Consider the following 288,358-nt stretch of genomic DNA (forward strand, 5'->3'; position numbering starts at 1 on the left):
TGGGGCTTTTTGATATAAACAGGTTATGGCCGATTTTTGTCATGAATTGTTGCTAAATTGAGTAGTGTAACATGTCTAGGTAGTTAAATGATCCAAACTTTGAGCCTAAACATGATTTTGAGAATTAAAGTGGACTTTTTCAAGTCTAAAATTCATGAATTTGATTTTTGAAAGATAATGCCATTTGAGACTTGTTTGATTGTTAGTAATGATTATTTTGACATGTTATTTGAGTTGAATGCTTATGAACTTGGCGAAAATTTTCGTATATGCTTATTTGAAAAAGTGTAGATTTGATAAAAATGTGAAAATAAGCTTAAGTTTGATATAAATTGATAATGTCATTGTAATTATTTTGATTGATGATTTTGCTGACACTAATGCATATTTGGATGCACAAAAATTGTGTTTGATGTGTTTTGCAGAATGAAAGGGGTGAATCTTCATCCCAAGCCCGCAATGCTCCTGCCGAGAATTTGGAACAACAGGAGGTGGATAACTACTACAAGCAGGATGTACCTCATCCAGTCATGACCTTTTCAGATATGCACTTGGAAGAGTTGCACCCGAACCTGAGATTTGACAGACTTTGGATAGATTATCCAAAATATCAACGGGGTTTGCATACTCTTCATTCCAAGGTTGTTGAGGTACCGAGGGTCATAGAATGGGGACCCTTGGAAGCTGTAGAATTGGCCGGGCCAATTAGGGAATTACTTGTACAGAGGTATGGTAATTCTTCTTTTAATGACTGGATATGTTTATTCACCATACGCAGACCTGTATATAAAGTATGGTGTGAAGAGTTGTTATGTAGTATAGAGTTGAATGATCGGGTAGCTAGTTTAACCGATCGTTCTTTTATTAGATTTTTGTTAGGCGGTTCGATGCGCCACATGTCTTTACTGGACATGGCTCAGGCTTTACGTATATATACGCCTGAGGAGTTAGCGTCTGCCGATTGTAGAGGATTGATACTAAACGGTAGAAAGATAGATGAGAATTTTGATACACATGGTGTGTGGAGTCAAATGACAAGCCATCACCGTTTCAAAGGGGGAAACTACTCTTATTTGGATATAGATAGAGCCGAATTAAGAGTGATACATAGGTTTTTAGCTAATTCGATTACACAAAGGGGTAAGAACAAAGAAAAGGTAAATGAACAAGATTTGTTTTACCATATGTGTATTCGAGACCCACAGAGCGCTGTAAGTATACCATATTGTGTGGGTTATTATTTATCAGCTATGGTTCGGGGGATGCGACCACATAGCATAATAGGAGGTGGTATTTTTATTACTTTGATTGGTGAATATCTCGGTGTGGATATAAGTCGGGGGGGATTATTACTAGAAGAGCCGGAACCCCGCGACACTATAGGTTTAAATGTATACCATGGTGCGAAAGTTTTGAAGAGGCGAAATAACGCCGCAGTACGATACCATGGTAGACATCCACAGGTGGAGAGAAACCAGCAGCAAGGTAATGTAGGAGGGGGGAATGAGATGCAAGAAATGCATAGGTTTATAGCTTCTCAGGAATACGAAAATGTTAGACAGAGAGCATTTGAAGATTGGCAAGTTCATCAGAACCAGATCATAGCGCATTGCCAACATATAGGTAGAAACTATATTCCTACACCGAAACCAGTCTTCCCTCCTTGGTCGATAGAGATGCAGCCACCATATCCTACGTATGACCCTGCCGAAGCATTCTATAGCACTTATGGTTATGCCTGGAACCCCTATTGGTACCAATATCATCCTTAGTTTACTTATTATTTTTTTTTATTTTGTAATTTGTAATTATTGATACGTTTAATATTTTTGTTAATATTGTAATCATTTTTATAAATTATCTAACTTTTATTCTTAGATTTTAATAATTTTTGAATGTGGGGTAATATACCAAACTTCAAAAATATGTATATATGTTTGCAATTTATCTTATGTACACAACAGGGTAAAACAACGCATTTTCAAAGACTGGCATTAAGTTCAGCAAAAGCAACTAATTTTGACGACAAGATGCAAAATATATGTGAAATAACAACAAGACGGAATGAACAAATGATGTGCACCATTTATCATTCAGCAAACAAACGCCAATATATTTGGAAACTTTGGTAAAAATTTAATCATTTTCACACAAATCACCCTCAATAATTTAAATTGTTACTGATTTCTTGCAAATGAGGGCATTGCAAGATCTTAAGTGTGGGAAGGGGTTAAATTCTTTCGGATTTTAAAATTTTTATATTAAACACTTGGTTACCATTAAAAATACTAGTAAAGCAGTAGTTGTATTAGAATCTAGTGCTCTCTGATAAAAAAGAACAGCCCTAGTCTTATATACTGACTACCCAATTCTAGTAAAATTTTTCAAAATTTTCAATTAAATGAATTCAAAATCATGTTTATACATATTTATGAACGATAAAACTAGGTTTTAACACCGAAATTATTGTTACCTCGGAAAGGACATAAATTGAGAAACAAACTAAAATGTTAAAATTCATTTAAAATGGAATAGAGGACGATAAAAAGGAAAATAAAAGCCAAGTGTGGGAAAATTTACCAAGTTATCTTAACATATGTCACATATATCTGTAACAAATAACTGAAAATACTTTTGCTTTGGACTAAACTAAACTGTTTTACCCGATGAAAGAAAAGAAGAGATGGATCTACACGATGAATCAATTCCATCATTAAAAGGAAGTAAAGTCTTTCGGAAAAAGACACGCGCTTCTTGATTTAGGTCATGAAGTTGTCGTCCAGACCAGCTGTAGGTTGACGAAAAATCTAGAAAAGTCATCACTAAAATCAGCAGGAAATCCACGGACCTCAACATTAAACAGGGTCGCCAAGTGGTCAGATTTATCCTAACCATGAGAAGGATTTATCTCGTACAATGGGGGGGCACCATGCAAATTAGCTGGATAAGACTAATGAATCAGATCCCCAGAAAGGATAATCTCCTTAAAGATTAAAAATCAGCTTTTAAGACTGATATTACTCAATCCTAGAGATTGACCTTAAAGATTGAGAATTACAAACTCATGGAATTCGATGATATCTAAACTCGAGCTTAAACGAGAAAATATTTTGATCAAAATTATAAACCGATTTGTTTTCTGAAAACCCTATTTTCAATGCGTTCATTACCATTGAACGTAAAATCCTAGGAATTCACCTGGAATTCATTAGGTCACCTGAACTAAATCGGGTGTCAACCGTAAGAACGGTGGTTGCATAGTGGTCAAAGACAGGACCTTGTGCTAGGCCGAAAAATTATAAGGGTGAGCTTTACTATTGCTCCTACCAAGGATAGTAATTGCGTCCGACACGTTATAGACCATAATCAAAAGCATGTCACGGGACATTGCCTTAACAGTTGCTTGTTCAACGCTTTCCTTTACAACCGGACGGTAGTTTGCCGAAAGGTAATATACGGAACAAGTAAACTGGACATGTTGCTTTCCAAATACAAGGTTAGCAAGTGGGTGACACAAAACCGCAAGTTTGAGCTAAAATTTTCAAATCTGAAACCCACCAAACCCACAAAAATATTTTGCAAACACCGGTAAAGGGTTATTCCCGAAAACTTATCTAGGGTAAAAACTAGATTTCAAAAGATCAAATGTTTTCATAAAGATCCAATTTCCTTAATGGATCTAAATTTTTATAGTCATGTGGGACTGTAAACCATATCGTTACTACCATTGTTTATACCGCCGTATAGAAATCACTGATGTACAAAGTGTGAAGAATAAAGAAGTGATTCTAGTATTTCAAGACGATATTGCTTGAGGACAAGCAACGCTCAAGTGTGGGAATATTTGATAATGCTAAAAACGAACATATATTTCATAGCATTATTCCTCAAGAAAGACAAGCTTTTAGTTGCAATTGTTCTATTTACAAGTGATATTCGTTTAAATAATAAAAGGTGAAGACAAAAGACAGATTCGACGAATTGAAGACGCAAACGACCAAAAAGCTCAAAAGTACAAAAGACAATCAAAAAGGTTCCAATTATTGATAAGAAACGTCTCGAAATCACAAGAGTACAAGATTCAAAACGCAAAGTACAAAATATAAAATTGTACGCAAGGACGTTCGAAAATCCGGAACCGGGACCAGAGTCAACTCTTAACGCTCGACGCAACGGACTAAAAATTACAAGTTAACTATGTATATAAATATAATATAATATATAATTAATTATATTAATTATATATATATTATATATATATATTAAAAACCGTCGGCAGAGAAAACTCCAAGGACTGAGCTGTAATTTCTATCTCCGCGACTCGCGGAGTTTGAAGAGCATTTTGCCGCGAGTCGCGGAGCCCCAAAAATCAACTCTGGCTATAAAGCCAACCGAATTCTGATCAAAATTATCATCTTTCTTTCTTCTTATCATACGTAAAATTTATATATATATATATAATTTATATTTTAATTTTAATTTTAATTCTAATAATAAGGGTATGTTAGCGAATGTTGTAAGGGTGTAAGTCGAAATTCTGTCCGTGTAACGCTACGCTATTTTTAATCATTGTAAGTTATGTTCAACCTTTTTACATTAATGTCTCGTAGCTAAGTTATTATTATGCTTATTTAAAACGAAGTAATCATGATGTTGGGCTAATTACTAAAATTGGGTAATTGGGCTTTGTACCATAATTGGGGTTTGGACAAAAGAACGACACTTGTGGAAATTAGACTATGGGCTATTAATGGGCTTTATATTTGTTTAACTAAATGAAAGTTTGTTAATGTTAATATAAAGATTTACAATTGGGCGTCCCTATAAATTACCATATACACTCGATCGGACACGATGGGCGGGGTATTTATATGTACGAATAATCGTTCATTTAACCGGACACGGGAATGGATTAATAGCCACTAGAATAATTAAAACAGGGGTGAAATTACATTCAAGGGAATTTGGTGTAATTGTTAACAAAGTAGTAAAACCTTGGTTTACACGCAGTCGATAACCTGGTGTATTCATTAAACAAAGTATTAAAACCTTGTTACAATTCGAATCCCCAATTAGTTGGAATATTTAACTTCGGGTATAATAATAATTTGATGAGGACACTCGCACTTTATATTTATGACTGATGGACTGTTATGGACAAAAACCAGACGGACATATTAAATAATCCAGGACAAAGGACAATTAACCCATGGGCATAAAACTAAAATTAACACGTCAAACATCATGATTACGGAAGTTTAAATAAGCATAATTCTTTTATTTCATATTTAATTTCCTTTATTTTATATTTAATTGCACTTCTAATTATCGCACTTTTATTTATTGTTATTTAATCGCACTTTTAATTATCGTACTTTTTAATTATCGCAATTTTATTTTATCGCACTTTTATTATTCGCAATTTCATTATCGTTATTTACTTTACGCTTTAATTTAAGTCTTGTATTTATTTTATATTTTACATTAGGTTTTAACTGCGACTAAAATCATAAAATCGACAAACCGGTCATTAAACGGTAAAAACCCCCCTTTATAATAATAATATTACTTATATATATGTTTGTATTTTTATAAAAGTAAACTAATATAGCGTTGAGCTTTGTTTAAAGATTTCCCTGTGGAACGAACCGGACTTACTAAAAACTACACTACTGTACGATTAGGTACACTGCCTATAAGTGTTGTAGCAAGGTTTAAGTATATCCATTCTATAAATAAATAAATATCTTGTGTAAAATTGTATCGTATTTAATAGTTTTTCCTAGTAAAATATAAACTATTTTATATACACCTCGTACGACATCAATATATATAACTGCCGAAATAGAAATGCTGCGAGATTTCAAAATACCAATTGTTGATTCCGCCAAAGCGGTAACGAGTTGCTGGTACATCTGCTGATAATATCGTGGAATATAAAAGGTTCCCTGGTAACAAAAGGGTAATCGTATGTATTACAGGTTATAATAAGGCTACTTCGAATGGAAAGTCGAGGTTGACTTGCTGAAACTGTGACAAAATTTGCTATTTTGAAAAGGAATCGCAAAGTTATTTTTGCTAATAAATGCTAAAAGATTTAACGTGGATACGTGTTAAATTATGTCCTTGGTTTCGAGAGCTTTTCAGGTGCAAGACTGCGGGTAATGTGTAGTTGGATCATCATCTCGATTGTCCATTATTTGAAGTGTCTTCAGGAATTTCGAAGGGTTTGATCATAGATTGTAATTGTTAATATACATATGATGTTTTAGGACTTTGAATGATACAAATATTTTTCTGGGTTCCAAGAATCGAATGATGTTCTAGCATAGTTTTGAAGTCAAAGTATAGTTTTGAAAGATGTAAGAGTCCTAAGAGTGATGTCTTCTGTTAGGTCTTGACTTGGATTTCGTTTTGTCGTAATCAAATTTGGATGAGAATGGTTGTTTTGATTTCTATGAAAGAATGTATATTATTGTGAAGGTAGTGAGTATAGTTGATGATTGTTAAATCAGAGTCGAAGAATATAATCATATTAATTGTGAATTTATATATCTCTCGGGTATTACCTACCCGTTAAAAAAATTTCACAAGTAATGTTTTGTACCAGAGAATTTTATTACAATCTTTATGAAAATATATGTACATATATATCTTCTTCAGATGTAATCATGAATTTAATAAGTCAATATAATATTAGACTCATTTGATTTTCGGTTTGAGCTAGAATAAGTAATCTCTAAAACGATTAGGAACCACATATTCTTCACAGAATATTAATGAAGTTATGGATCAATACTTCATTATTTATTCTTATATATATTTCCTTAGTGAATCATGCTGATACTCATTGAACTCTTGCTAACTTCGCAAGATATGAATGTTGTTTCCTAGTAAGCTTCGAGTACATTGAAGATGAAAGTGTAAAATCAAACATATTATTGAATAATACACTTGGTTTATTATAAAACGAAATTCATTGAATTGAAACAGGGATTGTAGTTAACGATGATTAAGTTGCTGACGAAGGACGTACATCATTGCATATTTGTAGTATGAATTTAAACGAGTAGTATCTACCCTTTTTCAATTCATACTTAATAGCTTAGTACGAAAAGATTTATTTTGGTTTCCGAATTCATATATATAAAATATTTATATAAATTCTTCAGAAGAATGAGTTAATACTTCATAACTCGTTGATGCAATATACGCATTATTGATGATGTCCACGGTGATTCTTGAACTGGTGGAGCTTGTGATGTTAAAGTTGCTGACGATTATAACGATGTTGACAGCACTGACTGTGTTGGTGAGGCTAAGGGTACTGCTGATGCTGTTGGTAAAACAAGTCTAGCTTGTACCTTACGCATCATTCTTGTCGGGGTTTCTAATCTTCCTTTTATCATTTCTGTCCACTCATCTGATTTATGGTTAAGGCAGAAATAGGTAATCTCTATGTCTTTAGAGATTACATAATTACCATAGAATATTTCTCCGATGAAGTTATGAATCAATACTTCATCGTTTGTTGTTGTTGGTACTTCTTGGTATCTATGGTGTGTGTGACGTTGATATCCAAGGTACGGATGGTGATATTGAGGCGTGTGATGCGGATGTGATTGTTAGTGGTGGTAATGATCCTGTTGATGTTGATGATGGTGATAACGTTGATGCTGGTGATGCTGCTGGTGCTTAGGGTATTGAGGCTTGCGATGTTGATGTTATTGACGGTACTGGTTATGCTGCTGATGCTGCTGATGGTGTTTGTAACCTTCGTACCGTATTCTCCAAAGCCACTACCCGAGTGCGAAGCTTGTTGACTTCTTCTATTACACCGGGGTGATTGTCGGTTCGGACGAACGGATAAATAAAATCTAGAATTTGATGTAGTATATAATCGTGACGAGATACTCTGGAAATGAGAGAGAAAATGGTTTCTCGAACAGGTTCGCCGGTAAGTGCTTCAGGTTCATCGTCAAGAGGGCAATTTGGTGGATGGAAGGGATCACCTTATTCTTGTCTTCAATGATTGAGGAGGCTACGAACCCATCCCCAATCCATCCAAAATAGTTGATGACTGATTGGTTGATCCATTCCGGTCACACTGCTTTCGGAGCTTGAGTGGTATTCCATATCGGAATCCAAGGGACTTCAACTAGTGACAAGTTCCATTTCGTATGATTGAATAAAGGATTTTTCGATATGAAATGATTTTCCGGCTATCGGGTGGTATTCTAATTATATAGAATATCCACATATATAGAACAAAAGATCTCATAGATTACGGAGGGATTTACGGAATATGTCAGACAAAGTTTACAATAACAGATACGCGTAGATATGAATTAGCAAATACGCTAAGATATGAATTTGTCTATACACCATTCATGCAATGAATGCAGTAAGATGCGTTTAGACTTAAGATGATAAGCATGTAATTTCCTACAGATGATAAGTAGATGATTTTCGACACAAAATGATATGCAAAACTTTGACATGCAGACACGGTCGAAGTCCAGACTCACTAATGCAACCTAATGACTTATCAGTTAGACACACTAATGCAGACCTGGTTCGCTAAGACCACCGCTCTGATACCACATGAAACGACCCGACCCAATCCATAGGGACGAATACAATAACATATGATTACATCGCGAGGCATTTGACCTCTATATGATACGTTTTATAAACATTGCATTCTTTTGAAAAGATATACCATAAATGAATATTTAAAATTCAATGTTTTCGACATCTGATGATTTCTACATATAGACAATCACCGTAAATAACAGTTTACAAGAATACTTCCGTTGACAATGCAGTCAAAATAAATACACGGTGATGATTTTGTGAATGCAATGCTTCCTCGAATAAAACATGTATGACTCCATGCACATGGTTTCTCTAACATATATTCAAATAGCGGAAGACTTCTAGGAACCTGAGAATAAACATGCTTTAAACGTCAACATAAAGTTGGTGAGATATAGGTTTAATGCTAGCAGCGTTATAAATATTGACCACAAGATTTCATATACATAAACGTTTTAATAAAAATATTCTAAGTGGTTGAGCACTTGATAACCATACTTAACATTTAATCAACGTCGCATATTCCCTTTATTATGAAATCTCACTACACTGTACCAAGTGTAGTCACCGAAACGAAGTACTGTGCAACCGTTGAATACTGGTCGTCCAGTCCGGTTGGGGTTGTCAGGCCCGATAGATCTATCAACAGGATTCGCGTTTACAATACCACATGTAAATAGTAGTTACCAAGCTACAGGGAAGTATGCCAGTGGTACAACTCAACGTAGAATATATTTTTTTTATCACTTGTGTCCATAACGTAAATCATAAAATGCATGTATTCTCATCCCGAAATATTTAGAGTTTAAAAGTGGGACTATATACTCACTTTTGCCTTGAAGGTATTTAACTCGACTTGGTCTCCGATAGATATCACGAACCTAACCATATATATATATATATATATATATATCAACATATTTTCTTTTCAAGTAATCGTTACATATATATATATATATATATATATATATATATATATATATATATATATATATATATATATATATATATATATATATACTTATAATACTTATAATATTTTCTTAGTCCGTAGTTAGCAGTCCGATGTTAGTAGTCCACAATTAGTTGCTCAATAAAATAAATAAAGACCCCATCGTATTCGTATTGATCAGAATTAATCTCGACCCATGGTACCATCTTTTCAAATGACGTGTTGCGTACATAAAGTACCGTGTTGTCAAATGACGTGTTGTGTACAATCATGAGGTCTTATGATTAATCTTCTCGTGTTGTTTACGGGTGGTCCTGAAATATATAAAATCAAATCATAAGTAATTATATATAAAATATCATATTAATTACAAAAGATATGATTAATTTACTTTATCTCCAAATATTTTCGTAGCTAAACTAGCTTCGGATACCCAATCTTGTTTTAGTCGTAGTTTCTTCATTACAACTCCGTTTTTGTTGGTTCAACTTGCAACTTCCTTGGATCGAGTCAAATTTTAAGAATATGAACTGAAAATACCTTAGTTTATATTCGAAATCACAAGTTATAGGTCAAACTTTGGGTAAAACTTATGAAAGTGATCATTTTCCATCATAAAAACAACATTTAATGATCATTTCTCTAAAAATACTTACACTTTGAGTTAAACCATGAAATTTTTATGTGTTAACATATTCATAAGAAATATCATTTTTCCAGAACATGAACTTCCAATTCAAAGTTCAAGATGGTTTTTAATTATCCAATCCAAAACAGCCCCCGGTTGCACTCCGACGACGTAGATTCAGTTTTTAAGGTGTTCTTTGTAAAACCTAGTTATATCTTATTAAGTTAGCATATCATTATGATATATTACAGGTCTTGAAGTGTTTTAAAAGTTAAGTTAGAAGGATCTATTTAGTTTTCAAACAAGTTTGAAATCATTCAAACTATGTTCTTGTTGTTAAAATTTTACAACATAAAATAAGATAGCTATATAATTATGAATCGAACAAGATTATGAACAAGGTCACTACCTCAAGTTACTTATACAAAGTTACTGTAAGAGATAAGAAAAAATCTTGGAATCAAAGAGTGGTGGAGTTAGATCAAAAGGTTGGAAGTATACTTCTTCAAATGGGTGGTTATTTTGATATGTTCTTGAAAGAGTTTTCTTATGGTGTTTAAGGCTTGTAATTGAAGCTAAATGATGGGGAAAATGCTTGGAGATGATCAAGTATGAAGTTAGGAGTATTTTGAGAGATAAATGAGGGTGTAGGTATGAGAAAATGGAGTGAAGAAATGGTGTTCATTCATAAAAACGTTTTTAGTTTATAAAGAAAGAAAAGAATTCCTAATTTTGTTTTCTTACTAATAATTCATGCTACTTGACAAATCCTAGTTACCTCATATCTAGGGTAGTAATAATGTTGATTAGGATGTTGATCTGATGTGTATATACCAATAGTAAATACATATAGAAGCTGGGTATGATACGGGTACATATACCCTAGATATACGTATAGAAATCTTGAGGAAACGGAATGAGAATTCAAATATAGCTATCTTTTGTGAACATACTTATATTGTTTTATGTATTTTATTCCTTAAAAAGTGATTAAATACATTATATATACGATACATGTATAAGCATTATAGGTTATAAGTATATATATCAAAGAATGTTATGTATAGTTATCGTTTTGAAACTTAAGTTAGTAGTTTCAAAATATACTTATAACTCATTGTCATTAGTACACAATGAGATGTTAAACCATCCTTAGATCATGTTAAATATATATAAATACATATATATACACAAACGTATAATTATCGTATGTTATATAGTTCGTGATATCATCGGTCAAATTGGACTGTCAAACGTTGTGTAAAACTCTTTTCAAAAACACAAGTCTCAACAATTTGGATTGCTTATCATGTTGGTAAGGTTTAATTTATGTAAATATTAATCTCATAAGTATAAAACGATTGGAAAAATCTGGGTCGTTACAATATGAACGGGACATTTCAGTTGGTATCAGAGCGTTGGTCTTAGAGAACCAGAAAATTTGCATTAGTGTGTCTTATCGAGTTTGTTAGGATGCATTAGTGAGTCTGGACTTCGATCGTGTTTTCTTTAAAAATGATTGCTTAACATTTTTGTTGGAAACTATATATTATTAACATGTAAATATTATGTGATATATATTAATCTCTTAATATATTTGATATTGTGTGATAGATGTCTACCTCTAGCACAAATCCCATTGACTCACCTAATAATAACGAAGAGTCTAATATATATTGGCAAGATTCACAAGTTCCCGAAGAACCGAAAGAAGAGGAAACGGAACCGGAAGAAGAGGAACCAGAAGAAGAGGAACCAGAAGAAGAGGAACCGGAAGAAGAAGAGGTTCCGGAGGGGGGAATAGTAGGAACCACAGAAAACCGGTCAAATAAAAGAAAATCCTCAACCAATGGACCAAAGTTAATAATGGTCAATGGTGTTTCCGCTAAGGAAGCAAAATATTGGGAAAATTACCAATTTTCCGATGGATCGGATCCTGATGAGGATTCCGATGATGTTATAGAAATTACCCCGACCCAATTTAATGAGGCAAAAGAAAATAATAAGGAAAAAGGCATCAAAATAGAGAAATCTGATTCCGATCCCAATGAACTTTATATGTACCGTCAACACCCGTATTTTCAATATCGTGACAATAACCCGGGAACCTCTAAACCACCAGGTTTTTCTAAACCAATGTGGAAAATGACGACTCGTATTAGAGGAACACCATATATTCCTAGAAAATTAGGAAAACGAACCAAGTCCGAAGAAGAAGAAACCAGTGATTCAGATTAGAGGGTTGTAATCATGTTGTGTATTATATGTATTGTAGTGTGCTTGTACTTTTATGTTCTATGTAAAAATTTCTTGTATTGTTTGTTAATTATCTTTTACGAATCTAATCCTTGTCTATTTTACAGTATAAAAACAAAATGGACGTTAAGGGTAGACAACCGAATATTTTAGAAGAATTACCAGAGGATATGATTGAGGAAATCTTGTCTAGAGTCGGTCAGAATTCATCAGCATATTTAGTTATGGCGAAATTAACTTGTCAAACATTTGACAGACTTTCCAGAAATGCCTTAATTTATAAAAGGCTTTCCTTTGATAGGTGGGGTATATCACATTGGGGAGACCGTAAGTTACACCGTGTTTTCTTTAAAGCGTTAAATGCGGGGAACTCAAATGCAATTTTACGCTACGGGTTAAGAACCTATTTTGACTCAACATATCCCAACATAGAATTTCATGAATTAGAAAGAGCTTCTAACATGCAACATAAAGAAGCATGTTATGCTTACGGGTTAGTGATGTTCGCTTCTTACCAAAGTGAGAAAAAGAACATCGAATTGCAACTTTTAAATAAAACCTTCCCACAAGTGACGGATTCAGTAGTTGGGGTGAGAAACAAGGTTTTTAGATTATTACGAGGCTGTTGGACATTACGAAACCCTCGTCCTTTTGACGACATTACAACATGCTTCCTAGCTAATGGTCATAACGGTTATTTTCCACAAGACCAAGGATGGGAAGTCATCTTAGTAAAACCAGAATGCATGACTTGTTTCTGGACTTATGAATTACGTGTCTTTATTTCCTTTGCTGAACAACTTGCGTATTAACTAGATTTATCTTCATAACTGTCCTGTATCATAGTGTACTATATTTCATGTTATATGTAATATAGCGAAGTTGTAAGTTTGAATAATATTTGTATATGATATATTATTATAATCAGTTTTTCATATGGAATTGTAGTAGTTGAATTGTATATTAGCTACTAAGTATGAACTTAACGGGTAGGTAGTACCCGAATTTAAACTTATAAAACGCTAATATGAAGAAAAAGTTTTATAAATGAGTTCATATTATGCTACGAAATACTATTGACTACTCTTAATATTCTGTATGATTAACTCGATTCAATTAGCTATTTTGAAGGAAATGGCACCGACTACTCGACAGACCATGAATATGAGCGAAGAGCAATTTCGTACCTTTCTTGCTGCAAACATAGCTGTAGTACAGGCTGCGCTTCATACCAACAATAACTCTGAATCTAGCAATGCAGCTAACGGCACAAGAAATCGTGTAGGATGCTCCTACAAAGAATTCACTGCCTGCAAACCTTTGGAATTTGATGGAACCGAAGGACCAATTGGATTGAAACTGTGGACCGAGAAAGTCGAATCGGTGTTTGCCATAAGTAAGTGTACTGAAGAGGACAAAGTTAAGTACGCTACGCATACCTTCACAGGTACTGCATTAACATGGTGGAACACCTATCTTGAACAGGTAGGACACAATGCTGCTTACGCACTACCGTGGTCGGCATTCAAGCACTTGATGAACGAGAAGTACCATCCCAGAACCGAGGTCAATAAGCTCAAGTCAGAACTTAGAGGGTTATGAACACAGGGATTCGATATTACTTCGTACGAAAGACGATTCACAGAATTGTGCCTATTGTGTCCGAGAGCGTTCGAAGATGAGGAAGAGAAGATCGACGCGTTTGTGAAAGGGTTACCGGAGAGAATCCAAGAAGATATAAGTTCACACGAGCCTGCCTCCATACAAAAGGCATGTAGAATGGCTCACAAATTAGTGAACCAGATTGAGGGAAGAATTAAAGAACAGGTAGCCGAAGAGGCCATCGTGAAGCTAGTCAAAAGAAAGTGGGAGGAAAACGGTGATAAGAGTCACCAATACAACAACAACAATCCCAACAATCGCAACATCAATCGCAACTACAACAAACGTCATAACAACAACAACAACAACAACAACAACAACTACAATAATCATCCTAACAACAATAACAACCACAACAACAACAACAACAATCAGAAGCAGCTGTGCCAAAGGTGTGAAAAGTATCACTCGGGGTTCTGCACCAAATTTTTCAACAAGTGTAAAAGAAATGGTCATAGCGCGGCGAAGTGTGAGGTCTACAGACCAGGGGTTAACAGAGCAAAAGGAACAAATGGTGTTGGAACGAGTAATGGCGGAGCAAGTAGCGTCGGAGCAAGTTATGCCAATGTAGTTTGTTATAAATGTGGAAAAACGGGCCACATTATTAGAAATTGCCCGAACCAGGAGAACATGAATGGACAAGGCCGCGGAAGAGTTTTCAATATTAATGTGGCAAAGGCACAGGAAGACCCGGAGCCTGTTACGGGTACGTTTCTTATTGACAATAAATCTGCTTAAGTTTTATTTGATTCGGGTGCGGATAGAAGCTATATGAGTAGAGATTTTTGTGCTAAATTAAGTTGTCCATTGACGCCGTTGGATAGTAAATTTTTACTCGAATTAGCAAAAGGTAAATTAATTTCAGCAGATAATATATGCCGGAATCGAGAAATTAAACTGGGTAGCGAAATATTTAAGATTGATTTGATACCAGTAGAGTTAGGGAGTTTTGATGTAATAGTTGGCATGGACTGGCTGAAGAAGATGAAAGCAGAGATCTTATGTTACAAAAATGCAATTCGCATTGTACGAGAACAAGGAGAACCCTTAATGGTGTATGGAGAAAAGGGCAACACGAAGCTACATCTTATTAGTAATTTGAAGGCACGGAAACTAATAAGAAAAGGTTGCTATGCTGTTCTAGCACACGTCGAGAAAGTACAAACTGAAGAAAAGAGCATCAATGATGTTCCCATCGCAAAAGAATTTTCCGATGTATTTCCGAAAGAATTACCGGGACTACCTCCACATCGATCTGTTGAATTTCAAATAGATCTTGTACCAGGAGCTGCACCAATAGCTCGTGCTCCTTACAGACTCGCACCCAGTGAGATGAAAGAACTGCAAAGTCAACTGCAAGAACTATTAGAACGTGGTTTCATTCGACCAAGCACATCACCATGGGGAGCTCCTGTTTTGTTTGTCAAGAAGAAGGATGGTACATTTAGGTTGTGTATTGACTACAGAGAGTTGAATAAACTTACCATCACAAACCGTTATCCACTGTCGAGAATTGACGACTTATTTGATCAACTATAAGGCTCGTCGGTTTATTCGAAAATCGATTTACGTTCTGGATATCATCAAATGCGAGTAAAGGAGGATGATATTACAAAAACTTCTTTTAGGACGCGTTATGGTCATTACGAGTTTATGGTTATGCCGTTTGGATTGACTAACACACCAGCCGAGTTCATGGAATTTATGAACTGAGTGTATGGGCCATATCTTGACAAGTTTGTCATTGTTTTCATCGATGACATACTTATTTACTCAAAGAATGATCAAGAGCACGGAGAACATTTGAGAAAAGTGCTAGAAGTATTGAGGAAAGAAAAACTGTACGCTAAGTTTTCTAAGTGTGCATTTTGGTTGGAAGAAGTTCAATTCCTCGGTCACATAGTGAACAAAGAAGGTATCCAGGTGGACCCGGCAAAGTTTGAAACCGTTGAAAAGTGAAACTCTGAAGCATATACGTCAATTTTTAGGATTGGCTGGTTACTACAGAAGATTCATCCAAGAATTCTCAAAAATAGCAAAACCCTTGACTGCATTAACGCATAAAGGGAAGAAATTTGAATGGAAGGATGAACAAGAGAAGGCGTTTCAGTTATTGAAGAAAAAGCTAACTACGGCACCTATATTGTCATTGCCTGAAGGGAATGATGATTTTGTGATTTATTGTGACGCATCAAAGCAAGGCCTCGGTTGTGTATTAATGCAATGAACGAAGGTGATTGCTTATGCGTCTAGACAATTGAAGATTCACGAGCAAAATTAAACGACGCATGATTTGGAATTAGGCGCGGTTGTTTTTGCATTAAAGACTTGGAGGCACTACTTATATGGGGTCAAAAGTATTATATATACTGACCACAAAAGTCTTCAACACATATTTAATCAGAAACAACTGAATATGAGGCAGCGTAGGTGGATTGAATTATTGAATGATTACAACTTTGAGATTCGTTACCACCCGGGGAAGGCAAATGTGGTAGCCGACGCCTTGAGCAGAAAGGACAGAGAACCCATTCGAGTAAAATCTATGAATATAATGATTCACACTAACCTTACTACTCAAATAAAGGAGGCGCAACAAGGAGTTTTAAAAGAGGGAAATTTAAAGGATGAAATACCCAAAGGATCGGAGAAGCATCTTAATATTCGGGAAGACGGAACCCGGTATAGGGCTGAAAGAATTTGGGTACCAAAATTTGGAGATATGAGAAAAATGATACTTAGAGAAGCTCATAAAACCAGATACTCAATACATCCTGGAACGGGGAAGATGTACAAGGATCTTAAGAAAAATTTTTGGTGGCCAGGTATGAAAGCCGATATTGCTAAATATGTCGGAGAATGTTTGACGTGTTCTAAGGTCAAAGCTGAACATCAGAAACCATCAGGTCTACTACAACAACCTGAAATCCCGGAATGGAAATGGGAAAACATTACCATGGATTTCATTACTAAATTCCCAAGGACTGCAAGTGGTTATGATACTATTTGGGTAATAGTTGATCGTCTCACCAAGTCAGCACACTTCCTGCCAATGAGAGAAGATGATAAAATGGAGAAGTTGGCGTGATTGTATTTGAAGGAGGTTGTCTCCAGACATGGAATACCCGTCTCTATTATCTCTGATAGGGATGGTAGATTTGTTTCAAGGTTCTGGCAGACGTTGCAATAAGCATTTGGGACTCGTCTAGACATGAGTACTGCCTATCATCCACAAACTGATGGGCAGAGTGAAAGGACGATACAAACGCTTGAAGACATGCTACGAGCATGTGTTATTGATTTGGGAAACAGTTGAGATCGACACCTACCGTTAGCAGAATTTTCCTACAACAACAGTTATCATTCTAGTATTGAGATGGCACCGTTTGAGGCACTTTATGGTAGAAAGTGCAGGTCTCCGATTTGTTGGAATGAAGTGGGGGATAGACAGATTACGGGTCCGGAGATAATACAAGAAACTACCGAGAATATCATCCAAATTCAACAACGATTGAAAACCCCCCAGAGTCGACAAAAGAGCTACGCGGACAGTAAAAGAAAAGATATAGAGTTTGAAATTGGAGAAATGGACATGCTTAAGGTTTCACCTTGGAAAGGCGTTGTTCAATTTGGTAAACGGGGGAAACTAAATCCAAGGTACATTGGACCATTCAAGATTATAGATCGTGTCGGACCAGTAGCTTACCAACTGGAACTACCTCAACAACTCGCAGCTGTACATAACACTTTCCACATCTCGAATTTGAATAAATGTTTTGCTAAAGAAGATCTCACTATTCCGTTGAACAAAATCCAAATCAATGAAAAACTTCAATTCATTGAAGAACCCGTCGAAATAATGGATCGTGAGGTTAAGAGACTTAAACAAAACAAGATACCGATTGTTAAGGTTTGATGGAATGCTCGTAGAGGACCCGAGTTCACCTGGGAGCATGAAGATCAGATGAAGAAGAAATACCCGCATCTATTTCTAGAAGATTCGTCAACACTTTCAACAGCTTAAAATTTCGGGACGAAATTTATTTAACGGGTAGGTACTGTAGTGACCCAAACTTTTCATGTTTATATATATTAAATGAAATTGATATTTATATGATTAAGTGTTTCCAACATGTTAAGCAATCAAACTTGTTAAGACTTTATTAATTGGAATAGGTTTCATATAGACAAATGACACCCAAGTTGACCGGTGATTCACGAACGTTAAAACTTGTAAAAACTATACGATGACATATATATGGTTATATATATAGTTAACATGATTTTATTATAAGTATGTATCTCATTAGGTATTTTAACAATGAGTTATATACATAAAAATGAGACTATTAAATTAAGAAACTCGAAAACGATATATATAACGATTATCGTTATAACAACGTCTTACTAGGTACATATGAATCATATTAAGATATTGATACACTTGGTTAATTATGTTAAATTATAAGTAAATATATCATTAAGTGTATTAACAATGAACTACATATGTAAAAATAAGACTACTAACTTAATGATTTCGAAACGAGACATATATGTAACGATTATCGTTGTAACGACATTTAACTGTATATATATCATACTAAGATATATTATATATCATAATATCATGATAATGTAACAATTTAACATCTCATTTGATATAATAAACAATGAGTTAACAACATTTAACAAGATCGTTAACCTAAAGGTTTCAAAACAACATTTACATGTAACGACTAACGATGACTTAACGACTCAGTTAAAATGTATATACATGTAGTGTTTTAATATGTATTCATACACTTTTTAAAGACTTCAAGACACTTATAAAAATACTTCTACTTAACAAAAATACTTACAATTACATCCTCGTTCAGTTTCATCAACAATTCTACTCGTATGTACCCGTATTCATACTCGTACAATACACAGCTTTTAGATGTATGTACTATTGGTATATACACTCCAATGATTAGCCCTTAGCAGCCCTTATGAGTCACCTAACACATGTGGGAACCATCATTTGGCAACTAGCATGAAATATCTCATAAAATTACAAAAATATGAGTAATCATTCATGACTTATTTACATGAAAACAAAATTACATATCCTTTATATCTAATCCATATACCAACGATCAAAAACACCTACAAACACTTTAAATCTTCAATTTTATTCATCTAATTGATCTCTCTCAAGTTCCATCTTCAAGTTCTAAGTGTTCTTCATAAATTCCATAAGTATAGTTTCATAAAAATCAAGAATACTTCCAAGTTTGCAAGTCTACTTCCAAGCTTTCTAATCCATTCCAAGTAATCATCTAAGATCAAGGAACCTTTGTTATTTACAGTAGGTTATCTTTCTAATTCAAGGTAATATTTATATTCAAACTTTGATTCAATTTCTACAACTATAACAATTTTATTTCGAGTGAAAATCTTACTTGAACTATTTTCGTGTCATGATTCTGCTTCAAGAACTTTCAAGCCATCCAAGGATCCTTTGAAGCTAGATCTATTTTTCTCATGTCCAGTAGCTTTATCCAGAAAACTTGAGGTAGTAACGATGTTCATAACATCAATCGATTCATACATATAAAGCTATCTTATTCGAAGGTTTAAACTTGTAATCACTAGAACATAGTTTAGTTAATTCTAAACTTGTTCACAAACAAAAGTTAATCCTTCTAACTTGACTATTAAAATCAACTAAATACATGTTCTATATCTATATGATATGCTAACTTAATGATTTAAAACCTGGAAACACGATGAACACCATAAAATCGGATATACGCCGTCGTAGTGAAACCGGGGGCTGTTTTGGTTTGGATTATTAAAAACTATGATAAACTTTGATTTAAAAGTCGTTCTTCTGGGAAAATGATTTTTCATATGAACATGAAACTATATCCAAAAATCAAGGTTAAACACAAAGTGGAAGTATGTTTTCTAAAATGGTCATCTAGACGTCGTTCTTTCGACTGAAATGACTACCTTTACAAAAACGACTTGTAACTTATATTTCTGACTATAAACCTATAATTTTATGTTTAGATTCATAAAATAGAGTTCAATATGAAACCATAACAATTTGATTCACTCAAAACGGATTTAAAATGAAGAAGTTATGGGTAAAACAAGATTGGATATTTTTGATCTTTTTAGCTACGGGAAATGTTTAACAAATCTATACAAATCATATCCTAGCTAACTTATATTGTATTATACATGTATTCTAATATATTATATAATCTTGGGATACCATAGACACGTATGCAAATATTTTGACATATCATATCGAACCATGTATATATATTATTTGAAACAACCATAGACACTTTATATGCAGTAATGTTGGAGTTAGCTATACAAGGTTGAGGTTGATTCCAAAAATATATATACTTTGAGTTGTGATCTAGCCTGAGACGTGTATACACTGGGTCGTGAATTGATTCAAGATAATATATATCGATTTATTTCTGTACATCTAACTGTGGACAACTAGTTGTAGGTTACTAACGAGGACAGCTGACTTAATACACTCAAATCTTTAAAACATAATAAAAATGGTTGTAATTATATTTTGATCATACTTTGATATATATGTACATATTTGTATAGGTTCGCGAATCGATCCGTGGCCAAGTCTTATTTCCGAGGAAGGAAATATCTGTGAAAGTGAGTTATAGTCCCACTTTTAAAATCTAATATTTTTGGGATGAGAATACATGCAGGTTTTATAAATGATTTACAAAATAGACACAAGTACATGAAACTACATTCTATGGTTAAATTATCGAAATCGAATATGCCCCTTTTTATTAAGTCTGGTAATCTAAGAATTAGGGAACAGACACCCTAATTGACGCGAATCCTAAAGATAGATCTATTGGGCCTAACAAACCCCATCCAAAGTACCGGATGCTTTAGTACTTTGAAAATTATATCATATCCGAAGGGTGTCCCGGAATGATGGGGATATTCTTATATATGCATCTTGTTAATGTCGGTTACCAGGTGTTCACCGTATGAATGATTTTTATCTCTATGTATGGGATGTGTATTGAAATATGAAATCTTGTGGTCTATTGTTACGATTTGATATATATAGGTTAAACCTATAACTCACCAATATTTTTGTTGACGTTTAAAGCATGTTTATTCTCAGGTGAATACTAAGAGCTTCCGCTGTTGCATACTAAAATAAGGACAAGATTTGGAGTCCATGTTTGTATGATATTGTGTAAAAACTGCATTCAAGAAACATATGTCAATGTAATATATTTCTATTGTAAACCATTATGTAATGGTCGTGTGTAAACAGTATATTTTAGATTATCATTATTTGATAATCTACGAAACGTTTTTAAAACATTTATTGATAAAATAAATGTTATGGTTGTTTTAAAAATGAATGCTGTCTTTGAAAAACGTCTCATATAGAGGTCAAAACCTCTCAACAAAATTAATTAATATGGAACGTTTATAATCAATATGAACGAGACATTTCATGCACAATGACTTATGATATGGTTTTGATGATACTGCTATCTTGAAATGCTCGTTGTCTAGCCATTTCATACTCATGTTGAGCCATAAAAATTTGCATTTCTGTCATCTGATTCCCCCCTCCCGCATTACCTTGCTGCTGATCTCTTTCGACCTGTGGATGATGGCTATCATATGGTGCTGCAGCATTATGTCATTTCTTTAAAACCTTAGCACCATGATATACTTTTAAACCAATTGTATCATGGGGTTCTGGTGCTGCCTTTATTAATCCCCCCTGACTTCTATCGACACCGAGATTGATAATGCTAAAAACGAACATATATTTCATAGCATTATCCCTCAGGAAAGACAAGCTTTTAGTTGCAATTGTTCTATTTACAAGTGATATTCGTTTAAATAATAAAAGGTGAAGACAAAAGACAGATTTGACGAATTGAAGACGCAAATGACTAGAAAGCTCAAAAGTACAAAGTACAATCCAAGAGGTTCAAATTATTGATGAGAAACATCTAAAAGTTACAAGAGTACAAGCCGCAAAACGCAAAATACAAGATATTAAATTGTACGAAAGGACGTTTGAAAATATGGAACCGGGACCAGAGTCAACTCTCAACGCTCGACGCAACGGACTAAAAATTACAAGTCAACTATGCACATGAATATAATATAATATATAATTAATTCTTAAAATTATATATATATATATATATATATATATATATATATATATATATATATATATATATATATATATATATATATATATATATATATATATATATATATATTATTTAATAAAACCGTCGGCAAATAAAAAATAAAAGCATGTGAGCTGTAAAAGAAGGCCATGCGATCGCATGGCCAGGAAGACCAAAAACCATGCGATCACATGGTGAACAGTATCAGCTCAGGTCCTATAAAGTTCGCGTGTTTTGGCCAAAAAATTCACACATTTTTCTCTCTATCTCTCACGTAATATATATATATTATAATTTTAATTTTAATTTTATTTTAATAATAATAATAAGGGTATGTTAGCGAATGTTGTAAGTGTGTAACTCGAAATTCTATCCGTGTAACGCTACGCTATTATTAATCATTGTAAGTTATGTTCAACCTTTTTAAATTAATGTCTCGTAGCTAAGTTATTATTATGCTTATTTAAGCCGATGTAATCGTGATGTTGGGCTAAATATTAAAGACGGGGTAATTGGGCTTTGTACCATAATTGGGGTTTGGACAAAAGAACGACACTTGTGGAAATTAGACTATGGGCTATTAATGGGCTTTATATTTGTTTAATTGAATGATAGTTTAATTAGACTATGGGTTATACACCTCTACGCATATAAAGTATTTTTGGCGCCGTTGCCGGGTACTGCTTAAACGCCGAAAGCGCAACGCTATATAAAAAAAAAAATTATTAAGTTTTAATTTCTTTTTGTAAAAATACGTTTTAAATTTTAAAAATAACAAAAATATAAAAAGAAAAACAAAATATATATATTTTTAAGAGTTTGTTTAATATATATATAAAATTATAAAGTTTCTTTATTTTTATTTTAGTTTTTAAAATATAAGTTTTTATTTGTTTATATAAATATTTTATAAAAACAGAAAAATTAAAAAATTAAAAATTTTCGAGCCTGGTACTGTAGCAGCCCATAATCTGGCCTGAAACCCTAACCCATGCGACCGCATGAAAATATAACGCGATATCCATATGATCGCATGACCTGATATGACACGCCAGGTTTGACCTAGTTCTGTATTAATTACGGAGTATTAATTATTATTATTATTTAACCCTAATTAGGGTTACTTATTATAATAATTTAGTTTTTAATTAATTTGTATTTTAAGTTAAAATTAGTTTTATTAAATATATAAACTTATTACTTTTATAAAATAAATAATATAAAAATAATATTTTTATAAAAATTGTATTTTTATAACTTTAGTTTTATTTTTATTTTTGTATCTTTTTAATTAGTTTAATTCGTAATTGTATATTTTTCGTTCATAATTAGTTTTAAGTGTTTTATTTTGCCGTAGTTATTTTTAATTCTAGATTTTTAAGCTTTGGCGTAAAATCCCTTAAGTGCTTTTTCTTTAGACTAAGATTTAGATGCTTTAGAATTTTGCAACGCCGTTTTAAGATTTTAGTACTTATTAAGTTATTGTCGTTTTGGATATAGAATTTCTTTAAGCTTTAATACCTTTAGACGCAACTTTTAATTCTTAATTTTTAGACTTTTAAGTTTCGACGCGCTACGTTCTTTTTATTAATTTTTTCGACCTTTTATTTTTCGACGTTTTCCGACGCGCTCTTTTTCTTTCTTATTTCCCGACGCTCTAGTTTTTAGGATATAGAATTTTCTATTTCTTCTCTAAAATTTCTTTAAATTTCAGCGAAAAATTATTTTAAGCGGTTAAATTGATAGACATTCAAAATTTTCTGGTTCATAGTAATATTTGGATTTGTTAGTGGCGAGTTGTGGGATTCCGATTTAAAGGGTCCTGGCTACCTGCTGCATCTATTGGCTATTCGAAACGTGGGCAAAATCAGAAAAGTCTATTAATTTGATAACTTATATAATTTTTATATTTTATAACTAATAGGATATTCAGTGAATGCACCGAGCAAAACGTTCACCACCTTTTATACGTTCACCACCTGTAACTCGATCAAGACATCTAGCCAATATTGTCGCTGTTGATTTTTCTTTAGAATTGTCATCTAGTCGACCAAGTACTCCAATTCAAATTTTCGATAATCCATTTTTTGAACCCGACCTCACAATTGAGAATCCGAAGGATATTCAGGGACAATTCAGAGATCCTGATCCATTAATATTTCCTCCGGAACCACCAATCATTCAAACAGACATTGTCGAGGAACAAACCATTAAATCAGAATCTTCTAGTGATTCAGATTCAACAAATTCAATCATGGAAAATCTGAAACCTCTAAGTATGGAAGACCGAATGAGAGCTAAACGCACTGGCCAAGGTCACGCAATTACTCAACCAGACATTAATGCGCCAGATTATGAAATTAAAGGACAAATCCTACACTTGGTGACTAATCAATGCCAATTTAGTGGTTCGCCGAAGGAAGATCCAAATGAACATCTTCGTACCTTTAATAGGATCTGTACACTATTTAAAATCCGAGAAGTGGAGGATGAACAGATATATCTCATGTTATTTTCCTGGACTTTAAAGGGAGAAGCCAAATATTGGTTAGAATCGTTACCTGAAGGGGCGATTGATATGTGGGATGTTTTAGTTGAAAAATTTCTTAAACAATTCTTTCCGGCATCTAAAGCCGTGAGTCTTCAAGGAGAAATTGTTACGTTCACACAAAAGCCAAATGAAACTCTATATGAGGCGTGGACAAGATTTGGAAAATTGTTAAGAGGATGTCCGCAACATGGTTTAGACACTTATCAAATAGTACAAATATTTTACCAAGGATGCGACATCACTACAAGAAAAGACATAGATATAGCAGCTGGTGGTTCCATTATGTAGAAAACCGCAACTGAAGCTTACAAAATTATTGATAACACTGCTTCCCACTCACATGAGTGGCATCAAGAAAAAGATATCGTTAGATCATCTAAAGCGGCTAGAGCCGATTCTAGCCATGACTTTGATTCCATTTCTGCAAAGATAGATGCTGTCGAGAGATGAATAGAAAAGATGACTAAAGATATTCACTCAATACGAATTAGTTGTGAGCAGTGTGGAGGGCCACATTTGACAAAAGATTGTCTCAGTATTGAACAAACAATGGAACAAAGAGAGAATGTTTTTTACATTAACCAAAGGCCTGGAAATAATTATCAGAATAATTATCAACCGCCAAGACCAATCTACAATCAAAATCAGAATTATAACCGAAATGTTTCATACAACAACCAACAAGGTCCTAGCAATCAACAAGTATCTAATAACACCTACAATCAGCAAAGACCTATTTTTCGAAATAAACCACCACAAACCGATGATAAAAATCCAAATTTAGAAGATATGATATCGAAGCTAGTTGAATCTTAAACGCAGTTTTTCACATCTCAGAAACAAACCAATGAACAAAATGCTCAAGCATTTAGAAATCAACAAGCTTCTATTCAAAATTTGGAACAAGAAGTAAGTAACCTAGCAAGGTTGATAGGTGAAAGAAAACCGGGAAGTCTACCTAGTGATACAAATGCTAACCCCTGGAATGAAACAGCTAAAGCCATTACCACAAGAAGTGGTATTACACTTAAACCACCTGAAATGCCTGTAATTTCTGATGACTCTATTCCTACTCCACAGGCACCACATCCTGAGCAAGATAAGGAAACAGAACCGGTAGTTGAAAAGGTTAATGAAGATAACACAGTTAAGGCTAAACCTTATGTTAACCATACCAACCACCACTTCCTTACCCGAGTAAAATGAGAAAAGAGAGACTTGAAGCCGAGCAATCCAAATTCTTGGATATGTTTAAACAAATAAATGTAAATCTTCTTTTCATTGATGTGATTTCAGGAATGCCTAGATATGCTAAATTCTTGAAAGATCCAATCACAAATAGAAAGAAAATGAAAGAACTCTCGGCTGTTATAATGAATGCTAATTGTTCTGCAGTACTGTTGAATAAGATACCAGAAAAATTATCAGATCCAGGAAGTTTCACAATTCCATGTTTTCTGGGTAGTCTTAGTTCAATAGAAGCATTGGCAGATTTAGGTGCTAGTATAAATTTAATGCCGTATTCATTATACGCTAAACTAGACCTTGGAGAATTGAAACTAACACGAATAAGCATACAACTAGCCGATCGATCAGTAAAATATCCTAGAGGGATAATGGAGAACATGCTAGTTAAAGTTGGTACTTTAGTATTTCTAGTAGATTTTGTTATTCTGTACATGGAAGAAGATTCTCGAGTTCCTCTCATATTAGGAAGACCATTCTTAAACACGGCTAAAGCAATAATAGACGTGTTCGGTAAGAAACTGATCCCAATTGCCATTTAGCTAGTAAACCAGTGGATATTGAGGTACCGTAAACGGTCCTTCCTGATACTGTATAAGTATAGAGGACGAGAGTGTTACCTTTTCTGTTGATAGAGCCATGCAACAACCACAATCTGCAGATGATACATGTTATTATATTCAAACTATAGATTCACATGCAGAATTATTAGAAGAATTTCCAGAATTACAAGAAACAGGAGAATGTTCTTTAGGAGAAGGAACTGAACCAATTGATGAAGCTGAAATGTTAGCCGCACTCATGGCTAATGATTTCGAACCAACAACAGAAGAAATTCAAATGTTAAAAGAGGAAGACAGATATCGATACAAATCATCGATAGAAGAACCACCGACATTAGAGTTAAAGCCACTTCCAAACCATTTGGAATACGCTTATTTACATGGTGAATCTGAATTACCTGTAATAATATCGTCTTCTTTTACGAAAAATGAAAAATCTCGACTCATTTCTGTGCTAAAAGCCCATAAACCAGCTATTGCATGGAAGATTCATGACATTAAAGGAATAAGTCCTTCGTATTGCACACATAAAATCCTTATGGAAGAAGGTCATAAAACGTATGTGCAACGCCAACGAAGACTAAATCCAAATATGCAAGATGTTGTTAAGAAAGAAATTATTAAACTGCTAGATGCAGGTTTAATTTATCCAATCTCTGATAGTCCATGGGTAAGCCCAGTTCAATGCGTACCTAAGAAGGGTGGCATGACTGTCATCACAAATGAAAAAATGAGCTTATTCCTACTAGGACTGTAACAGGATGGCGTGTTTGTATTGATTATAGAAAATTAAATGACGCCACCAGAAAAGATCACTTTCCCTTACCTTTAATTGATCAAATGTTGGAAAGATTAGCCGGGAATAGTTACTATTGTTTTCTTGATGGTTTCTCCGGATATTTTCAAATTCCAATAGCACCCGAGGACCAAGAGAAAACCACGTTCACGTGCCCTTATGGTACTTTTGCTTACAAACGCATGCCATTTGGACTTTGCAACGCCCCTGCAACCTTTCAAAGGTGCATGATGGCCATTTTTCACGACATGATAGAAGAATGCATGGAAGTTTTCATGGATGACTTTTCAGTCTTCGGTGATACTTTTGAAACATGTCTAGTTAATCTTGAACGAATGCTTATTAGATGCGAACAATCAAATCTAGTACTTAATTGGGAGAAATGCCATTTCATGGTTAAAGAAGACATCGTTTTTGGTCATAAAATTTCAAAGGAATTGAAGTAGATGTAATTGCTAAACTTCCACATTCCACTAATGTTATAGGAGTTAGGAGTTTTCTAGGGCATGCCGGTTTTTACCGACGTTTCATAAAAGATTTTTCTAAAATTGCCACTCCTATGAATAAACTCCTAGAAAAGGATGCTCCATTCATCTTTTCTGATGAATGCATCAAATCTTTTAATATTCTTAAAGAAAAACTCACTAATGTGCCGATCATGATAACTCCAAATTGGAATCTACCATTTGAACTCATGTGCGATGCAAGTGATTTTGCAATGGGAGCCGTTTTAGGACAAAGGATTGAAAAACGATTTCAACCTATTTATTATGCTAGTAAGACATTACAAAGAGTATAAACAAATTACACAACTACTGAAAAAGAACTCCTTGCCATTGTCTTTGCTTTTGACAAATTTCGTTCATATCTCGTTCTAGCTAAAACGGTGGTCTATACCGACCATTCTGCTCTAAGATACCTATTTTCGAAACAAGATGCTAAACCACGATTAATCCATTGGATCTTACTCTTACAAGAGTTTGATATTGAGATCCGAGATAAAAAGGGAGCAGAAAATCTCGCCGCTGATCATCTTTCTCGTTTTGAAAATCCTGAATTAGAAGTTCTAAATGAATCGGCTATACAAGATAACTTTCCTGATGAATATCTTTTGAAGATCAATTATAATGAAATTCCATGGTTTACAGACTATGCAAACTACTTAGTATGTGGATTCCTTGAAAAAGGGTTGTCGTACCAAAAATGAAAGAAATTCTTTAGTGATATAAAGCACTATTTCTGGGAAGATCCACATTTGTTTAAAAGTTGTCCCGATGAAATAATACGCCGATGTGTATTCGGAGATGAAGCTAGTCAAATTTTAAACCATTGTCACACAGGACCAACATGAGGGCATTATGGGCCTCAGCTCACAGCAAGAAAAGTCTATGAAGCTGGATTCTATTGGCCTACAATTTTCAAAGACGCACACCTTCTTTGAAAATCCTGTGATGCATGTCAAAGGGCCGTAAAAATAAGTCAACGTGATGAAATGCCACAAAATGTCATTCAAGTATGTGAAGTATTTGACGTTTGGAGTATTGACTTTATGGGTCCATTTTCAAAATCTCATAATAATCTCTACATTCTCATTACCATTGATTATGTATCTAAATGGGCGGAAGCACAAGCTCTCCCAACTAATGATGCACGAGTTGTAGTCAACTTTTTAAAACGTCTTTTTGCTAGGTTTGGAACACCAAAAACTTTAATAAGTGATCGGGGTACTCATTTTTGTAATAATCAACTTGAGAAAGTTCTCAAAAGATATGGAGTAACTCATAAAATCTCAACCGCTTATCATCCACAAACAAGTGGACAAGTTGAAAATACCAACCGAGCATTAAAACGTATTTTAGAGAAAACTGTAGGATCAAATCCGAAGGAATGGTCCATGAAATTGGAGGATGCACTTTAGGCTTTTAGTACAGCCTACAAAACTCCAATTGGAACCACACTTTTTAGACTCGTTTACAGAAAGCATGTCACCTTCCAGTCGAAATTGAGCACAAAGCATTTTGGGCTTTGAAGACATGTAATCTTGATTTGCATGAAGCCGGATGTCTACGGTTAAGTCAATTAAACGAATTAGAAGAATTAAGACATGAAGCATATGAAAATTCGTTAATCTATAAAGAAAGAATGAAGAAATGGCATGATAAAAGAATCAGAAGTTCAAAAGAATTTAAAGAAGGAGACAGAGTTCTTCTTTTCAATTCATGATTCAAGTTATTTTCTGGAAAATTGAAATCAAGATGGTCTGGACCATTCATAGTCAAAAGAGTTTTCCCTTACGGAACTGTAGAATTAATAAATTCAAATGGGATTGAATTTAAATTTAATGGTCACAGAGAGTTAAACATTACATAGATAATCCAATGGAAGTTGAAAATGAAGTTAATCACAATTTCGACACCACGGCAAACTAAGAGTGGGAAAATTTGAATCTTTTTAGGGTAATATGTATTTCTGTTAGAGTTAGATATTCTGTTTTCGTGTAGTTTCCGAAAATGGAATCCGAATGGTCTTTTCCTAGCAGACCCTAAAGAACTAGTCTTCTCCCTCCATTCTGAATTTTTATTTTTTTAGGTTTTACGAGATGAAGAATTCCTTTGATCTGAACCATGGTCTAATGCTACATGCTATGATTACTAAACGTAATAATGACACCCTTCCGAGTGAATTGGTATCATTCATAAGAGGCAAAATGGACAGAGTAAGGAAAGAACTCAGGAAAGATCATCATAAGACACATTTTGGTAAAGGAAAATCAAAATCCGCAACAAAAAGAAGAGCACGACACCTTGAAAGATGTTATAAATGCGGAAAATGGTCACACGAAGGTAAATGTTCAAATAATCAAACATATTCAAATACCAAATTTGTTACTCTATGTAGAGAAGGACCGTTCATATGTTTAGAAGAAAAGATATTGAAGAATTGAGGTTACGCTTACGTAGCTATGGAGAACCAAATCACACGACTCTCCTATGAGTCGGCTAAAGCAGGTCTCTGAGAAATCTTTCTCACAGGTAAGTATGTACAGTTTTTATTTTTTTATTTATTGCATTTAACCTTTTGATAATAAACGCTGAATCGTTCGCTATAAAGTATTAAATTGGTATTCAATAAAATTAGGTATGCGTAACTGAAATTATTGGTATCATACAAAAATTTATTACATCACTGCGAAATTTACCGTTTATTCTTAAGGTATAAATATCTTTAATCAATCAACCCAAAATATTTCAAAAATTCGTCAGGAGTAAAACTAGGTTATGGAACCGAAATTACTTTACCGAAAAGAGGGGCGTATATTTTTGATAATATTTGATTGATTAAAGTGGGATAAAAGACCAAAAAGATTTTTTATTTTAATTTTTACCTTGTTTTTAAAATTAATATATAAATATTAAATTAATATTGTAAACTTTTTAAAATCCATATATTTAAGTTTGTAAATATCTAAAAAATTATTTTTTTTAATATAAGTTTGTATGTATAAAAATATCAATGATATGTATATGAATTTTTAGTGTTATGCATTTTAAATTAAAGTTTGGTGTGAATTTAAAAACAAAAATTTACTTTATTTCATTAAGTTAAAAATGTGATTTCTAAAAATTCGTCGTAAGTTGAAAACTAGGTCGTTGAACAGAAATTGCTTTACCCAAGGGAGGGACGAGAAATTTTATTATCATTATTTTTAATCTTATTGAATTAAAGTATGCAAGAAACATAAAAAAACCCAAAAATCTTTGCTTTTAAAACGACGCTTAAAAAGTGACAAATTTTAAAATTTTGTCGAGAGAAGAACTAGTAATAAAGAACATCCCTAGTCTTATATACTGACTACCCAATTCTAGTAAAAATTTTCAAAATTTTCAATTAAATGAACTCAAAATCATGTTTATACAAATTTATGAACGATAAAACTAGGTGTTAACACCGAAATTATTGTTACCTCGGAAAGGACATAAATTGAGAAACAACCCTAAATGTTAGAATTCATTTAAAATGGAATAGAGGACAATAAAAAAGGCAAAGAAAGGAAAATAAAAGCCAAGTGTGGGAAAAATTTACCAAGTTATTTAGAACATATGTCACATATTTTTGTACAAATAATTGAAGATACTTTTATTTTGGACAATTTTAATCAGTTTTACCCAGTTTATTGTAATATAAATGAAATTTAAAAGGAAGTAAAGTCTTCTGAAAGAAAAAAGAAACACGCTTCTTGATTTAGGTCAGGAAGTTGTCGTCCAGACCAGTTGTAGAGTCTACGAAAAACCTTGAAAAGTTTTCTCGAAAATCAGCTAGAAATCCACGGACCTCAGCATCAAACAGGGTCGCCAAGTGGTCAGACTTATCCTAACCATGAGAGGATCTGTCTCGTACAATGGGGGGGGGGCACTGTGCAAATTAGCTTATAAGACTAATGAATCAGATCCCCAGAAAGGATAATCTCCTTAAAGATCAAAAATCAGCTTTTAAGACTGATATTACTCAATCCTTGAGATTGACCTTAAAGATTGAGAATTCAAACTCATGGAATTCAATGATATCTAAACTCGAGCTTGAACGAGAAAATATTTTCATCAAATTACAAACCGATTTGTTTTCTGAAAACCCATTTTCAATGCGTTCATTTCCATTGAACGTAAAATCCTAGGAATTCACCTGGAATTCATTAGGTCACCTGAACCAAATCGGGTGTCAACCGTAAGAACGGTGGTTACATAGCATGGTCAAAGATAGGACCTTGTGCCAGACCGAAAAACTATAGGGTGATCTTTACTATTGCTCCTACAAAGGATAGTAATTGCATCCGACACTTTATAGACCATAATCAAAATCATGTCACGGGACATTGCCTTAACAGTTGCTTGTTCAACGCTTTCCTTTACAACCGGACGGTAGTTTACCGAAAGGTAATATACGGAGCAAGTATACTGGACATGTTGCTTTCCTAATACAAGGTTAGCAAGTGGGTGACACAAAACCGCAAGTTTTTAGCTAAAATTTTAAATATGAAACCCACACAACCCTCAAAAATAATTTGCAAACACCGGTGAAGTGTTATTCCGGAAAACTTATCTAGGGTAAAAGCTAGATTAAATTTTCAAAAGATCAAATGTTTTCATAAAGATCCAATTTCCTAAAAGGATCTAAATTTTCATAGTCATGTGGGACTGTAAACCACAACGTTACTATCATTGTTCATACCACCGTATAGAAATCACTGATGTACAAAGTGTGAAGAATAAAGAAGTGATTATAGTATTTTTATTTCAAGACTATATTGCTTGAGAACAAGCAATGCTCAAGTGTGGGAATATTTGATAATGATAAAAACGAACATATATTTCAGAGCATTATCCCTCAAGAAAGACAAGCTTTTAGTTGCAATTGTTCTATTTACAAGTGATATTCGTTTAAATAATAAAAGGTGAAGACAAAAGACAGTTTCGACGAATTGAAGACGCAAACGACCAAAAAGCTCAAAAGTACAAAGTACAATCCAAGAGGTTCAAATTATTGATGAGAAACGTCTAAAAGTTACAAGAGTACAAGCCGCAAAACGCAAAATACAAGATATTAAATTGTACGAAAAGACGTTTGAAAATCTGGAACCGGGACCAGAGTCAACTCTCAACGCTCGACGCAACGGACTAAAAATTACAAGTCAACTATGCACATGAATATAATATAATATATAATAAATTCTTAAAATTATATATATTATATTATTTAATAAAACCGTCGGAAAATAAAAAACAAAAGCATGTGAGCTGTAAAAGAAGGCCATGCGATCGCATGGCCAGGAAGACCAAAAACCATGCGATCGCATGGTGAACAATATCAGCTCAGGTCCTATAAAGTTCGCGTGTTTTGGCCGAAAAATTCACACCTTTTTCTCTCTATCTCTCACGTAATATATATATATATATATATATATATATATATATATATATATATATATATATATATATATATATTATAATTTTAATTTTAATTTAATAATAATAAGGGTATGTTAGTAAGTCGAAATTCTGTCCGTGTAACGCTACGCTATTATTAATCATTGTAAGTTATGTTCAACCTTTTTAAATTAATGTCTCGTAGCTAAGTTATTATTATGCTTATTTAAGCCGATGTAATCGTGATGTTGGGCTAAATATTAAAGACGGGGTAATTGGGCTTTGTACCATAATTGGGGTTTGGACAAAAGAACGACACTTGTGGAAATTAGACTATGGGCTATTAATGGGCTTTATATTTGTTTAATTGAATGATAGTTTATTAATTTAATATAAAGATTTACAATTGGACGTACCTATAAATAACCACATACACTCAATCGGACACGATGGACGGGATATTTATAAGTACTAATAATCGTTCATTTAACCGGACACGAGAATGGATTAATAGCCAATGGACTTATAAAAACAGGGGTGAATTATATACAAGGAAAATTGGTGTAATTATAGTTTAAGTCCCCAATTAGTTGGAATATTTGACTTCGGGTATAAGGATAATTTGACGAGGACACTCGCACTTTATATTTATGACTGATGGACTGTTATGGACAAAAACCAGATGGACATATTGAATAATCCAGGACATAGAACAATTAACCCCATGGTAATAAACTAAAATCAACACGTCAAACATCATGATTACGGAAGTTTAAATAAGCATAATTCCTTTATTTTATATTTTATCGCACTTTTATTTACTGTCATTTTATTTAATTGCACTTTTAATTATCGTACTTTTTAATTATCGCAATTTTATTTATTGTCATTTTATTTATGGCATTTTAATTTATCGCACTTTAATTATTGTCATTTACTTTATGCTTTAAATTAAGTTATATTTATTTTTAATATTTTACATTAGGTTTTAACTGCGACTAAAGTTTTAAAATTGACAAACCAGTCATTAAACGGTAAAATCCCCCTTTTATAATAATAATACTACTTATATTTATATATATATATATATATATATATATTTATATACAAATTTAGTTTTAAAAATATAGCATTAAACTTGGCTAGATCCCTGTGGAACGAACCGGACTTACTAAAAACTACACTACAGTACGATTAGGTACACTGCCTATAAGTGTTGTAGCAAGGTTTAGGTATATCCAATCTTTAAATAAATAAATATCTTGTGTAAAATTGTATCGTATTTAATAGTATTTCGTAATATAAATATAACTATTTCGTATACACCTCTACGCACATCAGAGATACTCATCAATTAAAGTAACAAAGATACCACCTCCTATTATACTATTAGGCCGTATACTCCTAACCATAGCCGATAAATAATAACCCACACAATAAGGTATACTCACAGCGCTCTGTGTGTCTCGAATACACATGAGATAAAATAAATCATTCTCATTTACTTTCTCTTTGTTCCTACCTCGCTGTGTAATCGAGTTTGCTAAGAACCTATGGATTACTCTTAGCTCAGCTCTATCAATATCAGTATAAGAGTTATTCCCCCATGAAATCGGTTATGCCTAGTCATTCTACTCCATATTCCATTCATATCAAAATTTTCATCAACCCTCCTACCATTAACTATCAACCTTTGACAATCAGTAGATGCTAGTTCCTCAGGCGTATATATACACAAAGCCTGAGCCATGTCTAGTAGAGACATATGGCGCATCACATCTCCTAATAAAAATCTATTAAAACTCCGATCGGTTAAAGTAGCTACCCGATCATTTATTTCAACACTACATAATAATTCCACACACCATTCTCTATATACACTCCTACGTATATTAAACAAACGTTCCCAATCATTAAAAGTAGAATTACCATACCTTTGTGTAAGTAATTCTCTGATTGGATCGGCCAATCCCACTGTTTCTAACGGTTCCCAATCTATTATCCTGGGTACTTCAACAACATTAGACTGAAGGGTGTGCAAGTTCCTATGATATTTTGGATAATCTATCCAATGTCTGTCAAACCTTAAATTAGGGTGTAAATCTGCCAATTCTATATTTGAATATGAAATGAATTGACGCGGTATATTATGTCTATATTGGTTGTTAATCTCCTGTTCTTCTGCATTCTCAGGAGGAGCATTGTGAGCCTGGGATGCGGATGAAGATTCACCCCTTTCAGTCTGCAAAACACATTAAACACACTTTTTTTGCATCCAAATATGCATTAGTGTTAGTAAAATCATAAATCAAAACAATCATAATGACATGTTTAATCCATATTAAACTTTATACGCATTTTCATAATATTAACAATTTTACACTTTTACAAATAAACATATATGAAAATGTATACAATGTTCTTTAGCTTTTGTCTCAAATGTCAAAATAATCATTACTAGCAATTAAACAAGTTCCAAATGGCATTCATATTAATTAAATCGAGTTCATACATTTTTGACTCAAAAAGTCTACTTTAATACTTAAAAATCATGTTTAGGATCAAAGTTTTGATCATTTAGCAACCTAAACATGTTACACTACTCAATTAAGCATGAACTAACAACAAAATTCGGCCATAACCCGTTTATATCAAAAAGCCCCAATTTTGCTCAAGAACACAAACCCTAGATTACTCAAAATTTGAAGTTTAAGGCTTCTAATCATGTTAAATAGCATCAATCTAGGTTATACAAGCATAATACACAAAAAATTTAAGCATAATTAAACTAGATATCATCAAAATCAAATTAGGTATAAATTTAATCAAGAACACTAAAAATCTGAATTAAAGAGTGTTTAGATGTAGAAATTACCGATCTCCTTGAGTAACTTCTTGGTAGGATCCTTCTCAACATGATTTTAGCAAAAAATTTGATGTTTAACGGTGAAAAATTTCGAATTTGAGAGCGTTTTGTGTGTGTTTTTCGCTGAAAATTGGGTGTGGTGTGTTGGGGACTGGTCTGTTCGACCAGTTAACCCTTTCTGGGTTTTTTAAACTCCGCGAGTGCGGATGTGGGTCCCTTTCAAGTTCCGCGAGTGCGGATTTCTTTTTTTTAATCTTTAATAATAAAATAATTAATTAAATTTAAAATTTTGTTTTCCTTTTTATTTAAGACGAGGTTGTTTCGGTACATTTACCTAATCCGTCCCGCGACAAAATTTTAAAATTTGTCATTTTAAAGCGTTTGTTTTAAAAGCAAAGAGTTTTGGGGTTTTTTAAATGTTTTTGGCATACTTTAAATCAATAAGATTAAAAATAATGATAACAAAATTTCTCGTCCCACCCTCGGGTAAAGCAATTTCGGTTAAACGACCTAGTCTTCAACTCACGACGAATTTTAAATATCAAAATTTTAACTTAATGAAATAAAGTAAATTTTTGTTTTTAAATTCACACCAAACTTAAATTTAAAATGCATAAAATTAAAAATTCATATTAATATTATTAATATTTTTATACATTAATTTTACAAACTTTATATTGAAAATATTAATTTTTTTTTAAAATATATAAAAAAACTCAAATATATTGATTTAAAAAGATTTACAATAATAATTTAATATTTATATATTAATTTTAAAAACAAGGTAAAAATAAAATTAAAAATCTTTTTGGTCTTTTATCCCACTTTAATCAATCAAATATTATCAAAAATATACGCCCCTCTTTTGAGTAAAGTAATTTCAACTATTTTACCTAGTTTTACTCCTGACGAATTTCTGAAATATTTTGGATTGATTGATTAAAGATATTTATACCTTAAGAATAAACGGTAAATTTCGCAGTGATGTAATAAATTTTTGTATGATATCAATAATTTTGGTTTCGCATACCTAATTTTATTCAATATCAATTTAATACTTTATAGCGAACGATTCAGCGTTTATTATCAAAAGGTTAAAAGCAATGAATAAAAGCAAATAAAAACTGTACATGCTTACCAGTGAGAGAGAATTCTCAGAGACCTGCTTTAGCCGACTCATAGGAGAGTCGTGTGATTTGGTTTTCCATAGCTACATAAGTGTAACCTCGATTCTTCAATAACGTTTCTTCTAAACATATGAACGGTCCTTCTCTGCATAGAGTAACAAATTCGGTATTTGAATATGTTTGATTGTTCGAATATTTACCTTCGTGTGACCATTTTCCGCATTTATGACATCTTTCAAGGTGTCGTGCTCTTCTTTTTGCTGTGGATTTTGATTTTCCTTTACCAAAATGTATCTTATGATGATCTTTCCTGAGTTCTTTCCTTACTTCGTCCATTTTGCCTCTTATGAATGATACCAGTTCACGAGGAAAGATGTTATTATTACGTTTAGTAATCATAGCGTGTAGTAGTAGACCATGGTTCAGATCAAAGGAATTCTTCATCTCGTAAAACCTATAAAAAATAAAAATTCAGAATGGAGGGAGGGAGAAGACTAGTTCTTTAGGGTCTGCTAGGGAAAGACCATTCGGATTCCATTCTCGAGAACTACATGAAAACAGAAAATATAACTCTAACAAAAATAAATATTATCCATAAAAAGACTTGATTCTCCCCACACTTAGTTAGCTGTGGTGTTGAAATTGTGATTAACTTCATTGTCAACTTCCATTAGACCATGTATGTAATGTTTAACTCTGTGACCATTAACTTTAAATTCAATCCCATTTGAATTTATTAACTCTATTATTCCATATGGAAAAACTCTTTTGACTATGAATGGTCCAGACCATCTTGATTTCAATTTTCCAGGAAATAACTTGAATCGTGAATTGAAAAGAAGAACTCTGTCTCCTTCTTTAAATTCTTTTGAACTTCTGATTTTTTTATCATTCCATTTCTTCGCTCTTTCTTTATAGATTAACGAATTTTCATATGCTTCATGTCTTAATTCTTCTAATTCGTTTAGTTGACTTAACCGTAGACGTCCAGCTTCATGTAAATCAAGATTACACGTCTTCAAAGCCCAAAATGCTTTGTGTTCGATTTCTACTGGAAGGTGACATGCTTTTCCGTAAACGAGTCTAAAAGGTGTGGTTCCAATTGGAGTTTTGTAGGCTGTTCTAAAAGCCCAGAGTGCATCCTCCAATTTCATGGACCATTCCTTCAGATTTGATCCTACGGTTTTCTCTAAAATACGTTTTAAATCTCGGTTGGTATTTTCAACTTGTCTACTTGTTTGTGGATGATAAGCGATTGAGATTTTATGAGTTACTCCATATCTTTTGAGAACTTTCTCAAGTTGATTATTACAAAAATGAGTACCCTGATCACTTATTAAAGCTTTCGGTGTTCCGAACCTTGCAAAAAGACGTTTTAAGAAGTTGACTACAACTCGTGCATCGTTAGTTGGGAGAGCTTGTGCTTTCGCCCATTTAGATACATAATCAATGGCAACGAGAATGTAGAGATTATTATGAGATTTTGGAAATGGACCCATAAAGTCAATACCCCAAACGTCAAATACTTCATATACTTGAATGACATTTTGTGGCATTTCATCACGTTGACTTATTTTTCCGGCCCTTTGACAAGCATCACAGGATTTACAAAGAAGGTGTGCGTCTTTGAAAATTGTAGGCCAATAGAATCCAACGTCGTAGACTTTTCTTGCTGTAAGTTGAGGCCCATAATGCCCTCCTGTTGTTCCTGTGTGACAATGGTTTAAGATTTGAATGGCTTCATCCCCGAATACGCATCGGCGTATTATTCCATCAGGACAACTTTTAAACAAATGTGGATCTTCCCAAAAATAGTGTTTTATATCACTAAAGAATTTCTTTCGTTTTTGGTACGACAACCCTTTTTCAAGGAATCCACACACTAAGTAGTTTGCATAGTCTTCAAACCATAGAATTTCACTATAATCTATCTTCAATAGATATTCATCAGGAAAGTTATCTTGTATGGCCGATTCATTTAGAACTTCTAATTCGGGATTTTAAGACGAGAAAGATGATCAGCGGTGAGATTTTCTGCTCCCTTTTTGTCTCGGATCTCAATATTGAACTCTTGTAATAGTAAGATCCAACGGATTAATCGTGGTTTAGCATCTTATTTTGAAAATAGGTATCTAAGAGCAGAATGGTCGGTATAGACCACCGTTTTAGCTAAAACTAGATATGAACGAAATTTGTCAAAAGCAAAGACAATAGCAAGGAGTTCTTTTTCAGTAGTTGTGTAATTCGTTTGTGCTCCTTGTAACATCTTACTAGCATAATAAATAGGTTGAAATCGTTTTTAAATCCTTTGTCCTAAAACGGATCCCATTGCTAAATCACTTGCATCGCACATGAGTTCAAATGGTAGATTCCAATTTGGAGTTATCATGATCGGCGCATTAGTGAGTTTTTCTTTAAGAATATTAAAAGATTTGATGCATTCATCCGAAAAGATGAATGGAGCATCCTTTTCTAGGAGTTTATTCATAGAAGTGTCAATTTTAGAAAAATCTTTTATGAAACGTCGGTAAAAACCGGCATGCCCTAGAAAACTCCTAACTCCTCTAACATTGGGGGGATGTGGAAGTTTAGCAATTACATCTACTTTAGCTCTATCCACTTCAGTTCCTTCCTTTGAAATTTTATGACCAAGAACGATGCCTTCTTTAACCATGAAATGGCATTTCTCCCAATTAAGTACTAGAATTGATTGTTCGCATCTAATAAGCATTCGTTCAAGATTTACTAGACATGTTTCAAAAGTATCACCGAAGACTGAAAAGTCATCCATGAAAACTTCCATGCATTCTTCTATCATGTCGTGAAAAATCGCCACCATGCACCTTTGAAAGGTTGCAGGGGCGTTGCAAAGTCCAAATGGCATGCGTTTATAAGCAAAAGTACCATAAGGGCACGTGAACGTGGTTTTTTCTTGGTCCTCGGGTGCTATTGGAATTTGAAAGTATCCGGAGAACCCGTCAAGAAAACAATAGTAACTATTCCCGGCTAATCTTTCCAATATTTGATCAATGAGAGGTAAGGGAAATTGATCTTTTCTGGTAGCGTCACTTAATTTTCTATAATCAATACAAACACGGCATCCTGTTACTGTCCTAGTAGGAATAAGCTCATTTTTTCATTTGTGATGACAGTCATGCCACACTTCTTAGGTACGCATTGAACTGGGTGTAACAACCCAACCCGTTAACCAACCAATAACGCGAAATAAAAAAAAAAATCTTTGTGCAGCAAATGGCACGGCGCGCCATGACCCCGAGCGGTGCGCAAAAGGGCCTGGACAGGCTGCTGTCCCAAAATGTCAAAAACATTAAAATGTTTGACCACTTCTCGACGTAATTAGACAAAATGCTTTTCACAACATATTCATATGTGAAAAACTAACACGTTCCATTCATAAAATAAGTTTTACGAGGCGGGGCCCACATCGACCCAAATTACCCTTTAAGTACAAAATGCATGTTTCGACCCCACAATTTTAAACACAAAATAAGAGCCGAGCATGGCGATTGGGGATACGCTACCCAATCCTAATTAATCCAAAAGCAAGCCTTCTAAAGCAACTACGCGAGTCCACTAGTCCCATGCTTACCCGAGCCACCGCATCCATGCAAATCTATAAAAAGATAAACAACGAGAGGGTAACCTAACGCTTAGTAAGTGCAATAGTTACACACATACATATATAATTTACCTACTTGCACTCCCTTACCCAAACCACACATTAATCATGCATGTTAAAGCATAAGAAACGAGCATCAACAATCTTACCACAATAAACTCGTATAACAAGCGTAAAAGCTAGTAACATCAAACGCACCACAATTACCTCGTGTATCAATTCGCTCAAGCTAGTAACATCAAACGTACAACTAGCATAAACCTTAGCATAATCTCGCATATCATCTCGTAACAAAGCTAGTATCATCAAAATCGTACAACTAGCAACATCATTAGCATAATAATCATAATAATAATTAAATGCTACACAAAAACTATAAACCATGGTTAACCAATTCTTCGCAAGGGAATGACTTCTCGAAACAAGTCATCGATGTTCATAACAACCGTTAGCGCCCAAACATGGCTATGGTATGCTAACCCCCGAGGTGTTCCAAAAACGGCTATGGCATCACCCCCAAGTGTTCCAAAAACGGCTATGGCATCACTTGATCAATGTGTGAGTAAAACACGGCTATTACTCACAATCATGTGCACAAACACGGCTATGTGCAACAATTTATACGGGCAACGACATGGGAGTAAAACACGGCTATTACTCACCACCATATGCACAAACACGGCTATGTGCATAATTATCAATTGGACAAAACAGCTATGTCCCACAACTATGGTCACAAAAACGGCTATGTGACACCATTAATTAACGTGTGCAAAAACGGCTATGCAACACCTCAATGGTCACAAAAACGGCTATGTGACTCATTGTCAAATAATAGCATTACGATAAATATATCAGGACCAAAATCTTAAGTCGTATGCAGTGCACAAAATCCGGCTATTGTGACACTATTCCCAAAGGTGTCTAAACGGCTATCGTCGCATCGATGTGCACCAAAACTCGGCTATTGTGCACATCGCGCACAAGCAAATAAATTATATCCACACATGTATAACTATTCCACTCATCTTGTCGCCTTGAAGAATGCCACCGAATAATCCGCAATCGCCGATGGAATGTACCTATTCCATTTATCACATAACAAGTAACACAATTAGGGTGGATATACAAATCAACCCAAATTGACAACAAGTGCAATTTCGACCCAAATGCACTTCCAAGCACAAACCGCGCCCAAACTAACCAATAATCACTAACACAAGTGAGAATGGTCCTAATATGCCAATCAAACCCAATCATAGGTGTTAAACACCTATCTTGCCCAAAATGACACTTAAACCCTAATTTGACCCATAAGAAGTCAACATCAAGCCATTAGCAAGTTTTTAATCCAAAACATATTTAACTCGGTTTTATACTTCAACTTAATCCATTTTAAGTTTATAAACCTTATTAAATCGACAATTGGGTCATAATGATCACCAAACCCTAATTTTGACTTTAGTCAACCACAAGAACCCTAATGGTCTCCAAAACATCAATAATCACTAATACTAGTGATTACACACTACTTTCAATCCTTAAACATGGTTAAATCATTAACCAACTCAAAACCCGCCAAATATCAAAATAGCAAGTTTCCACAAACCCTCTTCATCAACCAAATGGGTTTTACAACTAACAACCTCAAACCCTAACTTGAATATCAAATCTAGCAAATGAAATTCGGAGTTAGAACTTACCAATACTACCAAAACGTAGCTAGGAGCGAGATGAACAACTTTAAAACCCGAGCTTTGGCTAGAATTCGACTCTTTCTTCTCCAAATCAAGCTCTCTCACTCTAGAACTCTTCCTCTCTCTCTAAATATGGATGAGAGTGTTTGTGTGGGTGAGAAATGAGCTCCAATGGAGTTCTAGATCAGTTTTGATGACCCCAAACCGATCCCAAATGAAAAGACCAAAGTACCCCTTATTTAAACCTTTTAAAAATGCTGAAAATTGCATCAGACGCGATCGGAATGCCGCTCCATAAAGTAGAGCGCCGCTCTAACCTTCAGGTCAGTTTTCAGAAACTTGTTTTGGCCATAACTTTTTGACCGTAGCTCCGTTTTCGATGAATCAAATATCGTTGGAAACGTAATAAGATTTTATTTCCAATGGTAAGGCTTTGAAACATCAACTCAAACTTTATTTGGGGTTGAAAAGATACGTACACACCTTGTCACTTCAGACAACGTCCAGTTTCCTTCGACGTTCGAGCAAGCAACACGTACATGCTTCGTACACTTCATACACGTATCGTACACCATAAATACATTATGTACAATAAATATTTGGGTCTTACAACTCTCCCCCACTTAAACTCGATCACGTCCTCGTGATCTTCTCCACTTAACCAATCCGAACCTACTCAACGGTCCTCAATCTTAAGTCCCAATCCGAACTTTCCTAGACAATTCTTCCCAATGAATCACCTTTAACAACTAAATCGTCACCCGCGATTTATCAAATCCACCAACCGAGCACTAAAACCTTGCTCAATCCCTCACATCGGGAAAAACTCGACCAATCTTGAACCAAGATATCAATTCCTTAGCGTACCTTTACCAAGGACCACGCTAAAAACGATCAAGTCTCAACCTAAAGTCAACAATCCGACCGTTGAAGATCGAACCACATGAATCCTTATGGATTACACTTACCACTAAACATCCTTTGTAGTGCGTAATACAACCAATACGCCACTATCCTAACATCATAAGCAACGGCTAAAACCAAAAGCGCCCAAAACGACTATGGCAACGCTAATCCTAAGGTGTCCAAAATCGACTATTGTCACACCCGTAACAACATGTGAGCGAAACACGGATATCGCAATCACTAATCACACAACATGGTCCTCACGATCCCACCATCGGTGTATAAAACAACCGATAGATCACTCAACACCGGATGAAGTCAGCGGACCCCATCAACGGTCATACTTCACCGACATAACACTACACCCATGATGAAGTCAGCGGACCCCGAAGGTCATGCTTCACCAATCAACAATACCATGATGAAGTCAGCGGACCCCGAAGGTCATGCTTCACCAATCAACAATACCATGATGAAGTCAGCGGACCCCAAAGGTCATGCTTCACCAATCAACAATACCATGATGAAGTCAGCGGACCCCGAAGGTCAAGCTTCACCAATCAACGCCCTTTTGGCCTCGAACAACGAGTAGCGTAACATCGCGCTCTGCTACGCCATAGTGAATCCTAACGGATACCACTAACCATTCACACAATCGAGCAAGAACCACCTATATCAAACATAGGCACAAAACAAAAATTCTCTAAAAGAGAATCCGCCACACACACATCCCTTAACCGAGGGATTTCACCTTGCTCGCCAAACACGTCCTTTATCTCTCAACGAGATTTACCACATTACCACCCCGGTGATAATTCAAATCCAAAATCATAAGTATAATTTAACCGAAATTGTTCTCTACCACAAATTAACCAAACTAGGTCCCAACACAAGTTTCGGATCTACCATAAGCATTATCCGAATTCTCACCCTAAGGTCCCCTCGTGCGGGAGTATAACTCCCCCACTTGGAACTACGTTCCATATCCATATCTCGTACAATGCTACCAAAAGTAGACTTTACCAACAATTGGGTTCACATGACCCGTCACCATATCTTGCTCTAATCTTGAGCACCCGAAGGATTTCAATCAATCCTTAAACACTTCGAACGAAAAGTGTAACACAATTACACAAACCATACCCCCGCAATCATTCAATTGCTTTAGTTTGTCAAATTCCACCTAGTCACTCATGTACCTAAGGGTTTCTCCTTGATACCCTAGGTACAATGTAACTGCAACACAATCGGAGTCGAACACCACACTAGTAGGTATAAAAGAGGCACCTAATGTCGCGTCACGTAGACTCCTTTACCAACATACATCGAGATCAACACTCGATTTCTCGGGTTTCATCCCACCCGTCGAACCTCATGGTTCATCAACTTCAACACAAAAGCGAACACGCGCTTAACAAATGAACACCAAAACCCATTCCCATGGGTTGGTAGAAACATTTCCCAAATACTAAGGAATGCTTGGTTGCACCAAGTCTTACGCCCTTCGCTCAACAATCAAACGCCACCATAGGGTACTTCCATTAGGAACGTCACCCTTAACACTAACATGCACAACACAATGCATTTAACAACCAAACTCAAACGACACTTAATAAATAATCAAAGGACATATTTATTAAAACGAAACGTACCTTAACGTCTCCTTGTCGCACCCGCCCCCACTAACTTGGGACATTCCGACTTACGATGTCCTTCTTTTTGGTAAATGAAGCACACCATGCCATCACCCTTTGGTACCGAACATTCCCAAGACTTGTGACCCCTCACGCAACAATTGTAACACCTAGACGCACTAGAATCCGATATACCCGTCCGTGTACCACCCGTGCTCACTCTCGGACCCTTAGTCCTCTTACTTGGAGCACCATAAGAAACAACCCTTCTCTCACTTGAAGGTTCACCAACCTTCGATCGCGAGTACGACTCGAAACCTCTAGCCGCGGCGAATAACTCCTCAAACGATTTCACCTGAACTCTGCTAATCTTACTCTTCAAGTCATCATTCAAGGTTCAATAGAAATCCTGCATCAACAAATGATCATTCCCCAAATACTCCGGGCAAAAACGAGCCTTTGCCATAAAGGTCGTCATGAGAGTATTTAAATCCATAGAACCTTGTTGCAAATCTCGCAACTCATTATGCATTTCTGACAAATCGGCTGAAGTTCGGAACTCCTCGAAGAATTCCTTCTTAAACTCGTCCCACGATAAAGCCATAAACGTTTCACCACCGACAAGATCAATCTTACCATCCAACCAATCCCTCGCCCTACCCCGCAACAAACTAGTAGCGAGTCTTATCCTCTTCTCGGGAGGGCAATCAATAGTACGAAAACACCCTTCGACATCTGAAATCCAAGTTATGCTTATCAAAGGATCTGGTTTCCCGTCATACATCGGGGGTTTAGTCCTCGTGAAGCTCTTAAGACAACGCTCCATTTCACCACTACTTTGAAGTTTGGAATACTTCCTATCCATTTCTTCTCGAAACGCACACATTTGCTCCGCAACGGCGGCCGCAACTCTAGCGTTAAACTCAGCGTCGTTTGTCTCGATCCCATTTCCCGTCGCCATTCTAAGGAATGCAAAGCGATTAGATCACGAACGTATAAAATCACACGCACAACACCGCCCCATCTTGCTAAACATTCATCGTACATCACTTGTTAGACACGATTTGCACCCGTAATAAGGTTTGCAAGTTCTTATTACGCATACATGCCGTATCGACTCGTTAGTACAACGACCGCCTCGCTTGATGATATATGCAACCGCAAACACAAACAAAACATAACACAAGAATCATTATCACAGCACAATAGCATATTAATAATATCCGCATTACTAATATAAACGTTAGTCAACCTATAAACAAGGCACTAACTAAACCCATTCTGACCCGTAATCCTACAAGTCCCGCAACAAATTTAGCACACACAAAAGTCTAAGTCTAGGCACCTATCTCAAGTCACCTAAATACCTTAGACCATGCTCTGATACTACTTGTAACAACTCAACCCGTTAACCAACCAATAACGCGAAATAAAAAAAAATTCTTTGTGTAGCAAATGGCGCGGCGCGCCATGACCTCGCGCGGCGCGCAAAAGGGCTTGGACAGGCTGCTGTCCCAAAAAGTCAAAAACATAAAAATGTTTGACCACTTCCCGACGTAATTAGACAAAACGCTTTTCACAACATATTAATATGTGAAAAACTAACACGTTCCATTCATAAAATAAGTTTTACGAGGCGGGGCACACATCGACCCAAATTACCCTTTAAGTACAAAATGCATGTTTCGACCCCACAATTTTAAACACAAAATAAGAGCCGAGCATGGCGATTGGGGATACGCTACCCAATCCTAATTAATCCAAAAGCAAGCCTTCTAAAGCAACTACGCGAGTCCACTAGTCCCATGCTTACCCGAGCCACCGCATCCATGCAAATCTATAAAAAGGTAAACAACGAGAGGGTAAGCTAACGCTTAGTGAGTGCAATAGTTACACACATACATATATAATTTACCTACTTGCACTCCCTTACCCAAACCACACATTAATCCCGCATGTTAAAGCATAAGAAATGAGCATCAACAATCTTACCACAATAAACTCGTATAACAAGCGTAAAAGCTAGTAACATCAAACGCACCACAATTACCTCGTGTATCAATTCTCACAAGCTAGTAACATCAAACGTACAACTAGCATAAACCTTAGCATAATCTCGCATATCATCTCTTAAGAAAGCTAGTATCATCAAAATCGTACAACTAGCAACATCATTAGCATAATAATCATAATAATAATAATTAAATGCTACACAACAACTATAAACCATGGTTAACCAATTCTTCGCAAGGGAATGACTTCGCGAAACAAGTCATCGATGTTCATAACAACCGTTAGCGCCCAAACACGGCTATGGTATGCTAACCCCCGAGGTGTTCCAAAAATGGCTATGGCATCACCCCCAAGTGTTCCAAAAATGGCTATGGCATCACTTGATCAATATGTGAGTAAAACACGGCTATTACTCACAATAATGTGCACAAACACGACTATGTGCAACAATTTATACGGGCAACGACGTGGGAGTAAAACACGGCTATTACTCACCACCATATGCACAAACACGGTTATGTGCATAATTATCAATTGGACAAAATGGCTATGTCCCACAACTATGGTCACAAAAATGGCTATGTGACACCATTAATTAATGTGTACAAAAACGGCTATGCAACACCTCAATGGTCACAAAAACGGCTATGTGACTCATTGTCAAATAATAGCATTACAATAAATATATCGGGACCAAAATCTTAAGTCGTATGTAGTGCACAAAATCCGGCTATTGTGACACTATTCCCAAAGGTGTCTAAATGGCTATCGTCGCATCGATGCGCACCAAAACCCCGCTATTGTGCACATCGCGCACAAGCAAATAAATTATATACATACATGTATAACTATTTCACTCACCTTGTCGCCTTGAAGAATGCCATCGAATAATCCGCAATTGCCGATGGAATGTACCTATTCCATTTATCACATAACAAGTAACACAATTAGGGTGGATATACAAATTAACCCAAATTGACAACTAGTGCAATTTCGACCCAAATGCACTTCCAAGCACAAACCGCGCCCAAACTAACCAATAATAACTAACACAAGTGAGAATGGTCCTAATATGCCAATCAAACCCAATCATAGGTGTTAAACACCTATCTTGCCCAAAATGACACTTAAACCCTATTTTGACCCATAAGAAGTCAACATCAAGCCATTAGCAAGTTTTGACACCAAAACATATTTAACTCGGTTTTATACTTCAACTTAATCCATTTTAAGTTTATAAACCTTATTAAATCGGCAATTGGGTCATAATCATCACCAAACCCTAATTTTGACTTTAGTCAAAATTAGTCAACCACAAGAACCCTAATGGTCTCCAAAACATCAATAATCACTAATACTAGTGATTACACACTACTTTCAATCCTTAAACATGGTTAAATCATTAACCAACTCAAAATCCGCCAAATATCAAAATAGCAAGTTTCCACAAACCCTCTTCATCAACCAAATGGGTTTTACAACTAACAACCTCAAACCCTAACTTGAATATCAAATCTAGCAAATGAAATTCGGAGTTAGAACTTACCAATACTACCAAAACGTAGCTTGGAGCGAGATGAACAACTTTAAAACCCGAGCTTTGGCTAGAATTCGACTCCTTCTCCAAATCAAGCTCTCTCACTCTAGAACTCTTCCTCTCTCTCTAAATATGGATGAGAGTGTTTGTGTGGGTGAGAAATGAGCTCCAATGGAGTTCTAGATTAGTTTTGATGACCCCAAACTGATCCCAAATGAAAAAGACCAAAGTACCACTCATTTAAACCTTTTAAAAATGCTGAAAATTGCATCAGACGCGATTGGAGCGCCGCTCCATAAGGTGGAGCGCCGCTCCAACCTTCAGGTCAGTTTTCAGAAACTTGTTTTGGCCATAACTTTTTAACCGTAGCTCCGTTTTCGATGAATCAAATATCGTTGGAAATATAATAAGATTTTATTTCCAATGGTAAGGCTTTGAAACATCAAATCAAACTTTATTTGTGGTTGAAAAGATACGTACACACCTTGTCACTTCAGACAACATCCAGTTTCCTTCGACGTTCGAGCAAGCAACACGTACATGCTTCATACACTTCATACACGTATCGTACACCATAAATACATTATGTACAATAAATATTTGGGTCTTACACTGGGCTTACCCATAGACTATCAGAAATTGGATAAATTAAACCTGCATCTAGCAGTTTAATAATTTCTTTCTTAACAACATCTTGCATATTAGGATTTAGTCTTCGTTGGCGTTGCATATACGTTTTATGACCTTCTTCCATAAGGATTTTATGTGTGCAATACGAAGGACTTATTCCTTTAATGTCATGAATCTTCCATGCAATAGCTGGTTTATGAGCTTTTAGCACAGAAATTAGTTGAGATTTTTCATTTTTCGTAAGAGAAGACGATATTATTACAGGTAATTCAGATTCACCATGTAAATAAGCATATTCAAATGGTTTGGAAGTGGCTTTAACTCTAATGTCGGTGGTTCTTCTATCGATGATTTGTATCGATATCTGTCTTCCTCTTTTAACATTTGAAGTTCTTCTGTTGTTGGTTCGTATCCATTAGCCATAAGTGTGGCTAACATTTCAGCTTCATTAATTGGTTCAGTTCCTTCTCCTAAAGAACATTCTCCAGTTCCTTGTAATTCTGGAAATTCTTCTAACAATTCTGCATGTGAATCTATAGTTTGAATATAATAACATGTATCATCTGCAGATTGTGGTTGTTGCATGGCTCTATCAACAGAAAAGGTAACACTCACGTCCTCTATACTTAGGGTCAGTTTCTTACCAAACACGTCTATTATTGCTTTAGCCGTGTTTAAGAATGGTCTTCCTAATATGAGAGGAACTCTAGAATCTTCTTCCATGTCCAGAATAACAAAATCTACAGGAAATACTAAAGTACCAACTTTAACTAGCATGTTCTCCATTATCCCTCTAGGACATTTTACTGATCGATCGGCTAGTTGTATGCTTATTCGTGTTGGTTTCAATTCTCCGAGGTCTAGTTTAGTGTATAGTGAATACGACATTAGATTTATACTAGCACCTAAGTCTGCCAATGCTTCTATTGAATTAAGACTACCCAGAAAACATGGAATTGTGAAACTTCCTGGATCTGAAAGTTTTTCAGGTAGCTTATTCAACAGCACTGCAGAATAATTAGCATTCATAGTAACAGCCGAAAGTTCTTCCATTTTCTTTCTATTTGTGATTAGATCTTTCAAGAATTTGGCATACCTAGGCATTCCTGAAATCACATCAATGAAAGGAAGATTGACATTTATTTGTTTAAACATATCCAAGAATTTGGATTGCTCGGCTTCAAGTCTTTCTTTTCTCATTTTACTCGGGTAAGGAAGTGGTGGTTGGTATGGTTTAACATAAGGTTTATCTTTAAATGTGTTATCTTTATTAACCTTTTTAATTACCGGTTCTGTTTCCTTATCTTCCTTAGGCTATGGTTCTTGTGAAGTAGGAATAGAGTCATCAGAAATTACAGGCATTTCAGGTGGTTTAAGTGTAACACCACTTCTTGTGGTAATGGCTTTAGCTGTTTCATTCCGGGGGTTAGCATTTGTATTGCTAGGTAGACTTCCCAGTTTTCTTTCACCTATCAACCTTACTAGGTTGCTTACTTCTTGTTCCGGATTTTGGATAGAAGCTTGTTGATTTCTAAATGCTTGAGCATTTTGTTCATTCATTTGTTTCTGAGATGTGAAAAATTGAGTTTGAGATTCAACTAGCGTCGACATCATGTCTTCTAAATTTGGCTTTTTATCATCGATTTGTGGTGATTTATTTGAAAAAATAGGTCTTTGCTGATTGTAAGTATTATTGGATACTTGTTGATTGCTAGGACCTTGTTGGTTGTTGTATGGAACATTTCGGTTATAATTCTGATTTTGATTGTAGTTTGGTCTTGGCGGTTGATAATTATTTTGATAATTATTTCCAGGCCTTTGGATCATGTATGAAACATTCTCTCTCTATTCCATTGTTTGTTCAATACTAAGACAATCTTTTGTCAAATGTGGTCCTCCACACTGCTCACAACTAATTCATATTGAGTGAATATCTTTAGTCATCTTTTCCATTCGTCTCTCGACAGCATCTATCTTTGCGGAAATGGAATCAAAGTCATGGCTAGAATCGACTCTAGTCGCTTTAGATGATCTAACGATATCTTTTTCTTAATGCCACTCATGTGAGTGGGAAGCAGTGTTATCAATAATTTTGTAAGCTTCAGTTGCGGTTTTCTTCATAATGGAACCACCAGCTGCTATATCGATGTCTTTGCGTGTAGTGATGTCGCATCCTTGGTAGAATATTTGTACTATTTGATAAGTGTCTAAACCATGTTGCGGACATCCTCTCAACAACTTTCCAAATCTTGTCCACGCCTCATATAGAGTTTCATTTGGCTTTGGTGTGAACGTAACAATTTCTCCTTGAAGTCTCACGGCTTTAGATGCCGGAAAGAATTGTTTAAGAAAATTTTCAACTAAGACATCCCATGTATCAATCGCCCCTTCAGGTAACGATTCTAACCAATCTTTGGCTTCTCCCTTTAAAGTCCATGGAAATAACATGAGATATATCTGTTCATCCTCCACTTCTCGGATTTTAAATAGAGTACAAATCCTATTAAAGGTACGAAGATGTTCGTTTGGATCTTCCTTCGGCGCACCACTAAATTGGCATTGATTAGTTACCATGTGTAGGATTTGTCCTTTATTTCATAATCTGGCGCATTAATGTCTGGTTGAGTAATTGCATGACCTTGGCCAGTGCGTTTAGCTCTCATTCGGTCTTCCATACTTAGAGGTTCCAGATTTTTCATGATTGAATTTGTTGAATATGAATCACTAGAGGATTCTGACTTAATGGTTTCTTCCTCGACAATTTCTGGATGAGTGATTTGTGGTTCAAGAGGAATGATTAGTGATTCAGGATCTCTGAATTGTCCCTGAATATCCTCCGAATTCTCAATTGTGAGGTCGGGTTCAAAAAATGGATTATCGGAAATTTGAATTGGAGTAATTGGTTGACTTAGATGATGATTCTAAAGAAAAATCAGTGGCGACAATGTTGGCTAAATGTCTTGATCGAGTTACAGGTGGTGAACGTATGAAATGTGGTGAACGTTTTGCTCGGTGCATTCACTGAATATCCTATTAGTTATAAAAGATAAAAATTATATTAGTTATCAAATTAATAGACTTTTCTAATTTTGCCCACGTTTCGAATAGCCAATAGATGCAGCAGGTAGCCAGCACCCTTTAAATCGGAAGCCCACAAATCGCCACTAACAAATCCAATTATTACTACGAACCAGAAAATTTTGGATGTCTATCAATTTAACCGCTTAAAATAATTTTTCGCTTTGAAATTTTAGAGAAGAAATAGAAAATTCAATGTCCTAAAAACTAGAGCGTCGAGAAATAAGAAAGAAAAATAGCGCGTCGAAAAATGTCGAAAAATTAAAAGGTCGAAAAATTAAGCGTCGAAAAATAATAAAATGCAGCGTCGAAACTTAAAAGTCTAAAAACTAACAATTAAGAGCTGCGTCTAAAGGTATTAAAGCTTAAAAGGAATTCTATATCCAAAAAGGCAATAACTTAAAAATACCAAAATTTTAAATACTAAAGCAATAAGCGACGTCGTAAAATTCTAAAGCGCCTAAGTTTTAATCTAAAGAAAAAGCACTTAAAGAATTTTACGGCAAAGCCTAAAAATCTAGAAATAAAAATAACTATGGCAAAAACTATCTTAAACTAATTACGAACGATAAATATACAAATTATGATTAAACGATTAAAAGATACAAAATTTAAAAATAAAACTAAAGTTATAAAAAAATACAATTTTTATAAAAATATTATTTTTATATTATTATTTTATAAAAGTATTAAGTTATATAATAATAAAAACACTTAATATTACAAATAAAATTAAAACTAAACTAAATATATTAATTACTAAAACCCTAATTAAGTTAAATATTAATAATAATAAAATTATTAACCCTAATGTGTAATTAATGCGTACTAGGTTTGCTGCCAGAGCAGGCTCCGCGAGTGCGGATGTCTGCTGCCCAAAATCTCCGCGAGTACGGATGATGCAGATTCAAAGGAGCTGCGGTCAGGTTCAACGTTTTATATTTTTTTTTTTACTTTTTTAAATTTTAATTTTCAGTTTTTAGTTTTTACAAAATATAACTTAAATAAAACTTATACTTTAACAAATACTTATTAGATTTTGAAAGGACCCGTTCATATACATTATAAACGATTCACAATAGTTGATTACATCGCGAGGTATTTGACCTCTATATGATACGTTTTACAAACATTGCATTCGTTTTAAAAGACAAACTTTCTTTACATCAAAAATTGACGGCATGCATACCATTTCATATTACATCCTACTATAATTGACTTAATATTAATCTTGATGAACTCAACGACTCGAATGCAACGTCTTTCAAAGTATGTCATGAATGACTCCAGGTAATATCCTTAAAATGAGCTAATGCACAGCGGAAGAATTCTTTAATACCTGAGAATAAACATGCTTTAAAGTGTCAACTAAAAGGTTGGTGAGTTCATAGGTTTATCATATCAATCATTTCAATATATTAATAGACCACAAGATTTCCGTTTATAAATATATATACACTCGCAAGTGTATAAAAGTATTCTATAAGTTGTAGGCACCCGGTAACAAGCCTTAACGTTCATGTTTTACCCTCTGAAGTACACCAGATCAGGTGTGTTTAATATAACCTCGAAGTACTAAAGCATCCCATAGTCAGGATGGGGTTTGTCAGACCCAATAGATCTATCTTTAGGATTCGCGCCTACCGTACATAGACAAGTAGTTTAATGTTACCAAGCTAAGGGTATATTTCTGGTTTAAACCCACATAGAATTAGTTTTAGTACTTGTGCCTATTTCGTAAAACATTTATAAATCAGCGCATGTATTCTCAGCCCAAAAATATATATAAAAAGGGAGCAAATGAAACTCACAATACTGTATTTCGTAGCAATTATGTATATGACGGCACTGAACAAGTGCAGGGTTTGTCTCGGATTCATGAACCTATATTAAGTATATATATATTTATATGTTGGTCAATATCTGTCTAACAATTTAGGTCAGGTCGTAGTGTATCACAATCCTAATGCTCGAGACCGATATGCAAAAGTCAACAAAAGTCAACTTGACCCAAAATGACTTCCAAAATCTATACATGTTTATTATATAACTTATATATAGTCGTTTTATATATTTAAATATATTTATCAGATCTTATTATACTAAATAATACAAGTCATAAAAATTTATATTTAAATTCATATATGATAAAAATATACTTTTATATATCTCAAGTAATAAAATTTATAAAATTCACTTAATATCATAAAAATATAGTGGTATGTATTATTAATGTAATTATATTACGTGTGGTAAAAATATCTTTGTACGCATATTTATTTGATTAAATAATATTGATAATAATAATAATGATAAAAATAATAAAATGATAGTTTCAATAAAAATATTAATTTTTAGTAATAAAAATAATTTTAGTAATAACATCAACTGATAACAATTATAATAATCATTTTAATAATAATATTAAAATTAATAATAATTCAGTTGACCATATCTTTTAATCCGTTCACTGAACCCACACGATTTCTAAATGAAAAGTTATTAATTTTTCTTTAGCTTTTCAACGACATGCATATCATATACCTTATCTCAGTAGCATATGTATCAAATTCGTGATTTATCATAAACTATTTAACGACGAAACTAAGCATACAAACATGCATAATCATATATACTCGAGCACTAGTCAGGGATACACTATTAATATATAAAAGATAATATATGAATGCTCACGTATCAATATTGTGATTCAATATTGCAGGAAAGTACGTAGACGCAACGAAAATGATAAACGTTAGGTTGACCTCACGAGCAATACCGTCGAACAATATCCATAACCTCCATAGCTATAACCCATAATTTCCTTAGCTCTATCCCGTTTGAAAACTTATTTTGAAATTGTCTAAATATAACTCCGTCGTAGTATTTTATGTATACTAATAATATCTTGAAATAATACTAAGTAAATATATATATGTAATTCGATTGAGAGAGTTTAGAGAGATATATTTTCAAGTTTCTATGAAATAATAAAACCTATTGAATTCTATTTATAATAGATTTTTGAATTATTAAAGTGAATTATTAAAGTATGAATTATTAAAGTGAATTATTAAAGTATGAATTATTAAAGTGAATTATTAAAGTATGAATTATTAAAGTGAATTATTAAAGTATGAATTATTAAAGTGAATTATTAAAGTTAAAGTAAAATAAAAGTAAAGTAAAAGTAAAGTAAAGGTAAAGTTAAAGTATAGTAAAAGTATAAAACTATGTACGTATAATACGCGTATAAATATATTTAATATTAATTTAAATCGTTATATCATAAAACATTTTAGAAAAGTAAAATTATATATATTCATAATAGGTTTCAAGTTTTTAAATTACAGTCTGTTGGTGAAGCATGGGATAAAGTCCAAAGGTTTAATAAACGTGTGAAATCATCTTAATGAAAAATGTCGAGTTACTTAACTTGTCGATATCCAACATCTAAGTTATTTACACTCCACGTTCTTACTTATAGATCACTTTACCATTTTTCGAATATTGTTAAAAAGAATAGATTTCTTAAATCACAGTGGACCTCATAACATTGGCCCGTAATCATATCATAATGTATCTGATAATTCAATCATTTGATATTATCTCTTAATTCTGTCGATAAATATATCAAAACAAATACGTTCATGTAAAGTATCATATATATCAAATACTTTGTTAATGTTTTCAGTTATTATATATTATATATACATATCTATATACACATAATTGTTCGTGAATCGTCGAACACGGTCAAAGGGTAATTGATTACATGAATGTAGTTCCAAACTTTTTGAGATTCAACATTACAAATTCTGCTTATCGTGTCGGAAACATATAAAGGTTAGGTTTAAATTTGGTCGGAAATTTCCGGGTCGTCACAGTACCTACCCGTTAAAGAAATTTCGTCCCGAAATTTGATCGAGGTCGTCATGGCTAACTTTAAAAATGTTTTCATGACGAATATGAGTTGATAAATAGAGTTTTATCACCATTGAGTAATATAGATAAAAACAATTTGATTACGCGAAGAGTATAAGTGAAGCTATTGCAAGAGAGTGAAATGAGTAAACGTATATTCGTTTTAACCGATGACGTAGTTATGATTGATTTCCGGAATTCATGGGATTTAAAGAAAATCTTTGCAATAAGATTTGGTTCTTCGGCGATTAAGGAAATCAGGATCTTCTTTGATTAAATGCGATAATCTGTCTCGATTTCTCCGTCTGATATTTTACTATAATTCCACCCCCTTCGTTTCTTTATTTCCACAGCTCACACCTTCTAGTCTTTCTCCCCAATTCATACTTTAAAGCAGTCGTTAATATGCTTCATCCAGTATTGATTCTTGATATACTCTTAACTTTCATATCTGTCATTCTTCTTTTTCATCTACCACCGGAGGAAGTTATTTTCTTCTACCATTACCTTGGGGTTATTGTGTTTTTCATTCTCCCGTGTCTTTATATTGCTATACGCATTGATATACAAGGTTTGTAATTTTGGGGTTGTTATCGGGCTTTATATTCTCCATTATATTTCGGAGCTTCATGCTTTCGTTTTCTCTTCCCCACCTTAAGTCAAGCGGATAATGGTCCAGAATTTGTAGATATGAAATTTTGGATGAACATAGTTAATGTTCCAAGAAGAAAATCGTAATGGCACGATCTTGATTTGGCAAATTACCAGAATATCCTAAAATATAGAGCTATCAAGATGATATGTTCTTAATATGTTTGAAAATTGGGTAGAATGTAAGTCGTGTAAATAGTACATGATGACGGTATGTTCTGTGAATCATCACGTTCTATTAGAAACTCAGTATGACTTACTGTAATATAATCACATTGATCAAGTGTCATTATATTATACTAACTCATGCTTCAGTTCCCAATACTACTTCAAAAACATTCCTATTTTAAATTCGAATTTTTTTTTCTTCAGAATTTAGAAACTAACACAGTTTCTTTTTATGTTGTAACGTAGATATTGCGAATAGATAGAAGATTTTGGATAAGAATAGTTTTGAAAATATCTTCAGGAATATCGAAGATATTTATAATAAAAGATACGATAATATCTTATAATTCTTAACATAGATGGATGATGAAGAAGATTTGTCTGTGAAGGTTTAGAATAAGAAGTAAGGTGTTTGCTAACTATTTCAGTAGACACTGAATCATTTAGATCCTTTGAAGGCAGGTTTAGTCTTTGTGATTTGTCCACAGCCTCCTTCATGGTCTGCTCAATCCGTTTTTCAGTTTCAAACCTTCTCTTTTTCTCAGCTTTACCACCATACTATTCTTTATCATCAAACTTTTGACTGTTAAAGTCGTTTACAGTTTTTGCTGCTTCATCAGCATTTTTCCAATTTCGGAGAACTTGTTCATAGTTTGGGATGTTTTTCAGAAAATTCACATTCGAAGTATGTAAGTCTAGGAGATAGACGTTATATGTATAACTTTTGACGTAAAATTGTGGCGAAATTCAAAATACTGATTGCTAATTCCCAGTAGTTGGTGTGACAATTATTGTTATAGGATGTAGGTGAGTACATGATGGGGTTTTAATGAATAAGTATAGTGGCTTTTCGGAGAGGCTTAAGTCGAAGGTTAATGAAGTTGTTGATAAGTTTACTGCTAATGTGGCGAGATATGAAAGGTTCCCCGGTAACAATGATGAAGGGGTAATTGTTATAATAAGGTTTATTCGTATAAACAAATGAAGGTGATTTGTTGAAGCTATGACAAAACTGTCTATTTTGGAAAGAGATTGAAAAATTATATTTGGTAATAAATATCAAAGGATCTGACACGGATACGTGTTAAACTATAACTTTGGTTTCGAGAGCTTTTCAGGTGCATGGCAGTGGGTAATGTGTGGTTGGATCATCATCTCGCATGTCTTTAATAATTTCGAAGTGTTTGAACACATATTGTAATTGTTAATATACATATGATGTTCTAAGATTTTGAATGATACAAATATTTTTGTGAGTTCCATGAATAGAAATGAGGTTCTAGGACAGTTTTGAAGTCAAAGTATAGTTTTGAAAGATGTAGAAATATAAGAGTGATGATTTCGGTTAAATCTTGAATCGAATTCTGAGATTTCAAAATCAGAATATGTAATTAGATTTTGAATGAGTACGGTTGTTTTGATTTCTATAAAAGAATGTATATTGTTGTGAAAGTAGGGAGTATAATGGATGATTTGCTGAATCAGATTCGAAGAATGTAACATATTAATTGTGAATTTATATATCTATCGGGTATTACCTACCCGTTAAAAAAAAATTTCACAATTAATATTTTGTACAAAAGAATTTTATTACAGTCTTTATGGAAATATATATGTGTATATTTCTTCAGATGTAATATAAATTTAATGAGTTAATATTAAATTAAACTCATTTGATTTATGGTTAAGGCTAGGATAGATAATTTCTAAACTTTAGAAATTACATAATCGTCGTAGAATGTTTTCCCAATGAAGTTATGAATCAGTACTTCATCGTTGTGGTATTCCTTGGTATCTACATGGCGTATGACGTCGATGCTCGTGGGACAGATTGTGAAGTTGAGGTTTGTGATGCGGTTGTTGTTGGTGGTGGTAATGGTACTGTTGATGTTGTTGATGGTGGTACTGGTTATGCTGCTGGTGCTGCTGCTGGTGTTTGTAACCTTTGCACCATATTCTCCAAAGGCACTACCCGAGCGCGAAGCTCGTTGACTTCTTCTATTACACTGGGGTGATTGTCGGTTCGGATGAGCGGATAAATAAGATCTAGAATTTGGTGTAGTATATAATCATGACGAGATACTCTGGAAATGAGAGAGAAAATGGTGTTTCGGACAGGTTCAACGGTAAGTGCTTCAGGTTCATTGCCAAGAGGGCAATGTGGTGGATGGAAAGGATCGCCTTCTTCTTGTCTCCAATGATTAAGGAGGCTACGGACCCATCCCCAATTCATCCAGAATAGATGATGGCTGATTGGTTGATCCATTCCAGTCACACTGCTTTCGGAGCTTGAGTGGGATTCCATTTCGGAATCCGAGGAACTTGAACTGATGACGAATTCCATTTCGTACGATTTGATAAAGGATTTTTTTGATACGAAATGATTTTCCGGCTATCGAGTGGTATTCTAACTACATAGAATATATATATATATATATATATATATATATATATATATATATATATATATATATATATATATATATATATATATATATATATATATATATATATATATATATATATATATATATATATATATATATATATATATAGATCAAAAGATTTCATAGATACGGAGGAATTTACGGAATATGTCAGGCAAAGTTTACGGTAATAGATACGATAAGATATGATTTAGCAGATACGCTAAGATATGAATTTTGTCTATACACTATTCATGCAATCAATGCAGCAAGACGTGTCTAGACTAAGAATGATAAGCAGGTAATTTCCTAAGGATGGTAAGTAGATGATTTCCGACTAAAAATGATAAACAAAACTTTTGACATGCAGACACGGTCGAAGTCCAGACTCACTAATGCATCTTAACAACTATCAGTTAGACACACTAATGCAAGACCTGGTTCGCTAAGACCACTGCTCTGATACCAACTGAAAGTTGGGGACGCATCCCACTCAGTGCCTTCCCAGCTAACCGCCTGGTGACCACTGAGCGTACCTCAGACACTGATTTTACGGCCCGCCTCTTGGCAACGTACAGCCAACCCTAATAGGGACTGCGAGGAGTAAGTGTAGTGACCCGAACTTTTCCATGTTTATATATATTAATTGAGATTGATATTTACATGATTAAATGTTTCCAACATGTTAAGCAATCAAACTTGTTAAGACTTGATTAATTGAAATATGTTTCATATAGACAATTGACCACCCAAGTTGATCGGTGATTCACGAACGTTAAAACTTGTAAAAACTATATGATGACATATATATGGATATATATATATATAGTTAACATGATACTATGATAAGAAAACATATCATAAAGTATATTAACAATGAACTACATATGTAAAAACAAGACTACTAACTTAATGATTTTTAAACGAGACATATATGTAACGATTATCGTTGTAAAGACATTTAATGTATATATATCATATTAAGAGATATTCATACATGATAATATCATGATAATATAATAATTTAAAATCTCATTTGATATTATAAACATTGGGTTAACAACATTTAACAAGATCGTTAACCTAAAGGTTTCAAAACAACACTTACATGTAACGACTAACGATGACTTAACGACTCAGTTAAAATGTATATACATGTAGTGTTTTAATATGTATTTATACACTTTTGAAAGACTTCAATACACTTATCAAAATACTTCTACTTAACAAAAATGCTTACAATTACATCCTCGTTCAGTTTCATCAACAATTCTACTCGTATGCACCCGTATTCGTACTCGTACAATACACAGCTTTTAGATGTATGTACTATTGGTATATACACTCCAATGATCAGCTCTTAGTAGCCCATGTGAGTCACCTAACACATGTTGGAACCATCATTTGGCAACTAGCATGAAATATCTCATAAAATTACAAAAATATGAGTAATCATTCATGACTTATTTACATGAAAACAAAATTACATATCCTTTATATCTAATCCATACACCAACGACCAAAAACACCTACAAACACTTTCATTCTTCAATTTTCTTCATCTAATTGATCTCTCTCAAGTTCTATCTTCAAGTTCTAAGTGTTCTTCATAAATTCCAAAAGTTCTAGTTTCATAAAATCAAGAATACTTTCAAGTTTGCTAGCTCACTTCCAATCTTGTAAGGTGATCATCCAACCTCAAGAAATCTTTATTTATAACAGTAGGTTATCATTCTAATACAAGGTAATAATCATATTCAAACTTTGGTTCAATTTCTATAACTATAACAATCTTATTTCAAGTGATGATCTTACTTGAACTTGTTTTCGTGTCATGATTCTGCTTCAAGAACTTCGAGCCATCCAAGGATCCATTGAAGCTAGATCCATTTTTCTCTTTTCCAGTAGGTTTATTCAAGGAAATTAAGGTAGTAATGATGTTCATAACATCATTCGATTCATACATATAAAGCTATCTTATTCGAAGTTTTAAACTTGTAATCACTAGAACATAGTTTAGTTAATTCTAAACTTGTTCGCAAATAAAAGTTAATCCTTCTAACTTGACTTTTAAAATCAACTAAACACATGTTCTATATCTATATGGTATGCTAACTTAATGATTTAAAACCTGGAAACACGAAAAACACCGTAAAACCGGATTTACGCCGTCGTAGTAACACCGCGGGCTGTTTTGGGTTAGTTAATTAAAAACTATGATAAACTTTGATTTAAAAGTTGTTATTCTGAGAAAATGATTTTTATTATGAACATGAAACTATATCCAAAAATTATGATTAAACTCAAAGTGGAAGTATGTTTTCTAAAATGGTCATCTAGACGTCGTTCTTTCGACTGAAATGACTACCTTTACAAAAACGACTTGTAACTTATTTTTCTGACTATAAACCTATACTTTTCTGTTTAGATTCATAAAATAGAGTTCAATATGAAACCATAGCAATTTGATTCACTCAAAACGGATTTAAAATGAAGAAGTTATGGGTAAAACAAGATTGGATAATTTTTCTCATTTTAGCTACGTGAAAATTGGTAACAAATCTATTCCAACCATAACTTAATCAACTTGTATTATATATTATGTAATCTTGAGATACCATAGACACGTATACAATGTTTCGACCTATCATGTCGACACATCTATATATATTTCGGAACAACCATAGACACTCTATATGTGAATGTTGGAATTAGCTATACAGGGTTGAGGTTGATTCCAAAATATATATAGTTTGAGTTGTGATCAATACTGAGATACGTATACACTGGGTCGTGGATTGATTCAAGATAATATTTATCGATTTATTTCTGTACATCTAACTGTGGACAACTAGTTGTAGGTTACTAACGAGGACAGCTGACTTAATAAACTTAAAACATCAAAATATATTAAAAGTGTTGTAAATATATTTTGAACATACTTTGATATATATGTATATATTATTATAGGTTCGTGAATCAATCAGTGGCCAAGTCTTACTTCCCGACGAAGTAAAAATCTGTGAAAGTGAGTTATAGTCCCACTTTTAAAATCTAATATTTTTAGGATGAGAATACATGCAGGTTTTATAAATGATTTACAAAATAGACACAAGTACGTGAAACTACATTCTATGGTTGAATTATCGAAATCGAATATGCCCCTTTTTATTAAGTCTGGTAATCTAAGAATTAGGGAACAGACACCCTAATTGACGCGAATCCTAAAGATAGATCTATTGGGCCTAACAAACCCCATCCAAAGTACCGGATGCTTTAGTACTTCGAAATTTATATCATATCCGAAGGGTGTCCCGGAATGATGGGGATATTCTTATATATGCATCTTGTTAATGTCGGTTACCAGGTGTTCACCATATGAATGATTTTTATCTCTATGTATGGGATGTGTATTGAAATATGAAATCTTGTGGTCTATTGTTACGATTTGATATATATAGGTTAAACCTATAACTCACCAACATTTTTGTTGACGTTTAAAGCATGTTTATTCTCAGGTGAATATTAAGAGCTTCCGCTGTTGCATACTAAAATAAGGACAAGATTTGGAGTCCATATTTGTATGATATTGTGTAAAAACTGCATTCAAGAAACTGATTTCGATGTAACATATTTGTATTGTAAACCATTATGTAATGGTCGTGTGTAAACAGGATATCTTAGATTATCATTATTTGATAATCTACGTAAAGCTTTTTAAACCTTTATTTATGAAATAAAGGTTATGGTTTGTTTTAAAAATGAATGCAGTCTTTGAAAAACGTCTCATATAGAGGTCAAAACCTCGCAACGAAATCAATTAATATGGAACGTTTTTAATCAATAAGAATGGGACATTTCAGTTGGTATCAGAGCGTTGGTCTTAGAGAACCAGAAAATTTGCATTAGTGTGTCTTATCGAGTTTGTTAGGATGCATTAGTGAGTCTGGACTTCGACCGTGTTTTCTTTAAAAATGATTGCTTAACATTTTTGTTGGAAACTATATATTTTTAACATATGAATATTATGTGATATATTAATCTCTTAACGTGTTTGATATTATGTGATAGATGTCTACCTCTAGAACAAGTCCCATTGACTCACCTAATAATAATGAAGAGTCAAATGTAAATTGGAATGATTTGTGGACTGATTCACAAGTTCCCGAAGAGGAACCGGAAGAAGAGTCGGAACCGGAAGAAGAGTCGGAACCGGAAGAAGAATCGGAACCGGAAGAAGAATCGGAACCGGTGGGGGAAATAATAAAACGGTTAAGTAAAATAAAATCCTCAACCAACCGACCAAAGTTAATTATGGTCAATGGTGTTTCCGCCAAGGAAGCAAAATATTGGGAGGATTACCAATTCTCCGATGAATCGGATTCCGACGAGAATTCCGATGATGTTATAGAAATTACCCCAACTGAATTTAAAAAGGCAAAAGAAAATAATAAGGGAAAGGGCATAAAAATAGAGAAATCTAATTCCAACCCCGATGAACTTTATATGTATCGTCAACCCCCGAAGTCCTTAAGTTGTAACAATGACCCGGGAACCTCTAAACCACCAGGTTTTTCTAAACCAATGTGGACAACGACGGCTCGTATTAGGGGAACATCATATATCCCTAGAAACTTGGCAAAACGAACCAAAACCGAAGAAGAAGAAACGAGCGAGTCGGAATAAGATAGTTGTATTCGTGTGGTGTAATATATGTAATATAGTGTTCTTATGCTTTATGATATATGTAAAAATTACTTGTATTAATAAGTATTTTTTTTATGAATCTAACTCTTGTCTATTTTACAGTTTAAAAACACAAAATGGATAGACAACCCAATATTTTAAGAGACCTACCCGGAGACATGATTGATGAAATCTTGTCTAGAGTCGGCCAGAATTCTTCGGCACAACTATTTAAGGCGAGATCAGTTTGTAAGACATTCGAAAAACGTTCCAAGAATGTCTTGGTTTATAAGAGACTTTCGTTTGAAAGATGGGGGATATCACATTGGGAAACCCATAAGTTACGATGTGTTTACTTTGACGCATATATTGCGGGGAGCCCAAATGCTATTTTACGCAACGGGTTAAGAAATTATTTTGACTCAATATATCCGAATATTGGACTTCGTGATTTAGAAAAAGCGGCTAACATGCAACATAAAGAAGCATGTTATGCTTACGGATTAGTAATGTTCGCTTCTCACCAAAGTGAGAACAAGAACATCGGGCTACAACTATTAAACAAAACGTTTCCACAAGTGACGGAGTCGGTAATTGGGGTAAGAAATGAGGTTTTTAGATTATTACGGGACTGTTGGACATTACGTAACCCTCGTCCCTTTGATGACGTTACAACACGCTGTCTTATCAACGGCCATAACGGTTATGTTGCACAAGACCAAGGATGGGAAGTAGTCCTAGTAAAACCAGAATGCATGACTTGTTTCTGGACGTATGAATTACGTGTCTTTATTGCCTTTGCTGAACGACTTGTGTACTAGCTAGAATTGTCTTCACAACTATCTTGTATCAAAGTTATTGTGTGCTATATTTCATGCTTTATGTAAAATAAGCGGTATTGTAAGTTTGTAAAATATTGTATAAAAGTTTGAACGCGAAATATTATTATAATCAGTTTTTCATATAGAATTGTAGTAGTTGAATTGTATATTAGCTACTAAGTATGAACTTAACGGGTAGGTACTACCCGAATTTAAACTTATAAAACGCTAATATGAAGAAAAAGCTTTTATAAATGAGTTCATATTATGCTACGAAATACTATTAACTACTCTTAATATTCTGTATGATTAACTTGTTCCATTTAACTATTTTGAAGGAAATGGCACCGACTACTCGACACACCGTGAATATGAATGAAGAGGAATTCCGTACTTTTCTAGCTTCAAACATAGCCGCAGTACAGGCTGCGCTACATATCAACAATAACCTTGGATCTAGCAGTACAGGAAATCGTGTAGGATGCACCTACAAAGAATTCACTGCCTGCAAACCTTTGGAATTTGATGGAACCGAAGGACCGATCGGATTGAAACGGTGGACCGAGAAGGTTGAATCGGTGTTTGCCATAAGTAAGTGTACTGAAGAGGACAAAGTGAAGTACGCTACGCATACCTTCACAGGTTCTGCGTTAACATGGTGGAATACCTATCTAGAGCAAGTGGGACAAGACGATGCGTACGTACTACCGTGGTCAGTATTCAAGCACTTGATGAACGAGAAGTACCGTCCCAGAACCGAGGTCAATAAGCTCAAGACAGAACTTAAGGGTTACGAACCCAAGGATTTGATATTACCACGTACGAAAGACGATTCACAGAATTGTGCCTATTGTGTCCGGGAGCATTCGAAGATGAGGAAGAGAAGATCGACGCGTTTGTGAAAGGATTACCGGAAAGAATCCAAGAAGATATAAGTTCACACGAGCCCGCCTCCATACAACAGGCATGTAGAATGGCTCACAAACTAGTGAACCAGATTGAAGAAAGAATTAAAGAACAGACTGCTGAAGAGGCCAATGTGAAGCAAGTCAAAAGAAAGTGGGAGGAAAACGGTGATAAGAATCACCAATACAACAACAACAACAATTACAACAATAATCGCAACAATTATCCCAACAATCGCAACATCAACCGCAACTACAACAAACGGCCCAACAACAACAACAACAACAACAACAACAACAACAACAACAGCAACTACAACAATCATCCCAACAACAATAATAACCGCAACAACAACAACAATCAGAAGCAGCTATGCCAAAGGTGTGAAAAGAATCACTCGGGGTTCTGCACCAAATTTTGCAACAAGTGTAAAAGAAATGGTCATAGCGCGGCGAAGTGTGAGGTCTACGGACCAGGGGTTAATAGAACGAAAGGAACAAATGGTGTCGGAACGAGTAATGGCGGAGCAAGTAGTGTCGGAGCAAGTTATGCCAATGTAGTTTGTTATAAATGTGGAAAACCAGGCCACATTATTAGAAATTGCCCGAACCAGGAGAACACGAATGGACAAGGCTGTGGAAGAGTTTTCAATATTAATGCGGTAGAGGCACAGGAAGACCCGGAGCTTGTTACGGGTACGTTTCTTATTGACAATAAATCTGCTTACGTTTTATTTGATTCGGGTGCGGATAGAAGCTATATGAGTAGAGATTTTTGTGCTAAATTAAGTTGTCCATTGACGCCTTTGGATAGTAAATTTTTACTCGAATTAGCAAATGGTAAATTAATTTCAGCAGATAATATATGTCGGAATCGAGAAATTAAACTGGTTAGCGAAACATTTAAGATTGATTTGATACCAGTAGAGTTAGGGAGTTTTGATGTGATAATCGGTATGGACTGGTTGAAAGAAGTGAAAGCGGAGATCGTTTGTTACAAAAATGCAATTCGCATTATACGAGAAAAAGGAAAACCCTTAATGGTGTACGGAGAAAAGGGCAACACGAAGCTACATCTTATTAGTAATTTGAAGGCACAAAAACTAATAAGAAAAGGTTGCTATGCTGTTCTAGCACACGTCGAGAAAGTACAAACTGAAGAAAAGAGCATCAATGATGTTCCCGTCGCAAAAGAATTTCCTGATGTATTTCCGAAAGAATTACCGGGATTACCCCCACATCGATCCGTTGAATTTCAAATAGATCTTGTACCAGGAGCTGCACCAATAGCTCGTGCTCCTTACAGACTCGCACCCAGCGAGATGAAAGAACTGCAAAGCCAATTACAAGAACTTTTAGAGCGTGGTTTCATTCGACCAAGCACATCACCGTGGGGAGCTCCTGTTTTGTTTGTCAAGAAGAAAGATGGTACATTCAGGTTGTGTATCGACTACCGAGAGTTGAACAAACTTACCATCAAGAACCGCTACCCACTACCGAGAATCGATGACTTATTTGATCAACTACAAGGCTCGTCTGTTTATTCAAAGATTGACTTACGTTCCGGGTATCATCAAATGCGGGTGAAAGAAGATGATATTCCAAAGACTGCTTTCAGAACACGTTACGGTCATTACGAGTTTATGGTCATGCCCTTTGGTTTAACTAATGCACCAGCTGTGTTCATGGACCTTATGAACCGAGTGTGTGGACCATACCTTGACAAGTTTGTCATTGTTTTCATTGATGACATACTTATTTACTCAAAGAATGACCAAGAACACGGTGAACATTTGAGAAAGGTGTTAGAAGTATTGAGGAAGGAAGAATTGTACGCTAAGTTTTCAAAGTGTGCATTTTGGTTGGAAGAAGTTCAATTCCTCGGTCACATAGTGAACAAAGAAGGTATTAAGGTGGATCCGGCAAAGATAGAAACTGTTGAAAAGTGGGAAACCCCGAAAACTCCGAAACACATACGCCAGTTTTTAGGACTAGCTGGTTACTACAGAAGGTTCATCCAAGACTTTTCCAGAATAGCAAAACCCTTGACTGCATTAACGCATAAAGGGAAGAAATTTGAATGGAATGATGAACAAGAGAAAGCGTTTCAGTTATTGAAGAAAAAGCTAACTACGGCACCTATATTGTCATTGCCTGAAGGGAATGATGATTTTGTGATTTATTGTGATGCATCAAAGCAAGGTCTCGGTTGTGTATTAATGCAACGAACGAAGGTGATTGCTTATGCGTCTAGACAATTGAAGATTCACGAACAAAATTATACGACGCATGATTTGGAATTAGGCGCGGTTGTTTTTGCATTAAAGACTTGGAGGCACTACTTATATTGGGTCAAAAGTATTATATATACCGACCACAAAAGTCTTCAACACATATTTAATCAGAAACAACTGAATATGAGGCAGCGTAGGTGGATTGAATTATTGAATGATTACGACTTTGAGATTCGTTACCACCCGGGGAAGGCAAATGTGGTAGCCGATGCCTTGAGCAGGAAGGACAGAGAACCCATTCGAGTAAAATCTATGAATATAATGATTCATAATAACATTACTACTCAAATAAAGGAGGCGCAACAAGGAGTTTTAAAAGAGGGAAATTTAAAGGATGAAATACCCAAAGGATCGGAGAAGCATCTTAATATTCGGGAAGACGGAACCCGGTATAGGGCTGAAAGGATTTGGGTACCAAAATTTGGAGATATGAGAGAAATGGTACTTAGAGAAGCTCATAAAACCAGATACTCAATACATCCTGGAACGGGGAAGATGTACAAGGATCTCAAGAAACATTTTTGGTGGCCGGGTATGAAAGCCGATGTTGCTAAATACGTAAGAGAATGTTTGACGTGTTCTAAGGTCAAAGCTGAGCATCAGAAACCATCAGGTCTACTTCAACAACCCGAAATCCCGGAATGGAAATGGGAAAACATTACCATGGATTTCATCACTAAATTGCCAAGGACTGCAAGTGGTTTTGATACTATTTGGGTAATAGTTGACCGTCTCACCAAATCAGCACACTTCTTGCCAATAAGAGAAGATGACAAGATGGAGAAGTTAGCACGACTGTATTTGAAGGAAGTCATCTCCAGACATGGAATACCAATCTCTATTATCTCTGATAGGGATGGCAGATTTATTTCAAGATTCTGGCAGACATTACAGCAAGCATTAGGAACTCGTCTAGACATGAGTACTGCCTATCATCCACAAACTGATGGGCAGAGCGAAAGGACGATACAAACGCTTGAAGACATGCTACGAGCATGTGTTATTGATTTCGGAAACAGTTGGGATCGACATCTACCGTTAGCAGAATTTTCCTACAACAACAGCTACCATTCAAGCATTGAGATGGCGCCGTTTGAAGCACTTTATGGTAGAAAGTGCAGGTCTCCGATTTGTTGGAGTGAAGTGGGGGATAGACAGATTACGGGTCCGGAGATTATACAAGAAACTACCGAGAAGATCATCCAAATTCAACAACGGTTGAAAACCGCCCAAAGTCGACAAAAGAGCTACGCTGACATTAAAAGAAAAGATATAGAATTTGAAATTGGAGAGATGGTCATGCTTAAAGTTGCACCTTGGAAAGGCGTTGTTCGATTTGGTAAACGAGGGAAATTAAATCCAAGATATATTGGACCATTCAAGATTATTGATCGTGTCGGACCAGTAGCTTACCGACTAGAGTTACCTCAACAACTCGCGGCTGTACATAACACTTTCCTCGTCTCGAATTTAAAGAAATGTTTTGCTAAAGAAGATCTCACTATTCCGTTAGATGAAATCCAAATCAACGAAAAACTTCAATTCATCGAAGAACCCGTCGAAATAATAGATCGTGAGGTTAAAAGACTTAAGCAAAACAAGATACCAATTGTTAAGGTTCGATGGAATGCTCGCAGAGGACCCGAGTTCACCTGGGAGAGTGAAGATCAGATGAAGAAGAAATACCCGCATCTATTTCCAGAAGATTCGTCAACACCTTCAACAGCTTAAAATTTCGGGACGAAATTTATTTAACGGGTAGGTACTGTAGTGACCCGAACTTTTCCATGTTTATATATATTAATTGAGATTGATATTTACATGATTAAATGTTTCCAACATGTTAAGCAATCAAACTTGTTAAGACTTGATTAATTGAAATATGTTTCATATAGACAATTGACCACCCAAGTTGATCGGTGATTCATGAACGTTAAAACTTGTAAAAACTATATGATGACATATATATGGATATATATATATATAGTTAACATGATACTATGATAAGAAAACATATCATAAAGTATATTAACAATGAACTACATATGTAAAAACAAGACTACTAACTTAATGATTTTTAAACGAGACATATATGTAACGATTATCGTTGTAAAGACATTTAATGTATATATATCATATTAAGAGATATTCATACATGATAATATCATGATAATATAATAATTTAAAATCTCATTTGATATTATAAACATTGGGTTAACAACATTTAACAAGATCGTTAACCTAAAGGTTTCAAAACAACACTTACATGTAACGACTAACGATGACTTAACGACTCAGTTAAAATGTATATACATGTAGTGTTTTAATATGTATTTATACACTTTTGAAAGACTTCAATACACTTATCAAAATACTTCTACTTAACAAAAATGCTTACAATTACATCCTCGTTCAGTTTCATCAACAATTCTACTCGTATGCACCCGTATTCGTACTCGTACAATACACAGCTTTTAGATGTATGTACTATTGGTATATACACTCTAATGATCAGCTCTTAGCAGCCCATGTGAGTCACCTAACACATGTGGGAACCATCATTTGGAAACTAGCATGAAATATCTCATAAAATTACAAAAATATGAGTAATCATTCATGACTTATTTACATGAAAACAAAATTACATATCCTTTATATCTAATCCATACACCAACGACCAAAAACACCTACAAACACTTTCATTCTTCAATTTTCTTCATCTAATTGATCTCTCTCAAGTTCTATCTTCAAGTTCTAAGTGTTCTTCATAAATTCCAAAAGTTCTAGTTTCATAAAATCAAGAATACTTTCAAGTTTGCTAGCTCACTTCCAATCTTGTAAGGTGATCATCCAACCTCAAGAAATCTTTATTTCTAACAGTAGGTTATCATTCTAATACAAGGTAATAATCATATTCAAACTTTGGTTCAATTTCTATAACTATAACAATCTTATTTCAAGTGATGATCTTACTTGAACTTGTTTTCGTGTCATGATTCTGCTTCAAGAACTTCGAGCCATCCAAGGATCCATTGAAGCTAGATCCATTTTTCTCTTTTCCAGTAGGTTTATTCAAGGAAATTAAGGTAGTAATGATGTTCATAACATCATTCGATTCATACATATAAAGCTATCTTATTCGAAGGTTTAAACTTGTAATCACTAGAACATAGTTTAGTTAATTCTAAACTTGTTCGCAAATAAAAGTTAATCCTTCTAACTTGACTTTTAAAATCAACTAAACACATGTTCTATATCTATATGATATGCTAACTTAATGATTTAAAACCTGGAAACACGAAAAACACCGTAAAACCGGATTTACGCCGTCGTAGTAACACCGCGGGCTGTTTTGGGTTAGTTAATTAAAAACTATGATAAACTTTGATTTAAAAGTTGTTATTCTGAGAAAATGATTTTTATTATGAACATGAAACTATATCCAAAAATTATGATTAAACTCAAAGTGGAAGTATGTTTTCTAAAATGGTCATCTAGACGTCGTTCTTTCGACTGAAATGACTACCTTTACAAAAACGACTTGTAACTTATTTTTCCGACTATAAACCTATACTTTTCTGTTTAGATTCATAAAATAGAGTTCAATATGAAACCATAGCAATTTGATTCACTCAAAACGGATTTAAAATGAAGAAGTTATGGGTAAAACAAGATTGGATAATTTTTCTCATTTTAGCTACGTGAAAATTGGTAACAAATCTATTCCAACCATAACTTAATCAACTTGTATTATATATTATGTAATCTTGAGATACCATAGACACGTATACAATGTTTCGACCTATCATGTCGACACATCTATATATATTTCGGAACAACCATAGACACTCTATATGTGAATGTTGGAGTTAGCTATACAGGGTTGAGGTTGATTCCAAAATATATATAGTTTGAGTTGTGATCAATACTGAGATACGTATACACTGGGTCGTGGATTGATTCAAGATAATATTTATCGATTTATTTCTGTACATCTAACTGTGGACAACTAGTTGTAGGTTACTAACGAGGACAGCTGACTTAATAAACTTAAAACATCAAAATATATTAAAAGTGTTGTAAATATATTTTGAACATACTTTGATATATATGTATATATTATTATAGGTTCGTGAATCAACCAGTGGCCAAGTCTTACTTCCCGACGAAGTAAAAATCTGTGAAAGTGAGTTATAGTCCCACTTTTAAAATCTAATATTTTTGGGATGAGAATACATGCAGGTTTTATAAATGATTTACAAAATAGACACAAGTACGTGAAACTACATTCTATGGTTGAATTATCGAAATCGAACATGCCCCTTTTTATTAAGTCTGGTAATCTAAGAATTAGGGAACAGACACCCTAATTGACGCGAATCCTAAAGATAGATCTATTGGGCCTAACAAACCCCATCCAAAGTACCGGATGCTTTAGTACTTCGAAATTTATATCATATCCGAAGGGTGTCCCGGAATGATGGGTATATTCTTATATATGCATCTTGTTAATGTCGGTTACCAGGTGTTCACCATATGAATGATTTTTATCTCTATGTATGGGATGTGTATTGAAATATGAAATCTTGTGGTCTATTGTTACGATTTGATATATATAGGTTAAACCTATAACTCACCAACATTTTTGTTGACGTTTAAAGCATGTTTATTCTCAGGTGAATATTAAGAGCTTCCGCTGTTGCATACTAAAATAAGGACAAGATTTGGAGTCCATATTTGTATGATATTGTGTAAAAACTGCATTCAAGAAACTGATTTCGATGTAACATATTTGTATTGTAAACCATTATGTAATGGTCGTGTGTAAACAGGATATCTTAGATTATCATTATTTGATAATCTACGTAAAGCTTTTTAAACCTTTATTTATGAAATAAAGGTTATGGTTTGTTTTAAAAATGAATGCAGTCTTTGAAAAACGTCTCATATAGAGGTCAAAACCTCGCAACGAAATCAATTAATATGGAACGTTTTTAATCAATAAGAACGGGACATTTCAGTAAGAGCCAATACTTCGTCACAGGTAACACTGTGAGAACCCCCTCTACGATTAACCTGCTAATAAACGGCATTAAACCAGCTCTGATACCAACTGAAAGGACCCGTTCATATACATTATAAACGATTCACAATAGTTGATTACATCGCGAGGTATTTGACCTCTATATGATACGTTTTACAAACATTGCATTCGTTTTTAAAAGACAAACTTTCTTTACATCAAAAATTGACGGCATGCATACCATTTCATATTACATCCAACTATAATTGACTTAATATTAATCTTGATGAACTCAACGACTCGAATGCAACGTCTTTCAAAGTATGTCATGAATGACTCCAGGTAATATCCTTAAAATGAGCTAATGCACAGCGGAAGAATTCTTTAATACCTGAGAATAAACATGCTTTAAAGTGTCAACTAAAAGGTTGGTGAGTTCATAGGTTTATCATATCAATCATTTCAATATATTAATAGACCACAAGATTTCCGTTTATAAATATATATACACTCGCAAGTGTATAAAAGTATTCTATAAGTTGTAGGCACCCGGTAACAAGCCTTAACGTTCATGTTTTACCCTCTGAAGTACACCAGATCAGGTGTGTTTAATATAACCTCGAAGTACTAAAGCATCCCATAGTCAGGATGGGGTTTGTCAGACCCAATAGATCTATCTTTAGGATTCGCGCCTACCGTACATAGACAAGTAGTTTAATGTTACCAAGCTAAGGGTATATTTCTGGTTTAAACCCACATAGAATTAGTTTTAGTACTTGTGCCTATTTCGTAAAACATTTATAAATCAGCGCATGTATTCTCAGCCCAAAAATATATATATAAAGGGAGCAAATGAAACTCACAATACTGTATTTCGTAGCAATTATGTATATGACGGCACTGAACAAGTGCAGGGTTTGTCTCGGATTCATGAACCTATATTAAGTATATATATATTTATATGTTGGTCAATATCTGTCTAACAATTTAGGTCAGGTCGTAGTGTATCACAATCCTAATGCTCGAGACCGATATGCAAAAGTCAACAAAAGTCAACTTGACCCAAAATGACTTCCAAAATCTATACATGTTTATTATATAACTTATATATAGTCGTTTTATATATTTAAATATATTTATCAGATCTTATTATACTAAATAATACAAGTCATAAAAATTTATATTTAAATTCATATATGATAAAAATATACTTTTATATATCTCAAGTAATAAAATTTATAAAATTCACTTAATATCATAAAAATATAGTGGTATGTATTATTAATGTAATTATATTACGTGTGGTAAAAATATCTTTGTACGCATATTTATTTGATTAAATAATATTGATAATAATAATAATGATAAAAATAATAAAATGATAGTTTCAATAAAAATATTAATTTTTAGTAATAAAAATAATTTTAGTAATAACATCAACTGATAACAATTATAATAATCATTTTAATAATAATATTAAAATTAATAATAATTCAGTTGACCATATCTTTTAATCCGTTCATCGAACCCACACGATTTCTAAATGAAAAGTTATTAATTTTTCTTTAGCTTTTCAACGATATGCATATCATATACCTTATCTCGGTAGCATATGTATCAAATTCGTGATTTATCATAAACTATTTAACGACGAAACTAAGCATACAAACATGCATAATCATATATACTCGAGCACTAGTCAGGGATACACTATTAATATATAAAAGATAATATATGAATGCTCACGTATCAATATTGTGATTCAATATTGCAAGAAAGTACGTAGACGCAACGAAAATGATAAACGTTAGGTTGACCTCACGAGCAATACCCTCGAACAATATCCATAACCTCCATAGCTATAACCCATAATTTCCTTAGCTCTATCCCGTTTGAAAACTTATTTTGAAATCGTCTGAATATAACTCCGTCGTAGTATTTTATGTATACTAATAATATCTTGAAATAATACTAAGTAAATATATATATGTAATTCGATTTAGAGAGTTTAGAGAGATATATTTTCAAGTTTCTATGAAATAATAAAACCTATTGAATTCTATTTATAATAGATTTTTGAATTATTAAAGTGAATTATTAAAGTATGAATTATTAAAGTGAATTATTAAAGTATGAATTATTAAAGTGAATTATTAAAGTATGAATTATTAAAGTGAATTATTAAAGTGAATTATTAAAGTATGAATTATTAAAGTGAATTATTAAAGTTAAAGTAAAGTAAAAGTAAAGTAAGAGTAAAGTAAAGGTAAAGTTAAAGTATAGTAAAAGTATAAAACTATGTACGTATAATACGCGTATAAATATATTTAATATTAATTTAAATCGTTATATCATAAAACATTTTAGAAAAGTAGAATTATATATATTCATAATAGGTTTCAAGTTTTTAAATTACAGTCTGTTGGTGAAGCATGGGATAAAGTCCAAAGGTTTAATAAACGTGTGAAATCATCTTAATGAAAAATGTCGAGTTACTTACCTTGTCGATATCCAACATCTAAGTTATTTACACTCCACGTTCTTACTTATAGATCACTTTACCATTTTCCGAATATTGTCAAAAAGAATAAATTTCTTAAATCACAGTGGGCCTCATAACATTGGCCCGTAATCATATCATAATGTATCTGATAATTCAATCACTTGATATTATCTCTTAATTCTGTCGATAAATATATCAAAACAAATACGTTCATGTAAAGTATTATATATATCAAATACTTTGTTAATGTTTTTTCAGTTATTATATATTATATATACATATCTATATACACATAATTGTTCGTGAATCGTCGAACACGGTCAAAGGGTAATTGATTACATGAATGTAGTTCCAAACTTTTTGAGATTCAACATTACAAATTCTGCTTATCGTGTCGGAAACATATAAAGGTTAGGTTTAAATTTGGTCGGAAATTTCCGGGTCGTCACAGATTTTTATAATTCTAAAAAAAATAAACTTTTTAATTAAAACACCTAAATATATATATATATATATATATATATATATATATATATGTATATATATATATATATATGTATATATATATATATATATGTATATATATATATATATATGTATATATATATATATATATATATATATATATATATATATATGTTTTTATATTTTTGTTTTTAATATTTAAAACTTATATTTTTACAAAAATAGATTAAAACTTAATAAAAATCTTTTTTATAGCGTTTCGCTTCGGCGTTGAATTGTCCCCGGCAGCGGCGCCAAAAATACTTGATGTGTGCGAGGTAGTATACGAAATAGTTATATTTTTATTACGAAATACTTATTAAATACGATACAATTTTAAACAAGTTATTTATTTATTTATAGAGTGGATATACCTAAACCTTGCTACAACACTTATAGGCAGTGTACCTAATCGTACAGTAGTGTAGTTTTTAGTAAGTTCGGTTCGTTCCACAGGGAGCTAACCGATAAGCAAAGTCTGTAAAACTGAATCTCAAAATTTCTGATCAAATTTAAACTTAATCTTTGTATGATTAATATTTCTGACGCGATAAGCAAAGTCTGTAAAACTGAATCTCAAAATTTTTGAACTACTTTCATATATTCAAATACCTTTCGGTTGTTCTCGACGATTCGCGAACAATTATATGTATATAGATACATATATATATACTATAACTTGAAAACGTAACAATGTATTAATTGTTTGATACCGTACATTAAACTTATTGGTTTAAATATTTATTTGAATATATATGATTTTTTGGGATATTAATTGTATGAATAACTTGCGACGTTTATTTAAAACTTGTTTATGAATGTTGAAAATATATATTAACTTGGTCATAAAACGATTTGTTATTATATATATATATATATATATATATATATATATATATATATATATATATATATATATATATATATATATATATATATATATATATATATATATATATATATATATTAACAAATAGCGAGACAATGATTTATAGAAGTAAATGACCAAAACACTCGAAAGTTTAAGATACACTTTGAATGATATAGTTTATTGATAATTTAAGACTATATTTTGACAAAGGTACGAGTCACAAAATGTAAATTGCAAGTTTTCTAAGCGTATGAAAATGCGTTCGAGAAACCGGAACCGGGACATAAGTCGACATTGTACGAGTCATCGGAACGAAAATTACAAGTTAACTATGCACATGAATTTAATATAATATATAATTAATTATTTAAATTATATATATTATATATATTATATTTAAATTTGTCGACGAACTAGCAAACAAAAACATTTTGAGCTGGATCAGGTGGCCATACGATCGCATGGAAAATACACTAAAAACCCATGCGATCGCATGGGCATCAGATTCCAAAAAGTTGCCTATAAAAGGCCAGTTTCTGCTCGAGTTTTTCTTACACATATACTACTCCCTCTTTATTATTATTATTATTATTATTATTATTATTATTATTATTATTATTATTATTATTATTATTATTATTATTATTATTATTATTATTATTACTATTATTATTATTATTATTATTATTATTATTATTATTATTATTATTATTATTATTATTATTATTATTATTATTATTATTATTATTATTATTATTATTATTAAGATTAATAATATTATTATTAATCTTATTATTATTAGTAGTATTTGTATTATTATTAGTATTATACATAAAATACTACGACGAGGTCATGAGCGTGTCACTTTCAAAATGGGTTTTCAAACAGGATAGAGCTAAGGAAACTATGAGTTACTACTAAGGAGGTTTTGGGTATTGTTCAAGGGTTTTGCTCGTGAGTCAAACTAGTATTTATCATCTCCGTTGCGTCTACGTACTTTCCTACAATATTGAATCACAATATTGATACGTAAGCATTTATATCTTATCTATTATATATTAATAGTGTATCCCTGACTAGTGCTCAAGTATATAGGATTATGCATGCTAGTACGATTAATTTTGTCATTAAATAGTTTATGATAGATCACGAATTTAATACATATATTACTGATATAAGGTATATGATATGCATGTTTTTGGAAAGCTGACGAAAAATCAATAACTTTTCATTTAGAGATCGCGTAATTTCGATGAACGAATTAAAAGATATGCACAACTGAATTATGATTAATATTAATTGAAATTGCTTTTGAATCTACAATTGATATTTAAACAACTTTTTTATAAGATTGATAATTTGGATTTTCAAATATTACTAATCGAGTAAATGAATTTCTATATAAGGCATGTCTCGATTTGTTGAACAATTGTCAAAAATTGACTGTTTTATCATATTTTAAAGCTTTATAAAACTATAGTCTAATTATTCAAGTATTGGGAAACCATGTGAAATGTTAAACTATTTTCGATTACCATGATCATTCAAACTATAGTATAGATTTTAAAAGATCATATTGGGTCAGGTTGACTTTTTGAAATGACTTTTGATAACTTTTGTATGTCAATCTCGAGCATTAGGATTGTGATACACTATGGCCTGACCTAGCTTGATAAACATTTATTGACCAACATATGTTCTCTATGTTGAGATATACGGTTATTTGGTAATCCAAGTTTCGGTCACATTTTGGTGAACGACTTTATATGCTGCTAAGGTGAGTTTCATTTGCTCCCTTTTTAAACGCAATGGATACAAGTACATACTTAATTCTACACTGAGTTTAAACCGAAAATCCCTTAGCTTTGGTAACTAGTAACTGCCAGTTATAAGAACTGGTGGGCGTGAATAGTGGTATATGGATCCATAGGGCTTGACATCCCCGTCCGAGCTAGAGCACTAGGCTTTTAACGGACGTATGCTATTTGAGAAGCATACACGTTGGTTTGCGTGTATTATTAAGATGATCATACAAAGGGTACAAATTATATATACGTTAAGTTTAGTTACCAGGGTGCTCAATTTCTTAGAATATTTTGATAAACGTTTCGGATGAAATAACTGAAATCTTGTGATCCACCTTTATATATAGATTATGTGAAACACTAAAACTATGAACTCGCCAACCTTTGTGCTGACACTTGTTAGCATGTTTATTCTCAGGTTCCCTAGAAGTCTTTCGCTGTTTGCTTATATGTTAGACAAGCTATGTGCATGGAGTCTTACATGGAATATTTATCAAGGAAACGTTGCATTCACCAAATCATCACCATGTATCTTATTTTGACTGCATTGTCAACTGAATTACTATTGTAAACTATTATTTACGGTGATTGTCTATATGTAGAAATTAGCAGATGTCGAAAACCTTTGATTTAAATATTCATTTATGGTGTGCCTTTTCAAAAGAATGCAATGTTTACAAAAAGTATCATATAGAGGTCAAATACCTCGCAATGAAATCGATGAATGACGTGTTCGTCCATATGGATTAGGAGCGATCGTCACAGTTGCTATCAGAGCGTTGGTCCTAGTGAACCAGATCTTGCATGAGTGTGTCTAACTGATAGTTGTTAGGATGCATTAGTAAGTCTGGACTTCGACCGTGTCTGCATGTTAAAAGTTTTGCTTATCATTTCTTGTCGGAAATTACATGCTTATCATTCTTAAGTCTAGACACGTTTTCCTGCATTTATTGCATAAATAGTGTATAGACAAAAATTCATATCTTAGCGTATCTGTTACTGTAAAATTTTCCTGACATCTTCCGAAAATTTCTCCGTGATTTATGGAATTTGGTATTATATATACATATGTAAATTATGTATTGAAGAATACCAAACTAAATTCTATAATCTAATTTATATCAAAAATCATCTCCCTAATTATACAAGATAGATCCCGTATCTAGTTCAAATTCCTTAAACTCTGACAGCTATTCCGATATGGATATTCACCTGAATTCCGAAGATAGTGTAACCGAAATGGATCAACCAATTAGCCATAATCTATTCTGGATGAATTGGGGATGGGTTCGTAGTCTACTTAATCATTGGAGACAAGAAGAAGGTGATCCCTTCCATCCACCACATTGCCCTCTTGGCGAAGAACCTGAAGCACTTACCGGCGAACTTGTTCGAGACACCATTTTCTCTCTCATTTCCAGAGTATCTCGTCACGATAATATACTATCTCAAATTCTGGATCTTATTCATCCGCTCGTCCGAACCGCCAATCATCCCGGTGTAGTAGAAGAAGTCAACGAGCTTCGCGCTCGGGTAGTGGCTTTGGAGAATATGGTGCAAAGGTTACAAGCACCAGCAGCATCACCGGCATCAACAGTACCACCGACAACAACACCAACAGTACCATTACCACCACCAACAACATCCGCATCGCAAACCTCAACTTCACAATCTGTTCCACGAGCATCAACGTCATACGCACCGTAGTTACCAAGAAATACCAGCAGCAATAACCGATGAAGTATTAACTCATTTCCCCTGAAGAAATTTTATGTATATTTAATATATATGAATCAAAATAAATCTTTTCGTACTAAGCTATTACATGTGAATCTTAACTGGTAGGTACTACTCGGTTAGTTCATATTACTAATATGCAATGATGTACATCCTTCCTTAACAACTTAACCATTGTTAACTACAATCTATGTTTCAACCCAATTAATTCCATTTCATAATAAACCAAGTGTATTAATCAATTAGATAATTGATTTTACATTTTTAATTTCGATATACTCGAAACTTTCCAGAAAACATCATATGTGCCTTGTAAGGTTCACAAAAATTCCACGAGCACCAACATCCTTCACCGAGGAATATCAATAAGAATAAATAATGAAGTGTTGATTTCATTAGTGAAAAACTCCGCAAAGATTATGTAATCTTTAATGTTTTAGAGATTAATCATTTCTAAGTCAAGCCGAAAATCAAATGAGCTTAATATGATATTAACTCATTAAATCCGTATTACATCTGAAGAAATATACATACATATATTTTCATAAAGACTGTAATGAAAATTCTTTTGTACAAAATATTACTTGTGAAATCTTTAACGGGTAGGTAATTCCCGGGAAATATATAAGTTCACAATTAATATGTTATACTGTACATTCTTCAACTTTGATTCAAAAAATTATTAACTATGCTCACAGCGATATACAATCGTTTCCATACAAATTCAATTACATATTCTGATATTGACGGATCAGAATCCAAGTCAAGATTTAATGGGTGACATCATTCTTAGATCTCTACATCTTTCAAAGCTATACTTTGACTTCAAAAATGTGAAAGATCCTTTAGCATTGTTATTACTGAAAATAATATTGCAATCCCTCTTCAAAGTATCCAGTTTTACCACACTTTCAACCAGTCAACTTCGACTTTTCAGATTAACCTTATTATAACCTTGACATATACGTTCTTGTTACTGGGGAACCTTTCATATTCCACCACATTAGCAGTAAATTTACCAACAACTTTATTAATCCTTGACCTTTCGAAAAATCCTTATACTCACTGAAACCCTATCATGTACTCATCCACATCTTGTAACGGTAATTGCCATACCAACTACCAGGAATTAGCATTCAGTATTTTTAATCTCACAGCATTTTCTACGACAACAGTTATATATAGATAACATCTATCTTCTAGACTTACATACTTCAAAGGTGAAGTTTCTGAAAAACATCCCAAACTATGAACTAGTTCTCTGAAATTGGACAATGCTGATGAAGCAGCAAAAACGGTAAATGACTTTAACAGTCAAAAGTTTGATGATAAAGAATAGTATGGTGGTAAATCTGAGAAAAAGATAAGGTTTGGAACTGAAAAACGGATTGAGCAGACCATGAAGGAGGCTGTGGACAAATCACAAAGACTAAATCTACCTTCAAAGAATCCAAATGATTCAGTGTCTGCTGAAATCATTAGCGAATACCTTGCTCCTTACTCTAAAACCTTTACGGACAATATTCTTCATCATCATCTTATCTTAAATATTCTAAGATATCATCGTATCTCCCATTATAAATATCCTCCATATTTCTGAAGATATTTTTCGAAACCATTCTTATCTGAAATCATTACCTCTTCGCGCTATCTGTGTTACATCATAAAAGAAACTATTTTAGTTTCTAAAATCTGAAAAATTCGAAAAAATGGATGTTTTGAAGTAATGTTGGAAACTGAAGCATAAGTTAGTATAATATAATGACACTTGATCAACGTGATTATATTACAGTAATTCATGTTGAGTTTCTAATGGAACGTGACAAAGGTTCACAGATCATACCCTCATCATGAACCATGTTACATAACTCTTTCATTCTATTTAATCTCTAAATATATCAAGAAAATACTTTTCTTAATGATTCGGTCTTTTCCAGATATTCTAGTAATTTAACAAATCAAGATCGTGCCATTACAATTTCTTTCTTAGAACATTAACTATGTTAATTCCGAAATGTATAGCTACGAATTCTGGACCATTATTCGCTTGACTTGAAGTCGGGAAGGAAAAATGAAAGCATTGAGCTCCTAAATATAAGGGAAAATATAAAGCCTGACAACAACACATATATTACAAACCGTGTATATCAATGCGTATAGCAATATAAAGACACGGGAGAATGAAAAATACTATAACCCCAAGGTAATAGTAGAAGAAAATAACTTCCTCTGGTGGCAGATGAAAAAGAAGAATGAAGGATACGATAGCCAAAAAATATCAAGAATCAGAACTGGATTAAGCATTTCACAATCTTTTGGAAGTATGAAATAAGGAAGAAGATGTAGGAGTGGTGAAAATAATGAAACGAAAGTGGTTAATTTATAGCAAATTATCAGACATAACAATCGAGGCAGATTACGCATTTAAAGGACATTTTAATTTCCTTAAATTTCGAAGAATCAAATCTTATTTAGATTATGAAGATTTTCTATTCCTTAAATTCTGGAAATCAATCGTAACTACGTCAAAAGTTAAGACGAATCTCTATTCTTTCATTTCACTCTTTTACGATAAATTCTCTCATACGCTTCGAATAATCGGATTGTTTTATCCATATTATTCAACGGTGATAAAACTCTATTTATCAACATATATACGGCATGAAAACATTTTTATTGTTAGTCATGACGACCTCACTCAAATTTCGGGACGAAATTTCTTTAACGGGTAGGTACTGTGATGACCCGGAAATTTCTGACCAAATTTAAACTTAATCTTTGTATGATTAATATTTCTGACGCGATAAGCAAAGTCTGTAAAACTGAATCTCAAAATTTTTGAACTACTTTCATATATTCAAATACCTTTCGGTTGTTCTCGACGATTCGCGAACAATTATATGTATATAGATACATATATATATACTATAACTTGAAAATGTAACAATGTATTAATTGTTTGATACCGTACATTAAACTTATTGGTTTAAATATTTATTTAAATATATATGATAAGTTGGAATATTAATTGTATGAATAACTTGCGACGTATATTTAAAACTTGTTTATGAATGTTGAAAATATATAATAACTTGGTCATAAAACGATTTGTTATTATATATATATATATATATATATATATATATATATATATATATATATATATATATATATATATATATATATATATATATATATATATATATATATATATATATATATATATATATATATATTAACAAATAGCGAGACAATGATTTATAGAAGTAAATGACCAAAACACTCGAAAGTTTAAGATACACTTTAAATGATATAGTTTATTGATAATTTATGACTATATTTTGACAAAGGTACGAGTCACAAAACGTAAATTGCAAGTTTTCTAAGCGTATGAAAATGCGTTCGAGAAACCGGAACCGGGACATAAGTCGAGTGACATTGTACGAGTCATCGGAACGAAAATTACAAGTTAACTATGCACATGAATTTAATATAATATATAATTAATTATTTAAATTATATATATTATATATATTATATTTAAATATGTCAACGAACTAACAAACAAAAACATTTTGAGCTGGATCAGGCGGCCATGCGATCGCATGGAAAATACACTAAAAACTCATGCGATCGCATGGGCATCAGATTCAAAAAAGTTGCCTATAAAAGGCCAGTTTCTGCTCGAGTTTTTCTTACACATATATTACTCCCTCTGTAATATTATTATTATTATTTATTATTATTATTATTATTATTATTATTATTATTATTATTATTATTATTATTATTATTAAGATTAATATTATTATTAATCTTATTATTATTAGTAGTATTTGTATTATTATTAGTATTATACATAAAATACTACGACGAGGTCATGAGCGTGTCACTTTCAAAATGGGTTTTCAAGCGGGATAGAGCTAAGGAAACTATGGGTTATTACTAAGGAGGTTTTGGGTATTGTTCAAGGGTTTTGCTCATGATTCAAACTAGTATTTATCATCTCCATTGCGTCTACGTACTTTTCTACAATATTGAATCACAATATTGATACGTAAGCATTTATATCTTATCTATTATATATTAATAGTGTATCCCTGACTAGTGCTCAAGTATATAGGATTATGCATTCTAGTACGATTAATTTTGTCGTTAAATAGTTTATGATAGATCACGAATTTAATACATATATTACTGATATAAGGTATATGATATGTATGTTTTTGGAAAGCTGGCGAAAAATCAATAACTTTTCATTTAGAGATCGCGTAATTTCGATGAACAAATTAAAAGATATGGACAACTGAATTATGATTAACATTAATTGAAATTGCTTTTGAATCTGCAATTGATATTTAAACAACTTGTTTATAAGATTGATAATTTGGATTTTCAAATATTACTAATCGAGTAAATGAATTTCTATATAAGGCACGTCTCGATTTGTTGAACAATTGTCAAAATTGACTGTTTTATCATATTTTAAAGCTTTATAAAACTTTAGTCTAATTATTCAAGTATTGGGAAACCATGTGAAATGTTAAACTATTTTCGATTACCATGATCATTCAAACTATAGTATAGATTTTAAAAGATCATATTGGGTCAGGTTGACTTTTTGAAATGACTTTTGATAACTTTTGTATGTCAATCTCGAGCATTAGGATTGTGATACACTATGGCCTGACCTAGCTTGATAAACATTTATTGACCAACATATGTTCTCTAGGTTGAGATCTACGATTATTTGGTAATCCGAGTTTCGGTCACATTTTGGTGAACGACTTTATATGCTGCTAAGGTGAGTTTCATTTGCTCTCTTTTTAATTGCTTTTGCAATATATATTTTTGGGCTGAGAATACATGCAATATATTTTAAACGCAATGGATACAAGTACATACTTAATTCTACACTGAGTTTGAACCGAAAATCCCTTAGCTTTGGTAACTACTAACTGCCGGTTATAAGAACTGGTGGGCGCGAATAGTGGTATATGGATCCATAGGGCTTGACATCCCCGTCCGAGCTAGAGCACTAGGCTTTTAACGGACATATGCTATTTGAGAAGCATACACGTTAGTTTGCGTGTATTATTAAGATGATTATACAAAGGGTACAAATTATATATACGTTAAGTTTAGTTACCAGGGTGCTCAATTTCGTAGAATATTTTGATAAAAGTTTCGGACGAAATAACTGAAATCTTGTGATCCACCTTTATATACAGATTATGCGAAACACTAAAACTATGAACTCACCAACCTTTGTGTTGACACTTGTTAGCATGTTTATTCTCAGGATCCCTAGAAGTCTTCCGCTGTTTGCTTATATGTTAGACAAGCTATGTACATGGAGTCTTACATGGCATATTTATCAAGGAAACGTTGCATTCACCAAATCATCACCATGTATCTTATTTTGACTGCATTGTCAACGGAATTACTATTGTAAACTATTATTTACGGTGATTGTCTATATGTAGAAATTAGCAGATGTCGAAAACCTTTGATTTAAATATTCATTTATGGTGTGCCTTTTCAAAAGAATGCAATGTTTACAAAACGTATCATATATAGGTCAAATACCTCGCAATGAAATCGATGAATGACGTGTTCGTCCATATGGATTTGGAGCGATTGTCACACTATATTTTTAATCCTATATTTCTGTGAATATATATAAGTAGTATTATTATTATAAAAGGGGTGTTTTTACCGTTTAATGACCGGTTTTTCGATTTTATGTCTTAAGTCGCAATTAAAACCTAATGTAAAATATTAAATATAAATATAACTTAATTTAAAGCGTAAAGTAAATGACGATAAATAAAAATACAATAATTAAAAGTGCGATAAGTAAATGACGATAAATAAAATTGCGATAATTAAAAAGTACGATAATTAAAAGTGCGATAAGATATAAAATAAAGGAATTATGCTTATTTAAACTTCCATAATCATGATGTTCGATGTGTTGATTTTAGTTTATTACCATGGGTTAATTGTCCTTTGTCCTGGATTATTCGATATGTCCATACGGTTTTGTCCATAGTAGTCCATCAGTCATAAATATAAAGTGCGAGAGTCTTCGTCAAATTATCCTTATACCTGAAGTCAAATATTCCAACTAATTGGGGATTCGAATTGTAACAAGGTCTTAATACTTTGTTTAATGAATACACCAGGTTATCGACTGCGTGTAATCCAAGGTTTTACTACTTTGTTAACAATTACACCAATTACCCTTGAATGTAATCCACCCTTGTTTTAATGAGTCCATTAACTATTAATCCATCTCCGTGTCCGGTAAAATGAACGATAATTAGTATTTATAGATATCCCGCCCACCATACCCGATTAAGCGTATGTGGTTATATATAGATACGTCAAATTGTAATCTTTATATTAAATTAACGAGGTATCGTTTAGTTAATATAAAGCCCATTAATAGCCCATAGTCCAATTTCTACAAGTGTCGTTCTTTTGTCCAAACCTCAATTATGGTACAAAGCCCAATTACCCAATCTTAATATTTAGCCCAGCATCACAATTACTTAGGCTTAAATAAGCATAATAATAACTTAGCTACGAGACATTAATTTAAAAAGGTTGAACATAACTTACAATGAGTATTAATCGCGTAGTGTTACACGGACAGAATTTTGACTTACAAACTTACAACATTCGCCACTATAACCTTATTATTACTAAACTTAAATTAAAATTAAAATTATAAAATATATATATATTTTTACGTATATAGAAAAGAAAGAAAAGGGGTAATGAATCGATCAGAATGCGCGACCTTTTATAGGACCACGTTTCACTGTTGAGCTCCGCGAGTGCGAAGCTTTTCTACTTCACAGCTCTGCGAGTGCGGAGGTCTGTAATCCAGCTTGTAGATTAAATCCAAAACGTGGGCTGCGTATAATTATAATATATAATAATATATATAATTAATTATATATTATATTATATTCTTGTGCATAGTTGACTTGTAATTTTTGGTCCATTGCGTCGCGCGCTGAAAGTTAGTTCATGTCTCGGTTCCGGATTTTCAAACGCCTTTTCGTACGATTTAATATCTTGTACTTTGTGTTTCACGACTTGTACTCTTGTAACTTTTAGACGTTTCTTATCAATAATTTGAACCACTTGGATTGTACTTTGTACTTTTTAGCTTTTTGGTCATTTGCGTCTTCAATTCGTAGAATCTGTCTTTTGTCTTCACCTTTTATTATTTAAACGAATATCACTTGTAAATAGAACAATTGCAACTAAAAGCTTGTCTTTCTTGAGGGATAATGCTTATGAAATATATGTTCGTTTTTAGCATTATCATTAGGCTTAGGGTTATTCCTATAGTTAAAGCATTTTTAAAACTTAGGATTGCCTTAAACTAGCCTAAATGAAGATATCATTGACTTGCAAATGAAAATTTAGCCTAGTCTTTGACTTTTCTTATTTTGTACGTTTTAAGTAAAATGATTATTTTTCGGTAAAAACGGTCTTATGCCTTGATTTAATAATGTTATAGCTAAAGTTTGATGATTTAAAATATTTAAGGTAATTAAAAATGGTCATTAGAATCATTGTATGCTTAAAAATCATCATATTTTAATCAAAATTGCTTATTACGACTAACTCGCTATAATTATTATTTTTAGCATTATTTGTTGCAATCACGGGTATACTTTTAATATTGCTTGAAAATAAGTTTGTAGTGAGATTAGATATTGTTTGCGGTAATTTTGGCTATAATTGACTATAACAGAAATTTGGAAAATGCCATTTTTAAAGCCCTCATTTCAAATTTTTTTCGAAAAATATATGCATTTTTCAATTCTAAGTGTTATTTTAAGTCTTATTATTTTGGAACATAACCTACGTTACTTGACCTTTGCAGATGGCTAATTATTTACCGGAAGAGTATGAGTTGCCCCATTACCTCCTCGAGCAAGATAACCCATCGGAAAATGAACCGTTATGAGAAACTGGATTAATCGACAAAAAGGGACCAACAAATATATAAACTGGGTAATAATGGAACGGTGTGGTTGAGCCGATGAGCTAAGATGAATTTTGAACTTTACAGCACATGGGAAAATCAACAGTGGATGGCAAAAGCTGTTTGAGATTCATGAAAAGGTGTATCAGGAGCCATACGCAGAATTCATGACAACTTGGAGATTCGAGTCAAATGTTGACCAGGAGGAGTACAACGGTCACGAGTGCATCCATTTTCGCCATCAGAATCAGATGTATCACCTAACTCTTGCATAGTTCACAAAGCATCTAGAACTGTACAAGAAGTCACACCTTAACCGGTCTGTATTCAAAAGAGGGTATACCACCCTGGACAACATAGATCATCAAGCTTTCTGGCGCACCTACACCTCCGATAATGAAGCATGGAGGTCGAGTAAAAAGGCTTCAAAATTCACCAACCCCGTCCACCGCATTCTTCACCACCTCATCGTTAAACCCTTCAACCAAAAACCCAACATGGTGGTGCCGTCACCATTAATGATATGCGCTTAATGCACGCCATGATCCACAACTAAAATATGCATGCTGCACACCTTCTAGCCCAGGAATTCATCAATGAAAGAAATATCTCAAGAACAGTTGTGCCGGTTTTGGGAGCCGTTGTCACCAAACTCCTTCGCGGGATGCATGTTTTAGGGAGTGTTGAGAGATTTGGGTATAGGACAGCAGCCGAGTCGGAAGAGATAGGGTATAAGCTACTGAACACTTGGGAGTATATTCGGATTGAGGATGAACAGTTAATAGTTACAGCTAATTCTGCAATACCTGACTCAGAGGACCGGACAATGCTAGGGGTAAGAGTTACGGGGTTTAGGCCTGATTCAAGAACGAGAGATGGTCGGAGACGGATAGGTTCTCATGAACCACGGGATGAGGATGATCCCACCACACAGGGTATGCCCACTGACACCCGCCGACACTCATCCGTAGGAGAGAGGGATCAGCCGCGCTTTCCACCATACCATTATCATATGGGAGACCTGCTCGGAAATGAGAGTTGGTTTGCTTAGCACGCTATCTTTCAGAACCTGGATCACTTCACACATCATGCAGGCAGACATCTTAATGTCCAGCCATATCCTCATGAGTATCCAGTGATGGTCACCTACAGAGATCGTAGAAGTGCAGGCCCGAGCCACCAGTATTCAGGACCCCATCTCCACCTCGGCATCATTACACACAGCATACAATTGTCCCATCTCCTCTAAGGGAACAGAGCACAGGGGCCGCGGATTTTGTCAACAACCTGTTTGACACTTCTCACATGAGCACTCACGGAGATACATCCACTGACGCTCAGGCTTCCACATGGGATCAGGCTACAAGCCGGTATATGACTGAGGGAGTCATGCAGGGTATAGACGGTATGGGTATGAACCCACATTGGGGTAGAGATCTGCAAGAAGGACAGGGTTGGCGTACAGGGCCTATGATTCACACGAGCACCTCATCGCTCACAGGATTGATCGCACGATCAGATGAGATCCAGTTCAGGATATCCTCAGGAATGAACACGGTAAAAGGGACAGTCCGCCTTGAGAAACCCGATGAGGCTACGTACGAGTATATCTTACTCTCTTCCGTACCATCCAGCTCAGCCATAACTTTCCTTATCTCTGAACTATTTTGATGATTACTTATGATACTTTATTACATTATTAAACTATGTTTGTACGCCCGATCTCGGGCATAACTACTTTATGTTTTTAAGTCTGTATGATATTTAGAATAAAATTGCATGAATAAAACGTCACGAACAAACGACGATCGAGATCATACGAGATGAAAGCATTACTTGGAGCAAGGAGGCACTGAACAAGGATGACGCCGGCACGAGAATTAAAGAAACCATAATAGACACACCATCCGACTGCACGCCTTGCAACCATAGGGGAGTACTACGTCTTCACCACTTTTTCAATAGAATATTCGTAAACTACTATACCACTTTAAAAACTAAGTGTGGGATTGGCAACCCCGTCAACATAAACTTTTAATAACAAAAACGCCTCTTTCAAAATCTAAAGTGTTGAAACAACCCAACCCGTAACCAACTGGATAAATTATTTTTTATAACAATCATTAACGTGCCATTCGAATGATATAAATCGTTCCTTACAACCCATTAAAGCATACAACAAGTTTAATGTTTACAAAGAGGCACGAAGGCCCTAAATCAAATGTATTATAAGTTCGACCCATAAAGGATAGTTTTAAACCAAACGACACTCGAGCATGGTTTGGGGCTAAACTACCCAAAACTCTAGGTCAACTTCCAAAAGCTTCAACAAGCATCCAACAAGAGAAATCTAGTGCCCAACAACCCATTTCCCTTTCTCCGCACCTGCATCTAACAAAAGATAAACAACGAGAGGGGTAAGCTAACGCTTAGTGAGTGCAATAGTTATACGATTACATATACAACCTACGTACTTGCAATCACTTAAACATTTACTTCATACATGCTAGCAATATAAATAATCATACCATCTCAAGTATAATACTAAACCTCCGACCACACAAGCTAGCGTAGCATTAGCATATAACTCGAATCAATACAAAATGCTACTTCACAACACACAACCTTGGTTAACCAATAATACAAGGAATGGTACTCGAATTTCCCATCGGTGTTCACAACAACTGTTAAAGTACTTAACACGTCGTACACTAACCCTACGGGTGGCATCTTAACACGTCGATACTTCACCCCGGGCAGTGTCTTAACACGTCGACACTTCACCCGTTACATCCCTTGGAGTGGCACCTTAACACGTCAATGCTTCACCCCCGAGTGGTGTCTTAACACGTCGACACTTCACTCGCCACGTGAGATGTGGTGTCTTAACACGTCGACACTTCACAACTCATGCTACACAAATAAATACATTATATATGCACGCATATAATTACTCTACTCACCTTATCGCCTTTGGTGAACTAGGAATCAAGCTCGTAACCTTCAATGTAATGCACCTATCACATTATGCATTTAATTAACATACAACTCTAGTGGACTAACCACCAACACTTTTCCCTTAGGCATTTAATGTTTTAAAAGCATTAAATGGCTCACATCCACCAAAACCGCCCATTAATGGCCACGACTCGTCATAAATTACTAAAAGCTAGTGATTAGAGTCTACTAAAACCAACTAACACAATTTATGGGTATTTCATACCCATCTCATCCAACTAGGTCAACAATCACCCATTTGACCCATTTTAACACTTAGACTACAAATTTCGGTCAAACTTTACCCATTAACAAGCTTTCATCATTTTACAAGTGTTTTTAGTGACTACAACACCATTAACACTTACAAATCCCAATTTACATGACCAAACCCTAGATTAACATCATTTGGGTTTCCTTGCATCAAATTAACCCAAATTCACCCATTAATTCCCCAAATGGGTCTTAGAAGTCTCAAATGGCCAAACCCCTAGCCATAAATTAACTAAAACTCAAAACACGGAGTTAAGACTTATCAACACTATCCACTCGTAGCTAAGAACGAGGAGAACAAATTTATTTCTTGCTCCAAAGACCGAATCACAATTCTTCACCTTCGAATCTCACTTTTAATCCAAATGGGTTTTATGTTTTGGAAGCAAAAATGGAAATAAAAGAGAAAAGAAAATGAATTAAATGAGATAAGTGGTTGATATTTGAGCTACAATCTGATCCAAACGCGAAAAGATGAAAATACCCTTGGAACACCTCTTTTAAAACAAGAAAAACGAATCAGCACACCAGTAGGGTCGCAGCGCGACCCCCGTTTGCCGCGGCGCGGCAGTTAACATGAAATTCGAGCTATTTAATTTGGTTCCTAGTTCTTGATTCACGTTATATGTCGCGGCGCGGAGGTACCCGCCGCGGCCCGGCCCCATGCCCACTTTTGACCAGCTTTTGGTTTACAAACCCAAATGTGATACCGCTATTTTTTTTATAATAAATACGTGGCGGAAGCATAATATTAATTAAATACGATATCGACATTTGTACAAACCGATGTCACGTGTCATTAAAACAATTTACATATTAACAGGAAGAGACGTAAATACATTCTGTTTTCAAAAGTACACGGTTCATATTCTAAAAGACCACATCAGAGTTAACCCTGTCAAACATAACATCATCATGCCCGTCTTCTCCCAAAAGCACTATCTACAAAAGCTAACAACCTGCAGGGAGGAGATGGAGGGGAATTAGCACGAAGCTAAGTGAGTACGACTAACTGCAGGCCATAGCGTACAGAAATGTTATACTAATCATGTCACTTAGTCTAACACACAAACATCACCCAAGTGCCGTCTACAGAGACTCCGGCGGCTCGGCCAAACCATTAACCACCAGCTGATCGGACTGGGGCTTACCAGAAGTTCCTCCACCACCGTATGTATATACATAATCCACACGCGACGGACGCATCATTCACATATATATACACCACGATTGTCTAGGCCACCACATGAGGAACCCAACCCGCAGGTTGATCTCTCCTACCAAGGCCACCACACAATAGGGACGCACTGGGCTCTAGCAGACAAGCATCAAATAACATGCAGTCATCACAATGTACTAACTATCTACAATAATAAGTATATCTAACAAGCATGGCAGTCATAATATAACATGCTACTATATACTATATTCTCCAGTTAGTCCCACTCACCAAATACCAGCAAACGAGAAGGTGTTCAGCTATCTAATCACTGAACCTTCTCTTTCTCCTTTTCTCCTGAGAAATACATATACACGAGTTAGTTTATGTCCATAAACACCAAATAACACAATATATAAAATTTTGTCAGAAAACTGTCCGCTAAAAATTTTCTGCCTAACACTTGTGCACTTTCAAAATTTGCATCCTAAACACCAAAATACAAACGGGCAGCATAACGGCTAAAAATCAACACTTAGGTAAAATATTCTGCCCTGGACACTCAGTCGGTGGACTGACTCTTACAGTCGGTCGACTGACTCTCCCAGTCGGTCGACTTATTTGGTATTTCCACAATCGGCCGAAAGTCAAACTCAATCGGTCGGTTCACTAGCCAGTCGGTCGGTTGTCTATCAATCGGTCGGTCCACTACCTCAGTCGATCGACTGTCGACCGACAGTCGGCCGAGTGTGTTCATCTTCATCAGAAACTGAACAAAAGCTACGAACTTCACGATGAAATCCTCAAATCTTGATCTAGAGCTCGTTTTAAACACCAAAATCGACCACAACTTGTTCACTACATGATATAGACTCAAAACCCACAACAATTTGACCATAACAACACTTAAATCACTTGTTTTGACACAAATTTACACTTTTATGAAAACTAACACAAAAACTCCATTTTCTTGAAGATTAAAGCATGAAAAGCTATGAATCTTACCTTGTTAGAATCAGTAAATCACAAGGAACACAATGATATGAACAATTTGAGCTCTAAAACAAGAATCAAGGATTAGGGTTTGAAGTAGGTGAGGGAGATGAAGAACGGGTGTGTTTGGGAATTTTCTAGAAATGGGAAGAAATGAGCTGCACTAGTCACTTAATTTAGATTAATTTCCCACACTGTGCAACACACGGGTATTTATCAGTTATCTGATATCTTTCACACATCATTTGGTAGTCCAAACGAAGTCCAAACTAAATAAACAAACATGTTCTGTGACCCTTGTCACAAACTGGTCCTAACCACATCATTAAATAATAACAAATATTAAATAAAAATAAAAGCATATAGTAACACAATACTAACTTAAGGGCAATCTAGTAATCTTACTTCTAGGCCCGCTTGAGGATGTTACACCAAATGTCATAACCCGACTCGTACACCCCATTTTAGCTTCGCATAAACACTTAAACTACACGTATACATCCATACGCGTATATATATACATATATACATATATATATATATATATATATATATATATATATATATATATATATATATATATATATATATATATATCAACTAACACCATAAATCATTTAATCACATAAGCAAACGAATTATAGACGTTCTAACGATCAAATACGTACCTTAAGACATGTAAGGAGAAAACGGGATGTTACAACTCTCCCCCACTTGAATCGGAGCGCGTCCTCGCGATCCAAGCCGCATGACAAGCCGGAAGATACACCAATACGAACTCTTCGGATTCTCATTTAAACTCGAAACCTTTACTACGACTCCATTAAACTTTAAAAGTTCTCACCTCTTTATTTCTCAACCTCTTTACCTTTTCGTCGAGAATAGCAATCGGCTTCTCCACATACTCTAACTTGTTGTTTAGTTCAATCTCGTCTAATGGCACCCATGAAGAATCATCCGCAAGACACTTAGGGAGATGGGAAACATGAAATTTGTTATGGATCCCCACAAGCTCTTCGGGTAATTCCAAACGATATGCAACTTCACCAACATGAGCTAAAATCTTAAAAGGACCAATAAATCGAGGAGCTAACTTTCCTCGTTTTCGAAACCGAATAACACCTTTCCATGGCGAAACCTTAAGCATTACCATGTCACCTTCTAGAAACTCAATCGGTCGTCTTCGTTTATCGGCATATGACTTTTGTCTATCTTGGGCCTTTTTCAAATGAGCCCGAATCATATCAATCTTGCTATTCGTCTCCAAAACCAAATCGGTACTCCCAATTTCTCTTTATCCCACTTCACCCCAACATATAGGAGTTCAACACCGACGCCCATAAAGCATCTCATACGGTGGCATTCCAATACTAGCATGATAGCTATTATTGTACGAGAATTCCACCAAAGGTAAGTGCTCATCCCAACTATCACCGAAATCAATAATACACGCCCGTAACATATCCTCCAATGTTTTATTCATACGTTCGGTTTGACCGTCCGTTTGAGGATGGTACGCCGTGCTCAATTTCAATTGTGTACCCATATCTTCATGAAACTTTTCCCAAAACCGAGATGTGAAACGAGTATCTCGATCCGAAATAATATATATAGGAACCCCATGCCTTGATATCACTTCCTTGATGAACAACTTAGCCAAAGTCTCTGACGATATCGCTTCTCGAATGGGAAGAAACAAGGCACTTTTCGTCAATCGATCAACTATCACCCAAATCGAATCAAATTGGGTTCTCGCCGTCTTTGGTAACTTTGTAATGAAATCCATGGTAATGTGCTCCCATTTCTATTTCGGGATTTCTAATGGTTGTAACATACCATACGGCTTTTGGTGTTCGGCTTTAACTTGCAAACACGTGACGCATTTTTCAACATACTTAACAACATCACGTTTCATGCCCGGCCACCAATACTCATTCTTTAAATCAAGATACATTTCCGTCGCACCCGGATGAATGGAATACTTTGACTTATGTGCTTCATCAAGTAGCACTCGTCGATTATCCCCCATCCTAGGCACCCACACTCTTCCTTGAAAGGACAACAAACCATGCGGGCCTAAGGTAATAGACTCCGTTTGCCCCACGATTCGTTCCTCATGCTTGTTGTTAACAAAAGCTTCAATTTGAATCTCACCAAGCTTTACAAGAAAATCGTCAGTAATAATCGTGCGTAACGATCGTACTTGTATTGTCGGATGTTGACTTTTTCGACTCAATGCATCCGCGACCACATTCGCCTTGCCCGGATGATAAAGTATCTCACAATCATAATCCTTTACCACATCCATCCACCTACGTTGACGATAATTCAAGTCTCTTTGATCAAAAAGATGTTTCAAACTCTTATGATCCGTATAAATCGTACACTTAACACCATACAAGCATGCGATATGTGACGATCCGGAAATTTCAGACCAAATTTAAACTTAATCTTTGTATAAATAATGATTCTGACAAGATAAGCAAAGTCTATAAAGTTGAATCTCGAAATTTTTGAACTACTGATATATATATATATATATATATATATATATATATATATATATTCAATTACCCTTCGACTACTCTCGATGATTCATGAACAATTATATGTAAATCGATATGTATATATATATATATATATATATATATATATATATATATATTATAAGATGTACAAATTAATATATTTTTAAACGAAAATATATGTATATTTTACAATGTTATAAAATATAATATTAACTTAGATATAAAACGTCTTGATTTAAAAATACTACTAATTATATTGTAGTAAATAATGAGAAGACGATTTAAAGAAGCAAATGACCAAAATATTAAATTGTATTAGTTACATTTCAAATAAGATAATTTATTGGCAAATAAGTCTAATTATTAATAAAGGTACTTATCGCGAACTGTAAAATACAAGATATTAAAGTGTACGAAAAGGCGTTCGAGAAACGAAACCGAGACATAAATCGGGCGTAAATGTACGAGACAACGGAGCTAAAATTACAAGTCAATTATGCACAAGAATATAATATAATATATATATAATTATATATATATATTATATATAATAATTATTTATGTCGACAAGCTAGTGAACAAAAATATCTGAGCTGGAAATGTGCACCTTCGCGATCGCGGAGCTGTAAGGCATAAACGCTTCGCGATTGCGGAGCCATCTGTTTCACAAATGGCCTATAAAAGCTCCATCATTTCTGTTTCTGATTCATTCACCCATACACTCGTACAAACATAAATATATATTATTATTATTATTATTATTAATTATTATCATTATTATTATTATCATTATTATTATTATTATTAAGATTAATATTATTATTAATCTTATAGTTAGGAGTATTATTATTAGTATTAATATACATAAAATATTACGACGAGGTTATGCCCAAACGATTTCAAAACAAGCTTTTCAAGTGGGATAGAGCTAAGTAAATTATGGGTTATAGCTATGGAGATTATGGGTATTGCTTGGGGGTTATGATCATAAGTCAAAGGTCAACCTAGCATTTATCATTTCCGTTGCGTCTACGTACTTTCCTGCAATATTGAATCACAATATTGATACGTGAGCATTCATATCTTATCTTTTATATATAAATAGTGTATCCATGTCTAGTGCTTGAGTATATATGTTTATGCATGGTTGTATGCTTTAATTTTGTCGTTAGATAGTTTATAATGAATCACGAATTTGATACATATGCTACTGATATAAAGTATATGATATGCATGTCGTTGGAAAGCTATCGAAAAATTAATAACTCTTCATTTAGAAATTGCGTGATTTCGATGAACAGATTAAAAGATATGGTCAACTGAATTATGTTTGATGTTAATTGAAATTGTGTTTGAAACTGTAAATTAATATTTAAACAACTTATCTATGAGATTGATAAATTGGATTTTTAGATATTACTAATCGAGTAAATTAATTTCTATATAAGGCACGTTTCGTTTTGTTAAACAGTTGTCAAAGTTGAATGTCTTATCAAGTTTTAAAGCTTTACAAACACTATAATCTGATTTTACAGGTATTGGAAAACTATGTGAAATAATAAAATATTTTCGATTACCATGATAACTCAAATATAATATAGCTCCTGAAATAAATAATATTTTGAGTTTGATAAACTATAAATTCGTTCAATTATCAAGACTTATACTATGTTAATATAATAAACATGTATAGATTTAAAGATCATATTGGGTCAAATTGACTTTTGAGATGACTTTTGTTAACTTTTGCATGTCGGTCTCGAGCATTAGGATTGTGATACACTATGACCTGACCTAGCTTGTTAGACAGTTATGGATTAACATATACTAATATAGGTTCGTGAATCCGAGGCCAACCTTGCACTTGTTCAGTGCCGTCATATGCATAATTGCTACGAAATACAGTATAGTGAGTTTCATTTGCTCCCTTTTTAATTGCTTTTGCAATCTATATTTTTGGGCTGAAAATACATGCACTTTATTTTAAACGCAATGGACACAAGTACATTACACTGAGTTTAAACTGAAAATCTCTTAGCTTTGGTAACTAGTAGCTGCTGGTTATAACAACCGGTGGGCGCGAATAGTGGTATATGGATCCATAGGGCTTGACATCCCCGTCTGTTCCAGGTATAGAGACCCTAGCCTGAACTATGAAGCGGACGTATGCTATTTGAGTTTAGTACACGTTGGATTGCGTGTATTGTACATGTTGGTTGCATGTATGTTAAAACAGGGGTACTTATTATAACGTTAAAGCTTAGTTACTAGGGTGCTCAATCTTGTAGAATATTTTGATAAACGTTTCTGGATGAAACAACTAAAATCTTGTGAGCCACCTTTACAAATAGATTATGCGCAACATTAAAACTATGAACTCACCAACCTTTGTGTTGACACTTTTAAGCATGTTTATTCTCAAGTTCCTAGAAGTCTTCCACTGTTTGCTTATATGTGATACAAGCTATATGCATGGAGTCATACATGCTTTATTCAAGAAAACGTTGCATTCACAAAATCATCACCATGTATCTTATTTTGACTGCATTATCAACGGATGTAGTATTGTAAACTATTATTTACGGTGATTGTCTATATGTAGAAATCATCAAACGTCAAAAACCTTGGAATTTGATATTCAATTATGGTGTGCCTTTTCAAAAGAATGCAATGTTTAGAAAATGTATCATGTAGAGGTCAGTACCTCACTGTGAAATCGATGAATGATGTATTCGTCCAAATGGATTTGGACGGGTCATCACAGTTGGTATCAGAGCTTGAGGTCATAGGGAACCAGAATTTGCATTAGTGTGTTTAACTGGTAATTGTTAGGATGCATGTAATGACCCGGAATTTTCCGACCAAATTATACTTATGAGATTAATATTTACATAAATTAAACCATACCAACATGATAAGCAATCCAAATTGTTGAGACTTGTGTTTTTGAAAAGAGTTTTATACAACGTTTGACCGTCCAATATGACCGATGATATCACGAACTATATAACATACGATAATTATACGTTTGTGTATATATATGTATTTATATATATTTAACATGATCTAAGGATGGTTTAACATCTCATTGTGTACTAATGACAATGAGTTATAAGTATATTTTGAAACTACTAACTTAAGTTTTCAAAACGATAACTATACGTAACATTCTTTGATATATATACTTATAATCTATAATGCTTATACATGTATCGTATATATAATGTATTTAATCACTTTTTAAGGACTTAAATACATAAAACAATATAAGTATATTCACAAAATATAGCTATATTTGAATTCTCGTTCCGTTTCCTCAAGATTTCTATACGTATATCTAGGGTATATGTACCCGTATCATACCCAGCTTCTATACGTATTTACTATTGATATATACACATCAAATCAATATCCTAATAAACATTATTACTGCCTTAGATATGAGGTAACTAGGATTTGTCAATTAGTATGAATTATTAGTAAGAAAACAAAATTAGGAATCCTTTTCTTTCTTTATAAACTAAAAACGTTTTTATAAATGAACACCATTTCTTCACTCCATTTTCTCATATCTACACCCTCATTCATCTCTCAAAATACTCCTAACATCATACTTGATCATCTCCAAGCATTTTCCCCATCATTTAGCTTCAATTACAAGCCTTAAACACCATAAGAAAACTCTTTCAAGAACATATCAAAATAACCACCCATTTGAAGAAGTTTACTTCCAACCTTTTGATCTAACTCCACCACTCTTTGATTCCAAGATTATTTCTTATCTTTTGCAGTAACTTTGTCCAAGTAACTTGAGGTAGTAACCTTGTTCATAATCTTATTCAATTCATATTCATATAGCTATCTTATTTTGTGGTATAAAATTTTAACAACAAGAACATAGTTTGAATGATTTCAAACTTGTTAGCAAACTAAATAGATCCTTCTAACTTGACTTTTAAAACACTTCAAGACCTGTAATATATCATAATGATATGCTAACCTAACAAGATATAACTTGGTTTTACAAAGAACATCTAAAAAACTGAATCTACGTCGTCAGAGTGCAACCGGGGGCTGTTTTGGGTTGGATAATTAAAAACCATCTTGAACTTTGAATTGGAAGTTCATGTTTTGGAAAAATGATATTTCTTATAAATATGTTAACACATAAAAATTTCATGGTTTAACTCAAAGTGTAAGTATTTTTAGAAAAATGATCATTAAATGTTGTTTTTATGATAGAAAATGATCACTTTCATAAGTTTCACCAAAGTTTGAACTATAACCTATGATTTCGAATATAAACTAAGGTATTTTCAGTTCATATTCTTAAAATTTGACTCGATCCAAGGAAGTGGCAAGTTGAACCAACAAAAACGGAGTTGTAATGAAGAAACTACGACTAAAACAAGATTGGGTATCCGAAGCTAGTTTAGCTACAAAAATATTTGGAGAAAAAGTAAATTAATCATATCTTTTCTAATTAATATGATATTTTATATATAATTACTTATGATTTGATTTTATATATTTCAGGACCACCCGTAAACAACCCGAGAAGATTAATCATAAGACCTCATGATTGTACGCAACACGTCATTTGACAACACGGTACTTTAAGTACGCAACATGTCATTTGACAACATGGTACCATGGGTCGAGATTAATTCTGATCAATACGAATACGATGGGGTCTTTATTTATTTTATTTAAGCAACTAATTGTGGACCACTAACATCGGACTGCTAACTACGGACTAAGAAAATATTAAAAGTATTAAAAGTATATATATATATATATATATATATATATATATATATATATATATATATATATATATATATATATATATATATATATATATATATATGTAACGATTACTTAAAAAGAAAATATGTTGATATATTATATATATGGTTAGGTTCGTGATATCTATCGGAGACCAAGTCGAATTAAATACCTTCAAGGCAAAAGTGAGTTTCATTTGCTCCCTTTTTAATTGCTTTTGCAATATATATTTTTGGGCTGAGAATACATGCGCTGCTTTTATAAATGTTTACAAAATAGACACAAGTACTTAAAAATATATTCTACGTTGAGTTGTACCACTGGCATATTTCCCTGTAGCTTGGTAACTACTATTTACATGGGTATTGTAAACGCGAATCCTGTTGATAGATCTATCGGGCCTGACAACCCCAACCGGACTGGACGACCAGTATTCAACGGTTGCACAGTACTTCGTTTTGGTGACTACACTTGGTACGGTATAGTGAGATTTCATAATAAAGGGAATATGCGACGTTGATTAAATGTTAAGTATGGTTACCAAGTGCTCAACCACTTAGAATGCTTTACAGACACTTGCAAGTGTATTATGTTTATGATTATGAAATCTTGTGGTCTATTAACATATTGAAATGATTGTTATGATAAACCTATGAACTCACCAACCTTTTGGTTTACACTTTAAAGCATGTTTATTCTCAGGTACGAATTAAGTCTTCCGCTGTGCATTTGCTCAATATAAGGACATTACTTGGAGCCGATCATCGCAATGGGACCAAATGTTGATGACTTCGTCCAGGTTGATTAGGACGGGTCCTTTCAGTTGGTATCAGAGTGGTGGTCGTAGCGAACCAGGTCTTGCATTAGTGTGTCTAACTAGTAGTTGTTATGATGCATTAATGAGTCTGGACTTCGACCGTGTCTACATGTCAAAAGTTTTGCTTATCATTTCTAGTCGGAAATCATCTGCTTATCATCCTTAGGAAATTTCCTGCTTATCATTCATAAGTCTAGACACGTTTTACTGCATTTACTGCATTGATAGTGTATAGACGAATTCTTATCTTAGCATATCTGTTATTGCGAACTTTGACTGATATCTTTTCAAAGATTCTCCGTAATTTACGAGATTTTGGTATTATATATACATATGTAAATTATGTATTGAAGAGTACCAAATCTAACTCCTATAATCTATTCCATACCAAAAATTCATTTTCCCCATTATACAAGATGGATTCCGCAACTAGTTCGAATTCTTCAGATTCCGACAGTTATGCCGATATGAATTTCCATTCGGGCTCCGAAAGCAGCGTCACCGGAATGGATCAACTAATTTCCCATCATCTATTCTGGATGAATTGGGGATGGGTTCGTAATATACTAAATCACTGGAGACAAGAAGAAGGTGATCCATTCCATCCACCAAATTGCCCTCTTGGCGATGAACCTGAAGCACTTACCGGCGAACCTATTCGAAAAACCATTTTCTCTCTCATTTCTAGAGTATCTCGTCACGATTATATACTATCCCATATTACAAATCTTGTTCATTCACTCGCTCCAACCGCCAATCATCCCGGTGTACTAGCAGAAGTTAACAAACTTCGCGCTCGCGTGACGGCTTTGGAGAACATGGTGCGAAGGTTGCAAACACCAGCAGCAGTACCAGCAGCATAATCAGCACCACCATCAATAACATCAACAATACCATCATCACCACTAACAAACAACATCCGCATCACACGTCTTGACATCATAATCTGTCCCACAAACATCAACATCATACGCACCATAGATACCAAGGAGTACCAACAATAATGAACGATGAAGTATTGATCCATAACTTCATTGATATTCTGCGAAGAATATGTGGTTTCAAAAAGTTTTAGAGATTTCTTATTCTAGCTTAAACCGAAAAGCAAATGAGATTAATATCATATTAACTCATTAAATTCATGATTTCATCTGAAGAAAATATATATGTATATATGTTTTCATAAAGATTGTAATTAAAAGTTCTTTTGTACAAAATATTAATGGTGAAAAAGTTTTTAACGGGTAGGTAATACCCGAGGAATAATTAGATTTCATCTTAATAAGTTACATTGTACATTCGTCGAAGCTGATTCAACAGTCATTTACTATCCTACTTACAACCACCGATATACGTATCCATTCACCGCATAATAACCATTTTCATTCAATTTCATATTTGGATTTTGACTTCCCAGAATCCAACAAGTGGCATATGAAGAAAACATATGACAAAATAAAATCTGTTAGAAACAAACAAATTAACTATGAAAAATTTTGTTAAGAATCCACGCTAACTGTTCCAGCTAACTGTTCCTAGCTAACTGATTACATTTTATTTATCGCAGTTTATTTATTGCAATTTAATTATCGCACTTTTATTTATCGTCATTTAATTTCTGTAATTATTTTACGCACTTTAAATATCGGGACACGTATACAATGTTTTGACATATCATATCAACGCATCTATATATATTATATAGAATCACCATAGACACTCTATATGCAGTAATGATCGAGTTCTCTATACAGGGTTGAGGTTGATTCTACAATAATATATATAGTTTGAGTTGTGATCGAGTCTGAGAGGTATACGGGTCACGACACGTACTAATTAATTCGTATATTATATATTAAACTATATATGAATTATTGGACTGTTACTGTGGACTATCGACTGTGGACTAATGACATTGGACAATTAAAATAAATTAAAATATTGATTATAACATATGAAACTAAACATTTCTTCAAGATTGCCACTTGATTTCATCTTAAACCTCATTGTATCTCGACGATTACAATCAGCGTTCAAATCTATCATGATTCTTAAAAACACCTCAATCGAGAGGATAAACCAACCGCACTTCATCTACGGAAGAAAATATTGATGCATATAGTTATGCACCTGAAAAACCCTCGGAAACTGAGTAAACGTTTGACACGTATCTGTTCTAGTTCCTTTGACATTGTTATTACCGAAGATCGTTTTGCAATCCCTTTCCAAAGTAGCTAATTTTGTCACAGCTCCAGCAAGTCAACTCCGACTTTTCATCCGAAACAACTTTATTATAACTGTGATATATATGCGTACTCTTTATTGTTACTGGGGAACCTTTTATATTCCACAATATTACCATCAGCGATTAATCATTCTAAAAACACAATTCTCCTGAAACTACCTCGGTTTGATAACCGATGACCCAGATCAGTTAACTTTGAAAATGCTGACGAAGCAGCATGTTGTAGATGATCTTACTGGCCAAAAGTTCGATGATAAAGAAAGGAGTGTTAGGAACGCTCGATAGAAAATTTAGTACCGAAAAGCGGATTATGTGAAACTATGAAGAAAGCTGTGGACAAATCACAAAGAATAAGTTTTCCTTCAAAGAATCCAAATGATTCTGTGCCTGCTGAAATCATTAGCAAATATCTTATTTCTCATTCTAAACCTTCACAGACAAATCTTCTTCATCATCCATTGATATTAGAAATTCTAAGATATTCTCGTATGTTCTATTATAAATATCCTCCATATTTCTGGCGATATTTTCACAACTATTCTTATCTGAGATCATTTATCTCCCCGTAATATCTGCAACATAAAAGAAACTGTATTAGTTTCTAAATTCTGAAACCTTTGAGTTTAAAATATGAATATTTTGAAGTAGTGTTGGGAACTGAAGCATGGATTAGTATAATATAATGACACTTGATCAACGTCATTATATTACAGTAAGTCATGCTGAGTTTCTAATGAAGCATGATGATTCACAGTACCGTCATCATGTGCCATTTACATGACTCTTACATTCTATCTAATCTCTAAACATATCAAGAGAATATTTTTCTGGATGACTCGGTCTTCTCCAGGGTATTCTGGTAATTTAACAAATCAAAATCGTTCTATTACCATTTTCTTCTTAGAGCATTAGCTATGTTCATTCTGAATTTCATATCTACGAATTACGGACCATTACTCGCTTGACTCGAAGTCGGGAAGAGAAAACGAAAGCATGAAGCTCCGAAAAATAATGAAGAATATAAACTTCGATAATAACCCCGAAATTACAAACCGTGTATATCGATGCAGATAGCAATATAGAGACACGGGAGAATTAGAAACACTATAAACATAAGAGTATAGTAGAAGTAAATAGATTCTTCTGGTGGTAGATGAAAAAGAAGAATGACAGATATAAAAGTTAGGAGTATATCAAGAATCAGGACTGGATGGAGCATATTGATGAATGCTTTAAAGTAAGAATCAAGGGAGAAAGAATAGAAGGTGTGAGTCGTGGAAAATAAGGAAACGAAGGGATGAATTTATAGTGAAATATCCGACAGAGCAATCGAAACAGATTATTGCATATAATCAAAGAAGATCCTGATTTCCTTAATCACCAAAGAATCAAATCTTATTACGTAAGGTTCTCTTTAAATCCCTTAAATCCCGGAAATCAATCATAACTACGTCACCGATTAAGACGAATATATTTTACTCATCTCACTCTTTTACGATAGTCTCATTTATATTCTTCGCATAATCGAATCGTTTTATCTACATTACTCAATGATGATAAAACTCCATTATCACCTTATATTTGTCATGAAAACCTTCTTATTGTTATCCATAACAACCTCTATTAAATTTCGGGGACGAAATTTCTTTAATGGGTAGGTACTGTAATGACCCGGAATTTTCCGACCAAATTATACTTATGAGATTAATATTTACATAAATTAAACTATACTAACATGATAAGCAATCCAAATTGTTGAGACTTGTGTTTTTGAAAAGAGTTTTATACAACGTTTGACCGTCCAATATGACCGATGATATCACGAACTATATAACATACGATAATTATACGTTTGTGTATATATATGTATTTATATATATTTAACATGATCTAAGGATGGTTTAACATCTCATTGTGTACTAATGACAATGAGTTATATGTATATTTTGAAACTACTAACTTAAGTTTTCAAAACAACTATACGTAACATTCTTTGATATATATACTTATAATCTATAATGCTTATACATGTATCGTATATATAATGTATTTAATCACTTTTTAAGGACTTAAATACATAAAACAATATAAGTATATTCACAAAATATAGCTATATTTGAATTCTCGTTCCGTTTCCTCAAGATTTCTATACGTATATCTAGGGTATATGTACCCGTATCATACCCAGCTTCTATACGTATTTACTATTGGTATATACACATCAAATCAACATCCTAATCAACATTATTACTGCCCTAGATATGAGGTAACTAGGATTTGTCAATTAGTATGAATTATTAGTAAGAAAAAAAAATTAGGAAGCCTTTTCTTTCTTTATAAACTAAAAACGTTTTTATAAATGAACACCATTTCTTCACTCCATTTTCTCATATCTACACCCTCATTTATCTCTCAAAATACACCTAACTTCATACTTGATCATCTCCAAGCATTTTCCCCATCATTTAGCTTCAATTACAAGCCTTAAACACCATAAGAAAACTCTTTCAAGAACATATCAAAATAACCACCCATTTGAAGAAGTTTACTTCCAACCTTTTGATCTAACTCCACCACTCTTTGATTCCAAGATTATTTCTTATCTTTTGCAGTAACTTTGTCCAAGTAACTTTAGGTAGTAACCTTATTCATAATCTTATTCAATTCGTATTCATATAGCTATCTTATTTTGTGGTATAAAATTTTAACAACAAGAACATAGTTTGAATGATTTCAAACTTGTTAGCAAACTAAATAGATCCTTCTAACTTGACTTTTAAAACACTTCAAGACCTGTAATATATCATAATGATATGCTAACCTAACAAGATATAACTTGGTTTTACAAAGAACATCTTAAAAACTGAATCTACGTCGTCAGAGTGCAATCGGGGGCTGTTTTGGGTTGGATAATTAAAAATCATCTTGAACTTTGAATTGGAAGTTCATGCTCTAGAAAAATGATATTTCTTACGAATATGTTAACACATAAAAATTTCATGGTTTAACTCAAAGTGTAAGTATTTTTAGAAAAATGATCATTAAATGTTGTTTTTATGATGGAAAATGATCATTTTCATAAGTTTCACCAAAGTTTGACCTATAACCTATGATTTTGAATACAAACTAAGGTATTTTCAGTTCATATTCTTAAAATTTGACTCGATCCAAGGAAGTGGCAAGTTGAACCAACAAAAACGGAGTTGTAATGAAGAAACTACGACTACAATAAGATTGGGTATCCGAAGCTAGTTTAGCTACGGGAATATTTGGAGAAAAAGTAAATTAATCATATCTTTTCTAATTAATATGATATTTTATATATAATTACTTAAGATTTGATTTTATATATTTCAGGACCACCCGTAAACAACCCGAGAAGATTAATCATAAGACCTCATGATTGTACGCAACACGTCATTTGACAACACGGTACTTTATGTACGCAACACGTCATTTGACAACATGGTACCATGGGTCGAGATTAATTCTGATCAATACGAATACGATGGGGTCTTTATTTATTTTATTTAAGCAACTAATTGTGGACCACTAACATCGGACTGCTAACTACGGACTAAGAAAATATTAAAAGTATTAAAAGTATATATATATATATATATATATATATATATATATATATATATATGTAACGATTACTTAAAAAGAAAATATGTTGATATATTATATATATGGTTAGGTTCATGATATCTATCGGAGACCAAGTCGAATTAAATACCTTCAAGGCAAAAGTGAGTTTCATTTGCTCCCTTTTTAATTGCTTTTGCAATATATATTTTTGGGCTGAGAATACATGCGCTGCTTTTATAAATGTTTACAAAATAGACACAAGTACTTAAAAATATATTCTACGTTGAGTTGTACCACTGGCATATTTCTCTGTAGCTTGGTAACTACTATTTACATGGGTATTGTAAACGCGAATCCTGTTGATAGATCTATCGGGCCTGACAACCCCAACCGGACTGGACGACCAGTATTCAACGGTTGCACAGTACTTCGTTTTGGTGACTACACTTGGTACGGTATAGTGAGATTTCATAATAAAGGGAATATGCGACGTTGATTAAATGTTAAGTATGGTTACCAAGTGCTCAACCACTTAGAATGCTTTACATACACTTGCAAGTGTATTATGTTTATGATTATGAAATCTTGTGGTCTATTAACATATTGAAATGATTGTTATGATAAATCTATGAACTCACCAACCTTTTGGTTGACACTTTAAAGCATGTTTATTCTCAGGTACGAATTAAGTCTTCTGCTGTGCATTTGCTCAATATAAGGACATTACTTGGAGCCGATCATCGCAATGGGACCAAATGTTGATGACTTCATCCAGGTGGATTAGGACGGGTCCTTTCAATGCATTAATGAGTCTGGACTATGATCGAATCTATTTTTGCCGAGTTTTGCTTATCATTTCTTGTTGGTAATTACTTACTTATCATTCTTAAGTCTAGACACGTTTTCCTGCATTTATTGCATAGATAGTGTACAGACTAATTCATATCTTAGCATATCTGTTACTGTAAACTTTGCCTGACATCTTCCAAAGATTCCTCCGTAATTTATGGGATTTTGGTATTATATATACATATGTAAATTATGTATTGAAGAATACCAAATCTAAGTCCTATAATCTATTTCACATCAAAAATCATTTCTCTTATTATACAAGATGGATCCCGCATCAAGTTCAAATTCCCTAGATTCCGATAGCTCTTCCGATATGGAATTCTACCTGAGCTCCAAAAGTAGTGTGACAGGAATGGATCAACCAATCAGCCATCACCTATTCTGGATGAATTGGAGATGGGTTCGTAGTCTACTTAATCATTGGAGACAAGAAGAATGTGATCCCTTCCATCCACCACATTTCCCTCTGGGCGAAGAACCTGAAGCACTTACCGGCGAACCAGTCTGAAACACCATTTTCTCTCTCATTTCTAGAGTATCTCATCACGATTATATACTATCTCAAATTATGAATCTTATTCATCCGCTCGTCCGAATCGACAATCATCCCGATGTAATAGAAGAAGTCAACGAGCTTCGCGCTCGTGTAGTGGCTTTGGAGAATATGGTGCAAAGGTTACAAGCACCAACAGCATCACCGGCATCAACAGTACCACCATCATCAACACCAATAGTACCATTACCAACACCAACAACATCCACATCACATGCTTCAACATCACAAACTGTCCCACGAGCATCAACGTCATACGCCCTGTAGATACCAAGGAATACCAACAACAACAAACGATGAAGTATTGATTCATAACTTCATCGAAGAAATATTCTGCAGAGAATATGTAGTTTCTAAAAGTTTTAGAGATTATATATTCTAGTGCAAATTGTAAATTAGATGGGTGGGCGGATAGAAATAATGAAGTGAAACCCTGAGATGAATGGTGCACGATTTACAAGCTAGACTTGTTATACCAACACCGTCAGCATCACCAACACCGTCAGTGCCATTAGCATTGTCAGCACCAGCAGCACCTACAATATCACAAGCTCCGTCAGATCTATAATCACCGCGAACATCATCACTAATCAACAACGCGTATATTGTATCAACGAGTTATGAAGTATTAACTCATTTCCCTTGAAGAAATTATATGTATATTTTATATATATATGAATTTTGAAATTAAAATAAATCTTTTCGTACTAAGCTATTACATGTGAAATTTAAAGAGTAGATAATACTCGGCAAATTCTAATCACTAATATGCTATGTTGTACATCCTTCGTTAATGACTTAACAATCATTAACTATAATCTCTGCTTTGACTTAATAGATTCCATTTCATAATAAATCAAGTGTATTATTCAAATACGTGTTTGATTTTACACTTTCATTTTCGATGTACTTGAAACTTTCCAGAAAACATCATTCGTACCTTGCGAAACTCACAAGAATTCCACGAGCACCAACATCATTCACTGAGGAATATCAATAAGAATAGATAATGAAGTATCGATTACATTAGTGAAATACTCCGCGAAGATTATGTAATCTCTAATGTTTTAGAGATTATTTATTTCTAGTTCCAGCCAAAAATCAAATGAGTTTAATAGTATATTAACTCATTAAATCCGTATTACATCCGAAGAAAATATACATATATATTTTCATAAAGACTGTAGTAGAATTCTTCTGTACAAAATATTACTTGTGAAATTTTTAACGGGTAAATAATACCCGGGAAATATATAAGTTCACAATTAATATGTTACACTGTATATTCTTCAATTTTGATTCAAGAATCATTAACTATACTCACTACATTCACAGCGATATACATTCTTCCATAAGAATCATAACAACCATTTTCATACAAATTCGATTACACATTCTGATTTTTGACAGATCAGAATCCGAGTCAAGATTTAACAGAAGATATCACTATTAGATTTTCACATCTTACAAAACCATACTTTGAATTCAAAACTATGCTAGATCCTTTGACATTATTATTACCGAAAATAACTTTGCAATTCCTTTTCAAAGTAGCCAGTTTTGTCACACCTCCAGCAAATCAACTTCGATTTTTCATTCGAATAAGCCTCATTATAACTTTGATATACACGTTTGCTCTTTCGTCGTCATTACCGGGGAACCTTTTATATTCCACCACATTATCAGCAGATGTACCAGCAAGTTCGTTACTCTGTGGCGTAAGCCTCTCTGAAAAATCATTATATGTACTCATTGAAACCTCATCATCTACTCATCTGTATCTTGTAACGATAATTGCCATACCAATTACCGAGAATCAGAAATCAGTATTTCGAATCTCGCAGCGTTTCTACATCAACAATTATATGTATACGTATAACATTTATCTCTTAGAATTATGATCTTCCATTCTGAAATTCTGAAAAGCACCCAGTCTACGAATCAATACTCTGAATGTTGAAAAAGCTGAATGAAGCAGCAACAACTGTAAACGACCTTAACAGTCGAAGGTTTGATGATAAAAGTTGGTAAAGCTCAGAAAAGTTAGAACTGGAAAACGGATTGAGCAAACCATGAAGGAGGCTATGGACAAATCACAAAGACTAAACCTGCTTTCAAAGAATCCAAATGATTCAGTATCTGCTGAAGTCATTAACGAATACCTTGCTCCTGATTCTAAATCGTTACGAGCAAATCTTCTTCATCATCCTTCGATATTAGAAATTCTAAGATATCATCATAAATATCTTCGATATTTCTGAAGATATCTTCATAACTATTATTTTCCAAAATTATTTATCTATTCGCGCTATCTGTGTTACATCATAAAAGAAACTATTTTAGTTTCTAAATTCTGAAAAATTCAAAAAATGGATGTTTTTGAAGTAATGTTGGGAATTGAAGCATGAGTTAGTATAATATAATGACATTTGATCAACGTGATTATATTACAGTAAGTCATGCTGAGTTTCTAATGGAATGTGATAAAGGTTCACAGATCATACCCTCATCATGAACCATGTTATATAACTCTTTCATTCTATTTAACCTCTAAACTATCAAGAAAATATTTTTCTTGATGATTCGGTCTTTTTCGGATATTCTGGTAATTTGACAAATCAAATCGTGTTATTACCTTTCCTTTCTGCTTTGTATATTATGATCATTCGAAACTCCGTACCTACGAATTCTGGACCATTATTCGTTTGACTTAAAGTCGGGAAGGAAAAACAAAAGCATGGAACTCCGAAATATAAAGGAAAATATAAAGCCCGACAACAACACCTAAATTACAAACCGTGTATATCAATACGTATTGCAACATAAAGACACGAAATAATTAAAAACATTATAACCCCAAGGTAATAGTAGAAGAAAATAACTTCCTCGGATGGCAAATCAAAAAGAAGAATGAAGGATACGATAGCCAGGAAAATATCAAGAATCAGGACTGGATTTAGCATTTTCACAACCTATTGGGAAGTATGAAATGAGGAAGAAGATGTAGGAGTGATGAAAATAATGGAAATGAAGAGGTTGATTTATAGCGAAATATCAGACATAGCAATCAAGGCAGATTACCGCAATTAATCAAAGAGGATCATAATTTCCTTGATGACCTGAGAATCAAATCTTTTATAGATTTCAAGGATTATCTTTAAATTTCTTGAAATCTGGAAATCCACCGTGACTACGTCAAAAGTTAAATCTCTATCTCAACCTTTTGTGACAGCTTCACTCGTACGCATCACATAATCGAATCATTTTATCTATATTAGTCAATAATGATGAAACTCTATTCATCAACTCGTATTCGTCATAAAAACATTTTTATTGTTAGCCATGACAATCTCTATCAAATTTCGGGACGAAATTTCTTTAACGGGTAGGTACTGTGACGATCTGGAAATTTCTGACCAAATTTAAACTTAATCTTTGTATAAATAATGTTTCCGACACGATAAGCAAAGTCTATAAAGTTGAATCTCAAAATTTTTGAACTACTGATATATATATTCGATTACCCTTCGACTACTCTCGACGATTCACGAACAATTATATGTAAATCGGTATGTATATATATATATATATATATATATATATATATATATATATATATATATATATATTATAAGATGTACAAATTAATATATTTTTAAATGAAAATATATGTATATTTTACAATGTTATAAAATATAATATTAACTTAGATATAAAACGTTTTGATTTAAAAATACTATTAATTATGTTGTAGTAAATAACGAGAAGACGATTTAAAGAAGCAAATGACCAAAATATTAAAATGTGTAAGTTACATTTCAAATAAGATAATTTATTGGCAAATAAGTCTAATTATTAATAAAGGTACTTATCGCGAACCGTAAAATACAAGATATTAAAGCGTACGAAAAGACGTTCGAGAAACTGAAACCGAGACATAAACCGAGCGTAAATGTACGAGACCATGGAGCTAAAATACAAGTCAACTATGCACAAGAATATAATATAATATATATATAGTTATATAAATTTTATATATATATATATATATATATATATATATATATATATTATATATAATAATTAATTATGTCGACAAGCTAGTGAATAAATATCTCTGAGCTGGAAATGCGCACCTTCGCGATCGCGGAGCTGTAAGGCATAAACGCTTCGCGATTGCAGAGCCGTCTGTTTCACAAATGGCCTATAAAAGCTCGATCATTTCTGTTTCTTATTCATTCACTCATACACTCGTACAAACATAAATATATTATTATTATTATTATTATTATTATTATTATTATTATTATTATTATTATTATTATTATTATTATTATTATTATTATTATTATTATTATTAATCTTATAGTTAGGAGTATTATTATTAGTATTATTATACATAAAATATTACAACGAGGTTATGCCCAAACGATTTCAAAACAAGGTTTTCAAGCGAATAGAGCTAAGGAAATTATGGGTTATAGCTATGGAGGTTATGGCTATTGCTTGGGGGTTATGATCATAAGTCAAAGTTCAACCTAGCATTTATCATTTCCGTTGCGTCTACGTACTTTCCTGCAATATTGAATCACAATATTGATACGTGAGCATTCATATCTTATCTTTTATATATAAATAGTGTAACCATGTCTAGTGCTTGAGTATATATGTTTATGCATGCTTGTATGCTTTAATTTTGTCGTTAGATAGTTTATGATGAATCACGAATTTGAAACATAAGATACTGATATAAAGTATATGATATGCATGTTGTTGGAAAGCTATCGAAAAATTAATAACTTTTCATTTAGAAATCGCGTGATTTCGATGAACGGATTAAAAGATATGGTCAACTGAATTATGTTTGATGTTAATTGAAATTGTGTTTGAAACTGTAAATTAATATTTAAACAACTTGTCTATGAGATTGATGAATTGGATTTTTAGATATTACTAATCGAGTAAATGAATTTCTATATAAGGCACGTTTAGTTTTGTTAAACAGTTGTCAAAGTTGACTGTCTTATCATGTTTTAAAGCTTTACAAACACTATAATCTAATTTTACAAGTATTGGAAAACTATGTGAAATAATAAAATATTTTCAATTACCATGATAATTCAAATAAAATATAGCTCCTGAAATAAATAATATTTTGAGTTTGATAAACTATAAATTCGTTCAATTATCAAGACTTATACTATGTTAATATAATAAACATGTATAGATGTGAAGATCATATTGGGTCAAATTGACTTTTGAGATGACTTTTGTTAACTTTTGCATGTCAGTCTCGAGCATTAGGATTGTGATACACTACGACCTGACCTAGCTTGTTAGACAGTTATTGATTAATGTATACTAATATAGGTTCGTGAATCCGAGGCCAACCCTGCACTTGTTCAGTACCGTCATATGCATAATTGCTACGAAATACAGTATAGTGAGTTTCATTTTCTCCCTTTTTAATTGCTTTTGCAATCTATATTTTTGGGCTGAAAATACATGCACTTTATTTTAAACGCAATGGACACAAGTACATACTTAATTCTACACTGAGTTTGAACCGAAAATCCCTTAGCTTTGGTAACTAGTAGATGCCGATTATAAGAACCGGTGGGCGCGAATAGTGGTATATGGATCCAAAGGGCTTGACATCCCCATCCGTTCCAGGTATAGAGACCCTAGCCTGAACTATAAAGTGGACGTATGCTATTTGAGTTTTGTACACGTTGGATTGCGTGTATTGTACATGTTGGTTGCATGTATGTTAAAACAGGGGTACTTATTATAACGTTAAAGCTTAGTTACCAAGGTGCTCAATCTTGTAGAATATTTTGATAAATGTTTCTGGATGAAACAACTGAAATCTTGTGATCCACCTTTACATACAGATTATGCGCAACATTAAAACTATGAACTCACCAAACTTTGTGTTGACACTTTTAAGCATGTTTATTCTCAAGTTCCTAGAAGTCTTCCGCTGTTTGCTTATATGTGATACAAGCTATCTGCATGGAGTCATACATGCTTTATTCAAGAAAACGTTGCATTCACAAAATCATCACCATGTATCTTATTTTGACTGCATTATCAACGGATGTAGTATTGTAAACTATTATTTACGGTGATTGTCTATATGTAGAAATCATCAAACGTTAAAAACCTTAGAATTTGATATTCAATTATGGTGTGCCTTTTCAAAAGAATGCAATGTTTACAAAATGTATCATGTAGAGGTCAGTACCTCACTGTGAAATCGATGAATGATGTATTCGTCCAAATGGATTTGGACGGGTCATCACACGATATCGAATCTATAACGATCAAGCCAATCCATGCCAACAACAATATCAAATTCACCCATCGTCATCGGGATAAGATCAATTTTAAACGTTTCGGTACCAAACACAAAATCACAATCATTACAAACATTAATCCCTAGCACCGTCTTACCATCCGCTATTTCAACTTCTACCGGATGACTTAACTTAGCTAGCGGTTTATCAAGCTTAGACACAGATCTTGGAGAAACAAATGATAAATTAGCACCGCTATCAAATAGGATCCTTTCCGGATTAGAGTTAACCATGAAAGTACCTGAGACAATTTCGTTGGATTGCTTGGCCTCATCATTGGTCATTAAATAATTTCACCCCCGAGCCGTACCCGCCGCTTTCTCCAACTTCTTAACATGATCACCCCGCAACTCGGGACATTCTGTCCTTCAGTGCCCTCCTTTGTTACAATTAAAACAAGTGAGTTTGTTTGTAGTGGATTGGTTCGGACAATCACGAGCCATGTGCCCCTTTTGTCCACAATTGTAGCATGAATAAGAAAAACCCCCAGAAGCACTCTTCTTTGCACTACCAACACTTTCGGAACCCTTTTTGCTCTTCTTGTTTGAAAAGTTCGATTGACTCGAACCCTCAAATTTTCTTTTGCCAAAAGTAAAACCACTCTTTCTCAAGACGAGTGCCTCAAAACCTTTGGCCATATCAAACAACTCATCAAAAGTCTTCACCGTGGTTACACTAATCTTCTCTTGATAGTGGTCGTTTAAAATTTGGTAGAAGTCTTCTTTCGACATTTTATCATTTTCGACATACTCTGGGCAAAATTGGGTCTTTGACAAGAAAACGGATTTGAGAGTGTTCAAATCCATCGACCCTTGCCTCAAGTCACGCAACTCATCCTTAAGCCTAGTAAGATCGGCCGAAGTTCGGTATTCCTTGAAAAATTCCGCCTTGAATTCATCCCAAGTGAATTTCATGCATTGTTCTTCACCATAAAGTTGGATTTTCGCGTCCCACCACAATTTAGCATCGCCCCTTAACATGCTACAACCATACCTCATCTTTTTATTGAGAGGGCATTCAAAAGTATGAAAATCCCCCTCCATATCGGAGATCCAACGGGCACTCTTAAGTGGATCACGTTCGCCTTCAAAGGTGGGAGGTTGAGAATCCTTGAAATTCTTATAAAAGAAGTCCCGTCTTCCCACATTATCTTCTTGTAGGACAAGCTTAACTTGTTCCTTTACTACATTGACTAGTTGCTCGTCAATCGTATCTAGAAACATCTTTTTAACGTCTTCGAGAAACTCCGCTTTTTGACGTTTGAAGATAGCCTCAACCTTAGCCGTAAATTCAACATCCTCACTGGTACCTCCGTCATTGTTCTCGGGTCCGTTTCTCGTCTTCATACTATAAAACGGAAATGGATTAAACAATGACACGAAAGGACAAGACACCAATATATACGTATACAACTCATCGCCCCATCTTGCTCAACAATCATCGTACATCGCTTGTTTGACACGATTTGAACCCGTAACAATGGTAGCTAATCATTGTTACGCGAGCACGTTGCATTAACTTGCTAGTACAACGTCTATCTCGCTTGATGATTGCAAACACAACACAAAACAGTTAGCGCATAGTTAGTTCACCTAAACCTAGGCGCTAACAAAATCCTCGGTCCACCCGTCTCCTACAAGTCCCGCATAAAGCGCATACACAATTTAAGTCTAAGTTTAGGCACCTATCTCAAGTCGCCTAAATCCCTTAGACCATGTTCTGATACCACTTGAAACAACCCAACCCGTAACCAATCGGATAAATATTTTTTTATAACAATCATTAACATGCCATTCAAATGATATAAATCGTTCCTTACAACCCATTAAAGCATACAACAAGTTTAATGTTTACAAAGAGGCACGAAGGCCCTAAATCAAATGTATTATAAGTTCGACCCATAAATGATAGTTTTAAACTAAATGACACTCGAGCATGGTTTGGGGCTAAACTACCCAAAACTTTAGGTCAACTTCCAAAAGCTTCAACAAGCATCCAACAAGAGAAATCTAGTGCCCAACAACCCCTTTCCCTTTCTCCGTACATGCATCTAAAAAAAGATAAACAACGAGAGGGGTAAGCTAACGCTTAGTAAGTGCAATAGTTATACGGTTACATATACAACCTACTTACTTGCAATCACTTACACATTTACCGCATACATGCTAGCAATATAAATAATCATACCATCTCAAGTATAATACTAAACCTCTGACCACACAAGCTAGCGTAGCATTAGCATATAACTCGAATCAATATAAAATGCTACTTCACAACACACAACCTTGGTTAACCAATAATACAAGGAATGGTACTCGAATTTCCCATCAGTGTTCACAACAACCGTTAGAGTACTTAACACATCGTACACTAACCCTACGGGTGGCATCTTAACACGTCGATACTTCACCCTGGGCGGTGTCTTAACACGTCGACACTTCACCCGTTACATCCCTTGGAGTGGCACCTTAACACGTTAATGCTTCACCCCCGAGTGGTGTCTTAACACGTCGACACTTCACTCGCCACGTGAGATGTGGTGTCTTAGCACGTCGACACTTCACAACTCATGCTACACAAATAAATACATTATATATGCACGCATATAATTACTCCACTCACCTTATCGCCTTTGGTGAACTAGGAATCAAGCTTGCAACCTTCAATGTAATGCACCTATCACATTATGCATTTAATTAACATAAAACTCTAGTGGACTAACCACCAACACTTTTCCCTTAGGCATTTAATGTCCTAAAAGCATTAAATGGCTCACATCCACCAAAACCACCCATTAATGGCCATGACTCGTCAAAAATCACTAAAAGCTAGTGATTAGAGTCTACTAACACCAGCTAACACAATTTATGGGTATTTCATACCCATCTCATCCAACTAGGTCAACAATCACCCATTTGACCCATTTTAACACTTAGACTACAAATTTCGGTCAAACTTTACCCATTAACAAGCTTTCATCATTTTACAAGTGTTTTTAGTGACTACAACACTATTAACACTTACAAATCCCAATTTACATGACCAAACCCAAGATTAACATCATTTGGGTTTCCTTGCATCAAATTAACCCAAATTCACCCATTAATTCCCCAAATGGGTCTTACAAGTCTCAAAAGGCCAAACCCTAGCCATAAATTAACTACAACTCAAAACACGGAGTTAAGACCTACCAACACTATCCACTCGTAGCTAAGAACGAGGAGAACAAATTTATTTCTTGCTCCAAAGACCGAATCACAACTCTTCACCTTCGAATCTCACTTTTAATCCAAATGGGTTTTATGTTTTGGAAGAGAAAATGGAAAGAAAAGAGAAAAGAAAATGAATTAAATGAGATAAGTGGTTGATATTTGAGCTACAATCTGATCCAAACGTGAAAAGATGAAAATACCCTTGGAACACCCCTTGTAAAACCAGAAAAACGAATCAGCACACCAGTAGGGTCGCGGCGCGACCCCCTTTGCCGCAGCGCGGCATTTAATATGAAATTCGAGCTGTTTAATTTGGTTCCTGGTTCTTGATTCGCGTTATATGTCGCGGAGCGGAGGTACCCTCTGCGGCGCGACCGCACGCCCACTTTTGACCAGCTTTTGGTTTACAAACCCAAATGTCATAACCCGACTCGTACACCCCATTTTAGCTTCGCATAAACACTTAAACTACACGTATATATCCATACGCGTATATATGTACATATATATATCAAGTATGTATATAAATCAACTAACACTATAAATCGTTTAATCACATAAGTAAACGAACTATAGACGTTCTAACGATCAAATACGTACCTTAATACATGTAAGGAGAAAACGGGATGTTACAAGTGTGGGATACGCCGTATCCTTAACATTGAGGACAATGTTATTTTAAAGTGTGGGATAGCAAACGTTGCACATAATGATTCTTGTAAAACCCTCAAGTGTTTCTAAACTAAATTTTTCACAAAATTTAAAAATTTTCGAGCTATAAAACACTAAGGATTATAAAATTCTGTAAAAGATCAAAAAGTTTTTGCTACAATTGTTACAACACAGATTGTGTTGCAATTGATTCATGAAAACTTTACGAACCATTAATTTCGTCAGAAAAGATACCTAGGACTTTAATTTGAACTTAGAACACACATTTGACTTTTTATTTTATAAACTTTGACTTCGAAATTCTCACTCGTTTCTTTGAATTTGCTTTTGTAATTTTGAAGAAAGCTTCAAGTAATGAATTAGGATGTTTCTGCAATTCCACTTTTCTTCAATTGGTTGTGTATAAATTTAGAGGTTAAATGGGTTCGATAAAAAAAACATATATGTTCTTTCTCTTTTCCTTTTTTTCGAATAGAAGAACAGCAGAGATATCATCAGGGTTATTGAATTAATGAAGTGGCCAACAATAATTTTCTCAAGTTTGTTTGTAGGGTTGCTAATTGTTGACCAAGGTTCACAGGCGAAATAGAAAGAAAAAGATAAAGATCAGAATATGGTAGCTATTAATATGGCGTACATATCTGTATTATATATAAATAATTTGACTTTCTTTTATATCTCTTTAAATATTTATTTATATAGCTGTATTTTTATTTAATTGTATTTATATTTGTATTTCTGTTTATGTATATATCTATTTTATTAAATTTCATAATATTAGTTATTAATATAATTCTATTAGTAATTTTAATAAGAATTCTAGTAATATTAGAAATATAATGTTGATAATATTAATAATAATAGATAATAATAAAGATGATAATAATTATAAGAAATGATATAATTGATGATAATAATAACTTTTAAATAAAAATGATTATTTTTAGTAATAATATTAATAATAGTTATAATAACCAAAATTATAATTTTTACTACTAGTTATAATAATAATAATATTAATAATAATAATCTTGATAAAGATAATAATAATAATAATAATATCTAATCATTTGTAGTAATTAAAATTGTAGTCTTACAACTAATTATGATATGAATAATGATAACAACAATACTAATAATACTAATAATAATAATAGTAGTTATATAACAAATCAATTATATCCAATTTTCATATTTATATATTATACAAAATAACAATAATAACACTGTTATTAATATTAGATACATATTCTAATAGTAGTGATGTAGTAATAATAATATTAGTAAAGGTAACAAAATAAATGCATTAAATTTCATATCTATATACTATCTATAATAGTATAACTAATACTGATATTAATTATTAATATTAATATTAGTATTAATAATAATAATGAAAGTAGTAATAATCTTATTATAACAACTATATTTTAATTTATTAATAATATATTATGTAATATTTAATAATCATATAATATTTTGTATAGTAACTCTTATTGATTCTTTATTATCTAATTTTATATATATTATTATACATAGATCTCATATGTCTTTATATATAGATTCACTTTAAATTGTTCTTAATTATTTTGTATCTTATTTTACATATCTAATTCTAATGTTTAAATTATATTTTATAATTTCAAATTACTACATATATTTACATTTATATATATACATAATTATTTACAAACAATGATTCATGAATCGTCGAGAACAGTCGAAGGTCAAATAGATATATGATACAGTTCAAAAATTGTCGAGATTTCAATATTATAGACTTTGCTTACCTTGTCGAAATCATATAAGGATTAAGTTTAAATTTGGTCGGAAATTCCCGGGTCGTCACACTTTTCGCTTATTCACGTGCCTATAACCTAGTATTAGGACCTGATCAACCCTAGGATACAAGATAAGTAGTTATGTGTGCTTAACGTCACAACAGTGATATAGTACCTACGTACGAATAACCATTTATTCATCACAGAAGAGTTGCCCATTTAGGTTGTGATTAGAGTAGGCAATATAGAGTTCAGTGAACACTGGCTTGCTCAGAAGCATGATTCACGTCGGAAGCAATGTTCTTGAGATGTTATAAGATGATTCGGGGTTGAGTAAGTGAACGCAAAGGATAGACTTCTAATCCAATTAACAGTACCTTAGAATACCTAAGATTGTAAATCTGTTAATGTTAAGGCATAGTATAGTATTAAGTGGTGGAATATTGCTTTAGTTAGACCAACTAGGATTAAGAAAAGCTGAGACTTTCCTTTAGGGATATACCACTTTGCTCATGTACCTAGGATTCTATCCATAAGGTCGTTTAAACCCTCTAAGGTTAACGTTGGGAGTAGGGATATCCGTCTTAGCCAGAATCTTCAAAGCCTAAACTCTTAGTGACAAATCAGTTAGGTTCATAGCCTAATTGATTGAGGTTTAGTGTTTATTCTAGGAAGTTAAACTTTTATGATAGTTCCCCATCAGAATTCTATTCTCCATACCTATCTATCTTTATCTCTACAGTTAAACTAGCATATTATTAGTTAATATTAATTTATCACCTCTTATCACTAGGGTTAACTATATAAGTACTTTTGTTCCACATTACTGAGCAAACATACAAAAAAATACGAACCTGAGTTATATTTACCACTTACTCGTTAAAAGGAAGACAATTAGGTGAGTTATAGCTAGGAAACCCCAGCTAAATATAAATGATAAAACCGTTGCTCTCTTTTGGTAGCTGATTCTGACGTGTTGCGATCTAACGACACCGCACAAATAAAACCGTCTGTTTTGGCCATATCAAAATAAATATATCGTAATGATCTTTTTAAGTAGATTCAACATTTTTCACTTGCGACATTAACTGCAAACACATTCCTTCGAGATAACAGATTCCCCGCATCTTTACACATTATAACTGTTAGTCTCGAAAACATGAATGTGTATGAATATGGATAAACATGATAGGAATGTTGAGAGTGTTAGTCAACAAGTCAACCCTTCCATTAATATCATATGGCTACAATGTGGCTAGTAAGAGATAAAGGGAGACACGGGTTCCAATATATAGCCACACATATTGAACCCACATTACATGGCTAGGAAACATAATCTGGCTCATTTCAGGGTGTCAACAATCTCCCCCATGAGATAGATTATGTTTCAAAAATTGTTGCCCGTCAAGATTACATATAGAAATTACATACAAAATTATATAAAAGGAATCACTAGAGCTAACTAACTAACTCCTATACGAATCGAGTATGTGCTATCGAATCTTGAATTCAAGATGAAGTCTTCATCTTGATTATTCAACGGTCTTATCAGAATGGTGCACAGCAGAATGAATTATCAAATCACCAACTTCATCACTGTTGATCACTATCGAGTAACCTCCCCCTTGACTTAGTTGTGATACGTCTTGAAGCATTCATCAACGTCTACCTTTATCGATAGCTAGACAACAATCTCCTCCCTAGATATACGTTGTGAATAACTTGTAGAATTTACTTGTTTTGAGACGAAATGTCGAAACTCTAGAAGCTCCCCCTGAAAGTACATGGGGATCTTTGTTTCAAAGTCTTGATCAATTGCTATTAGCTTTTATCAACTTCAACCTTTGTCAATTGCTAGAAAACAATCTTCTCCATAGATATCCGTTGACTGGTTGTGGGTTATATAGCATGATTTGTATAACTCCCCATATGATGTAGGATCTTCTTGAATCTCTAGCTCCCCCCAATCAAACAATTCTTTCTTTAAACTCGAGTGTTGCAACGTACATATACAAGAGTCATAGTCGAAGCATCACTTCATGTGTAAAGAACACTTCGAATTCTTGGAAGCACCTCCTTGGCGTCGATTACGAGCAAAACCCTCTGAAAATTACAACGAAACCCTCTTAGAAGATGTTTCATCATTACAGATGTTTTGGCGTCGATTGCGAGCAAAGCCCTCTGAAAATTACATACGAAACCCTTTTGGAAGATGTTTCATCATTACAGATGTTTTGGCATTGATTGCGAGCAAAACCCTCTGAAAATTACATACGAAACCCTCTTGAAAGATGTTTCAACTTTCTTGATCATTACAGATGTTTTATCGCCAGAAAGAGTGCTTTGACTTTGTCTTTGAAGACCAAGTCCCATACTGAGTGTATAGAAGTCATTATCTAAAGCGCGAGTCCTGTACTGAGTTGCACAGAAGTCATTATCTAAAGCGCGAGTCATGTACTGAGTTGCACATAAGTCATTATAACATCAACCATATTGCATTTCTCCCCCAAAATGATGAACTTTTTGCACAAAGGCATCATTTTTAATTGGTTGATGTTGTTCGAAGAGGATTCGGTAATTGAATCACCAAAAGTTAACCAAATGGTAACTCAATTAGTCTCCGTTAGGCTTTCGTTGGTTGAAATGTACTAGCTCCGTTATAAATTTACCAGAGTAGGTTAGCTTTCGTTAAGTTCTTTTGTTAATCATCATTGATAAGCTTCAAGGACCTTGGATGAAAGTTTACAAAAGTTAAGAACCATCACTGAAAATTCTGAAAAGTTCAGGGACTAAAAGAGAAAATTTTTAAACTATGCGGACCAATAATGTCAATTTTCTAAAGTTCAGTGGCCAAAATGTAGTTTTTCAAAAGTCGAGGGACCAAAACTTTAAATATCAAAAGTTCAGGGACCGAATATAAAATTTTTGAAACTTCAGGGGCTGAAAATGTAATTTATGGATTCTAGTGCTGAACTGGGTCGGTTTTCGGGTTGGATCAGGTACCGGTTCATGAATCTGGTTCAGGTTCGGATTGGTGGTTAGGTTCAAGTTGAGAGGGTTGGTTGGGGTTCATGGATGGTGGGTGGTTTAATGGATGAGGGTTCAACGGTTAGGGAGTGAGAAGGGTTCGGGTGGCAGGGGTTCAAGTGGTGAGAAGGGGTCAGGGAGTTCACAGTTCATATAGGAGAGGTTCAAGGGGTTAGGGTCAGAATGTATTTGGTCATACACATGTCCAGGTTCATTTGCTTAGGGTTGGGGGACAAAGAGACAAAGCAAGACACGTGGACCCCACTAGCAGAACTTCACTTTATTTACAAAACTACCACCCGATGCTGAATTTAGTTTATTTCTTCTTCTTCCTCACTTTTTTTTCGAGCATCATCACTTTTCAAGCACCACAACTTTTCGAGCACCACAACTTTTCGAGCACAAAGATTTTGGACAGGAGGTTTTCGAGCAACTTCGAGCAACTACTACTGAGGAACTGAAGGTGGCGGTCGGAGGTGATGCTATGGTGGTTGGCGGCGGTAATAATGGTAGAACCTTCAAATCATCACCAAACTTCATGAAAATTTGCAGGAAGAAGCATCGAACCACGATGAACACAACTACACTTTTAGATTTTGCCAAAACATCACCAGAATCACGGATTTAAGAAGATCAGTGAAATTTTCAAGAAAACAAAAAAATGATGGATCTCCCTTGTTTCTTCGAATCTGAACCTGAACTCTGAGATACACAATCACGAAGGGATTACCAAGCTTTCTATTTAAACACTTTTCTCGATTTGTTCAAGAACACCAAAACCCTCTTATATATATATATATATATATATATATATATATATATATATATATATATATATATATATATATATATATATATATATATATATATATATATATATATATATATATATTGGTAGGATCAAGAGGGAAGTAACCAATCGGGGGAAGCGGGGGGAAGCAAAAACTTTTTTTTTCGTTTTTTGAAAAAACTTTGTTCACGAACATTATAGATGGGATGAAAACATGAACATTTAGTAGAGACACTTTGTGATAAATGTTTTATGTGATTTTGGCGGGAAAATGCTCGAAGAAGGAATATATAACAATTATCGTATTTTTCGAGCGTATGTTGAGGTTTTAGCTATTGGGGTTTAGATATTAGGGTTTAGATATTAGGGTTTATAGAGTTTATATATTAGGTTTAGAAATTTAGGGTTTAGGATTTAGATTTAGGGTTTAAATTTAGGATTTAGATTGAGTTTTTAACACGAACGGTCTAGAGTTTAGGGTTTAGGGTTTAGTGTTTTGGGTTTAAGGAATAAACTCAAAACACCAAACCCTAAACCCTAAACTCTAAATCGGGCTAAATTTTACTTCACAAAACATGAAAAAAACGTTCATATTCTTCACGAACAATATTATCTTGAATGTTATTTTTGTCGATCGTTTTCCCACCTAAATAATAACATTCATCACGAAGTGTCTCTTATAAATGTTCATATTTTTGTGTGATCTTGATGCCGGAAAAAAAAATTCCAAAAAAAAAGAAAAAAAAATTGCTTCCCCCAACTTTCCCCCGATTGGTTACTTCCCCATTGATCCCGCCCCTATATATATATATATATATATATATATATATATATATATATATATATATATATATATATATATATATATATATATATATTCTAGATCCGTAGATTTGATTGTGTTTTGGTTCGACTGGGTGCTACACGAAGCATGAGTGAATGATTTTAATCACAAATCTGTAAGTAATTTGGTGTTTCACCTATAAAGGCAAAACCCCCCAAAAAAAAAAAGTTATGAATGAGGATGGAGATGAGATGATGTTGCTATTTAATTTGTATTGAATGAGGATGTAGATGAGATGATGTTGCTATTTAATTTGTATTGTGCAAATGTGTTTGTAAGATAAACCCCATATGGTAGGGCAGCCATCACGAAACAAGAAGATGAATCTGAGATTTTAAATCTCAGATTTATTTTGTGGTAAAAACAAATAAGAAACAGTGATGTTTTGAGTAAAATTTTTGGATAAAAAAATTCATACAAAAACATGTTTTTAGACTAGGATCGAGGTTTGATAAGATCAAACACCTGCTTTAATACCAATTGTTTGTGACGACCCGGAAATTTCTGACCAAATTTAAACTTAATCTCTATATGGTTTCGACATGATAAGCAAAGTCTACTAAATTGAATTTCAAAATATTTGAACTATGTTATGAAATCATTTGACCTTCGACTGCTCTCGACGATTCAAGAACAATTAATTGTAAATAGATATGTGTGTATGTATATATAAATAATAATTCAAAATATAATTTGAAGTATTATATGTGGTTATTATTAAAAATTAATAAAATAAAAATAGGATATTACAATAATTATTATTTAAAACACATCTATATATAAATAAGGTATATTAAAAATAAATATTAAATGATTGTAATACTCGTTTGATCTTTCGATTAATATTAAACAAGTTAAATTCGAACTTATGTGATTTTAAAATAAACGATGATCTGAAAATGAGTTTTGTAAATTTTAGACTTATTAAAAATGTATTTAGGAACTATTTGTTGAATTTTAAAACTTTTTATATTTTACTTAGGGTTGGGAGTGAATAATTAATGCAATTTTTATTTAATAGTTAATAACTGAATTTTATACCATAATGACCAAAATAAATAAATATAGTTAATTTAAAATTATGATATTTTCCTGAGCACTTTTATTCGCCACTGATTTCGCGATATACACAGTCCGTGAAAACGGTCGGTAGAAAGATTACAAAGAACTGGCTGCTTTACTGTATGCCACTTTTACCTTTTTGAATTCATTTCATCTCTATCATCAGTGCACTTGAATTTTATGTATATATAAAGTATACATATATATAACACCAAATCAAGAACACTATAAACCAAACTCTTCTTCCTTCTTCAACTAATCGACCGCCACCTTCAACACCCATCCTCCACCGCTGTAGCCCACCATCACCACCATGAACAACTATCAATGCCATAACCGTTGATCACCACCATCGACACATCAAGAACCCTAAAAACCATTTTCTTCGTCGTCCATTAAACCACCTTAAATGTAGTGACCCGAACTTTTCCATGTTTATATATATATTAAATGAAATTGTTAATTACATGATTAAGTATTTTCAACATGTTAAGCAATCAAACTTGTTAAGACTTGATTAATTGAAATAGGTTTCAAATAGACAATTGACCACCCAAGTTGACCAGTGATTCACGAACGTTAAAACTTGTAAAAACTATATGATGAAATATATATGGTTATATATATAGTTAACATGATTTTATTATAAGTATGTATCTCATTAGGTATTTTAACAATGAGTTATATACATAAAAATGAGACTATTAATTTAAGAAACTCAAAAACGATATATATAACGATTATCGTTATAACAACGTCTTACTAGGTACATATGAATCATATTAAGATATTGATACACTTGGTTAATTATGTTAAATGATAAGTAAATATATTATTAAGTGTATTAACAATGAAATACATATGTAAAAATAAGACTACTAACTTAATGATTTCGAAACGAGACATATATGTAACGATTATCGTTGTAACGACATTTAACTGTATATATATCATACTAAGATATATTATATATCATAATATCATGATAATATAACAATTTAATATCTCATTTGTTATAATAAATATTGGGTTAACAACATTCAACAAGATCGTTAACCTAAAGGTTTCAAAACAACATTTACATGTAACGACTAACGATGACTTAACGACTCAGTTAAAATGTATATACATGTAGTTTTTTAATATGTATTCATATACTTTTGAAAGACTTCAAGACACTTATCAAAATACTTCTACTTAACAAAAATGCTTACAATTACATCCTCATTCAGTTTCATCAACAATTCTACTCGTATGCACCCGTATTCGTACTCGTACAATACACAGCTTTTAGATGTATGTACTATTGGTATATACACTCCAATGATCAGCTCTTAGCAGCCCATGTGAGTCACCTAACACATGTGGGAACCATCATTTGGCAACTAGCATAAAATATCTCATAAAATTACAAAAATATGAGTAATCATTCATGACTTATTTACATGAAAACAAAATTACATATCCTTTATATCTAATCCATACACCAACGACCAAAAACACCTACAAACACTTTCATTCTTCAATTTTCTTCATCTAATTGATCTCTCTCAAGTTCTATCTTCAAGTTCTAAGTGTTTTTCATAAATTCCAAAAGTTCTAGTTTCATAAAATCAAGAATACTTCCAAGATTGCAAGTTTACTTCCAAGTTTTCTAAATCCATTCCAAGTAATCATCCAAGATCAAGAAACCTTTGTTACTTACAGTAGGTTATCTTTCTAATATAAGGTAATAATCATATTCAAAATTTAATTCAATTTCTATAACTATAACAATCTTATTTCGAGTGGAAATCTTACTTGAAATTGTTTTCGTGTCATGATTCTGCTTCAAGAACTTTCAAGTCATCCAAGGATCCTTTGAAGCTAGATCTATTTTTCTCATTTCCAGTAGGTTTATCCAAGGAACTTGAGGTAAAAATGATGTTCATAACATCATTCTATTCATACATATAAAGCTATCTTATTCGAAGGTATAAACTTGTAATCACTAGAACATAGTTTAGTTAATTCTAAACTTGTTCCAAATAAAAGTTAATCCTTCTAACTTGACTTTTAAAATCAACTAAACACATGTTCTATATCTATATGATATGTTAACTTAATGATTTAAAACCTGGAAACACGAAAAACACCGTAAAACCGGATTTACGCCGTCGTAGTAACACCGCGGGCTGTTTTGGGTTAGTTAATTAAAAACTATGATAAACTTTGATTTAAAAGTTGTTATTCTGGGAAAATAATTTTTATTATGAACATGAAACTATATCCAAAAATTATGGTTAAACTCAAAGTGGAAGTATGTTTTCTAAAATGGTCATCTAGACGTCGTTCTTTCGACTGAAATGACTACCTTTACAAAAACGACTTGTAACTTATTTTTCTGACTATAAACCTATACTTTTTCTATTTATATTCATAAAATAGAGTTCAATATGAAACCATAGCAATTTGATTCACTCAAAACGGATTTAAAATGAAGAAGTTATGGGTAAAACAAGATTGGATAATTTTTCTCATTTTAGCTACGTGAAAATTGGTAATAAATCTATTCCAACCATAACTTAATCAACTTGTATTGTATATTATGTAATCTTGAGATACCATAGACACGTATACAATGTTTCGACCTATCATGTCGACACATCTATATATATTTCGGAACAACCATAGACACTCTATATGTGAATGTTGGAGTTAGCTATACAGGGTTGAGGTTGATTCCAAAATATATATAGTTTGAGTTGTGATCAATACTGAGATACGTATACACTGGGTCATGGATTGATTCAAGATAATATTTATCGATTTATTTCTGTACATCTATGTGACGACCCGGAAATTTCTGACTAAATTTAAACTTTATCTTTATATTATTCTGACACGATAAGCAATGTTTGTTAAGTTAAATCTCAAGGATTTTAAACTATGTTTATACATTCATTTAAACCTCGACCAAATTCCAATGATTCACGAACCATTAAATGAACATATATGAATATGTATGTATATGTGTATATGTTATAAATTGAAAATGTCAACAAAGTATTTAAAAGTATAATGCTTTATATGAACGTATTTGTTTCAATATGATTATCGACGAAATTAAAAAAATATATATTAAATGATTGAATTATCAGAAACATTGAATTATGATTACAAGTCTCTGTTGAGAGGTCCACTATGATTTGAGAAATCTATTCCTCTTAACGATATTCGGAATAATTTGTAAAGCTATTTATAAATAACAATAAAAAGTGTCATTTACGAAAGTTAGTCAAAAGCTAGTGGAGAATTGGTTTCCATAATATTCTATTAATCTATTTTCAAACGTACAAAAACGTTTTCAGTTTAAAAAGAACTTTATTATTAAAACGTATATAACTTTTATAAATATCTAGAATCACTTTTGACAACTCATTACTTAACCAGTATAATAAATATAATGATATTTATATTTTATTTCATTAAATATATATAACGATTTAAATTAATATTATATATATTTATACACGTATTATACATACATAGTTTTTATACTTTTACTATACTTTAACTTTACCTTTACTTTACTTTTACTTTACTTTAACTTTAATAATTCACTTTAATAATTCACTTTAATAATTCATACTTTAATAATTCACTTTAATAATTCATACTTTAATAATTCACTTTAATAATTCAAAAATCTATTATAAATAGAATTCAATAGGTTTCATTATTTCATAAAAACTTGAAAATATATTTCTCTAAACTCTCTCAATCGATTTACATATATATATATATTTGCTCTATATTATTTCAAGATATTATTAGTATACATAAAATATTACGACGGAGTGATGTCCGAGTGATTTCAAAATAGTTTTTTGAATGAGTCGAAGCTAAGGAAATTATGGGTTATAGCTATGGAGGTGATGGGTATGGTTCATGGGTATGCTCGTGAGGTCAATCTAGTGTTTATCATCTCCGTTGCGTCTACGTACTTTCCTGCAATATTGAATCTCAATATTGATACGTGAGCACTCATAACTTAACTTTTATATATCAATAGTGTATCCCTGACTAGTGCTCGAGTATATAGGATTATGCATGTTTGTACATTCGATATTATCCTTAGATAGGTTTGTTGAATCCTGAATTAGATACATATGCTACTGAGATAGGGTATATGATATGCATGTCATTGGAAAGCTAGCGAAAAATTAAGAACTTTTCATTTAGATATCGAATGGTTTCGATGAACGGATTTGAAGTTATAGTCAACTGAATTTTAGTATTATTGTTAAAATGATTATTATTACTATTGTCGTTATTATTTTAATAGAAATATCATTGTTATTATAAAATATCATTATTACTATTATGTTAGTATTATCATTTTATCATAATAACATTTTTAGTAAATATAAATATTGTTATTTTTTTATAGAATAATAATAATTATTATTACAAAATAATACAACTTTTACTTATTATTATTATGATCAATATTATTTTATCAAATGAATAGGGAATACAAAGATATTTTTTACCACGCGTAATATAATTACATTAATAATACTTACCACTATAGTTTTAAGATATTAAGTGAACTTTATAAATTTTACTACTTAAGATATATAAAAGTATATTTTATCATATATAAACGTTAATATAAATTTTTATTAATAAATGACTTTTATTATTATAAAATCTAATAAATATATTTAAACATATAAAACGACTATAGTTAAGTTATATAATAAACACGTATAAATTTTAGAAGTCATTTTGGGTCACGTTGACTTTTGCATATTAGTCTCGAGCATTAGGATTGTGGTACACTATGACTTGACCAAAAATTGTTAGACAAATATTGACCAACATATAAATATATATAATTAATATAGGTTCGTGAATCCGAGGCCAACCTTGCACTTGTTAAATGACGTTATATGTATGTTTACTACGAAATACAGTATGGTGAGTTTCATTTGCTCCCTTTTATATATATTTTTGGGACTGAGAATACATGCGCTGTTTTTATAAATGTTTTACGAAATAGGCACAAGTACTAAAACTAATTCTACGTGGGTTTAAACCAGAAATATACCCTTAGCTTGGTAACATTAAACTACTTGTCTATGTACGGTAGGCGCGAATCCTAAAGATAGATCTATTGGGTCTGACAAACCCTATCCTGACTATGGGATGCTTTAGTACTTCGAGGTTATTTTAAACACACCTGATCTGGTGTACTTCAGAGGGTAAAACATGAACGTTAAGGCTTGTTACCGGGTGCCTACAATTTATAGAATACTCTTATACACTTGCGAGTGTACATATATTTATAAACGGAAATCTTGTGGTCTATTAATATATTGAAATGATTGTTATGATAAACCTATGAACTCACCAACCTTTTGGTTGACACTTTAAAGCATGTTTATTCTCAGGTATTAAAGAAATCTTCCGCTGTGCATTAGCTCATTTTAAGGATATTACTTGGAGTCATTCATGGCATATTTTGAAAGACGTTGCATTCGAGTCATTGAGTTCATCAAGATTATTATTATGTCAATTATAGTTGGATGTATTATGAAATGGTGTGCATGCCATCAACTTTCGTTGTAAAGAAAGTTTGTCTTTTAAAAACGAATGCAATGTTTGTAAAATGTATCATATAGAGGTCAAAATACCTCGTGATGTAATCAACCATTGTGAATCGTTTATAATGTATATGAACGGGTCCTTTCAGTTGGTATCAGAGCGGTGGTCTTAGCGAACCGGGTCTGCATTAGTGTGTCTAACTGATAAGTCGTTAGGATGCATTAGTGAGTCTGGACTTCGACCGTGTCTACATGTCAAAAGTTTTGCTTATCATTTCTAGTCGGAAATCATCTGCTTATCATCCTTAGGAAATTACTTGCTTATCATTATTAGTCTAAACACGTCTTGCTACATTAATTGCATGAGTAGTGTATAGACAAAATTTATATCTTAGCGTATCTGCTAAATCATATCTTATCGTATCTGTTACTTTAAACTTTGTCTGACATATTCCGTAAATTCCTCTGTAATCTACGAAATCTTTTCCTCTATATATATAGATATTCTATGTAATTAGAATACCATTCGATAGCCGAAAAATCATTTCATATCGAAAAATCCTTTATTCAATTGTACAAAATGGAATTCGTCATTAGTTCAAGTTCCTCAGATTATGAAATGGAATCCCACTCAAGCTCCGAAAGCAGTGTGACCGGAATGAATCAACCAATCAGTCATCACCTATTATGAATGAATTTGGGATAGGTTCGTAGCCTCCTCAATAATTGGAGACAAGAAGAAGGTGATCCCTTCCATCCACCACATTGCCCTCTTGGTGATGAACCTGAAGCACTTACCGACGAACCGGTCCGAAACACCATTTTCTCTCTCATTTTCAGAGTATCTCGTCACGATTATATACTACATCAAATTCTAGATTTTATTTATCCGCTCGTCCGAACCGACAATCACCCCGGTGTAATAGAAGAAGTCAACGAGCTTCGCGCTCGAGTAGTGGCTTTAGAGAATATGGTGCAAGGGTTACAAACACCAACAAATAACGAAGTATTAATTCATAATTTCAATTTTATTGAATAAATACTCCGTAAAAGTTATGTAATTTCTAAAGTCTTTAGGGATTATTCAGTTCTAGTTTCAACCGTAAATCAAATGAGTTTAATTCAATATTAACTCATTAAATCTATGTTACATCTGAAGAAAATATGCACATATATATTTTCATAAAGACTGTAATAAAATTCTGTTGTACAAAATATTAATTGTGAAATTTTTTTTTAACGGGTAGGTAATACCCGAGAGATATATAAATTCACAATTAATATATTACATTTTTCGAATCTGATTAAGCAAATCATCAACTATACTCCCAAAATCTCACAACAATATACATTCTTGTATAGAAATCAAAACAACCATTCTCACCCAAATTTGATTACGCATTCTGATTTTGACAAATCAAAATCCAAGTCATGATTTAACAGAAGACATCACTCTTAGATTCCTACATCTTTCAAAGCTATACTTTGACTTCAAAACCGTGTTAGAACATCATATGTATATTAACGATTACAAACTGTGTTCAAACTCTCCGAAGTTTTCGAAGACACTTCAAACAATGAACAATCGAGATGATGATCCAACCACATATTACCCACATTTATGTACCTAAAAAGCTCTCGAAGCCAAAGTCATAGTTCGACGCGTATCCGTGTCAGACCCTTTGGCATTTATTAGCTAGAATGACTTTTCAATTCCTTTTCAAAGTAGACAGTTTTGTCACAGCTCCAGCAAGTCAACTTTGACTTTTCAGTCGGACTAGTCTTATTATAACCTCGATAGATACGTTGCCCTTTCGTCATCGTTACTGGGGACCTTTCATATCTCGCCACCTTAGCAATAAACTTACCAACAACTTCAATTATCTTTGACTTTTCGAAAAATCATTATATTTATTGAAATCACATCATTTACTCATTCGCATCTTGTAACGAGAATTGTCATACGAATCATCGAAAAACAGTAACCAGTATTTTAAAATCTCGCAGCATGTCTACACCAACAGTTATATGTGTACGTAAAACGTCTATCTCCTGGACTTACATACTTTGAATGTGAAGTTCTGAAAAATATTTTGAACTGCAAACTAGTTCTTGAAATGCTGACGAAGCATCAAAAACTGTAAACGATCTTAACAGTAAAAAGTTTGATGACAAAGAATAGTAAGGTGGTAAAGCTGAGAAAAAGAGAAGGTTTGGAACTGGAAAACGGATTGAACAGACTATGAAGGAGGCTGTGGACAAATCACAAAGACTAAATCTGCCTTCAAAGAATCTAAATGATTCAGTGCCTGCTAAAGTCATTAACGAATACCTTACTCTTTATTCTAAACCTTTACAGACAAATCTTCATCATCATCCATCAATATTAGAAATTCTAAGATATTATCATATCTTTCATTATAAATATCCGCGATATTTCTGAAGATATTTTCACAACTAATCTTATCTGAAGTCATTTATCTCTTTGCGCTATCAGTGTTACATCATATAAGAAACTATTAGTTTCTATATTCTATAAACTTTCGAGTTTAAATTATGAATGTTTTGAAGTAGTGTTGGGAACTGAAGCATGAGTTAGTATAATATAATGACACTTGATCAACGTGATTATATTACAGTAAGTCATGCTGAGTTTCTAATGGGACATGACGATTCACAGACCATGCCGTCATCATGTTCCATGTTACACGACTCTTGTATTCTATTTAATCTCTAAAAATATCAAGAATATTTTTTCTTGATGATTCGGTCTTTTCAGGGTATTCTGGTAAATTAACAAATTAAGATCGTGCCATTACCATTTCCTTCTTAGAACATTAACTATGTTCATTCTGAAATTCATATCTGCGAATACTGGACCATTACAAACGTTGCTTAATCGCAAGAAGAAGAAACAAAAGGACAAAACTCCAAAATAGAAATTGGAGTATAAATCGCAGCAAATAGAAGGGAGCATTAACTGTGGATGTCAATGATTATAGAAGACAAAAGCAGGGGCTTTGAAATATAAGAGAAGATATAAAACCCAACAACCACCCAAAAATTATAAACCGTATATATCGATGCATATAGCAATATAAAGACAAGAAAGAACTAAAAACACTATAAAACTGAGAGTATAGTAGAAGTAAATAGATTCTTCCGGAGGCAGATGAAAAAGAAGAACGACAGATATGAAAGTGAGGAGTATATCGAGAATCAGTACTGGATGAAGCATATTGACAAATACTTTAAAATATGAGTTGAGGGAGAAAGAATAAAAGGTGTGAGTTGTAAGGAAACGAAGGAGGTGGATTTATAGTGAAATACCCGACAGAGAAATCAAGATGGATTATCGTATTAATTCGAAGAGAATCATAATCTCCTTAATCACCGAAGCATCAAATCCAACATAGATTACAAAGATTTTCTTTAAATTCGGAGATCAATTGTGATGACGTCAAAAGATATGACGAATCACTATAATCTTATTTCCTTCATTTACGATAACTTCCCTCATACGCTTTGAATAATCAAATTATTTTATCCATACTTCTTAGACATGATAAAACTTCATAATCGTCATAATAACATTCTCATTGTTAGCCATAACGACCTCTATCAAATTTCAGGGACGAAATTTCTTTAACGGGTAGGTACTGTGACGACCCGGAAATTTCTGACTAAATTTAAACTTTATCTTTATATTATTCTGACACGATAAGCAATGTTTGTTAAGTTAAATCTCAAGGATTTTAAACTATGTTTATACATTCATTTAAACCTCGACCAAATTCCAATGATTCACGAACCATTAAATGAACATATATGAATATGTATGTATATGTGTATATGTTATAAATTGAAAATGTCAACAAAGTATTTAAAAGTATAATGCTTTATATGAACGTATTTGTTTCAATATGATTATCGACGAAATTAAAAAAATATATATTAAATGATTGAATTATCAGAAACATTGAATTATGATTACAAGTCTCTGTTGAGAGGTCCACTATGATTTGAGAAATCTATTCCTCTTAACGATATTCGGAATAATTTGTAAAGCTATTTATAAATAACAATAAAAAGTGTCATTTACGAAAGTTAGTCAAAAGCTAGTGGAGAATTGGTTTCCATAATATTCTATTAATCTATTTTCAAACGTACAAAAACGTTTTCAGTTTAAAAAGAACTTTATTATTAAAACGTATATAACTTTTATAAATATCTAGAATCACTTTTGACAACTCATTACTTAACCAGTATAATAAATATAATGATATTTATATTTTATTTCATTAAATATATATAACGATTTAAATTAATATTATATATATTTATACACGTATTATACATACATAGTTTTTATACTTTTACTATACTTTAACTTTACCTTTACTTTACTTTTACTTTACTTTAACTTTAATAATTCACTTTAATAATTCACTTTAATAATTCATACTTTAATAATTCACTTTAATAATTCATACTTTAATAATTCACTTTAATAATTCAAAAATCTATTATAAATAGAATTCAATAGGTTTCATTATTTCATAGAAACTTGAAAATATATTTCTCTAAACTCTCTCAATCGATTTACATATATATATATATTTGCTCTATATTATTTCAAGATATTATTAGTATACATAAAATATTACGACGGAGTGATGTCCGAGTGATTTCAAAATAGTTTTTTGAATGAGTCGAAGCTAAGGAAATTATGGGTTATAGCTATGGAGGTGATGGGTATGGTTCATGGGTATGCTCGTGAGGTCAATCTAGTGTTTATCATCTCCGTTGCGTCTACGTACTTTCCTGCAATATTGAATCTCAATATTGATACGTGAGCACTCATAACTTAACTTTTATATATCAATAGTGTATCCCTGACTAGTGCTCGAGTATATAGGATTATGCATGTTTGTACATTCGATATTATCCTTAGATAGGTTTGTTGAATCCTGAATTAGATACATATGCTACTGAGATAGGGTATATGATATGCATGTCATTGGAAAGCTAGCGAAAAATTAAGAACTTTTCATTTAGATATCGAATGGTTTCGATGAACGGATTTGAAGTTATAGTCAACTGAATTTTAGTATTATTGTTAAAATGATTATTATTACTATTGTCGTTATTATTTTAATAGAAATATCATTGTTATTATAAAATATCATTATTACTATTATGTTAGTATTATCATTTTATCATAATAACATTTTTAGTAAATATAAATATTGTTATTTTTTTATAGAATAATAATAATTATTATTACAAAATAATACAACTTTTACTTATTATTATTATGATCAATATTATTTTATCAAATGAATAGGGGATACAAAGATATTTTTTACCACGCGTAATATAATTACATTAATAATACTTACCACTATAGTTTTAAGATATTAAGTGAACTTTATAAATTTTACTACTTAAGATATATAAAAGTATATTTTATCATATATAAACGTTAATATAAATTTTTATTAATAAATGACTTTTATTATTATAAAATCTAATAAATATATTTAAACATATAAAACGACTATAGTTAAGTTATATAATAAACACGTATAAATTTTAGAAGTCATTTTGGGTCACGTTGACTTTTGCATATTAGTCTCGAGCATTAGGATTGTGGTACACTATGACTTGACCAAAAATTGTTAGACAAATATTGACCAACATATAAATATATATAATTAATATAGGTTCGTGAATCCGAGGCCAACCTTGCACTTGTTAAATGACGTTATATGTATGTTTACTACGAAATACAGTATGGTGAGTTTCATTTGCTCCCTTTTATATATATTTTTGGGACTGAGAATACATGCGCTGTTTTTATAAATGTTTTACGAAATAGGCACAAGTACTAAAACTAATTCTACGTGGGTTTAAACCAGAAATATACCCTTAGCTTGGTAACATTAAACTACTTGTCTATGTACGGTAGGCGCGAATCCTAAAGATAGATCTATTGGGTCTGACAAACCCTATCCTGACTATGGGATGCTTTAGTACTTCGAGGTTATTTTAAACACACCTGATCTGGTGTACTTCAGAGGGTAAAACATGAACGTTAAGGCTTGTTACCGGGTGCCTACAATTTATAGAATACTCTTATACACTTGCGAGTGTACATATATTTATAAACGGAAATCTTGTGGTCTATTAATATATTGAAATGATTGTTATGATAAACCTATGAACTCACCAACCTTTTGGTTGACACTTTAAAGCATGTTTATTCTCAGGTATTAAAAAAATCTTCCGCTGTGCATTAGCTCATTTTAAGGATATTACTTGGAGTCATTCATGGCATATTTTGAAAGACGTTGCATTCGAGTCATTGAGTTCATCAAGATTATTATTATGTCAATTATAGTTGGATGTATTATGAAATGGTGTGCATGCCGTCAACTTTCATTGTAAAGAAAGTTTGTCTTTTAAAAACGAATGCAATGTTTGTAAAATGTATCATATAGAGGTCAAAATACCTCGCGATGTAATCAACCATTGTGAATCGTTTATAATGTATATGAACGGGTCCTTTCAATCTAACTGTGGACAACTAGTTATAGGTTACTAACGAGGACAGCTGATTTAATAAACTTAAAACATCAAAATATATTAAAAGTGTTGTAAATATATTTTGAACATACTTTGATATATATGTATATATTGTTATAGGTTCGTGAATCAACCAGTGGCCAAGTCTTACTTCCCGACGAAGTAAAAATCTGTGAAAGTGAGTTATAGTCCCACTTTTAAAATCTAATATTTTTTGGATGAGAATACATGCAGATTTTATAAATGATTTACAAAATAGACACAAGTACGTGAAACTACATTCTATGGTTGAATTATCGAAATCGAATATGCCCCTTTTTATTAAGTTTGGTAATCTAAGAATTAGGGAACAGACACCTTAATTGACGTGAATCCTAAAGATAGATCTATTGGGTCTAACAAACCCAATCCAAAGTACCGGATGCTTTAGTACTTCAAAATTTATATCATATCCGAAGGGTGTCCCGGAATGATGGGGATATTCTTATATATGCATCTTGTTAATGTTGGTTACCAGGTGTTCACCATATGAATGATTTTTATCTCTATGTATGGGATGTGTATTGAAATATGAAATCTTGTGGTCTATTGTTACGATTTGATATATATAGGTTAAACCTATAACTCACCAACATATTTGTTGACGTTTAAAGCATGTTTATTCTCGGGTGAATACTAAGAGCTTCCGCTGTTGCATACTAAAATGAGGACAAGATTTGGAGTCCATGTTTGTATGATATTGTGTAAAAACTGCATTCAAGAAACTGATTTTGATGTAACATATTTGTATTGTAAACCATTATGTAATGGTCGTGTGTAAACAGGATATTTTAGATTATCATTATTTGATAATCTACGTAAAGCTTTTTAAACCTTTATTTATGAAATAAAGGTTATGGTTTGTTTTAAAAATGAATGCAGTCTTTGAAAAACGTCTCATATAGAGGTCAAAACCTCGCAACGAAATCAATTAATATGGAACGTTTTTAATCAATAAGAACGGGACATTTCAGTTGGTATACGAGCGTTGGTCTTAGAGAACCAGAAAATTTGCATTAGTGTGTCTTATCGAGTTTGTTTGGATGCATTAGTGAGTCTGGACTTCGACCGTGTTTTCTTTAAAAATGATTGCTTAACATTTTTGTTGGAAACTATATATTATTAACTTGTATATATTATGTGATATATTAATCTCTTAACATGTTTGATATTGTGTGATAGATGTCTACCTCTAGCACAAATCCCATTGACTCACCTAATAATAACGAAGAGTCGAATATATATTGGACTGATTCACAAGTTCCCGAAGAAGAACCGGAAGAAGAATCAGAACCGGAAGACTAGGAACCAGAGGAGGAAATAGAACCGGTGGGGGAAATAATAAAACGGTTAAGTAAAAGAAAATCCTCAACCAACCGACCAAGGTTAATTATGGTCAATGGTGTTTCCGCCAAGGAAGCAAAATATTGGGAGGATTACCAATTCTCCGATGAATCGGATTCCGACGAGAATTCCGATGATGTTATAGAAATTACCCCAACTGAATTTAAAAAGGCAAAAGAAAATAATAAGGGAAAGGGCATAAAAATAGAGAAATCTAATTCCAACCTCGATGAACTTTATATGTATCGTCAACCCCCGAAGCCCTTAAGTTGTAACAATGACCCGGGAACCTCTAAACCACCAGGTTTTTCTAAACCGTTGTGGAAAACGACAGCTCGTATTAGGGGAACATCATATATCCCTAGAAACTTGGCAAAATGAACCAAAACCGAAGAAGAAGAAACGAGCGAGTAGGAATAAGATAGTTGTATTCGTGTGGTGTAATATATGTAATATAGTGTGCTTATGCTTTATGATATATGTAAAAATTGCTTGTATTAATAAGTATTTTTTTTTTTTATGAATCTAACTCTTGTCTATTTTACAGTATAAAAACACAAAATGGATAGACAACCTAATATTTTAAGAGACCTACCCGGAGACATGATTGATGAAATCTTGTCTAGAGTCAGTCAGAATTTTTCGGCACAACTATTTACGGCGAAATCAGTTTGTAAGACATTCGAAGAACATTCCAAGAATGTCTTGGTTTATAAGAGACTTTCGTTTGAAAGATGGGGGATATCACATTGGGAAACCCATAAGTTACGATGTATTTACTTTGACGCATATATTGCGGGGAACCCAAATGCTATTTTACGCAACGGGTTAAGAAATTATTTTGACTCAATGTATCCGAATATAGGACTTCATGATTTAGAAAAAGCGGCTAACATGCAACATAAAGAAGCATGCTATGCTTACGGGTTAGTAATGTTCGCTTCTCACCAAAGTGAGAAAAAGAACATCGGGCTATAACTATTAAAAAAAATGTTCCCACAAGTGACGGAGTCGATAATTGGGGTAAGAAATGAGGTTTTTAGGTTATTACGAGACTGTTGGTCATTACGTAACCCTCGTCCCTTTGACGACGTTACAACACGCTGTCTTATCAACGGCCATAACGGTTATGTTCCACAAGACCAAGGATGGGAAGTAGTCCTAGTAAAACCAGAATGCATGACTTGTTTCTAGACGTATGAATTACGTGTCTTTATTGCCTTTGCTGAACGACTTGTGTACTAGCTAGAATTATCTTCACAACTATCTTGTATCAAAGTTATTGTGTGCTATATTTCATGCTTTATGTAAAATAAGCGGTATTGTAAGTTTGTAAAATATTGTATAAAAGTTTGAACGCGAAATATTATTATAATCAGTTTTTCATATAGAATTGTAGTAGTTGAATTGTATATTAGCTACTAAGTATGAACTTAACGGGTAGGTACTACCCGAATTTAAACTTATAAAACGCTAATATGAAGAAAAAGCTTTTATAAATGAGTTCATATTATGCTACGAAATACTATTAACTACTCTTAATATTCTGTATGATTAACTTGTTCCATTTGACTATTTTGAAGGAAATGGCACCGGCTACTCGACACACCGTGAATATGAATGAAGAGGAATTCCGTACTTTTCTAGCTTCAAACATAGCCGTAGTACAGGCTGCGCTACATACCAACAATAACCTTGGATCTAGCAGTACAGGAAATCGTGTAGGATGCACCTACAAAGAATTCACTGCCTGCAAACCTTTGGAATTTGATGGAACCGAAGGACCGATCGGATTAAAACGGTGGACCGAGAAGGTCGAATCGGTGTTTGCCATAAGTAAGTGTACTAAAGAGGACAAAGTGAAGTACGCTACACATACCTTCACAGGTTCTGTGTTAACATGGTGGAATACCTATCTAGAGCAAGTGGTACAAGATGATGAGTACGCACTACCGTGGTCAGCATTCAAGCACTTGATGAACGAGAAGTACCGTCCCAGAACCGAGGTCAATAAGCTCAAGACAGAACTTAGAGGGTTACGAACCCAAGGATTTGATATTACCACGTACGAAAGACGATTCACAGAATTGTTCCTATTGTGTCCGGGAGCGTTCGAAGATGAGGAAGAGAAGATCGACGCGTTTGTGAAAGGATTACCGGAAAGAATCCAAGAAGATATAAGTTCACACGAGCCTGCCTCCATACAACAGGCATGTAGAATGGCTCACAAACTAGTGAACCAGATTGAGGAAAGAATTAAAGAACAGACGGCTGAAGAGGCCAATGTGAAGCAAGTCAAAAGAAAGTGGGAGGAAAACGGTGATAAGAATCACAAATACAACAACAACAGCAATTACAATAATAATCGCAACAATTATCCCAACAATCGCAACATCAATCGCAACTACAACAAACGGCCCAACAACAACAACAACAACAACAACAACAACAACAACAACAACAACAGCAACTACAACAATCATCCCAACAACAATAACAACCACAACAATAACAACAATCAGAAGCAGCTATTCCAAAGGTGTGAAAAGTATCACTCGGGGTTTTGCACCAAATATTGCAACAAGTGTAAAAGAAATGGTCATAGCGCGGCGAAGTGTGAGGTCTACGGACCAGGGGTTAACAGAACGAAAGGAACAAATGGTGTCGGAACGAGTAATGGCGGAGCAAGTAGTGTCGGAGCAAGTTATGCCAATGTAGTTTGTTATAAATGTGGAAAACCGGGCCATATTATTAGAAATTGCCCGAACCAGGAGAACACGAATGGACAAGGCCGTGGAAGAGTTTTCAATATTAATGCGGCAGAGGCACAGGAAGACCCGGAGCTTGTTACGGGTACGTTTCTTATTGACAATAAATCTGCTTACGTTTTATTTGATTCGGGTGCGGATAGAAGCTATATGAGTAGAGATTTTTGTGCTAAATTAAGTTGTCCATTGACGCCTTTGGATAGTAAATTTTTACTCAAATTAGCAAACGGTAAATTAATTTCAGCAGATAATATATGCTGGAATCGAGAAATTAAACTAGGTAGCGAAATATTTAAGATTGATTTGATACCAGTAGAGTTAGGGAGTTTTGATATAATAGTTGGCATTGACTGGCTGAAGAAGGTGAAAGCAGAGATCGTATGTTATAAAAATGCAATTCGCATTGTACGAGAGGAAGGAGAACCCTTAATGGTGTACGGAGAAAAGGGAAACATGAAGCTACATCTTATTAGTAATTTGAAGGCACAAAAACTAATAAGAAAAGGTTGCTATACTGTTCTAGCACACGTCGAGAAAGTACAAACTGAAGAAAAGAGCATCAATGATGTTCCCGTCGCAAAAGAATTTCCCGATGTATTTCTGAAAGAATTACCGGGACTACCTTCACATCAATCTGTTGAATTTCAAATAGATCTTGTACCAGGAGCTGCACCAATAGCTCGTGCTCCTTATAGACTCGCACCCAGCGAGATGAAAGAACTGCAAAGCCAACTGCAAGAACTATTAGAACGTGGTTTCATTCGACCAAGCACATCACCATGGGGAGCTCCTGTTTTGTTTGTCAAGAAGAAGGATGGTACATTTAGGTTGTGTATTGACTACAAAGAGTTGAACAAACTTACCATCAAAAACCGTTATCCACTGCCGAGAATTGATGACTTATTTGATCAACTACAAGGCTCGTCGGTATATTCGAAGATCGATTTACTTTCTGGATATCATCAAATGCGAGTAAAGGAGGATGATATTCCAAAAACTGCTTTTAGGACGCGTTATGGTCATTACGAGTTTATGGTTATGCCGTTTGGATTGACTAACGCATCAGCTGTGTTCATGGACCTTATGAACCGAGTGTGTGGGCCATATCTTGACAAGTTTGTCATTGTTTTCATCGATGACTGATGTCGTAGCGTGGGGGTACGTGATAGTACTATATTTTACTACGAAATACGTTACAATTTTACACAAGTTTTAATTATTTATTTACAAATGGGATATACCTAAACCTTGCTACAACACTATAGGCAGTGTACCTAATCGTAGAGTAGTATAGTTTTTAGTAAGTCTGATTCGTTCCACAGGGAGCTGGCTTATTTCACACTATATTTTAATTAACTATATTTGTACAAAATATATATAATTATATATAATAATATATAAAAGGGGAGTTTACCGTTTAATGACCGGTTTGTCGATTTTATATTTTAAGCGAAGCGTAAAGTAAATGACGATATTTAACTAACAATATAAAATAAATAACAATAATTAAAATGACAATAAATAAAAGTACGAGGAAATGTGAAATAAAATATATTATGCTTATTTAAACTTCCGTAACCATGATGTTTGACGTTTTGATTTTAATTTATTGTCCTGGGTTAATTGTCCTTTGTCCTGGATTATTTAATATGTCCGTCTGGTTTTTGTCCATAACAGTCCATCAGTCATAAATATAAAGTGCGAGTGTCCTCGTCAAATTATCCTTATACCCGAAGTTAAATATTCCAACTAATTGGGGGCTTAAACTGTAACAAGATTTTAATACTTTGTTTAATAATTACACCAGGATGTCGACTGAGTGTAACCCAAGGTTTTAATATTTTGTTATCTATTATACCAAGTGTCCTTGTACATAATTTCACCCCTGTTTTAATTATTCTAGTGGCTATTAATCCATTCCCGTGTCCGGTTAAATGAACGATTATTCGTACATATAAATAGCCCGCCCATCGTGTCCGATTGAGTGTATATGGTAATTTATAGGGACGCCCAATTGTAAATCTTTATATTAACATTAACAAACTATCATTTAGTTAAACAAATATAAAGCCCATTAATAGCCCATAGTCTCATTTCCACAAGTGTCGTTCTTTTGTCCAAACCCCAATTATGGTACAAAGCCCAATTACCCCGTCTTTAATATTTAGTCCAACATCATGATTACTTTGGCTCAAATAAGCATAATAATAACTTAAGTACGAGACATTAATTTAAAAAGGTTGAACATAGCTTACATTGATTATTTATCGCGTAGTGGTACACGGACAGAGCTCCGACTTTAAAACCCGTAAAAATAACTTTTACATAACCCAAACTAATCTAATATAACACTAATCTATACTATATATATATATATATATATATATTTATTTATTTATATTATACTACGGAGTATTATTATTATTATGTTATTTTTACTCGCAGAATTCGTGAGATTTTATAGGCATTCTGAAATTTCTGTGCTCCGCGAGTCGCGGCACTTTGTGCCTGAGAACTCCGCGAGTCGCGGGGAAATGGGATACAGCTCACACCCTTTTGGATCTTCTTTGCCGACGTTTTATATATATAAATATAAAATATAAATAATTAATATAATTATTTATATATTATATTATATTCTTGTGCATAGTAGACTTGTAATTTTTAGTCCGTTGCATCGAGCATTGAGAGTTGACTCTGGTCCCGGTTCTGGATTTTCGAACGTCCTTGCGTACAATTTAATATCTTGTACTTTGCGTTTTGAATCTTGTACTCTGCACAAAAATTGTTCTCCTTAAATTTCAAAATCCGTGCGAGTCTTTTACTCACTTTTTAGTGGCACTTTTAAGTGTACTATGGCTTTAGTGGCACTTTTCAGGCTTTAGTGGCACTTTTTCTTCAATTCTTTAATCTTTGTGCTTCGTCTTCTCATTTATTTATTTAAACAATTACAATGAAAATATAATACAATTACATATAAAAATCTATTATTTAGGAGGGATATTGCTATGAAATATATGTTCCTTTTTAGCCTTATCAAATATCCCCACACTTGAGCGTTGCTTGTCCTCAAGCAATACAGAACTTGAAATAAAAACATACATGAATCACTTTTTTATTCATCACACTTTGTACATTAGTGATTTTGATATGGTGGTATAAACAATGATAGTAACGATAGAACCATGGTTAAAGGTGGGTGTGTCATCCACAGTTGCCTCGGGTTTAGGTCAACGACACTTGCAATCAAATAGCCGATTTACTTTCGGTTTCCAAAGCAAAGTGCACATTTGAAAGGCGGTTTACAGTCCCACATGACTATGAAAATGTAGATCCTTAAGGAAATTGGATCTTTATGAAAATATTTGATCTTTTGAAAATTTAATCTAGCTTTTACCCTAGATAAGTTTTCCGGAATAACCCTTCACCGGTGTTGCAAAATATTTTTGTGGGTTTTGTGGGTTTCAGATTTGAAAATTTTAGCTCAAAACTTATGGTTTTGTGTCACCCACTTGCTAACCTTATATTAGGAAAGCAACACGTCCAGTTTACTTCTCCCGTATATTACCTTTCGGAAAACTACCGTCCGGTTGTAAAGGAAAGCGATGAACAAGAAACTGTTAAGGCAATGTCCCCTGACATGCTTTTAATTATGGTCTATAACGTGTCGGACGCAATTACTATCCTTTGTAGGAGCAATAGTAAAGCTCACCCTTATAATTTTTCGGTCTGGTACAAGGTCCTGTCTTCGACCATGCTATGCAACCACCGTTCTTACGGTTGACACCCGATTTGGTTCAGGTAACCTAATGAATTCCAGGTGAATTCCTAGGATTTTACGTTCAATGGTAATGAACGCATTGAAAATGGGTTTTTAGAAAACGAATCGGTTTGAAATTTTGATCAAAATATTTTATCGTTCAAGCTCGAGTTTAGATATCATCGAATTCCATGAGTTTGTAATTCTCAATCTTTAAGGTCAATCTCAAGGATTGAGTAATATCAGTCTTAAAAGCTGATTTTTAATCTTTAAGGAGATTATCCTTTCTGGGGATCTGATTCATTAGTCTTATCAAGCTAATTTGCACGGCGCCCTCCCCATTTTACAAGACAGATCCTCTCATGGTTAGGATAAGTCTGACCACTTGGCGACCCTGTTTGATGCTGAGGTCCGTGGATTTCCTGCTGATTTTAGTGATGACTTTTCAAGATTTTTCGTCAACCTACAGCTGGTCTGGACGACAACTTCTTGACCTAAATCAAGAAGCGCGTGTCTTTTTCGGAAGACTTTACTTCCTTTTAATGATGGAATTGATTTATCGTGTAGATCCATCTTTTCTTTCAAATATATTACAGTAAATCGGGTAAAACAGTTAATTTAGTCCAAAACAAAAGCACCTGCAATAACTTTATAGAAACATGTGATATATAGTTTTTAATTGAATAACTTGGTACATTCTCCCCACACTTAGTTTCTTTCTTTGCCTTTTTATTCTCCTTTATTCCATTTTAAATGAATTCAATCGTTTTAGGGTGTTTCTCAATTTATGTCCTTTTCGAGGTAACGATAATTTTGGTATTAACACCTAGTTTTCATCGTTCATAAATATGTATAAACATGATTTTGACTTCATTTAGTTGAAAATTTTTCAAATTTTCACAAAATTTGGCAAATAAAACCAAGTGTAAACCCGAGAGAATTTATAACCCTTCCCAATATCCCCACACTTAAGATCATGCAATGCCCTCATTTGCATGAAATCAGACTATAATTATAAATTCATGAGGGTGATTAGTGTAGAAAGTAGTTAAAGATACCATAAAATTGCAGGATGATAGATGGTGCACCTCATCGTTCATTCCTTCTTGTTTTATCACACATGTTTTTCTTCAAAAATGGTTGCTTTTCTGAACTGTTTGATAATTTTTGAAAATGCGTCTTTTACCCTAATCGTGCATTTTTATTAACGAGTTATGCACTAACCCGAACCCCGAATTTAACATTAAGTGGGGTTAGACTTCCCCACACTTAGCTGACGACATGTGAAGTCGGTAGAATAAGTTCTACGAATTAGGATAGTGAGCCAGTTATTTACATCTCGGGTGGTGTATAATATATCAATGGGTTTAAAGTTTAGACTAGCCCGATTGTCACTACTTAATTCTTTTTTAAGTGTAGCTTTTAGTAAATGGATATGTCTCTTTTCTGGTTCTTGGTCAAATGGATTGATATATACCGACATACATACTATAGGGTGGACAATTCCTAACATTTCCTTCCGTTTATTCTCAGGATCAAAATTTTCACCTCTATTACCCATTTGGGTGAAATCCGAGGTGTCATTATTTATTAAAGCTCGTAGTTCATCTTTGGTAGATGACTCGTCTATTGAGAATATTGGGTTGGAAGGTTGTTGAATAGTGAATTTCGGGATCGAAGCAAATTCTTCTTCATTAATCGGTCCCACCATTTTGGTCTCGGGGGTAAAATTTTTAACGTTATCGTTTTTCCATGAGTGCCAATTTGTCACCCTTACTTCTTCTTCATCCATTGATGGATCGTGATTTCGTCGGTAGAGGCTAATGTGTCGATATGTTGTGAAATTGGTAAAGCTGAATAAAAAGTATCATCGTGATAGTTGGTGATTTCGGAGCTCTTGAATTCATCAAAATTCGATGATATGAGATTTTCTTGCACAATACTCCTCAGATCAACAGGTGTGTAGTCTGATAGAGTTTCAGCTTGCCGGTTTACAAACTCTCTCATTTGTTCATTTTGAGCATTGAGTTCTTCGAGTTTGATTTTCATATTGTCTAATAAATTTTCAGACACGTAATTTTCCTCGTCTACTGGTTGTTGAGTTTGGAAATATTCTTGGGAATAATCTCAATTTGAATTGTATGCTTCATAATCATTCCATTCAGGTTTCATGGGTGAGTAATTTTCCATAGGAACGTAATAATAACATTCCCATGTTGAGTGACAATCTCCACAGATTTCACAACCAGTTATTGTTTCGTCATTCGTGATCCAAGATTGACCGAACGAATTGTCATCAACACCCGTTTGAGAGTATTGATTTAATTGATTTTGGATATCAAAAAGAGTTTCCATAGCCTTGTTTTCAAAATTTTCCATTTTATTGCGATGGCCAAATTTTAGCTACAATGTGGTGCATTTACTAATTATCCTATTAGTTATAAAAATAGAAAAACTTATATAAGTTGTCCAATTAATAGACTTTTCTGCTTTTGCCCACGTTTCGAATAGCCAAAAGATGCAGCAGGGAGCCAGAACCCTTTAAATCGGAAGCTCACAACTCAGCCACTAACAAATCCAACTATTACTACGAAGCAGAAAATTTGGATGTCTATCAATTTAACCGCTTAAAATAATTTTTCTTTCCGTTTGAGATATTAGATAAGCAATAGAGAAAATTTCTAAGTCCTAAAAACTAAAGCGTCGAGAAATAAGAAAGACAAAGAATGCGCGTCGAAAAACGTCGAAAAATAAAAATAAGAAAGTAGCGAGTCGTGACTTAAAAGGCACTAAAATTTTAAAATCGTCGCAAAATTCTAAAGCACCTAAATCTTAGTCTAAAGAAATAGCACTTAAGGGATTTAACGGCAAAGCCTAAAAATTTAAAAATAAAAATAAGCTACGGCAAAATACTAGAACTTAAAACTAGCTACGAACAATAAAGATACAAATATTACACTAAAAAAAATACAAAATATAAAAATAAACTTAAAGTTGTAAAAAGTACAATTTTTATAAAAATATTATTTTTATATTATTTATTTTATAAAACTATTAATTTTATAATTTAAATAAAACTAATTAAAATTAATTAAAAATTAATTAAAACTTAAACTAAATAATAAATTAATTAACCCTAAATACTAATTAATTAATAATAATAATTAAAACTCCTTAATAAATGCAAATTTAGGGTTTTCTGCAGGCGTGTCAGGGTGGCTTCGCGAGTCGCAGTATTCGAGGCTGCAAACTCCGCGAGTCGCGGGGTTCCAATTTTCAACTCAGGTACAGTTTAAAATTCGACGCGTTTTTTTTTTTTTTTAAAGGTTTTTATATTGTTTTTCTAAAAATAATATATATTTATACAAAAATGAATTAAAAATATAGAGTTTTGCCGATTCCCCGGCAGCGGCGCCAAAAACTTGATGTCGTAGCGTGGGGGTACGTGATAGTACTATATTTTACTACGAAATACGTTACAATTTTACACAAGTTTTAATTATTTATTTACAAATGGGATATACCTAAACCTTGCTACAACACTATAGGCAGTGTACCTAATCGTAGAGTAGTATAGTTTTTAGTAAGTCCGATTCGTTCCACAGGGAGCTGGCTTATTTCACACTATATTTTAATTAACTATATTTGTACAAAATATATATAATTATATATAATAATATATAAAAGGAGAGTTTACCGTTTAATGACCGGTTTGTCGATTTTATATTTTAAGCGAAGCGTGAAGTAAATGACGATATTTAACTAACAATATAAAATAAATAACAATAATTAAAATGACAATAAATAAAAGTACGAGGAAATATGAAATAAAATATATTATGCTTATTTAAACTTCCGTAACCATGATGTTTGACGTTTTGATTTTAATTTATTGTCCTGGGTTAATTGTCCTTTGTCCTGGATTATTTAATATGTCCGTCTGGTTTTTGTCCATAACAGTCCATCAGTCATAAATATAAAGTGCGAGTGTCCTCGTCAAATTATCCTTATACCCGAAGTTAAATATTCCAACTAATTGGGGACTTAAACTGTAACAAGATTTTAATACTTTGTTTAATAATTACACCAGGATGTCGACTGAGTGTAACCCAAGGTTTTAATATTTTGTTATCAATTATACCAAGTGTCCTTGTACATAATTTCACCCCTGTTTTAATTATTCTAGTGGCTATTAATCCATTCCCGTGTCCGGTTAAATGAACGATTATTCGTACATATAAATACCCCGTCCATCGTGTCCGATTGAGTGTATATGGTAATTTATAGGGACGCCCAATTGTAAATCTTTATATTAACATTAACAAACTATCATTTAGTTAAACAAATATAAAGCCCATTAATAGCCCATAGTCTCATTTCCACAAGTGTCGTTCTTTTGTCCAAACCCCAATTATGGTACAAAGCCCAATTACCCCGTCTTTAATATTTAGTCCAACATCATGATTACTTTGGCTCAAATAAGCATAATAATAACTTAAGTACGAGACATTAATTTAAAAAGGTTGAACATAGCTTACATTGATTATTTATCGCGTAGTGGTACACGGACAGAGCTCCGACTTTAAAACCCGTAAAAATAACTTTTACATAACCCAAACTAATCTAATATAACACTAATCTATACTATATATATATATATATTATACTACGGAGTATTATTATTATTATGTTATTTTTACTCGCAGAATTCGTGAGATTTTATAGGCATTCTGAAATTTCTGTGCTCCGCGAGTCGCGGAACTTTGTGCCTGAGAACTCCGCGAGTCGCGGGGAAATGGGATACAGCTCACACCCTTTTGGATCTTCTTTGCCGACGTTTTATATATATAAATATAAAATATAAATAATTAATATAATTATTTATATATTATATTATATTCTTGTGCATAGTAGACTTGTAATTTTTAGTCCGTTGCGTCGAGCGTTGAGAGTTGACTCTGGTCCCGGTTCCGGATTTTCGAACGTCCTTGCGTACAATTTAATATCTTGTACTTTGCGTTTTGAATCTTGTACTCTGCACAAAAATTGTTCTCCTTAAATTTCAAAATCTGTGCGAGTCTTTTACTCACTTTTTAGTGGCACTTTTAAGTGTACTATGGCTTTAGTGGCACTTTTCAGGCTTTAGTGGCACTTTTTCTTCAATTCTTTAATCTTCGTGCTTCGTCTTCTCATTTATTTATTTAAACAATTACAATGAAAATATAATACAATTACATATAAAAATCTATTATTTAGGAGGGATATTGCTATGAAATATATGTTCCTTTTTAGCCTTATCAATGACATACTTATTTACTGAAAGAATGATCAAGAGCACGAAGAACATTTGAGAAAAGTGCTAGAAGTATTGAGGAAAGAAAAATTGTACGCTAAGTTTTCAAAGTGTGCATTTTGGTTGGAAGAAGTTCAATTCCTCGGTCACATAGTGAACAAAGAAGGTATCCAGGTGGACCCGGCAAAGATCGAAACCGTTGAAAAGTAGGAAACCCCAAAAACTCCAAAGCATATACGTCAATTTTTAGGATTGGCTGGTTACAACAGAAGATTCATCCAAGATTTCTCCAAAATAGCAAAACCCTTGACTGCATTAACGCATAAAGGGATGAAATTTGAATGGAAGGATGAACAAGAGAAGGCGTTTCAATTATTGAAGAAAAAGCTAACTACGGCACCTATATTGTCATTGCCTGAAGGGAATGATGATTTTGTGATTTATTGTGACGCATCAAAGCAAGGTCTCGGTTGTGTATTAATGCAACGGACGAAGGTGATTGCTTATGCGTCTAGACAATTGAAGATTCACGAGCAAAATTATACGACGCATGATTTAGAATTAGGCGCGGTTGTTTTTACATTAAAGACTTGGAGGTACTACTTATATGGGGTCAAAAGTATTATATATACCGACCACAAAAGTCTTCAACACATATTTAATCAGAAACAACTGAATATGAGGCAGCGTAGGTGGATTGAATTGTTGAATGATTACGACTTTGAGATTCGTTACCACCCGGGGAAGGCAAATGTGGTAGCTGACGCCTTGAGCAGAAAGGACAGAGAACCCATTCGAGTAAAATCTATGAATATAATGATTCACACTAACCTTACTACTCAAATAAAGGAGGCGCAACAAGGAGTTTTAAAAGAGGGAAATTTAAAGGATGAAATACCCAAAGGATCGGAGAAGTATCTTAATATTCGGGAAGATGGAACCCGGTATAGGGCTGAAAGAATTTGGGTACCAAAATTTGGAGATATGAGAGAAATGGTACTTAGAGAAGCTCATAAAACCAGATACTCAATACATCCTAGAACGGAGAAGATGTACAAGGATCTTAAGAAACATTTTTGGTGGCCAGGTATGAAAGCCGATATTGCTAAATATGTAGGAGAATGTTTGACGTGTTCTAAGGTCAAAGCTGAACATCAGAAACCATCAGGTCTACTACAACAACCTGAAATCCCGGAATGGAAATGGGAAAACATTACCATGGATTTCATTACTAAATTGCCAAGGACTGCAAGTGGTTATGATACTATTTGGGTAATAGTTGATCGTCTCACCAAGTCAACACACTTCCTGCCAATAAGAGAAGATGACAAGATGGAGAAGTTAGCACGACTGTATTTGAAGGAAGTCGTCTCCAGACATGGAATACCAATCTCTATTATCTCTGATAGGGATGGCAGATTTATTTCAAGATTCTGGCAGACATTACAGCAAGCATTGAGAACTCGTCTAGACATGAGTACTGCCTATCATCCACAAACTGATGGGCAGAGCAAAAGGACGATACAAACGCTTGAAGACATGCTAGGGCTTGTGTTATTGATTTCGGAAACAGTTGGGATCGACATCTACCGTTAGCAGAATTTTCCTACAACAACAGCTGCCATTCAAGCATTGAGATGGCGCCGTTTGAAGCACTTTATGGTAGAAAGTGCAGGTCTCCGATTTGTTGGAGTGAAGTGGGGGATAGACAGATTACGGGTCCAGAGATAATACAAGAAACTACCGAGAAAATCATCCAAATTCAACAAAGATTGAAAACCGCCCAGAGTCGACAAAATAGCTACGCGGACAGTAAAAGAAAAGATATAGAGTTTGAAATTGAAGAAATTGTCATGCTTAAGGTTTCACCTTGGAAAGGCGTTGTTCGATTTGGTAAACGGGGGAAACTAAATCCAAGGTACATTGGACCATTCAAGATTATAGATCGTGTCGGACCAGTAGCTTACCAACTGGAGCTACCTCAACAACTCGCGGCTGTACATAACACTTTCCACGTCTCAAATTTGAAGAAATGTTTTGCTAAAGAAGATCTCACTATTCTGTTGGACGAAATCCAAATCAATGAAAAACTTTAATTCATTGAAGAACCCGTCGAAATAATGGATCGTGAGGTTAAAAGACTTAAACAAAACAAGATACCAATTGTTAAGGTTCGATGGAATGCTCGTAGAGGACCCAAGTTCACCTGGGAGTTTGAAGATCAGATGAAGAAGAAATACCCGCATTTATTTCCAGAAGATACATCAACACCTCCAACTGCTTAAAATTTCGGGACGAAATTTATTTAACGGGTAGGTACTGTAGTGACCCGAACTTTTCCATATTTATATATATATTAAATGAAATTGTTATTTACATGATTAAGTGTTTCCAACATGTTAAGCAATCAAACTTGTTAAGACTTGATTAATTGAAATAGGTTTCATATAGACAATTGACCACCCAAGTTGACCGGTGATTCACGAACGTTAAAACTTGTAAAAACTATACGATGACATATATATGGTTATATATATAGTTAACATGATTTTATTATAAGTATGTATCTCATTAGGTATTTTAACAATGAGTTATATACATAAAAATGAGACTATTAATTTAAGAAACTCGAAAATGATATACATAACGATTATCGTTATAACAACGTCTTACTAGGTACATATGAATCATATTAAGATATTGATACACTTGGTTAATTATGTTAAATGATAAGTAAATATATTATTAAGTGTATTAACAATGAAATACATATGTAAAAATAAGACTACTAACTTAATGATTTCGAAACGAGACATATATGTAACGATTATCGTTGTAACGACATTTAACTGTATATATATCATACTAAGATATATTATATATCATAATATCATGATAATATAACAATTTAACATCTCATTTGTTATAATAAATAATGGGTTAACAACATTCAACAAGATCGTAAACCTAAAGGTTTCAAAACAACATTTACATGTAACGACTAACGATGACTTAACGACTCAGTTAAAATGTATATACATGTAGTGTTTTAATATGTATTCATACACTTTTGAAAGACTTCAAGACACTTATCAAAATACTTCTACTTAACAAAAATGCTTACAATTACATCCTCGTTCAGTTTCATCAACAATTCTACTCGTATGCACCCGTATTCGTACTCGTACAATACACAGCTTTTAGATGTATGTACTATTGGTATATACACTCCAATGATCAGCTCTTAGCAGCCCATGTTAGTCACCTAACACATGTGGGAACCATCATTTGGCAACTAGCATAAAATATCTCATAAAATTACAAAAATATGAGTAATCATTCATGACTTATTTACATGAAAACAAAATTACATATCCTTTATATCTAATCCATACACCAACGACCAAAAACACCTACAAACACTTTCATTCTTCAATTTTCTTCATCTAATTGATCTCTCTCAAGTTCTATCTTCAAGTTCTAAGTGTTCTTCATAAATTCCAAAAGTTCTAGTTTCATAAAATCAAGAATACTTCCAAGATTGCAAGTTTACTTCCAAGTTTTCTAAATCCATTCCAAGTAATCATCCAAGATCAAGAAACCTTTGTTACTTACAGTAGGTTATCTTTCTAATATAAGGTAATAATCATATTCAAACTTTAATTCAATTTCTATAACTATAACAATCTTATTTCGAGTGGAAATCTTACTTGAAATTGTTTTCGTGTCATGATTCTGCTTCAAGAACTTTCAAGCCATCCAAGGATCCTTTGAAGCTAGATCTATTTTTCTCATTTCCAGTAGGTTTATCCAAGGAACTTGAGGTATTAATGATGTTCATAACATCATTCTATTCATACATATAAAGCTATCTTATTCGAAGGTATAAACTTGTAATCACTAGAACATAGTTTAGTTAATTCTAAACTTGTTCGCAAATAAAAGTTAATTCTTCTAACTTGACTTTTAAAATCAACTAAACACATGTTCTATATCTATATGATATGTTAACTTAATGATTTAAAACCTGGAAACACGAAAAACACCGTAAAACCGGATTTACGCCGTCGTAGTAACACCGCGGGCTGTTTTGGGTTAGTTAATTAAAAAATATGATAAACTTTGATTTAAAAGTTGTTATTCTGTGAAAATGATTTTTATTATGAACATGAAACTATATCCAAAAATTATGGTTAAACTCAAAGTGGAAGTATGTTTTCTAAAATGGTCATCTAGACGTCGTTCTTTCGACTGAAATGACTACCTTTACAAAAACGACTTGTAACTTATTTTTTCGACTATAAACCTATACTTTTTCTATTTAGATTCATAAAATAGAGTTCAATATGAAACCATAGCAATTTAATTCACTCTAAACGGATTTAAAATGAAGAAGTTATGGGTAAAACAAGATTGGATAATTTTTCTCATTTTAGCTACGTGAAAATTGGTAACAAATCTATTCCAACCATAACTTAATCAACTTGTATTGTATATTATGTAATCTTGAGATACCATAGACACGTATACAATGTTTTGACCTATCATGTCGACACATCTATATATATTTCGGAACAACCATAGACACTCTATATGTGAATGTTGGAGTTAGCTATACAGGGTTGAGGTTGATTCCAAAATATATATAGTTTGAGTTGTGATCAATACTGAGATACGTATACACTGGGTCGTGGATTGATTCAAGATAATATTTATCGATATATTTCTGTACATCTAACTGTGGACAACTAGTTGTAGGTTACTAACGAGGACAGCTGACTTAATAAACTTAAAACATCAAAATATATTAAAAGTGTTGTAAATATATTTTGAACATACTTTGATATATATGTATATATTGTTATAGGTTCGTGAATCAACCAGTGGCCAAGTCTTACTTCGCGACGAAGTAAAAATCTGTGAAAGTGAGTTATAGTCCCACTTTTAAAATCTAATATTTTTGGGATGAGAATACATGCAGATTTTATAAATGATTTACAAAATAGACACAAGTACGTGAAACTACATTCTATGGTTGAATTATCGAAATCGAATATGCCCCTTTTTATTAAGTCTGGTAATCTAATAATTAGAGAACAGACACCCTAATTGACGCGAATCCTAAAGATATATCTATTGGGTCTAAAAAAACCCATCCAAAGTACCGGATGCTTTAGTACTTCGAAATTTATATCATATCCGAAGGGTGTCCCGGAATGATGGGGATATTCTTATATATGCATCTTGTTAATGTCGGTTACCAGGTGTTCACCATATGAATGATTTTTATCTCTATGTATGGGATGTGTATTGAAATATGAAATCTTGTGGTCTATTGTTACGATTTGATATATATAGGTTAAACCTATAACTCACCAACATTTTTGTTGACGTTTAAAGCATGTTTATTCTCAGGTGAATACTAAGAGCTTCCATTGTTGCATACTAAAATAAGGACAAGATTTGGAGTCCATGTTTGTATGATATTGTGTAAAAACTACATTCAAGAAGCTGATTTCGATGTAACATATTTGTATTGTAAATCATTATGTAATGGTCGTGTGTAAACAGGATATTTTAGATTATCATTATTTGATAATCTACGTAAAGCTTTTTAAACCTTTATTTATGAATTAAAGGTTATGGTTTGTTTTAAAAATGAATGCAGTCTTTGAAAAACGTCTCATATAGAGGTCAAAACCTCGCAACGAAATCAATTAATATGGAACGTTTTTAATCAATAAGAACGGGCATTTCATTAAATCCCACCACCTATAACCACACCATCATAAAACCCACCATCTTTCTGTTTTCTATTTTCTTGATCAATAACCGACAACAACTCAATAACCTAACCCAAGAACAATCATCTTCTTTGACCACTACTAGCATTTTTTTTCTTCTGCTGTTATCCTTTCAACTTAATCCCCATTAACCCCATTTCCGTTTCTAGGATTCTTATTTTCTGAATCAATTTCGTTTTACCGTTTGTATCAGTTACAACTCCAATTTATTTCGTTCTTCGACCATCTATTCCCCAATGAGGTTGAAGTTTATTACTTTTGATTATTATTAGTGTGTTCATGGAACAAATATATACAAACGAGGTAACTGATAACAATAACTTTCTGTAAACTTGCATTAAATTTTGTTCGAGTTAGCTTTCTGTTTGAATGGCGATGATATTTAAACATAAACATACTCGATTTCATCGAATTATTACAACTCCCATCTGTTTATTCTTTTCTGATCATTGAACACCAACGACCATCATCATTATCAAACACATCCAACAGCTTGGTTGTTATGTCTGTTTCCGATTAAACCACCACAACTAAACCAACCAAAAACCCACTTAAAATTTCGATTTGTTCTACTACAACAACTGTTTCTGTTTTTTTTTTTACCACGAACATGACGATATGTGATGATAGTGATAATTAAATGAATGATGATACTCGATTTCCTTTTGTTTATGTTTTTCTGGAACGATCAGACATGGAGACACCATGATTTTATGTAAAGGATAAAAGAATAGTGGGTAACGATGCAAGTGGATGATGAGTCACGAGGATGCTACAATTACAACTGCGTATATATTTTTTTTCTTTTTCTCAATCGACCTAGTAAAGGGTTTCTTGATTGGGCCAAATGAAATTACCGGTTGGGCTTATGCTTGATGGGCCGTGATTCAAGTTATCTTTTTCTGTTGGGCTACAAATTGCTGATGGGACTAAGACCCACTTTATGTTCCATGTTATACGTTTTCGTTTCCAATGCTATTCCTATTCTATAAACAATGATGAAACGAAAATATTAATAATGATATTATGACGAGACTATGATGATTAAGATGTTGATGAGTGATGTTATGATTATGATGATAGTTGGTGATGTTGATGATAAACATGATGATGAGATTGTTAAATGATAATGATGTTAAAACTAAGGGGTATAAAATACTATTAAATTTTACTAGGAAATACTATTAAATACGATACAATTTTACACAAGATATTTATTTATTTATAGAATGGATATACTTAAACCTTGCTACAACACTTATAGGCAGTGTACCTAATCGTACAGTAGTGTAGTTTTTAGTAAGTCCGGTTCATTCCACAGGGAATCTTTTAGACAAAGCTTAACGCTATATTAGTTTTATTTTATAAAAATACAAATATATATATAAGTAATATTATTATTATAAAGGGGGGTTTTTACCATTTAATGACCGGTTTTTCGATTTTAAAAACTTTAGTCGCAGTTAAAACCTAATGTAAAATATTAAATAAATAAAAGACTTAATTTAAAGCGTAAAATAAATAACGATAATGAAATTGCAATAAATAAAAGTGCGATAAAATAAACTTGCGATAATTAAAAGATGCGATAATTAAAAGTGCAATTAAATACAATAACAATAAATAAAAGTGCGATAATTAGAAGTGCAATTAAATATAAAAATAAAGGAATTATGCTTATTTAAATTTCCGTAATCATGATGTTTGACGTGTTGATTTTAGTTTTATGCCCATGGGTTAATTGTTCTTTGTCCTGGATTATTTAATATGTCCATACAGATTTGTCCATAATAGTCCATCAGTCATAAATATAAAGAGCGAAAGCCTTCGTCAAATTATTCTTATTCTCGAAGTCAAATATTCCAACTAATTAGGGATTCAAATTGTAACAAGGTTTTAATACTTTGTTTAATGAATACACCAGGTTATCGACTGCGTATAAACCAAGGTTTTACTATTTTGTTAACAATTACACCAATTACCCTTGAATGTAATTCACCCCTGTTTCAACAAGTCTATTAACTATTAATCCAGTTCCGTGTCCGGTAAAATGAATAATTATTGGTATTTATAGATATCCCGCCCACAGTACCCAGTCAAGCATATGTGGTTATATATAAATACGTCAAATTATAAGTTTGTATATTAAATTAACAAGGTATTGTTTAGTTAATATAAAACCCATTAATAGCCCATAGTCTAATTTCCACAAGTGTCGTTCTTTTATCCAAACCCCAATTATGGTACAAAGCCCAATTACCCAATTTTTATATTTTTAGCCCAACATCATGATTACTTCGGTATTAAATAAGCATAATAATAACTTAGCTACGAGACATTAATGAAAATAATATAAACATAACTTACAATGATTAAAAATAGCGTAGCGTTACACGGACAGAATTTCGACTTACACCCTTACAACATTCGCTAACATACCCTTATTATTAGAATTTAAAATTAAAATTAAAATATAAATTATATATATATATATATATATATATATATATATATATATATATATATATATATATATATATATTTACGTTTACATATAGAGAAAGAGAGATTTTTAGGATATTTTTTTACGATCAGAATGCGCGAGCTTTATAGGCAGTTTCATATTTTGGAGCTCCGCGACTCGCGGCCCTTTTCTTCTTCAAACTCCGCAAGTCGCGGAGTTTGCAAAACCAGCTCACACAAGTTTGTCTTTTAATTTGCCGACGGTTTATTATATAAATATAATATATATATATAATTTATATAATTAATTATATATTATATTATATTTATATACATAGTTAACTTGTAATTTTTAGTTCGTTGCGTCGAGCGTTGAGAGTTGACTCTGGTCCCGGTTCCGGATTTTTGAACGTCCTTGCATACAATTTAATATCTTGTACTTTGCGTTTTGAATCTTGTACTCTTGTAATTTCGAGACGTTTCTTATCAATAATTGGAACCTCTTTGATTGTATTTTGTACTTTTGAGCTTTTTGGTCGTTTGCGTCTTCAATTCGTCGAATCTGTCTTTTGTCTTCACCTTTTATTATTTAAACGAATATCACTTGTAAATAGGACAATTGCAACTAAAAGCTTGTTTTTCTTGAGGAATAATGCTATGAAATATATGTTCATTTTTGGCATTATCAAATATTCCCACACTTGAGCGTTGCTTGTCCTCAAGCAATATAGTCTTGAAATACTAGAATCACTTCTTTATTCTTCACACTTTGTACATCAGTGATTTCTTTACGGCGGTATAAACAATGGTAGTAACGATGTGGTTTACAGTCCCACATGACTTATAAAAATTTAGATCCTTAAAGAAATAGGATCTTTATGAAAACATTTGATCTTTTGAAAATTAAATCTAGTTTTTACCCTAGATAAGTTTTCCGGAATAACCCTTCACCGGTGTTTGCAAAATATTTTTGTGGGTTTGGTGGGTTTCAGATTTGAAAATTTTAGCTCAAAACTTGTGGTTTTATGTCACCCACTTGCTAACCTTGTATTGGGAAAGCAACACGTCCAGTATACTTGCTCCGAATATTACCTTTTGGTAAACAACCGTCCGGTTGTAAAGAAAAGCGTTGAACAAGCAACTGTTAAGGCAATGTCCCCTGACATGCTTTTAATTATGGTCTATAACGTGTCGGACGCAATTACTATCCTTGGTAGGAGCAATAGTAAAGCTCACCCTTATAATTTTTCGGTCTGGCACAAGGTCCTGTCTTTGACCATACTATGCAACCACCGTTCTTACGGTTGACACCCGATTTGGTTCAGATGACCTAATGAATTCCAGTTGAATTCCTAGGATTTTACGTTCAATGGTAATGAACGCATTGAAAATGGGTTTTTAGAAAACAAATCGGTTTGAAATTTTGATCAAAATATTTTCTCGTTCAAGCTCGAGTTTAGATATCATCGAATTCCATGAGTTTGTAATTCTCAATCTTTAAAGTCAATCTTAAGGATTGAGTAATATCAGGCTTAAAAGCTGATTTTTGATCTTTAAGGAGATTATCCTTTCTGGGATCTGATTCATTAGTCTTATCCAGCTAATTTGCACGGCGTCCTCCCCATTTTACGAGACAGATCCTCTCATGGTTAGGATAAGTCTGACCACTTGGCGACCCTGTTTGATGCTGAGGTCCGTGGATTTCCTGCTGATTTTAGAGATGACTTTTCTAGATTTTTCGTCAACCTACAGCTGGTCTGGACGACAACTTCATGACCTAAATCAAAAAGCGCGTTTCTTTTTCGGAAGACTTTACTTCCTTTTAATGATGGAATTGATTCATCGTGTAGATCCATCTTTCTTACAGTAAATCGGGTAAAAAATTTTAGTTTAGTCCAAAGCAAAAGTATCTTTAATATGTGACATATGTTTAAAATAACTTGGTAAATTTTCTCACACTTGGCTTTTATTTTTCCTTTTTATTGTCCTCTATTCCATTTTAAATGAATTTTAACATTTTGGTTTGTTTCTCAATTTATGTCCTTTCCAAGGTAACGACAATTTCGGTATTAACACCTAGTTTTCATCGTTCATAAATATGTATAAACATGATTTTGAATTCATTTAATTGAAAATTTTGAAAATTTTTACTAGAATTGGGTAGTCAGTATATAAGACTAGGGCTGTTCTTTATTATCAGAGAGCACTAGATTCTAATACAACTACTGCTTTACTAGTATTTTTAATGGTAACCAAGTGTTTAAGATAAAAATTTTAAAAATCCAAAAGAATTTAACCCCTTCCCACACTTAAGATCTTGCAATGCCCTCATTTGCAAGAAATCAGTAACAATTTAAATTATTGAGGGTGATTAGCGTAGAAAAATGATTAAATTTTACCAAAGTTTCCAAACATATTGGCGTTTGTTTTCTGAATGATAAATGGTGCATATCATTTGTTCATTCCGTCTTGTTGTTACATCACATATATTTTGCATCTTGTCTTCAAAATTAGTAGCTTTTGCTGAACTTAATGTCAGTCTTTGAAAATGCGTTGTTTTACCCTGTTGTGTACATAAGATAAACTGCAAACATATATACATATTTTTGAAGTTTGATATATTACCCTACATTTAAAAATTATTAAAATCTAATAATAAAAGTTAGAAAATTATAAAAACTATTACAATATCAACATAAGTGTATAATGTAGTAACATTACAAAAATAAAATAAATAAAACTAAATAAACTAGGGTTGTTACTGATACCAGTAGGGGTTCCATGCATAACCGTATGTGTTATAAAATGCATCAGTTGGGTTATAAGTAGGATACGGTGGTTGCATCTCTATAGACCAGGGAGGAAATATGGGCGTTGGAGTAGGAATATAGTTTCTACCTACATGTTGGCAATGAGCTATGATTTGGTTTTGATGAACTTGCCAATCTTCAAATGCTTGATGTCTAGCATTTTCATACTCTTGTGAAGCTATAAACCTTTGCATTTCTGTCATTTCATTTCCCCCTCCCACATTACCTGGCTGTTGATTTCTCTCAACCTGTGGATGTCTTCCATTATATCTTACTGCGGCGTTATTTCGCCTCTTCAAAACCTTAGCACCATGATATACATTTAAACCAATTGTATCGTGGGGTTCTGGTTCTTCGATTAATAATCCCCCTCGACTTATATCCACATTGAGATACTCAGCAATTAATGTAATAAATATACCACCTCCTATTATATTGTGCGGTCTCATCCCCCTAACCATAGCTGATAAATAATAACCCACACAATAAGGTATACTTACAGCCCTTTGTGGGTCTCGAATACACATGTGGTAAAACAAATCCTGTTCATTTACCTTTTCCTTATTTTTACCTCGCTGTGTAATCGAGTTCGCTAGAAACCTATGAATTACTCTTAACTCAGCTCTATCTATATCCAAATAAGAGTAATTTCCCCCTTTAAATCAGTGATGGCTAGTCATTTGACTCCATACACCATGCGTATCAAAATTTTCATCAATTTTCCTACCATTTAATATCAACCCTCGACAATCGGCAGATGCTAGCTCCTCAGGCGTATATATACGTAAGGCCTGAGCCATGTCTAGTAGAGACATGTGGCGCATCAAACCTCCTAACAAAAATCTAATAAAAGTTCGATCGGTTAAACTAGCTACCCGATCATTTATTTCTATACTACACAATAATTCTTCACACCATACTTTATATACAGGTCTACGCATGTTGAATAATCGTACCCAGTCGTTAAAAGTAGAATTACCATACCTCTGTGTAAGTAATTCTCTAATTTACTTGGCCAATTCTACAGCTTCTAATGGTCCCCATTCTATTACCCTAGGTACTTCAACAGCTTTAGAATGAAGAGTATGCAAGCCCCTTTGGTATTTTGGATAATCTATCCAACGTTTGTCTAATCTCAAGTTCGGGTGCAAATTTTCCACGTGCATATCTGAAAATGTCATAACTGGATGAGGTATATCTTGTTTGTAATAGTTATCAACATCCTGTTGTTCCGCATTCTCAGGAGGAGCAATGCGAGCTTGGGATGAAGATTCACCCCTTTCAGTCTGCAAAACACATCAAACACAATTTTTTGTCCATCCAAATATGCATTAGTGTCAGTAAAATCATCAATCAAAATAATTACAATGACATGTTCAATTTATATCAAACTTATGCTCATTTTCATATTTTTATCAAATCTACACTTTTTCAAATAAGCATATACGAAAATTTTCGCCAAGTTCATAAGCATTCAACTCAAATAACATGTCAAAATAATCATTATTAGTAACTAAACAAGTTTCAAATGGCATTATCTCTCAAAAATCAAGTTCATTAAATTTTAGACTTGAAAAAGTCCACTTTAATTCTCAAAAATCATGTTTAGGCTCAAAGTTTGGATCATTTAACTACCTAAACATGTTACACTACTTAATTTAGCAATAATTCATGACAAAAATCGTCCATAACCTGTTTATATCAAAAAAAACCCCAATTTTGCTCAAGAACACAAACCCTAGATTACTCAAAATTTGAAGTTTAAGGCTTCTAATCATGTTAAATAGCATCAATCTAGGTTATACAAGCATAATACATAAGCAATTTAAGCATAATTACACTAAAAAGCATCAAAATTGAATTGGGTATAAAATTGCTCAAGAACACTAATTTTCGGATTAAATGGTGTATAGGTGTAGAAATTTACCGTTTTTCTTGAGTAATTCCTTGATAGCATACTTCTCAACATGATTTTAGTAAAAAATGTGATGATTTTTGGTGAAAAATTCGATTTTGAGAGTGTTTTTTTGGTATTTTTCGCAGTATTTTGAAGAGTGTGGTTTGGGACTGATCTGTTAGGACCTTTTATTATTATTTTTTTAGATTTTAGACCCTCCGCGAGTCGTGGCGTTTGGCCCTTTTAATCTCCGCAACTCGCGGTGTTTGTAATTTTTTTTATTTTATTTATTTATTTATTTTTTTATATAAAAACCTTAACTTATAAAACAATTAATTAATTAATTTTAAAATTTTGTTTCCCTTGTTATTTAGGACGAGGTCGTTTCGGATCGATGTCCTAGTCCGTCCCTCGACAAAATTTTAAAATTTGTCAATTTAAAGCGCGATTTTAAAAGCAAAGATTTTTGAGTTTTTTAATATTTTTGGCATACTTTAATTCAATAAGATTAAAAATAATGATAATAAAAGTTCTCGTCCCTCCCTCGGGTAAAGCAATTTTGGTTCAACGACCTAGTCTTCAACTCACGACGAATTTTAAAAATCATATTTTTAACTTAGCGAAATAAAGTAAATTTTTTTTTTTATAATCAGACCAAACTTAAATTAAAAATGCATAAAATTAAAAATTCACACCAAACTTAATTAAAAATTCATATTATAAATTCACACCAAACTTATATTATATTTTTGTTTTTATACATACAAGATTAATTTTTTTTTCAAATATTTACAATTTTAAAAAAAAGTTTACAATATTAATTTAATATTTATATATTAATTTTAAAAACATGGTAAAAATAAAATTAAAAATCTTTTTGGCTTTTATCCCACTTTAATCAATCAAATATTATCAAAAATATGCGCCCCTCTTTTCGGTAAAGTAATTTCGGTTCCATGACCTAATTTAACTCATGACGAATTTTTGAAATATTTTGAGTTGATTGATTAAAGATATTTATACCTTAAGAATAAACGTTAAATTTCGCAGTGATGTAATAAATTTTTGAATGATATCAATAATTTCGGTCGCAAGACCTAATTTCATCGAATACCAATTTAATACTTTATAGCGAACAAATTAGTGTTTATTATCAAAAGGTTAAAAATAAAAATAAAAATAAAAACTGTACAGACTTACCCGTGAAATATATTTCTTAGTGATATGCTCTAGCCCACTCATAAGATAGTCGGACTAATTGGTTTTCCATGGCTACATAGGCGTAACCTCGAGCATTTAATGTTTTTTCTTCTAAACATATGAACGGTCCGTCTCTGCATAAAGTAACAAATTCGGTGTTTGAATAGGTTTGATTATTTAAACATTTACCTTCGTGTGACCATTTTCCGCATTTGTGACATTTTTCAAGGTGTCGTGCTCTTCTTTTCGCTGCGAATTTTGATTTTCCTTTACCAAATTGTAACTTATTATCTTTGCATCTGGATTCTTTTCTTACTCCATCCAATTTACCTCTGATTAATGATACTATTTCACTTGGAAGTGTGTCATTATTACGTTTAGTGATCAAAGCGTGTAGCATTAGACCATGGTTTAGTTCACAGGAAGTCTTCATTTCGTAAAAACCTAAAAAAAATAAAAATTCAGAATGGGGGGAGAAGACTAGTTCTTTAGGGTCTGCTAGGGAAAGACCATTCGAGTTCCATTTTCGAGAACTACACGAAAACAGAAAATCTAACTCTAACAGAAATACATAAACCTCCCTACACTTAGTTGAAATTGTGATTAACATTATTTTCAATTGAATCATCAACAACTTGTATATCTTTGACTTTTACTTCAATCCATTTGTTGATTTCCTCCGTAACTTTCACAAATTCAACTAACATCGCCTTTTCTTTTGGCGATAAATTGGATACTAATCGGTTGCATAACTTAAAGTTTTCCTTAATCTTAGCATCGTGAATCCGTTTATAAAGTTTCTTCGTTGAACTGTTAAAAATGGGTTCATCTAATTTCGTATCATCAACGGCATTCTTTGTGATTGGATCATCATTAAGTGTTTCTTCATCTTCCCCACACTTATGCATTTTTATTGGTCTAACAGTTTTGATTGGTGGAGATCTAAACTTTCGGTTCACAAAGGTGATCGATGTATCATCATCCCTAAGTGTCATTCTTCCTTCTCTTACATCAATGAATGCCTCGGTGGTTGCTAAAAATGGGCGACCTAGAATTAGAGGAATATCAAGGTTTTCCTCCATATTAATCACTATGAAGTTTGCAACAAAGGTCAAACTTCCCACGTTAACAAGTAAATTATTTGCTATTCCAACCGGATGTTTAATGGTTTGGTCAAATGATTGAACACCTATTTTGGTTGGTTTTAATTTACCCATGCCTAATATTTTGTATAAGGAAAGAGGCATAATATTTGCACTTGCTCCTAAATCTGCGAGTCCATTATATACAGCACCATCATTAAGCAAGCAAGAAATGATAAATTCACCCGGGTCTCCTGCTTTAGTAAGTCGAGTTGGTTTGTAAACCTTTTTCGGGTGTTCTTTTCTTGGTTCTTTCACTTCTATTTGAACTTCTTGTTCACATTTTTCTTCGTTTTTTAGAATGGGAGGTTTGTATAAGAATTCTTCTTCGTCACTCAAATTTGACTCCTCCCTATATTCCAATTTTGATTTTTCATATGTTGTTGATAACATATTTATGTTTTCATTTTGAAGGTTTTCTTGGGTGGTGAAATTATGATTAACTTCATTGTCAACTTCCATCGGACCATGCATGTAATGTTTAATTCTGTGACCATTAACTTTAAATTCAATCCCATTTGAATTTATTAATTCTATTGTTCCGTATGGGAAAACTCTTTTGACTATAAATGGTCCAGACCATCTTGATTTCAATTTTCTAGGAAATAGCTTGAATCGTAAATTGAAAAGAAGAACTCTGTCTCCTTCTTTGAAATCTTTTGAACTTCTGATTCTTTTATCATGCCATTTCTTCGTTCTTTCCTTATAGATTAAGGAATTTTCATATGCTTCATGTCTTAATTCTTCTAATTCGTTTAATTGACTTAATCGTAGACGTCCGGCTTCATGTAAATCAAGATTACATGTCTTCAAAGCCCAAAATGCTTTGTGTTCAATTTCTACTGGAAGATGACATGCTTTTCCGTAAACGAGTTTAAAAGGTGTGGTTCCAATTAGAGTTTTGTAGGCTGTTCTAAAAGCCCAGAGTGCATCCTCCAACTTAATGGACCATTCCTTCGGATTTGATCCTACGATTTTTTCTAGAATACGTTTTAATGCTCGGTTGGTATTTTCAACTTGTCCACTTGTTTGTGGATGATATGCGGTGGAGATTTTATGAGTTACTCCATATCTTTTAAGAACTTTCTCAAGTTGATTATTACAGAAATGAGTACCCCGATCACTTATTAAAGCTTTCGGTGTTCCAAACCTTGCAAAAAGACGTTTTAAAAGTTGACTACAACTCGTGCATCGTTAGTTGGGAGAGCTTGTGCTTCCGCCCATTTAGATACATAATCAATGGCTACGAGAATATAGAGATTATTATTAGATTTTGGAAATGGACCCATAAAGTCAATACCCCAAATGTCAAATACTTCACATACTTGAATGACATTTTGTGGCATTTCATCACGTTGACTTATTTTTCCGGCCCTTTGACAAGCATCACAGGATTTGCAAAGAAGGTGCGCGTCTTTGTAAATTGTAGGCCAATAGAATCCAGCATCATAAACTTTTCTTGCTGTGAGTTGAGGCCCATAATGCCCTCCTGTTGGTCCTGTGCGACAATGGTTTAAGATTTTACTAGATTCATCTCCGAATACACATCGGCGTATTATTCCATCTGGAAAACTTTTAAACAAATGTGGATCTTCCCAGAAATAGTGTTTTATATCACTAAAGAATTTCTTTCGTTTTTGGTATGACAATCCTTTTTCAAGAAATCCACATACTAAGTAGTTTGCATAGTCTGCAAACCATGCTATTTCATTATAATCTATCTTCAATAGATATTCATCAGGAAAGTTGTCTTGTATGGCCGATTCATTTAGAACTTCTAATTCGGGATTTTCAAGACGAGAAAGATGATCAGCGGCGAGATTTTCTGCTCCTCTTTTATCTCGGATTTCAATATCAAATTCTTGTAAGAGTAAGATCCAACGGATTAATCTTGGTTTAGCATCTTGTTTCGAAAATAGGTATCTAAGAGCAGAATGGTCGGTATAGACCACCGTTTTTGCTAGAACGAGATATGAACGAAATTTGTCAAAAGCAAAGACAATAGCAAGGAGTTCTTTTTCAGTAGTTATGTAATTTGTTTGTGCTCCTTGTAACGTCTTACTAGCATAATATATAGGTTGAAATCTTTTTTCAATCCTTTGTCCTAAAACGGCTCCCATTTCAAAATCACTTGCATCGCACATAAGTTCAAACGGTAAATTCCAATTTGGTGTTATCATGATCGGCGCATTAGTGAGTTTTTCTTTAAGAATATTAAAAGATTTGATACATTCCTCTGAAAAGATGAATGGAGCATCCTTTTCTAGGAGTTTATTCATAGGAGTGGCAATTTTAGAAAAATCTTTTATCAAACGTCGGTAAAAACCGGCATGCCCTAGAAAACTCCTAACTCCTCTAACATTGGTGGGATGTGGAAGTTTAGCAATTACATCTACTTTAGCTCTATCCACTTCAATTCCTTCCTTTGAAATTTTATGTCCAAGAACGATGCCTTCTTTAACCATGAAATGACATTTCTCCCAATTAAGTACTAGATTTGATTGTTCGCATCTAATAAGCATTTGTTCAAGATTATCTAGACATGTTTCAAATGTATCACAGAAGACTGAAAAGTCATCCATGAAAACTTTCATGCATTCTTCTATCATGTCGTGAAAAATCGCCATCATGCACCTTTGAAAGGTTGCAGGGGCGTTGCAAAGTCCTAATGGCATGTGTTTGTAAGCAAAAGTACCATAAGGGCACGTGAAAGTGATTTTCTCTTGGTCTTCGGGTGCTATTGGAATTTGAAAATATCCGGAAAAACCATCAAGAAAACAATAGTAACTGTTTCCGGCTAATCTTTCCAACATTTGATCAATGAAAGGTAAGGGAAAGTGATCTTTTCTGGTGGCGTCATTTAATTTTCTATAATCAATACACACACGCCATCCTGTTACAGTCCTAGTAGGAATAAGCTCATTTTTCTCATTTGTAATAACAGTCATGCCACCCTTCTTAGGCACGCATTGAACTGGGCTTACCCATGGACTATCAGAAATTGGATAAATTAAACCTGCATCTAGCAGTTTAATAATTTTTTTCTTAACAACATCTTGCATATTAGGATTTAGTCTTCGTTGGCGTTGCACATACGTTTTATGGCCTTTTTCCATAAGGATTTTATGTGTGCAATACGAAGGACTTATTCCTTTAATATCATGAATTTTCCATGCAATAGCTGGTTTATGAGCTTTTAGCACATAAATGAGTTGTGATTTTTCATTTTCAGTAAGAGAAGACGATATTATTACAAGTAATTCAGATTCACCATGTAGATAAGCGTATTCCAAATGGTTTGGAAGTGGCTTTAACTCTAATGTCGGTGGTTCTTCTATCGATGATTTATATCGATATCTGTCTTCTTCTTTTAGCATTTGAATTTCTTCTGTTGTTGGTTCATATCCATTAGCTATTAGTGTAGTTAACATTTCAGCTTCATCAATTGGTTCAGTTTCTTCTCCTAAAGAACATTCTCCTGTTCCTTGTAATTCTGGAAATTCTTCTAACAATTCTGCATGTGAATCTATAGTTTGAATATAATAACATGTATCATCTGCAGATTGTGGTTGTTGCATAGCTCTATCAACTGAAAAAGTAACACTCTCGTCCTCTATACTTAGGGTCAGTTTCTTACCGAACACGTCTATCATTGCTTTAGCCGTGTTTAAGAATGGTCTTCCTAATATGAGAGGAACTTGAGAATCTTCTTCCATGTCCAGAACAACAAAATCTACTAGAAATACTAAAGTACCAACTTTAACTAGCATGTTCTCCATTATCCCTCTAGGATATTTTATTGATCTATCGGCTAGTTGTATGCTTATTCTTGTTGGTTTCAATTCTCCAAGGTCTAGTTTAGCGTATAATGAATACGGCATTAAATTTATACTAGCACCGCTTCTATTGAACTAAGACTACCCAGAAAACATGGAACTGTGAAACTTCCTGGATCAGATAGTTTTTCTGGCATCTTATTCAACAGCACTGCTGAACAATTAGCATTCATAGTAACGGCTGAGAGTTCTTCCATTTTCTTTCTATTCGATATTAGATCTTTCAGAAATTTAGCATATCTAGGCATTCCTGAAATTACATCAATGAAAGGAAGATTTACATTTATCTGTTTAAACATATCCAAGAATTTGGATTGCTCGGCTTCGAGTTTCTCTTTTTTCATCTTACTCGGGTAAGGAAGTGGTGGTTGGTATGGTTTAACATAAGGTTTAGCCTTAACTGTGTTATCTTCATTAACCTTTTCAACTACCGGTTTTGTTTCCTTATCTTGTTCAGAAATTACAGGTATTTCAGGTGGTTTAAGTGTTGTACCACTTCTTGTGGTAATGGCTTTAGCTGTTTCATTCTAGGGGTTTGCATTTGTATCACTAGGTAAACTTCTCGATTTTCTTTCACCTATTAACCTTGCTATGTTACTTACTTCTTGTTCCAAGTTTTGAATAGAAGCTTGTTGATTTCTAAATGCTTGAGCATTTTGTTCATTAGTTTGTTTCTGAGATGTGAAAAACTGCGTTTGAGTTTCAACTAGCTTCGTCATCATATCTTCTAAATTTGGCTTTTTATCATCGGTTTGTGGTGGTTTGTTTTGAAAATTAGGTCTTTGCTGATTGTAAGTATTGTTGGATACTTGTTGATTGCTAGGACCTTGTTGATTGTTGTATGGAACATTTCGGTTATAATTCTGGTTTTGATTGTAAATTGGTCTTGGCGGTTGATAATTATTCTGATAATTATTTCCAGGCCTTTGGTTTATGTATGAAACATTCTCTCTTTGTTCCATTGTTAGTTCAATATTGAGACAATCTTTTGTCAAATGTGGTCCTCCACACTGCTCACAACTAATTCGTATTGAGTGTATATCCTTAGTCATCTTTTCCATTCGTCTCTCGACAGCATCTATCTTTGTAGAAATGGAATCTAAGTCATGGCTAGAATCGGCTCTAGCTGCTTTAGATGATCTAACGATATCTTTTTCTTGGTGCCACTCATGTGAGTGGGAAGCAGTGTTATCAATAATTTTGTAAGCATCAGTTTCTGTTTTCTTCATAATAGAACCACCAGCTGCTATGTCTATGTCTTTCCTCGTAGTGATGTCGCATCCTTGGTAGAATATTTGTACTATTTGACAGGTGTCTAAACCATGTTACGGACATCCTCTTAATAACTTTCCAAATCTTGTCCACGCCTCATATAGAGTTTCATTTGATTTTTGTGTGAACGTAACAATTTCTCCTTGAAGTCTTACGGCTTTAGATGCCGGAAAGAATTGTTTAAGAAATTTTTCAACTAAAACGTCCCATGTATCAATCGCCCCTTCAGGTAACGATTCCAACCAATCTTTGGCTTCTCCCTTTAAAGTCCAGGGAAATAACATGAGATATATCTGTTCATCCTCAACTTCTCGGATTTTAAATAGTGTGCAGATCCTATTAAAGGTACGAAGATGTTCATTTGGATCTTCCTTCGGCGCACCACTAAATTGGCATTGATTAGTTACCATGTGTAGAATTTGTCCTTTGATTTCATAATCTGGCGCATTAATGTCTGGATGAGTAATTGCGTGACCTTGGCCAGTGCGTTTAGCTCTCATTCGGTCTTCCATACTTAAAGGTTCCAGATTCTCCATAATTGAATTTGTTGAATCTGAATCACTAGAGGATTCTAATTTAATGGTTCGTTCCTCAACAATCTCTGTTTGAATGATTGGTGGTTCCGGAGGAAAAATTAGTGGTTCAGGATCTATGAATCGTCCCTGAATATTCTCCGGATTCTCAATTATGAGGTCGGGTTCAAAAAATGGATTATCGGAAATTTGAATTGGAGTACTTGGTCGACTGGATGACGATTCTAAAGAAAAATCAACGGCGGTAATAATTGCTAAATGTCTTGATCTAGTTACAGGTGGTGAACGTACAAAAGGTGGTGAACGTCTTGCTCGGTGCATTCACTGATTATCCTATTAGTTTTTAAAAGGAAAGAAAAATTATATAAGTTATCCTATTAATAGACTTTTCTGATTTTGCTCACGTTTCGAATAGCCAAAAGATGCAGCAGAGGGGCAGGATTCGTTTGGACTCAATATAATTGAGTACTGTTTGGCTCCAATAACCCGGTCCACGTACAAATCCAACTATTACTACGAACCAGAAAATTTTGATGTCTATCAATTTAACCACTTAAAATAAATTTTCGTAATTTAAAGAAATTTTAGATAAGAAGTAGAATAAAAATCTATGTCCTAAAACTAGAATGGTGAGAAATAAGAAAGAAAAAGAGTGCGTCGAAAAAGGTCGAAAAAGAAAAGGGTTGAAAAATAAAAGGCGTCGAAAAATAAGAAAGAAAAAGAGTGACTATGAAAATTTAAAATACTCGACTAACTCAACCTTATTGCTATCACTAACTTAAAATTAAAATTGCAAATTGAGATTACTAATTGGAGTGATAATTGATACATAGGTAAAAGGCGTCGAAAAATAAAAATAAGAAAGTAGAGCGTTGAAACTTAAAAAGTAACTAAAAACTAAAAATTAAAAGTTGCGTCTAAAAATATTAAAGCTTACAAGTAAAACTATATCCCAAATGGCAATATCTTAAAAAGGTACTAAAACTTAAAAAGGCGTCGCAAAATTCTAAAGCACCTAAATCTTAGTCTAAAGAAAAAGCACTTAAGGGATTTTACGGCAAAGCCTAAAAATCTAGAAGTAAAAATAACTATGGCAAAAACTATGGCTTAAAACTAAATATGGGCGAAAAATACAAAAAATTATGCTAAAACGAATAAAAAGGGACAAAATAAAAAAAAATATACTAAAAGTTGTAAAAAGTACAATTTTTATAAAAATATTATTTTTATATTATTTATTTTATAAAATTATTAATTTTACAATTTAATTAAACTAATTAAAACTAAATAATAAAATTAAAACTAAATATTTTAATAATAATACCCTAATTAGGGTTTAAAATTAATAATAATAATAATAATAATTATCCCGTAATTAATGCTGTTAGGGTTTCTGTGTGGCCCGTGTCAGACGGCTCCGCGACTTGCGGTACACCAGGCAATAAACTAAGCGAGTCGTGGGGTTTGAAATTTCAGTTTAGGTGCAGGCCAAAATCGTTCGACAGGTTTTTTTTTATATGTTTTAAATAAACACAAAATATTTAAATAAAACTTATATTTTTATAAAATAAAAATAAAGAAACTTTATAAAACTTAAATATTTAACAAACTCTTAAAAATATTTATATTTTTGTTTTTCTTTTTATGTTTTCGAATATTTAAAACGTATTTTTACAAAAACGTATTTTTATAAAAGTAAACTAAAAATAAAAATCTTTTTTTTCTTCTTCTTATATATTAACGTTGCGCTTCCGGCGTTTAAGCTAGATTTTAAGTTCCCCGGCAGCGGCGCCAAAAATACTTGATGTTAAAGCTAAGGGGTATAAAATACTATTAAATTTTACTAGGAAATACTATTAAATACGATACAATTTTATACAAGATATTTATTTATTTATAGAATGGATATACTTAAACCTTGCTACAACACTTATAGGCAGTGTACCTAATCGTACAGTAGTGTAGTTTTTAGTAAGTCCGGTTCGTTCCACAGGGAATCTTTTAGACAAAGCTTAACGCTATATTAGTTTTATTTTATAAAAATACAAATATATATATATAAGTAATATTATTATTATAAAGGGGGTTTTTACCGTTTAATGACCGGTTTGTCGATTTTAAAAACTTTAGTCGCAGTTAAAACCTAATGTAAAATATTAAATAAATAAAAGACTTAATTTAAAGCGTAAAATAAATAACGATAATGAAATTGCAATAAATAAAAGTGCGATAAAATAAACTTGCGATAATTAAAAGATGCGATAATTAAAAGTGCAATTAAATACAATAACAATAAATAAAAGTGCGATAATTAGAAGTGCAATTAAATATAAAAATAAAGGAATTATGCTTATTTAAATTTCCGTAATCATGATGTTTGACGTGTTGATTTTAGTTTTATGCCCATGGGTTAATTGTTCTTTGTCCTGGATTATTTAATATGTCCATACGGATTTGTCCATAATAGTCCATCAGTCATAAATATAAAGAGCGAAAGCCTTCGTCAAATTATTCTTATTACCGAAGTCAAATATTCCAACTAATTGGGGATTCGAATTGTAACAAGGTTTTAATACTTTGTTTAATGAATACACCAGGTTATCGACTGCGTGTAAACCAAGGTTTTACTATTTTGTTAACAATTACACCAATTACCCTTGAATGTAATTCACCCCTGTTTCAACAAGTCTATTAACTATTAATCCAGTTCCGTGTCCGGTAAAATGAATAATTATTGGTATTTATATATATCCCGCCCACCGTACCCAATCAAGCGTATGTAGTTATATATAACTACGTCAAATTATAAGTTTGTATATTAAATTAACAAGGTATTGTTTAGTTAATATAAAACCCATTAATAGCCCATAGTCTAATTTCCACAAGTGTCGTTCTTTTATCCAAACCCCAATTATGGTACAAAGCCTATTTACCCAATTTTTATATTTTTAGCCCAACATCATGATTACTTCGGTATTAAATAAGCATAATAATAACTTAGCTACGAGACATTAATGAAAATAATATAAACATAACTTACAATGATTAAAAATAGCGTAGCGTTACACGGACAGAATTTCGACTTACACCCTTACAACATTCGCTAACATACCCTTATTATTAGGATTTAAAATTAAAATTAAAATATAATTATATATATATATATATATATATATATATATATATATATATATATATATATATATATATATATATATATATATATATATATATATTTACGTTTACATATAGAGAAAGAGAGATTTTTAGGATATTTTTTTACGATCAGAATGCGCGAGCTTTATAGGCAGTTTCATATTTTGGGGCTCCGCGACTCGCGACCCTTTTCTTCTTCAAACTCCGCAAGTCGCAGAGTTTGCAAAACCAGCTCACACAAGTTTGTCTTTTAATTTGCCGACGGTTTATTATATAAATATAATATATATATAATTTATATAATTAATTATATATTATATTATATTTATATACATAGTTAACTTGTAATTTTTAGTCCGTTGCGTCGAGCGTTGAGAGTTGACTCTGGTCCCGGTTCCGGATTTTCGAACGTCCTTGCGTACAATTTAATATCTTGTACTTTGCGTTTTGAATCTTGTACTCTTGTAATTTTGAGACGTTTCTTATCAATAATTGGAACCTCTTTGATTGTATTTTGTACTTTTGAGCTTTTTGGTCGTTTGCGTCTTCAATTCGTCGAATCTGTCTTTTGTCTTCACCTTTTATTATTTAAACGAATATCACTTGTAAATAGGACAATTGCAACTAAAAGCTTGTTTTTCTTGAGGAATAATGCTATGAAATATATGTTCGCTTTTAGCATTATCAGATAATCATGGAAGATGATTCGATGATTATTTTGATGATGAACATGGGTTGATGATAAAACAGAGATATACAAGTTAAAAATATTTAGGATGGTAATTAAATCAGAAAAATAGAAACAGATAGATGGTTGAGGGTGTCGTTGAGGAACGAGAGGTCTCGGGTTCGAGTCCCGTTTGAGGCATTCTTTTTATAAAAGACTTTATAAGAGGGTATACTCCTTATCCTTATTTTTGTAATTGTCATTACTATTATTATTGTCATTATTATTATTGTTAGTAATATTACTAGTATTGATTATCAATAGTATTACAATTATTATTACAAGTATTATAAATGTTATTATTATTATTATTAATTAAGTATTTTGAATATCATCATTATTATTATCATTAATCTTATTATTATTATTATTATTATTATTATTATTATTATTATTATTATTATTATTATTATTATTATTATTATTATTATTATTGTTATTAATAGTATTAAGTATTATTAGTATCAATTTATAATTTCTAATAATAATATCACTATCATTAATATTACTAATATTATACTGTTAGTATTATTATTAATATGATCATTTAAATAACTAATAAAACTATAATTATTATTAAACTTATTGCTATTATTAAAAATATCATTTTTGCTAAAACTATCATTTTTACTTTATAATTATTAGTAAAACTACCATTTTATCATTATTATTATTATTATCATAATTAGTATTACTATTAATCATTATTAGCATTAGGTATTATTATTATTATCAAGATTTTTATACAATGTTAACATTTTCTTTACTAACAATACTACTAGTATCATTATTATTATTATTATTACAACTATATTATTATTACTATCACTATTACTATTAATATTATTAATATAATTAAATAAGAGATAATCATATAAAAATATACTTAATAAAACTATATTAAATTTTCTTTATATAAAGAATATAAAATAAATATTAAGTTATTAATGAAACACATAACTTATTAAGATAATAATTATATCACTAATTAGATATAAAATCGTTCAATTTCAATTATATGTGTTAATACATATATATAAATGATATAGGTTCGTGAATCCGAGGCCAACCCTGCATTGTTCAATGTCGTCATATGTATTTTTACTACAGAATACAGTATAGTGAGTTCATTTGATTCCCTTTTACTCTTTACATTTTTGGGACTGAGAATACATGCGCTGTTTTTATAACTGCTTTATTAAATGCTTTTGAAATATATTTTTGAACTGAGAATACATGAAATGCTTTTATAAATTTTTGACGAGATAGACACAAGCAAAACATTTCTCGAATGAATTATTATGCAGACAGAAGTTCTATGGATTATTATTGAATTAGTTGGACGTTATAATTGCCACTAATTGTTGTGAATATTTTCCCCTGATTATTATTTCTTGGTAACCTAAGAATTAGAATCGGGTATGGCCCTAATTCACGCGAATCCTAAAGGTAGCTACCGGGTTTAACACCCCCACCCAGAATGTTCACTAGACGAAAGAGCTAGTGGGCGTGGTGTTTAGTACTTCGAGGTTTATATATTATACAGACAAGATGTTCTGTTTTGGGGATATTATTGATGCGCATTATATGTTAAGGTCGGTTACCAAGCCAAGCAATGAATGAAAAGTGAATGTTATGTATCGAGAGAATGATTTTATACACAGGTTATGTGTATGATATTTTTGTACACGAGATATGTGTACGGTTACTAAGATTTTTGAAAATGGTTTTGTACACGAGATAGGTGTACTGTATTTGAATCTTGTGGTCTATCAAAATGATGAATTTTATTGTTTAAGATAAACTTATGAACTCACCAACCTTTTGGTTGACACTTGAAAACATGTTTATTCTCAGGTATGAAAGAAATCTTCCGCTGTGCATTTGCTCATTTAGAGATATTACTTGGAGTCATTCATGACATATTTCAAAAGACATTGCATTCGAGTCGTTGAGTTCATCAAGATTATTATTAAGTCAATTATAGTTGGATATATTATGAAATAGTATGCATGTCGTCAACTTTTGATGTAATGAAAGTTTGTCTTTTAAAAACGAATACAATGTTTGTAAAATTTATCATATAGAGGTCAAGTACCTCGCGATGTAACCAAATGTAATGTATTCATCTAGATGGATTAGGATGGGTCGATTCAGTTGGTATCAGAGCAGTGGTCTTAGCGAACCAGGTCTTGCATTAGTGTGTCTAACTAGTAGTTGTTAGGATGCATTAATGAGTCTGGACTTCGACCGTGTCTGCATGTCAAAAGTTTTGCTTATCATTTAGTGTCAAAAATTATTTGCTTATCATCCTTAAAGTCTAGACAAGTCTTACTGCCTCTATTGCATAGACAGTATATAGATAAATTCATATCTTAGCGTATCTGTTAATGTTACCTTTGCCTGACAGCTTCCGTAGATTCCTCCGTAACTTATGGAATTTTAGTATTATATATGCATATGTAAATTATGTATTGCAGGGTACTAATCTACATCCTATAATCTATTTCTTATCAAAAATCCTTCATCTGATCGTACGAGATGAATCCCTCAACCAGTTCGAGTCCCTCAGATACCGATAGCTATTCCGATAGTTATTCCGACAGCTATTTCGACATGGATATTCACCTAAGCTCCGAAAGTAGTGTCACCAGAATGAATGAATCAACCAATCATCCATCCCCAATTCATCTAATGGGTTCGTAGTCGACTTAACCGATGGAGACGAGAAGAAGGCGATCCCTTCCACCCACCAACCTGCACTCTTGACGAAGAACCTGAAGCATTCACCGGCGAACCAATCCGAAACACTATTTTTGCCCTCATTACCCGAATATCTCGCCATGATTATATACTATCTCAAATTCAAAACCTTATTCATCCGCTCGTTTCGACCGACAATCATCCCGAAATAATGGAAGAAGTCAACGAGCTTCGCGCTCGAGTAATCAATTTTGAAAAATGTGGTGCAAAACCTACCGGCTTCAGCAACATCACCAGTGCCAACAGTACCATCAACATCAACACCAGTACCACCAACAAACCAAGTTTCAACACCACATGCCTCAACATCTCATTCTGTACCTCGAGTATAATTATCGTTCTACGAATCGTTCTACATCAATTATCTTCATTCTACGTGACGATTATATAATTTCTAACTTTTTAGAGATTATGTGTTCTAGTTCTAATGATAAATCAAATGAGATTAATATCATATTAACTCATTAAATCCACAATTATATATGAAGAAAATATATATGTATATATGTTTTCATAAAGATTGTAATCAAAAATTCTTTTGTACAAACTGTTAATGGTCAAAATATTTTAACGGGTAGGTAATACCCGAGGAATATTTAGATTTTACATTAATAAGTTACACTGTACATTCTTTCAAATCTGATTCAACAGTCATTTACTCTCCTATTTATAACCACCGATATACGTATCCGTTCACCGCAGAATAACCATTTTCATTCAATTTCATATTTGGATTTTGATCTATCGGAATCCAACAAGTGGCATAATGAAGAAAACATTGGACAAAAATAAAATTTGTTAGAAACAAACAAATTAACTATGAGAAATTCTGTTAAGAATCCACGCTAACTGTTTCCAGCTAACTGTTCCTAGCTAACTGATTACATTTTATTTATCGCAATTTATTTTATCGCAATTTAATTCTCGCAATTTTATTTATTGTCATTTAATTTCTGTTATTTACTTTACGTACTTTATTTATCGTCATTTAATTTCTGTTATTTAATTTACGCACTTTAAATATCAGGACATGTGTACAAGGTTTTGACATATCATATTGACGCATCTATATATATTATTTGGAATAACCATAGACACTCTATATGCAGTAATGCTTGAGTTAGCTATACAGGGTTGAGGATGATTCTTAAATAATATATATACTTTGAGTTGTGATCGAGTCTAAGACATGTACACGGGTCATGATACGTATTAATTAATTCGAATATTATATATTGGACTATATATGAATTATTGGACTGTTAACTGTGGACTATCGACTGTGGACTAATAATATTGGACAATTAAAATGAATTAAAATATTGATTATAACATATGAAACTAAACATTTCTTCAAGTTTGCCACTTGATTTCATCTTAAACCTCATTTGTATCTTGACGATTACAATCTCCGTTTAAACCTTTCATGATTCTTGTAAACACCTCAACCGAGAGAATGAACCAACCGGACTACATCTACGGAAGGAAAGATTTATGTATATAGTTATACACCTGAAAACACTCGAAACCTGAGTAAACGTTTAACACGTATCTGTGATAGCTCCTTTGACATTGTTATTACCGAAAATAACATTTCAATTTTTTTTTTAAATTAGCCATTTTTGTCACAGCTCCAACAAGTCAACTTCGAATTTTCATTCGGATTAGCCTTATTATAACCTTGATATATAAGTTTGCCTTTCATCATTATTACCGGAGAACCGTTTATATCCCACCACGTTAGCAGTAAACTTACCAGCAATTTCATTACTCATTGGCCTATGTCTCTCCGAAAAACCATTATATCTGTTCATCAAAACCCTATCATATACTCATCCGTATCTTGTAATGAGAAATTTCCATACCAATTACTGGGAATCAGCAATCAGTATTTTGAATCTCGCAGTGTTTTTACATCAATAGTTATATGTATACATATAACAGTTATCTCTTAGAATTATGATCTTTCATTGTGAAATTCTAAAAAGCACCCAGTCTACGAATCAATACTCCAAATTTTGAGAAAACTGAATGAAGCAGCAGAACCTGTAGACAACCGTAAACGACCTAACCGTCAAAAGTTTGGTGATAAAAAATAGTATGTTGGCAAAGCTCAGAAAAGTTGAAAATTGGAAAACGGATTGAGCAAACCATGAAGGAGGCTGTGGACAAATCACAAAGACTAAACATGCCTTCAAAGAATCCAAATGATTCAGTATCTGCTGAAGTCATTAACGAATACCTTGCTCTTGCCTTTACACTTTTCACGGACAAATCTTCATCATCATCCATCGATATTAGAAATTCTAAGATATCGTCGTATCTTTCATTATAAATATCCTCGATATTTCTGAAGATATTTTCATAACTGCTCTTATCTGAAATCATCTATCTCTTCGGGCTATCTGTATTACATCAGAAAGAAAACTATTTTTGTTTCTAAATTTTGAAAAATTTGAATTTAAAATATGAATGTTTTTGAAATAGTGTTGGGAACTAAAGCATGAGTTAGTATAATATAATGACACTTGATCAACGTGATTATATTACAGTAAGTCATGCTGAGTTTCTAATGAAACATGATGATTCAGAGACCATAACGTCATCATGTGCCGTGTTACACGACTCTTACATTCTACTTGATCTCCAAACATATTGAGAACATGTTTTCTTGATAATTCTATCTTTTCTCGTGACTTCTGGTAATTTAACAAGTCAGATCATGCTATTACCAGTTCTTTCTTAGAACGATAGCCATGATCATTCAAAATTCGAAGATTTAACCTACGAATCCGAGATGTCTTAATTGCTTTACTTAAAGTCAAGACGGATCTTATTTTCCTCATTTCACTCTTTTGTGATAACTTCACTCGTACGTTTCGAGTAATCGAATTGTTTCATTCATATTACTCAAGGATGATAAAACTATATTTATCAACTCATATTCGTCATGAAAACATACTTATTGTCAACCATGACGATCTCTATCAAATTTCGGGGAAGAAATTTCTTTAACGGGTAGGTACTGTGATGACCCGGAAATTTCCGACCAAATTTAAACTTAATCTCTATATGGTTTCGACATGATAAGCAAAGTCTACTAAATTGAATTTCAAAATCTTGGAACTATGTTATGAAATCATTTGACCTTCGACTGCTCTCGACGATTCACGAACAATTAATTGTAAATAGATATGTGTGTATGTATATATAAATAATAATTCAAAATATAATTTAAAGTATTATATGTGGTTATTATTAAAAATTAATAAGATAAAAATAGGATATTACAATAATTATTATTTAAAACATATCTATATATAAATAAGGTATATTAAAAATAAATATTAAATGATTGTAATACTCGTTTGATGTTCCGATTGATATTAAACAAGTTAAATTCGAACTTATGTGATTTTAAAATAAACGATGATCCGAAAATGAGTTTTGCAAATTTTAGACTTATTAAAAATGTATTTAGGAACTATTTGTTGAATTTTAAAACTTTTTATAATTTACTTAGGGTTGGGAGTGAATAATTAATGTAATTGTTATTTAATAGTTAATAACTGAATTTTATACCATAATGACCAAAATAAATAAATATAGTTAATTTAAAAATATGAAATTTTTCTGAGCACTTTTATTCGCCACTGATTTCGCGATATACACAGTCCGTGAAAACTGTCGGTAGAAAGATTACAAAGAACCGGATGCTTTACTGTATGCCACTATTACCTTTTTGAATTCATTTCATCTCTATCATCAGTGCACATGAATTTTATGTATATATAAAGTATACATATATATAACACCAAATCAAGAACACTATAAACCAAACTCTTCTTCCTTCTTCAACTAATCGACCGCCACCTTCAACACCCATCCTCCACCGCTGCAGCCCACCATCACCACCATGAACAACCATCAATGCTACAACCGTTGATCACCACCATCGACACATCAAGAACCTTAAAAACTATTTTCTTCGTCGTCTATTAAACCACATTAAATCCCACCACCTATAACCACACCATCATAAAACCCACCATCTTTCTGTTTTCTATTTTCTTGATCAATAACCGACAACAACTCAATAACCTAACCCAAGAATAATCATCTTCTTTGACCACTACTAGCATTTATTTTTTTCTTCTGCTGTTATCCTTTCAACTTAATCCCCATTAACCCCATTTCCGTTTCTAGGATTCTTATTTTTTGAATCAATTTCGTTTTACCGTTTGTATCAGTTACAACTCCAATTTATTTCGTTCTTCGACCATCTATTCCCCAATGAGGTTGAAGTTTATTGCTTTTGATTATTATTAGTGTGTTCATGGAACAAATATATACAAACGAGGTAACTGATAACAATAACTTTCCGTAAACTTGCATTAAATTTTGTTCGAGTTAGCTTTCTGTTTGAATGGCGATGATATTTAAACGTAAACATACTCGATTTCATCAAATTATTACAACTCCCATCTGTTTATTCTTTTCTGATCATTGAACACCAACGACCATCATCATTATCAAACACATCCAACAGCTTGGCTGTTATGTCTGTTTCCGATTAAACCACCACAACTAAACCAACCAAAAACCCACTTAAAATTTCGATTTGTTCTACTACAACAACTGTTTCTGTTTTTGTTTTACCACAAACATGACGATATGTGATGATAGTGATAATTAAATGAATGATGATACTCGATTTCCTTTTGTTTATGTTTTTCTGGAACGATCAGACATGGAGACACCATGATTTTATGTAAAGGATAAAAGAATAGTGGGTAACGATGCAAGTGGATGATGAGTCACGAGGATGCTGCAATTACAACTGCGTATATATTTTTTTTTCTTTTTCTCAATCGACCTAGTAAAGGGTTTCTTGATTGGGCCAAATGAAATTACAGGTTGGGCTTATGCTTGATGGGCCGTGATTCAAGTTATCTTTTTCTGTTGGGCTACAAATTGCTGATGGGACTAAGACCCACTTTATGTTCCATGTTATACATTTTCGTTTCCAATGCTATTCCTATTCTATAAACAATGATGAACGAAAATATTAATAATGATATTATGACGAGACTATGATGATTAAGATGTTGATGAGTGATGTTATGATTATGATGATAGTTGTTGATGGTGATGATAAACATGATGATGAGATTGTTAAATGATAATCATGGAAGATGATTCGATGATTATTTTGATGATGAACATGGGTTTATGATGAAACAGAGATATACAAGTTAAAAATATTTAGGATGCTAATTAAATCAGAAAAAATAGAAACGGATGGATGGTTGAGGGTGTCGTTGGGGAACGAGAGGTCTCGGGTTCGAGTCCTGTTTGAGGCATTCTTTTTATAAAAGGCTTTATAAGAGGGTATACTCCTTATCCTTATTTTTATAATTATCATTACTATTATTATTGTCATCATTATTATTATTATTGTTAGTAATATTACTAGTATTAATTATAACTAGTATTACAATTATTATTACAAGTATTATAAATGTTATTATTATTATTATTATTATTATTATTATTATTATTATTATTATTATTATTATTATTATTATTATTATTATTATTATTATTATTATTATTATTATTATTATTATTAATTAAGTACTAGAAGCATTGCCCGTGCGTTGCACGGATATTTTTACGCTTTGCATTTTTTATTTTAAAGTAAAGTATGTGGTTGTCTCGTACGTAATAGTTCTTATTGGGAGGACATATATAATAACGACCATATGAAACAAATAGTTCTTAACAGTCCATAATAATGCTTTAAAAAAAAAGTCCATAATAATCGTAATAAATAAGCAAAAACTTCCACGAACATCAAAATAGGTAACTAAGTGCCGACGTAGACAAAATGTATGCTAATCTTCTACGAATCTCCAAAAAACGAATGAATACATAGATTTGTTTAGGGTATTGGGTTAAGGATCCTGGTAATTGATTTGAACTTTTTTAACATATATATTTTTATACTATACTATTTAATAATAAAAAGGATAGAATTGTAAGAAAATTTATATAAGAAATTTAAATTAACTTAAATATATAAATACAATTATACAATATAATAATCACATTATAAACATTAAAAAAAAGAATCTTCGAACGAATTCATCCAACATTGAGCCAACCACGTGTCTTCTTGGCAAGTCTACATTTGACATTTTTTTTTAATTCAGTGTTTCTTCAGTAGCTACAAAAACAAACAAACATGCATTATATTTAATTATATATGTATATATGTATATATAATTATATATCAATATTATACACACACATACACACACACACACACACACACACACATATATATATATATATATATATATATATATATATATATATATATATATATATATATATATATATATATATATATATATATATATATTAAATAATATTTTAAATCGTAAATAATTTACATACTACATATATTATTAAAATAATCAATGAGAGACTTTTGATGATCCCTATATTTAAATATAAAGTGATGTTTTATTCATATAAACATATAAAATGATATAAGTGATGAATGATAACAATTTAATGAGAAACTATATATATATATATATATTATTTATGATATAATATATTATTGATTATATATATATATATATACACACACACACATACATATACATATTCGAATACACACACACACACAAACACACACACACACACACACACACACACATATATATATATATATATATATATATATATATATATATATATATATATATATTAAATAATATTTTAAATCATAAAAGAAAATATAGATTACACATATTTACCTCATGATACATAACTTGAATATTCATCTTTTAGTAATATGGCGTGATCTTCTCATTGTATGATTGCTACTGAAAAGTGGAGATGTAGGATACAAAACAAATTACAGTATATATATATATATATATATATATATATATATATATATATATATATATATATATATATATATATATATATATATATATTCCGAAAATATATACTTCATGATTAAACAATGTTATATATGTACATTTATCTACGTATATATATACATATACATATTTGAATATATATTACATATATTTACCTCATTATACATATCTTGAATATCCATTTTTTAGTAATAATATGATGTGATCTTCCCATTGTATGATTCCTATTGAAAAGTGAAGATGACATATATATTTATAGGCTAGTAAAAAATAAGTTAATTTAGTAAGAAGATGAAAGGTTCGTATATTTATTGTTCATTTTTGGTTTACCATATATTTATTATTTATTTTACTACTATTTAATTCTTTATTTATCATTTAATTGATATTGAATAAATAATAAATATATATCATATGTAAGTTACTAATATTGATTTAATCCGGTTCATAAAATTAATATTAAATCTTATATTCATTTATATATATATATATATATATATATATATATATATATATATATATATATATATATATATATATATATATATATATATTATTTTGTTACAATTATTTAATTTAATTTAAAAATTGTATTTAATACATTAACACATGATTAAGTAAGCTTATTTATTATTCAATTTTTATATATAGATATATTATTTTATTTCATTTATTTAATCTAATTTAATAGGAATTCTATTTAATACACTAACATGATTAAATAAGCTTATATATGAGTTATGACTCTTGGGGTCACTTTTAAGATTATTTATTTATGAAGGTTTTTTTTTTAAACTGAATTTATATGTATTTTTTATAGATTATATAGGTAATAATAGATAATTGAAATAGAATTTAATGTAGCTAATTTATGACACAGGGTGTCAATATTTAGGTAGTAATAGAGTAATAGATTATGAATATCATCATTATTGTTATCATTAATCTAATTAGTATTATTATTATTATTATTATTATTATTATTATTATTATTATTATTATTATTATTATTATTTATAGTATTAATTATTATTAGTATCAATTTATTATTTCTAATAATAATATCATTATCATTAATATTACTAATATTATACTGTTAGTATTATTATTAATATGATCATTTAAATAACTAATAAAAACTATAATTATTATTAAACTTACTGCTATTATTAAAAATATCATTTTTGCTAAAACTATCATTTTTACTTTATAATTATTAGTAAAACTACTATTATATCATTATTATTATTATTATCATAATTAGTATTACTATTAATCATTATTAGCATTAGGTATTATTATTATTATCAAGATTTTTATACAATATTAACATTTTCTTTACTAACAATACTACTAGTATCATTATTATTATTATTACAACTATATTATTATTACTATCACTATTACTATTAATATTATTAATATTATTAATATAATTAAATAAGAGATAATCATATAAAAATATACTTAATAAAACTATATTAAAAATTTTCTTTATATAAAGAATATAAAATAAATATTAAGTTATTAATGAAACACATAACTTATTAAGATAATAATTATATCACTAATTAGATATAAAATCGTTCGATTTCAATTATATGTGTTAGTAAATGATATAGGTTCGTGAATCCGAGGCCAACCCTGCATTGTTCAATGTCTTCATATGTATTTTTACTACAAAATACAGTATAGTGAGTTCATTTGATTCCCTTTTACTCTTTACATTTTTGGGACTGAGAATACATGCGCTGTTTTTATAACTGCTTTATTAAATGCTTTTGAAATATATTTTTGAACTGAGAATACATGAAATGCTTTTATAAATTTTTGACGAGATAGACACAAGAAAAACATTCCTCGAATGAATTATTATGCAGACAGAAGTTCTGTGGATTATTATTGAATTAGTTGGACGTTATAATTGTCACTAATTGTTCTGAATATTTTCCCCTGATTATTATTGCTTGGTAACCTAAGAATTAGAATCGGGTATGGCCCAAATTCACGCGAATCCTAAAGGTAGCTACCGGGTTTAACACCCCTACCTAGAATGTTCACTAGACGGAAGAGCTAGTGGGCGTGGTGTTTAGTACTTCGAGGTTTATATATTATACAGACGAGATGTTCTGTTTTGGGGATATTATTGATGCGCATTATATGTTAAGGTCGGTTACCAAGCCAAGCAATGAATGAAAAGTGAATGTTATGTATCGAGAGAATGATTTTGTACACAGATTATGTGTATGATATTTTTGTACACGAGATATGTGTACGGTTACTAAGATTTATGAAAATGGTTTTGTACACGAGATAGGTGTACTGTATTTGAATCTTGTGGTCTATCAAAATGATGAATTTTATTGATTAAGATAAACTTATGAACTCACCAACCTTTTGGTTGACACTTGAAAGCATGTTTATTCTCAGTTATGAAAGAAATCTTCCGCTGTGCATTTGCTCATTTAGAGATATTACTTGGAGTCATTCATGACATATTTCAAAAGACGTTGCATTCGAGTCATTGAGTTCATCAAGATTATTATTAAGTCAATTATAGTTGGATATATTATGAAATAGTATGCATGTCGTCAACTTTCGATGTAATGAAATTTGTCTTTTAAAAACGAATGCAATGTTTATAAAATGTATCATATAGAGGTCAAGTACCTCGCGATGTAACCAAATGTAATGTATTCGTCCAGATGGATTAGGACGGATCGCTTTATTGTTAGTCCCAAAAACATGAATGTGTATGAATATGGATGAACATGATAGGAATGTTGAGAGTGTTAGTCAACAAGTCAACCCTTCCATTAATATCATGTGGCTACTATGTTGCTAGCAAGAGACAAAGGGAGACATGGGGTCCAATATATAGCCACACATAATGAACCTACATTACATGGCTAGGAAACATAATTTGGCTCATTTCAGAGTATCAATAATAACCCATGTGAAGCTCTAGAAACCTGAAACACTTTTAACTGATTAATGGCGTGAATTTGCTACCTACTGATTAATATAAAAGAACCTTACATCTTAAACCAAGCCGACTATTAACTTTTCTCCCCATAGTTTCACCCCAACATCACAAATCAGAAAAGTCCGACCAAAGGAAAGCAAAGAAACCAAACCCACAACCACTAAAACGTCAGAAGCCCTACTTGATGGTGCGATGATGACCCATGTATTGACACGACCAACAAGCGCCGCAGGACAAAACCAACTGTCCTATCGGACCAAAAATCTAGAAATTCCAGAGAAACCTAAACCCTACCAGTAAACCACCAGCCGCAGTGGAAGAAACATGTCTAAAAGGAGAACAAAAACTCTGGTGTACAGCAACCAGAGAGAAAAAATATAACACGAAAACAAGAAAGTGTGATCGTTGCCCGTTGCTTTGGTACATAATCACTAAATTTAATTATTATGCACGTTCTTCCTTTAAGATCTAAGAACCTTAAAAATAACAAAAATCAAAATGTCTTTATGGTGTATTTGGCCTCTCAAGACACAAAAAATACATAAATAGACAGATTAAATATGCGCACCAGCAGCTGCTGGCAGTTAGTCAACAGAGACAATAGCGATAGAAACTGGCATATGACAATTTGCTTGAAAATGAACTTACTGATAAAGCAAAATGAAACCCATCTTGATGAAAAGCTAAATCAACCCAATCTTGCACAAAGCAAAGTGAAACTCATCCCAAAGAAAAGCTAAAACTAATCAATCTCACACAGTTATTACACATACATCGACCGCACAGTATGGTGGAAAACCACCCTACTCGATGCCTTGGTGATGGGTTAGACCACGAATGGCCAGAAATCTTAGAGAGAAACAGACCAATGGAGGAAAAAGAGGAGGGAAAGGAGCGAATAAAAGAAGAAAACCGGATCATCGGACGAGTGGCGATTCCAGGATTATAACTCAATGGAGTGCCAAAAAAAATTTCAGTACATTTTATATTAGAATGCTATTTAAGTGATAGTTTATCTTCAAAAAAATTATAAATTCGAAAAATATATGAGGTCCGAGTAGTATAATTTAGTGGTGTCCTACACAATTTAAAAGAAAAACTATAAATTTAAAAAATATATGGGGTGATACATATAAATTTATTGGTATCCTATACAATTTATAGGGTATTATCTACTGAAAATTTTTAAACTAGTGGTGTCTCGTGACCCCACGGATCACTACTTAGATTCTCCTCTGCATCGGACTACCGTCAAAGCCGTTTGCTGGAAAACCCACGAAGAAATGCCAACGGGCCTCGTGCTGAGCATGTGCCCTTCACCTCGCCCTCGAGGGTGCCGTTGTCATTGGGTGTGCTTGGCCGCGCCATCAAATCGGTTTTGGTGCTTCGTGTTGCTATTTTTTCTTTGTAAGTATATGTGAGCACGAGCCAATTTCAATATTTGAATATGCAACGCTAGTTTTTCACACTTTCAAACTCACTCTTTACTTTACACCACTAAATAACTTCCTTATTTTTACAAAAAACCCATAACCCAACTATTGTTCCTATCACTGTATATTACAATGGTAACTTTTCGTCGAAATATCATTGGTGCGTAATGGGTGAAAAAAGTCGTTCAAAAACGTTGATGATAGTGAGATGGATATTCCGAAGCTGTATGAGTTTCTGAAAGAAAAGATACTGGTCGAAGACTCGGACATGATTGTATTATGAAGAAGCTAAGCAAAAATTCGAGTTTCTTAACACGTACGAGGAATGAGATGGAATAAAACGTAGTTCAATCAATTACATGTTTCTTAACATGTAAACCCCCATAGGTATTATGCTTTATTCATCAATTATTTATAGGCTACATAAAACCCTAATCACTTAATAAACTCTAACGGACCCATGCCCACAATCGTTTGGGCCACTAACCTATCATCTAACAGAGCAGTGACCAGACAAAACCTATACACTTGCATCTTATTTCATTAGTGAAAATTTTCATCCGAAAATAGAGAGTGGTGATGAGGAAGGATGAGTTAGCGATGACACGATTGATAAATTACTGAATCCGTAGTTTATCTAACCTTTAATTACGTATGTTTATAGTTTATATAACGTTTTTAGTTTATGGAATGTTTAATTATGTATTTTTTTTTTTTTAAACAAAAACGTGTAACCGTATTTAAGTGTGTTAATAAAAGTGTTGTTTGAAAAAATGATTACAATAATAATAATAATAATAATAATAATAATAATAATAATAAAAGATGGGTCATGTCAAGATTGAAAGTTGTGTGTGTTGGGTATGTGATGAGAATAACTGATGGAGAAATAGAGAGAGAAAGTCCGGGGAGGAAGAACATCATGTTTGGGAGTAGTGATGACAATGGATATTTCATCCATGGATATTCATCCGATCCGATCCATTTATAATAAATATGTATAATCTAAATGGACAAATGACATTAATATAGTTAAAGTTTATAATGAGAGAAATGCATTAATCTTATCTAGTAAATTAGATATAGTATAACTGTAAGTTTTAAAAATGTTTGACAAATTAAATTATAAAAGTTTAATGAAAATATAGGTTACTTGAAGTAGTTTTTAAAAATAAGCTTAGAGCCAATAAAATGAGAAATTATTTAGTTACCTTTGAGACTTTTATGTTCCGGTATTCTAGCTTATAAAAAATCACTTTTAGAGTGTTCGACATACGTCCTCCTCAGGGCTAGCTGCTACATCACCGCTTCCTTTGTAGGACTAAACACTATAAACAATGACATACTTTCTGAATATTTTAATTTAAAACTTTAAAATTATATTTTCATTAAATTTAAATCTAAACTACGATAAAAATAAAAGTGCCTCAAATTAAAAAATACACTAAAAAATAAAATTACATTAAATTTTAAATTACACAAAAATTATAAAAAAAAACTATTTATCATCTTCGTCTTGATCTTCTTGTAATTCGACTTGATCTTCTTCATCTTCGTCATCAGAAATGTATGAAGGTCCCGCTTCATCTTGATTGCTTGAATTTGTTGTCGGATTATGTCGTATACGATAATTAGGTAGAAGTAAAAAAATATGATAAAATTAGATTATATTTGAAAGTAAAAAATGGTAAAATGAGAGTTATGTTTGAATTAAAATTAGGAAATGGAGATGTATATATATAGTGTAAACTAATAAAAAAATGAGTAAATGAAATAGAGCCGTTGTAGCCTCCAACCGATATATTTTTGCCCGTTTTTCTCGTCCAGCAACATTTTAGAAAAGAACATTCAAACGGACGAAACGGAGGGCGGCCTCCTGGGCGGACGCCTAGACGCCTTGATGCCATTGGCGTTTTGGTGGGCAGAGCTGTGAGCGGAACTGTGGGCGGGTGGGAGACTGGGAGGAACATACTTTTTGGAGCGCTCTAATAGTTACGGAGTAATACAGTAACTAATATTATTTGCAACATGTCATCGTGTAAGAACTTTTTAATAGAATTTACCTACCTAAGTAAAGAATTTTGAATTTGTGCAACAAAAAAAAAATTAAAAAAATATGTAACAGGTGAAAAAACAGCCGTCCCAACATGATTTTTACTTCTTCCAACATCATTTCATTCCTCTTTCCCAAAATATCCTTCAATAAATTACAACAAAAAGTTTTAAAATTTTTACATTAGTTTATCATTAAGGGTATTTTAGAACATTTAGGTGGAACAAGTAAAAATAATGTTGGAAGAAGTAAAAATAATGTTGGGTATTTTAGAACATTAAACTTCTCTAAATTAAGTCCTTCTTAACAAAATATCCTCTGTTTTGCCAGATAGATTTCTTCAATGACCAACAACACCACTGATGGTAGTTCATCAAAGTTAACGGCGTTAGCGCAGCAACTCCGCCGTTACAAGGCGCCGTCGGGTGACGACGATCTGGTATCTGAGGTGGGTTTTGTTGAATCTGCAACCCCAGTTGTTAATCAACCTCCTCAACGATTTAAACCCAAGAAAGCTGCCGTCTTGATTTGTCTTTTTGAAGGAATAGATGGTTTTCATGTGATTCTTACTAAAAGGTCTGCTACGCTCTCTACACATTCAGGTTTTACTATTCACTATCCGAAAATTTTATATTTTTTTTTTTTGTTTCATAACTTTTTAAATTTTGTTTCTAGTTACTAGTTGTGACATTGCCTAATTGGATATTAATTTTAGATGTATTGGCAATCTTTGTGCTATATTTCTTAGTAACATATAGTGTTTGTTTGTTGCTCTATTTTGAAATATACGTATGTAAGTAGGTGTATCATGTATATTGGCATTAGTTAGACAAAATGGCCATTGGATTAGCGGTATCGAGTTGACCCTTCAACCAAGACGTTGTGGGTCCCTATGTATATATTCGTGTGTGAGTTACCTTTAAAAAATTGTTGGCATTAGTTAGAGCTTGACATATATCTACTATTGAGCTTGTGTTGGGGTTAGAGTACTCTTCGCGCAATATTTGTTCGTCTCTTAATTTCTACAAATTTTATACCATCGTTCGACTCCATTTTGGTGGGTCATGATCTGCTTGTAGATATTGTTTGCACTAAATGGAATTTGAATGTTTGACACCCAAAGAATTCGATGGAATTGGAATATAATTATATTCACAAGGGTGTTTGGTTCAATAATGAATTGAATTTGGATATACCAAATTCCATTAACCAAAGGAATCCACGTTCCTTTAAATTCCATTTCCTTCAGATTCTAATTCCTTTCATTAATTCTAGAAGGGTAAAAAGGTAGAAGGTTTTCCCTGTTTGGGCTACCCGGGAGGGCAAGTAATCCGACCCCATACTCTGATGTACGCAGTCCAACAGGATTTCTCCCAGGCTGTTTCCAACCCATCCCTGGCCACCACTAAATATTCGTCCTATACGTGATTCGAACCCGAGACCTCTTGCAAGGAACTCAGGGCCCCAACCACTGGGCTATCTAGTGATGGTTTACTTTCATGAATTCTAATTGTGTCAAAAACTATGTGTGAACCAAACGCACCATAAGGATTATTCTCCACTCAAATTTACCTCAGTCAACTGTTACTAGTTTGTGCACTAGCTTACATTTATATCTATCTACCAGTGAAGTTGCGTTGTTAATTAAAGTTCTAAGGTTTTTCCCTATTCAGGTTAGCCGGGATGGCGAGTAATCTAACCCCATAATCTACCCATAATCTATTGTATGCATCAGGATTACTTACTCCCTGGCTGTTTCCAATCCTTCCCTGGCCACCACAAGATAACCACTAGTCTAGGTTGTTGATTGTATTGCAAAATCAAGAATTTGAAAACATGATATATGTATGATGTATCACAATTATAATAAGTAATGTTAATGTTGAAAATACAAGAAAAAATTTTTATGTATCACACTTATTTTGCAACAAAGTTCATATGGTTGCACTCATAGTGGTTAGACGTCTTCCTTAAGTAATGCTAATGTTCGATGGAATTGTTTCTTTGATCGGATTTTTTTCACATAAATTAGAGAAATCGGCTTTTAGCGAAGACTAGTCATGTTATATAAATGCATCATTATCTCATCTTTAACTTATATTAAAGACAACTACTACAGGCTAATTAAATGTTTTATCTTAAACCGATTTGTGCCCATTTGGTGTTGAACAACCTGATTGATATAGATAGTTACAGTTGGTAATGCAAATTGAAATAATCATACGTATAATAAGGGCAACACGTGAATACATATTGTGAATGATGTCAATTTATTTATAAATCATAGCTCTCTCTAGTAGCTACTAAATATAATATTTTAAGTGAAGGTGAAGTTTCGTTACCCGGGGGAAAAGCAGACGAAGATGACGTGGATGATGCTGACACGGCAACACGGGAAGCCAAAGAAGAGATAGGGCTCGATCCGTCTCTTGTAAATGTTGTGGCTTTTCTTGAGCCATTTTTGTCCAAGGTAAGTAATCATTTGTTTTTGTAAATTATTTGAAATGTTTGGTAACCACAAATATCACAAACTAGTACATGTAAAACGTCTCCATATGGTCTGTATACGCTCGTCTTTCTGCAGATGTAGATTTAACGATGATTGTTAGAAAGTGCTAATTCAAAACAATGTTCCAGGGTGAAAATCTGGGTCGGGTCGGGTCATATAGTATAGGTGGCTGGTATCACTCAACCTGAACAAAAACACATATATATTTAATAAAACACAAGTTTTCAATAACCAAAATACCAAGCATGTCCAAATTCAAAATAGGTTCACTCAAATTTTAGTATCTTATAGCTTATATATATTAATTAAAATTATATAAAAGAAAAAAGATAATCTAAAAGCCATTTTGATAACCAAAACTGAAAAGTATATGTTTCCTTTGCAGCATCTTCTTAGAGTAATTCCTGTAATTGGGATATTATCTGATAAAAGTGCATTCACTCCAACTCCGAATGTTGCTGAGGTGGACGATGTTTTCGATGCTCCTTTGGAAATGTTCCTAAAGGTATTTTTCTATTTAAACGCGCACTTGAGTTTCTACTTGAAAACATTGACTTTTTAGGTCAAACATAGGTTATTTGCATCTTCGTCACAATTTAACAGCAACATTTATCTGTTTACTTTTCAGATAAAATCTAATCTTATTATAAGAAATCATATCATATTATTCTTACTACTAAAGTTGGAACATAGAGGTTACTTATGCTTAGATACATCAGAATACTAAAGTTAATTCTTAATATTAGGATGTAAATCGAAGATGCGAAGAAAGAGAATGGATGGGAGATAGGTATCTGATTCATTACTTTGACTACGAAACGGGTGGTAAAAAATACCTGATTTGGGGTTTAACTGCCGGGATTTTGATCCGAGCTGCATCGATTGTGTACCAAAGGTCACCCGCTTTCCTTGAACAACTTCCTAAATTCAAGGTTCCCGGAGTAGTAGACAAGGATACTATAATGCCATAAAACAATGGCTTTAAATAAATTCAGTCAATCATACACGTGTTGACTTAAGTTAACTTAAGTTAGTATACTTGTTCAGTTAGTTGGTATGGTGATCGTACGGGATTTAAAGAACTCGGTCCACCTTTGTGGTTAGCCTTGTAACACTTACTGGTGTCATATATTACAAGTAGGTGAAAAATATTGCTCAAAGATATTTGTTTGTTGTTTATTGTTTATGATGAGGTTGATGATGATATGTAAGAGATAAGGGGACAATGTATATCATATTTTGGGTATTTAAAACAAATGAATCCAAGCAACAATTACTTTTAATAAATTTGATTGTTGCTTAGTTTATGGAACATGAGTCTCAATAGAAGCCTTGATGGATGTCACATTATTTCACTTGGGGTTCTTGTAGTTTTGGTACACTTAGTTCTTGTAGTGTTTAGGCGAACTGTCAAAAGTTGGTTTTAGGTATACCCAGTGTTGTAAATCTCGTTATTTCCTCCCGAGATCTCGTTTTTTGAAGGCATCCGAGACGAGATGTCCATCTCCCAAGATTTCTCGGTCAACGGTGTTAAACTTGGTCAAAGCCACGATTTCTAGGATTTTATCGCTCATTACTCGAATTTTCTCGTAAATCTCGTAATTTCTTGAATTTTCTTGATCATTTCTCGGACTTTCTAATAAAATCTTGTGAAAATGTATATAAATATACATGTATGTATATAATTATTTAAAAAAATTAAAAGTCAACGTAAGTCAACATTTGAGATCTCTCCGAGATTTTTTCGAGATGCCGAGACCTCTCAAAAAATGTCCAAACGAGATCTCCCCAAGATCCGACTATACCTGGCAATCGGGTCGGGTTAGGTTGGGTTTGTGTCCAAAAGGGTCGAACCCAAATGGATCAAGTTTTTTCAACAGACCCAAACGGGTCGCACCCAATCGGGTTGGGTTGGGTTTGGATCGAGACCCAGTTTTTGCCCTAATTTTTTTAAGATGGGATAAAAATATTACAATGATCAAAAATGAAAAATGAAATTAGAACACAAAACTGAAACTAAAACGCGACTGAAAACTAAAAAGTGAATCTCAAATGCAAAATTGAAAGCTGAAATTGAAAACTGATAACTGAAACTACACAGCTCGACCAGTGTTATCAATACGTGAAACCCGTTGGACCCATGTACAAGACTCGTTGAACCCGTCTCTACTTATTTGACTTTATGAATTTAGACCTAATGGACCTATTTCTTTTTATTTGTCTAAGACCCATATGGGTCTTAGAGAAACCCATATGAGTCTTACGAAGAGTTTGGATTTACTTTGTCAGGCATATCAATATGCAAGACTTGTTGGACCCATTTACAAGACTCGTTGGGTCCCTATTTATTAGACTTTATGAAATTAGACCCAATGGACCCATTTCTTTTTATTATCTAAGACCCATATGGGTCCTAGAGAAACCCATATGGGTCTTATGAAGAGTTTGGGTTTGCTTTGCCAAACATAGTTTTGGCTCAAGGACTCACGAAGATAGAAGGCGAAAAGTCAAAGCGTGTTAGTTCATATTAAAAGATTCTTTGGCAAGTAAACAAAAAGGACAACATAAACTCATCTAACTTCAGGAGAGTTAGAAATCATATATAGAGATAGAATGATACATTATTGAAGTCCAATGAGAATCAAGTTTGTTTATTCTCATAGACGAAAAAACGAATGAACAACTTCACAGTTGTAGCAAATTTGCTACGTGTTGGAACAAAAGTACTACGTAATATAGTTGGAATTCTTCCCTTCTGCCAGCGCTTTCGTGCTTCCTTCCTCATGCCGATTTAAGATTCTGCCCATTAATGAATAGTTAAGAAAGCGGCAAAACTTTTTAGAAACAAACTAACAAGAAAGCATAATGACCAAACCCGTGCGAGTACACTGTTCATAATCTAAAACCTGTTACCACTAAGTTCAACATGCACACTTTTTGTATACTGAGCATGGAAGTTACTATGTTGCCATTTTGGCGACGTTTTAATTACACAAGGTCGAGCACTCATTCCTCGGACAAAAACACGCAGTAAGAAATGTCATTATCACACTGTACTTTTTATTCAACACTACAATGTTACCCCTTACATTTTACGCATCTTTTTGTTTTAAATGCATAAAGAAAGGGTATAAAAAGAATTTTACCTCCTTATTCTCTTATTTATTTATGGAAGTGGACTATTAATAGAACAATATCAATATCAGACTTTTAAATTGAGACGAAGGGAGTATATAACTATAACATTAAAGCAATATAATTTTGGTAATTTTGTGTTGTGGTTTGCCCAATATGATTGTAACAAAGTTGCACGTTTTGACCCATTACATACTCTAACCGATCTGGCCATCAGGAAATATTGCAATGTCATCGATGTAAAGGCTATCGTATTTAACTAACCCGTTTTTCTTCTTCAATTTTGGCCTTGATGACCGAGTACATTGCAACTCCAGCAATTGCAATAGATGTACCAATGGCTGTTTGAGTTGAAATCTTGTTGCCTGCAGTAATCACATATTGTGAGTAACTTTTTCTGGGAAAAAACTAAACACACGATGAACCATATTTAATGAATCCGGCTTACCGAAAACAATGATTGAGAAACCAATCACAAACACCCGTTTTAAAACGTTGCCGACTGCATGAGTAAGAGGCGCCACCCTTTCAAGTGTGTTGGTTGCAAGCTGAAAACCAAAACAAAAACACATAATTACATTAATTAGTAAATTTCATTGACAACCATATGTCAAAGATGTAGTGAAAATAAAAATTAAAAAAATTAATTAATTTTTTTTTTTTTTTTTTTTTTTTGTAATACCTGATTGTAGAGGTGATAGAACATTCCGACCCAAAAGAGGTCGGTAACGAACTTAGTCAAGCCCACTTTAGCAATAGCATCATTGAACCCGTGTTGTAAGAGTTGTGGTCCTTCCAACTGTCGAAAGACGAAAAAACGGGGATTGTATTTTTTAAGTTAAGGTTCACTTCGAGTTATTAAAAGGATAGAATTGTAATTGTACTCACGATTATAGCAGGTGGAATACAAACAAAGAGGGCAATGATGGAAATGTAGGCGTACAAGTTAGTACTATCCATATCGGTCTGCAAACATGAATACAATTGTTAGACAACATGTCAACCAAAAAAAAAAAAAAAAAATGATAAAATGGATGATAAATGACGATAGCGTATTAGTATATAGATGACAACCATGGCTTTTTTCGAGTATATACTTCTATACGTGAAGGAGATGTTCGAAATCATGGCACTAATAAAACCAAGCCAGTTGAATGATAACTCAGTTAATGATGCCATTGATACACCTGCATTTAGACTTGATTTCAGCTTTTGATCATACAAATTTGCCTTTCGCTTTTATCCAAATCATGCGATAAAATAAATCCCCCTTTTCCCATGAATTTTCATTTGATAACCCAGTTAGGACGTTACATTAGTGTAAAAATACTCGCCCTTAATTAGTGTAAAAATACTCGCCCTTCACAAGTAACCTGAACGGGAAAAATCTCATCCGTTTACCCGTTTGCACTGTTGTAAAATACGTCCAAGTCGGTTGACGTGTCGAGCCCGTCCTGACTCGCCCGAGACCGCCTTGAAAGTCAGTTAACGCTAAAAAAGGTCAAAGTCGGGATGAGTCGGCCGAGGCGGGTCTCAGTCGGTTAAAGTCAAAGCTAGTCAAATATATTTTTTAAAACTAGATTATGTGTCATCTATGTTTGAAATATTTATGTTTTATGTTTGATATATTTATATGTACTATATATGCTTAATTTATTTATTAGGAAAAGTCAACGTTGGTCAACGTCCAACTCGTCCCTCAAAGGTCCCGACGGACTTTTCCCCAACTCGCGACGTTTACATCCTTGCCCATTTGTTTGTATTCATTTTATAAGGCACGTAGTTGTACGAATGCTTTGACTATTAAGTGATGGTTTAAGGTAAGATTCAGATAATAGTAATTATAAGATCTGAATACAAGAATTTTTTTTAATCTTCATGGGTTTCAAAAGGTATATTATTAACTACGTATTACTTTATATATTTAATTAGGGTTGTACCATGTAAATATAAAAGACAAGCATCACTACTTTTGGAAGGATAAGAGGCGTACCAAGAACAACAGGAAGCAAAGACAGCCACAAAGTTATCGGTATCGACTGTCCAAGAACGAATTGAGAAGCAGCAGCATTGAAAAATGGCTCAAGAGCTGATAAGAAAAAAAAACAATAATTCATCTTTCATAATTTACAACTTATTTTAATTCGCATCTATAGTGTTTTTTCGTATGTCATTAAGTAGTACCTTTAATTGTGTGGGTGAATGAGACAGCAACAGCTGCAAACGACACATTACTGGTCACATGACCAAGCGCATGACATAAAGCAACCGGAATAAGAAGCTTCAGAAGGTTCGAGTCCATCGGCTTCACAAGATAAACATGGTAAATTTCATTATGTTATTTAACAATTTAATTACTTGCAAAAATAAAAAATGATAAAAAAGTTTATGGACCACTTAAGTTAGCATGATTATGAGGATATTCGCCACTTACAGCCCGTTTCAGTAGACCAACAGCCCAGCTACCAAGACAATAAACCACTCCAACAGCCAAATGTATGACCGAGACGAAACTGCATATATATCATTATGGTCTTTACAATTACAATTTATTTTCACCATCATTTTTTTAATCACATTTGAAGTTTAAAATATTAACAAACTTACTAGGGATAAGGGAAGTAGTTGTAGATCTTCTTGTTGAGGATGTTGAATATAACATTCAGAAAGTACCTTTAAATCAAAGGACAATACTTATTATTATATTTTTTATTATTAAAAAAATTTGGAATAACATGACCCTAAACCATATTTTACAGTGACTAGTGATATATATTATTGTAGATAACAGTATATACACACAAGGTTGCAAAATTCGCTATTCGGGGATTAATCGGTCGGGACTTTGAAAAGATTAATCGGAAATTCGGGGATTAATCGGGTTGTACTGTATACATTGAAATATTAAATTTTAAAAATTATATATGTAAATATAGAAAAAAAATCATAAATATAAAAATAAACTTTAACATAATTGTTGAAAATTGTTCATTTTCCGCTAAAACTATAAGGTTCTAGTTTAAATTCATGTTAAAATAATAACCATTTTTTACTTTGACCGACTGTAGTTACCAAATTTATTTTTAACCCATCAATTGACGTTAACCGTTTAATTAAACGGATTTTTGGAATTCGGAACGGATTGCTTTTAAAAATGATTAATCGGAGATTAATCGGCGAGTAATCGGGTTTTTTACAACACTGTATACACATATTAATTTATAATATCCTAAAGTTCAGTAGACAATGTAAATCAGAATTGGAAAGTGCATAAAGATTAAGTAAAGAGTTTTCCAATTTCTGTGACTTATTAAAATAGTGTTACTCCATTTATTTCAATCATTGAATGCTTAATAACTATTTACAAGTGTATTAAGTAAATTACTATAATTCTTAGATAAAATTATCTTGCAGTTTAAATTAGTAGTTGTTGCAACTTGAAAGTGTAAGCTATGCAAACCTATTCTCATTATCCAAAAATAAATGTAACTTAATCATGCAATCAATTATTTTGTCACCTGCTTTATGAACTCATTTTACTCAATATGCAGATCATCATTTATAAGTAGAAATAATAATTAATAAAAGCAATATATATAAAGTAATTACATAATCAACATTCAGTTTTTTTTCTTTCAAAAAGCATACTAGTATAGATTTCCCCTAAATTAAAATATGAATGAAACAATTTTCATACAAAACAATTTTTTTATTTCAAAATGAATAAAAATATTAATTTAAAACGTGGCTTGTTTATTAACTAATTAATAAAATAATTTATAATTAATTTCGTACCACATGAAGAAGAAAAAACCAGTAATTAGAAACGGATACTTAGCCAACAATCCAGTAGGAGCAGCATCACTACGAACCAAAAAAGTCAATCAATCAGTCAACATTAGTCAAAGTCAAAATTAAATTGAATTAGTATTCAATTACCCTGCGGAATCACCAGCAGCTGCAAGACACGGTTTAAGCACGTCACGTTTAGTAACCGCCGTTACCGGAGAAATGTAATCTAGGTTTAATAAGCTCGGACGAAGTTGTCTTCCGCAAACGACGTTACCTCCGCCGTTAGTGTTGATTCTCGCCGGAGTTGAGACGGCGACGGTGGTGAGTCTGGTTGATGGTTTGATGATCAGTCTAGGAATGCCGGAGATTGTGGTGGACCCGGACAGGACTCGAGACTCCATTTTTTGTTTTTTATATCTATATTTATTTAAATAAATTTAAATTAAATAAATTAAAATAGATAGAAAATTATATGGAGGGAATGAGCGAAGTGTCCGTAGGAACAGGGGGATGTTATCTATTACCTGGTGAGTTGTACCAATCACCTGTGCTTTTGTTCACCATTATGTCGATACACTCTCAATCTATTTGACCCAAAATACAACACCACTAAAATCCCGTTCCACCCATAGAATCCAATAGAATTTTGGCAGAATTAGAATTGAATTTAGACATTCGTCATTTCTAAATTCAATTCTAATTCAGCCGGAATCCCATTGGATTCCATGAGCTAAATGTAGACAATTTTTCTCTTATTCTAGAATAAAAAGAAGTTATTTCTTTACCCAGAGAGAAACACCTCAAGAGTAGAGAAAATCTTCTCTCTCAATGTTTTATGGATTGAGAAATTGCTTCCGAATGGACATCCGGCCAAATTGAGAAATTGCTTCCGAATGGACATCCAGCCAATAAGTAGATTAAAAAAATAAAAAAAATTGAGACGCCGTGAAAATGCTGATATAAAATGTCCATAGATTTTAAACATGCCTGAAGTTCATTATTTGACCCAAAATAATTTTAGTAAATAATTTTTGGAAAAAATTGTATCTTGATCATGTATTGTTTTTGTCTACTCACTAAACACACCCTGCTGGAATACCCTATGAGTAACATGTCGATAGCTTTAAATCCTAGTCAAAGTAGTTGTAAATTCTCGACGTGCAAAAAATTGAACATGCGTCTATTTTGATAAAGGTTTTCAAATATGAAGCCTCAACTTTTTATGACCCGTTTGATTCACGGAATCCAATGAGATTCTGGTAGAATTTGAATTGAATTTAGACACGTGTCATGTCTAAATTTATCTCCACTTTTGCTGGAATTCCATTGAATTTCGTGAACCAAACGGGATCTTAGTTGATGGGTACCATTGAGCTGTTAGCTCATTGGCTAGTAAATTATTTTGTTAACTACTAATTTTAAAAAGTTGATTTATGTATGTTTTTACTTTTGATACATCATCCGGTGAGAAAAGGATACATGAAATGGGGCGAACTATTTAAGTTTCACTCGTTCAAAGTTAGATTAGAATTAGATTTAACTGTTTTTGAGCAAGCTTGAGGTTAAACGTAATTAAAAAAAAAAAAACATAATTTAAAAATAGGTAAGTAAAGGATTTCAAGCTTTTTATATCGACCTCAAAAACATGAAAACTAACCGAGCCTTTTACTTGCATACATTAGTTATTTATTGATAATATATTGAATATCTATATCAATATGTATATCTATATCTATCATAGATAGAAAAATGAGTGGAGCTTGAGTCCAGCTCCATTCGAGTTCGAACTTGTATAATATTGAAAGAGTTGAGCTCGGCTCTAATCGACTCAATTCGTTTAGAGCCCTAGTTAAAATTGAATGGCACATCATAACACATAGGCACTTGCTTCGTCAAAATAGTTTTAACTTGAATTTTTATGATAAATTCAATCTTGTACTGTAATAATATGCAATGGATGGATTGTACCCGTCATCCTATAATGTCAAATGTAGGTTGATAGACTATCATTTCATTAACTAACGTATATTGCATTACTAGATTGTTAGTATATTATATGTATTATATATAAGCATGACTGGTATGTAATAAGTAATATTAAATTTGGTTGATGCCTTAAAAATCATATGGATTGTCACTTGTGTAAATTATACAATCGTTAATCACTTGTAATTTGTTGAATGATAGCTTTGATCGAATATAAATGTAGAGGGTTGTGCAAATAATGATAGAAACGGTTGACATATGAAATCAACGGTGGATATGAATGGGAGTATAGAATAGGTATGGTGGAGAATATCGAATGATGTTTATTAAGTATAAGATGTATTGTGTGATAGAGAAGTGGAAATATAGATAATAAAAGAGATATTGTTAGAATTACGTTATCTCAAGTAAGAGGCTAAGGGCCAAACAAATGTAATGTCACCCATTTGATTTGTTATGTACACACCAATACACCATCATCCTCAAAATATCCATGACTAAAAATCATCATTATTTTAATTAGAAACAGATGCTGAACAAATTATGTGTCAATAAGATTTGAAACATACCACCGCGCTTCTTGTAGTGACCCGAACTTTTTCATGATTATATATTAAATTAAAACTATATTTGCATGATTAAATGTTTCCAACATGTTAAGCAATCAAACTTGTTAAGACTTGATTAATTGAAATGAGTTTCATGTAAACAATTGACCACCCAAGTTGACCGACGATTCACGAACGTTAAAAATTGGTAAAAACTACATGATATATATATATATATATATATATATATATATATATATATATATATATATATATATATATATATATATATATATATATATATATATATATATATATATATATATGGTTAACATGAGATTATGATAAGTAAGTATCTTACTAAGTGTATTAACAATGAGTGATATACATAAAAATGAGATTATTGAATTAAAAAACTCGAAACGATATATATAACGATTATCGTTATAACAACGTCTTACTAAATACATATGAATCATATTAAGATATAGATACACTATGTTTAACATGATAAAATGATAATTAAGTATATCATTAAGTGTGTTAACAATGAACTACATATGTAAAAACAAGACTACTAACTTAAGGATTTCGAAACGAGACATATATGTAACGATTATCGTTGTAACGAAATTTTAATGTATATATATCATATTAAGATATATATATTCATACATCATAATATCATTATAATGTAATAATTTAACATCTCATTAGATATAATAAACAATGGGTTAACAACATTAAATGAGATCGTTAACTTAAAGGTTTCAAAACAACACTTACATGTAACGACTAACGATGACTTAACGACTCAGTTAAAATGTATATACATGTAGTATATTAAGATGTATTTGTACACTTTTAAAAGACTTCAAGACACATATTAAAGTACTTCTACTTAACAAAAATACTTACAATTACATCCTCATTCATTTTCATCAACAATTCTACTCGTATGCACACGTATTCGTACTCGTACAATACACAGCTTCTAGATGTATATACTATTGGTATATACACTTCAATGATAAGCTCCTTAGCAGCCCATGTGAGTCATTAAACATGTGGGAACCATCATTTGGCAACTAGCATGAAATATCTCACAAAATTACAAAAAATATTATAAATCATTCATGAATTATTTACATGAAAATAAACTTACACATCCTTTATATCTAATTCATATACCAACGACCAAAAACACTTACAAACACTTTCATTCTTCAATTTTCTTCATCTAATTGATCTCTCTCAAGTTCTATCTTCAAGTTCTAAGTGTTCTTCATAAATTCTATAAGTTCTAGTTTCATAAAATCAAGAATACTCTTAAGTTTACAAGTCTACTTCCAAGCTTTCTAATCCATTTCAAGTGATCATCCAATCTCAAGAAATCTTTCTTATTTACAGTAAGATATCTTTCTAATTCAAGGTAATACTCATATTCAAACTTTGGTTCAATTTCTATAACTATAACAATCTTATTTCGAGTGATAATCTTACTTGAACTTGTTTTCGTGTCATGATTCTACTTCAAGAACTTTCAAGCCATCCAAGAATACTTTGAAGCTAGATCAATTTTTGTCACTTCCAGTAGGTTTACCTACTAAACTTGAGGTAGTAATGATGTTCATAACATCATTCGATTCATATATATAAAACTATCTTATTCGAAGATCTGAACATGTAATCACTAGAACATAGTTTAGTTAATTCTAAACTTGTTCGCAAATAAAGTTAATCCTTCTAACTTGACTTTTATAATCAGCTAAACACATGTTCTATATCTATATGATATGCTAACTTAATGATTTAAAACCTGGAAACACGAAAAATACCGTAAAACCGGACATACGCCGTTGTAGTAACACCGCGGGCTGTTTTGGGTTTGATAATTAAAGACTATGATAAACTTTGATTTAAAAGTTGTTCTTATGGGAAAATTATTTTTCTTATGAACATGAAACTATATCCAAAAATCATGGTTAAACTCAAAGTGGAAGTATGTTTTTCAAAATGGTCATCAAGATGTCGTTCTTTCGACGGAAATGACTACCTCTTTAAAAAAATGACTTGTAACCTGTATTTCCAACTATAAACTTATACTTTTTATGTTTAGTTTCATAAATTTCATTTCATTATGAAACCATAGCAACTTGAATCACTCAAAACGGATTTGAAACGTAGAAATGACGGGTAAAACAAAATTGGATAAATTTGCTAGTTTTAGCTACGAAAATTTTGTAACAGATCTAGACTAAACATATCCTAACTAATTTATATTGTATTATACATATTATGTAATCTTGGGATACCATAGACACGTATACAATGTTTTGACATATCATATCGACCCATCTATATATATATATTTTGGAACAACCATAGACACTCTATATGCAGTAATGTTTGAGTTAGCTATACAGGGTTGAGGTTGATTCCAAAATAATATATATACTTTGAGTTGTGATCTAGCCTGAGACTTGTATACACTGGGTCGTGGATTGATTCGAGATAATATATATTGATTTTTTCAGTACATCTCACTGTGGACAACTAGTTGTTGGTTACTAACGAGGATTGCTAACTTAACAAACTTAAATCATAAAAACGTAATAAAAAATATTGTGAATATATTTAAATCATACTTTGATATATATGTACATATTTTTTATAGGTTCGTTAATCGACCAGTGGCCAAGTCATATTTCTAACGAAGGAAAAATCTGTGAAAGTGAGTTATAGTCCCACTTTTAAAATCTAATATTTTTGGGATGAGAATACATGCAGCTTTATAAATGTTTTACAAAATAGACACAAGTATGCAAAACTACATTCTATGGTTGGATTATTAAACCGAATATTGCCCCTTCAAGTCTGGTAGCCTAAGAATTAGGGAAATGACCCCTAATTGACGCGAATCCTAAAGATAGATCTATGGACCTAACAAACCCCATTCTGGAATTTGGAATGCTTTAATACTTCGATTTATATAGTGATTGCGATTGCCAATTTATGACATACTTGCGAGTATGTGGGGAATATTCTATATGAATTATGTTAATGTCAGTTACCAGGTGTTCATCATAGAATGATTTTTATACACTTGCGAGTGTAAGATTATTGAATAAATGAAATCTTGTGGTCTATTATATTAATTTGATAATATATAGGTTAAACCTATAACTCACCAACATCTTTTGTTGATGTTTTAAGCATGTTTATTCTCAGGTGATTATTAAGAGCTTCCGCTGTTGCATACTAAAATAAGGACAAGATTTGGAGTCCATGATTGTATGATATTGTGTAAAAACTGCATTCAAGAAACTTATTTTGATGTAATATATTTTTATTGTAAACCATTATGTAATGGTCGTGTGTAAACGGTATATTTTAGATTATCATTATTTGATAATCTATATAATGTTTTTTTAAAACCTTTATCGATAAAATAAAGGTTATGGTTGTTTTAAAAATGAATGCAGTCTTTGAAAAACGTCTCATATAGATGTCAAAACCTCGCGACGAAATCAATTAATATGGAACGTTTATAATCAATATGAACGGGACATTTCAGTTGGTATCCGAGCGTTGGTCTTAGAGAACCAGAAAATTTGCATTAGTGTGTCTTATCGAGTTTGTTAGGATGCATTAGTGAATCTGGACTTCGACCGTGTTTTCTTTAAAAATGATTGCTTAATATTTTTTTGTTGAAAACTACAAATTGTAACATGTAAATATTATGTGATATATTAATCTCTTAACATATTTGATATTGTGTGATAGATGTCTACCTCTAGTACAAATCTCATCGACTCACCTAATAATAATGAAGAGTCGAATATATATTGGGAAGATTCACAAATTCTCGAAAAGGAACCGGAAGAAGAGGAACCGGAAGAAGAGGAACCGAAAGAAGAGGAACCAGAAGAAGAAGAAGAAGAAGAGGTTCCGGAGGAGGAAATATTAGGAACCACAGAAAAACATATAAGTAAAAGAAAACCCTCAACGAATGGACCAAAATTAATAATGGTCAATGGTGTTTCCACCGAGGAAGCAAAATATTGGGAAGATTACCAATTTTCCTATGAATCGGATTCCGATGATGTTATAGAAATTACCTCGACCTAATTTGAAAAAGCAAAAGAAAATAATAAGGGAAAGGGCATCAAAATAGAGAAACCTGATTCCAACCCTGATGAACTTTATATGTATCGTCAACACCCGTATTTCTTAAGTTGTAACAATAACCCGGGAACCTCTAAGCCACCAGGTTTTTCTAAACCATTTGTGAAAACAACGGCTCGTATTAGAGGAACATCATATATCCCTAGAAAATTAGCAAAACGAAACAGGTTCGAAGAGGAAGAAACTAGTGAGTCGGAATAAAGAGTTGTAATCATGAGGTGTAAAATATGTAAAATAAGTGTGCTTGTACTTTTCTTGTTGTATGTGAAAATTGCTTGTATTATTTGCTAATTATCTTTTACGAATCTAATTCTCGTCTGTTTTAAAGTATAAAAACACAATGGACGTTAAGGATAGACAACCAAAAATTTTAGAAGACCTATCTGGGGACATGATTGATGAAATCTTGTCTAAAGTCGGTCAGAATTAGTCGGCACAATTATTTATGGAAAAATTAGTTTGTAGAACATTTGAAGAACGTTCCAGGCATGCCTTAGTTTATAAAAGGCTTTCATTTGAAAAATGGGGTGTATCACATTGGGGACACCGTAAGTTATGCCGTGTTTTCTTTAAAGCGTTAAATGCGGGGAACCTAAATGCAATTTTACGCTACGGGTTAAAAACCTATTTTGACTCAACATATCCCAACGTAGGACTTCATGAGTTAGAAAGAGCTTTTAACATGCAACATAAAGAAGCATGTTATGCTTACGGGTTAGTGATGTTCGCTTCTCACCAAAGTGAGAAAAAGAACATCGGATTACAACTTTTAAATAAAACCTTCCCACAAGTGACGGATTCAGTAGTTGGGGTAAGAAACAAGGTTTTTAGATTATTACGGGGCTGTTGGGCATTACGAAACCCTCGTCCCTTTGACGACGTTACAACATGCTGTCTTGTCAACGGCCACAACGGTTATGTTCCACAAGACCAATGATGGGAAGTAGTCTTAGTAAAACCAGAATGCATGACTTGTTTCTGGACTTATGAATTACGTGTTTTTATTGCCTTTGCTGAACAACTTGTGTATTAACGAGGATTGTTGTCACAACTATTTTGTATCAAAGTTATTGTGTGCTATATTTCATTCTATATGTATTATAGCGGTATTGTAAGTTTGTAAAATATTGTATAAAAGTTTGAACGCGAAATATTATTATAATCAGTTTTTCATATAGAATTGTAGTAGTTGAATGGTATATTAGCTACTAAGTATGAACTTAACGGGTAGGTACTACCCGAATTAAAACTATAAAACGCTAATATGAAGAAAAAGCATTTATAAATGAGTTCATATTATGCTACGAAATACTATTGACTACTCTTGTATTGTATATGATTAACTTAATTCTTTTGGGCTATTTTTGAAGGAAATGGCACCGACGACTCATCAGAATTTGAACATGAGCTTGGAAGACTTTCGTGCTTTCCTTGCAGCAAACATAGCCGCAGTACAGGCTGCGATGCAAAATAACAATAACTCTGAATCCATCAATGGAACTAACGCCACGAGAACTCGTGTAGGATGCTCCTACAAAGAATTCACTGCCTGTAAACCTTTGGAATTCGATGGAACCGAGGGTCCAATCGGATTAAAACGGTGGACTGAGAAGGTTGAATCAGTGTTTGCCATAAGTAAGTGCACTGAAGAAGACAAAGTAAAGTACGCTACGCATACCTTCACGGGTACTGCGTTAACATGGTGGAACACTTATCTAGAACAGGTGGGACAAGATGCTGCTTACGCACTACCGTGGTCAAACACTTAATGAACGAGCAGTACCGTCCCAGAAACGAGGTCAATAAGCTCAAGGTAGAGCTTAGAGGGTTACGAACACAAGGGTTTGATATTACCATGTACGAACGACGATTCACAGAGTTGTGCCTATTGTGTCCGGGAGCGTTCGAAGATGAAGAAGAGAAAATCGACGCATTTGTAAAAGGGTTACCAGAAAGGATTCAAGAAGATGTAAGTTCACACGAGCCCGCCTCCATACAAAAGGAAAGTCGAATGGCTCACAAACTCATAAATCAGATTGAGGGAAGAATTAAAGAGCAAGCGACCGAAGAAGCCAACACGAAACAAGTAAAGAGAAAGTGGGAAGAAAACAGCGACAAGAGTCACCAATACAACAACAACAATAATCGCAATTACAAACGTAATAACTACCACCACAACCGCAACTTTAACCGCAACAACAATAACAATCCCAACAACAACTACAACAACTACAATAACCATTCCAACAATAACAATAACCGCAACAACAACAATCCCAACAATAACAACCAGAGGCAGAAACCATGCCAGAGGTGTAAAGGATACCATCCGACCGGGCTTTGTACGACATCGTGTACTAAGTGTAATAGAAAGGGTCATGTTACGACAATGTGTGAAGTTTACGGACCAATGGCTAACAAGAATAAAGGAACAAATAATGTCGGAACAAATAATACCGCCATTATTTGTTATGGATGTGGGAAGCCGGGTCATATCAGAAACGAATGCCCAAATCAGGGGAATACTAATGGACAGGGCCGCGGAAGAGTTTTCAATATTAATACAGCAGAAGCGCAAGAAGACCCAGAGCTTGTTACGGGTACGTTTCTTATTGATGAAAAACCTGCTTATGTTTTATGTGATTCGGGTGCGGATAGAAGCTATATGATTAGAGATTTTTATGCTAAATTAAGTGGTCCATTGACGCCTATGAATAATAAATTTTTACTCGAATTAGCAAACGGTAAATTAATTTCGGCAGATAAAATATGTCGGAATCGAGAAATTAAACTGGTTAGCGAAACGTTTAAGATTGATTTGATACCAGTAGAGTTAGGAAGTTTTGATGTGATAATTGGCATGGACTGGTTGAAAAAGGAGAGGGCAGAGATCGTATGTTACAAAAATGTAATTCGCATTGTACGAGAAGAAGGAAAACCCTTAATGGTGTACGGAGAAAAGTGCAACGCGGAGCTAAATCTTATTAGTAATTTGAAGGCACAAAAGCTAATAAGAAAAGGTTGCTATGCTGTTTTAGCACATGTCGAGAAAGTATAAACCGAAGGAAAGAACATCAATGATGTTCCCACCGCAAAAGAATTTCCCGATGTATTTCCGAAAGAATTACCGGGACTACCTCCACACCGATCCGTTGAATTTCAAATAGATCTTGGACCAGGAGCTGCACCAATAGCTCGTACTCCATACAGACTAGCACCCAGCGAAATGAAGGAACTCCAAAGCCAACTACAAGAACTTTTAGAGCGTGGTTTTATACGACCAAGTACATCACCATGGGGAGCTCCTATTTTGTTTGTCAAAAAGAAGGATGGTACATTCAGGTTGTGTATCGACCACCGAGAGTTGAACAAACTTACCGTCAAGAACCGTTATCCACTACCGAGAATCGATGACTTATTTGATCAACTACAAGGCTCGTCAGTTTATTCGAAGATTGATTTACGTTCTGGGTATCATCAAATGCGGGTGAAGGAGGATGATATTCCAAAGACTGCTTTCAGAACGCATTACGGTCATTACGAGTTTATGGTTATGCCGTTTGGGTTGACTAACGCACCAGCTGTGTTCATGAACCTCATGAACCGAATGTGTGGACCATACCTTGACAAGTTTGTCATTGTTTTCATCGATGACATACTTATTTACTCAAAGAATGATCAAGAGCACGAAGAACATTTGAGAAAAGTGCTAGAGTTGTTGAGGAAAGAAAAACTGTACGCTAAATTTTCAAAGTGTGCATTTTAGTTGGAAAAAGTTCAATTCCTCGGTCACATAGTGAACAAAGAAGGTATTCAGGTGGATCCGGCAAAGATTGAAACCGTTGAAAAGTGGGAAACCCCGAAAACTCCGAAGCATATACGTCAATTTTTAGGATTGGCTGGTTACTACAGAAGATTCATCCAAGATTTTTCCAAAATAGCAAAATCCTTAACTGCATTAACGCATAAAGGAAAGAAATTTGAATGGAAGGATGAGCAGGAGAAAGCGTTTCAATTGTTGAAGAAAAAGTTAACTACGACACCTATATTGTTATTGCCTGAAGGGAATGATGATTTTGTGATATATTGTGACGCCTCAAAGCAAGGCCTCGGTTGTGTATTAATGCAACGAACAACGGTAATTGCTTATGCGTCTAGACAATTGAAGATTCACGAGCAGAATTATACGACACATGATTTGGAATTAGGCGCGGTTGTTTTTGCATTAAAGACTTGGAGGTACTATTTATATGGGGTCAAAAATATTATATATACCGATCACAAAAGTCTCCAACACATATTTAATCAGAAACAACTAAACATGAGGCAGCGTAGGTGGATTGAGTTATTGAATGATTACGATTTCGAGATTCGTTACCATCCGGGGAAGGCGAATGTGGTAGCCGATGCTTTGAGTAGAAAGGACAGAGAACCTATGCGGGTAAAAGCTATGAATATAATTATTCGTACTAACCTTACTACTCAAATAAAGGAGGCGCAGCAGGGAGTTGTAAGAGAAGGGAATTTGAAGAATGAAATACCCAAATGATCGGAGAAACACCTTAATATTCGGGAAGACGGAACCCGATATAGAGCTGAAAGAATTTGGGTGCCAAAGTTTGGGGATGTGAGAGAAATGGTACTTAAGAAAGCACATAAAACCAGATATTCAATACATCCCGGAGCGGGAAAGATGTACAAAGATCTCAAGAAACACTTTTGGTGGCCGGGTATGAACGCCGATATTGCTAAATACGTAGGAGAATGTTTGACGTGTTCTAAGGTCAAAGCTGAACATCAGAAACCATCAAGTCTACTTCAGCAACCTGAAATCCTAGAATGGAAATGGGAAAACATTACCATGGATTTCATTACTAAATTGCCAAGGACTGCAGGTGGTTATGATACTATTTGGGTAATAGTCGATCGTCTCACCAAATCAGCACATTTTCTGTCAATGAGAGAAGACGACAAAATGAAGAAGTTGGCGCGATTATACTTGAAAGAAGTTGTCTCCAGACATGGAATACCAATCTCTATTATCTCTGATAGGGATGGCAGATTTGTTTCAAGGTTTTGGCAGACATTACAGCAAGCATTAGGAACTCGTCTAGACATGAGTACTGCCTATCATCCACAGACTGATGGGCAGAGTGAAAGGACGATACAAATGCTTGAAGACATGCTACGAGCATGTGTTATTGATTTTGGAAACAGTTAGGATCAACACCTACCATTAGCAGAGTTTTCCTATAACAACAGTTACCACTCGAGTATTGAGATGGCACCGTTTAAGGTACTTTATGGTAGAAAGTACAGGTCTCCGATTTGTTAGAGTGAAGTTGGGGATAGCAAATTACGGGTCCGGATATAATTCAAGAAACTACCGAGAAGATCATTCAAATTCAACAACGGTTAAAAACTGCCCAAAGTCAACAAAAGAGCTACGAAGACATTAAAAGAAAAGATATAGAATTTGAAATTGGAGAGATGGTCATGCTTAATTTTTCACTTTGGAAAGGTGTTGTTCAATTTGGTAAACGGGGGAAACTAAATCCAAGATACATCGAGCCATTCAAGATTATAGATCGTGTCGGACCAGTAGCTTACCGACTTGAGTTACCTCAACAAATCGCGGCTGTACATAACACTTTCCACGTCTTGAATTTGAAGAAATATTTTACTAAAGAAGATCTCACTATTCCGCTATACGAAATTCAAATCAATGAAAAACTTCAATTCATCGAAGAACCCGTCGAAATAACGGATCGTGAGGTTAAAAGGCTTAAGCAAAACAAGATACCAATTGTTAAGGTTTGATGGAATGCTCGTAGAGGACCCGAGTTCACCTGGGAACATGAAGACCAGATAAAGAAGAAATGCCCGCACTTATTTCCAGAAGATGCGTCAACACCTTCAACCGCTTAAAATTTCAGGACGAAATTTATTTAACGGGTAGGTACTGTAGTGACCCGAACTTTTCCATGATTATATATTAAATGAAAACTATATTTTCATGATTAAATGTTTCCAACATGTTAAGCAATCAAACTTGTTAAGACTTGATTAATTAAAATGAGTTTCTTGTAGACAATTGACCAACCAAGTTGACCGGCGATTCACGAACGTTAAAAACTTGTAAAAACTACATGATATATATATATATATATATATATATATATATATATATATATATATATATATATATATATATATATATATGGTTAACAAGAGATTATGATAAGTAAGTATCTTGCTAAGTGTATTAACAATGAGTGATATACATAAAAATGAGATTATTGAATTAAGAAACTCGAAATGATATATATAACGATTATCGTTATAACAACGTCTTACTAAATACATGTGAATCATATTAATATATAGATACACTATGTTTAACATGATAAAATGATAATTAAGTATATCATTAAGTGTGTTAACAATGAACTACATATGTAAAAACAAGACTACTAACTTAAGGATTTCGAAACGAGACATATATGTAATGATTATCGTTGTAACGACATTTTAATGTATATATATCATATTAAGATATATTCATACATCATAATATCATTATAATGTAATAATTTACCATCTCATTAGATATAATAAATAATGGGTTAACAACATTAAATGAGATCGGTAACTTAAAGGTTTCAAAACAACACTTACATGTAACAACTAACGATGACTTAACGACTCAGTTAAAATGTATATACATGTAGTGTATTAAGATGTATTTGTACACTTTTGAAAGACTTCAAGACACATATTAAAGTACTTCTACTTAACAAAAATACTTACAATTACATCCTCATTCATTTTCATCAACAATTCTACTCGTATGCACCCGTATTCATATTCGTACAATACACAGCTTCTAGATGTATATACTATTGGTATATACACTTTAATGATCAGCTCCTTAGTAGCCCATGTGAGTAATTAAACATGTGGGAAGCATCATTTGGCAACTAGCATGAAATATCTCACAAAATTACAAAAAATATTATAAATCATTCATGAATTATTTACATGAAAACAAACTTACACATCCTTTATATCTAATCCATATACCAACGACCAAAAAACCCTACAAACACTTTCATTCTTCAATTTTCTTCATCTAATTGATCTCTCTCAAGTTCTATCTTCAAGTTCTAAGTGTTCTTCATAAATTCTATAAGTTCTAGTTTCATAAAATCAAGAATACTCTCAAGTTTACAAGTCTACTTCCAAGCTTTCTAATCCATTTCAAGTGATCATCCAATCTCAAGAAATCTTTCTTATTTATAGTAAGATATCTTTCTAATTCAAGGTAATACTCATATTCAAACTTTGGTTCAATTTCTATGACTATAACAATCTTATTTCAAGTGATAATCTTACTTGAACTTGTTTTCGTGTCATGATTCTACTTCAAGAACTTTCAAGCCATCCAAGAATCCTTTGAAGCTAGATCAATTTTTGTCACTTCCAGTAAGTTTACCTACTAAACTTGAGTTAGTAATGATGTTCATAACATCATTCGATTCATATATATAAAACTATCTTATTCAAAGATCTGAACATGTAATCACTAGAACATAGTTTAGTTAATTCTAAACTTGTTCGCAAATAAAGTTAATCCTTCTAACTTGACTTTTAAAATCAACTAAACACATGTTCTGTATCTATATGATATGCTAACTTAATGATTTAAAACCAGGAAACACGAAAAACACCGTAAAATTGGACATACGCCGTTGTAGTAACACCGCGGGCTGTTCTGAGTTTGATAATTAAAGACTATGATAAACTTTGATTTAAAAGTTATTCTTTTGGGAAAATGATTTTTCTTATGAACATGAAACTATATCCAAAAATCATGGTTAAACTCAAAGTGGAAGTATGTTTTTCAAAATGGTCATCAAGATGTCGTTCTTTCGACGGAAATGACTACCTCTTTAAAAAAATGACTTGTAACCTGTATTTCCGACTATAAACTTATACTTTTTCTGTTTAATTTCATAAATTTCATTATGAAATCATAGAAACTTGAATCACTCAAAACGGATTTGAAACGAAGAAATGACGGGTAAAACAAAATTGGATAAATTTGCTAGTTTTAGCTACGAAAATTTTGTAACAAATCTAGACTAAACATATCCTAACTAATTTATATTGTATTATACATATTATGTAATCTTGGGATACCATAAACACATATACAATGTTTTGACATATCATATCGACCCATCTATATATATTTTGGAACAACCATAGACACTCTATATGCAGTAATGTTTGAGTTAGCTATACAGGGTTGAGGTTGATTCCAAAATAATATATATACTTTGAGTTGTGATCTAGCCTGAGACTTGTATACACTGGGTCGTGGATTGATTCGAGATAATATATATTGATTTATTTCAGTACATCTAACTGTGGACAACTAGTTGTAGGTTACTAACGAGGATTGCTAACTTAACAAACTTAAATCATAAAAACGTAATAAAAAATGTTGTGAATATATTTAAATCATAATTTGATATATATGTACATATTTGTTATAGGTTCGTGAATCGACCAGTGGCCAAGTCTTATTTCCAATGAAGAAAAAATCTGTGAAAGTGAAATGTCCCGTTCATATTGATTATAAACGTTCCATATTAATTGATTTCGTTGCGAGGTTTTGACCTCTATATGAGACGTTTTTCAAAGACTGCATTCATTTTTAAAACAACCATAACCTTTATTTTATCAATAAAGGTTTCAAAAGCATTACGTAGATTATCAAATAATGATAATCTAAAATATACTGTTTACACACGACCATTACATAATGGTTTACAATAGAAATATATTAAATCGACATATGTTTCTTGAATGCAGTTTTTACATAATATCATACAAACATGGACTCCAAATCTTGTCCTTATTTTAGTATGCAACAGCGGAAGCTCTTAATATTCACCTGAGAATAAACATGCTTTAAACGTCAACAAAAATGTTGGTGAGTTATAGGTTTAACCTATATATATCAAATCATAACAATAGACCACAAGATTTCATATTTCAATATACATCCCATACATACAGATAAAAATCATTCATATGGTGAACACCTGGTAACCGACATTAACAAGATGCATATATAAGAATATCCCCATCATTCCGGGACACCCTTCGGATATGATAAAAATTTCGAAGTACTAAAGCATCTGGTACTTTGGATGGGGTTTGTTAGGCCCAATAGATCTATCTTTAGGATTCGCGTCAATTAGGGTGTATGTTCCCTAATTCTTAGATTACCAGACTTAATAAAAAGGGGCATATTCGATTTCGATAATTCAGCCATAGAATGTAGTTTCACGTACTTGTGTCTATTTTGTAAATTATTTATAAAACCTGCATGTATTCTCATCCCAAAAATATTAGATTTTAAAAGTGGGACTATAACTCACTTTCACAGATTTTTACTTCGTCGGGAAGTAAGACTTGGCCACTGGTCGATTCACGAACCTATAACAAATATGTACATATATATCAAAGTATATTCAAAAAATATTTTTACAACACTTTTAATACATTTTGATGTTTTAAGTTTATTAAGTCAGCTGTCCTCGTTAGTAACCTACAACTAGTTGTCCAACGTTAGATGTACAGAAAAAAATTGATATATATTATCTTGAATCAATCCACGACCCAGTGTATACATGTCTCAGGCTAGATCACAACTCAAAGTATATATATTTTTGGAATCAACCTCAACCCTGTATAGCTAACTTCCACATTACTGCATATAGAGTGTCTATGGTTGTTCCAAATAATATATACACATGGGTCGATATGATATGTCAAAACATTTGCATACGTGTCTATGGTATCCCAAGATTACATAATATATTAGAATACATGTATAATACAATATAAGTTAGCTAGGATATGATTAATATAGATTTGTTACCAATTTTCACGTTGCTACAACAAGAAAAATTATCCAATCTTGTTTTACCCATAACTTCTTCATTTTAAATCCGTTTTGAGTGAATCAAATTGCTATGGTTTCATATTGAACTCTATTTTATGAATCTAAACAGAAAAAGTATAGGTTTATAGTCGGAAATATAAGTTACAAGTCGTTTTTATAAAGGTAGTCATTTCAGTCGAAAAAACGACGTCTAGATGACCATTTTAGAAAACATACTTCCACTTTGAGTTTAACCATGATTTTTGGATATAGTTTCATGTTCATAAGAAAAATAATTTTCCCATAAGAACAACTTTAAAATCAAAATTTAACATAGTTTTTAATTAACTAACCCAAAACAGCCCGCGGTGTTACTACGACGGCGTATGTCCGGTTTTACAGTGTTCTTCGTGTTTCCAGATTTTAAATCATTAAGTTAGCATATCATATAGATATAGAACATGTGTTTAGTTGATTTTAAAAGTCAAGTTAGAAGGATTAACTTTTGTTTGCGAACAAGTTTAGAATTAACTAAACTATGTTCTAGTGATTACAAGTTTAAACCTTCGAATAAGATAGCTTTATATGTATGAATCGAATGATGTTATTAACATCATTACTATCTAAATTTTTCTGGATAAAGCTACTGGAAATGAGAAAAATGGATCTAGCTTCAAAGGATCCTTGGATGGCTTGAAATTTCTTGAAGCAGAATCATGACACGAAAACAAGTTCAAGTAAGATTTCCACTCGAAATAAGATTGTTATAGTTATAGAAATTGAATCAAAGTTTGAATATGAGTATTATCTTGTATTAGAAAGATATCTTACTGTAAATAATAAATATTTCTTGAGGTTGGATGATCATTCTACAAGATTGGAAGTAAGCTAGCAAACTTGGAAGTATTCTTGATTTTATGAAACTAGAACTTGTAGAATTTATGAAGAACACTTAGAACTTGAAGATAGAACTTGAGAGAGATTAATTAGATGAAGAAATTGAAGAATTAAAGTGTTTATAGGTGTTTTTGGTAGTTGGTATATTGATTAGATATAACGGATGTGTAATTTTGTTTACATGTAAATAAGTCATGAATGATTACTCATATTTTTGTAATTTTATGAGATATTTCATGCTAGTTGCCAAATGATGGTTCCCACATGTGTTAGGTGACTCACATGGGCTGATAAGAGCTAATAATTGGAGTGTATATACCAATAGTATATACATCTAAAAGCTGTGTATTGTACGAGTACGAATGCAGGTGCATACGAGTAGAATTGTTGATGAAACTGAACGAGGATGTAATTGTAAGCATTTTTGTTAAGTAGAAGTATTTTGATAAGTGTCTTGAAGTCTTTCAAAAGTGTATGAATACATATTAAAACACTACATGTATATACATTTTAACTGAGTCGTTAAGTCATCGTTAGTCGTTACATGTAAGTGTTGTTTTGAAACCTTTAGGTTAACGATCTTGTTAAATGTTGTTAACCCATTGTTTATTAAATCAAATGAGATGTTAAATTATTAAATTATCATGATATCATGATGTATTAATATATCTTAATATGATATATATACATTAAATGTCGTTACAACGATAATCGTTACATATATGTCTCGTTTCAAAATCATTAAGTTAGTAGTCTTGTTTTTACATATGTAGTTCATTGTTAATATACTTAATGATATGTTTACTTATCATAATATCATGTTAACTATATATATATATATATATATATATATATATATATATATATATATATATATATATATATATATATATATATATATATATATATATATATATATATATATATATCCATATATATGTCATCATATAGTTTTTACAAGTTTTAACGTTCGTGAATCGCCGGTCAGCTTGGGTGGTCAATTATCTGTATGAAACCTATTTCAATTAATCAATTCTTTACAAGTTTGATTGCTTAACATGTTGGAAACATTTAATCATGTAAATATCAATTTCATTTATATATAAAAGCATGGAAAAGTTCGGGTCACTACAGTACCTACCCGTTAAATAAATTTCGTTCCGAAATTTTAAGCTATTGAAAGTGTTGACGAATCTTCTGGAAATAGATGCGGGTATTTCTTCTTCATCTGATCTTCACGCTCCCAGGTGAACTCGGGTCCTCTACGAGCATTCCATCGAACCTTAACAATCGGTATCTTGTTTTGTTTAAGTCTCTTAACCTCACGATCCATTATTTCGACGGGTTCTTCAATGAATTGAAGTTTTTCATTGATTTGGATTTCGTCCAACGGAATAGTGAGATCTTCTTTAGCAAAACATTTCTTCAAATTCGAGACGTGGAAAGTGTTATGTACATTCACAAGTTGTTGAGGTAACTCAAGTCGGTAAGCTACTGGTCCGACACGATCAATTATCTTGAATGGTCCAATATACCTTGGATTTAATTTTCCCCGTTTACCAAATCGAACAACACCTTTCCAAGGTGCAACCTTAAGCATGACCATTTCTCCAATTTCAAATTCTATGTCTTTTCTTTTAATGTCGGCGTAGCTCTTTTGTCGACTTTGGGCGGTTTTCAACCGTTGTTGAATTTGGATGATCTTCTCGGTAGTTTCTTTTATTATCTCCGGACCCGTAATCTATCTATCCCCCACTTCACTCCAACAAATCGAAGACCTGCACTTTCTACCATAAAGTGCTTCAAACGGCGCCATCTCAATGCTTGAATGATAGCTGTTGTTGTAGAAAAATTCTGCTAACGGTAGATGTCGATCCCAACTGTTTTCGAAATCAATAACACATGCTCGTAGCGTGTCTTCAAGCGTTTCTATCATCCTTTCGTTCTGCCCATCTGTTTGTGGATGATAGGCAGTACTCATGTCTAGACGAATTCCTAATGCTTGCTGTAATGTCTGCCAGAATCTTGAAATAAATCTGCCATCCCTATCAGAGATAATAGAGATTGGTATTCCATGTCTGGAGACGACTTCCTTCAAATACAGTCGTGCTAACTTCTCCATCTTGTTATCTTCTCTTATTGGCAGAAAGTGTGCTGACTTGGTGAGACGATCAACTATTACCCAAATAGTATCATAACCACTTGCAGTCCTTGGCAATTTAGTAATGAAATCCATGGTAATGTTTTCCCATTTCCATTCCAGGATTTCAGGTTGTTGCTGTAGACCTGATGGTTTCTGATGTTCAGCTTTGACCTTAGAACACGTCAAACATTCTCCTACATATTTAGCAATATCGGCTTTCATACCTGGCCACCAAAAATGTTTCTTAAGATCCTTGTACATCTTCCTCGTTCCAGGATGTATTGAGTATCTGGTTCTATGAGCTTCTCTAAGTACCATTTCTCTCATATCTCCAAATTTTGGTACCCAAATTCTTTCAGCCCTATACCGGGTTCCATGTTCCCGAAATATTAAGATGCTTCTCCGATCCTTTGGGTATTTCATCCTTTAAATTTCTCTCTTTTAAAACTCCTTTTTGCGCCTCCTTTATTTGATTAGTAAGGTTAGTGTGAATCATTATATTCATAGATTTTACTCGAATGGGTTCTCTGTCCTTTCTGCTCAAGGCGTCGCCTACCACATATACCTTTCCCGGGTGGTAACGAATCTCAAATTTGTAATCATTCAACAATTCAATCCACCTACGCTGCCTCATATTCAGTTATTTCTGATTAAATATGTGTTGGAGACTTTTGTGGTCGGTATATATAATACTTTTGACCCCATATAAGTAGTGCCTCCAAGTCTTTAATGCAAAAACAACCGCGCCTAATTCCAAATCATGCGTCGTATAATTTTGCTCATGAATCTTCAATTGTCTAGACGCATAAGCAATCACCTTCATCCGTTGCATTAATACACAACCGAGACCTTGCTTTGATGCGTCACAATAAATCACAAAATCATCATTCCCTTTAGGCAATGACAATATAGGTGCCGTAGTTAGCTTTTTCTTCAATAATTGAAACGCCTTCTCTTGTTCATCCTTCCATTCAAATTTCTTCCCTTTATGCGTTAATGCAGTCAAGGGTTTTGCTAATTTGGAGAAATCTTGGATGAATCTACTGTAGTAACCAGCCAATCCTAAAAATTGACGTATATGCTTCGAAGTTTTTGGGGTTTCCCACTTTTCAACAGTTTCGATCTTTGCCGGGTCCACCTGGATACCTTCTTTGTTCACTATGTGACCGAGGAATTGAACTTCTTCCAACCAAAATGCACACTTTGAAAACTTAGCGTACAGTTTTTCTTTCCTCAATACTTCTAGCACTTTTCTCAAATGTTCTTCGTGCTCTTGATCATTCTTTAAGTAAATAAGTATATCATCGATGAAAACAATGACAAACTTGTCAAGATATGGCCCACACACTCGGTTCATAAGGTCCATGAACACAGCTGGTGCGTTAGTCAATCCAAACGGCATAACCATAAACTCGTAATGACCATAACGCGTCCTAAAAGCAGTTTTTAGAATATCATCCTCCTTTACTCGCATTTGATGATATCCAGAACGTAAATCGATCTTCGAATAAATTGACGAGCCTTGTAGTTGATCAAATAAGTCATCAATTATCGGCAGTGGATAACGATTTTTGACGGTAAGTTTGTTCAACTCTCTGTAGCCAATACACAACCTAAATGTACCATCCTTCTTCTTGACAAACAAAATAGGAGCTCCCCATGGTGATGTGCTTGGTCGAATGAAACCACGTTCTAATAGTTCTTGCAGTTGGCTTTGCAATTCTTTCATCTCGCTGGGTGCGAGTCTATAAGGTGCACGAGCTATTGGTGCAGCTCCTGGTATAAGATCTATTTGAAATTCAACAGATCGATGTGGAGGTAGTCCCGGTAATTTTTTCGAAAATACATCGGGAACTTCTTTTGCGACGGGAACATCATTGATGCTCTTTTCTTCAGTTTGTACTTTCTCGACGTGTGCTAGAACAGCATAGCAACCTTTTCTTATTAGTTTTTGTGCCTTCAAATTACTAATAAGATGTAGCTTCGTGTTGCCCTTTTCTTCGTACACCATTAAGGGTTCTCCTTCTTCTCGTACAATGCGAATTGCATTTTTATAACATATGATCTCTGCTTTCACCTTCTTCAGCCAGTCCATGCCAACTATTACGTCAAAACTCCCTAACTACGGGTATCAAATCAATCTTAAATATTTCGCTACCCAGTTTAATTTCTCGATTCCGGCATATATAATCTGCTGAAATTAATTTACCGTTTGCTAATTCGAGTAAAAATTTACTATCCAACGGCGTCAATGGACAACTTAATTTAGCACAAAAATCTCTACTCATATAGCTTCTATTCGCACCCGAATCAAATAAAACATAAGTAGATTTATTGTCAATAAGAAACGTACCCGTAACAAGCTCCGGGTCTTCCTGTGCCTCTGCCGCATTAATATTGAAAACTCTTCCACGACCTTGTCCATTCATGTTCTCCTGGTTCGGGCAATTTCTAATAATGTGGTCCGGTTTTCCACATTTATAACAAACTACATTGGCATAACTTGCTCTGACACTACTTGCTCCGCCATTACTCGTTCCGACACCATTTGTTCCTTTCGTTCTGTTAACCCCTGGTCCGTAGACCTCACACTTCGCCGCGCTATGACCATTTCTTTTACACTTGTTGCAAAATTTAGTGCAGAACCCCGAGTGATACTTTTCACACCTTTGGCATAGCTACTTCTGATTGTTGTTGTTGTTGCGGTTGTTATTGTTGTTGGAATGATTGTTGTAGTTGTTGTTGTTGTTGTTGTTGTTGTTGTTGTTGGGCCGTTTGTTGTAGTTGCGATTGATGTTGCGATTGTTGGGATAGTTGTTGCGATTATTGTTGTAATTGCTGTTGTTATTGTATTGGTTATTCTTATCACCGTTTTCCTCCCACTTTCTTTTGACTTGCTTCACATTGGCCTCTTCAGCCACCTGTTCTTTAATTCTTTCCTCAATCTGGTTCACTAGTTTGTGAGCCTTTCTACATGCCTGTTGTATGGAGGCGGGCTCGTGTGAACTTATATCTTCTTGGATTCTTTCCGTAATCCTTTCACAAATGCGTCGATCTTCTCTTCCTCATCTTCGAACGCTCTCGGACACAATAGGAACAATTCTGTGAATCGTCTTTCGTACATGGTAATATTAAATCCTTGGGTTCGTAACCCTCTAAGTTCTGTCTTGAGCTTATTGACCTCGGTTCTGGGACGGTACTTCTCGTTCATCAAATGCTTGAATGCTGACCACGGTAGTGCGTAAGCATCATCTTGTCCCACTTGCTCTAGATAGGTATTCCAACATGTTAATGCAGTACCTGTGAAGGTCTGCGTAGCGTACTTCACTTTATCCTCTTCAGTACACTTACTTATGGCAAACACCGATTCGACCTTCTCGGTCCACCGTTTCAATCCGATCGGTCCTTCGGTTCCATCAAATTCCAAAGGTTTGCAGGCAGTGAATTCTTTGTAAGTGCATCCTACACGATTTCTAGCTGCATTGCTAGATTCGGAGTTATTGTTGGTATGTAGCGCAGCCTGTACTGCGGCTATGTTTGAAGCAAGAAAGGCACGAAATTCCTCTTCGCTCATATTCAAGGTGTGTCGAGTAATCGGAGCTATTTCCTTCAAAATAGTCAAATGAAACGAGTTAATCATATAGAATATCAAGATTAGTCAATAGTATTTCGTAGCGTAATATGAACTTATTTATAAAAGCTCTTTCTTCATATTAGCGTTTTATACTCTTTAATTCGGGTAGTACCTACCCGTTAAGTTCATACTTAGTAGCTAACATACCATTTCAACTACTACAATTCTATATGAAAAACTAATCACAAAAAAAAAAAAAAAATCATATTCAAACCTTTATACAATAACTTGCAAACTTACAATACCGCTTTTTTTTACATATAGCATGAAATATAGCACATAAAACTTTGATACAAAGTAGTTGCAAAGATAATTCTAGTTAATAAATAAGGCGTTCAGCAAAGGCAATAAAGACACGTAATTCATACGTCCAGAAACAAGTCATGCATTCTGGTTTTACTAATACCACTTCCCATCCTTGGTTTTGTGGAACATAACCGTTGTGACCGATAGTAAGACAATGTGTTGTAACGTTGTCAAAAGGATGAAGGTTACGTAATGACCAACATTCTCGTAATAACCTAAAAACCTCATTTCTTACCCCAATTACCGACTCCGTCACTTGTGGGAACATTTTGTTTAATAGTTGTAGCCTGATGTTCTTGTTCTCACTTTGGTGAGAAGCGAACATTACTAACCCGTAAGCATAACATGCTTCTTTATGTTGCATGTTAGCCGCTTTTTCTAAATCACGAAGTCCTATATTCGGATATACTAAGTCAAAATAATTTCTTAACCCGTTGCGTAAAATAGCATTTGGGTTCCCCACAATATATGCGTCAAAGTAAACACATCGTAACTTATGGATTTCCCAATGTGATATCCCCCATCTTTCGAACAAAAGCCTTTTATAAATCAAGGCATTCTTGGAACGTTCTTCGAATGTCTTACAAACTGTTCTCGCCTTAAATAGTTGTGCCGAGGAATTCTGACCGACTCTAGACAAGATTTCATCAATCATGTCTCCGGGTAGGTCTCTTAAAATATTGGGTTGTCTATCCATTTTGTGTTTTTATACTGTAAAATAGACAAGAGTTAGATTCATAAAAAAATACTTATTAATACAAGCAATTTTTACATATATCATAAAGTATAAGCACACTATATTACATATATTACACCACATGAATACAACTATCTTATTCCGACTCGCTCGTTTCTTCTTCTTCGGTTTTGGTTCGTTTTGCCAAGTTTCTAGGAATATATGATGTTCCCCTAATACGAGCCGTCGTTTTCCACATTGGTTTAGAAAAACCTGGTGGTTTAGAGGTTCTCGGGTTATTGTCATAACTTAAGAAATACGGGTGTTGACAATACATATAAAGTTCATCGTGTTTGGAATCAAATTTCTCTATTTTTATGCCCTTTCCCTTATTGTTCTCTTTTGCCTTATTAAATTGTGTTGGGGTAATTTCTATAACATCATCGGAATCCTTGTCGGGATCCGATTCATCGGAGAATTGGTAATCCTCCCAATACTTTGCTACCTTGGCGGAAACACCATTGACCATAATTAACTTTGGTCGGTTAGTTGAGGATTTTTTTCTACTTAACCGTTTTATTATTTCCCCCACTGGTTCTATTTCTTCTTCTGGTTCCGATTCTTCTTCCGGTTCTGACTCTTCTTCCGGTTCCTCTTCGGGAACTTGTGAATCAGTCCGAGAATCATTCCAATTCACATTTGACTCTTCATTATTATTAGGTGAGTCAATGGGAGTTGTTCTAGAGGTAGACATCTATCACATAATATCAAACACGTTAAGAGATTAATATATCACATAATATTCACATGTTAAAAATATATAGTTTCCAACAAAAATGTTAAGCAATCATTTTTAAAGAAAACACGGTCGAAGTCCAGACTCACTAATGCATCCTAACAAACTCGATAAGACACACTAATGCAAATTTTCTGGTTCTCTAAGACCAACGCTCGGATACCAACTGAAATGTCCCGTTCATATTGATTATAAACGTTCCATATTAATTGATTTCGTTGCGAGGTTTTGACCTCTATATGAGACGTTTTTCAAAGACTGCATTCATTTTTAAAACAACCATAACCTTTATTTTATCAATAAAGGTTTTAAAAGCAATAGGTAGATTATCAAATAATGATAATCTAAAATATACTGTTTACACACGACCATTACATAATAGTTTACAATAGAAATATATTACATCGACATATGTTTCTTGAATGCAGTTTTTACATAATATCATACAAACATGGACTCCAAATCTTGTCCTTATTTTAGTATGCAAAAGCGGAAGCTCTTAATATTCACCTGAGAATAAACATGCTTTAAACGTCAACAAAAATGTTGGTGAGTTATAGGTTTAACCTATATATATCAAATCATAACAATAGACCACAAGATTTCATATTTCAATATACATCCCATACATACAGATAAAAATCATTCATATGGTGAACACCTGGTAACCGACATTAACAAGATGCATATATAAGAATATCCCCATCATTCCGGGACACCCTTCGGATATGATATAAATTTCGAAGTACTAAAGCATCCGGTACTTTGGATGGGGTTTGTTAGGCCCAATAGATCTATCTTTAGGATTCTCGTCAATTAGGGTGTCTGTTCCCTAATTCTTAGATTACCAGACTTAATAAAAAGTGGCATATTCGATTTTGATAATTCAACCATAGAATGTAGTTTCACATACTTGCGTCTATTTTGTAAATCATTTATAAAACCTGCATGTATTCTCATCCCAAAAATATTAGATTTTAAAAGTGGGACTATAACTCACTTTCACAGATTTTTACTTCGTCGGGAAGTAAGACTTGGCCACTGGTCGATTCATGAACCTATAACAAATATGTACATATATATCAAAGTATATTCAAAATGTAACGACCCGACCAAAACCGTTATTGACGGCGTCGTTAACTTAGGTCCCGTTGCGTGGTCGTAGTCCCTATATGAGACTCATTTGACCAAAATTATGTCGCGTTCATTTGAAAGGTACAAAGTTTAGTTTAACAAACGGATCGACAATAAGTTTAAGTTTACAAAGTTATAAAGTATGAATGAAATAACTTGCGACATAATTAGTTTGAAACCACAGTTGCTATAAATAGCGTAAGTAAGTAGACAAAAGTTTGAATCCAAAAATGCTATCCCTAGCGTATGCATGCATGGTAGACTCCAATCAAGTAATCAAAGAGTGCGGAAGCGTGTAACAAATAGCCATGTGAAAACCTGAGAAAACATAGAAGAATCTGTCAACGCAAAAACGTTGGTGAAATCATAGGTTTGAGTAAGTGAGTAAAAGTAAAGTAAGTCGAACCACAAGATTTGCAAAGTTGAAATAATAGTAGTACATTCTAAAAGTTAATATTCACGAGCACCCAATTATCAAAGCTTAACATTCCGTCCGTTGAATACCCCATCAATTAGTGCTAGAACAACACTGTTCCCGAAAATATATTTCATTCGTAAACGGTAGCGAACCGTTTGAATGAGGGTTTGTTAAACCCATATGGCCATATAACATAAGTTCTCGCTTACACCATCTGATGTAACTAATGATAATCGGATTGAGGATTTTCGTTCTAAACTCGTATGTAGAATGTTTGTTTTCCCGTTCTTGTGTTCACTTAGTTCAAAAGAATCGTTTATGTTTTCTCATCCCAAAAGTAAGTTCAAAAGAGTAAAAAGTGGGACTATGATCTCACCTCGAGTGCACGAGTATAAAGGTACTTCAACAAGTAAACGTGTGCATGAAAGTTGCTTAGCCTTGACCTAAACAAGTAAGTTATATCAATTAATCGGTTACGACACAAGGTCGGGTGAAATGTGTTCAATTAGTCCTATGGCTCGTTACGACTCGATTAAATATAGCATGTGAATCAATTTGTCAAGTTTCATACAAGAATCACGTATAAAAGCATGTTAGAATGATTATATAAAAGTTTGGTTAAGTTTGACTAAAAGTCAAACTTGGTCAAAGTCAACGAAAAAGTCAACGCGTTCGGGTCGGGTCCCGAACTATTTTTCTATGCTAAATATGTAACATCCCGCCTTTTTCCATTTACTTTTCCGTTATACTAATATAAAGTCCGTTATATGTTTATAACATCTCCCGTTGATAAGCGTTTTAAATTATCTCGTTTAGGTAATTCACGCACCCGAACGAAAGTTGAGGGACTAAACTTGACAAGGGATCAAACCCTTGACTAGGTCAAAGGGTCAAACCCCTTTCACCCATTCATTATCATCTCCATCTCTCTCTTTCTCTCTAGCAAGAACACACACCCATTTACAAAATTCATTCAATCATCATCTAAATCCGATCTAGGAGGCTTACAACAAAATAAATTACATATTCGTGATCCTCTCTTCATCCTCTTCATTTTGGTACCAACTTCATCTCGTTTGGGTAACATTTCTAAAACTCTAGATTTCTCTAAATTCGTGTTCTTGACTTATAAAGTTGTTAATTAGCGTCTATGGCTCATTGTGATGTCGTGTATGTAATTTGTATGCTCGATTCGTTGTTTTTGGTGTAACTAGTTCAATATGAAAATTACTTGCTAAATCCTTGATTTTGGATGATCAAATGTTGTTAGATTGTTAAAGTGCATGTTTTATTGTGTTTCTAGTGTTACTAGCTTCATTATGATGTATAGTTCGATTAATGAAACCTCCTAAACTTGATTATGAAATTTGGTGAATTTAGGTTAAGGTTTCACGAACTTAAAATGGACTTTTAATGATTTGAATGACATGGAATGTTAGTTGTAAGTGTTAGGTTGTGTTGTATGCTTAATTACCTTCGAAACGGCATATTGTTCATGTAATTCGGTTGCCCGAATCATGAAATGCATAATTGGAACTTGAACTTTGATTATGGACGTTTAAATGCGGTTTTGGGGTGTGTAAGTGTTGAATTGCTTGATGAAATGTGTCTAGGTGTTTTCCTCGTCAAATTACCTTTCCGGTGATATAAAATACATGTTCTAATTGTTTGCGGTTTGTAATTTGGGTTGGTTTGATTGTTGGTTCGTGCACTTAGAGTTGCAGCAAACAGGGCCTGGAAACCAACCGGGACGCCGTCTAGCTTCTCGGGACGCCGTCCCAACCTTAAAACCGGGACGCCGTCTAGCTTCTCGGGACGCCATCCCAACCTTAAAACCGGGACGCCGTCTAGCTTCTCAGGACGCCGTCCCGTTTGCCTAAAACTGGCTGTTACTTTGGTCATTTGACATAAAAATGTTTACTATGCTACGGACCTCCGATTAACATGAAATTTGGCCAACATGCTCATATATGATTATATAACTTAGAAAAATTGTCGGATACCCAACCCGACCCCGTTGACTTTTCCGTTGACTTTGACCCGACCAAGTTGACTTTTAATCAAACTTAACCAAATAATTGTGCAATCGTTCTAACATGTTTTTATACTTGTACCTTGCATGAAACATGACAACTTGATTCACATGCTACATTATTGAGTCGTAACGAGCCATAGGACTAATTGAACATCTTTGACCCTTCGTGACTATCGTTATTGATACAACCTATTTGTTTAGGTCAAGACTAGCATTGTTCTTTGCACACGTTTACTTGTTGAAGTACTTTACTACTCGTGCACTCAAGGTGAGATCATAGTCCCACTTTTACTCTTTTTGAACTTACATTTGGGATGAGAAAACATAAACATTTCTTTACTAAGTGAACACAAGTACAGGAAAACAAACATTCTACATACGAGTTTAGAACAAAATCCTCAATTCGATTATCATTAGTTACACTTGCCGGGTGTAAGCGAGAACTTATGTTGTATGGATCCATATGGGTTTGACAAACCCTCATTCAAACGGTTCGCTACCGTTTACGAATGAAATATATTTTCGAGAAACAGTGTATGTTCTAGCACTAAGTGATGGGGTTCAATGGAAGGAAATGTTAAGCATTGATAATTGGGTGCTCGTGAAACAAACTTTTGGAATGTATTACTATTATTTCATTGATGCAAATCTTGTGGTTCACTTGTACTTACTTACTTAAACCTATGATTTCACCAACGTTTTCGTTGACAGATTTCTATGTTTTTCTCAGGTCCTTGAACGATACATGATACATGCTTCCGCTCATTATTTGATACTTGCATTGGATGTCGAGTATATATGCATACATGGAGCGTCTTTTGGATACTTTTAAATTGTGTCGCATAAGTTTCATTTGTACTTAAAACTTTGTATCGTAACTTGTGGTGGAACTATTTTTGTAAACTTGAACAACCTTTACTTTTGCAATGAATGCGACATATCTTTTGGTCAAACGTTGTTTTAAAGACTTATGACCACGTAACGGGACCTAAGTAGACGGCGCCGTCAATGACGATTTGGTCGGGTCGCTACAGATGGTATCAGAGCGTTGGTTGTAGGGATTTAGAGTTCATTAGTGTCAACCCCGAGTCATAGGGTACATTGGTGAGTCTAGACTACAACCGGCATATAGACTTGAAGTAGGAATTACTTGACTACTTGTGCATTTATACTCGAACGCTTCTACTCATATCTACTCTTAGTTCATCTTAATCTCACGTTGTTTAATTTGATTGACGCGCCACCTTGACTATATGAAATGATGTCGAATGCACATATGAATCAGGGTAATATAATTTCCGGGATTATATTACGGTGACTCATATGAACGTTCCGACATTATGACATAAAGAATTTAAGGCGAGTCGAGGAAAAACTTCTCTTTATCTTTATTCTATATCACGGTTAGTATTATTGAGAATACTAATCAATGATATTCTTGTGTCTTGAAGGAACAATGGCTCCTCGTCGTGTACGCCGCAATGAAACTCTCGAACAAGCTCTCGAACGGATGATAGCTACCGCCGTAGATGCGGCCATGGCCGGTCACTCATCCAACAACAATAATAATAACAACCACAACAACAACAACAACAACAATGGAGCCGGAAACTCAAACGAGGGATGCTCCTATAAAGCTTTCATGGGGTGCAAACCTCACACTTTTGATGGAACCGGGGGACCGGTCGTGCTCACCCGATGGTTTGAGCAAACGGAAGCCGTCTTTAGCATAAGCGGTTGTCGGGACCAAGACAAGGTCAAATACTCCACTCACACTTTCTCCGGAATTGCTCTAACATGGTGGAACACCTATGTTCAATCAGTGGGTACCGATGAAGCTCATGCCCTCTCTTGGACCGATCTAAAGGAAAAGATGATTGTTGAATATTTTCCGCGCGAAGAAACCCGAAAGCTTGAGGAAGAACTAAGAGCTTTGAAAGCGGTCGGAAACGATCTTAAAGCTTATAATCAACGCTTCGCCGAACTATCCTTGATGTGTCCTAATCTTGTTAACCCCGAATCTCAAAGGATTGAGCTCTACATGCTCGGTCTTCCAAAAAGCATCAAACAAGGGGTGATGTCATCCAAACCCACTACTCATCAAGCCGCTATGAACATGGCTCGCCAACTAATTGAAACGGTTGACGAAATCGTTGTTCCGGCACCTAAGGCCGAGGATAAATCGGGCGGCAACAAAAGAAAATGGGAAGCTCCCCAATCAAGCAACAACAACTTTGCCAAGAAATCTTTCACCTCCGACGGCAAGAAGGGTTATGCCGGGAATCTACCTTTTTGCAACAAATGCAACAAACATCACTTTGGCGAATGTAGTAAGCTAATTTGCCATCGGTGCCAAGGAATTGGTCATAAGGCCAACGATTGTAAAAGTGCCACTCCCGTTGCTCGAAAGTGGCCCAATGCACCAAAGACGGGCACTTGTTACGAATGTGGTCAAACGGGTCATTATAGAAATGCATGCCCGAAAAGGAAAGATAACACCAATACGCGCGGCCGAGCTTTCAACATCAACACCGAGGAAGCCCGGGATGACACTGAACTAGTCACGGGTACGTTTCTTCTCAACAATTCTTATGTCTCTTGCTTATTCGATTCGGGTGCCGATAAATGCTTTGTATCCAAGACTTTGACTCATTCTTTTAGCACTCCACCTCTTCCATTAGATACCACTTATACCATTGAAGTGGCTAACGGGAAACTATTAAGTGCCAACACATATTACCGGGGGTGTACGATAAACATTTTGGGTAAGGAATTTGAAATTGATTTGATACCCATAGAACTAGGAAGCTTTGATGTAATAATTGGTATGAATTGGTTAGTCAAAACGAAATCTCACATTCTTTGTGATCTTAACGCAATCCGAATTCCTATCGAGAATGGTGAACCTTTGATCGTCTATGGCGATAAGAGTTGCACCGGACTCAACCTCGTTTCGTGTGTTAAAGTTAGAAAACTACTCCGTAAGGGTTGTTTTGCGATCCTTGCTCACGTTAAGAAAGTCGAGTCCGATGAGAAGCACATCGATGATGTGCCAATTGTTAGTGACTATTCCGATGTATTTCCCGACGAATTGCCGGGTCTTCCGCCTCATCGACCGGTTGAATTCCAAATCGATCTTATTCCGGGAGCCGCACCCGTAGCACGTGCACCATATAGACTCGCTCCATCTGAAATGCAAGAATTGCAAAGTCAAATCCAAGAACTACTTGATCGAGGTTTTATCCAACCTAGCCATTCACCTTGGGGCGCTCCGATTTTGTTTGTTAAAAAGAAAGACGGATCCCTACGAATGTGCATTGATTATCGTGAACTAAATAAATTGACGGTTAAGAACCGATATCCTCTTCCTCGCATCGATGACCTCTTTGATCAACTACAAGGGTCTTGTGTATATTCAAAAATCGATCTCCGCTCGGGTTATCATCAATTGAGGGTTAAGGGGGAAGATGTCTCCAAAACCGCTTTCCGGACTCGTTACGGTAGTTATGAATTCCTTGTCATGCCATTTGGTCTCACTAACGCACCTGCGGTGTTCATGGATCTTATGAACCGCGTGTGCAAACCGTATCTCGATAAATTCGTTATTGTGTTCATCGATGACATATTGATCTATTCTAAAAATGAAGAAGAGCACGAACAACATCTCCGACTTGTGCTTGAACTTTTAAGACAAGAACAACTCTATGCCAAATTCTCCAAGTGTGAATTTTGGTTAAAGGAAGTTCAATTTCTTGGTCATGTTGTAAGTGACCAAGGTATTAAAGTCGATCCAACGAAAATCGAAGCCATTAGCAAATGGGAGACTCCTACCACTCCTACCCACATTCGTCAATTTTTGGGTCTCGCCGGGTACTATCGTAGATTCATCGAAAATTTCTCTTTGGTTGCACGTCCTCTAACCGCATTGACTCACAAGGGAAAGAAATTCATTTGGGCGACCGAACATGAATCTGCATTCCAAATCTTGAAAACGAAGCTAACCACCGCTCCTATCTTGTCACTTCCCGAAGGCAATGATGACTTTGTTGTATATTGCGATGCCTCGAAACATGGTTTTGGGTGTGTATTGATGCAACGAACGAAAGTCATTGCTTATGCTTCTCGACAACTCAAAATTCATGAACGAAACTATACGACACATGATCTCGAACTCGGAGCCGTTGTCTTTGCACTTAAAATGTGGAGACACTATCTTTATGGAACCAAGAGTACTATCTTCACCGATCACAAAAGCCTTCAACACATTTTCAATCAAAAGCAACTAAACATGAGACAACGAAGGTGGATAGAAACCTTAAACGATTACGATTGCGAGCTTCATTACCATCCCGGGAAGGCAAATGTAGTAGCCGATGCCTTAAGTCGAAAAGAAAGAGCGGTGCCTCTCCGTGTCCGAGCTTTAAACATCACCATTCACACCAACCTTAATAGCCAAATTCGGGTAGCCCAAGATGAGGCTCTCAAGGATGAAAACATCTCTCTCGAACACTTGAACGTCCTCACCTCTCGATTCGAAGTTAAAGAAACCGGACTCCGATATTTCGCCAGAAGAATTTGGGTGCCTAGTTATGGGGATCTACGAAGCCTTATTTTAGATGAAGCCCATAAGTCACGATACTCGATTCACCCCGGTGCCAATAAGATGTACCACGACCTTAAACAACTATATTGGTGGCCGAACATCAAAAGGGACGTAGCTACTTATGTTTCCAAGTGTTTGACATGTTCCAAAGTCAAAGCCGAACACCAAAGACCGTCCGGACTACTTCAACAACCCGAGATCCCGCAATGGAAGTGGGAAAGGATAACGATGGATTTTATCACCAAGCTACCAAAAATGACGGGCGGTTATGATACCATTTGGGTTATTGTTGACCGTCTCACCAAATCCGCACACTTCCTTGCCATGAAAGAAACGGACAAAATGGAGAAACTTGCACAACTTTACATTAAGGAGATCGTAGCCCGACACGGTGTACCTTTATCGATTATCTCCAACCGAGATGGCCGTTTCGTTTCTAGATTTTGGCGTACATTGCAAGAAGCGTTGGGAACGCGTTTAGACATGAGCACCGCATATCATCCTCAAACCGATGGACAAAGCGAACGTACAATTCAAACCTTAGAGGACATGTTACGAGCTTGCGTGGTTGATTTCGGAAAAGCTTGGGACAAGCACTTACCTCTCGCCGAGTTCTCTTACAATAATAGTTATCACACGAGTATAAAGGCCGCACCTTTTGAAGCGCTATATGGCCGAAAATGTCGTTCACCTCTCTGTTGGGCCGAGGTAGGCGACGTGCAAATCACCGGACCCGAACTCATTCACGAAACCACTGAGAAGATCGTTCAAATCCGAGATAGGCTTCGGACGGCCCGGAGTCATCAAAAGTGCTATACCGACAAAAGACGCAACGACCTTGAATTTCAAGTCGGTGACCGCGTCATGTTAAAAGTCGCACCTTGGAAGGGTGTAATTCGCTTTGGGAAATGCGGGAAGCTAAATCCACGGTATATTGGTCCTTTCGAAATCTTGGAGCGTATTGGAACCGTTGCTTATCGTTTAGATCTTCCGCCCCAACTGAGTTCCGTTCATCCTACCTTCCATGTATCTAACTTGAAAAAGTGTCTTGCCGAACCTGATATCATCATCCCTCTCGAGGAACTTACTATTGATGACAAACTTCATTTTGTGGAGGAACCGGTTGAAATTGTGGACAACTCCGTCAAGACATTGAAACAAAGCCGAATCCCGATTGTTAAAGTCCGTTGGAACGCCAAAAGGGGACCCGAGTTTACTTGGGAAAGACAAGATCAAATGCAAAGAAAGTATCCTCATCTATTCGTGAATTCAGAAACGCAAGATCTCGAGGAAGAAACAACGACTACTACGCCTACTTAAATTTCGGGACGAAATTTCTTTTAAGGAGTAGGTAATGTAACATCCCGCCTTTTTCCATTTACTTTTCCGTTATACTAATATAAAGTCCGTTATATGTTTATAACATCTCCCGTTGATAAGCGTTTTAAATTATCTCGTTTAGGTAATTCACGCACCCGAACGAAAGTTGAGGGACTAAACTTGACAAGGGATCAAACCCTTGACTAGGTCAAAGGGTCAAACCCCTTTCACCCATTCATTATCATCTCCATCTCTCTCTTTCTCTCTAGCAAGAACACACACCCATTTACAAAATTCATTCAATCATCATCTAAATCCGATCTAGGAGGCTTACAACAAAATAAATTACATATTCGTGATCCTCTCTTCATCCTCTTCATTTTGGTACCAACTTCATCTCGTTTGGGTAACATTTCTAAAACTCTAGATTTCTCTAAATTCGTGTTCTTGACTTATAAAGTTGTTAATTAGCGTCTATGGCTCATTGTGATGTCGTGTATGTAATTTGTATGCTCGATTCGTTGTTTTTGGTGTAACTAGTTCAATATGAAAATTACTTGCTAAATCCTTGATTTTGGATGATCAAATGTTGTTAGATTGTTAAAGTGCATGTTTTATTGTGTTTCTAGTGTTACTAGCTTCATTATGATGTATAGTTCGATTAATGAAACCTCCAAAACTTGATTATGAAATTTGGTGAATTTAGGTTAAGGTTTCACGAACTTAAAATGGACTTTTAATGATTTGAATGACATGGAATGTTAGTTGTAAGTGTTAGGTTGTGTTGTATTCTTAATTACCTTCGAAACGGCATATTGTTCATGTAATTCGGTTGCCCGAATCATGAAATGCATAATTGGAACTTGAACTTTGATTATGGACGTTTAAATGCGGTTTTGGGGTGTGTAAGTGTTGAATTGCTTGATGAAATGTGTCTAGGTGTTTTCCTCGTCAAATTACCTTTCCGGTGATATAAAATACATGTTCTAATTGTTTGCGGTTTGTAATTTGGGTTGGTTTGATTGTTGGTTCGTGCACTTAGAGTTGCAGCAAACAGGGCCTGGAAACCAACCGGGACGCCGTCTAGCTTCTCGGGACGCCGTCCCAACCTTAAAACCGGGACGCCGTCTAGCTTCTCGGGACGCCGTCCCAACCTTAAAACCGGGACGCCGTCTAGCTTCTCAGGACGCCGTCCCGTTTGCCTAAAACTGGCTGTTACTTTGGTCATTTGACATAAAAATGTTTACTATGCTACGGACCTCCGATTAACATGAAATTTGGCCAACATGCTCATATATGATTATATAACTTAGAAAAATTGTCGGATACCCAACCCGACCCCGTTGACTTTTCCGTTGACTTTGACCCGACCAAGTTGACTTTTAATCAAACTTAACCAAATAATTGTGCAATCGTTCTAACATGTTTTTATACTTGTACCTTGCATGAAACATGACAACTTGATTCACATGCTACATTATTGAGTCGTAACGAGCCATAGGACTAATTGAACATCTTTGACCCTTCGTGACTATCGTTATTGATACAACCTATTTGTTTAGGTCAAGACTAGCATTGTTCTTTGCACACGTTTACTTGTTGAAGTACTTTACTACTCGTGCACTCAAGGTGAGATCATAGTCCCACTTTTACTCTTTTTGAACTTACATTTGGGATGAGAAAACATAAACATTTCTTTACTAAGTGAACACAAGTACAGGAAAACAAACATTCTACATACGAGTTTAGAACAAAATCCTCAATTCGATTATCATTAGTTACACTTGCCGGGTGTAAGCGAGAACTTATGTTGTATGGATCCATATGGGTTTGACAAACCCTCATTCAAACGGTTCGCTACCGTTTACGAATGAAATATATTTTCGAGAAACAGTGTATGTTCTAGCACTAAGTGATGGGGTTCAATGGAAGGAAATGTTAAGCATTGATAATTGGGTGCTCGTGAAACAAACTTTTGGAATGTATTACTATTATTTCATTGATGCAAATCTTGTGGTTCACTTGTACTTACTTACTTAAACCTATGATTTCACCAACGTTTTCGTTGACAGATTTCTATGTTTTTCTCAGGTCCTTGAACGATACATGATACATGCTTCCGCTCATTATTTGATACTTGCATTGGATGTCGAGTATATATGCATACATGGAGTGTCTTTTGGATACTTTTAAATTGTGTCGCATAAGTTTCATTTGTACTTAAAACTTTGTATCGTAACTTGTGGTGGAACTATTTTTGTAAACTTGAACAACCTTTACTTTTGCAATGAATGCGACATATCTTTTGGTCAAACGTTGTTTTAAAGACTTATGACCACGTAACGGGACCTAAGTAGACGGCGCCGTCAATGACGATTTGGTCGGGTCGCTACAAAATATTCATATACAAGTATATTAAAACAAGTTTCATGTGAATCGGAGGTCGGTAGCTAGTCAAACATTTCACGTGAAATGGGAAAAAATGAGCAGAATCTGGCCAGACCCATTTGCGCGCCGCGCGGGGTGAGGTGCGTGCCGCGCACCATGCTGTTCAGCTATTTTCTGCAGTTTTCAACTTATGCACGAATCCAACTTCAAAAATTCCTAACTCACAAACCGCAAATCTCCTAAACATGTATCTTATATCGTTGGAAAGGTATTTTGACGAGCAATACAACTAACCACATATCATCAAACAAAAACATCATTTACAATAGCCGAAATCTCATCAAGTGATCAATAAAAGTCCATTTTCAAAGTTTCAAGTTCATCAAATGCATTTTGAGTTCCGGGAATCCAATTCACACATATGATATGCCGTTTTGAAGGTAATGAAGCATACATTACAACTAATCACTAACAATTAACATTCAATGGCATTCAAGCATCCAAAAATTCATTTCAAGAACTAGCAAACCCTAATCATGTAACACAAAATCAATAATCACGTTTTTGAAGTTTCTTTGATCAATCTATACATCAACATGAAGCTAATGATGTTAGTAACACTTTTAAAACATGCACTTTAACAATCTAACAACATTTACTCTTTCAAAATCAAGAATTAAGCACACCCATTTCAAAGTTCATATTAGTTACTCCAAATCGACAAATCGAGCAAACAAAACATATATTCATGTTATACACGAGCCATAGACACTAACTAACACAATTTCAAGTCAAGAACACGAATTTAAAGAAAATTAGTGATTTTAGAAAGTTACCCAAAACGGATGAAATTGGTACCAAATCGAAGAGGATGAAGAGAGGATCACGAATATGTAATTTGTTTTGATGTTTGCTTCTCCAATCGGATTTAGATGATGATTTTGTGATTTTGGTGTTTATGTTCATAAAAGAGAAGTAGAGAGAAAAAGAGGAAGAAATGTGGAAGGTGTTGGTGGAAATGAATGGAGGAGGTGAAGTGGTTGACTAGTTGACCTAGTCACCACTTTGCCCACTTGTCAACTTAAGTCCCTCATGTTTGTAGTCGGGTGCGGGAATTAACCAAACGAAATATTTTAAAAACGCTCGAGTAGACGAGTGATGTTATAATTAAATAACGAGAATATTATAAACGTTAGTCAACGGAAATTGGGAATTTAAATAGCGAAAGATATTATTTTAAAAAAAAGACGGTGTTAAAAATAAATTTAACGGAAAAACGCGGGATGTTACATTATCCACACCTCAAAAGAAATTTCGTCCCGAAATTTAGTTGGAAGTAGTAGTTGTTGAATCTTACTCGAGATCTTGCGTTGTAAATTCTACGAATAAGTGAAGGTACGTCCTTGAGTATTTCCACGAATTTTGACGGTCGGGATCATATGTTGTTTTAAGGTTTGGCTTCCATGACTCATGGTTTCAACCGGTCCTCCTGGGAAGTGAGGTTTATCGTCGATAGTGAGTTCATCAAAGGAGATAACAAGTTCTCGTTTCGCAAAACACGTCTTTGAGTTGATACATCGAATGTAGGATAAACGGAGACCCAAAATGAGTCGGAAAAGTCTAAACGGCTAGCGACGGGTCCAAAACACCCCAAGAATTTAAAGGATCAAAATATCGCGGATTTAGCTTCCTACGTTTCCCGAAACGGATTGCACCTTTCCAAGGTGCGACTCTTAACGTGACGCGGTTTCCCACGTGGAATTTGAAATGTTTACGTCTAACATCGGCGTAGCTCTTGGTGATTACGAGTCGCGTAGGGTTTTACCTGAATATGAACAAATTTTCTCGGTTGCTCATGAATAACCTCGGCCCCGGTGAATTGATCATCGTTTACTTGGTTCGACAAAAGGAGAATGACGTTTCTGGTCATATAAGGTTTCGAAGGCGTGGCGTCAATACTCGAACGAAAATTTTGTAGTAAGAGAGTTTGATTAAAGGCAAAGACGTTTCTCAAGAAAATTTGAAGTTGGTAATACAAATTCGTATTATGGTTTTCAAGACTTAAATCGTATGTTTGTTCGGTCCGTCGGGTTGTGGATGTACGCGGTACTCATGTCTAAACGCGGTCCCGAGGCTTTTTGTAAGGTACTCCAAAATCTAGAAGTGAAACGAGGATCTCGATCCGAAACGGGGTACATTTCCCTAAGGCATATTGAACAAGTTTGCTAGGAATTAAAAACGTTAGCAAGGACAAGTTTCTCAAGAAAATTCGCGTCGCGGAAGATTTATCGGTTTCCAAAAACGTTCGTCGGGGCAAGTTCTTATCGGGTTTTGAAAACGATTGTTAGGACTATCCACCCTCGCGGCGAATACTTGTATGACGTGAAGAGTCACTCTCCATTGAGAATTTAGAATAAGGACCTCCTGAACCGGAAGTACGAGGGTGATGCAAGAGAAGTTTCCGCCCCGATGTGAGCATAACGAGTAAATTGTAGTTAGTCAATAAGACTGCGCGAGGACGAGCTAGTATACCCGTGTGACATACGGTTGAAGTCGAATGGAATCGGTAATTCATTCGGAAGCATAAATATAATTTGACAATAATTGAAGGTGTGTCCCCGGTATGGTTGTTATAAATATTCTCGGAGTTTTCGGATGTCCAAACCTGAAAAGATGAAGTCATGTACATGGCACATGGTGGTGTTTAGGTTGATCGAGTCTAACCACCATCACGCGTCACTAGAACTTTGGTATGTCTTACCGTAATATAACCACGTTGATCAAGTGTCGTTATATTACGCTAACTCATACCTCCATTCTCACATCACTCCATAGATTCAAGTTCGTGTCATCGTGAAGACCTAAAATGAACAAAATGTAACGACGTCTCAAACGTGACTCATATTAAATCGAAAGAATTTCTGCAAATCTAAGGAAGCGTTCCCCGAGGGAAGTGTATAAATGATTGTTCACGTCAATGCGGTTCGAGTCAGACAAAAATGTATTCAGGTATGAAAAGAGTAACGAGTCATGATAACGAGTAGCACGCAACCGTAGTGATAAATGTTGATGACGATACTCACCTAGAGTAGTGATGGTAGTAACACCAAAAAGTAGATAGTAAGAAACACCAGTGGGAAACCGATAGTAAGTTGAAACGGTGGCAAATAACAATCCGGGAGACAGAGTTCCCGAACAAGTGTGACTAATGAAGTCGTCGTCATCCATACGTGTACGAATCATGAATTTACGTGTGTTACCAAAAAAGTGGCGGAATACGAGTTCGTATGATGAAGGTTGGGTACCATTAAAAAGTTTGCCTAAGAATGATTCAAGTATAATGCACAAGTAGTCAAGTAAGTGCTATCTATAGCAAATGTATGTCAGAATGCAAATGCTAACTATCCGGTTGTAGTCTAGACTCACTAATGCGTCCTAATGACTCTGTTAGACACACTAATGCACATCCTAGTTCCCTACAACCAACGCTCTGATACCACTTGTAACGACCCGACCAAAACCGTTATTGACGGCGTCGTTAACTTAGGTCCCGTTGCGTGGTCGTAGTCCCTATATGAGACTCGTTTGACCAAAATTATGTCGCGTTCATTTGAAAGGTACAAAGTTTAGTTTAACAAACGGATCGACAATAAGTTTAAGTTTACAAAGTTATAAAGTATGAATGAAATAACTTGCGACATAATTAGTTTGAAACCACAGTTGCTATAAATAGCGTAAGTAAGTAGACAAAAGTTTGAATCCAAAAATGCTATCCCTAGCGTATGCATGCATGGTAGACTCCAATCAAGTAATCAAAGAGTGCGGAAGCGTGTAACAAATAGCCATGTGAAAACCTGAGAAAACATAGAAGAATCTGTCAACGCAAAAATGTTGGTGAAATCATAGGTTTGAGTAAGTGAGTAAAAGTAAAGTAAGTCGAACCACAAGATTTGCAAAGTTGAAATAATAGTAGTACATTCTAAAAGTTAATATTCACGAGCACCCAATTATCAAAGCTTAACGTTCCGTCCGTTGAATACCCCATCAATTAGTGCTAGAACAACACTGTTCCCGAAAATATATTTCATTCGTAAACGGTAGCGAACCGTTTGAATGAGGGTTTGTCAAACCCATATGGCCATATAACATAAGTTCTCGCTTACACCATCTGATGTAACTAATGATAATCGGATTGAGGATTTTCGTTCTAAACTCGTATGTAGAATGTTTGTTTTTCCGTTCTTGTGTTCACTTAGTTCAAAAGAATCGTTTATGTTTTCTCATCCCAAAAGTAAGTTCAAAAGAGTAAAAAGTGGGACTATGATCTCACCTCGAGTGCACGAGTATAAAGGTACTTCAACAAGTAAACGTGTGCATGAAAGTTGCTTAGCCTTGACCTAAACAAGTAAGTTATATCAATTAACCGGTTACGACACAAGGTCGGGTGAAATGTGTTCAATTAGTCCTATGGCTCGTTACGACTTGATTAAATATAGCATGTGAATCAATTTGTCAAGTTTCATACAAGAATCACGTATAAAAGCATGTTAGAATGATTGTATAAAAGTTTGGTTAAGTTTGACTAAAAGTCAAACTTGGTCAAAGTCAACGAAAAAGTCAACGCGTTCGGGTCGGGTCCCGAACTATTTTTCTATGCTAAATATTCATATACAAGTATATTAAAACAAGTTTCATGTGAATCGGAGGTCGGTAGCTAGTCAAACATTTCACGTGAAATGGGACAAAATGAGCAGAATCTGGCCAGACCCATTTGCGCGCCGCGCGGGGTGAGGTGCGCGCCGCGCACCATGCTGTTCAGCTATTTTCTGCAGTTTTCAACTTATGCACGAATCCAACTTCAAAAATTCCTAACTCACAAACCGCAAATCTCCTAAACATGTATCTTATATCGTTGGAAAGGTATTTTGACGAGCAATACAACTAACCACATATCATCAAACAAAAACATCATTTACAATAGCCAAAATCTCATCAAGTGATCAATAAAAGTCCATTTTCAAAGTTTCAAGTTCATCAAATGCATTTTGAGTTCCGGGAATCCAATTCACACATATGATATGCCGTTTTGAAGGTAATGAAGCATACATTACAACTAATCACTAACAATTAACATTCCATGGCATTCAAGCATCCAAAAATTCATTTCAAGAACTAGCAAACCCTAATCATGTAACACAAAATCAATAATCACGTTTTTGAAGTTTCTTTGATCAATCTATACATCAACATGAAGCTAATGATGTTAGTAACACTTTTAAAACATGCACTTTAACAATCTAACAACATTTACTCTTTCAAAATCAAGAATTAAGCACACCCATTTCAAAGTTCATATTAGTTACTCCAAATCGACAAATCGAGCAAACAAAACATATATTCATGTTATACACGAGCCATAGACACTAACTAACACAATTTCAAGTCAAGAACACGAATTTAAAGAAAATTAGTGATTTTAGAAAGTTACCCAAAACGGATGAAATTGGTACCAAATCGAAGAGGATGAAGAGAGGATCACGAATATGTAATTTGTTTTGATGTTTGCTTCTCCAATCGGATTTAGATGATGATTTTGTGATTTTGGTGTTTATGTTCATAAAAGAGAAGTAGAGAGAAAAAGAGGAAGAAATGTGGAAGGTGTTGGTGGAAATGAATGGAGGAGGTGAAGTGGTTGACTAGTTGACCTAGTCACCACTTTGCCCACTTGTCAACTTAAGTCCCTCATGTTTGTAGTCGGGTGCGGGAATTAACCAAACGAAATATTTTAAAAACGCTCGAGTAGACGAGTGATGTTATAATTAAATAACGAGAATATTATAAACGTTAGTCAACGGAAATTGGGAATTTAAATAGCGAAAGATATTATTTTAAAAAAAAGACGGTGTTAAAAATAAATTTAACGGAAAAACGCGGGATGTTACACAAAATATATTTACAACACTTTTAATACATTTTGATATTTTAAGTTTATTAAGTCAGCTGTCCTCGTTAGTAACCTACAACTAGTTGTCCAACGTTAGATGTACAGAAAAAAATTGATATATATTATCTTGAATCAATCCACGACCCAGTGTATACATGTCTCAGGCTAGATGACAACTCAAAGTATATATATTTTTGGAATCAACCTCAACCCTGTATAGCTAACTCCCACATTACTGCATATAGAGTGTCTATGGTTGTTCCAAATAATATATATACATGGGTCGATATGATATGTCAAAACATTTGCATGCGTGTCTATGGTATCCCAAGATTACATAATATATTAGAATACATGTATAATACAATATAAGTTAGCTAAGATATGATTAATATAGATTTGTTACCAATTTTCACGTTGCTACAATAAGAAAAATTATCCAATCTTGTTTTACCCATAACTTCTTCATTTTAAATCCGTTTTGAGTGAATCAAATTGCTATGGTTTCATATTGAACTCTATTTTATGAATCTAAATAGAAAAAGTATAGGTTTATAGTCGGAAATATAAGTTACAAGCCGTTTTTGTGAAGGCAGTCATTTCAGTCGAAAGAACGACGTCTAGATGACCATTTTAGAAAACATACTTCCACTTTGAGTTTAACCATGATTTTTGGATATAGTTTCATGTTCATAAGAAAAATAATTTTCCCAGAAGAACAACTTTTAAATCAAAGTTTATCATAGTTTTTAACTAACTAACCCAAAATAGCCCGCGGTGTTACTACGACGGCGTATGTCCGGTTTTACAGTGTTCTTCGTGTTTCCAGGTTTTAAATCATTAAGTTAGCATATCATATAGATATAGAACATGTGTTTAGTTGATTTTAAAAGTCAAGTTAGAAGGATTAACTTTTGTTTGCGAACAAGTTTAGAATTAACTAAACTATGTTCTAGTGATTACAAGTTTAAACCTTCGAATAAGATAGCTTTATATGTATGAATCGAATGACGTTATGAACATCATTACTACCTCAAGTTTTCTGGATAAAGCTACTGGAAATGAGAAAAAAGGATCTAGCTTCAAAGGATCCTTGGATGGCTTGAAAGTTCTTGAAGCAGAATCATGACACGAAAAGAAGTTCAAGTAAGATTTCCACTCGAAATAAGATTGTTATAGTTATAGAAATTGAATCAAAGTTTGAATATGAGTATTACCTTGTATTAGAAAGATATCTTACTGTAAATAATAAAGATTTCTTGAGGTTAGATGATCACTCTACAAGATTGGAAGTAAGCTAGCAAACTTGGAAGTATTCTTGATTTTATGAAACTAGAACTTGTAGAATTTATAAAGAACACTTAGAACTTGAAGATAGAACTTGAGAGAGATTAATTAGATGAAGAAAATTGAAGAATGAAAGTGTTTGTAGGTGTTTTTGGTCGTTGGTATATGGATTAGATATAAAGGATGTGTAATTTTGTTTACATGTAAATAAGTCATGAATGATTACTCATATTTTTGTAATTTTATGAGATATTTCATGCTAGTTGCCAAATGATGGTTCCCACATGTGTTAGGTGACTCACATGGGCTGCTAAGAGCTAATCATTGGAGTGTATATACCAATAGTATATACATCTAAAAGCTGTGTATTGTACGAGTACGAATACGAGTGCATACGAGTAGAATTGTTGATGAAACTGAACGAGGATGTAATTGTAAGCATTTTTGTTAAGTAGAAGTATTTTGATAAGTTTCTTGAAGTCTTTAAAAAGTGTATGAATACATATTAATACACTACATGTATATACATTTTAACTGAGTCATTAAGTCATCGTTAGTCGTTACATGTAAGTGTTGTTTTGAAACCTTTAGGTTAACGATCTTGTTAAATGTTGTTAACCCATTGTTTATTAAATCAAATGAGATGTTAAATTATTACATTATAATGATATCATGATGTATTAATGTATCTTAATATGATATATATATACATTAAATGTCGTTACAACGATAATCGTTACATATATGTCTCGTTTCAAAATCATTAAGTTAGTAGTCTTGTTTTTACATATGTAGTTCATTGTTAATATACTTAATGATATGTTTAATTATCATAATATCATATTAACTATATATATATATATATCCATATATATGTCATCATATAGTTTTTACAAGTTTTAACGTTCCTGAATCGCCGGTCAACTTGGGTGGTCAATTGTCTATATGAAACCTATTTCAATTAATCAAGTCTTAACAAGTTTGATTGCTTAACATGTTGGAAACATTTAATCATGTAAATATCAATTTCATTTAATATATAAAAACATGAAAAAGTTCGGGTCACTACAGAAAGTGAGTTATAGTCCCACTTTTAAAATCTAATATTTTTGGGTTGAGAATACATGCAGCTTTATAAATGTTTTACAAAATAGACACAAGTATGCGAAACTACATTATATGGTTGGATTATTAAACCGAATATTTCCCTTCAAGTCTGGTAGCCTAAGAATTAGGGAAATGACCCCTAATTGACACGAATCCTAAAGATAGATCTATGGGCCTAACAAACCCCTTTCTGGAATTTGGAATGCTTTAATACTTCAATTTATATGGTGATTGCGATTGCCAAATTATGAAATACTTGCGAGTATGCGGGGAATATTCTATATGCATTATGTTAATGTCGGTTACCAGGTGTTCATCATAAAATGATTTTTATACACTTGCGAGTGTAAGATTATTGAATAAATGAAATCTTGTGGTCTATTATATTAATTTGATAATATATAGGTTAAACCTATAACTCACCAATATTTTTTGTTGGCGTTTTAAGCATGTTTATTCTCAGGTGATTATTAAGAGCTTCCGCTGTTACATACTAAAATAAGGACAAGATTTAGAGTCAATGATTGTATGATATTGTGTAAAAACTGCATTCAAGAAACTTATTTCGATGTAATATATTTTTATTGTAAACCATTATGTAATGGTCGTGTGTAAACGGTATATATTAGATTATCATTATTTGATAATCTACGAAATGTTTTTTTAAAACCTTTATCGATAAAATAAAGGTTATGGTTGTTTTAAAAATGAATGCAGTCTTTGAAAAACGTCTCATATAGAGGTTAAAACCTCGCGACGAAAGCAATTAATATGGAACGTTTATAATCAATATGAACGGGACATTTCACTTCTAGCCAAGTGGTGTCCTCATTTCTTGTGTTTGAGGTTGGGGTTGAGTGAAATGTCCCGTTCATATTGATTATAAACGTTCCATATTAATTGATTTCGTTGCGAGGTTTTGACCTCTATATGAGACGTTTTTCAAAGACTGCATTCGTTTTTAAAACAAACCATAACCTTTATTTTATCGACAAGGTTTAAAGGACACCGCCTAGATTATCAGAAATGATAATCTAAAAATATCACACTTACACACAACCAATACATATTGGTTTACAATATTAATATGTTACAACAAAGTAAATTTCGAATGCAGTTTTAAACAATATTATACAAGCATGCTGACTCCAAATCTTGTCCATATATTAGCATGCAACAGCGGAAGCTCTTAATAATCACCTGAGAATAAACATGCTTTAAAAGTCAATAAAAATGTTGGTGAGTTATAGGTTTAACCTATATATTTATCAAATCGCAATAATAGACCACAAGATTTCATATTTCAATACACATCCCATACATAGAGATAAAAATCATTCATATGGTGAACATGATATCGGCTTAAAAGTCACGTTTTTACCCCCGATATGGAGTCCCAAAAGCGTAAAGTTCAAAGCTTTGTCGGCAAAATTATCGCTTTTTCGATTAGACTTGTAGGTAAAGTAATTACAAAGTCAATGCAAAAAGAATCAAGAGAAACGGAGCTAAAACGAAGATTCTAGAGCGAAAACGGTGAAAGACAAGAAATCAAGTTACGATCCAGGGAATCAAGGCTGACCAGCAAGCCATACGGCCTGCCAGTATGGAAACGGCCTACCAGATACGTGCCACCACATGAGCCACCAAACGGCCTGCCAGCAATACGGCCTGCCATACGGCCTGCCATACGGCCTGCCATACGGCCTGCCATACGGCCTGCCAGGCGTATTTGGCAATTTTCAAGTCTATTTAAAGGGTCTTTGTCATTCATTCCAACACACACCTCTCTTCACTCTCTCACTACAATACACTTTCTACCACTAGAGCTTTCAAGGCCTTCTCACCTCCGAGCGGGAAATTAAGTACCCAAAAGCGAACGCCGAAGATTGTAATAGAAGCGGGCTAGAGGTTGTCAGCACTTGTAATGGTCCAGATCTCGTCTGTAAATGGTGAACGCTTTCCTTAATTTAATAAAGTTATTATCTTGAGTTGCTTTCATCTTACATGATTATCTATCTGTTACAATTGTTTATTATGTGTTGAATATTTTATCTGAAACTTATCATATTGTTATGCGGAAACCTTGACGGTTTAGAGGTTTAATTTACGGATCACCCTTTCCGCTTATTCACGTGGCTATAACCTAGTATTAGGACCTGATCAACCCTAGGATACGAGGTAAGTAGTTATGTGTGCTTAACGTCACAATAGGGATATAGTACCTACGTATGAATAACCATTTGTTCATCATAGAAGAGCTGCCCATTTAGATTGTGGTTAGAGTTAGCGATAGAGAGTTCAGTGAACACTAGCTTACTCAGAAGCATGATTCGCGTCAGAAGCAATGTTCTTGAGATATTGTAAGATGATCCGGGGTTGAATAAGTGATCGCAAAGGAGAGACTTCTATCCCAATTAGCAGTACCTTAGGATATCTAAGATTGCACATCTGTTAATGTTGAGGCATAACATAGTGATTTAGTGGTAGGATATTGCTTTAGTCAGACCAACTAGGATTAAGAAAAGCTGAGACATTCCTTTATTGGGTAAACCACTTTGTTCATGTACCTAGGATTCCATCCATAAGGTCGTTCAAACCTTCCAGGTTAACGTTGGGAGTAGGGATACCCGTCTTAGCCAGAATCTTCAAAGCCTAAACTCTTAGTGACAAATCAGTTAGGTTCACAGCCCAGTTGATTGAGGTTTAGTGTTTATCCTAGGAAGTTAAACTCTTGCGATAATTCCCCTTCAGGATTCTATTCTTCATACCTATCTTTACTTTTATTGTCTAATTACTATTTTATCTAGTTAATCTTAATCTATCACCTCTTGTCACTAGGGTTAACTATATAGGCACTTTTGTCCCACATTACTGAATAAACATACAAAAATACGTACCTGAGTTATATTTACCACTTACTCGTTAAAAGGAAGACAAGTAGGTGAGTTATAGCTTGGAACCCTAGCTAAATATAAATGATAAAACAACCCACTACTTGCCCTCGTGGTAGCTGATTCTGACGTGCCGCGGCCTGACGACACCGCGAAAATAAAACCGTCCGTTTCGGCCATATCACGAGAGTAAGTTGAGTTTTTGGCGCCGCTGCCGGGGATCTTATTTTCTATCTGTTAAGGTAATTGCTGATTCTATCAAGATATCTGAGATTCTTGAGTGGTGTCTAAGAAAGACAATTATACACGGACTTAGTTATTGGATTTTCCGAACAGTCTCTAATTATATTGGAACCAAAAGGATCCTGCGTCTCCGTTGTCTGCCTGACCACTTGTTTCAAAGATAAATTGACAAGAAACACACATGCTTAACGAGCAGAGAGTTTGTCGGTATAGGATTTAAAGTCGCCATTATAATAAACCCTTTTCAAATTATAAAAACAAAAATATTAATTATGGTTTTAATTTCTGTAGTTTCCAGTTCAAACTTAACCGACTACGAAGAAAGTGCGAATGGCAGTTGCTCTCCCACGACTTCGGAAACAGGCGAAGTTTTTCTTTATAAACCAAAAAATAAATCTAAACCCTGATGAATCTCATCAAGACTTAGTTCTTGATTCTTGTAGTCCAAGAAGCCGAATAATTTCATCTGACTTAGAGATTTCATTGCTTTTGGACAAGTTTTACTCAAATACACCAGGATTCGACCCTCTTCACGATCCAAAAGGGAGGCTCAGTCTTAACGAACTCCTGATAATGGAAGATGATATAAGGGAAGAATATCCAACTATTTTCAACTATCCAGACTTGTTCGAATTTAATCCTAAAGAGATACGGAACCCTGATAAAACAAAAGATCCATTTATTGGAAATCTGTTAAATCCTAGCAGAAGGTTAGACGTCTATAGAGAATTCGTTAGGCACCTCTATTCCTCAGACTTCCCATTTTCAACATTTCAAATCAATCTGTTAAAAGAGCTGCGTTCTCAGACTCGTTCTCTTCACAAACTGTTAAAAGAATGTGAGGATGACCTTTTCGTCAAGTATCGGGATGCATAAATCAATTTCAAATTCAATTTAGAATCATTCGTCGCTTTTGTCCCTCATTTCACCAATAAGGAAGTTTCTACAATTCATATAAACCGTTATGTCTCGGCAATGATCTCTGAATTAGAATTTTGGATTGAAAGTAAGACACCTAACCCTATTTCAACCTACGGAAACCGAGATTTCTTTTACTTTGATCCAGCCTCATTTCTCATCAAAAGATTAATTGAAGCTTTTCCGGATTCTACCGAGGAAAGAATACATCAGAATTTCTTCGCAAAAAGAAAGGAAGTATATTTGGAACTCGTGCAAATCCTCACTATGTCAAAATTTCCGTTTACAAACCCGCAAAGGAAGATCATTCGAGAAATATCTTCAAACTTTAAATTTACTATCGGTGATCCTGACTGCGTGGAAGATCTTTTATTTCAAGACACAGTGGCAAAACTTCTTTTTGAACTAAATTATAGAGATACTGGGCCAAGGGACGGAATTTCAAACACTAAGAAAGTTAAAAGGGCTTTGGTTAAACTTATGGACGATATCGGAGATTTACAGAAGCGCGAGCGTAAAATGTTAAGTGATTTCAACATATTCTCAATACACTCCGCTGATTTACTTTGGATTGTCAAAGAAGCTTTAAACTTGTCTTTCTTTCCGCGTCATTTCTGGAATTTAGTTGTAGAACCTGTGTAATTTGTGTTTTTAATAAAAATAAAATATTTTAATTTTTAGTTGTCTTTTCTTTTCTTTTCTTATTTTAGTTAGTAATACATCTTAGAAAATATAAAAATAATATAAAAATAACCGGATTAAAATCCGAGGTTTTATTTCATTTATATTTTCTTAAAACCCTTTAAATTTTAAAATCATAAAAACTTAAAAATTGTGCAAGTCGGGTCGGGAAAATAAGCCCGCGAGCCACACGGGCCACTTCTTTTTCCTTTCTTCTTTCCTTTCTTCCTCTTTTCTCTTTTATTTTTTTGTGCTTCTTCTTCTCCCTCTGTCCCCTTCACCGTCGCACACCACCACCACCTTAAACACTCAAAAATCAACCAAATCCAACGAATCAAAGCTTGAAACTCAGTCTCTCTAGCCTTCTAAACACGATTCTACTATCAATTTCGAAAAAAAGATGGCCAATCGTCGAAATGATGTCGAGTTGCCCCATTCTCTTCGTGGGCAGGATAACCCGGAGGAAAATGAGCCCTTCATGAGAGTTTGGGTTAACCGAGAAAAAGCGAGAAATAAATACATCAACTGGACGATATTGGAACAGTGTGGTTGGGCTGATGATCTCGAAAGAATGTTGACTTTCCAAGCCGCGAGTAGAACGCACCGGGCCTGGAAAATGTTGTTTGAGTTAAACGAAACAACATATAACGAGCCATATGCGGAGTTTATGGCTACATAGAGTTTTGATTCAACGGTTGATCCGGCAGATTATAATAATCAAGAATGCATCCACTTTCGACATCAAAAGCGAATGCATCACTTGACTCTCGCACGGTTTGCGAGACATCTTGAGTTGTACATATCATCACAGCTCACACGGCCAATATTCAGGGATGGATTGACCACCTTGAATCCCATGGATCATCAAACTTTTTGGCAACAACACACCACAGATAACGAGCTATGGCAGTCAAGTAAAAAGGCCTCAAAATTCTCCAACCCCGTACTCCGAATCCTCTACCACCTAATCACCAAAACCCTCCATCCTAAAGCCAGATTTGGCGGTGCTGTTACAATCAGAGACATGCGCCTGATGCACGCCATAATGAACAACCAGAATCTACAGGTGGCGCATCTCCTAGCTCAGGCCATCACCAGCGAGAAGAATTCGGCAAGCACAGTTGTGCCAGTTTTAGGGGGTGTTATGACTAAGTTGCTCAAGAGCATGCGTGTTTTGGGGGATGTTGCACGGTTTAACTATACGATTGGGACCGTATCAGAGGAAATTGGGTATAAGTTGTTGAGCTACTAGAAATATATTCGCGTTGAGGGTGAGCAGTTGATCATCTAGGCGAACCCAGAGATACCCGGTTCCGAAGAGCGGACGGTACCAGGGGTGAGAGTTCAGGGATTCAGACCTGACACTCGGACACGGGATGGTAGTAGGAGACGAGGTTCCCAGGAACCTAGGGATGAGGATGACCCCACAGCCCATGGACGGCCCATTAACACTCGCCGTCCCTCATCAGTTGGCGAGGGTGATCGTCCACGATATCCACCGTACGGCTACCAGTACCATATGGGAGATTTACCTGGGCATGAGAGTTGGTTTTCCCATTACGCGATCCTTGAGAATTTGGATCACTTTGCGCATTATGTGGGGAGGCAGTTCGACATCCCACCATACCCACATGAGTATCCGGTAATGCAAGCCCACCGTGATCCAAGGGGAGCAGGCCCGAGCCATCAGTTTTCAGGACCTACACCTCCACCTACTCATCACTACATGCAGCGTACAGTCATTACATCTACACCTCTACCGCCACCTCCGAAGACTACAGGGCCCGAGAATTTTGTTGAAGAGTTGTTCAACGTTAACACGTCTACTGTTGGTCAGGACCCTAGGTGGGAACAGGCTTTGGAGCAGCGTACGACTGCAGGGATTGCGCAGGGTATCGATAGTATGGATGTGAACCAGCAGTGGGGAAGAGGTAGAGATTTACAGGATAGTATGGGTTGGCAGGCAGGGCCGATGGTTCATACGAGCACGTCATCATTAACTGGGTTAATCGCTAGATCGGTTGAGATAGAATTTAGGATATCCTCGGCTATGAACACAACAGAGTTGGCAGACCAGTTTACCACAGACGAGGAGATGACCAGCTAGGGTCAATCTAGATTGAGGAACCCAACCAGGGCCCGTACCAGCGTGATCTACTCTCCCCCATATTCAGCACCTCAGGCGTAACCTTGATTATCTTTTGGAACATTCTACTTTTCTTACTGATGCTACATTACATTACATTATGTTTCTGTACGCCCGGTTTCGGGCATAACTACTTTTATGTTTTAGCATGTATGGTTATTTTTAGAATAAATAATGCATGAATAAACGTCACAAAGCAAACAACGATCGAGACCATACGAGGTGGATACTGGAGCAAAGACGACTTGAACGAGGATGACGCCGGCGTAAGAACTGAGGAATCCATAATCAGCGCGCCATCCGATTGCACGTCTTGAAACCATAGGGGAGTACTACGTCTTCATCACCTTTTCAAATAGAATATACGCAATTACTATACCACTTTAAAAACTAAATTTGGGATTGGCAACCCCACCGACATAAACTTTTAATAACACAACGCCTCTTTTAAAAACTAAAGTGTGGGATACTCCGTATCCTTAACATTGAGGACAATGTTATTTTAAAGTGTGGGATAGCAAATGTTGCACATAACGATTCTTGTAAAATCATCAAGTTTTTCACAAAATTTAAAACTTTTCGAATTATAAAACGCTAAGGATGATAAAATTCTATAAAAGATCAAAAAGTTTTTTGCTACAAAATAGACAAAAAGGGTAAAAACAAGGTTGAAAACTTTTTGCAAAAATCAAAATCAATTTTCCAATAGAGCATTGCATAACAAAAGGCGCAATTCGACCTGCTATAATTGTTGTGAGGCACCCCCAAATAAGGCTTTATAAGCACTCATTTTTAGTGCTTCATTATATTTCCGTTGAGCGCGCCGATGTTAACATCTCGGAATCAGAACTTGCTCTTGATCTACATTTCGAAATCACACACTTTGACGAGGATGACTAAGTGAAAACCTCAGCTATTTGTAAAGACAAAAACAACCCCCGATACACACCTTCGTTTTCATTTTCGCTCCACAAATCCATTTCACCTTTTTCTTTTTACTTACTCTATCTGCTTCATAAATAAATAAATTCCGACTAAATCACTCTTCTTCGAGAAAACCTCCAAAATTGCACTAGAAAAATGCGAGCATCCACGCCAATTATCAGAGAAGATTGCCCAAAAGGAGACCTCGAAGAGAAAAGCAAAAGTTGCTTTCAAAAAAAAAAAAAAAAAAAAAAACTAGAGCAAAGTCTCTACGAATAAAGGCTCTGAGAAAGGGAGCAGAACCAGCAAAGATTCGAGAAAAGAACTCTTGGCAGTCAAAAAGAAGGATGCTCACCAAGAAATTCCTGATAAAAGCTAAAGGGATTGTGAAATCAATCTTTCGAAAAACAAAACTCCTATCTATCAAAACCCTTCGTACTCTAGAAACTTCCAAACCCCCATCTCTTCACAAATTCAAGCTGAGTCGATAACCGAAAATTCTCGCAAATAAGTGATGGAGATTTGAGTCTTGATCAAGCCTATGACGAAGAATGTAAGCATGACTGGCTAAGAGTGACTTCATTTCTTAGAACTTTAGGATACCCTAAACACTTTAGTAAAATGAGTGACCCGAGTGAGATAGCCTCAATTATGTAACCTCCTCTCATGCTTGTGGGAAAAGATTCGAGAATAGCAAAAAGAATAAAAGCCAAGTTTCCGCTCTTCCATCTTGCGGAACAAAACAGCTTGATCTCTACGAATTAAAGTCCTCACTGTTTTAAGTTCGGAAGTTTGCTTGAGGACAAGCAAAGTCTAAGTGTGAGATATTTGATATCGGCTTAAAAGTCACGTTTTTACCCCCGACATTGAGTCCCAAAAGCATAAAGTTCAAAGCTTTGTCGGCAAAATAATCACTTTTTCGGTTAAACTTGTAGGTAAAGTAATTACAAAGACAATGCAAAAAGAATCAAGAGAAACGGAGCTAAAACGAAGATTCTAGAGCGAAAATGGTGAAAGACAAGAAATCAAGTTACGATCCAGGGAATCAAGGCTAACCAGCAAGCCATACGGCCTGCCAGTATGGAAATGGCCTACCAGATACGTGCCACCACACGAGCCACCAAACGGCCTGCCAAACGGCCTGCCAGGCGTATTTGGCAATTTTCAAGTCTATTTAAAGGGTCTTTGCCATTCATTCCAACACACACCTCTCTTCACTCTCTTACTACAATACACTTTCTCCCACTAGAGCTTTCAAGGCCTTCTTGCCTCCGAGCGGGAAATTAAGTACCCGGAGGCGAAGGCCGAAGATTGTAATAGGAGCGGGCTAGAGGTTGTCAGCACTTGTAATGGTTCAGATCTCGTCTGTAAACGGTGAACGCTTTCCTTAATTTAATAAAGTTATTATCTTGAGTTGCTTTCATCTTACATGATTATCTATCAGTTACAATTGTTTATTATGTGTTGAATATTTTATTTGAAACTTATCATATTGTTATGCTGAAACCTTGACGGTTTAGAGGTTTAATTTATGGATCACCCTTTCCGCTTATTCACGTGGCTATAACCTAGTATTAGGACCTGATCAACCCTAGGATACGAGGTAAGTAGTTATGTGTGCTTAACATCACAATAGGGATATAGTACCTACGTATGAATAACCATTTGTTCATCATAGAAGAGCTGCCCATTTAGATTGTGGTTAGAGTTAGCGATAGAGAGTTCAGTGAACACTAGCTTACTCAGAAGCATGATTCGCGTCAGAAGCAATGTTCTTGAGATATTGTAAGATGATCCGGGGTTGAATAAGTGATCGCAAAGGAGAGACTTCTATCCCAATTAGCAGTACCATAGGATATCTAAGATTGCACATCTGTTAATGTTGAGGCATAACATAGTGATTTAGTGGTAGGATATTGCTTTAGTCAGACCAACTAGGATTAAGAAAAGCTTAGACGTTCCTTTATTGAGTAAACCACTTTGTTCATGTACCTAGGATTCCATCCATAAGGTCGTTCAAACCTTCCAGGTTAACGTTGGGAGTAGGGATACCTGTCTTAGCCAGAATCTTCAAAGCCTAAACTCTTAGTGACAAATCAGTTAGGTTCATAGCCCAGTTGATTGAGGTTCAGTGTTTATCATAGGAAATTAAACTCTTGCGATAATTCCCCTTCAGGATTCTATTCTTCATACCTATCTTTACTTTTATTGTCTAATTACTATTTTATCTAGTTAATCTTAATATATCACCTCTTGTCACTAGGGTTAACTATATAGGCACTTTTGTCCCACATTACTGAATAAACATACAAAAATACGTACCTGAGTTATATTTACCACTTACTCGTTAAAAGGAAGACAAGTAGGTGAGTTATAGCTTGGAACCCAGCTAAATATAAATGATAAAACAACCCACTACTTGCCCTCGTGGTAGCTGATTCTGACGTGCCGCGTCCTGACGACACCGCGAAAATAAAACCGTCCGTTTCGGCTGTAGTGACCTGAACTTTTCCATATTTATATATATATATTAAATGAAATTGTTATTTACATGATTAAGTGTTTCCAACATGTTAAGCAATCAAACTTGTTAAGACTTGATTAATTGAAATAGGTTTCATATAGACAATTGACCACCCAAGTTGACCGGTGATTCACGAACGTTAAAACTTGTAAAAACTATATGATGACATATATATGGATATATATATATAGTTAACATGATACTATGATAAGTAAACATATCATTAAGTATATTAACAATGAACTACATATGTAAAAACAAGACTACTAACTTAATGATTTTTAAACGAGACATATATGTAACGATTATCGTTGTAAAGACATTTAATGTATATATATCATATTAAGAGATATTCATACATGCTAATATCATGATAATATAATAATTTAAAATCTCATTTGATATTATAAACATTGGGTTAACAACATTTAACAAGATCGTTAACCTAAAGGTTTCAAAACAAACACTTACATGTAACGACTAACGATGACTTAACGACTCAGTTAAAATATATATACATGTAGTGTTTTAATATGTATTTATACACTTTTGAAAGACTTCAATACACTTATCAAAATACTTCTACTTAACAAAAATGCTTACAATTACATCCTCGTTCAGTTTCATCAACAATTCTACTCGTATGCACCCGTATTCGTACTCGTACAATACACAGCTTTTAGATGTATGTAATATTGGTATATACACTCCAATGATCAGCTCTTAGCAGCCCATGTGAGTCACCTAACACATGTGGGAACCATCATTTGGCAACTAGCATGAAATATCTTATAAAATTACAAAAATATGAGTAATCATTCATGACTTATTTACATGAAAACAAAATTACATATCCTTTATATCTAATCCATACACCAACGACCAAAAACACCTACAAACACTTTAATTCTTCAATTTTCTTCATCTAATTGATCTCTCTCAAGTTCTATCTTCAAGTTCTAAGTGTTCTTCTTATATTCTACAAGTTCTAGTTACATAAAATCAAGAATACTTTCAAGTTTGCTAGCTCACTTCCAATCTTGTAAGGTGATCATCCAACCTCAAGAAATCTTTGTTTCTTACAGTAGGTTATCATTCTAATACAAGGTAATAATCATATTCAATCTTTGGTTCAATTTCTATAACTATAACAATCTTATTTCAAGTGATGATCTTACTTGAACTTGTTTTCGTGTCATGATTCTGCTTCAAGAACTTCGAGCCATCCAAGGATCCGTTGAAGCTAGATTCATTTTTCTCTTTTCCATTAGGTTTATCCAAGGAACTTAAGGTAGTAATGATGTTCATAACATCATTCGATTCATACATATAAAGCTATCTTATTCGAAGGTTTAAACTTGTAATCACTAGAACATAGTTTAGTTAATTCTAAACTTGTTCGCAAACAAAAGTTAATCCTTCTAACTTGACTTTTAAAATCAACTAAACACATGTTCTATATCTATATGATATGCTAACTTAATGATTTAAAACCTGGAAACACGAAAAACACCGTAAAACCGGATTTACGCCGTCGTAGTAACACCGCGGGCTGTTTTGGGTTAGTTAATTAAAAACTATGATAAACTTTGATTTAATAGTTGTTATTCTGAGAAAATGATTTTTATTATGAACATGAAACTATATCCAAAAATTATGGTTAAACTCAAAGTGGAAGTATGTTTTCTAAAATGGTCATCTAGACGTCGTTCTTTCGACTGAAATGACTACCTTTACAAAAACGACTTGTAACTTATTTTTTCGACTATAAACCTATACTTTTTCTGTTTAGATTCATAAAATATAGTTCAATATGAAACCATGGCAATTTGATTCACTCAAAACGGATTTAAAATGAAGAAGTTATGGGTAAAACAAGATTGGATAATTTTTCTCATTTTAGCTACGTGAAAATTGGTAACAAATCTATTCCAACCATAACTTAATCAACTTGTATTGTATATTATGTAATCTTGAGATACCATAGACACGTATACAATGTTTCGACCTATCATGTCGACACATCTATATATATTTCGGAACAACCATAGACACTCTATATGTGAATGTTGGAGTTAGCTATACAGGGTTGAGGTTGATTCCAAAATATATATAGTTTGAGTTGTGATCAATACTGAGATACGTATACACTGGGTCGTGGATTGATTCAAGATAATATTTATCGATTTATTTCTGTACATCTAACTGTGGACAACTAGTTGTAGGTTACTAACGAGGACAGGTGATTTAATAAACTTAAAACATCAAAATATATTAAAAGTGTTGTAAATATATTTTTAACATACTTTGATATATATGTATATATTGTTATAGGTTCGTGAATCAACCAGTGGCCAAGTCTTACTTCCCGACGAAGTAAAAATCTGTGAAAGTGAGTTATAGTCCCACTTTTAAAATCTAATATTTTTGGGATGAGAATACATGCAGGTTTTATAAATGATTTACAAAATAGACACAAGTACGTGAAACTACATTCTATGGTTGAATTATCGAAATCGAATATGCCCCTTTTTATTAAGTCTGGTAATCTAAGAATTAGGGAACATACACCCTAATTGACGCGAATCCTAAAGATAGATCTATTGGGCCTAACAAACCCCATCCAAAGTATCGGATGCTTTAGTACTTCGAAATTTATATCATATCCGAAGGGTGTCCCGGAATGATGGGGATATTCTTATATATGCGTCTTGTTAATGTCGGTTACCAGGTGTTCACCATATGAATGATTTTTATCTCTATGTATGGGATGTGTATTAAAATATGAAATCTTGTGGTCTACTGTTATGATTTGATATATAGGTTAAACCTATAACTCACCAACATTTTTGTTGACGTTTAAAGCATGTTTATTCTCAGGTGAATACTAAGAGCTTCCGCTGTTGCATACTAAAATAAGGACAAGATTTGGAGTCCATGTTTGTATGATATTTTGTAAAAACTGCATTCAAGAAACTGATTTCGATGTAACATATTTGTATTGTAAACCATTATGTAATGGTCGTGTGTAAACAGGATATTTTAGATTATCATTATTTGATAATCTACGTAAAGCTTTTTAAACCTTTATTTATGAAATAAAGATTATGGTTTGTTTTAAAAATGAATGCAGTCTTTGAAAAACGTCTCATATAGAGGTCAAAACCTCGCAACGAAATCAATTAATATGGAACGTTTTTAATCAATAAGAACGGGACATTTCAGTTGGTATCCGAGCGTTGGTCTTAGAGAACCAGAATTTTGCATTAGTGTGTCTTATCGAGTTTGTTAGGATGCATTAGTGAGTCTGGACTTTGACCGTGTTTACTTGAAAAATGATTGCTTAATAAATTTTGTTGGAAACTATATATTTTTAACATGTGAATATTATGTGATATATTAATCTCTTAACGCGTTTGATATTATGTGATAGATGTCTACCTCTAGAACAAGTCCCATTGACTCACCTAATAATAATGAAGAGTCAAATGTAAATTGGAATGATTCGTAGACTGATTCACAAGTTCCCGAAGAGGAATCGGAAGAAGAGTCGGAACCGGAAGAAGAATCGGAACCGGAAGAAGAATCGGAACCGGATGAAGAAATAGAACCGGTGGGGGAAATAATAAAACGGTTAAGTAAAAGAAAATCCTCAACCAACCGACCAAGGTTAATTATGGTCAATGGTGTTTCCGCCAAGGAAGCAAAATATTGGGAGGATTACCAATTCTCCGATGAATCGGATTCCGACGAGAATTCTGATGATGTTATAGAAATTACCCCAACTGAATTTAAAAAGGCAAAAGAAAATAATAAGGGAAAGGGCATAAAAATAGAGAAATCTAATTCCAACCCCGATGAACTTTATATGTATCGTCAACCCCTGAAGTCCTTAAGTTATAACAATGACCCGGGAACCTCTAAACCACCAGGTTTTTCTAAACCAATGTGGAAAACGACGGCTCGTATTAGGGGAACATCATATATCCCTAGAAACTTGGCAAAACGAACCAAAACCGAAGAAGAAGAAACAAGCGAGTCGGAATAAGATAGTTGTCTTCGTGTGGTGTAATATATGTAATATAGTGTGCTTATGCTTTATGATATATGTAAAAATTGCTTGTATTAATAAGTATTTTTTTTATGAATCTAACTCTTGTCTATTTTACAGTATAAAAACACAAAATGGATAGACTGTAACATCCCGCCTTTTTCCATTTATTTTTCCGTTATACTAATATAAAGTCTGTTATATGTTTATAACATCTCCCGTTGATACACGTTTTAAATTATCTCGTTTAGGTAATTCACGCACCCGAACGAAAGTTGAGGGACTAAACTTGACAAGGGATCAAACCCTTGACTAGGTCAAAGGGTCAAACCCCTTTCACCCATTCATTATCATCTCCATCTCTCTCTCTTTCTCTCTAGCAAGAACACACACACCATTTCCAAATTCATTCAATCATCATCTAAATCCGATCTAGGAGGCTTACAACAAAATAAATTACATATTCGTAATCCTCTCTTCATCCTCTTCATTTTGGTACCAACTTCATCTCGTTTGGGTAACATTTCTAAAACTGTAGATTTCTCTAAATTCGTGTTTTTGACTTGAAATGGTGTTAGTTAGTGTCTATGGCTCATTGTGATGTCGTGTGTGTAATTTATATGCTCGATCTCGTTGTTTTAGTGTAACTAGCATGAACTTGAATTTTGGTGTGTTGTTCTTGAATTTTGGGATGATCACATGTTGTTAGATGTTAAAAGTTCATGTTCTAATTGTGTTCCTAGCATCACTAGCTTCAATTTGATGTGTAAGTTGATTAAGAAAACTTCAAAAGCATGATTATTGATTTTGAGATGTTTGACTAGGGTTTGATGGTTCTTGACATGAATTTTTGGATGCTTGAATGCCATGGAATGTTAATTGTTAGTGTTTAGTTGTAATGTATGCCTCATTACCTTCAAAACGGCATATCATATGTGAGAATTGGATTCCCGAAACTCAAAATACATTTGATGAACTTGAAAATTTGAAAATAGACTTTTATTGATTACTTGACGAGAAATCGGTTGTTGAAAATGATGTTTTTGATTAATGATACATGTTTAGTTGTGTTCCTTGTCAAAAGAGCTTTCCAACGGTATAAGATACGCCTTCTAGTTGTTTACGGTTTGCGTTTTATGGTTGTTTGAAGTTTTGACCAAGACTTGAACATTTGAAACTGACCAGGTACCAGGCCACGCCTAATGTCGCGGCGCGACACCTCTGGCCGCGGCGCGGCATATGCCGTGGTCAGATTCTGACCTCCATGTCCAAATACGAAAAATGTTTGGCATACTACGGACCTCCGATTCACATGAAACTTGTTCTAACATGCTCATATATGATTAAAAACCTCAGAAAAATAGTTCGGGACCCGACCCGAACATGTTGACTTTTTCGTTGACTTTGACCCGACCAAGTTGACTTTTAATCAAACTTAACCAAATGGTTGTGCAATCGTTCTAACATGCTTTTATACTTATATCTTGCATGAAACGTGACAATTTGATTCACATGCTACATAATCGAGTCGTAACGAGCCATAGGACTAATTGAACATCTTTGACCTATCGCGTTTACCGTTATTGATACAACCTATTGTTTAGGTCAAGATTAGCATTGTTCTTTGCACACGTTTACTTGTTGAAGTACTTTACTACTCGTGCACTCAAGGTGAGATCATAGTCCCACTTTTACTCTTTTTGAACTTACATTTGGGATGAGAAAACATAAACATTTCTTTTACTAAGTGAACACAAGTACAGGAAAACAAACATTCTACATACGAGTTTAGAACAAAATCCTCAATTCGATTATCATTAGTTACACTTGCCGGGTGTAATCGAGAACTTATGTTGTATGGATCCATATGGGTTTGACAAACCCTCATTCAAACGGTTCGCTACCGTTTACGAATGAAATATATTTTCGAGAAACAGTGTATGTTCTAGCACTAAGTGATGGGGTTCAATGGAAAGAAATGTTAAGCATTGATAATTGGGTGCTCGTGAAACAAACTTTTGGAATGTATTACTATTAATTCATTGTTGCAAATCTTGTGGTCCACTTGTACTTACTTACTCAAACCTATGATTTCACCAACGTTTTTGTTGACAGATTTCTATGTTTTTCTCAGGTCCTTGAACGATACATGATACATGCTTCCGCTCATTATTTTGATACTTGCATTGGATGTCGAGTATATATATGCATACATGGAGCGTCTTTTGGCTACTTTTAAATTGTGTCGCATAAGTTTCATTTGTACTTATAACTTTGTAACGTAACTTGTGGTGGAACTATTCTCGTAAACTTTGAACAATCTTTACATTTGAAATGAATGCGACGCATCTTTTGGTCAAACGTTGTTTTAAAGACTTATGACCACGTAACGGGACCTAAGTAGACGGCGCCGTCAATGACGATTTTGACGGGTCGCTACAGATGGTATCAGAGCGTTGGTTGTAGGGATTTAGAGTTCATTGGTGTCAACCACGAGTCATAGGGTACATTGGTGAGTCTAGACTACAACCGGCATATAGACTTGAAGTAGGAATTACTTGACTACTTGTGCATTTATACTCGAACGCTTCTACTCATATCTACTCTTAGTTCATCTTAATCTCACATTGTTTAATTTGATTGACACGCCACCTTGACTTTATAGAATAATGTCGAATGCACATATGAATCAGGGTAATATAATTTCCGTGATTATATTACGGTGACTCATATGAACGTTCCGACATTATGGCATAAAGAATTTAAGGCGAGTCGAGGAAAAACTTCTCTTTATCCTTATTCTATATCACGGTTAGTATTATTGAGAATACTAATCAATGATATTCTTGTGTCTTGAAGGAACAATGGCTCCTCGTCGTGTACGCCGCAATGAAACTCCCGAACAAGCTCTCGAACGGATGATAGCTACCGCCGTAGATGCGGCCATGGCCGATCACTCATCCAACAACAACAATAATAACAACCACAACAACAACAACAACAATGGGGCCGGAAACTCAAACGAGGGATGCTCCTATAAAGTTTTCATTGGGTGCAAACCTCACACTTTTGATGGAACCGGGGGACCGGTCGTGCACACCCGATGGTTTGAGCAAACGGAAGCCGTCTTTAGCATAAGCGGTTGTTGGGACCAAGACAAGGTCAAATACTCCACTCACACCTTCGCCGGTGTCGCTCTTACATGGTGGAATACTTATGTACAATCGGTGGGTATCGATGAAGCTCACGCCCTCTCTTGGGCCGACTTGAGGGAAAAGATGATTGTCGAATATTTCCCTCGTGAAGAAACCCGAAGGCTCGAACAAGAGCTAAGAACTTTAAAGGCGATCGGAAATGATCTCAAGGCTTACAATCAACGATTTTCCGAACTAGCCTTGATGTGCCCAAATCTTGTGAACCCCGAAGCTTTAAGGGTTGAACTTTACATGGATGGTCTTCCAAAGAGTATCAAACACGGAGTAATGTCATCCAAACCCACTAATCATCAAGAAGCTTTGAACATGGCCCGCAAATTGATAGAAACGGTTGACGAAATCGTAGTTCCGGCACCTAAGGCCGAGGATAAATCGGGCGGCAACAAAAGAAAGTGGGAACCCTCCTAATCAAGCAACAACAACTTTGCTAAGAAGCCTTACACCTCCGACGGCAAGAAGGGTTATGCCGGGAACCTACCTCTTTGCAAAAAATGCAACAAACATCACTTTGGCGAATGTAGTAAGTTAATTTGACACCGGTGCCAAGGAGTTGGTCATAAGGCCAACGATTGTAAAAGTTCCACTCCCGTCGCTCGAAAGTGGCCCAATGCACCAAAGACGGGCACTTGTTACGAATGTGGCCAAACGGGCCATTATAGAAATGCATGCCCGAAGAGGAAAGATAACCCCAATACGCGCGGCCGAGCTTTCAACATCAACACCGAGGAAGCCCGGGATGACACTGAACTAGTCACGGGTACGTTTCTTCTCAACAATTCTTATGTCTCTTGCTTATTCGATTCGGGTGCCGATAAATGCTTTGTATCCAAGACTTTGACTCATTCTTTTAGCACTCCACCTCTTCCATTAGATACCACTTATACCATTGAAGTGGCTAACGGGAAACTATTAAGTGCCGACACATATTACCGGGGGTGTACGTTAAACATTTTGGGTAAGGAATTTGAAATTGACTTGATACCCATGGGACTAGGAAGCTTTGATGTAATAATCGGTATGAATTGGTTAGTCAAAACGAAATCTCACATCCTTTGTGATCTTAACGCGATCCGAATTCCTATCGAGAATGGTGAACCTTTGATTGTTTATGGCGATAAGAGTTGCACCAGACTCAACCTCGTTTCGTGCCTTAAAGTTAGAAAACTGCTCCGTAAGGGTTGTTTTGCGATCCTTGCCCACGTTAAGAAAGTCGAGTCCGATGATAAGCATATCGATGATGTGCCAATTGTTAGTGACTTTTCCGATGTATTTCCCGACGAATTGCCGGGTCTTCCACCTCATCGACCGGTAGAATTCCAAATCGATCTTATCCTGGGAGCCGCACCCGTAGCACGTGCACCATATAGACTCGCTCCATCCGAAATGCAAGAATTGCAAAGTCAAATCCAAGAACTACTTGATCGTGGTTTTATCCAACCTAGCCATTCACCTTGGGGCGCTCCGATTTTGTTTGTTAAAAAGAAAGACGGATCCCTACGAATGTGCATTGATTATCGTGAACTAAATAAATTGATGGTTAAGAACCGATATCCTCTTCCTCGCATCGATGACCTCTTTGATCAACTACAAGGGTCTTGTGTATATTCGAAAATCGATCTCCGCTCGGGTTATCATCAATTAAGGGTTAAGGGGGAAGATGTCTCCAAAACCGCTTTCCGAACTCGTTATGGTAGTTATGAATTTCTTGTAATGCCATTTGGTCTCACTAACGCACCGGTGGTGTTCATGGATCTTATGAACCGCGTGTGCAAACCGTATCTTGACAAATTCGTTATCGTGTTCATCGATGATATTTTGGTCTATTCAAGAAGTGAAGAAGAACACGAGGAACACCTCCGACTTGTGCTTGAACTTTTAAGACAAGAAAGACTCTATGCCAAATTCTCCAAGTGTGAATTTTGGTTGAAGGAAGTTCAATTTCTTGGTCATGTTGTAAGTGACCAAGGTATTAAAGTCGATCCAACGAAAATTGAAGCCATTAGTAAATGGGAGACTCCTACTACTCCTACTCACATTCGTCAATTCTTGGGTCTCGCCGGGTACTATCGTAGATTCATCGAAAACTTCTTTTTAGTTGCACGTCCTCTAACCGCATTGACTCACAAGGGAAAGAAATTCATTTGGGCGACCGAACATGAATCCGCGTTTCAAATCTTGAAGACAAAGCTAACCACCGCTCCTATCTTGTCACTTCCCGAAGGCAATGATGATTTTGTTGTATATTGCGATGCCTCGAAACATGGTTTTGGATGTGTATTGATGCAACGGAAGAAAGTCATTGCTTATGCTTCTCGACAACTCAAAATTCATGAACAAAACTACACGACGCATGATCTCGAACTCGGAGCCGTTGTCTTCGCACTTAAAATGTGGAGACACTATCTTTATGGAACCAAGAGTACTATCTTCACCGATCACAAAAGCCTTCAACACATCTTCGATCAAAAGCAACTAAACATGAGACAACGAAGGTGGATTGAAACTTTGAACGATTACGATTGCGAGCTTCGTTACCATCCCGGGAAGGCAAACGTAGTAGCCGATGCCTTAAGTCAAAAAGAAAGAGCGGTTCCTCTTCGTGTCCGAGCCTTAAACATCACCATCCACACAAACCTAAATAGCCAAATTCGGGTAGCCCAAGATGAGGCTCTCAAGGATGAAAACCTTTCACACGAGCTCTTGAACATTCTCGTCTCTCGATTCGAAATTAGGGAGACCGGACTCCGATATTTCGCCGGAAGAATTTGGGTACCTAGTTATGGGGACCTACGAAGCCTTATTTTAGACGAAGCCCATAAGTCACGATACTCGATTCACCCCGGTGCCAATAAGATGTACCACGAACTTAAACAACTATATTGGTGGCCGAACATCAAAAGGGACGTAGCTACTTATGTTTCCAAGTGTTTGACATGTTCCAAAGTCAAAGCCGAACACCAAAGACCGTCCGGATTACTTCAACAACCCGAGATCCCGCAATGGAAGTGGGAAAGGATCATGATGGATTTTATCACCAAACTAACGAAAACGACGGGCGGTTATGATACCATTTGGGTTATTGTTGACCGTCTCACCAAATCCGCACACTTCCTGGCCATGAAAGAAACGGACAAAATGGAGAAACTTGCACAACTTTACATTAAGGAGATCGTAGCCCGACACGGTGTACCTTTATCGATTATCTCCGACCGAGATGGCCGTTTCGTTTCTAGATTTTGGCGTACTTTGCAAGAAGCATTGGGAACGCGTTTAGACATGAGCACCGCATATCATCCTCAAACCGATGGACAAAGCGAACGTACAATTCAAACCTTAGAGGACATGTTACGAGTTTGCGTGGTTGATTTCGGAAAAGCTTGGGACAAGCACTTACCTCTCGCCGAGTTCTCTTATAACAATAGTTATCACGCGAGTATTAAAGCCGCACCTTTTGAAGCGCTATATGGCCGCAAATGTCGTTCACCTCTTTGTTGGGCCGAGGTAGGCGACGTGCAAATCACCGGACCTGAACTCATTCACGAAACCACCGAGAAAATCGTTCAAATCCGAGATAGGCTTAGGACGGCCCGAAGTCGTCAAAAGTGCTATACCGACAAAAGACGCAACGACCTTGAATTTCAAGTCGGTGACCGCGTCATGTTAAAAGTCGCACCTTAGAAGGGTGTAATCCGTTTTGGGAAACGCGGGAAGCTAAATCCACGGTATATTGGTCCTTTCGAAATCTTGGAGCGTATTGGAACCGTTGCTTATCGTTTAGATCTTCCGCCTCAATTGAACTCCGTTCATCCTACCTTCCATGTATCTAACTTGAAAAAGTGTCTTGCCGAACCCGATATCGTCATTCCTCTCGAGGAACTTACTATTGATGACAAACTTCATTTTGTGGAGGAACCGGTTGAAATTGTGGACACCTCAATCAAGACATTGAAACAATGCCGAATCCCGATTGTTAAAGTCCGTTGGAACGCCAAAAGGGGACCCGAGTTTACTTGGGAAAGACAAGATCAAATGCAAAGGAAGTATCCTCATCTATTCGTGAATTCGGAAACGCAAGATCTCGAGGAAGAAACAACGACTACTATGCCTACTTAAATTTCGGGACGAAATTTCTTTTAAGGAGTAGGTAATGTAACATCCCGCCTTTTTCCATTTATTTTTCCGTTATACTAATATAAAGTCCGTTATATGTTTATAACATCTCCCGTTGATACGCGTTTTAAATTATCTCGTTTAGGTAATTCACGCACCCGAACGAAAGTTGAGGGACTAAACTTGACAAGGGATCAAACCCTTGACTAGGTCAAAGGGTCAAACCCCTTTCACCCATTCATTATCATCTCCATCTCTCTCTCTTTCTCTCTAGCAAGAACACACACACCATTTCCAAATTCATTCAATCATCATCTAAATCCGATCTAGGAGGCTTACAACAAAATAAATTACATATTCGTAATCCTCTCTTCATCCTCTTCATTTTGGTACCAACTTCATCTCGTTTGGGTAACATTTCTAAAACTCTAGATTTCTCTAAATTCGTGTTTTTGACTTGAAATGGTGTTAGTTAGTGTCTATGGCTCATTGTGATGTCGTGTGTGTAATTTATATGCTCGATCTCGTTGTTTTAGTGTAACTAGCATGAACTTGAATTTTGGTGTGTTGTTCTTGAATTTTGGGATGATCACATGTTGTTAGATGTTAAAAGTTCATGTTCTAATTGTGTTCCTAGCATCACTAGCTTCAATTTGATGTGTAAGTTGATTAAGAAAACTTCAAAAGCATGATTATTGATTTTGAGATGTTTGACTAGGGTTTGATGGTTCTTGACATGAATTTTTGGATGCTTGAATGCCATGGAATGTTAATTGTTAGTGTTTAGTTGTAATGTATGCCTCATTACCTTCAAAACGACATATCATATGTGAGAATTGGATTCCCGAAACTCAAAATACATTTGATGAACTTGAAAATTTGAAAATAGACTTTTATTGATTACTTGACGAGAAATCGGTTGTTGAAAATGATGTTTTTGATTGATGATACATGTTTATTGTGTTCCTTGTCAAAAGAGCTTTCCAACGGTATAAGATACGCCTTCTAGTTATTTACGGTTTGCGTTTTATGGTTGTTTGAAGTTTTGACCAAGAATTGAACATTTGAAACTGACCAGGTACCAGGCCACGCCTAATGTCGCGGCGCGACACCTCTGGCCGCGGCGCGGCATATGCCGTGGTCAGATTCTGACCTCCATGTCCAAAATACGAAAAATGTTTGGCATACTACGGACCTCCGATTCACATGAAACTTGTTCTAACATGCTCATATATGATTAAAAACCTCAGAAAAATAGTTCGGGACCCGACCCGAACATGTTGACTTTTTCGTTGACTTTGACCCGACCAAGTTGACTTTTAATCAAACTTAACCAAATGGTTGTGCAATCGTTCTAACATGCTTTTATACTTGTATCTTGCATGAAACGTGACAATTTGATTCACATGCTACATAATCGAGTCGTAACGAGCCATAGGACTAATTGAACATCTTTGACCTATCGCGTTTACCGTTATTGATACAACCTATTGTTTAGGTCAAGATTAGCATTGTTCTTTGCACACGTTTACTTGTTGAAGTACTTTACTACTCGTGCACTCAAGGTGAGATCATAGTCCCACTTTTACTCTTTTTGAACTTACATTTGGGATGAGAAAACATAAACATTTCTTTTACTAAGTGAACACAAGTACAGGAAAACAAACATTCTACATACGAGTTTAGAACAAAATCCTCAATTCGATTATCATTAGTTACACTTGCCGGGTGTAAGCGAGAACTTATGTTGTATGGATCCATATGGGTTTGACAAACCCTCATTCAAACGGTTCGCTACCGTTTACGAATGAAATATATTTTCGAGAAACAGTGTATGTTCTAGCACTAAGTGATGGGGTTCAATGGAAAGAAATGTTAAGCATTGATAATTGGGTGCTCGTGAAACAAACTTTTGGAATGTATTACTATTAATTCATTGTTGCAAATCTTGTGGTCCACTTGTACTTACTTACTCAAACCTATGATTTCACCAACGTTTTCGTTGACAGATTTCTATGTTTTTCTCAGGTCCTTGAACGATACATGATACATGCTTCCGCTCATTATTTTAATACTTGCATTGGATGTCGAGTATATATATGCATACATGGAGCGTCTTTTGGCTACTTTTAAATTGTGTCGCATAAGTTTCATTTGTACTTATAACTTTGTAAAGTAACTTGTGGTGGAACTATTCTCGTAAACTTTGAACAATCTTTACATTTGAAATGAATGCGACGCATCTTTTGGTCAAACGTTGTTTTAAAGACTTACGACCACGTAACGGGACCTAAGTAGACGGCGCCGTCAATGACGATTTTGACGGGTCACTACATAGACAACCCAATATTTTAAGAGACCTACCCGGAGACATGATTGATGAAATCTTGTCTAGAGTCGGTCAGAATTCTTCGGCACAACTATTTAAGGTGAGATCAGTTTGTAAGACATTCGAAGAACTTTCCAAGAATGCCTTGGTTTATAAAAGGCTTTCGTTCAAAAGATGGGGGATATCACATTGGGAAATCCATAAGTTACGATGTGTTTACTTTGACGCATATATTGCGGGGAACCCAAATGCTATTTTACGCAATGGGTTAAGAAATTATTTTGACTCAATATATCTGAATATTGGACTTCGTGATTTAGAAAAAGCGGCTAACATGCAACATAAAGAAGCATGTTATGCTTACGGATTAGTAATGTTCGCTTCTCACCAAAGTGAGAACAAGAACATCGGGCTACAACTATTAAACAAAACGTTCCCACAAGTGACGGAGTCGGTAATTGGGGTAAGAAATGAGGTTTTTAGATTGTTACGGGACTGTTGGACATTACGTAACCCTCGTCCCTTTGACGACGTTACAACACGCTGTCTTATCAACGGCCATAATGGTTATTTTTCACAAGACCAAGGATGGGAAGTAATCCTAGTAAAACCAGAATGCATGACTTGTTTCTGGACGTATGAATTACGTGTCTTTATTGCCTTTGCTGAACGACTTGTGTACTAGCTAGAATTATCTTCACAACCATCTTGTATCAAATTTATTGTGTGCTATATTTCATGCTATATGTAAAATAAGCGGTATTGTAAGTTTGTAAAAGATTGTGTAAAAGTTTGAACGCGAAATATTATTATAATCAGTTTTTCATATAGAATTGTAGTAGTTGAATTGTATATTAGCTACTAAGTATGAACTTAACGGGTAGGTACTACCCGAATTTAAACTTATAAAACGCTAATATGAAGAAAAAGCTTTTATAAATGAGTTCATATTATGCTACGAAATACTATTAACTACTCTTAATATTCTGTATGATTAACTTGTTCCATTTGACTATTTTGAAGGAAATGGCACCGACTACTCGACACACCGTGAATATGAATGAAGAGGAATTCCGTACTTTTCTAGCTTCAAACATAGCCGCAGTACAGGCTGCGCTACATACCAACAATAACCTTGGATCTAGCAATACAGGAAATCATGTAGGATGCACCTACAAAGAATTCACTGCCTGCAAACCTTTGGAATTTGATGGAACCGAAGGACCGATCGGATTGAAACGGTGGACCGAGAAGGTCGAATCGGTGTTTGCCATAAGTAAGTGTACTGAAGAGGACAAAGTGAAGTACGCTATGCATACCTTCACAGGTACTGCGTTAACATGGTGGAATACCTATCTAGAGCAAGTGGGACAAGATGATGCGTACGCACTACCGTGGTCAGCATTCAAGCACTTGATGAACGAGAAGTACCGTCCCAGAACCGAGGTCAATAAGCTCAAGACAGAACTTAGAGGGTTACGAATCCAAGGATTTGATATTACCGCGTACGAAAGACGATTCACAGAATTGTGCCTATTGTGTCCGGGAGCGTTCGAAGATGAGGAAGAGAAGATCGACGCATTTGTGAAAGGATTACCGGAAAGAATTCAAGAAGATATAAGTTCACACGAGCCCGCCTCCATACAACAGGCATGTAGAATGGCTCACAAACTAGTGAACCAGATTGAAGAAAGAATTAAAGAACAGACTGCTGAAGAGGCCAATGTGAAGCAAGTCAAAAGAAAGTGGGAGGAAAACGGTGATAAGAATCACCAATACAACAACAACAGCAATTACAACAATAATCGCAACAACTATCCCAACAATCGCAACATCAATCGTAACTACAACAAATGGCCCAACAACAACAACAACAACAACAACAACAACAACAACAACAACAACAACAACAACAACAACAGCAACTACAACAATCATCCCAACAACAATAATAATCGCAACAACAACAACAACAATCAGAAGCAGCTATGCCAAAGGTGTGAAAAGTATCACTCGGGATTCTGCACCAAATTTTGCAACAAGTGTAAAAGAAATGGTCATAGCGCGGCGAAGTGTGAGGTCTACAGACCAGGGGTTAACATAACGAAAGGAACAAATGGTGTCGGAACAAGTAATGGCGGAGCAAGTAGTGTCGGAGAAAATTATGCCAATATAGTTTGTTATAAATGTGGAAAACCGGGCCACATTATTAGAAATTGCCCGAACCAAGAGAACACGAATGGACAAGGCCGCGGAAGAGTTTTTAATATTAATGCGGCAGAGGCACAGGAAGACCCGGAGCTTGTTACGGGTACGTTTCTTATTGACAATAAATCTGCTTACGTTTTATTTGATTCGGGTGCGGATAGAAGCTATATGAGTAGAGATTCTTGTGCTAAATTAAGTTGTCCATTGACGCCGTTGGATAGTAAATTTTTACTCGAATTAGCAAACGGTAAATTAATTTCAGCAGATAATATATGCCGGAATCGAGAAATTAAACTGGGTAGCGAAATATTTAAGATTGATTTTATACCAGTAGAGTTAGGGAGTTTTGATGTAATAGTTGGCATGGACTGGCTGAAGAAGGTGAAAGCAGAGATCGTATGTTATAAAAATGCAATTCGCATTGTACGAGAAGAAGGAGAACCCTTAATGGTGTACAGAGAAAAGGGCAACATGAAGCTACATCTTATTAGTAATTTGAAGGCACAAAAACTAATAAGAAAAGGTTGCTATGCTGTTCTAGCACACGTCGAGAAAGTACAAACTGAAGAAAAGAGCATCAATAAAATTCCCGTCGCAAAAGAATATCCCGACGTATTTCCGAAAGAATTACCGGGACTACCTCCACATCGATCTGTTAAATTTCAAATAGATCTTGTACCAGGAGCTGCACCAATAGCTCGTGCTCCTTATTGACTCGCACCCAGCGAGATGAAAGAACTGCAAAGCCAACTGCAAGAACTATTAGAACGTGGTTTCATTCGACCAAGCACATCACCATGGGGAGCTCCTGTTTTATTTGTCAAGAAGAAGGATGGTACATTTAGGTTGTGTATTGACTACAGAGAGTTGAACAAACTTACCATCAAAAACCGTTATCCACTGCCGAGAATTGACGAATTATTTGATCAACTACAAGGCTCATCAGTTTATTCGAAGATCGATTTACGTTCTGGATATCATCAAATGCGAGTAAAGGAGGATGATATTCCAAAAACTGCTTTTAGGACGCGTTATGGTCATTACGAGTTTATGGTTATGCCGTTTGGATTGACTAACGCACCAGCTGTGTTCATGGACCTTATGAACCGAGTGTGTGGGCCATATCTTGACAAGTTTGTCATTATTTTCATCGATGACATACTTAATTACTCAAAGAATGATCAAAAGCACGAAGAACATTTGAGAAAAGTGCTAGAAGTATTGAGGAAAGAAAAACTGTACGCTAAGTTTTCAAAGTGTGCATTTTGGTTGGAAGAAGTTCAATTCCTCGGTCACATAGTGAACAAAGAAGGTATCCAGGTGGACCCGGCAAAGATTAAAACCGTTGAAAAGTGGGAAACCCCGAAAACTCTGAAACACATACGTCAGTTTTTTGGACTAGCTGGTTACTACAGAAGGTTCATCCAAGACTTTTCCAGAATAGCAAAACCCTTGACTGCATTAACGCATAAAGGGAAGAAATTTGAATGGAAGGATGAACAAGAGAAAGCGTTCCAGTTATTGAAGAAAAAGCTAACTACGGCACCTATATTGTCATTGCCTGAAGGGAATGATGATTTTGTGATTTATTGTGACGCATCAAAGCAAGGTCTCGGTTGTGTATTAATGCAACGAACAAAGGTGATTGCTTATGCGTCTAGACAATTGAAGATTCACGAACAAAATTATACGACGCATGATTTGGAATTAGGCGCGGTTGTTTTTGCATTAAAGACTTAGAGGCACTACTTATATGGGGTCAAAAGTATTATATATACCGACCACAAAAGTCTTCAACACATATTTAATCAGAAACAACTGAATATGAGGCAGCGTAGGTGGATTGAATTGTTGAATGATTACGACTTTGAGATTCGTTAACACCCGGGGAAGGCAAATGTGGTAGCCGACGCCTTGAGCAGAAAGGACAGAGAACCCATTCGAGTAAAATCTATGAATATAATGATTCACACTAACCTTACTACTCAAATAAAGGAGGCGCAACAAGGAGTTTTAAAAGAGGGAAATTTAAAGGATGAAATACCCAAAGGATCGGAGAAGCATCTTAATATTCGGGAAGACGGAACCCGGTATAGGGCTGAAAGGATTTGGGTACCAAAATTTGGAGATATGAGAGAAATGGTACTTAGAGAAGCTCATAAAACCAGATGCTCAATACATCCTGGAATGGGGAAGATGTACAAGGATCTCAAGAAACATTTTTGGTGGCCAGGTATGAAAGCCGATATTGCTAAATATGTAGGAGAATGTTTGACATGTTCTAAGGTCAAAGCTGAACATCAGAAACCATCAGGTATACTACAACAACCTGAAATCCTGGAATGGAAATGGGAAAACATTACCATGGATTTCATTACTAAATTGCCAAGGACTGCAAGTGGTTATGATACTATTTGGGTAATAGTTGATCGTCTCACCAAGTCAGCACACTTCCTGCCAATAAGAGAAGATGACAAGATGGAGAAGTTAGCACGACTGTATTTGAAGGAAGTCGTCTCCAGACATGGAATACCAATCTCTATTATCTCTGATAGGGATGACAGATTTATTTCAAGATTCTGGCAGACATTACAGCAAGCATTGGGAACTTGTCCAGACATGAGTACTGCCTATCATCCACAAACTGATGGGCAGAGTGAAAGGACGATACAAACGATTGAAGACATGCTACGAGCTTGTGTTATTGATTTCGGAAACAGTTGGGATCGACATCTACCGTTAGCAGAATTTTCCTATAACAACAGCTACCATTCAAGCATTGAGATGGCGCCATTTGAAGCACTTTATGGTAGAAAGTGCAGGTCTCCGATTTGTTGGAGTGAAGTGGGGGATAGACAGATTACGGGTCCGGAGATAATACAAGAAACTACCGAGAAAATCATCCAAATTCAACAAAGATTGAAAACTGCCCAGAGTCGACAAAAGAGCTACGCGGACAGTAAAAGAAAAGATATAGAGTTTGAAATTGGAGAAATGGTCATGCTTAAGGTTTCACCTTGGAAAGGCATTGTTCGATTTGGTAAACGGGGGAAACTAAATCCAAGGTACATTGGACCATTCAAGATTATAGATCGTGTCGGACCAGTAGCTTACCAACTGGAGCTACCTCAACAACTCGCGGCTGTACATAACACTTTCCACGTCTCAAATTTGAAGAAATGTTTTGCTAAAGAAGATCTCACTATTCCGTTGGACAAAATACAAATCAATGAAAAACTTCAATTCATTGAAGAACCCGTCGAAATAATGGATCGTGAGGTTAAGAGACTTAAACAAAAAAAGATACCGATTGTTAAGGTTCGATGGAATGCTCGAAGAGGACCCGAGTTCACCTGGGAGCGTGAAAATCAGATGAAGAAGAAATACCCGCATTTATTTCCAGAAGATACGTTAACACCTCCAACTGCTTAAAATTTCGGGACGAAATTTATTTAACGGGTAGGTACTGTAGTGACCCGAACTTTTCCATATTTATATATATATTAAATGAAATTGTTATTTACATGATTAAGTGTTTCCAACATGTTAAGCAATCAAACTTGTTAAGACTTGATTAATTGAAATAGGTTTCATATAGACAATTGACCACCTAAGTTGACCGGTGATTCACGAACGTTAAAGCTTGTAAAAACTATATGATGACATATATATGGATATATATATAGTTAACATGATAATATGATAAGTAAACATATCATTAAGTATATTAACAATGAACTACATATGTAAAAACAAGACTACTAACTTAATGATTTTTAAACGAGACATATATGTAACGATTATCGTTGTAAAGACATTTAATGTATATATATCATATTAAGAGATATTCATACATGATAATATCATGATAATATAATAATTTAAAATCTCATTTGATATTATAAACATTGGGTTAACAACATTTAACAAGATCGTTAACCTAAAGGTTTCAAAACAAACACTTACATGTAACGACTAACGATGACTTAACGACTCAGTTAAAATGTATATACATGTAGTGTTTTAATATGTATTTATACACTTTTGAAAGACTTCAATACACTTATCAAAATACTTCTACTTAACAAAAATGCTTACAATTACATCCTCGTTCAGTTTCATCAACAATTCTACTCGTATGCACCCGTATTCGTACTCGTACAATACACAGCTTTTAGATGTATGTACTATTGGTATATACACTCCAATGATCAGCTCTTAGCAGCCCATGTGAGTCACCTAACACATGTGGGAACCATCATTTGGAAACTAGCATGAAATATCTCATAAAATTACAAAAATATGAGTAATCATTCATGACTTATTTACATGAAAACAAAATTACATATCCTTTATATCTAATCCATACACCAACGACCAAAAACACCTACAAACACTTTCATTCTTCAATTTTCTTCATCTAATTGATCTCTCTCAAGTTCTATCTTCAAATTCTAAGTGTTCTTCATATATTCTACAAGTTCTAGTTACATAAAATCAAGAATACTTTCAAGTTTGCTAGCTCACTTCCAATCTTGTAAGGTGATCATCCAACCTCAAGAAATCTTTGTTTCTTACAGTAGGTTATCATTCTAATACAAGGTAATAATCATATTCAAACTTTGGTTCAATTTCTATAACTATAACAATCTTATTTCAAGTGATGATCTTACTTGAACTTGTTTTCGTGTCATGATTCTGCTTCAAGAACTTCGAGCCATCCAAGGATCCGTTGAAGCTAGATCCATTTTTCTCTTTTCCAGTAGGTTTATCCAAGGAACTTAAGGTAGTAATGATGTTCATAACATCATTCGATTCATACATATAAAGCTATCTTATTCGAAGGTTTAAACTTGTAATCACTAGAACATAGTTTAGTTAATTCTAAACTTGTTCGCAAACAAAAGTTAATCCTTCTAACTTGACTTTTAAAATCAACTAAACACATGTTCTATATCTATATGATATGCTAACTTAATGATTTAAAACCTGGAAACACGAAAAACACCGTAAAACCGGATTTACGCCGTCGTAGTAACACCGCGGGCTGTTTTGGGTTAGTCAATTAAAAACTATGATAAACTTTGATTTAATAGTTGTTATTCTGAGAAAATGATTTTTATTATGAACATGAAACTATATCCAAAAATTATGGTTAAACTCAAAGTGGAAGTATGTTTTCTAAAATGGTCATCTAGACGTCGTTCTTTCGACTGAAATGACTACCTTTACAAAAACGACTTGTAACTTATTTTTCCGACTATAAACCTATAATTTTTCTGTTTAGATTCATAAAATAGAATTCAATATGAAACCATGGCAATTTGATTCACTCAAAACGGATTTAAAATGAAGAAGTTATGGGTAAAACAAGATTGGATAATTTTTCTCATTTTAGCTACGTGAAAATTGGTAACAAATCTATTCCAACCATAACTTAATCAACTTGTATTGTATATTATGTAATCTTGAGATACCATAGACACGTATACAATGTTTCGACCTATCATGTCGACACATCTATATATATTTCGGAACAACCATAGACACTCTATATGTGAATGTTGGAGTTAGCTATACAGGGTTGAGGTTGATTCCAAAATATATATAGTTTGAGTTGTGATCAATACTGAGATACGTATACACTGGGTCATGGATTGATTCAAGATAATATTTATCGATTTATTTCTGTACATCTAACTGTGGACAATTAGTTGTAGGTTACTAACGAGGACAGCTGATTTAATAAACTTAAAACATCAAAATATATTAAAAGTGTTGTAAATATATTTTGAACATACTTTGATATATATGTATATATTGTTATAGGTTCGTGAATCAACCAGTGGCCAAGTCTTACTTCCCGACGAAGTAAAAATCTGTGAAAGTGAGTTATAGTCCCACTTTTAAAATCTAATATTTTTGGGATGAGAATACATGCAGGTTTTATAAATGATTTACAAAATAGACACAAGTACGTGAAACTACATTCTATGGTTGAATTATCGAAATCGAATATGCCCCTTTTTATTAAGTCTGGTAATCTAAGAATTAGGGAACAGACACCCTAATTGACGCGAATCCTAAAGATAGATCTATTGGGCCTAACAAACTCCATCCAAAGTATCGGATGCTTTAGTACTTCGAAATTTATATCATATCCGAAGGGTGTCCCGGAATGATGGGGATATTCTTATATATGTGTCTTGTTAATGTCGGTTACCAGGTGTTCACCATATGAATGATTTTTATCTCTATGTATGGGATGTGTATTGAAATATGAAATCTTGTGGTCTACTGTTACGATTTGATATATATAGGTTAAACCTATAACTCACCAACATTTTTGTTGACGTTTAAAGCATGTTTATTCTCAGGTGAATACTAAGAGCTTCCGCTGTTGCATACTAAAATAAGGACAAGATTTGGAGTCCATGTTTGTATGATATTGTGTAAAAACTGCATTCAAGAAACTGATTTCGATGTAACATATTTGTATTGTAAACCATTATGTAATGGTCATGTGTAAACAGGATATTTTAGATTATCATTATTTGATAATCTACGTAAAGCTTTTTAAACCTTTATTTATGAAATAAAGGTTATGGTTTGTTTTAAAAATGAATGCAGTCTTTGAAAAACGTCTCATATAGAGGTCAAAATCTCGCAACGAAATCAATTAATATGGAACGTTTTTAATCAATAAGAACGGGACATTTCATCGGCCATATCAGAACACCTGGTAACCGATATTAACAAGATGCATATAAGAATATACACTATCATTCCGAGACATCCATCGGACATGATAAAACAACATCGAAGTACTAAAGCATCCGCTACAACGGATGGGGTTTGTTGAGCCCAATAGATCTATCTTTAGGATTCGCGTCAATTAGTAGACTAGTTTACTAATTCTTAGGTTACCAAGTAAAAAGGGGCATATTCGGATTCGATCGTTCAACCATAGAAAGTAGTTTCATGTACTTGTGTCTATTTTGTAAATCATTTATAAAACTGCATGTATTCTCATCCCAAAATATTAGATTTTAAAAGTGGGACTATAACTCACTTTCACAGATTTTTACTTCGTCAGGAAGTAAGACTTGGCCACTGGTCGATTCACGAACCTATAACAAATATGTACATATATATCAAAGTATGTTCAAAATATATTTACAATATTTTTAATACATTTTAATGTTTTAAGTTTAGTAAGTCAGCTGTCCTCGTTAGTAACCTACAACTTGTTGTCCATAGTTAGATGTACAGAAATAAATTGATATATATTATCTTGACCCAATCCATAACCCAGTGTATACACGTCTCAGGCTAGATCACAACTCAAAGTATATATATTTTTGGAATCAACCTCAACCCTGTATAGCTAACTCCAGCATTACTGCATATAGAGTGTCTATGGTTGTTCCAAATAATATATATAGATGGGTCGATATGATATGTCAAAACATTTGCATACGTGTCTATGGTATCTCAAGATTACATAATATATTAGAATATATGTATTATATAATATAAGTTAGCTAGGATATGATTAATATAGATTTGTTACCAATTTTCACGTAGCTACAACAAGTAAAAATATTCAATCTTGTTTTACCCATAACTTCTTCGTTTTAAATCCGTTTTGAGTGATTCGAGTTGCTATGGTTTCATATTGAACTTAAGTTTATGAATATAAACAGAAAAAGTATAAGTTTATAGTCGGAAATATAGATTACAAGTCGTTTTTGTAAAGGTAGTCATTTCAATCGAAAGAACGATGTCTAGATGACCATTTTGGAAAACATACTTCCACTTTGAGTTTAACCACGATTTTTGGATATAGTTTCATGTTCATAATAAAAATTATTTTCTCTGAAGAACAACTTTTAAATCCAAGTTTATCATAGTTTTTAATTAACTAACCCAAAACAGCCCGCGGTGTTACTACGACGGCGTATATCCGGTTTTACGGTGTTTTTCGTGTTTTCAGGTTTTAAATCATTAATTTAGCATATCATATAGATATATAATATGTGTTTAGTTGATTTTAAAATTCAAGTTAGAAGGATTAACTTTTGTTTGCGAACAAGTTTAGAATTAACTAAACTATGTTCTAGTGATTACAAGTTTAAACCTTCGAATAAGGTAGTTTTATATATATGAATCGAATGATGTTATGAACATCATTACTACCTCAGGTTTTATGGATAAACCTACTGGAAATGAGAAAAATAGATCTAGCTTCAAAGGATCCTTGGATGGCTTGAAAGTTCTTGAAGCAAAATCATGACACAAAAACAAGTTCAAGTAAGATTTCCACTCGAAATATGATTGTTAAAGTTATTGAAATTGAATCAAAGTTTGAATATGAGTATTACCTTATATTAGAAAGATATATTACTGTAAATAAGAAAGATTTCTTAAGGTTGGATGATTACTCAAAGTGGATTTTCAAGATTGGAAGTAAGCTAGCAAACTTGAAAGTGTTGTTGGTGTGTTCTTGAGTAGTTGTTTTATAACTTGGTTTATGTATGGATTTATGAACTAGATTGAGCTAGATTTTGATGAAGATGATTAAGAACACTTAGAACAATGGAAGAACACTTGAGAGAGAGTAGTTTGATGCATGTAAGTTGAAAAATGAAAGTGTTTATGGACTACCTAAATCACGTGAATATGGAGGCATCATATAGGCTCTATTAGTTTGTTATTTTGTGAGATATTTCATAATAGATGTTAAATGATGGTTCCCACATGGTTAGGTAACTCACATGGGCTGCTAAGAGTTGATCATTGGAGTGTATATATCAATAGTAAATACATTTAGAAGCTAGGTATTGTACGAGTATGAATACGGGTGCATACGAATAGAATTGTTGATGAAAATGAATGAGGATGTAATTGGAAGCATTTTTGTTAAGTAGAAGTACTTTGATAAGTGTCTTGAAGTCTTTCAAAAGTGTATGAATACATACTAAAACACTACATGTAAATACATTTTAACTGAGTCGTTAAGTCATCGTTAGTCGTTACATGTAAATGTTGTTTTGAAACCTTTAGGTTAACGATCTTGTTAAATGTTGTTAACCCATTGTTTATTATATTTAAAGAGATGTTAAATTTTTACATTATCATGATATTATGATATATAATATATCTTATTATGATATATATACAGTTAAATGTTGTTACAACGATAATCGTTACATATATGTCTCGATTCGAAATCATTAAGTTAGTAGTCTTATTTTTACATATGTAGTTCATTGTTAATACACTTAATGCTATATTTACTTATCATTTAAAATAATTAACCAAGTTCATCAATATCTTAATATGATTCATATGTACTTAGTAAGACGTTGTTATAACGATAATCGTTATATATATCGTTTTCGAGTTTCTTAATTCAATAGTCTCATTTTTATGTATATAACTCATTGTTAAAATACCTAATGAGATACTAACTTATCATAATATCATGTTAACTATATATATATAACCATATATATGTCATCATATAGTTTTTTTACAAGTTTTAACGTTCGTGAATCACCGGTCAACTTGGGTGGTCAATTGTCTATATGAAACCTATTTCAATTAATCAAGTCTTAACAAGTTTGATTGCTTAACATGTTAGACACACTTAATCATGTAAATAACAATTTCATTTTATATATATAAACATGGAAAAGTTTGGGTCACTACAGTACCTACCCGTTAAATAAATTTCGTCCCGAAATTTTAAACAGTTGGAGGTGTTGACGTATCTTCTGGAAATAAGTGCGGGTATTTCTTCTTCATCTGATATTCTCGTTCCCAGGTGAACTCAGGTCCTCTATGAGCATTCCATCGAACCTTAACAATTGGTATCTTGTTTTGCTTAAGTCTTTTAACCTCATGATCCATTATTTCGACGGGTTCTTCGATAAATTGAAGTTTTTCGTTGATTTGGATATCTTCTAACGGAATAGTGAGATCTTCTTTAGCAAAACATTTCTTCAAATTTGAGACGTGGAAAGTGTTATGTATAGCCGCGAGTTGTTGAGATAACTCAAGTCGGTAAGCTACTGGTCTGACACGATCAATAACCTTGAATGGTCCAATATACCTTGTGTGATGCCCCGTACAAAACCATCGTGTACGAATCATCAACAACAGGATCATTACAAAGTTAAGTACTATATGCAGTAGTAAAAGAAGTTGCATTCACGATAAAAAAGATGATGTCATAACTGACGTCAATTGTTTTACACCAACAGTATGCTTCTACGAATAGCAAGCATGAATACATGTATGTGACCCTTAGGTCGTTACAAAACATAGTTCAAAAGTATTAAAGTTTGAATGCAAGATAAACAGTTCATGCGGTGATAACACTAGAGCAGCGGGTGTCTACGGCAAGACTAGCACGACAGCAGAAGCAAATAACCTTAAGCACCTGAAAAAAACATGCTTAAAAATGTCAACACAAAGGTTGGTGAGCTATAGTTTAAGTATAACAGTATGTAAGGTAGGCCACGAGATTTCAGTGCTACAAAGAGTGTTTCAAAATAGTATGATAAAGTATATGTTAACCGTGGGCACTTGGTAACTAACTTGACGTTTATACCCCCTGAAAGTACACTTGGCAAGTGCGTATGTTTACGAAGTATTAAACACTCGTTAAATGCTAGCACTACTAGCCCGAGTGGGGATGTCAAACCCTATGGATCCATATCTAAGATTCGCGTTCACCGGTTCAAAAACCAATGACTAAACGTTACAGAGCTAAAGGGAATGTTTCTGCCATTATATAACGCACAAATATATAAGTTTAAGTACTCGTGCCTAGTATGTAAAACATAAAATCCGCATGTATTCTCAGTTCCCAAAATAGTTAAAGTAAAAAGGGAATGCTATAACTCACAATGATAAAGTAGCGGTAAAGTATGACTCGGAAAGTAAGCAAGTAATGAAGGTTGTCCAAACGGGTCCTCAACCTAAGTCAAATAGTACTAAGTCAGTAAATCGTCCGAAAAGGTTTAAAAGTATGCAAATAAGGTCTTAAGGGTCATCATCATTCATCATCAAACAAAAGGTGTAAAGTAGGTTTCGTTTATGAAAGTAGTTTAAAACAAAGGCTGATTCGATCAGTCACCATGGCCTCTAACCTTACTGAAATAAGGTGAGACCAGTGGCCATGGCTCCGTATATGAGTCCTTTAAGTGTGGTAAAATTTACAGAAGCAAACTCATCTTTGTTTGACCGTGGAGACGGTCTAAGTGCGAGTAGGTCAGAAATTTCTACACAACGTTAAAGGACATAGTGACGATCGGAGGGCCATAAATCCTAAAAAGTATCTCGGATTAAGACGAGTCCTATATGAAAAGTTATCTACACGAACTGAGCTAACTGAAAATCAAGGTTACAGTAGCCCAGGTGTACTGGTCTGTTACAGAAACAGCAAAACAGTAAGCAGAGGACATGAAACAGAAAAATAGTGGGTTCCGGTGGGTTTGGTGCTTGATGTTCATCATGGTTCTCATCCTTGATGCCTATAGCTTCAAGTGTACAACTCATTGATGTCTTTACATCATCTTTACCATGGTTTGACCATCATAACCCAAGTGTAAGTCTAAGACATGAAGCACAACTCAATTAAGTGTTGCAAGTGTTTTGATGAACCAAAGTTACATCAAAGTCTTAGATTTAACACATACATGAAATGTAAAAGTAATACTAACTAAATTTTGACAATTATGACACAAGTGTGAGTCTAAGACATGTAGATCAACTCACTTAAGAGTTGTATGAAGTTGATGAACCAAAGTTACATCAAGGTCTTAGATCTAACACTTACATGAACTTTAAAAGTAAAAACAAGTTACAAACTTGAAGTAAACTTATGAAATCAAGATCTTAAGTAGTAGAACGTAGTTCTTAGTTAGATCTTTGAAGATCCAAGACTCAAAAGCCTAGATCAAGCATAAGTGTACAAAGTTATAGTTTAAAGAAGCCTACTTATGTGTTCTTGAACTTTCAAGTTAACTTTTAGTTCAAGATAGTATGGGACTAAGACTAACTTGTAGTACTTGACCATTTAAACTAACTACATGAAATTAAAGTGCATGATGTAAGGAAATAAACTAAGTAAAACAACTAGTTTATGGGTTGTTCATACTTTAAAGATTCAAACCAAAGTTTGATCTTTAGGAAAGTAAACTTTAAAGTTTACTAACATGAATTACAAGTATGAGTTTTACAACCATGAACTTACAAACTTTTGAAACAATAAATGAAGAACATAAGCTAGAAACTTTATGTTCTTGTATGCCTTGTAAGAACAAGTTAGATGAAGAATCAAACTAATAAGTTTGCTTCTTGAAAGCTAGTAAGTAAGTAACAACAACTAGTAACTGCAAGTAATCAAACATTAAACAAGAACAAGTAGCAACAACAAATGATGATGATGATATAAAGGGGTGTTTGTATTCGGTTTTGTCAAGAGAAAAAGAAGAAGAGAAAGCCTTGAAAGAACTCACAATGTAGAGAGCAAATGAGAGAAAAGTTGTAAGTGTTTTGTGTGTGTTTTGAAAATGAGAGAAAATCAAGAGACTGAAGTGATGAAAAATGAAAACAAACCTCCCCTTATGCCAAGGAAGGCCGACGGTTTGAGCTAGCAAAGGGGAAGGGAGTTGTTTGTTGGTTACTAGCTTGTAAAGTCTTACAAAAGTTGGATATTTAGTGTTAGTTCATGGGGATTGTAAGGTAACTAGATTCCATGTGCTTAAACTAACTAGTTACTCTTGAAAGTAATACTTACATGTAATGTTGGGCTAGTTAAGTCCATATAGGAAGTAGGGTGGGCTTATAAGCCCAAAGTCATGAGTCCATTACACTAGTCAAGCCCAAGTTCAAGTATTTAACAAATAAATCCAATTAAAGCCCAAGTAACTAACTAATAACCTTAGTTAATTAAAATGATTAATAAAATAAATCATGAATGTAAATAATATTCTAAAAATATTATTCGTGAAAGTTTCGTGTGTCACAAAGACGTTTCGGGCATTTAAAGTCAAGTACGGGCAATCATGGCAACATGTAAATGTAATAACATACATTTATTTAATCACACGTATTAATAATAATAATTATTAATAAATAAACGTTGAAAAATCCAGGGTCGTTACATTACCTACCTGTTAAAGAAAATTTCGTCCCGAAATTTAAGCTGAGGTAGATGGAGGAGTCGGGAAAAGGTGAGGATACTTCCGCATCATTTGATCCTCTCGTTCCCAAGTAAATTCAGGTCCTCATTTGGCATTCCATCGTACTCGTACAATTGGAATCTTGTTGCGTTTCAAAATTTTGATCTCACGATCCATAATCTCAACTGGTTCCTCCACGAAGTGGAGTTTGTCATCAATTGTAAGTTCTTCCAGTGGTATGATAAGTTCGGGTGCAGCAAGGCACTTCTTCAAGTTTGACACGTGGAAGGTAGGATGAACTGAGCTCAATTGT

General features: G+C 33.9%; 2 protein-coding genes across 2 annotated transcripts; one reads left to right on the forward strand and one right to left on the reverse strand.

Moving 5' to 3' along the window:
• Positions 1 to 194,091: 194,091 nt before the first annotated feature.
• On the forward strand, positions 194,092 to 197,576 carry LOC139876717 (nudix hydrolase 15, mitochondrial-like). Its single transcript, XM_071864093.1, has 4 exons — positions 194,092 to 194,407; positions 196,133 to 196,275; positions 196,700 to 196,819; positions 197,061 to 197,576. The coding sequence occupies exons 1-4, from the start codon at positions 194,149 to 194,151 to the stop codon at positions 197,283 to 197,285; spliced, it is 747 nt and encodes a 248-aa protein (XP_071720194.1). The 5' UTR covers positions 194,092 to 194,148; the 3' UTR covers positions 197,286 to 197,576.
• A 1,313-nt stretch (positions 197,577 to 198,889) lies between these two features.
• LOC139877939 (triose phosphate/phosphate translocator, chloroplastic-like) lies at positions 198,890 to 203,732 on the reverse strand. The gene is made up of 12 exons (XM_071865338.1): positions 203,389 to 203,732; positions 203,245 to 203,313; positions 202,057 to 202,122; positions 201,884 to 201,962; positions 201,634 to 201,754; positions 201,443 to 201,538; positions 200,524 to 200,636; positions 200,338 to 200,415; positions 200,132 to 200,248; positions 199,898 to 199,997; positions 199,714 to 199,814; positions 198,890 to 199,113 (listed from the first exon to the last, which is right to left on the reverse strand). The coding sequence occupies exons 1-12, from the start codon at positions 203,640 to 203,642 to the stop codon at positions 199,096 to 199,098; spliced, it is 1,212 nt and encodes a 403-aa protein (XP_071721439.1). The 5' UTR covers positions 203,643 to 203,732; the 3' UTR covers positions 198,890 to 199,095.
• Positions 203,733 to 288,358: the final 84,626 nt, after the last annotated feature.

This window comes from Rutidosis leptorrhynchoides, chromosome 11, assembly GCF_046630445.1.
Source record: "Rutidosis leptorrhynchoides isolate AG116_Rl617_1_P2 chromosome 11, CSIRO_AGI_Rlap_v1, whole genome shotgun sequence".
Taxonomy (NCBI): Eukaryota; Viridiplantae; Streptophyta; class Magnoliopsida; order Asterales; family Asteraceae; genus Rutidosis; species Rutidosis leptorrhynchoides.

Coding starts and splice junctions, on each gene's coding strand:
- LOC139876717 (XM_071864093.1), top strand. CDS start 194,149: ATGACCAACAACACCACTGATGGTAGTTCATCAAAGTTAACGGCGTTA. Junction 196,276..196,699: donor TTGAGCCATTTTTGTCCAAG/GTAAGTAATCAT, acceptor TTTCCTTTGCAG/CATCTTCTTAGAGTAATTCC. Junction 196,820..197,060: donor CTTTGGAAATGTTCCTAAAG/GTATTTTTCTAT, acceptor TCTTAATATTAG/GATGTAAATCGAAGATGCGA.
- LOC139877939 (XM_071865338.1), bottom strand. CDS start 203,642: ATGGAGTCTCGAGTCCTGTCCGGGTCCACCACAATCTCCGGCATTCCT. Junction 202,123..203,244: donor GGTTTTTTCTTCTTCATGTG/GTACGAAATTAA, acceptor TTTGATTTAAAG/GTACTTTCTGAATGTTATAT. Junction 200,416..200,523: donor TATACTCGAAAAAAGCCATG/GTTGTCATCTAT, acceptor TCATGTTTGCAG/ACCGATATGGATAGTACTAA.